Here is a 288358-nt window from a genome sequence, read left to right as displayed (position 1 = left end):
ATTTACTATAGCCAGATTGTGGAACCAGATGCCCTTCAGTTGATGAATGGATAAAGAAACTGTGGCATATATATACAATGGAATATTACTCCGCCATGAGGAATGACAAAATTATGGCATTCGCAGGCAAATGGATGAAATTGGAGGATATCATGCTAAGTGAGATAAGCCAATCTCAAAAAACTAAAGGACGAATGATCTCGCTGATAAGCGGATGAGGACATATTGGGGGGGGTAGGAGGGGTTAGGGTTAGGTTTAGGGTTAGGGATAAGGAGGGTGGTAAGAATGGAGGAAGAAAGGAATGTATAGAGGGAAAAGAGGGGTGGGAGGGGAGGGGGGAAGGGAAAAAAATAACAGAATGAATCAAACAACATTGCCCTATGTAAATTTATGATTTTTAATTAAAATTAAAACAACAAGAAAATAATCAAAATGATGAGATTAAAAATCATTCTCCATAATAACACTGAATATAAAGCCCTAAGCTCGTCAATAAAAAGACAGAGGCAGATTGGATTCATAAAACACAACCTGTATGCTTTCTCCAAGAGACTCACCTAATAGGCAAAGATATTCACAGACTGAAGGTGAAAGGATAGGAAAAAACATATTCACATAGATCCTATAAACAAGTAGGGGTTTCTGTCTTCATATCAGATAAAGTAGACTTCAAACCAAAGTTAATCAGGAGGAACAAAGAAGGCCATTTCATACTGCTGAAGGGAATTATACATCAATAAGACAAAACAATAAATATTTATGCCCCAAACAATGGAGCATCTATGTACATCAAACAAACCCTTTTCAATTTCAAGAATCACATAGACCATAACACAATACTGGGTGATTTCAAAACACCTGTCTCACCACTGGATAGATCATTCAAACAAAAACTAAATAAAGAAGCTACAGAATTTAAAAATACAGTTAGTAATTTAGACTTAACAGACATATAGAATATTTCATCCATCAATGACTGAATACACTTTCTTCTCAGGAGCACATGGATCCTTCTCTAAAATAGACCATATCTTAGGCCATGAAGCAAATCTTAGCAAATACAAAAATAAGAGATAATATTTTGCATTCTATCAGATCATAATGGAATGAAATTAGAAATCAATGATAAAATAAAAAATAGAAGCTACTCTAACACTTGGAAACTAAATAACATACTATTGAATGACCAATGGATAGCAGAAAAAATCAGGGCTGAAATAAAAAAATTACTCAGAGATAAATGAGAATAGTGATACAATAAATCAAAATCTCTGGGACTTCCAAGGGGCGGGCATGGGTAAGGGGAGTCGGGCACCTCATGAGAGAGGCCCCCCACCACAGGAGAGCCCAGGAGCCCAAGGTGGCCTGGTCTGTGTGGGCAGCAATGCTCTGCTGGAGCGGTGGCCTGCCCCGGATGTCTCAGGGCAGAGGCAGAGGAGCACTCCCGCCAGGGGTAAGGCAGTGGCAGGAGAATGAACTCTCCTCACCAGCGCCAGAGCCCAGGTTATCCTGAACACCAGATGTCTAACAATTTTCCTTACAACGTTAGCCATTGTTTTTCATTGTCTCTAAAAGATCAAAATTGCTCTGGATATTGAGAGACATTTAAATCAAATATGGACAATTTGTCAAATAATCAAATGGACAATTTGTCTATTATGAATACACCAACAATTAATAATGCCTGACTGAGCACTGTACATACTTAAGAACAGTTACAACTACACATGGAGCTCATTCTAGCAAATGTGTTACAATCCAGAGAACCCTAGATGGAAGACTTCAGGTGGTTAGTCAGAAAGGATCTGCCCGTCTGTGGAGGTGGCCTGATCTTTTCAGAAATGAATAAAAGCATGTTAAATATTGTCAGTATGCACTTTTGATTTAAAATGTGATAGCGTTTTTGTGAATCCATATAACTATGAACAAGTTGTACCACCTGAAATTGATCTCTCAGGACTAACACTACAGAGTAATGCTCCACCAAGAATGTTGGTGAAGGACGAATATGTTCATGACTTTGAGGGACAGCCATCATTATCCACAGAAGGATATTCAATTCAAACCATTCAGCATCTACCAAGTAATCATGCTTTGACAGACATACAGCACCCCAGCTCTCTTAGCCCAATCTGAGTCAAATGCTACCAGCACCACCAACTTTCCTAACATTCCTGTGGCTTCCACAAGTCAGCCTGCCAGTATTCTGGCAGGTAGTCTAGAGAAGGATTGTTGCTGATAGCTTCAGGGCCTCAGCAGGACAGTACTGCTACTGGTCAACCAGCTACTTACCATCATAATAGCACTACCACCTGGACTGGGAGTAAGACTGCTCCATACACACCTAATTTGCCTCACCACCAAAACGGCCATCTTCAGCACCACTCGCCTATACTGCCCCATCTCAATTCTCAGCCAAGTTCTTCTAGACCTTCAAAGAAGAACTAACACCAATCCTTCTCAAATTATTCCACGAAATAGAAAAGGAGGGAACCCTTCCAAACTCATTCTATGAGGCTAACAAGGAAGCCAGAATTAAAGATAGGCAGTTAGTATAGATGGGTGATAGGGTAGAATCGAGAAAATGGAGGCCAGTTTGGATCCAGGAAGTTGAAGACCACCCCTGGGAGATTGGAATGTCAATGTCTCCAGAGCCATTTGATCACCAGGATTACCCACCTATACTACCCCTCCCAAAAGGTTTGCAGACAGGGAGTTGCTAATTAATACCCTCCAGGGCTGTTACCTTTCTGGACCACTCCATTTGACCCTTCCCCTGCCCATCTGCTTCCACCTTTTGGCCATCCCACCAGCTTCTCCTGGGCCTAGTCACTAATGCAGGAAGGAGAGAGATAAGTCGGGGAGACACCAGGAGACCAAAGAAAGTAAAAGTCTATAAAAGGGGCAGGGTCCTCTCACCTCTTGGGATACCAGAATACCAGCCATGGCCCCCTTTTCCCTCCTAGGAGAAGTCTGTTACTACCTTTAGATAAAAACTACTTTGTATGCTTGCCTGGCACGCTTCTCTAATGTTCAAACTTCAACATTTGAGGAAGCGGAACTCGTCACCAATAGCCGTCAGTCTCAATATCACCCTGATACCAACACCAGACAAAGACACATCAAGGAAAGAAAACTTCAGTCCAATATCCCTGATGAATATAGATGTAAAAATTCTTAATAAACACTGGCAAATCATATATAATAACATATTTAAAAGATAGTGCACCATGATCAAGTGGGGTTCATTCCAGGAATGCAAGGTTGGATCAACACATGGAAATCAATAAATATAATTCATCACATCAAAATACATATAAGACGAGAATCAAATGATTATCTCAATAGATGCAGAAAAAGCATCTATTTGACAAAATACAGCATCCATTCATGTTCAAAACACTAGAAAAACTAGGAATAGTAGACACATATGTCAATATTGTAAAAGCTATATATGCTAAACATAGGCTAAGTGGAGAAAAAGAAAGCATTCCATCTAAAAACTGGAACAAGACAGGAATGACCTCTTTCCTTTTTTCTTTTTCTTTTTTTTTCCTTGTACTAGGGATTGAACTCAGGGGCACTTGACCATTGAGCAACATCCTGAGCCCTAGTTTATGTTTTATTTAGAGACAGGGTCTCACTGAGTTGCTTAGTGCCTTGCCATTGCTGAGGCTGGCTTTGAACTCATGATCCTCCTGTCTCAGTCTTCTAAGTTGCTGGGATTATAGGCGTGTGCCATCTTACCAGCAGGATGCCCTCTTTCACCACTTCAAATAAACATAGTCCTGGAAACTCTAGCCAGAGCAATTAGACCGAAGAAATTAATTAAAGGGATCCTAACAGGAATAAAAGAACTCAAACTATCCCTATTTGCTGGGGAGATGATTCCATTTTTACAATACCCAAGAAAACTCCACCAGAATACTTATAGAACTCATTAATCAATACAGCAAAGTGACAGGATATAAAATTAACATCCTTAAATCAATTGAACTCCTATATACCAATGATGAATCAACTGAAAGAGAAATTAGGAAAACTATCCCATTCACAAGAGTCTCAAATAATAAAATATTTGGGAATCAATCTAACAAAAGAGGTGCAATTGGCCATACTACCAAAAGGGCCATAAAATTTACTGAAATTTCATAAAAATTCCAATGATATCCTTCATATAAATAGAAAAAGCAGTCATGAAATTCATTTGGAAAAAAAAGAAGTCCAGAATAGCCAAAGCAATACTCAGCAAGAAAAGTAAAGCAGGAGGCATCACAATACGAGACCTTAAATTATACTACAGAGCAATAGTAACAAAAATGGCACAGTATTGGCACCAAAAGAGACATGAAGACCATTGGAACAGCATAGAAGACACACACACATAAGACACACCAACATAAACACAGTTATCTCATACTAGACAAAGGTACCATAAACATACATGGGAGAAAAGACAGCCTCTTCAACAAATGATGCTGGGAAAACTGGAAATCAATATGTTTGCAGAATGAAATTGAACTCCTATCTCTTACCTTGCACAAAACTCAACTCAAAGTGCATCAGGGACCTAGGGATTAGAGCAGAGATGCTGTTCCTACTAGAATTAAATGTAGGCTCAAATCTCCATCATGTCAGTTTAGGAACCGAATGCCTCAATAAGCTCCTAAAGCATAAGAAGTAAAATCAAGAATCAAAAAATGGTATGGTATCAAACTAAAAATTTCTTCCCAGGAAAGAAAACAATTAAGAACATAAACAGGGAGCCTAGAGAATGGGATAAAATCTTTGCCACCTGCACCTCAGATACAATATTCTCCAAAATATAGAAAGAACTCAAAACAAAAACAAAAACAAAAAAATTAATAACCCAATCAATAAATGGGCTAAGAACTGAACAGACACTTCACAGAAGAAATTTGGTCAGTCAAATATATGAAAAAAATGTTCAACATCTCTACCAATTAAAGAAATGCAAATTAAAACTACACTGAGATTTCACCTCACTCCAGTCTAAATGGCAATTAACAAAAATACAAGCAACAGTAAATGTTGGCAACAATGTGGGGAAAAAGGTACACTCATACTTTGCTGATGAAACTGCAAATTGGTGTAACCATTATGGAAAGTAGTGTGGAGAATCCTCAGAAAACGTGGAATTGAACCACCATTGGACCCAGTTATCCCACTCCTTGGTTTATACCCAAAGGACTTAAAATCAGCATACTATAGTCAAGCAGCCACATCAGTGTTTATAGCAGCTCAACTCACAATAGCTAAGCTATGAAACCAAACTGGGTGCCCTCCAACAGATAAATAGACAAAGAAAATGTACGTGTACTCAGTCATAAAAAAGAATGAAATTATGGCATTTGCCAGTAAATGAATGGAACTAGAGACTATCATGCTAAGTGAAATAAACCAATCCCCCAAAACCAAAAGCCAAATGTTCTCTCTGATATGTGGATACTGACTCACAACAAGTGAGGTTGGGGAGAGGAAGAATAGAAGTTCACTAGATTAGACAAAGGGGAATGAAAGGAAGTGAGGGGGAATGGGAATAGGAGAAACAGTAGTATGAGTCGAACATAACTTTCCTATGTTCGTTGGTTGATGAATACACAACAAATGTAACTGTACATCATATACAAGCACAAGAATGGGAGGTTATACTCCATGTATGTATGATAAGTCAAAATACATTCCACTGTCATATATGACCAAAAAGAACAAATAAAAAATTTAAAACATAAATAAATTAAATAAAACCTACAAAAAAATCTCCAGGTTAAATTTCATAGTGAATTCTCACAAACACAAAAGAAATTACATAAATTGTAAACATTTTCATTTAGGAAAAGGTAAAATACATATTGTTTTATTAAATATCCAGAATAGACATCATAACAAAAACAGAAAAGAGAGTAATAATATAGGCCAATATCCCTCATGAATATAGGCACAAAAATCCTCAACAAATCTTAGCAAATAAAATATAGCAATATGTATTTTTTAACCTACCATGAATGAGGGATTAAATCATAAACTGCTTGACTGATTCAATATTCTGAAATAAATCAGTGTCATTTACCATATCAAGAGTTGAAAGAAAACATATATGATATTATTTATCAATGCAAAAAAAATCATTTGACAAAATGTAACAACCTATCAATCATGACAAAATTTTCAGCAAACTAAACAGTAGGCAACATTGTTAACCTAATAAAAGGCATCAATAAAAATTCCACAATTAGCATTATTCTTAACAGTGTAAGACTGAAAGCTTTATCACTAAGATCAAGAACAAGACAAGGTTGTCCTTCATCACTGCCCCTATTCAACACTGTATAGAAGTGGTAGACAGTGACATAAGACAAGAAAAACAAATGAGTCATACTGATTGGAAAGAAAGACATAAAACTGTCAATATTTGCAAATGATTTAATTGTCTACATAAAATATTCCAATGAATCTACCAAAAAAATACTTTTGGAACAAATACATAAAAGTAGCAAGGACACAGAATACAAAGTCAACACAAAAATTCTATCATGTTTCTGTATATTATGAACAATTGAAATTTTTTAACTTAAAAATTACCATTCAGAATAGTTTTAAATATGAAATACTCAGCTATAGATCTTATGAAATACATACATGATTTTTCTGCTAAAACTATAAACCCAGGAACATGTTGCCTACTTCTAAAATATATCTTTTAAACTAAGCATGTTGCCTACTTCCAAAATACAACAGTAGGGTAGGCACAGGATAGACTTTTCAATTCCAAAAGGAAGAAATTGGTAGGAATAAAGGATTCGCATGTTCCACATGTTCACATGTTCAAACCCCAGCAGAAAAATTACAGTAGGCTTTAACTCCTGAGAATAATTTTCCAGTTTTTTAAATATTTTTTAGTTATCAATGGACTTTTATTTTTATTTATTTATATGTAGTGCTGAGATTTGAACCCAGTGCCTAAAACATGCAAGGCAAGTGCGCTACTACTGAGCTCCAGCTCTAGCCCAATCCTCTCTTTCTTAATGCTTCACCCTCAGAGTCTGCAGAAGTAAAACTCAAAACTTCAGTAAAAGCGTTTAGTGTAACCCAACATGCATTTCTGATCAAAATCTCTCTGTAAAAACAGAGGAGAAAGGAATTTTCTCATCCTGATAAATGTCACTTATAGAAAACCTACAACTAATATCATTTCTTTCTTTTTTGTTATTTGGGTTTTTTTTTTTTTGTTACTGGGGATTGAACTCAGGGGCACTTGACCACTGAGCCACGTCACCAGCCCTGTTTTGTATTTTATTTAGAGACACGGTCTCACTGAGTTGCTTAGTGCCTCGCTTTTGCTGAGGCTGGCTTTGAACTCATGATCCTCCTGCCTCAGCCTCCCAAGATGCTGGGATTACAGGTGTGCACTACCACTCCCAGCCTAATATAATTTCTGATAGTGAAAAACTGAATGTTTTCCCCATTATGATCAGAAATCAGGCAAGGAAGTCCTCTTTACCATTTCTATTAAATATAATACTACAAATTCTAGCTAGGGTGATAAGGCAAGAGAAATAAAGACATCCAGACTGGTGGAAAAAGTAAAACTATATTTACAGATAAATATGAGTATAATGCACATACATCTATTAGAAAAAACTAAGTGAGTTTTGCCTTGATACAAGATCAGTCTCCCACCATCAGCTCTGCTCTTATGTAGAAGCTATGCAAACGTGTAAAGTGAAACCTCCAAAAAAATACCATTTACAAAAGAACCAAAAATATCACATACTTAGGAATATTTATGGTAAAAGAAGACTTGAACACTGAAAACTACAAAATCTTGCTAAGAGAAGTTTTAAAAGGACTAAATGAATGGGTACACATGTCTTGCTTATGGATCCGAAGACTCAGTATTGTGAAGAGGTCAATTCTCTCAAAATTGATTTCTTGAGCTAGTGAAATACCAAACTAAACTCCAGGAGCATTTTTTGTAGAAATTAAAAAATTGGTTCTAAAGTTCATATGGAATTTAAAAGATCTTAAAGAGACAAAATAACTAAAGAGCAAATTTGGAAGAATAGCACTACCTGATTTTAAGATTTATAATCGAGCTATAATTGTGAAAACAGTATGATATTTCCATATAGATAAATATAGATGATATGATGATTAGACTACAGAGCTAATAAAAAAACACACAACATATATATAGAAACCTAGTTTTTAAAAATGGCACAAAGGCAAATCAGGGGGTGAAGATTGTCTTTTCAGTAAATGATGCAAGAAATAGGATATTATATTGTTTCACTTATAACTCACACCATACTTGAAAATTAAATCAAAATGAACACTGACAAAAATATAAAAACTAAAACTATAAATGTTTCAGAATAAATTAGATCCTTACTGAATCTCAATTAGGCAAAAATATTATATACAACTTCAAAAATATGATTCATAAAAGAAAAAAATGATAAATAGCACTTGGTAAAAGTTAAAATCTTCGGTCTTCAAAGGATTTAAAAAAATAAAAAGCTGAGAGAAAATATTTTCAAATTACGTATATAGTTAAAAAAAAAAAAAAAAGACTTGTCTCCAGAATATATAAAGAATTTCCAAAACTCAATAAGAACACAAATGGTCCTATTTCAAAGGTGGGAAAAAATGTTAACACGTACTCCACTAAAGAAGACATACAAAAAATTAGCTGCTCTACATCCCTTTTCATGAGGCAAATGCAAATTAAAACTAAGATGAGATACTTCTACTCACTTAATCAAATGGAAAATTTAATAATATATAAATGGAAAGAATGTGGAGAATCTGGAACTCTCATATACTGTCAGTAGGAATATAAAATGGTGTAAACACACTTTGATTATTCATTAAGACATCAAGTATGTATGCATACACATGTGCTTCACTTAATATATATAACTTATTTAATATGCTTTATGTCCATATATATTTACATAAAGCCTATGTACCTATGTGTATATATAATACATGTATATTATATAAATATATGAATATATAGATATATTTGATAGTTCAAACATTTCACCAATAGGACACCTGAAAACATATCCATGCAAAAACTTATACACAAATTCATAGTGGCTCTGTGTTTAATAGCAAAAATAAAATAAGAGGAAACGATCCAAAGGTCCATCAACAGAGGAATGGATAAACAAACCATGATATATTCACACAATAGAATTTAACTCAACAAAAAGGGGTGAACTATTTATATATGCCTCAACAGGGCATGAATCTCAAAGTAAAAGATAAATTTCTGAGTGAAAGAAGTCAGAAGAAAGATATCATATTATATGATCTCATTTAGATAAAATTCTAGGAAGCACAAATTAATCTAGAGTAACAGAAGAGAGATCTGCAATTGCCAGGGGAGAAGAATGGAGTGGAGGAGGCTCAAGATTATAAATGGTCAAGAAGTTGAGAGTGAAGGAAACTTTTATGACATGGTAATGATTTCCTGAGTGTATGCAGGAAAACCTAACAAACTGTACACTTTGAATCTATGTAGTTTATTGTATGTTAATTATTCTTCAGTAAAAAAGAAAAATCTACCTATCTACTAGTCGATAAAATGCAGGAGGTACCACAGAATCTGTGGGATGATGCTCTAGAAAACTCAATGAAGTATGAAAAGGGAAAACCTGCATTTCTAGTGAAAAAGATGAATAGCATCCCTGGACCCTTCTAGCATGGGAGAGCTATAGGAATCTCCTCCTTTCCATCTGGCCTTGCAAAACTGGACAAAGAGCTAGAAGTGGCAGGTAGCTGCCCTTGAGGGTAGGCACAGGATGGATATTAGTGCCAAGGGCAAACCAGCAGAATGAAAAATGCCCCCAGAATCTTCCTATGGTTTTGGTCAGGGAAAGGACCTACTATACACATGGTCCATCTGGTGACTCTATATCATGGCCAGAGGTAACATCAATTGTAAACACACTGACATTTGAACTAAGGAGATGAGGCATCTGGAAGGTTGGGCTGTATTGAAATCTGTTTGAGAATAAAACCCCTAGTTTAAGATTTCTTCAGGTAATTAAGTGAACACAGTAATAAACTTTGACTTCCCTACACCAGGCAACACTGTGTTTAAGAGTGGATTCTTCGTCCATGCTACAAGTCCTAGTTGGTGTCCCTAGTCAGTCCTAGAATTAAGGTGAGAACCTGTTTCATGTCAGAAAGAGGAGCAAGCAGGTGAGAATAAATTCAGTTCTACTGCAATCCAAGTTCCAGATCTTATTGTTCCTGAAGGTTGGACCTTGACAGACAGATGGATGTATGTTTTCATCTATTTTATTCTCAAAGGAATTTTTACTTTTACATCCTTGAACTTGAGATGGGAGTGATCTTGCCAGTTCTTGAGAAGCCCTCAAGCCATCTTTTCTATTGTCTCTGGGCAAAGAATTTAGCATTTCTTTAATGGCTATAATCTAACAATCATACCTTCTTTAGCCACAGCTTTTCTTGCCTTTTTCTGGCCAAATTGCAAGTTTTCAGATCTTTCTACTTTACTTTCTGCTCCTGATTATCATAGTAAACTTGGCTGTAAGCTGCCAGCAGTATGAGTGCCATCCCCTGAATGCTGGGCTGCCTTGAAATTTCCTTCACCAGATGAATTAGTCCATCACCTTTAAATTCAGATTCACAGAAAATCTCAGGACAAGGACAAAATGCAGACAACTTCTTTGTCAGAATGTAACATGAATGACCTGTAGTTCAATTTCCAAGAGTCCCCCTTCTCCTCTGAAACCTTCTAAGCCCAGTCTTCACTGACCACAGGACAATCAGCATTCTGGTGTAAACTCCCACCTCTTCCTACAAGGTTCTAAAGCTTTTTCAGCTTGCATCTCTAAATTTTCAAAATTTGTCCCCCACACAAACCAGCTCCAAAGACTTCTGAACCACATGGTCAGGTTAGTCACAGCAAGGACTCCACTTCTCAGCACCAATTTCTGTTCTAGAGAGCTTTTTCATCACTGTGACCAAAAGAACCTAATAAGAACAATAGGAAAAGTTTATTTGGCTCACAATTTCATAAGTCCCAGTTCACAGACAGCCAACTCCTTTGCTCTGGGCCCTAGATGAGGCCAAATATCAAGATGGAAGAGTGTGGAGGAGGAAAGCATCTCAGGATATGGCAATCAAGAAGGAGAGAGAGAGAGAGAGAGAGAGAGAGAGAGAGAGAGAGAGAGAGAGTACTTTGCTCTCCAGGGACAAATTACAAATCCCAAAGTCACACGCCCAGTGACCTACCTCCTCCAGCACATCATACATGCCCATAGTTACCACCAAGTTAATCTCTATTAATGAACCAATGGGTTATGACTCTCATAATCTAATGATTTCACCTCTGAACATTCTTGCACTGTCTCAAACATGAGCTTTTGGGGAACATCTCATATCTAAATCATAACAATGTGAGACAGAGATAAGAATCACCTCTGTTTGAATGACCAAAAGACAGAGAAATAGCTCTTGTCATGTAAATTACTGGCAATGTTAGCATAGCTATAGATGCACAGGTAGAAAGTTGCACTATTAGAGGGAAAAAAGGCCATAACAGGGCATGACTGTACTGAGAAACTCCCTTCCAAAGGGTGGGTCCCAGGGAGGCTTGTCTTCTGTTCAGAACATGCCTAAGCCTTTTCTCTGGAAGCCTGCTGTTCATCCCCAAATTGTTCACAAACCGAACAGCACTAACTCTGAGGAGTCCCAAGCTCTACACTTTGGTTTTCCAATGCCACAGGTGCTACCTTTCCCAGTCCACTTTCTCCAGTTACCTTCTCTTCACTTCCATACTTCAGTATTACATCTTCCCCAAAACACACATGCTGATTTCCACACTGTTCCTTCTGCGTCCTCCCCTTCATCCTTCCAGCACACAGAGCAATTTTCCTTGGATTCAAAAGCACACACTATTCCTTCTACCTGCCTCCCTCAGCTGTCCTCTCACACATCATTTAAGGCCCAACTCAAATGCCATCACCCCTTGGAAGTTTTTCCTGACCATTGGGCAGGTTTGCCATTCCTCTGCTGGGTTACAGATGTATTTGGAAACCTCCTCTGTTCTTCTCATGGTCACATTGCCCGCTGTGGTTTGGTCTCTGATGAGTCTCTCTGGACAGCCTATGAAGCCCTGTGACTGGAACATGAAAGTGTTCAATTACCATTTGTGGGTAACAGTCATTTGCAGTGTCAGCAGTAGTGATGTTGGCAGTTGATAGTCCCCAAAGCATCTCCAAGCCCAGAATATAGAACTCTGGAAGGCTTACCCAGCAGGTGCTCCAAGGGAGGGAACTTAGCCTTTCTTCACTCATACCTACCCTGGGGGAAATTCTCAAGCCTTAGGCTGTGACACAAGTCCTGAAAATTAGTTCATCAATGTCATTTGCCCCAAGGAGTTTGGAACTTTTTATTCTGAATCTAGTAATGGTCTATAAACCTGACAGCCACATCCCTGGAGACATGGGGAGATGGTACTTGCTGTGGGCAGTGCCTAAGAATTGAGTTCTAAAGGTTGCTTACACATCCAGACCCTGAGCAGAAGAGAAGAAAGGAGGCCAGAATTATCAGTGACAAGCTGCCATCAGCAGTAGAGAAGGCTAAAAAATAAATGAGGCATTTATGTCAGAACTATAAGATAAGCAGGGTGGCCTCAGGAATCACTAATTATAATTGGGTCAACTAGGTTGAATTAGTGCAAAGAAATATGTGCAGCCTTCTATTACTCTGATGGTTATATACTACTTCACAATTATTAACAATTGTATGCCAAGTTCCTTTAAGAGGAGGAAAAACATCTTTCCCACTAAATGCTCTAGATTAGGTTCAAAACCACAAACACCAAGTTAATTGAAAGTTTGACAAAATTAACTAGCATGTCACAAAATTGAGTTTTATCCCATCCAAATCCTTCCTGCAACAATTACATTCTGGGGTTTTTTTTCCCCCGGCAGTTTGTCAAATAAAAATGGCTAAATATTAAAACACAATTCTCCTCATGTCAATACCACGGATTTACTCTGCTGTGGCAAGATTTCATGATAAAGGTGATGACAGTCTATATAAAACATTGTTATAGGAATATATCCTTTGAAAGTTGAAATTTAAGTTTGCTTTGTCTCCTGTTAGTCCATAAGTTTGGTTGGACGCCTGGCGCTCTGGTGCCCCCTAGGAGCTTCTCTAGGAATAAGCACCCATTTCTCAAACTGCAATGCAATGGCAGGGCTCTCAACTAAAAATGAAGGAGAACCAAGAGCAAAGACTTATTTTTATCCTCTCTAAAAAGATATTCCTTCTAAGTGTTCCCTGCCCACTAGCCAGATGATAAATCTGGGCAAAAGTGCTACACTAACTAGTGATCAGAATGGCTTCAGAAGACAGGCTTGGGACTTCCAAGAATCGATTTTGATACAAAATCCAGCTCTATTTTCAAAGTCAAGGTCTCTGTGGTTATTTAAGGAACAAATGTAACTGAGGGATTTTTTTTTTTTTTTTTTTTTTGCTTCCTTTAATTTTCCAATGAAATCAGACCCTGTTCTTGGGTGTCAAAGCAGATACTCTGCAGCTACAAAGGGGTGATACAGGAGAAAGAAAACAGCAAGTGATAATTGTGGCACAGTTTATTGTAAACAGAGTCCAGCCACAGCATGAGTATGGTTGGAGAAGAGCTAATATGAAAATGAAGGCATTGTGTGTTGGCAGGGCTGCCATGGAGACCAGGGCCCTCCACACTTCTTGCCTTTGGTCTCTTCCTTTGTGAAGGTCCACTAATAGAATATTATTGATCTATTTGCCACAGAAAAAAAGGAACTAAATTGGTGTTCCTATTCTAAAAGGAGGCTATATATATTTATAAAATAAAAATGTGTGTGTGTGTGTGGAGAGAGAGAGAGAGAGAGAGAGAGAGAGAGAGAGAGATTGAATATGAATGCTAACTTCACCAAAAACTGCGAGCTGGAGTGGGCAGGAAAAGAGGTCCTGGTTTGCTATTTCTGCTCCAAACTGCACAGGTCCCCTCTAAAACTACTATCCACCTCCTGAAGTAAGAACACAATTTCAACAATGCTTAGGAATGTTCCCCGCGGTGGTCTCACTTGTTCCCACTGCTCATCCATAAACTGTGAAAGAGCCACGAAGTTTTCCAATCCAATCCTGGACAACTAGCGTCCTCTGTTGGTTGTCTAGAGAAGGAGAGCACAGACAACACTGGAGAGACCCGCGCAGTAGAGAAAGAATACACCAGTCACAAAGACCTCAAGGGCGCGTTGGTGCCACGAATGTAAACTCTATTGCAAAGTGTTCAGATCGCGCCGATTAGTGAGAATCCCTGTGCCCACTTGAACGTACCGGAAAGAATTTAGTACAGGGATACAAAGATGCCTTCCAAAAAATATGAGTGTTAAAATTACTAATTTTAAGGACTACTTGGTTATTAATTACGTTTCAGCGGTGACCACTATAGTGCCTTTAGTTCTTTTGTCGAGGATGTAAACTCTATTTGAAAACGTAATTAAACAAAATCTAAAACAAGAACAACTGTTGGGATGTAAAATCTTCGAATCCCTTGCCTTAAGAACAAATTCGCTGCCAGCCCACTCTGCTGAGGACTTGCAACAAGCAGTAAGTGTGAATCGTGTCCGCTTTGAGAGACAAGCCTGTAACCCGTTGAAGACCTCCTGAGCTACTGCAGAGCACGAATTTGTGGGTCCCTGCGGGATTCGAATGGCCCAGCGGGTGCAGATTAAACCCGGCAGCGTCTTGGCTCCCCGAGACCCCGATGTGAATCGGGTATTCTCATTCAGAAACGTTCCACAACATGCCCTACACACGGATTTAAATTTTCGAAAGCTTTGCAAAGTACACAAGAATGAAGAGTAACGCTTGCCAGTTTCCCCAACATCTGTTAGCCGCGGGGCAACCTCAGTACCGACGTGGAGGGGGGAAGGGCGGCGGCGGGGGGGCAGTCAGGGGCGCCGAGTTGGCTGGAAATGACTGAGGTGACCGGCGGCACTGCGGTAGCCTGAGGTGCCGAGGTGGCTGTGTAGCCAGGGGCACCGTGGTTCCCGCGAGTAACCGGATGGCTTTGGCGCCGGACGTGCGCGCGGGGAGCAGGTGCCGGTGCAAACCACACGATGCGCGCCCCCGCTCTTGGACCCCGCTGCACAGGGTGAGACGAGAGCCCCCGGAGTCGTGCTTGCGCCGGCCCGCCCCCCTCCGACTCCTGGGCGCGCCGTTCCGGGGCGTGTCCTCGGCCACCCCTTCTCCTATATAGCAGCTGGTGCGCCCAGGCTGCCCAGATGCGAGCGCTGCGGCTAGGTGCTGAGGACCTGCAGTTGCCTGCTCGAATCCCGCAGCCTCGCTCCACCTTCTGTCGCTCAATCCCGGTGTGTTCCGGCCTGCTGAGCAGCGGGCCCTCGCGGTGTGCGCCATGCATCGGGCGCGCCCCGCGCTCTGGGCCGCTGCGCTGGCCGCATTGACGCTTCTTCGCGGGCCGCCAGTGGCGCGGGCTGGCGCGGGCGCGGTGGGCGCGGGCCCCGTAGTGCGCTGCGAGCCATGCGACGCGCGTGCGCTGGCCCAGTGCGCGCCACCGCCCACAGCGCCCGCGTGCGCCGAGCTGGTGCGCGAGCCAGGCTGTGGCTGCTGCATGACGTGCGCGCTGCGCGAGGGCCAGCCGTGCGGCGTCTACACTGAGCGCTGTGGCGCCGGTCTCCGCTGCCAGCCGCCGCCCGGAGAGCCGCGCCCGCTGCAGGCGCTGCTGGACGGCCGCGGGTTCTGCGCTAATGCCAGCGCCGCTGGCCGTCTGCGCGCCTACCTGCTGCCGGCACCATCCTCTCCAGGTGAGCTGCCGGCGTCAGGCACATCGCGCGCAATAGCCGGGGACCCGGTACGAATGGCTGGGGGGAACGAGGTGTGCTGCTGTGAGACACTCAGCACTTCTCACCCATAAGGTCGTAGTGGGAAAATCGGCTCCTGGAAACTAAGACCCTCCGCAGCCAACTTTCTACTTGCTTCGTTCTCATAGTGCAGAGGTCTAGTAAATTGCAAAACTCTTTCAGTGAAATTGGCTAGGTTTCATTAGCGTGGAGAGCGGATACCGAGATTGGCCGTCTGCGGGAAGTACCTGGGGCTGGGAATGTGGCCCGGAGGTAGAGAGCTACGCCCAGCATGCGTGAGGCCCTGGGTTCGATTCCCCAGCACCTCAAAGAAAGAACGATCCTGAACACAGGAGATTCTCTTTTCCCAGTTCGGAGTCTCAGGTGTGGACTGTGCAGCCCAACTCTGGAACTTGGCTTCCATTCCCCACAAAGTAGAAAGGAGCCCGTCAATCCCGGAAAAGACGCCAAGGTAGAAACGCAGGGGCGGATTTGGACGCGAGGAGGTGGGCAGGCAAGAAGTAGGAAGATACTTGTCTAAAAATAGTAACATTTGCGTAGTCTTTGGCTTGGAAAGCAATGTCTTGTCTTCTTGTGTCCAGAAACAACTGAGGTGGGATTGCGGTTGGAAAACCTGACGTTGAAAAAGAAGTAACCTCTCAAGGTCACCCAGGGGAAACCATCCTATAAGTTTGAACCCTATTTGCCACTCTTAGTACCTTAGTACTGTGCACCCTGTCACACCCAGCACCTGTGAGGCGGTCGGACAAAAACTCAGGTGCTGTGTACTGCGGAGAGTACAGACTCAGTGGATTTCAGTGACAGAGGAGAGTTGAAATCAGAGGACTTTTTCCCTCCTTAATGCCAAGTGGAAGGAATGAGGTGCAATTGAAGGGAACTCCAAGGGAAGAAAAATGCAAATCTTTGGCAATTCCCCCTCCTGGATCTGCCACTATCTGGCAGACAGCAACTGTGTTTAAGAACATCACATTGTTCCCTTAAAGTTTAAATGGATTTGGCAGCTGTTCTAAATTTCAAGCATGCTTAGCCAGTCTCCCTTAGTTATGTGAGGAAAGTTCCTGCCCTGCACAGCTGAAGGCAGGAAGAATTCTTCTCACCCTAGTCCCCCTAGTCCCCATCTGTCATGCTGGACAGATGGTGCTGGGTAAACCCCCATCCAGCATTAGCAAAATGGACAGTCCCTTTATAATTTCTGTAGTTGTAGAGTTACACTCTTGGATGAAGCTATTCCCTTGCTGGGCAAGGCTGGCTTTATTCATCCCTAAGAAACCCGATTAGCAGAAAGACAAGATTCCAGTGGTCTCATGGCTCTAGCCAATTGTTAGTCTCTGAATGCTCTTCTCTCATAGCAAAAGCGTGTCATTTGATTGTGAAGCTTATATTGTTCTAGTGTATTTTGGAGTATTCAAAAAGTTACCTTAGAAGTACTTAAAATAATGTCCTTTTTAGTTAGGCTTTAATAATCATTATGATTATAATCATTATAACTCTATAGTATGTATGTTGGTTGATGTGTGGTTTTATAAAATTATTTTTTAAAAACTAAGTGACTTCTAAAATTAATTTGGGGAAAAAGTAAACTTATAGTCAAAAGTCAATTTTCTTGCTTAAGTAGAACCCTTATCTCTTCAGGCTCTAGTCTGCAATCTCAGCATTAAAAGAAACAAAGCAAGTTTAAGAAATTACTCAGGGTTCTTGGAAAAGAAATGCAAATATGTTTATTTACATATTCTTAGCATCTCCATTGTCCTAGTACTTTCGTGAAAAAGAAAAAAAAAAGAACTGAGATTAAAAGACATTAAAACTAAACTGATCAATTGTGAACCTTTTCTATCAAATACTGAGCTAGAACCTGGGAATTTTTACTCCCGAAGGCACAAAACACCTTGGGGACCTCAAGGAGCTTTTGGGTGGGTGAGGAAACTGAGTCCCAGGGAGAGGCTTTCCCAAAATCTCCCCATAAGCCTGCTGGTTGGAGAAGAGAGCAAAGTGTCCACAGCCCAATTATTTCATCAGTCTGGTAGTTTTCAGGGAACCAGGCATTAGCTCCTCTGGACAAAGAGCCACTTCCCTGTGGCCACAGCTGGTCATATCCCCTGGAGGCAAGAAACAGTTCTACAGTAATAGATTCCAAACCAGTTAGACAACTGACCAGCCCACTGATAAGGGGAAGCATTAAGGTTCTGATGGTGGAATAATGTCCTTTTTAGTTAGGCTTTAATAATCATTATGATTATAATCATTATAACTCTATAGTATGTATGACAATCACTTGTACCTGAAACTGAAACCCTCTGAGGGTCAGAGCTGTACACTGGCTCAGATGCACCCAGTTTGGAAGCATCTCAAGTCCTTTTCTATAAAGGGGATAGAGTGAGGATTATGGCTACCCATCCAGCACCCATTTAGTCATATACCTGAAGTATCAGTTAAACTATGAACATTTAGGCATCCTTGTCAATTATTGGGCTTTCTTCATTAGCATTTTTAATTATAAAAGGGGACTTCTCAAGAGGTGGCTTTCTCCTTCACATCCCCTAACCCCAAAGAATGAACACTCTTTTGGCACTTAGAGATCTACATTGTGGGTGGGGGGTTGGTGCCATCTGTGACTCAGGTGCTGCTGTGCTGACAGGCAGGGAGCATTCACCCAATAATGTGCCCCTGGAGAAGCACAGAGTGAGTGTAGACCTTGAGTCTTAGTGATGGGACAGATGGAAAACAAGCCCCCAACATGTCAGTGTGATGCTGGGTCCTGCAGCACGATCCTTCGTGAATAAAATTGTTTTCCCATCTGAACTGGACAAAAATTTCATAGCACTGGCAACGTAGAGGACAGGGCTGATCAAACTGGAGTGAATTTCAAAATTCCAGGAGGGCTTGTTCACACCCAGACTGCTGCCACCACTTTTCTGAGGTAGAGAATGTGTGTCTTCCCCCAGATCCCAGGAGTAGTCTCTCCTCCCAGGAGAGGGAAACCACTCTTGAAGCTGCCTAAGAGATTTCTGGTCAGCTCTGCAGCCACTTTTGTGGTGTACACTCGCCCCCTGCTGGACTGATAGAGCCCTACTGTCTTGGAGTCAACTGGGGGCACTTGATAAGCAGTTCCTACTTGGAGTTGCAGCTGCATAGAAAAAGCACATGGTCGGCTGACTTTTAAACAGATGGCCTCTTGAGGTAAAGCAACCACAATCCAGCAAGCAGTACTATAGAATAATATTTTATCAAGGTTTTTTTTATTTACTTGGAATGGTCGAATAACTTTGTCATTTAGATGTAATAGTAAGATTTTGAAAAGACCATTGTTCTATGTCAACAGTAATCACATCTTTGTCTCCCTTTTGCTTTTCCAGGAAATGCCAGTGAGTCTGAGGAGGACCGCAGCACTGGGAGTGTGGAGAGCCAGGCAGTCCCCGGCACACACAGGGTGACCGACTCCAAATTCCATCCCCTCCATACCAAAATGGATGTCATCAAGAAGGGGCATGCCAAAGATAGCCAGCGCTACAAAGTGGACTACGAATCACAAAGCACAGACACTCAGAATTTCTCCTCTGAGTCCAAGCGGGAGACAGAATATGTGAGAACCATTCCTCTTAAAGCAGGGAGAGGGGAGACCTACCAAGATCCATGAGGATTGTCTTCACATGACAAGTCCCAGTGGTCCTGGATGTGTGGGCAGCCTCACGTCCCTCCTAGCACTTATAAAGCACGTTTTGTGGGCTGGGGAGATAGCTCAGTTGGTAGAGTGCTTGCCTTGCAAGCACAAGGTCCTGGGTTCAATCCCCAGCACTACAAAAAAAAAAAAAAAAAAAAAAAAAAAAAAGCATGTAGTGTGCCCTCAAGGCCTCTGCACACAGAGAGGTTCTCATAAAGATGGTTTTATTTTATTCACTGGGCCCTGTTCTTGGACCCCTGCCAGATTCTATGTAATACTCTGGGAATTTAAAAAAAAAAAAAAAAAAAGGAGGGAGGAATAGCAGTGATTAGCATCTTCATGGGACTTTCTTGCTAACCTACACAAGAGGTACTGAAGGGACATACATTATAGGTCCTTCCTGGGATGATTGTGTGGGTATTACACATAATAGAATATTAAAGCAATAACCGTGTCCCTTTGTTTCTGGTGCTTCCTAATTCACAGGGTCCCTGCCGTAGAGAAATGGAGGACACACTGAATCACCTGAAGTTCCTCAATGTGCTCAGTCCCAGGGGTGTGCACATCCCAAACTGTGACAAGAAGGGATTTTATAAGAAAAAGCAGGTAAGGGCCTCCACATGTTTTCTTCCTCTTCCCCTCTCTATTGCTTCAGAGGAGAAATTGGCCTTGGGTCAACCCCCACATTCTTCTGGACATGGCTCCAACTCTGAGCCATGTGGCACTGGTACTGTGACTTGGGGTCAGTCTCAGGAGATGGGACTAAGGGCAACTTTGACCTGTTGATCTAAGTGAGGGTTGAGCCCAGATCCTCAACCCTACTGTCTTTCTACCATCTATTTTAACCACTCACCCAGAAGATACATGGAGGAGCCCTTTACAAACTGTAAAGGGACACATCCACACATTTGTTAATATTGTGTCATGGAGTGTGACATTCTGAATAACTACTGTGGTGAATTTCTAACTTTAGGACATAAGATCCCATAGTGATGCCTTCCTGGTGGTGATAAGCTATAGGGGATAAACAAAATTTAGATGTAGTTAAACCAAGTTAAGTGCGCCTCTCTAGCACACCACGGATTTTAGAAGACCTAAGCAAGCAGAAATGGCCATAGCCAGACCATGTTCCAGTGTTTGTCTTAGCAGCTGTGGTCAGAGAACTTGTCTTCTTCCATAGCTGTTGCTCTCAGGCCCTTAATCACATGGCCATTTTCTGCCAGTCCCCCATTTAGCAGATTCATACTGAGAAGGTGCCACATGTAAAGCTAGGCCTGAGCTCTGAGAGACAGTCTGGTATCCCCAAGGCAGAAGGAGCATACTCATCCCCCTGTTCTTATGGAGAGGTTATTCTGCACACCCATGCACATAGACACGCACACCGCCACCTACACATGATTTTTTGGGAGTCTTGGCCAAAATTTCTGTTTTGCTTTCTCAGCCCAGCAGAGCCATGCTGGGAAAGCCACCTCGTGCCCTTGTTACTGACTCACCCAGAGTGTTTGTGTCTGTTTTCTCTCCTTCCCATAGTGCCGCCCTTCCAAAGGCAGAAAGCGGGGCTTCTGCTGGTGCGTGGACAAGTATGGGCAGCCCCTCCCGGGCTACGACACCAAGGGGAAGGATGACGTGCATTGCCTCAGCATGCAGAGCCAGTAGACTCCACTACACCAGGTAAGCCCAGGGACTGGGTGGGACTGTGGGGGGCTCAATATCCCTGGCCCTGAGGGCTTCTCCTCCTGGGAGTGGTGAGGTAATGAGAGCTGGGCATAACCACTGGCCCCTACTCAGTCTCACTGACCCAGGAGCTGCAGCCAGGCCCAAAGAGAGAAAAGCAAGGGGACAGATAACTCAGGCAGGTACAAGGAGAGGGAGCTCCCCATCCAGCCAACCAGAACACAGCTAGAAAAGCCAGAACCAGTGTGGTTTCAGACACTGAGCTTCATTTTAAATAGTTTACAACATGTAATCTTCAACACATGTACAGCATGAAGGTTTTTCAAAGTGAAACTTTGTTCTGGGAAGTCTGATGGTTCTTTATCTTCACACCAGGGAAACTGTTTTCATCCAAAAGAACTTGTTAAAGACCCTTGTTTCTAAATTAAAGATGTGGCTAATTTTTTTTCCTATAAATATATTATGAATATGCTGAGTCTGCAGTTAATATAATTTTTAAGAAAATTTTTTTTATTAAAATTTTTTTAAATTTTTACAGACTGCATGTTGATTCATTGTACACAAATGGGGTACAACTTTTTATTTCTATGGTTGTATACAATGTAGATTCACACCATTCATGTAATCATACATATACATAGGGTAAAGATGTCTGAAAGAAAACTTGTTTAATATGAAATTGGAATTTTAAGCCATCATTTTGAAGAATGCTATTCAATATTCTTTTTTTCTTTTAATAAGTGAGGGAGTTGTTGGCAAACAAATAAGAAATAGATTCTTTCATCTCCACAAGACATTTAGTAAGCAGTAGAAGCGTTGTATTTAGTCAGGGTATTTTTTTCCCTTAGAAGTTAGAAAAATAATAGTTCTAATGTTAGGGTAACATTTTTCAACTATGAGCAACTTATAGTGTTCTTTGCTTTCTTAAATTGACCCCAGCCCACCGCCCACACCTCAACGTCATTTGCCTGGGGCCTATGTCTGCAAATCCCAGAACAAGATTTGTACCCTTTTGGTTTTTGGGGTGGTCGTACCAACATATTTCCTTTTCTTTTTGTTTCAGTTAATGTGGAGTTCAAATACGCCTTATTTTGCACAAAAGACTGCCAAGGACATGATCAGCAGCTGGCTACAACCTCCATTTATATTTCTTTTTTGGTGAACTGATTTAAAAAAAAAAAAACAACCAAAGTTTAGACAGATTTTGAAATGCCTATGGTTCCTTTAAATGGTAAACTTGAGCATCTTTCCACTTTCCAGTAGTCAGCGAAAAACAGTTTGAATTTCTCTGTTGCTGCCTATAAAAGTACTCACGCTCTCGTGCACAAGGCTGTGGATTTCTCCCCACCTGGACTTTTCACCGTGTGTTTGCCGAGGCGGCCGACCCTCCGACTTCAGGACTATGGCAGCTGTGTTGCTAATGTAGAGAACACACTTCCTCCCCACCCTCTGTGAAATGATCACAGGCCTTATCAAGAGTAGGAAAACCCCTAAACCCCAGTCACCTGGACATCCTGGCACACTATCCTAAGGCTCACAGCCCTTGGTGGCGCCATCTTTGAATCAAAGGTCTATTCCCTCCATCACGAAGATCATTGTTCACTCTGCCAGTGACCGTATCTGCTTGGAAACTATTGCAGAGTAGAAGGTGGAGTCTTAAAAAAAAAAAAAAAAAAAAAAAAAAATGACCAAGAATGTTCTAGGGAACTCTGGGAACCAATAAAGGCAAGTATTTCTAACCCTTCTTTGCCAGGCAGCTTCCTGAAGATGTGGCCCAGTGGAAGAACCAGGATGGCCTTGGCTGTGGCCCCCACAGGGCAGGAAGGGCAGGGGCAGTGAGCCTTAGCCTCTGTGTTCAACAGCATCACAAACATGGCAGGATTCTTTGGATGACTGCAGAAAATAGTGTTTTCTAGGTGAACTCCTCAAAACAAAGTTTATTTTTGAGGACAGTTTTATTTTTATCTTATCCTTCTTGGTACAATGTTAAACAAAATATTCTCTAAACGGGAAAGATGAATAGCTTGTTGGGGAGCCTATCAAGGACACTGGGAACACATAGAGAATCACCTGTGTTTGTTGAACTTGGAGTTCTCATGCTTTCTTTATAATTAACACATATATTCAAAGAAAATACGTTCTTAATAATTGTTAACATTGTATACAACATAGCCCAAATATAATAGGATCTATACTAGATAATCCTAGATAAAATGTTAGAGATAATAGATGATATAACCACGGCCATGACCGAGGAAAAGAGCTCGTGTCCAGAGGCTGGGCTGCTCTCCCCAAGGCCAAATCCATGGAGGTCTGGCAAAGAGGGGCACAAGGACACTTCTGCCCTACCTGTCACGGCCCTGGGGATGGATGCACACTGCACAGAGCTCTCCTTGAGAACACAAAGGGGTCTCGAGACATTCTGCCTACCTATTAGCTTTTCTTTATTTTTTTAATTAAGTTTTTGGGAAAAAAAAAAGTATTTTTGAAAAGTTTGTCTTGCAATGTATTTATAAATAGTAAATAAAGTTTTTACCATTAAAAAAAAAATACCTTCTTCCCCTTGTTATTGACTGCCTCCAGGTCTTATATCATGAAGGAAATAACTCTTGAGAGGGTAGATTATTCTGGACATAGTAACAGACTTCATAAACATGTTTCCCTGTCTCCATGGCTAACAAAAGAGCCCAGCAAGACAGCCCCAGTGGCCATCACTGACATCCATGCAACATTGTGCAACATCTGGAACAATATCCAGTTCTGGGAGGTTGTATTAGTGACTGTCACTATGTGGGCAGGTTGAACAGGTCAGTGGATGTGGTCTGTGAACTTCTGGTTTTAGGGTTGTGCCCTGTGTTGTCTTCAGAGCAGCCTCTCCAAGCCAGGTAGGACAATGAATGAGACAAGATCCTCCCCCAACCAGCCTCACATCCTTTCCCTTTGACTCTTTTGCCAATGTCTGCTTGGAGGTGGGGAAGTAGACATGGGCAGGAAGGACAGGAGGGCCCCGAGAGGTGCTAGGTGGGGTTCTGGGGGCTCAATCCCCTCTCTGCAGCCTTGGAACAATTGTCTCGTCACAGAGCACCTTGAAAAGTACTGAGCCCTCGCCTTCAGGGCATTGAAGGATAAACTGCATATCAAGGAATCTTGTTTAGAAGCCATGTCTGATCTGTTAATAAAATATCTACAACGGTTCCAAAGTCAGAGTTGTACACAGTGAACAAGAAGTTGGTTCTGGGGGTGTTCAGAGGTCTGAGGGTGTGGGATGTGGCCATGGAGTTGATCATGTAAGAAACCAGGGAAAATGAGGGTGCAGACACCCTGTGGTGCCAAACTTGCAAAGATGCAAAAATGGAGGGAGTCAGTAAACAGAGCAAGCTCACTGTGGGGTGGGAGAGACACAAACACCATGGAGTGTACCTTGGCAGCAGGCCGGGCATCTGGGGATCCAGGACAGGAGCTTGTCAGGCCCTTCAGTGATACTGCAGAGGTATGGTCCACACAATTATATCCCCTTGCCAAGTACTGAGTATTGAAATGCTCTAACATAGAAGTACATTCCCAGTTCTTTTTTTTTTTTTTTTTTTTTTTTGAGAACAGGGCCCTGCTAAGTTGCCCATGCTGGCATGAAACTCGTAGTCTATCTTCCTGCCTCAGTTTCCCAAGTTGCTGGGATTACCAGTGTGTACCACCCACCCAATGATGGTTCTTTGGAAATCCACTGGACTTGTCACCCTGAAAGCCACCAACTTATGTGCCTTTCTTTGTTCTCACTCCTTAATCTCTAGCCTCTGCTACTCTCTGTACTTGTGATGGTCAGTCTAGGCATCAGCTTGACTGGACTGTCCAGATGAAATGTAATTCCAGGGTATGTCTATGATTATCTCGAGATGAGAGGAGTATTTGAATCAGTGGGTTCAATAAGCAGATTATTCTCCCTTGTGTTTGGGCCTCGTCTAATCCTTTAAGGATCTGAATAGAGCAAAGGGCAGAGGAAGAAGGAATTTGCACCTTTTTTTCCTGCCTGCTTGGGCCATATCCTCTTTGGCCCTCAGACTGGGACTTATACCACCACAGTATCAATTCTTAGGTCTTTGGATTCAACACTGAATACCAACATTAGTTTTCCCAAGTCTGTAGCTTGCAGATGGCAGATGGTAGGACTCCTCAAAAGTTTGAGTATGTGAGCCAGTTCTTCATAATTTATACCTTTTTGATAGGTGGTTAGATAGATTGATGATAGATGGGAGATGACTGATGGATAGATGGATATAGATTGATGATTGATACAAAATCAATAGATGGTTGATGGATATAGATATAGATGATAGATGATGGATAGGTGGATATAGATGGATGGTTGACGGATGATAGATTGTTAGATGATAGACGATTGACAGATGATAGATTTATAAATAAATAGGCATTTGAAGAATAGATGGTTAATAAATGATAGATGACCAAAAAATGATTGATCAGTGATAAAGCTGGAATTGTAGCTCAGTGGTAGTGTTCTCATCTTCTAGCACTTGTGGGAAACCCTGCTTTCAGTACCCAGCACCAAAAAATATACAAATAGAAAAACAAATAGATGATAGGTAAATATAATAGATAATAGATACATAAGTAGGTACATACATACATATTTACATACATAACCTATTGGTTCTGTTTCTCTGGAGGACTTTAACTAATCCAACACCTTTGGTCACAACTTCCTTCTAAATATTCTCCTGCAACTTGCAGTAAAAATGGAGAAATTATGCCCACCTGGTTTTCCTTTTGCCCACTGCTCCTCTGCCTCCCCTTGCAGCCTCCCAGGAAGACCTGGGAGCCCCCTCGCCCCTCAGCTTCTCCACCAACTACCTTCTGCCCTCTCCGGCTTTAAGGTCATGTGCCATCCACCCTGCACACACAGAAAAGGAAAGCATTCTACTCTCTGAAGCCAAAATGACGCAGAGGCTGTTAACAGCTGCCTGAGATTCAGCCATCAAATTGACACAGCTTTTAATCTGACTGCAGAAATGAATCCTAAAGGCATCCTCAGAGGAGTGCACAGGAAAGAGCAAGACATTTTAAACCAAAGCATCCATACAAAGGAATATTTTGCCCTGACCGAAATGTTTTTGAAAAAAAGTTGATACCATGGAAGAATGTTTTGTGGCAGGCTAAGATAAAAGCAAAATGTTATTATATTGTGTAAACTAAAAGGAAATACACCAAAATGTTAACCCTGGCAATGTGAATAGAGAAAATGTTCTTATTTTATTTCTACTTAATTATAATCATAATTTCTATAATGAGTAAGTTTGCATTTTTTAATTCAGAAAAGCAAGCTGCATTTTTGATGCCCCTGTCTTTAGCTTGAATCTGAGCAAAGAGCTTTCATTTCCATCAGGCCCCTGGGCATCTTGTCCACAGAGAAGGGACACTTCAGCTACCCTCTCCTGCAGCCCTGTCCTCAGGATCTAGTCCATTTCCTGAACCTTAGAAATAAATGTGCCTTCCCACTTGTCCCATATCCACCAGTATTGTTTATCTCCTTTTTATGTTTTAGAACAGCACATAGCAATGAAGAAGACCCATAAAATCACTACCCTCGAATACAGAGGGTGTGAGACAGTGTTGAGCACTATGAGGAAAAACATAAAGGAAATAGAAAATATGAAAAAGTGTCGCAGCTGTTCCTCCCTCCTTCCTTCCTTCTTTTCTTCCTTCCTTCCTTTCTTTAATTTGGACAAGCTGGCCAAGGAAAGCTTCACTGTGAAGAGGTTTTTTACTGCCAAGGGTTTGTGGTAGTTAATCTGAATTGTCTACTTGATTGAATTCAGAGATGCCTAAGGTTAAAAGACTTCTGGGTGTGTCAGTGTGGGTGTTTCTAGGAATGACTGGCATATAGGACAGCAAACGGAGGAGGAGATCCACCAGAAGCATGGGCAGCACATTTTAATAGGTCTGTGGACTCATGGAACAAAAAGGTGGAAGAATGAGGAAGCCAAAGCTCCATTCTTCTTGAGAGTTCTTGAATTGCAGTTGCAATCGTTTGCCTGAGAACTTTCACTCTTTCCAAGTGGACTCTGACCAGTGACTCACCGGGAAATTTCCAGGTCTTCGGTTCCAGACTGGAGCTGCATCCTTGTGCATCATTGGTCTTGTTCTGAGGCTCCAACTTCTCAAACTGAGCAGCTACTGGTTCCTCCAGCTTTCCAGTGGACAGATGGCCATTGTGGGACTATCCAGCTTCTGGTGGTATAAGCCTATCTAATAAATCCCCTTTTTATAATCATACGTTAGGTTTCAAAAAAACTATGCATGTATAAAAAACATGTATGTATATTACTCTGTGTGTGTGTGTGTGTGTGTGTGTGTGTCACACAATATCCAGAGCCAGGAGCAGGTATAACTATCAGAGAGACCTGTGTGCGGAGCAGTTCTGGAGGGAGATGGGGCTGAGGCCAGATAGCAAGCTGTGACCTCTAGTGTTTGCTTCTTTGGAGGATTGAAGAGGTACCTTTAAATGGTGTTTTCACCAGCTGATTAGGGACTCCTTACCCACACTTATCTTAAGAGCATAACGGAAACACCTCATAACTCCTCACCTCCAGAGCTGGGTCTTTGAAAAATAAATCCTTCATTCCCTCACTTAAAATTGCTTCCTAGCATAACTTCTGCAGGGCAAACCCTAGTCACCTTCTGTCGGACTTGATCTGGCAGGGCCTTTCTGCCTTCCCAGGCCTATTTTTTCAGAACCAGGCTGGCGTGTGTGTGTGTGTGTGTGTGTGTGTGTTTGAGAGAGAGAGAGAGAGAGACAGACAGACAGACAGACAGACAGAGACAGAGAGAGAGAGAATCCTAATACGTCAATTTCGCTTGCATCTTTTGTCTTAGGATATGCTTTCTCAAGACCCAATCTAAGCCATAATATGTCCATTTGCAAGAATGTTTTAGTAGTACTGTTGACAATTTTTTAAACCTGAAAATAACCACCGGATTCACATTAGTGGGAGCCTAGATGAATGAACAATAGTATTGTGCAAGAGGGAGGGTTTTTGAAGCCTAAATGAATGAACAACATACAATGCAAGTCCTTAAGTATCACATTCTGCAAGATATACTTTATAAAATGTTTTAAAAAAATAACTTCTCATCTAAAATATAAATATACTTTATAAAATTGATAAAGATGTGATTATAATTAAGTGGGAGTGAAATAATAAGTGATTATTGCCAGAATGGTAGTTCTAAGGTCAAATGATGAGTCCATGGATCCTTAGTACATTATTAAAAATGGAACAAATAAATAAGAGTGTCAATGGTGGATCAATAAAGAGTGTAAATTCTAAACCAAGGATTATAAACCAGGTGTGGTGGTGCAGTGCTGTAATGCCAACAACTTGGGAGGCTGAGACAGGAGGACCACAAGTTCAAAGCCAGCCTTAGCAAATTAGCAAGGCCTTAAGCAACTTATTGAGACCCTGGATGGGGATGTGTTTCAGTGATAAAGCACCTCTGGTTTCAGTCCCTAGTACCCAAACAAAAACAATAACAAAAGCAAGGATTATGATGAATCATCACAATTGATGAAAGTGTGTTCAAAAGAGAATAGAAAGAAGGAGAGAAGTTGGAGTCAGCAACAACTTCCAGAAGTTAATTCTCTGTCACTTTGTAGGTTCCAATCTGCCTCTTTTGGCTCCTGACCCTCCTGCCACCAAAAGTTCCAACCAACTCCTGGCTGGCTTCCTGGCCTCCTTTATCTTTTTAAATCTATAATTACCGTTGCTTCCAGAATCTTCTTCCTAAAGTTTAACTCCAACAGTGTTACTCAGAGTGAAAAAATCTTTCCTTTTAGCAGTTAGAGGTGTAATTCAAATACCATAAAATCTACCCATTTAAACTGCACAATTCAAGGACTTTAGTATAGTTACAGATGTGTACCTATCACCAAGAGAATTTTAGAACATTTTCATCACTTCAGTAAGATAACCTGAAATGCAATAATTTAGCAATAATTCCTTATCTTCCCTCCCCAGTCTTAAGCAATCAAAAATCTACTTTCTGTTTCTAAGGATCTCTCTTTCCTGCAATTTTGTATGATTGTAATCATACAATGTGTGGTTGTGGTTGTATGTGACTGGCTCCTTGCACTTAACATCGTGGTTTCAAGGTCCATCCATAGTGATACCATTATTCAGTGCTCTATTTTTTTTTTGATGGCTGCATAGTATTTCACTGTCTAGAAACTTGGAACATTTCATTTATCCATTTGTCCGTTGATGAACATTATAAATATTTTTACCTTTTGGCTATTATAAATGTCTCAATGAACCTTTTGTACAAAGTTTTACATGCAGGTATATTTTCATGTATGTTGAGTATATAATTGGAAACAGTTTATACCTGGGAGCTCTCAGGTATCAGTGGGTTTTAGAATGGAACTTTGTAGAATTGCTAGGTCATATGATAGCTCTATGCTTAATTATTTGAGAAATTATGAGACCATTTTCCAGAGTGGTTGTACCATGTTGCAATCCCACCAGCACTGTATGAGGCTGCCAATTTCTTCACGTCCTTGCCAATACTTCTTGCTATCCAATTTTTCAATTTTCGTCAAGTGAATGGTATCTCATTGTAGTTTTAATTTGCATTTCCTTCATCAAGTGATCCAAACATCTTTTCATAGCCATTTATATATCATCTTTGGAGAAATATCTATTCAGATCCATTGTCTCTTTCTAATTGGGTTACTTGTCTTCATAGTATTGAGTTATGAGAGAGTTCCTTAGATGTTCTAAAAACCATTCTTTTTTTATTTTATTTGTTCTTCATATGTACATATATAAAATATACATGTGTGTATATATATAATATATATATAAATATATATATATATCTTTTTTTTCTTTTTTTTTCTTTTTTTTTATTGTAAACAAATGGGATACATGTTGTTTCTCTGTTTGTACATGGCGTAAAGGCATATCATTTGTGTAATCATAAATTTACATAGAGCAAGGTTGTTTGATTCATTCTGTTATTTTTTCCCTTCCCCCCACCCCCCCACCCCTCTTTACCCTCTATACAGTAGTTCCTTCCTCCATACTTGCCCCCCTCCCTAACCCTAACTCTAACCCTTCCCTCCCCCCCATTATGTGTCATCCTCCACTTATTAGCGATATCATTCGTCCTTTGGCTTTTTGAGATTGGCTTATCTCACTTAGCATGATATTCTCCAATTTCATCCATTTGCCTGCAAATGTCATAATTTTATCATTCTTTATGGCTGAGTAATATTCCATTGTATATATATATACCACAGTTTCTTTATCCACTCATCAATTGAAGGGCATCTAGGTTGGTTCCACAGTCTGGCTATTGTGAATTGAGCAGCTATGAACATTGATGTGGCTGTATTTCTGTAGTATGCAGATTTTAAGTCCTTTGGGTATAGGCCAAGGAGTGGGATAGCTGGGTCAAATGGTGGTTCCATTCCAAGTTTTCTAAGGAATCTCCACACTGCTTTCCATAGTGGCTGCACTAATTTGCAGCCCCACCAGCAATGTATGAGTGTACCTTTCTCCCCACATCCTCGCCAACACCTGTTGTTGCTCGTATTCTTGATAATCGCCATTCTAATTGGGGTGAGATGGAATCTTAGGGTGGTTTTGATTTGCATTTCTCTTATTACTAGAGATGTTGAACATTTTTCCATATGTTTGTTGATTGCCTGTAGATCTTCTTCTGTGAAGTGTCTATTCATTTCCTTAGCCCATTTGTTGACTGGACTATTTGAATTCTTGGAGTAGAGTTTTTTGAGTTCTTTATAGATTCTGGAGATTAGTGCTCTATCTGAAGTATGATTGGCAAAGATATTCTCCCACTCTGTAGGCGCTTTCTTCGCATTGCTGATAGTTTCCTTTGCTGAGAGAAAGCTTTTTAGTTTGAATCTATCCCAGTGGTTGATTCTAGCTTTTATTTCTTGTGCTATGGAAGTCCTGTTAAGGAAGTCTGGTCCTAGACCAACAAGGTGAAGATTTGGACCTACTTTTTCTTCTATAATCTGCAGGGTCTCTGGTCTGATTCCGAGGTACTTAATCCATTTTGAGTTTAGTTTCGTGCATGGTGAGAGATATGGGTTTAGTTTCATTCTGTTGCATATGGATTTCCAATTCTCCCAGCACCATTTGTTGAAGAGGCTATCTTTTCTCCATTGCATATTTTTGGCACCTTTGTCTAGTATGAGAAAATTGTATTTATTTGGGTTTGTGTCCGTATCCTCTATTCTGTACCATTGATCTACCTTTCTATTTTGGTACCAATACCATGCCGTTTTTGTTACTATTGCTTTGTAGTAGAGTTGAAGATCTGGTATTGCAATACCCCCTGTTTCACTCTTCCTGCTAAGGATTGCTTTAGCTATTCTGGGTTTCTTATTCTTCCAGATGAATTTCATAATTGCTTGCTCTATTTCTGTAAGGTACACAATTGGGATTTTAATTGGAATTGCATTGAATTTGTATAGCACTTTAGGTAGTATGGCCATTTTGACAATATTAATTCTTCCTATCCAAGAACATGGAAGATCTTTCCATCTTCTAAGGTGTTCTTTAATTTCTTTCTTTACTGTTGTATAGTTCTCATTGTAGAGGTCTTTCACCTCTTTTGTGAGATTGATTCCCAAGTATTTTATTTTTTTCGAGGTTATTGTGAATGGGGTAGTTTCCCTAATTTCTCTTTCTGAAGATTCATCACTTATGTATAAAAATGCATTGGATTTATGGGCATTGATCTTGTAACCTGCTACTTTACTGAAATCACTTATGAGTTCTAAGAGTTTTCTGGTGGAATTTCCAGGTTCCTCTAAATATATAATCATGTCATCAGCGAACAGGGATAGTTTGAGTTCTTCTTTTCCAATTCGTATCCCTTTAATTTCTTTGGTTTGTCTAATTGCTCTGGCCAGAGTCTCAAGAACGATGTTGAATAGAAATGGTGAAAGAGGGCATCCCTGCCTTGTTCCAGTTTTTAGGGGGAATGCTTTCAGTTTTTCAACATTTAGAATGATATTAGCCATGGGCTTAGCATAAATGGCCTTTACAATGTTAAGGAATGTTCCCACTCTCCCTATTTTTTCTAGTGTTTTGAGCATGAAGGGGTGCTGTATTTTATCAAATGCTTTTTCTGCATCTATTGAAATAATCATGTGATTCTTGACTTTAAGTCTATTAATATGGTGAATGACATTTATTGATTTCCTGATGTTGAACCAACCTTGCATCCCTGGGATGAAACCCACTTGATCATGGTGCACTATCTTTTTAATATGTTTTTGTATGCGATTTGCTAAAATTTTGTTGAGAATTTTTGCGTCGATGTTCATTAAGGATATTGGTCTGAAATTTTCTTTCCTTGTTGAGTCTCTGTCTGGTTTAGGTATCAGTGTGATATTGGCTTCATAGAATGAGTTTGGGAGGGTTCCCTCCTCTTCTATTTTATGGAATACTTTGAGAAGTATTGGAATGAGCTCTTCCTTAAAGGTTTTGTAGAACTCGGCTGAGAACCCATCTGGTCCCGGACTTTTCTTTGTTGGTAGGCTTTTGATGACTTCTTCTATTTCAGTACTTGAAATTGGTCTATTTAAATTGTTTATGTCCTCCTCATTCAGTTTAGGCAATTCATATGTCTCTAGAAACCTGTTGATGTCTTCGAAATTTTCTATTTTGTTGGAGTATAGATTTTCAAAATAGCTTCTAATTATGTTTTGTATTTCCATCCTGTCTGTTGTGATATTTCCTTGTTCATTCCGAATTTTAGTGATTTGGGTTTTCTCTCGTCTTCTCTTTGTTAGTGTGGCTAAAGGTTTATCAATTTTGTTTATTTTTTCGAAGAACCAACTATTTATTTTGTCAATTTTTTGTATTGTTTCTTTTGTTTCAATTTCATTGATTTCAGCTCTGAGTTTAACTATTTCCTGTCTTCTACTACTTTTGGTGCTGTTCTGTTCTTCTTTTTCTAAGGCTTTGAGCTGTAGTGTTAGGTTGTTTATTTGTTGAGTTTTACTTCTTTTATTAAATGCGCTCCATGAAATAAATTTCCCTCTAAGTACTGCTTTCATAGTATCCCAGAGATTTTGATATGATGTTTCTTTGTTCTCATTTACCTCTAAGAATTTTTTAATTTCCTTCGTAATATCTTCTGTTATCCATTCGTCATATAATAGCATATTATTTAATCTCCAGATGTTGGAATAGTTTCTGTGTTTTACTCTTTCATTTATTTCTAACTTCAATCCATTATGATCTGATAGAATACATGCTAGTGTCTCTATCTTCTTGTATTTGCTAACATTAGCTTTGTGGCATAATATATGGTCTATTTTAGAGAAGGATCCATGTGCTGCTGAGAAGAAAGTGTATTCACTCTTGGTTGGATGGAATATTCTATAAATGTCCGTTAAGTCTAAATTATTGATTGTGTTGTTGAGATCTATGGTTTCTTTGTTCAATTTTTGTCTGGAAGATCTGTCCAGTGGTGAGAGCGGCGTGTTAAAATCACCTAGTATTATTGTGTTGTGGTCTATTTGGTTTCTGAAATTGAGAAGGATTTGTTTGACATACATAGATGAGCCACTGTTTGGGGCATAGATGTTTATGATTGTTATATCTTGCTGATTTATGCTTCCCTTAAGCAGTATGAAATGACCTTCTTTATCCCTTCTGACTAACTTTGGCTTGAAGTCCACATTATCTGAAATGAGGATGGATACTCCAGCTTTTTTGCTGAGTCCATGTGCATGGTATGTTTTTCCCCATCCTTTCACCTTTAATCTATGGGTATCTTTTTCTATGAGGTGAGTCTCTTGCAGGCAACATATTGTTGGATCTTTCTTTTTAATCCAGTCTGCCAGTCTATGTCTTTTGATTGATGAATTCAGGCCATTAACATTCAGGGTTGTTATAGAGAAATGATTTGGTTTCCCGGTCATTTGGTTCATTTTTAAAATTTTGTTTATTTATTTGTTTGACACAACTTGTTTCCTCCTTTATTTGACAATTCCTTTAGGATAATTCCTCCCTTTGCTGATTTGCTTCTTTGTTTTTCATCTCTTCCTCATGGAATATTTTGTTGAGAATGTTCTGTAATGCTGGCTTTCTTTTTGTAAATTCTTTTAGCTTTTGTTTATCATGGAAGGATTTTATTTCATCGTCAAATTTGAAGGTAAGTTTTGCTGGGTATAAGATTCTTGGTTGGCATCCATTTTCTTTCAGGGCTTGAAAAATGTTGTTCCAGGACCTTCTAGCTTTTAGGGTCTGGATTGAAAAATCTGCTGATATGCGTATTGGTTTCCCCCTGAATGTAATTTGGTTCTTTTCTCTCACAGCCTTTAAAATTCTGTCTTTATTTTGTATGTTAGGTATTTTCATTATAATGTGCCTTGGTGTGGGTCTGTTGTAATTTTGTGTATTTGGAGTCCTGTAAGCCTCTTGAACTTGATTTTCCATTTCATTCTTCAGATTTGGGAAATTTTCTGATATTATTTCATTGAATAGGTTGTTCATTCCTTTGGCTTGTTTCTCTAGGCCTTCCTCAATCCCAATAATTCTTAAATTTGGCCTTTTCATGATATCCCATAGTTCTTGTAGATTCTGTTCATGATTTCTTACCATCTTCTCTGTTTGTTCAACTTTGTTTTCAAGGTTAAATATTTTGTCTTCAATGTCTGAGGTTCTGTCTTCCAGGTGTTCTATCCTATTGGATATGCTTTCTATGGAGTTCTTAATTTGGTTTATTGTTTCCTTCATGTCAAGGATTTCTGTTTGGTTTTTTTTCAATATCTCTAACTCTTTATTGAAATGATCTTTTGCTTCCTGTATTTGCTCTTTTAACTGTTGATTGGTGCGATCATTCAATGCTTGCATTTGCTCTTTCATCTCATCGTTTGCTTCTCTGATCATTTTAATTATGTACATTCTGAACTCCTTTTCTGTCATTTCTTCTGCCATGCTGTCATTGGGTTTTATTGATGTAACATCTAGATTTGTTTGCAGCATTTTCTTTCCTTGTTTTCTCATATTGTTCAGATATCAGTGGACCGCTGAGATATTGCAGATTTCCTCTGTTGATTTACAATGTCCCTGAAGATTTCTATATATATCCCCTCTTAGCCTTCAGTAGGCTGAAGTCTTGGAGGAAGTTGATAATGCGGTGCTCCACAAGGAAGCTGCCTCTCTAGGAGTGGTGGCCTTCAGGTGGGGTATATTCCCTGCTAGTGGGCAGAGGTGCCTCCACTTGTTGACCAATGGTCATCCAAAGGGGACCTAGGCTGTGGGCTGAGGCAAGGCCTGTTTGGGCCTGTGTCTCTGGTTTTACCGTCCTTGTGGGGAAACCTCACCAGGCAGGGAAGACTCACCCAGTGGGGAGGTCTCGCTGGTCAGTTTCCTCCTAGAGGTTCCCCTCAATTTACAGCTACTGCCTGGGCTGGGCTGCCTTCCTCTGCAAAGTTTCCAGGGGCCCGGCCCTACCTCCTGGGCCTGGGAGCCTCACCCTTCGCAGATGAATCTCCTTAGGCTGCCCCTCCTCAGAGAATTTGCCCATAGGCCTGGAACCTTCGCTCCGCCCTAAGCCTGTCTCTGTGCGGCTCTTCCACCCAGAAGCCTCCTAGATCCTGGGACCCTGTTCTGCACCTAATCGCCTGACTGCGTGGCCCCTCCTCTGAGCAGCCACCTGTGGCCCCGAACAATCGCTCTGAGTCCCAGAGACCCGCCACAGGCCTCTTCCTCCAGACAGCCGCCCAGTATTCTGGTGCGGTCACTAGGAGTCCAAGAAACTCACTTCGTGCCTCCTCCTCCCACCAACCACCCGTAGCCCGGGGCAATCAATCACTCCGAGTCGAAGTGACCCTCCCCGTTCCTCCTCCTTCTCCAGATAACCCCCCGGGTGTTCAGGAGCAGTCCCTCTGAGTGGCTCTGAATCCACGTGATCCGCTGCACGGGTCCTCTGGGCACCGCCCGGAGCTCTGGTGCGGCCACTCAAGACCAAGCGTCCCACCACGCTTCTCCTCCAGGCAGCCCCCCTGTGTTCAGGAGCTGTCACTTTAAGACCAAACAACTCACCACTCGCCTTCTCCTCTGAGCAGCCGCCTGGAGCGCTAATGCAGTCACTGCGAGTCCAAAGGACCCGCCGCGCTCCTTCTCCTCCTTCTCCTACTCCTCCGGGCAGGCCCCAGGGTTCAGAAGTGGTCAGAGTCCAAACAGCTCGCCACGCAGCCCCTTCTCTGGCAACCGCCTGTAGCTCCCGTGTAGTCACCCGAATCCAAGCGGCCGCTCCTCTTCCTCCTCGTCCTCAGGGCAGGCCCCGGTGTTCAGAAGCGTCGTTCTGATTCCAAACAGCTCGCCGCGCAGCTTCTCCTCTGGCAACCGCCTGCAGCTCTGGTGCAGTCTCTCCGAATCCAAGTGGCCACGCTCCTCTCCTCCTCCTCAGGGCAGGCCCCGGTGTCCTGAGTCCACACAGTTCTCCCCGCCACTCCTCCCCCGGGCAGCCGCCGGAGCCCCAGTGGCTGCTCCGAGTCCCAGCGCTGTGCCGAGCGGCCTCCTCTACGGCGCTCCCAGCTATCCGAGTTCACTGCTCCAGCGGGGGGAGGGGCATCTCGCCGGCAGTTCTACTTCACAAAGTTTCCTGCATTCCGGGACCCCCGTCCCATCCGGGATGCCCCCCCAGGGGGTGAGAGTCACCCGGCTACTTTGAGTTGGTCCCAAGCGTCCCAATATCTCCTCTCTTGAATCCTGAGTCCTGGAGCAACACGAAATGCAGCCACCCTCTAGGCCGCCATCTTGAAAAACCTATATATATATATCTTTTAAGAGACGGGGTCTTGCTGAGTTGCTTATGTTCTTGCTAACTTACTGAGGCTGGCTTTGAACTCATGATCCTCCTGTCTCAGTCTCCCAAGCTTCTGGGTTGAGTTAAATTTTGTACATGGCATGAGAAAGGAGCCCAACTTCAATCTTTTATCTGTGGACATCCAGCTGTCGCACCAGAGGTGTTAGCCCCATTGAAAAGTCTTGGCACCCTTATTGAACATGATTGACTATCACTATAGGGGGTTATTTATGGACTCTCAACTCTACTTCATTGATTATTCACCTATCTTTGTGTCTATACCACACTGTCTTGATTGCCATTGTTCTGTAGTAAGTTTTGAAATCAGGAAGTATGAGTCCTATTTTATTGTTCTTTCTCAGGATTGCTTTGGCAATGCTGGGTTCTTCAAAATTCCATATAAATTTTAAAATCAACTTGCCAAAAGTTTGTAGATCAGTTTGGAGTATATAGCCACCCTGACAACTCATGGATATGGGATGTTTTCCCACTTATTTAGATCTTTAATTTCTTTTCTTTTTTTTTTTTTTTTTTTTTTTTTTTTTTTTTTTTTTTTTTTTGCGGTGCTGGGGATTGAACCCAGAGCCTTGTGCTTGTGAGATGAGCACTCTAACGAGTAGAGCTTTCATTTCTATCAACAATGTTTTGGTGAATCATTTCTCTCTCACACTACAGCCAGGACAACTAACACTCTGGATTTGAACTCACCTATACCTTGTCCCAAAGGCCACCAACATTTGTCCCTCTTAGTTGCTGCCTTGCAAAATAACACTATACTTGAAATCTTTTTTGCACAAAAGAAAAGTTTTTCCAGAGACCTTAAGTATGGAAGATCAGGGAAGATGCTGGTCTCAAGATAAGGCAGTTCAGACTTGGCAAGATAGCTTCAGGAAAAGGGGAGACGACCAAATGAAATATCATGCAGGAAAAAAGAAATTCAAGTTCATGGAGCAGTAAGGCTAAGGACTGGGTGAAAGCTTGGAGAACCCAGAGAACTTCAGGGCAGGGAGAGGTTATTATGAATTACTGAGGGTCCAGATTTATTTACTCAGTTAGTTGTCTATTTGTTTATTTGTTTACTCATCTTTTTGTGTGCATGGTACTGGGGATTGAACCCAGGGGCACTCTACCACTGAACTACATCTCCCATTCTTTTTATTTTTCATGATGAGATAGGGTCTCAGTAAGTTGCTGAGGCTGACCTCAAACTTATGATCCTCCTGCCTCAGCCTCCCAAGTCATGGGGATTACAGGCACATACCACGGTGCCTGGCAACATGACCCACTGTGCAGGATAGCCCTGATTTCAAGGAGTCAACACGATTTTTCTTTAGTGTTTCAGTTTATCTATATCCTGAGCATTCTGATAGGACAACAGCATAATGACACTAATAAGACAAGATCTTTCAGACTAAATATCATCCTCTTTGAACTAATTTAGAGTGGAAGTGACTCACAGAAGTTTCCACATCTTCCAAGATGCCACAGGGGCAGTTTCCTGCATCTTCTGGAGCATCCTGCTCTGTCCTCTTGGCTTATATCTCTGTGGGCAGACCTTTGCTTTGACAGTACCTAGATGAAAGGGGACCAATCACTTTGTTCAGGAAAGTGGCTTTAGTGCCAAGTCACTGTTCTCACACCCCTCTGGATGAGAAAAACCACATGAAGATAATCTGCATCCCATGTGAATGCTCACTAAAGGTTGACCTCAGCAGAGGAAGATGTTAATAACCAAGTGGATAGGGTGACCCATTCTGTGAATAACTGTCAGCCTCTCTTTCTATCCTCCTCTGACCCTGCCCAGTGGCTCATGAACTTTGGCAGTGGTGGCAGAGATAGAGATTTGCAGGATCTCCGCAGCATGAACTTCTACTCACCAAGACTGACCTGGCTGTGGCCATTGTTGAGTGCCCAATCTGCCAGAAGCAGAAACTAAGACTGAGCCCCCTGCTCTGACCTTTCTCCTCAGGGTGATCACTCAGGGTGATTACACTGGGCTGATTCCATCATGGAAGCCAGGGCATTTTGTCATGACTAGAATAGATACTTATTCTGAATATGAATTTGCCCTCCCCTTGCACGTGCTCCCGCCAATTTTATTATTCATGGACTTACAGAATGTCCTACCCACCCACATACAATACCACACAGCATTGCTTTGGATCAAAGAACTCATTTCACAGCAAATGAAGTGCCACAGTGGGTCCGTGCTTGTAGAACTCACTGGTCTTACCATGTTCTCCATCATCCTGGAGCAGGTGTCTTGATGGAATGGTGGGATGGCCTTTTGAAGCCCAGTTACAGCCCCAGCTAGGTGGCAATACCTCGCAAGGCCTGGCAAGGTGCTCTAGGAGGCTGTTTATGCTCTGACTCTGTGCCCCATATGTGATGTTGTTTCCTCCATGGCCAGGATTCTCAGGTCTGCCAATCAAGGGGTGGAAATGATAGTAGCACCGTCCACTTTTACTCCTACTAACCCAGTAGCATGAGATTTGCTTTCTCTTCCCACAATTTTATGCTCTTCTGGCCGACGGGTCTTGATTCTGTTAGGAAACACAACTCTGATTCCACTGAACTGAAAGTTAAGGTTGCCATTGACGACTCTGAGGTCCTCATGTTTGAACCAACAGGTGAAGAAGGCAGCTACGGTGATGGCTGAGATGACCCACCCTGACGACCAGGGTGGCGACTGCAGTAAGGAAGAGCATTTCGGCAACAAGGCCATCCTTCAAGGGTCTCTTAATATTATCCTTCCTTGTGGATAAGTTCAATAGGAAACCACAACCTAATCCATATGGAATGGCCCAGACCCTTCAGGAAGGCAGGTTAGATCCTCCCACCAGGCAGGGACCCAGGACCCACTAAGGTGTTTGCTCAAGGCAAACAGAATAGGGAGTAGAAAGAGAGAGTTACAAATTCCAGATGCGATCACCTGACCAATTACATCATACCAGAGACATAACCAGCACTATAATTACCTGTAATTGCATGAGCATTTGTTTCTTATTTTTGTCTTGATAACATATACAGAGATATAGATGTGATATAATGACTTTATATAATGTTTAAGTATTTCTCATTTTACATCACAATATTTAAGTTATGGTTACCAAGGATAATAGTAAATATCACTCACAGACTTTGCCGCTCTTCAGGGAAAGGGGTTAGTGCATTTTTGGTTGTATAGTCAAATTCTGTTATGGAATTATGACCATGTTATTGTCTCTATTTGGAGATTAAGCATGGTGCAAGGAGATGTGTATGGTTGTCAAGTTGACAAGGGATGCACTTATGTCAACTGATCAGCTATGGGGTGCCCAGAGATTTGTTCAAACATCATTCTCTGTGTGGGTGGGTGGGTGTGTATGTGTGAGTGTATCTCACCTTTCCTGAGGCTCCCAGTTGAAGTCTGCTACAAGCTCTTTGATTTGCATCACAGAAGGCCCCCCCACCTGCGTGGAAAGGGTGGGGTCCAGACCCCTTGACTTTTCTCTAAATGAGTGAGAAAATGCACTGTCCCACATGGGGCAGGTTGCTGCACTGAAAATGAGTTTAAACACTGAGCTCACATATCAGTCCCAGGGGGCTCGGCAGAGGATGGCAGCCATGGAATGATAGGATTAGGGGGAGACCCAAGATGGGGAGCCAGAGCTTCTGGGGGCGGGTCAGAATGGCAGGGAGGCAACCATGTGTGGGGCATGTGAGGTAAGGGAAGTGGCCAGGCTTCCTGGAAGGTGACATGGGTGAGGAAGGCTGCAGCTTTCCCTTCAGCAAAGGGCATCCAAGGAGACAGGGCTGGAGGCAGCTAAGAGACCTGAATGGGATCATCTGGGATGGACAAGATATTGGGAAAGATGGGAAGTGAGAGGAAAGGAGCACTAACAGCGGAGGGGGATGGGCAGCATTAGGAGCAGCAGCATCGGGAAAACCAACGCGGTCACAGTTTTCAGGAATGAAACATCAGCGGGAGCAGAGTGAGAATGAATGCACTGGCTGACCAGCTGGATTGCCTGCAGCTGAGCAGGAGGAAAGGAGATGATCGAGCGAGCAAAACCAAAGTGTTCCTTCTTGCTTTTAAGATGGAAGAAACCCTGAGCCTATTTTTAAGTTGAAGGGAAGGGGAGAAGGAAGAGGAAGAAGCAAAGAGCCCTGGGGAGAAAGGGGACTGACTGAAAGGTAGGAGGGGACAACCATCCTGGCCCAGGCAGAGGAGGCCCTGACTATGCTAGGACATAGGAGGCCAGAGGCATGGGGCAGACAGGAAACACCATCTATGGCAAAAATATAAACCCTATGAGGCAGGTAAGGGTAAAAGAGGAAGGAATTTCAGAAACAAAAACGACGATGTATTTCAATTAATGGCCACAGAGATAGGAATATTTTCACATGGAATATTTATTCCAAATATGTTTCACTGTGAATTTAACAATATATCCAATGCACATTTTCACATGTAGCAGCATCACCATGTCTAGCTTTGATTACATACTCAACATTTTAACTTTTCAACTTTCCCCGAAAATTTACAGTCATGGATCTGTAGGATGTGCCAAATAAATCATTCTTAAATACAGGTTGACTGTCCTTTAAACCACTTGAAAAATCACTGCCTCCTATTTGCTTCTGCATCTTCTGGGTAGTAGCACTCCATGCTCTTTATAAACAGAAGCATGAGCTTTTGAAGAACTGAAATACCATATGTACACATGAGGTGATGAGAAGTGTTTTGTGATATATAAATTAATATAGCACAAGATACTGTGTAGAAAAAAATAAACTTACAGTGAATAAATATAAACCAGTTTTATATATCAAGGAATATGTGGAGTATAAAAAGGAGTTCCTATATATATATACATATACACATATATAAAAATGTGTGTGTGTTCTAGAGTATAAATATACTATATACTTAAATACTTCATGTGAAAGAACATATGCAGCATCTATTTTTAGTTTTTCACATTAAAATACTGGTGGCAGTTGGGGTCCCCTCTGATCTCCAGAGATCCCGGGATCCTCTTCCCACTCCAAGGGTAGACGCACCAGCACAGCCCTGCCTCTCCGTCCAGCGATGTCTCACACTGCAAAGACAGGACCAAGGTCAAGAGCAGCAGTCAAGGAGCTGACAGGGAAGGTGCAGCTCTGGCCAGCCCCCGAGTGCCGCCAGAACACTGCAGAGCCACCTGCCAGCCAAGACACCTGTCCAACACCCTCCTCATTCCCAACACAAATGGAGACGATGGTTGAGCAGCACATGTGATAAGAGCCTGGTAACTGTGTTAAAGACAGTGCTGTGATATCTGTTTGCTTCATGGGCCCAGTGCCAGAGGAGCCCAGTCCCAAGGCAACATCTCCCATGTTGGAACCACTGTTCCTTGTGGGTTATAAAGCAGTGCCTAGATTTCAGTTTTCCCCTCAAACACCCATGGAATGTGCACTTCTCTGAGTCCTAAAGCTTCCTCAAAATTAAGCCATGGTTTGTTTAATCACATTTATTATTGACAAGTCACAAATATGTTATTGTGTTTTATTTTAGAGTTTGTTTCTCCTTTTGGGAAAGTAACAGATGTCCAAAGAGATCATTGCTCTTCTAAACTGAGTCTGTTCCCTTCCTCTAGAGTTATAGGCCAGGATATCCCAAGTGTTAGGAAACCTGTGAATACCCTCTGTCCCTGTGGCTTGCTGAGTGATGGAGCAAGGGTCAATGCCAGGCTGCTGACCCAGTGGGGTTTCCTCCCACTGTCTCTGGAGTATTGAGCAGCTCATGAGGCTGTCTTGGAACTAGCTTTTCCTGATACCCACAGAGGTGGATCTTGCTTATGAAACCTGCTATGGTATATATGTAGGACTGGATATTCTTTACCATGGATATGGGGCAATGGCGGCTATCCCTATGAGAACACCCTGTAATAAAGCCACCTACCTGTTTGCTGTGATAAAATCCATTCTTGTTGCAGTTTGGCAGATAAAATTTGTAAATTTCTTCTCCTGCCTTCTGTTGTGCCTTAGCTAATCTCTCCAGCACTTTGTAGAGTTCTCGTTGGCAGGGCTGCTAAAAGAATAATTTGATATTAGGACAAATACAAGAGAAAGTGAATTATCATCTTAGATGATGACTAACTGGGGTTTCATATGGGCTGGAACAACCCCAACATCTAGCCATAAGGCCCCAGGACTCAGTGTCAAATCATCAGCCCTCTTTGAGACTTATTTTCCCACCTGTGTGCAAGGGGTTTGGTCTCTGACTTGAGTTGTTAGGATAAAGGATGGGAACATCACTCTCTCCCTCAATGAATGCTTTCTAACACCTACAAAGAGACATCCCCTGGCAAAAGCTTGGCCAATGCCACAAAGCCCTGTTGGTACCCACCATTTGGTAGAAATGAGAGTGGGAAAACAGATCTCTCTGAATGGAGAACTTGGCAGCAGAGACTTTTAGATTTTGAAAAACTGCAATCTACAAGGTTACTTCAAATAATACAAATCAAGTGAGGAGCCAGACATCCTAAGATAAGAATTAACTTTCCTCCATTTGTCATCATTTCCAGATGAAATTCTGAAGCATCCAAAAAAATATGCACGTTTGTGGAATGATTTTCTTTCTTTTTTTTTTTTTCCCTCAGCCACCTCCAGAATGAAATCACTCCAACTTTGGTTCTCTGTCGCCCTCAAGTGGTGGAATCAAAATGTGCTGGGAAGTGATTCATGGGTTCAGAGTTTCAGTTTGGAAGAATGAAAAGTTCTGGAGATGGATGGTGGTGATGGCTGCTCAATGTAGTTAATGACACAGAACCTTATACTTACAATGGCTAGAATGATAAACTTTATGTATATTTTACCATAATTTTTTTTAAGAGGGGGCAAAAAAAGATATGCTGGGAAGCGGGATAGTTGGACCCTTGTGCTTAGTTAGCTTCACTATACTATAACCCAATGCTCTTTAGTGATTTTCTGCTCTGACACCCTCATTTCAGGGATGAGCTCAGAGACATGAAGTAACCTGTCTAAAGGTACTCAGCAGCAAGTGCATCTAACCACAGGGCCTCACCTTCCATTTTTTTATGTCTGCCACCTCTCGGGCCCTCATGCTCTTGTAGGTATTAATGGCATTCCAAAGAATGGGCTGGTCCTCACTGGAGGAGGCCATCAGGTGGAAACTCTCCAGTAGCTGTTCCTCGGTCATCTCAGCACTCTCAGGGGGCACTCTCTCAGGGACCGTGGGGGCCTTCGCCTCTGAAAAAGAAATGCAGCAAACTCATGAGCACTCTGAAAGCACCCACCCTTGGCTCCCCGGAGTCACTTCCTTCCCTCAGAACCAGGCTGGGATGTAAATATGGTCAGGTTAACCCAGCATTTTGGAGATGGTGTCTGGGAAGAGATCATGGATGACCCAACAGCAATCCCAGTTCTATTCTAGAAGTAGTAAGTTCTGGAGTGTGTTGAGGGTGCCCTGTGATTTTAGTTCTAAAATGGCTGAGAAGGAGTAACGTGTATGTTTGCTGAGGCCAGGAATAACCCTGAAGAAGTCAAGAATTGGGGCTTAACTCCTGATCCCATTAGTGAGAAGTCTTAGAACCTCAGCTTTTCCATCCATAAAATGCCACATCCCATGAACAGGTGATAGAGTTCAATTAGAGGTGGGGGTCTAGAATGTAGATCCCCTGACCCAAACCAGTATCCTCTTCTCTTGGGGGGGGGGGGGGCTGTCTTCCCATATACCATGCGACCTCTCTGTAACAGACACCACCCTGACTCCCCTTCAAAGAAGGGGAGGTCATGAGATACTGCATGGAAAGAATCTGAGAGAACTAACTCTAAGGACCCCACCCGCCACCTAGGGGAAATCCATTTCCTTTGAGGAACGTTGAGATAGCTCCATTTCTTTTACTCTGAAGGGCAGAGCAAACTGTGTTCCCTACTTGGAAGGGTCTGGTGCTCCCATACAGATTCCTATCAAGTTATGGAACCTGGAGACTTCTCCAAGACCCACACAGGAAGTGCAACCAGCCCAGATGAGGAGATATGGGGCTGGAGTAGAGGAAGAGGCATTTCCTAAGCTTCCTACTACAAACAAATCACTGCTTAAATTCAGGAAGCAACGTGATTGTCAAGTTCTTAGAGGCAACATACACATCAAACACTGTTTTTCTATGGCAATGAATGGAAATGAAGTTTTTAGCTTAAATTTTCACATTATGTTCTGTAAACATCTGGGAAGCACATACTGTATCCACAGGACATATATTACAAAGGACATTCCGACCGCCTCCTGGAGGGGCCAGGAGGAGGGAGTCCCATCCTAAACCTTCCCGGATGAATACTCCAGTTACTGGCGCTGTCACAAGCAGGAGAGAGCAAAGCCCCTGCAGTCTCATGACCTCTACTATCTGGATCGCAAGAGATCAACGGGCCAGGGTGCCTCCTGTGAGCTCTCTCCGCTATGCTCCTCTAAGCTTGTGCCCTTGGGCCTCTCTCTTTTTCTCCAGGGACACCTCCCTACAGGACCCAACAATATTGGGCCTCCGCTAGGTGACCGAAGCTCCTTTCCCCACTTCAGGCTCCAGCTTCAAGCTCCCCCTGAGCCGTTTGTGTCCCACTCTGTGGGCTTTGGGCAAGTCCCTGTCGGGCTTCAGGCTTCTCAGATGTCCCAGGGCAGGGGCTATAGTACCTTCACCTTCTTCGGCGCTGGATAGTGCACTCGCGGCGGGAGTGGCAGGCTCAGGCACGCAGGCGCCCTGACCGCGGGTGAGAGCGTGCAGGGGCCGAGGCTCTCCCGGCAGAGCGCGGCAGCTGAGTCCCCTGGCGCAGCGCGCAGTGGCCACACCACAGGCAGCCCCTAGAGGCAGGGCGCACATAGGGCAACAGCCACAGCCGGCAGGCCTGGAGAGTTCCGGGCACGAGGAGGGCACTGGTAGACAGAGCGCGAGCTTCTCTGGGGAGCAGGGGGCACAGTGCCAGGGTTGGGTTGAGCTGGCAACTGCGCCGACCTGAAGCGCCAGCAGGAGCAGGAACGGCCAGGGACCGGCAGCTGGGACCTCAGGCATTGCAAAGTGAGGGTAGTAAGCAGCGAAAGATCCTCTCTGGGCAGGTGGCAGTGGCACGGTGGTCAATGCTCTCCGGGCAGGTGGCAGTGGCTTGGTTAGTGTCCGATTCTGGGTCGTAGTGGGCGGTGTACGATGCTCTCTGGGTGCAGCGGGCGCCTTATGAAGAGCGCGGTCCACTCCACTTGGACTAGGAAGTTAATGATTGCCAGCGCCGCGTGCTAGGAGCCCAGTTTTCAAAATAAGTTTGTTTTGCTCCTGCTTTCTGCGCAAACCGTGGGTGGAAGGAGGGTAAAGGGTTCCAGTTTCAGACAATGTTTGTCCTGTTGTTATGGGGTTCAGGCCTGGAGCTAAAGTCCATTTCTAACAACAAGCGTGCAATCAGGTGGGGGGTGGCACTTGTTTTTGTTTCAGAGCATAGACAGCCTAGCTGGTCAATGCTCTCCTACTGAACCCAGGGAAAGCCTGAGGATTCACATGGGGAAACCAAGGCCTAGGGTTTGGAAGGTTGAACAGGTTAAACGCAAGTTTCTGTAAGCTCTGGGGAACAAGGGTAAGGAGTGGATTCTCTGTGGCTAAGCCCAGAAGTGCTCCCTTGTTCTGCAGGAAGACTCCTCCCAGGAGTCAGGGAAACCCAGTTTACCCGGAGGTTTCTGCCAAAGGCATCAATCTCACTTCAGCCCCAAGAGAAAGACCTAGTTAACTTCACCTCCAAAAAAAGAGCAAGGCTCAAAGTGTTAAGGCACTGTCTGGACTCTGGCAGTGGAGCCAGGACCAAAAACTGTTTTTGACATTATGGCTTAAGCCAAATATTTATTAATACCAAATATGAAACCTTTTTTTTTTTTTAGGTGAAATTTCTATTTCTTGGTTATTCTCTTGGATCACAAAGGGGAAAATAAAAGGCAAATGCCTTTAAAGAAAATCAGAAATGAGTTCATCTCCAGGAGCTGCAGGCTTTCCTTGGCACCCTGTCCATGGCTTCCCAGGGGAAAACTATGAAAGTGTGGAACGCTGCCTCTGGGCCTCCTGGAGCGGCATTTCCTCCAGCCCCACATTTCCTCACCTGCCTGCCCCCATCTTTGCTGGTCTAGTCACAGGCCCAGAGCAGCCCCCAACCCTGGCTCTGACCCCTTGTTTGCCTTTCCCTTCAGGTTCTTTAGGAATGGTATTTCAGGCCTGGGGAGGCCCTGAGAGGGGTTGGGATAGAGATCACCTGTCCAGTCCCTTGCTTTACATAGGAGGACACTGAGGCCAGAGGATGAAGGACATGGCAGGTCAAAGTCACAAAGGCTATTGTGGCACATCTTGGACAGATTATACACTGTGGTGACTTTCTGCTCACTGTATCTGAGTCTTAAGACAAGGCCATTTTCTGTAACTTAGCTAAATAAGGAACTGACATTCTTACAGGGAATGTCAAGGAATGCCAAGGAAACCAGCACTGATGCCGTCTCCAGAGCAAGTGTAAGGGGAAGTGACAATAGTGACTAATGTACTTCCTATTTTGAGGTTCATAGAAAACCTAACAGATAAGGAATACTATACCAAGGACCAGGGAGACAGGCCAGCGGGGCACTGTAATAGCTCATAGTAGAACACCTGCTTGCAGAGAAGTCTCCTGAGTTGGAACAGGAATAAGGATGCTTTAGCAGGTGTGGGGCTGAGGGAAGATGTCCAAAGTGGTTGTGGAGGAGTTGGCAGCAGAGGAACATGGCCCAATCACACAGGAGCTTGCTACTCCTGCAGGAAGGCTAATCAGGGTGGTCCCTGCATCCAAGCCTGAGGGAAGGGCCTTCGGATTCACCAGAGAACGTTAGAGGTAGTTGCCTCTGCCCTTACTTCCTGGTGCTGCAGAGATGGACACAGCCCAAGGCCACCAATGAGCAGAGCCATTTGGGAAAGAGGAAAGGATTCTGAAAGAAGTCTTGCTGGCCCTAGACTAACTCCCACAGAGTTGGAGACAGATGTGAGATCATTCTGTGCTCTGGTAAAGATGCACCAGCCAATCAATCTCTACTCTGAAGCCATCCTGCATACAACCAAAGATAACTAAATTTGGGGGCATCCTTTCACTGGAAAATATGTGGTTATTATGAGAAAAAAAAAAGCAGCTCTATATTTTCTGATAGAGAAAAATCTTCAAGATATGTACTTTTTCGAATTAAATAAAATCTTCAAGCTCAGAATGAGAAGATGCAGACAATGCTGTTGTTGATTGTACAATAAAAGTAACTGTGATAGAATATTACTTAGCTTTAAAGAAATGAAATTAAGGCATTTGTTGGTAAATGGATGGAGTTGGAGAATATCATGCTAAGCAAAATGAGCCAAACCCAAAAACCAAAGGCTGAATGTTTTCTCTGTTATGTGGTTGCTAATTCACAAAAAGGACGGGAGTCACTAGGGAAGAATAGTTACTCCAGATTAGGAAGAGGGGAGTGAAGGAAGGAGAAGGGGTATTGGGGGTAGGAAGGATAGTAGAGTGAATCAGACATTATTACCTCATGTACATATGTGACTGCCTGACCAATGATCCCACAACATGTATAATTATAAATATGAGGAATTATACTCCATTTACGTATGATTTATCAAAATGCATAAATGCATTCTACTGTCATGTATAGCTAATTAGAATAAATGAAAAAGTAACTGTGACTAAATTTATGGAATGTCTTGAGAAGAATACATGAAAACAGATATAATGCCTACTTGGCAATAGAGTATAGTGTGTGAATTTAAGTGGCTAAAGGACAGTCTGGATTTTTCTGTATCCTTTCTGGATTTGTATTATATACTTAGTTTTTCTGTTATATTACCTACCTAAGAATAACTGAATTTAAATTAACTTATTTCTTCCTATCCTTGCCACTTTCCTGGTTCCCTGGACCTAAGAAAGTGCCTTGGTTTTGCCAAGTTCATTTTTGTTCTACCTGGAAAGTCTCAAAAGGCAACAGCTCCAGCATCTCTTCAGCAACAATGGAAATAAAATCCATCAAAATAATTGTACTTGGAAGTTCATGATCACGTTTGTCACTTTTTATTGAGATTTTAAATTTACTTTAACATTTTTTGCTTTAAAATTAGTATTTTAAATTTTAATTTTAATTGTTTTAAATTAATACTTTGGGTGTAGTTCCCTAAAATATTTTCATGTCTAGAAGAATTGGTGCTCTGGATTTTCTTTACTCTTTGGCTTCCTCAATTTGTGATCACCATCCACACTTGAAATGTTTTCTTAATGAAATACGTGAATGAGAAACTTTATTGGCAAATACTTGGGGTTCCCCTACTGTGTGCCTGTTAGTTTGCCTGGTCCTGGATAGTTCGCACTGTCATGCACTCTTACCTAGTGCCCAGCCTGCCCTCCCTCCCTGAGGTCACTGTCATCCTGCACGTAGTGAAGTTCCCCCTTCCCTGAAGATCAATTTCCCAAATGTTTCCATTGCTTGCCTCATAGCAACAAACCAACCAAACAGTCACTAAACCTAGGGACAGAGCTCCACTTTTACTCCCAGCCCTCTGTCAACACAAATGGAATCAGGCCCCTTCCTCCAGGCCCATGTGGACTCTCTGTTCATCCGCCAGTCCTGTGTGGGGTGAGTAGCCCTCGCCTGGCAGGTCAGAGTCACAATAGTGACTCAGCCACCTGTGACTTGCTCCTCTAACTCTAATCCTGGCCCCAAGGCTCCAAAACTCTGACTCATTTTCCAACTTCAATTAACCTCCTCACCATTCATTTAAAACAACACAACTTTCCTTCCACACCTCAAGACTCAGGTCTTGCTATCCTCAAGCTTGAATTCCCATTGCCCTATTGTCCTCATCTCTGAAGCCCATGAGTTCTTACATCCAACCCAGAAGTTTTCTTCCAAGACTCTGTCCTAATAACCCCCACCCTCCTGTGACCAAATACAGCAGAAGGCATCTCTCTTCCTTCCATTTTCTCCTTCATGCATTTTCTGAGCTTCTCTCTGCATTCTTTGCCCCAACCAATGGTGGCCAAGTGGTGTGGAGGGGAGCCCTTCTTTCAGTGGGACAGGTGTGGAGTTAGGTTTGTGGAGATGGGTAATGGGATGCCTCAAACTGAGTAGCAACCTGACATGTTCACAGTCATGGGGGGAGGGTGTCTCTCGAAGGTTATCCTGTGACAATTGTGGTGGCAAAGAAGAGCATCCAGCATGTTTGGGCACCTCTGGAAAAAGTGCCACCATGGCTGGTGAGCATTTTGACAGCTTCTGGAAGATGGCCACCACCTCCTACCCTGCTGAAAATTCTCTGCTATAGAGAAAAGAAAACCACTAGTCAGATCAGAAAAGGCAAGAAACACATGGTGGTGGCACTCCCACTGTGGACTCCAGGGGGCGCCATGTGAACAGACAGCACATAGCATCTTTGCCAATAATTAAATAGCACTTAACACCTCTGTCAATTCGTTGTAGGAACGCCAAGAATCAGTGTTGACTGTTGAATCAAAAGAACTCAACAGTGGGAGATTTATTAGAGCCTGAAGGGGAGGTTGCACCACACAACACAGCATTTTTTCACCTTGGATTTCTGCGTCCTTGTGTATCACAAAACCTCCTGGGTCTCAGCTTTCTCACCTATAAGACGGACATAATGGAGTTCCTGGCATAAGTAAGCACTGAATGAATGTGAGCCATTGTCATCCTGGACCTCTCAGTGGGCTCCTTCTGCCATGGGCAGAGGCTCTGAGCCTTTGGATGATGAAAAACACTCAAAGTCTTCCATCACCCACTCTTCCAAATTCTCCCTTTCAGGTAGTGTGCTGCTTACCCACTGGCAGCCAGCAAATTGGGCAATCTGTGCCCTGAAAAATAATAGAGTCAAGGGCAAAGTCAAACTTTCAAAGGGAAAAAACACTGCAATCCAGGGAAACCTCAGAAGGGAAGCTGTTTTTGACCTGGGAGAAAAGCACAAAAGATGTTCTGCTTATGTTATGATCAACACAGGGGATGATGTAAATCTATGCAAAGGCCTGGCCTACTGCCCTTATCTCCCAGGCAGATGAAGGTGCCGCTATGCAAACTGCAGGAAAGTTTGGGAAAAAATAGCTCACACCTACACTCCTCACTAACCAAGGTGGAAAATTCACCTCACTCTTGTCATGTCAACAAGCCCAGATTCTAAACAGGAGAGGAGTCAAATGAGTTCAGAGGTCCTTGTCAGAAGACAGGGGGTTCAGTCTCAGTGTTAGTGGTAAATCCAGGCCCCCAGATGCATGTGCATTCAGGGATTCATTGGGGATAAGTTAAAGACGGCAGGTACTGGGGCTGGGGTTGTGATTCAGTGGTAGAGCGCTTGCCTAGTATGTGGGAGGCACTGGTTTCGATCCTCAGGATCACATAAAAATAAATTAATTATTTAAATAAAGGTATTGTCCATCTAAAACTAAAAATTCAAAAAAAAAATTAAAAAGAGGGCAGATACTAAGTGCCCAGCATGGGGATGGTGCATTAAGAGTCACTCCCTTGTCCTTGCCCTGCAGTGAGGCTACGGGGGCTGGGGCCCTCCTCATCGCTCTGCTCTGTATGAAGTGTACAGATTTTGACCAGCATCAAACCACCTGGGAACTGGGTAGAAACGCTTATCTTCAGTCCCCACCCCTGGCCATGGAATCAGGGGTGCTTCCAGCCTCTGTTTTAAGGAGCCTCAAGAGGTTCTGATGTATCCTCCCTCTGGTCTCACACTTGCTCAGACCCCTCTGCAAGAGGAGTGGTGCCATGTTCTGGTTCAGGGGTAATGAGTGCATTTGATGGAAGAAATGCTTATGCAGCCTAATCCAGTTACAGCTGGGTGGTGGGAGGGGCCAAGGAAAATGTGGAGGAGCTATCAGGGGACCAAGCTCCCTGCTGCTCACCCTTAGTGGATTTCCAAATGGAGTCTTTGTTGCCCCTTATATAAACAGAGAAAGTTGATAGAAGAAGCTAACTTGGGACTCACATGGGCCTCTGGTAGCCATGACGCCCCTACTACACCTCTGGGCACCCTGTTGCTCCATCAAGCACAGCCATGGTGGAGAAGGCCATGGCTTTGGTGAGGTTAAGCCTATTGCACCAGCTGGCCCTGTGACCCTACACTGTGAACTCCCACCTCAGTCCTCTTATTGCTTGAATTTGGGGCTACTCTCAGTCAGAGACCTTAATGTACCTGTAAGACCATCAGTCCAATGCAAACACTGAGGCTGCCCTCACCCAGCCCACAACCAACTGCCCCAAGGACCAACAGGATTCCCCCTCCCCAGGATGGGGCTGTGGATTTCTTCTCCACAGTACTCCAGCTCCTTGCTGTAATCCCTGAACACACCGACTTTGAACAAAGGTCTTGAATTATAGCATGGTTAGAGGCACTAAGGACTGGTGACCTGGCTCTAGTTACTTAAGCAGACAGAATGACCCTGACTCCAAAAGGGTGGGATCCTAACCTCTGAGTCACAGTGTGCACATTACCCGGGGCACTATCACTTCCACAGGTGTGTGCATCATGTGGGATGCTGTCGCTCACATCATTGTGTGTGCATCAAGGGTCTGAATCATGGAAAATTATCTCTCTGACAGGTTTATGGGGGAATTCATCTCATGTTTTCTTTTCCTCTTCAGGTTGTAAGATGCTCTCCTTTCTTCCCCCTCACCTGTCACTGCCCTTCCTGGTGCACCATGCTCTCTGCCAACCACTGACTGTTCCCAGTGCACCGTAATGACTAATCGCCGTACCTGTTATTTCATTTCACACACATCACTGATACATTTTGCTAGTCAAACACAGGTTCAGAAGGATTATGCAATTTCCCTCAAATGACAAAGCCAATGTACCCTAGATCCAGAGCCCCGTTTCCTGTGGACATCTCTCAAGGCAGATCCAGGCCTGCCTTCACAGAGCTGTGGCTGCCTGGTGTCTGTGAGTAAAGAGGGTGGGTATCTACATCAGAGTAACTGAAGGAACATGCTTCTTGGTAAAGTTGCTTTTTGCAAACAGGCCAAGTACGAACATTAACTGAGCCAAAGAATCAAAAAGGGAACTCCAATTGTAATCCTAAAGCCCAGGAATGTCAAACACCTCTCTTCCCGTTTCCCTTTCTCTTGTGTTTATTGGTAGCCCAGTATGCTGCACTTGGATATTTGGGCAGTAGTTCATTTCCAACTTTTCTTCATGGCAAATAGTGTGGCAATTTAATTTTTTCTTTCTTTATTCCAGCTTAAAAAGTCTCATATTGGATTTTTAAGGGTCTAGATTCACAGGATAACTTGCTTTCTATACTCATTTACATTGCCAGTGACAATGCACCAGAATACAATTTCACCCCAACATCACTGATTTTGTATGTGGACACTTTCACCTTTGCACACTCAATAATTTTAAGACAATACTGCTTTACAATATTTTGCATTTATTTGATTATTGATAATTTACAGACCCCCCCCCCCACACACACACACCAAATGGTTCTTTACAAAGAGTGTTTCCCATTAGCTACTTGTTTATATCTTAGGGATTAAAGGCAGCCTGGAGCATATTAGAAACATGTAATTCCTTGTGGTGGACTTCAGAGAAACATGAGTGTTCAATGAAAATGGGAACCCGAAAGGAAATGCTGGTGTAGTACCGTAGTAAAAACAGTAACAATAGAAAATGTGTTACCAACAGAGTATCCCTTATTGAAATGCTTTGGACTAGAATTACTTCCAATTTTGTACTTTTTCCAGTTTGGGAATATTTGCATAAACATAATGAGATATTTTGGGAATGGGTGTTGGGGGCTGTGCCATGTGGGCTGCGCCAGGATGGCACCTGGCGGCCAGCCGGAGCTTGCTTTGATCACATCGGCAGTGAGGAGGTTAATTAACATAAGCACACTCAGGAGATTTCTCATTGGCCGTATTCAATTAAGTCCATGCACACAACGCGTGCACAGGTGTTCCCGAGTGCTCCTGCTAGTGCCTGCTCGCTTTAACCTTTGCCGTGATAGAGCAGCTGGCTCCTCGCCTGATCTCAACTAGCATGGCCCCACCCTCCACCTCCTGGAGGGGATATAAGCGGGCAGCAGGCAGAAGGCAAAGAGCAGAAGCTAGCAGAAAGAAGAAGCAGCAGTAAGCAGAAGCAGCAGTAAGAAGAAGCAGCTAGGAGAAGCAGAAAGAAGCAGAAGTGGTAAGCAGCAGCAACGGCAAGCAGTAGAAAGCGGCAGGCAGACAGAAGGCAGATCACAGAGCGGAGAACTGAGAACACACCTTTAGGTTGCAGATCACAGATCACAGTATGCAGGACGCATCACTAAATCACCTTAGGTAGACAGCACCTTTAGTTCACAGGATGCAGGACGCACCTTTTAGAAAGAAGCAGCAGAACTAAGAAGAAGTAGCATCTCTGAAAGTGTAGATTCTCTTTTGGGCAAAGCCTCTCTCTCTCTCCTCTCAAAGACTCTTTCTCTCTTATGCAAAGCCTTTATCTCTCCTCTCAAATCCTCTCTTCCTCTATAAACTAGGGAACAAACAAGCAAGAAAGCAGCCCACTAAGAGAAAGATAATAGCTCAGTTTCCAGTCCACCACTGATAAATACCCACGCAATTGTTGCTGCAGGCAGCAACAAATGGGACCCAAGTCTAAGCATGAAATTTATTCATGTTTCATATACACTTTATATGACCTGAAGATAATTTTGAATATTTTTAGTGGACCTGTATTTTGCATGTGACTTGTCACATGAGGCCAGGTATGGAATTGTTCACTGTGGCAAAGAAAAGAAAAACTAAAGCTGCTCAATTCACAATAAATAGCTAAGCTGTGAAATCAACCTAGGTGTCCTTTAACAGATGAATGGATAAAGAAAATGTGGTATATAATACACAGTGGAATAGTACTCAACCATAAAGAAGAATGAAATGATGGAATTTTCTGGTAAATGGATGGAACTGGAGAATATCATGCTAAGTGAAATAAGCCAGTCCCAAAAAAACCAAAGGCCAAATGTTCTCTCTGATACACAGAGGCTAACACACAATGGGAGGAGAGTGAAGAATAGAAGTTTTATTAGTTTAGACAAAGGGGAATGATGGGAAGGGAGTAGGGATAGGAATAGGAAAGATAGTAGAATGAATCAGACATAACTTTTCCTGTATTTCTAATATGAATTCACGACCAGTGTAACTCCACATCATGTACAACCACCAGAACAGGAAGTTATACTCCATGTATGTATGATATGTCAAAATATACTCTACTCTCATGAATATCTAAAAAGAAAAAAGATATAATTTACAAATAATTATATTTATTTTAAAAACAAAAAAACTAAGGATTTTGCAACATGAAAAATTCCAGATTTTTGAATTAGGGAAGCTCAACCTGTACAGGTGTTGAGTTTACCCCATGCAACTGCCTAAGGATTTCCTGCACATTAACAGAGACCTAGGGAGGAGCTCTCATCATCCAGGACCTCCACCATTTAAATGACAAGACAGGCACTGAGTCCAGTCCTGCTAAGGCCTGAAGCAGTATTTTAACCACATGTGTTTTCAATGTAGCCACCCATCAGGATGCATGCCAGCTACTTGGACTTGGATTAATTATGGATTATCTACAGTATGCATGTCCTACAGGTGAGTGATTTGGGATCCTGTGCTGTAGAGCATGTCTCTGATCCACCCCAGCAGCTCCCTACCCTCTCCAACTCCAACTTCTGCTCACTGACCTCTCCAGCCACCCCAGGTTCTGCTCTGCTCATATTTGCCAGCCTATTCCCCTATTTTGAAGACTAGATCCTTACTTCCATGCAAAAGTTCCTCCTCCCTGAGAAGATTCCCCTATTTTGAAGACTAGATCCTTACTTCCATGCAAAAGTTCCTCCTCCCTGAGAAGATTCCCAGGCTCAGGGACGAGGGCATATTCACCTCTGCAGGTCACTATTCTGGGACCATATGGTGCTTGTGACAAATACTTGTCATGTGTATCTGACTCATCCTGGTCTTGTACTGTGAAGGCCTGTGACGGACAGGGGCTGTGTCTGTAACTCATCTGCTGACAGAAACAATTCAGGAACTTGTCTAAGAACATATTGCTCTATTCTCAGTCATATCCGGTGGCACAGTGCATAGGGTAGAGCAGCCATGGCCCGACTTACTCAGGGATTTTGGACAAGCCCCTCCCCTCTGCTATCTTCAGTTTCCCCATCTAGAAAATAACTGAACTATACTAAGTGAGTTTTACTCTTTAAAGTTATTACATATTCATTACATCTTATTTTTAGGAATGTGTGAAGCAGAAATAAGTGATATTAAACCATTTTTTAAGATGGGTCTCATTATATTGCAATACTCCTGTGTCAGTCTCCCAAGTGGCTGAGATTATAGGTGTGCATCACACATCTGGCTAGTGAAGTTCAAATTTACCCATCATGCCTGGCATAGTGGTTCAGGTCTTTAAACTGCTACTGGGGAAACTGAGGCAGTATCAAAAACTCAAGGACAGCCTGCTCAACTTAGAACCTGTCTCAAAATAAAATTTTTAAAAGGTTTTGGGCATGGAACTCATTGGCAGAACACTTGCCTAGATTCACAAAGGCCTGGGTTCAATCCTTAGTACTGAAAAAAAATTTACCCATCATCCTGCCTTCTGGATGAGACTCATTTTACCTTTTTCATATATCTCTTTTGGATATATTTTGACTATACTGTACCTATTTTGCCCATATGTGCATTGTATGTGTACATGTATGCACCTGCACACGTGTTTAGACACACATACTGAAAAGTATTCCTTTCCTTAGATTTGCCCTAATTTATTCCATCATTGTTCCTTTCCTGGCTATGCATACTGAATGTATTTGGGCACTGAAAGACAATTCTCCATGGATATCGGTAGCAGAAGTAGGTAATGACTCCATCTGATTATCTCCTGACACATTCGTTCAAGGTCACGAACACTTTCATGCATACTATACATTAATTAATGCCAATTTGCACTACAGAAGGGCTGCTCCCCCAGGCTCACCAGCAGCATAGAAAGGTTCTCCTTTCTGGCCACCCTCAATGCCTTCACTGTAACCAGTCACCTAGCTGTGCTGTTCTGGGAAACCACTACAAGTCAGGTGGGTCCTGCATCCCCCTTCAGTGCTCTCTGAATCCTCAGGATTTAATTAACTTCTGTATTAAGGAATCTCAGCCTCTTTGCCACCTATTATGTCCTCAAAGAGCTTCGCTCTGCACCTGTCCACAGTCCTGGGCACCGAGCCCACGTGAGCTCTCTAAGTTGCCTGTTCCTGTGTGTGCTGATGTTTCAGAGCTGGGAAATCCCTCATACACCACCTCAGAAAGGAGAGAGCCCATCAAAATCATACTGCAACTTAGTGACCAAGTTCAGAAAATGATATTTTAAAAAAATAATAAAGAGTAGCAAGGGGTAAAGATCACTTTTGCTTTAAAACCAGATAAACCCAGGTTCTTTCTCTCTTTTTTTATTAAATTTGATACACTCCAAGGTTTTTGTCTTGATTCTGTTGAATACTACTAAGTGACCCCAAGCTATGTACCTCAATTTCTGGGATCCATCTTTCTTGTTTTAAAATGGGCATACTAACAACTTTATTCTCAGGGTTGATGGAAAGTTGAAATTATGTCTAAAGTCAAACTAACATAGGTAGTTTCTTCCAATTGTTACCAGATTTCTTTTAAGAAAAAGTCATATTTGGTTCTTAAGTAAATAATAAAGGTTTTTAAATTGCTTGAATATACCATATTGAGCTGTTTCATTTCATCAGGTGTTCCATAGCGCCTTGATTTCTCTGTTTTTAGTTTGGTTCCCCCCAGATGCTCAAGGCGTGTTAGGAAATGACTATTATTATTATTATTAGTGTAGGACTAGTATAGATTAGCATAACCCAAGTTACCATTACTCTGTGGTTTTATTGACACTCAATGCAAAGCTCCGAAGTGGACCTACACCAGTGCATCACCTGGCAGTTGTTAGAAAAGCTAATGGGAACAGCTCAATCAAGCACTTGGCTCATCCAGGTCTCTGAGAAACTTAAATTTGAGACTCACTGAAGACAAGGTAAGTCCTCAGCCACAGAATATACTCTGAAGTCCTCTCAGCTTGCATGAACATGGAAATGTCTTTGGTCTTGGTTTAATTGGCTGAGTCCAGTCCTTTTATGTTGTGATGGTGCAGGTAAAGAATTTGGCACACAGTGAGCACACCACCAAGGGCTTCTTATCAGGAGGACCCCTTCCCCCTTGACTTAAAGAACACCATTGGCACACATTCAGGTGTACTCAAGAGTAATCAACAAGCTGGGCTCTGTGGCGAACACCTGTAATCCCAGAGAGGCTGAGACAGGAAGATCTTGGGTTCAAAGCCAGTCTCAGCAAAAGTGAGGTGCTAAGCAACTCAGTGAGACCTGTCTCTAAATAAAATACCAAATAGGACTGGGGATGTGGCAGGGATGTTGCTCAGTGGTTAAGCTCCTCTAGATTTATCCCTGGTACCAAAAAAAGACAAGTTATCAAAGAGGAGAACTCGCCTGAACCTGCCCAGCGCTTCACGTGGTCATTAGGTAGATCCAGCACAGGTGGGCTTCTGCACGTGCCTGAGGTCTGAGTGGTGATTCATCACCAAAGGGCAGGTATTTCTAGACAGTGGGCCTCCCAGAACAGTGTTATGTGAGGAGGCGGATCCTGATGAGGAGAGAAGATGGAGCCCAGGATGCAGGTAGGTGGGGAGAGGTGCTCTAGGCTGTTTGGGCCCCAGGGAAGCTCCCAGTTGCCAGGAAATTGCAATACTGAGACTCCGGGCATTTATCCTTTCCCTCACCTAGCCCATCTGGCAAGAGCTCCTGGATCTGGGTGATAACAGCCTCCTTAGCTGGAGGTTGGGGGTGCTAATGAGAGGTCAGAAGTCCAAGAAGACCAGAAGCCCCAGTCCACCCTGTCAGACAGGGATTCAGGGCATCAGGGAAACCCCATGCGCTGTCTGTCTGTCTGCTCTAGATAAGCAATGAAATGCTGGCCTAGTATAGTCTCCGTGAAGTCAAAACCGAAAGGAAAGTGAACCACACCAGCAGCACAGAAACCAGGCAAAGAGATCCATAGTTAAGAAGCTTTATTTGTCAATCAGAGTCTGACAAAGGCCATTGCTCAGAAAAGGTGAGATAGGGCAGGGAAAAATCTCACTCTGGGGTATTTTATAGGGCTGGCTTGTACCGCTTGTGTAAGCTCGGATGGGCTATCTGTGTGAAGCCTTGAGGTGGGCTGTTCTTGTACGAGCTGCCTGTGTAAAGCCTTGCGGTGGGCTCTTAGGACAAACAGGGAGATATTTCAGTTATGTCGGTTAACACGTGGTGAGGGGGACCAGGAGCTATCTGCTAACTTTTGTTTCCTCTGAAAGCACCTACATAGGGCAGGAAAGTGAAATTTATTTCTAAGGCAGGAAACTGAAACTTATTTTATAAAATGGAGGTAAGGATTTAAAATGGTTGTACAGATGTTAAGCTTTGGACCTAATTAAAACCTATCAGTGTCTACCATGCCTTGCACAAGCCCGGGAGCACCTACTGGGTTAGGACCCTTAACTACTTCCCCCACCTTAGTGTCCATGTGCCTTGACTTTTTCAAAAAAATAAAAGAAAAGGAAAAATCACTTTTTCTTTTTTCCTTTTTCTTTTGTAAGTGGCAATACACTTCTACGGTTCCAAAAACTTTAAGACATAAAAAGATAAACAGTGACTCTTTCTATCCTCTACCCAACTCTTCCTCACCATAACTAAATGCTAATTTAGTCTAGTACTTAGACTTAGCCGCTTCTAGAACTTAGTCTTATTTTTCCTCAGTTCATCTAAGACTATTTAAAACATAGAAATCTTATCAGTGTATAAAGAGCATTTGCATACTTTTATAGATACACATTATTCCCTTAAGTGGTTAATAATTTAACAGATCCACCAGGATGAAGATTGGGGTTGTTTTCGATCTTCTATAAAATGGTGCCATCAACCACCTTGTACTATGGGATTTTGCACACCTATCTTTCTGTAGAATAAGTTTCTAGACATGTTGCTGGTCAAATAGAACATGTGGTTTGACTGCTACCAAATTACTTCCCATGGAGGATGCCACAATTTCCTCGCTGCCTTTTTTAAAGTTTTCATACTTCTGGATTTTTGTCAGACTCACAGATGGAAGCAAATGGTACATTGTTTTCATTTTAATCTGCATTTTTATTACTAAGAATGAGGTTGAGTATGTGTACGCCAGTATGTCCACTCGTCTGCTGGGTTTTTCCTAAATTATAGGCAGACTTGCCCTTTGTTTATCTTTTATAGGAATTGTGTTTGTCTTTTATCTTTTCAGTATTATATCATATTTTTGCAGAAGTTTTAAAAAATATGTAGTCCAATTTTTTTTTTTTAAATCTATGTTGTGACTCATAGAAAAGCCTTTCTTAGGACATGTTGACAGAATAATCCACCCTTTTCCTTCAATCCATCTATTTCAGATGCTTTAAAATGTTAGTTTTTTTTTTTGTTTGTTTGCATTAAATCCATTTGGAATTTATCTTGGTGAATGATGTGATATAAGAACCTGACTTTTTACATATTTTAAGGGGTTTTTGTTTTGTTTTCTCATAATTTGTGATTTTTAAGAGTATAATCTTCAATCCCTTATAATTTGTTTTCGTTCAAGGCATTTGTTTAGTTCAAGAGCTAGGGTCTTAACTTTATTACTGTTTTTTTCCCAAATGACCAGTCAGCCAGAACATGTGATAAAAGACAAAAACTCTCCTCCCTATTCATCTGAGATGCTTCTTTTTGCATATGCTGCCTTCATATGTGAGTTGGGAGCATCTGTTCTTTACATATGTTTACAAAACAATACTAAATTGTTTGTGTAAGCTTTCAACATATTGCAATATTAGAAAACATCAAATTATCAACACTTAGAGTTTTAGTTCATTGTTATAAATAGCTAGTTAATTGCACCTCCTGTTAGTAAGAAAATATACTATTATCTTGCAATTTCTTTTTTGATAAAAGCCCCAGTTCTTTCCCTTACCCCAATTTTTTACTCTAAGATCTTGTTCTCTGAAATGGTAGAATTTAAAGTCTTTTATAAGTGCTAATGATTTTACAGGTAAGAAGATAAACTTCAAAGGTATTGATCATTTCTTTTTCCTCTAATTTAATCATTTATTTTTCCTGCCTTGATCTAGCATGGGCTAAACAAATGAATTAACTTTAATTACTACTTCATTCCTGTTGTTCCTATTTTTCCTAGTATTTTGCTTTATGGATATTAATTTTTCTATTATCAGTTACAAAAATTTCACAACTATGCATTTTAGTTGTTTTTATTACATTGTGCTTTTGTTTTTGTTTTTTAATGGGTTTTGCCACAAATTCAATCTTTCCAATAAAAATATTTAAGTCTGCACTTTTTCATTTGTTCTTCCCCAATATTATTTTTTGCCCATTATAACACTCTTGGATAATCATATTTTAGGCAATTCATAGTTGGATTTTTCTTTCTAAACCAATCTGAGGGTCCTTCAATAGATGAGTTACTCCATTTGTCCTTATGGCCATAACAGATTTCTTTGGCCTTTAGTTTTTTACCAATCAAGACATAGACTGATAAGTACATGAAAAGATGTTCACGTTCTTATTCATTATAGAAATGCTTATTTGGACCACCATGCAAATGAGATTCTGCTCATGAAAATGAAATACACTACTCACCTATTATAAAATTAACTTTTTTTAAAAAAAATCATAACACATGCTGGTGAGATTGTGGAGCAGCAAGAACTCCATATGTTGCTGGTGGGGTTGAAGAATGGTACAAGCACATTGAAAATCAGTGTGGCAATTTCTATTATGGATTCATGCTTAGGCATAAATGCATCCTTCAGTTTGCTTGGAGTTAACATGAATCCAGTCCCAAGGTTTTGTTGAAAGCAAACAGTATACAAAACTTACCCCAAGACTGCACAACACAAGTTCTGTCCATGGTCTTCCAATGCATCCACATGGTATATGCTACCCATTCATTAGGGTCAACTTGTCCTCCTCAAGGGAGCCAGCATTCGTTTACCACCTTCTGGCTAAGCATCAGGGCACTTGGTGTGTAAAGCTGTGTCTCATGCTGTCCTGCCTAGTCATGAATCATCCCTTTGTCTAATGTATCCACATGGTGTGTGCTACCCATTTGTTAGTCACTTAGTAGCTATCTTGGGTATCAGATCAACTGTCATGATTTTGCAGTGGTTGTGTTCAAGTAACCCTTTTATTTTGTAATGGCCCCAATGTGTAAGAGCAGTGGTGCTAGCAATTTAAATATGCTAAAGAAAAGCCATGAAGTACTTCCTTTAAATGAAAAGGTTAAAGTTTAGTGTACAGTTGAAAGTTTAGTTATATACGTAGAGGAAAAAAGTAGTATTTGGGGGATCAGTTCTATCTGTGATTTCTGGTACCCACTAAGGTTCTTGAAATATATGCCCATGAATAAGGGAAGACTATATATTTAAGTCACTAAATTTAAATGCAATTTGTTATGCAGCAAATAATAAACTCATAAATATTCCCATTGCTTCAGACTAATATTCTTAATCAGTCTCATGTTTAAAGTTAATATATTCATCTATTTTTATTTTGTTCTAAGAGAATTTTAATTCCCTATTCAACATTGTTAACAAACCTTCCAGTTGTGCTTCCCCCAAAATTTGTCCACTCTGTGCACAAATATGGACAAGAACTCAGTAAAGTAGAAATGTTTTTACTTCTATAACAGTTATCAGTTCAAGCAGAAGATGGGCCTGAGCAGATGGATTGGAAATAGAGTTCTGAGACTTTGACCTTGACTGGAGAGGGCCTGTTTTCAGGGAAGTTCATGTGTGCTCTTGAGTTTCTCCTGTGTAAGTTCTGAGTTCTTATTGATTGCTGATTTCCAGGCCATGGAAATACAATGGCTAATCACACAGTATTGACAAGCATCAGGGAATGTCAAAATCACTCCAAAAAAAAATTTTATTCTCATATAGAAACTTTTCAGTTCCCCTTCCACCCTGTGCGACAATGGCTTCCTTAACAGTTTGCAGATGTCATAGCCTGCAGTGGACATTGTAACTGGAAACTGTCGCCCTCGTTAACTAAAAAATACATGCAGAAAATTGTTCCATCAGAGTGGGATAAAACAAAAATCAGAACTCTGGTATTACTTTGAAAGTTTCCTCAATGAGTAGTAAGTGTGGAAGATACCTTATGATGCTGTTAGCATGAGCAAATGTGTCTAAGACTCCTAAAAATGACAAGCACAATAGATGGCTTAGCTGCCTTCGACTCATTTAACATGAACAGTTTCCAAGGGGTACTGTGGAGACATGAACATGTTTTCTTTTGGCATCAGTTCCAGGACCCTAAAGATGCTCAAGTCACTTATATAAAATGGTGTAGTGTTCAAGAGGATCTACATAGGTTCCACACACACTTTAAATTATCTCTAGATTACTTATAATGCTGAACACAATGCAAAGGCTATGAAAGTTGTTATACTGCATAACATGGGGAATAATGACAAGAACATATTGTACATGTTCAATACAATTTTTTTTTCTGGAATATTTTCAACTCTGGCTGAATCTACTGGTGTGGAATCTGTTGGTATAAAGGCTAACTATAACTTGTTATCTGGCGGAAAAAAAAAAGTGTGAGAAGAGGAGCGTGAATGATCTAACGTAGACTTTATCTTGGAGGAAAACTTGACCAACTTAATAGCTGCAGTCAGTCATGGGCCTTGGGTTGGGATGTTAACGTGTGGTCCAACTACCACCAACCTCAAGCCACCAGTCAGACCCTCTTGCCCAACTCTCCTTACCTATTCATGCATGAAAAGCTGCAGTGTTCATGAACAATTTTGTCTTTCTACATTAGTTTACATGTTAAAATTATTTCATTGGCAATGTTTTACTCCCTCCCCCCCTCAGGGAGGGGGGTCACCCTAAACATCCTCTGTGTTCCTGTCCTACCCATTAAACACCTACCTCTGACCACTGCCACCATGTTGAAAGTAGTCAGTGAAAACCATGTGCAGAAGCATGTGTCCCATCTTGTGCCAGGTATCACCCCTCTGTGCTGCACACACTCCTCTGTGGAGTTAGGGTCTATCTCATAGGGTGGTCCTGCCCAGATGAGAATGTGCCTGGTGGGGTTTGGAGTCCATCTCGAGGCTTGCTGTGACTCTCTAGGATCTGGATCTCTGTTTTTACTTTATAGGTTCCTGTGTCGAGTTCCTCTGAGGACGAGAGCCCCTCTCTAGTGACAAAGAGGATGCCCTGGAAGAAGCCCACCAAGCATAGTACCCCTGAGGACACAGCCCTGGGCTGGAATCCGAGGCCCCCAAAAGGGACCTCCCAACTCCTAGGGTCCCCAGTGCCTGCTCGCTCCTCCAAGGACCTTATGTCCCACCTGACAGGGGTCAGCCCTATAGCCACCTTCAGAAAGAGGAAGCTTTCAACCATCCGGGCATCTGAGGGCACCAGCGGGCAATTAGGGTCCTATTTGGACTACTCAGCTCCTGGGAAGGACCCACCCGCGTCAGCCTCATTGGCCAAACAGCAGCAGAAAAAAGAGGCCAGGGGAGCAAAGAGCTGGCAAGGAAATTTCGGATTGCCTGGGATTCCAGACATAGCCAGGAAGAAAAGACAAGACCGGAAAGAGCAGGAGGCTGTGGTAGGCCTGGCCCTGTGCCTCTCATCCACCACCTGACATAGCTCCAAGTCCCTGTTGACAGTTAGGAGAGTGTGTGCTGCCAAGCTGTGGTGCACTGGCACACACCTTCCATGACTTCATGCCCTTTCAACCCCAGACATGGAGGGCCAACAACCCACTCTTCACAGGAGGTCACTGAGGTTGTCAGTCTTTCTAACATTTTGTGCTGCCCTGTGCTGAGGCGTCCCTCTGCTCAGAGGGGAGCCCGTGGCCCGTGTTGCCTAAAAGGCAATGGCTTACCAGCCATGGCTCTACCCTTCTAGCCCTTTCTGTGGCTGTGGCTGCTCCCTATCTTTGGTCTCTAAACCACAGGGGAATAAGGTACCAACTTTCTACAGTTCAGAGTACAAAAGAGGTTGGTGGCCAGAACAGTCCTATTGGGCACTGACATCTTCCAGTGAAAACTGCCACCCTGTGCTGAGTCTCTGCTCCTTTCTGCTCTTGGAGCTGTTCTTAGCAGGAAGCCGTCACCACTCCTGAGGCAGTCCTAGAGCTTGATTAAGGTAGTCCTGACTCCTTTCTTAGCACTGCCCTAGGACAGAGATGTCTCACCTTCACACTGCAAGGTCTAAGCTCCTATGGTAGGGCAGTGAACAGGGTATAAGCTGCGTAAGACCCACATTTCCCTTTGACATAGTTCTTTTTCTCTGCTGATCAATAAGACAGAGGGACAAACCCTCCCCACCACCTACTTGTCCCAACAGGGGCCAGGTTTCCCCTAAAGATGCATGGGGAACTGGCTCAATCTGGAGCACAGGAAGGGGGAACCGTGTAGAGCTGGCTGACTCAGGTGTCTGATCCGAGCAAATGCCTGTTCCAGGCCTGGTGGGTAGTTCTTTTCCTAAGTTCATTTTGCAATGTGCAAGCTTGTCCCTAGTAGAAACAACTATTCCTATGTAACAGCTGTCTTCTAAACAGATGCAGCGAGTGAGGCAATGGGAAATCCACCTACTTCAGGAAATTGAGGAGGCAGTCCACCATAAACTCTTCATCCAAGTTGAGTGAGCACTCAAGTGCTGGGCAGTAAAGGTAAGTGCTCAGGGACCTGCCTCCTTGGTCTGACATAGTCATCTACATGGAGTTGTCCTCTAGATGCTTTGGGTCCCCAAGTCCCCTTAAGGGGAGGTGGGAAAGATGTTACCCAGACTACAAAGGTAGGGTCAGAGAAGTTAATGGAGTGGGGCCAGGGGACTGAGTTGGCAGTTTAGAGGATGATGTTCTTTATGTTTTATAACTTAAAAAAAAAAAAAAAAAAAAAAAACAGCTGACCTGATTGAGCCCAGCGTCCTCCACTGCCTGGCTCTGACCACAGGGACATCCCTCTGCTTGTCTGACCCATGGTTTTCTTATCTGGAAAATAACGAAAACTCATCCCATGGCAATATGTGAGGGTGTCCACATGGTGCCACTCCCTTTACCCTTGGAAAGGGGTGGGTATCAGGATCCTCAGACTGTTCTGGGCTGATTCCTTCAGACCCTCAGAGATATGGACCAGAAGGGAGGTTGTTACAGTAAAAAAACCTCCCCAGGGCACTTGAGCAACCTAGAAGGGGAAAGACTGAGCTTGAGGGTTTGCACTTGAGGAAAATAAATGAGTTACATGAATTTTCTGGTGGTGCCTCATTGGGACTGCTCCCAAGTTGGCTTCTTCCAACCTTTCCCTGGGGTCGGGGGGATAAACTCTCTGGGGAATGGAATTATGAAATGCTAGGTAGTAGGCTGAGTGCAAATGCAAGTACAACTGATGTTACAACTTGATCTTTGGGCTCAGCCAGGTGCATGGCAGAGGGAACAGAAGATATGGAAGCTCCTTTTCTGGGTGGGATCAGCACAGGACCAGACATAGAAAGGGGATTCTAATGGGTTTTCCCAGGATAAAAGAAACTGAAAAGTAGGTAGAATCTAGGTTTTGACCTCAGTCCTCTCAGCAAAGGATTGAGCCAATTCCCAGTGCATCTTTAGGGACACCATTATTAGAGCTGGAAGCAGGTCCCCAAACATGTGGTCATAGTGCCCTCATCTGAGCACTATGTATTTTCCTTTCCTATCTGTGGAAGAAGGTGGAGGTTCTGACAGATAAGTGCCCATAGTCACTTCTTGGAGAGCACTTAACCTCCCTCCTCCACAGGCCCAGGTGTGGAAGTAGACCCTGGGATCTCATGATGATTCAGATAAAGACCTGGAAACTTGGGAGCTCAGGCCACCACCTGCTGCCAATGCTGCATAACTGACCAGGGCTGAGGCCCCAGACCTGATCCCCATCATGCCAGCCCACAGGTGGAGCTTGAACATGAGGAATCTGGTAGGAGCCAAGCAGTTTCTAGAGGAGAATGCCCTGAAACTGACTCTCATGGGGAGGTGGCATTCTGGAAATCTGCAGGGAGTGTTTGTATTGGTTTCCTGGGTGAGGCTAGGGGAATTTAACTTCTTACCAATGCCTGGATAGCTTCCTACCTTCATCTCGTGCTGTGCCCTCCAACTAGCATCCAAGCCTACAAGAGTATCACCCTAATACCATACAGGAAGGAAGAGGAGATGAAGCAGGCACCCAAGAACTTCAGTTTAACAGGAGACCAGCAACAAATTTCCAAGTACCTCTCAGGAGCACCTCTTCCTTTGAACATGTTATGGCCACTTAAATACAAAGCTAGATTTTATTCTTGTAAGTGCTTGCATCCCCCACTTCATCTAAAAATGTTTGATTTTTTTTTTTTTTTTTCCTGGCTAAAAACAAAAGCATGCTTACATTTTCAGCCCATCCATACTGCTTCCTGTTCACCCTCTTGGTGTGTTGGCAGGTGGGCTGGGGCTTCTCGGGCATGTGGATAAAATGTTGTTGCTATGGTGGAGTCAAAAAGGACAACCTCTAAATGAACCCTCAGATTAGATTTGAAAATGGGATGTAATACTTTCTAAGGGCATGTAAGTTCCAGTATGCTTGGTTTGAGAAACTGGTGAAAAGTTTCACTGTGCCATAGTGATTCCAGTCAAGAATTGGTTATCCGTGGAGGCACCCATATTTTCTTGAAGGATTCCAATAGAAAGGGGATGGTAAGATTACCCACAAGAGCCATTAGATGCAAACTAGCAGGTACAATTAGGATAGTAATTAAGAATTCCATCTGATATTTACAAAGACAAGAGGAAAATATTTACTGTGTTGTATATTTAAACATTGCAAGTTTTCTGAACTAGTTCCTCCTGAGCATGCTTACTGTTTACTGTTTTTTCTATTAGGCTATCCAATTATCAGGTTTATAAGCATGAGAAAACTATTAGGTTTTGAAGTATAAAGCAGAAAAACTGACTAGAAGTATATAGCATATGGATAAATCAGAGGAATTTCTTCCAATTATTTAAAATAAACTATGTTGGAACTATTCTCGAGTCTTTAATGCAAATTGATTCAAATATGTAGTCAAGCGAATTGTATTTCTCTTGATTTTTCAAAGGATGAAATTTGAACTTGCAATGAGTCCTGGGAGAAGGTCTGGGGGAAATGTATTCTTAAAAGATTTGGTGACAACCCATATTGGGTCCCCTCTTGCCCCTGAGAGAATATCGTTTTTATTCTTCACAGTTGAATAAGTCCTACTCCATTCACTCTTTGCGGGTGGGGACAAAAGATTTGAAATTGCAGGCACTCGGGAGAAAGGTTTATGTGACAGATGATTTCTTGGTAGTTTATATTCCATCTTCTAGGGATTATTATATATACTTGGCCAGCTGGAGTCTATGCATTTATACAGAGGCACGCTAGTTAAAAAGCAGTTCTCCAGGATATTTAACAAATAAGATAGTGTGTGCATCCCATTCATGGGCAGATGCCTGTGGGAAACTGGCTGAGGAAGGAACCAGTGCAGCCGCCCAAGTACCCAGACACCCAGATGGTCTGACATTTCTGTGTCCTTAGGAGAGGTGACTGAGAAACCGGAACGGGAGACGGGGAATTCCCAGACTGAGGCACATAGGAAATGAATGTCGCTGGCTCAGGTTACACAAACAACAAGAGCCCTAAATTAATGATCCAATGATAAGCTGATAAACAGTGGTTCTTGGACAACACCAACGATGCTCACTAACAGTTAAGCATGAATGTAACCTGGACTATTATTTGGTGTAAAAATGATTTCCTTAACTCTTGCAATATATGCAAAGCCATGCATTTTGCGGAAAATGCAAGTATCAAACGTACAAGGAAAGGAAATGCATTCTTTTTCCTAGCAGTTTCCCTTCAACCTGAAGTGTGCTTGAACTCTGAGAAGCAGCTCCCTCTAATCTTTATTAAAATCACACTTCTTTCCCCTAGATTGAGCACTGTATTTACACAAGGCCTGAGCACCCCATCCCCTTCTTCACATGTGGTTTAGAGAACTGATGGCTGGGCACTACCCACATTTCATCATACAACATGCCTATGTTGTATGTATAAATTGTCTCAGCGCTTAACATCAGTTTCTATTAGTATATTGGTCTCTATTGCATTTTAATTTTCTATGGTTTCATAACAAATGATCATAAACTTAGGGACTACCAACAACATTCCTTTATTATCTCACCGTTCTGGAAGCTCAACTGGGGCTCTGCCTGGGATCTCTTAAGGCGAGATCAAGGCAGCTTCTTACCTGGGCAAGAACCTACCTCCAACCTTATTCAGATTGGAAGAATCTGGTTCCTTGTGGTTGTAGGGCTGAGACTGCATTCCCTTGATGACTGTCAGTGGGATGCTGCTCTGCTTTGGGATCCTAAAGGACCCCCTCACATTCCTGGGGATCTGGCTGCCTCAGTCTTCACACAAGCAATGTCTGGTCAAAACCTTATCCTTTGAATCCCTCTGGTTTTTCCTTGTGTCACCAGTCAGAGAAAGTTCTCTGCTTTTAGGGGTCCTAAGAGGTCCATTGTGCCAGATAATATGACCCATACAATCAGGAGTGACATCTTATCACAGGATCTAATTAGGAGGCATGGAATCTTGGGTGAGGCATCTTCAGAACTCTGTTTACCATGGTCTGTTCCCGATTTCCCATTATAAATAACAGTGATGGTAACTTTGGTACCCAAAAAAAAAAAAAAAAAAAAAAAAAAAACCTATATTCATGTCTACTAATTTTGATAGAATTCTAGGGATTGTTTTACTATATTAAAGGATATTAACACTTTATGGTTCCTGTGGAATTCTGCTACACGAGGGACAATTCCTGTGAGTAAGTAGGATCTCACTGTAGCTTTGCTAATACTATAATCTCTTTTAACAAACCTGACTTTCGATAGTTGTTTTGGCATGTCCTTCATTAACAGTTATGTTGATGTCCATGTGTTTTCTGACTGTCACCAGCTGGGTGGGTGGTTGTACATTCCATCAGAAGAATCAGAGAAAGGTGCAACTGGGTCAGGAATGACGCTCTTTATTCTTAATGCTCAAGCACAAGGGAGACAGCATGTGGGGACAGAAATCTGAGGCTGACTCAAGCAGAGGATCAAAGTTGTACAGCTTTATGGCATCTACAGAGTAGGCAGGGACATGTTCTCTTGATGTCATCACACATAGGGGTGGGGTTTTAGTTCCTTATTATGCCTCTTCATGTGATTGTCTCATTACCACCTGAAGACTCCACCTCAGGGCATGTTTTACTCTGTGTGGAAAGGTAAATGCAGGTTATTTTACTAACTGTTCTACCCAAGCATTTGCCTCTCACCACCTGGAATCTGCCCTTCATCATCTGGGAGAGTCCCTAATGTTATTTTTAGAACAGGGCAGACTACTGTCCTGTCTCAGAGGGTTGGTATGAAGTGGCTCTGGCTTCTCTACTGACCACACAGTCTCAAAAGACTGCACTGACCTCTCAACCTCTCATCTTCTGTGTGTTATCTTAATTCTCTAACCTTAAATGCTGGTCTATGTTTTAGTTCTTAATTTTCTGGTATATCCATTAACTCCCTAAAACTCAGAGCCAACTTGGCTATCTTGGTTGTTCTTTCTCTGATTTTATTTTTTTCTTTTTTGAGACAGGGTCTTGCTAAGTTGTAAAGAGCCTTGCTAAGTTGCTGAGGCTGGCTTTGAACTCAAGATCCTCTTGCCTCAGCTTCCCAATCTGGTGGAATTATAGGCATGCACCACTGTGCCCAGCTTCTCTGATAATTCTTTATCTGCCCTTTGGGGTTTAAAAATCTGTTGGGATATTCTTTCCATATTATTTTCTAAATACTTTCACTAGGAATTTTTTTTTTAAGTGAAGAGGCAGTGTTTTTAATTAAAAGGGGAAAACAAAAACCTATGCTGTATACATGGATGGTTAATTTCATCTGTCATCTTGGCTGGGCATGGTTCCCAGTTATCTGGTCAAACCTCGGTGTGGATGTTGCTGTGAAAGTGGTTTTTTAGATGTGACTGACATTTGTAATCAGTAGACTTTGAGTAAAACAGATGCCCCTTCACAAAACAGGTGGTCCTCATCCACTCAGTTGAATGTCTTAGAAGACTGAAAACCTCTGAGGAAGAGGGAATTCTGCCTCCAACTGGTCTTGGCGTTCCAACTCCAGCTGCACCTTCAGCTCCTCCCTGGTCTCTGCTGTGGGGTACATTTTAAGAACAGACCGATCACCACTGAGAAGTCCAAATTTGAGAGTCTTTATTAGTCGGCCATCTGACTGTCTCACACAACACCCCAAAAATGACTATTGGGGGAACAGCCCTGACTATAGGGTTGTAGGGATTTTTATACCATAAGTCAATACACCAATCATAAGTGTTGCTATGATTCAAAACTACAAACTAACATCATGAGATCTAAAATTATTAGCAGAGGGAGAAGTGGATCAGAATGACCTTAGTTGGGTACAAATTAAAGAATGGTTACTAGCATCTAGACAATCACTGTGACATCACTGTTGATATGGTACATTGCTTAGGGAAAATAAGAATCAAAAAGAGAACAATTTTTCATTATATAAGAATTGTCATTTTGTGTTACCAAACATGGCATGCTAAGCAACTGATGATGGGTACAGAAGTGGGGTGTTCCCATGGGAGAAGCATTTCCTACATAACATGGAGTCTCAGGGTAAAATGCAGTCTGTTTAGTCATTGCCCATATAGCCTGGCCTATAACATTTCCATGGAGTCAAATATGTCAACCCATCACACTCTGCCCTGCAGAATTCAGATTTGACAGCCCTACAATGATGTGAAGCAGTTCCTTAAATTCTGTTTCAATGTCCCCTATCAACTCTCATACCCATGTCCTTCTTGTTCCCCTGGAGAACGTAAACACAAATTCAAGGAAAAAACTCCACAGATTTTTCCAGATCACAATGAAAGCAATTCTTCACCATTCCAGTCAAACTTGGAGGGGATCATATTTCCAAACTTTTGAAAGAAAATAACCTATCTACTGGTGTGTGTTCTGTGTTTATCTTTTAAGGGAGATGAAATACTCAACAGGTGGAAGTAAAGTGAATTTACATTGACTCCTGAGCTAAAAGAATGTCTGAAAAAGATAGAAGCAGTTGTATTATCCTAGATACTCTGAAATCCAAGAAAGTTTTGTAAAAAAGAAAATGGGAAGTCTATATTAAATTTGAGGTATTATCAGAATAAAATGAGCACATTAATTGTGAGATTAAAAAAAAAAAAAAACTCCAGATAAGAACAATGTGGAATTAAGAGTGGGCTGATAGGAAAAGTTAATGTTTTGTCTGAGTAGGGGGTTGTTATGGTTTGGATATGAGGTGTCCTTCCCAAAGCTCCTGTATTAATACAGGGAGTAAAACGATTATATTATGAGAACTATAAGCTAATCAGTAGATTAATCCTTTGATGGATTAATAATTTGAATGATTACCAGGTAACTGTAAGCAAGTGGAATGTGGTTGGAGGAAGTGCATCACTAGGAGCCTGGCTTGCAGATGATATATCTTGTTCCTGGCTCCTTGTACTCTCTTGCTTCCTGGCTTCATGAGCTGAGCAGCTTTCCTCTGCCATACCCTTCTGCCAGGATGCCTTGTCTCATCTTAGGCCCAGAGCAATGGCGTTCACCAACCATGGCCTGAGACCTTTGAAATTGTGAGCCTCAAATAAGCTTTTCCTCCTTCCTCCTCCACGTTGTCTTACCAGGTATTTTGGTCACAGTGTTGAAAAGCTGGTTAACACAGTGTCATGGAATGCTTAATATTTTGCACTCAAAATTTTCCCTTGAAAGTATGTAAAAGAGCCAGGAGTGTCTTAAAACATCCAAACAACCATTTATTTTTCAATTAAAATGATCACAGTTTAGTCAAGCAATTTTTCCTTTATTTTTGTTAAATAAGACTCCAGAAAGTATAGTGCAAACACTCAGTAGAAAAGTTGCAATTAAGAAATGTACATTCACATTTAACATTTCAGTCCATTCACTTTTTTTAAAATAAAAATAGGACAAATTATTCAATTACTTGTCTTAATTTAACAATCTTGAAAAAGACTGGAAGGTGCTCTACAGTGTTCAGTTGACATAAAAATAGACCCGTATTGATTATACAAATCTATCATGAGAAGTTACCCAGTGAGATTGAGTTATTGTGATTCTGAATATAATCATTGTGTTCTCATGTCTACAGAAGCATCCTCAGTGAGTTTACTGTGTGGGAGAAAAGGATCCCTTGCCAGTGTCACTCTTCATCTCACCAAGGGATGCAACCCTCTCTAGCCAAACGCAGGGCATAGGAGCTTACATGACTTTTCTCAGCAAGTAAGACAATCCAGAGGTGGGCTTTGGACTTACCTTAAATCAGAATGGAATTACTGCTGAGATGGACATAATAATGACATTTCCATTTGTGTAAGTTGGAGTGCAATCAATATAAATGAGAGGATAGTAGAAAGGGGAGTTCGGGCTAAAAGGAGACGGTGCATACTAAATGTTAGAGCTACTCTAAGCTCAGGTTCCACGGGACTCACCCTGGCTTACAGGGGTGCTCTGCACCTAGCAGGCAGATGACTCAGGGGCAAGCCTGAGCGCATGCTGCATGATTTCAAATTCAAACTAAGTCCCACACAATTAGGAATTTCACGGCATGCAATTCCAGAGTGCAAATGGCTTGCATATACGCAGTTTTAACAGGGATGAAGGCAACACAGAGGGCCCCTCCACACCGGGCATGTGTGCTCCTGGTGATCAGTTGGGTCCACAATCCCGGTGTATGCTAGAGGTGCCATGGGTGTCCTTGGGATCCCCACAATGTGGGAATGGTCCCCTGAGACTTGTGCTTCATGTGCCTGGGGCCCGGGGTTGAGTGGTGGTTGCTGGTGGGAGGCAAGAAACAAGTTCTGGCTGCTGTCGGGTCAACTTCTCACTGCACCTGCCGCAGAAGGTGAACACCCACAGGATGCTCTGAGCCAGCTGTTCCTGCACAGACATCCTGCACAAGTTTATTAAGTGAAAGATATTTCGTTTAGGCTCTGCAGTTGGTCTAGGATGTCATCTCTGTTTAAACATTAATTCTCAATTAATGGCTGAAAACAATTTTGGAAACCAACCCTCTCCGAATCTGTACTGGTTGGTACCAATAGGAACCAACACCCAGGAGATGGCCAGGGCCCCTGGCTTGAGTGGTTGCCAAACCTCTCACCATCTATTGTAATCTCTTCCTTGCCTTATGAATGCTCCTGGGGAAATCTATTCTTCATACATCCTCTAATCCCTGGGAAGGCACCTTGACCTCCTACACTGCACCAGTAGCATATAACAACACTGAATGGTTCCACAGCAGAGGAAGAGGAACAGAAATGGAAAGCAACCTAAGCCCTCTCAGTGCTCAAGAAACTCCTCACCAGCAACTGGAGGCTGGGTATAAGTGGAGAAATGGCGTGTAGTTTGGGGGTGCTTGGGGAAGAGGAGCTATAATGCCCTATTTGATGTCAGAGGGTCCTTCTAGAAAAACCAGCTGTCCTCCCTGTTTAAGGAGACTCTATCATTTTAGACACAATGATGGGTTGTGTTCCAAAAGAGTTTTAGAAGTTCAAGTACAATATGACCAAGTAGGAAGGGTTTTTGTTTGTTTTGCCCCAAAACCTAGCAATTTATTTCCTTCCTGGGGATCAGTAAGGTTAAAAAAGGAATGACTTAGCCAAGAGGAATTGCAGGCTCTAACAGCATCAAGAAGCCAAGGACAGTAGGGCCAATGTGACCTGGACACATGCTCCTAGGACAGGGGTCAGAGTAAGCCTTGCCCCTGGAAGAGCATCCTAAGTGGGTCCTCTCCACCATGCTGGGCATAATTGTGTTATAAGATAGTGGTCTCCATCAATTGCAGGTTTTAATGTTAGTAAATCCTAAATGTAACAGAAAGCACAAGGGCTTGAGATGGGGAACAGAACAGGAGTTGAAGCCTGGCCCTTCCTCTCAAGACTGTGTGGCAAGCTCAACTCTCTAATCTGCAGGCCTTGGATTCTCCATGGACAGCACGATTAATTATTCCATCTCCACAGACAGAAGGTTCACACTGACTGAAAAGTCAGATTTGGGAACTAGTAATGAACGTATTAATTTGTGGTCATAACAAAAGGCCCCCTGGAGACCTGTTTTAACTAAACAGGAGAGTAATGGTTGCCCTTCCCCTGTAGTTGAGTGCAGAACATAGTAAATCTAGTGACCTGTCACAAGAAACTCAGTAATTTCACGAAGAATAAATTCGATCTAAAATGACTAATGCCTGTCAAGATGGAAAACATGGGATCAGGCCAGATAGTGACCACTGTGGTTGGTTTTCTGATGTATGTTTGTCCAGCTAGCACTGAGCCACAATCCAAGAAGGTCACCTGTCTATTGCTGGAGAGATGAGTGCTGACATATCCTGATTGGAAAGCCTGGCTTCTAAGTCAGTTTGGGAGCTGGGGGCTGTTAGTGGTAATCAAGGTTCAGCCCCGACTTGGCTCCCCATTGGAAATTCCTGCTGTATATCCACCCTGAAGTCTCTCCACAGATCCATAGATTTCCATGTGTGAAAAAAAGAAAAAAGAAAAAAAAAAAAAAAAAAAAAAAAAAAAAAAAAAAAAAAACCAGAACCAAACAAAAATAATCAACCAAAAGAAGTAGGAGCAATTTAGTGCCTCAATGTATCTGGACCTTAGTGCTGATATTGGAGAGACTTTTTTTTTGAGATGGGGTCTTACTAGGTTGCCCAGGCTGGCCTTAAACTTGCAATTCTCCTGCCTGAAACTCCCAAGTAGCTGGGATTACAGGTCTGTGTCATCTCACAGAAGCTCAGGGACCACGTGGGTATCCCTGAGGGGCTGAGATGCCTCTGCCCTCTTCCCTCTGATGGGGAAATGAAGTGGGGACTCTTAGTGACAATTACCTGACTGTACTCCATTTTAATTTTGTTCTCTATATGAATCCTTCTTAATACCAAGAATGAATAATTTTTATTTTATTTATACTATATATCGTACATGCACACATGTGCACAGGGGCACATACTGACTAAGCATGGCCTCTAGTGGAATCATTATATCTTCTAAGATAGTGAACAGGTCCAATATGCAACAGAACAGATGCATTTTTTCAAGGAAATTTAAAAATACACGTATCTGAGTCATTATATGATGGGTATGTTGCTGAGAGACATCTAACCCCAGAATGTAGCATTTGAAACTGGATCTGTGGTGTTTATGGAACAGACCATGGAGGTGACATATCCCCTCCCATCCTTTTCCTAACCTTCAATGGCCTGTTACTGGCCTTCATGAAGGGTGTGAACACACAGGAGGACAAGGTAGGAAATTCCCAGATACATTCCAAAGTCCCTCTGGGTTCCTTGAGGGGGCAGCCCCTGCAGGGCTCTAACATCCTGCCTGCCCCTGTGCAGGGTTGTGCTCACAGAATACCTGACCTTGTGTGAGGGAACAGCTGCAGGGTCAAGGGGCTCCCTTCCACACACCTCCGCCTCACTGTCAGTCTGTCCAGCATCACTGAGCCTATGGCTTCCAGGTAGGGTCCCCACACAGCTCTCATCTGCCAGTAGCCCAATCACACAAGTCCACATATGAAAAATCACAACTTGGAGATCATTCCTTCTGCTGAGTCCCACACACTAACCTTCCATAATCATCTCAGTTCTATTTCCACTTTCCCTCCAGGACAGGGAATAGGTGCTCAAGCCTCTGATAATCCTGCTGCCACCCAGGAAATGTTGTGGTTTCGACTTATCAGCTTCTGGCTCAGTCAGCGGTAAATGGACTCTGGCTGACTTAATGGGCACAGTGAGGGACTGAGACAGCACAAGACTGAAGCAATCACGTGGCTCAGGCCTTCACATCAAACTTGGGGGAGGGAGGGAGAAATCTCACTCAAGGTGAGACCAACTCATATACCCAAACAACTTCTGGCACAGGAATCATTCTGTGCTCTTTGGATTAACCTTTCCACACTTAGGTAAGGGGGAACAACTCCCCAGTCCTGCCTGCTGAGCTCTGGGCCCCACCACATCCCCTAATAGGCCCATGAATCTACCTTAAGTCAATCCTGGGCAGCTCCTCCAACCCCCAGCTAAAGAGCCATGAATGCAAACACAAACCTCAAGATATCATATAAAGAAATAATCCCACTTCCATCATCCATTCCATTCTCTAACATTGATTTCTAACTAAAAACAAGGAACTACTGATTCAATTGAACTTTCAGAGCATACCGTAGCCAGGGAGGCAGGATGTCCCAGGACCCAGAGAAAAAGTTATGCCAGGCAACATCCAGGCTGCCAGAGCATGGCTCAGTCAGTTTGCTCTTTATTTTACTGAACCAAATATTCTAAAATTCAATTACTTCTAAGAAGGTTTTTTATTTTGTGTGTGTGTGTGTGTGTGTGTGTGTGTGTGTGTGCATGCGCGCATATACTTAAAAACTGAAGTCATTTCAAAACCATGTTTCTGGGGGATTACTTTACATAGTCATCAAATCTGCAGGTTTTCAGAACTTAAAGTATTAATAGCACTTCTGGGACCTTCTCTTGTACTGTAAAAGGTACAATATATGTAAGCATGCTCTTTCTCTTCCTATAACTGTAACATGCACAGTTACAGGTGCATACTTGCTTTATAAACCATGCATGCCTGTTGGACACAGGCCCTGCATGGGTTGTGAACAAAATGCCTGGGACTTAGGGAGTTTCAGAAACCACCCTGCTGGAGAAGGGTCAGGTGCACGTGCCCAAGTGAAGCCCTCCACACACCTTGATTTCATCAATCCAAACTACTTCCTTCTAAAGCGGCCCATTTAAGTGAGTAGTCTACATAATCTTTCCAGGTTGCTATAAGAATTATGACACAAGCCTTTCTGTGAGATACAGATAAAATGCAGAGTCACTGAAGGTTGGCTGCATCCTGCCAAGCCTGGGGCCTGAATCCTCCATATCAATCAATCAAGGCTCCTCAGCCTTTCCTGCCACACACTTGGGTTCACCCAGGCATCCTGCCCTGAGGATTCTTCTCTCACCAGTAGGCCATGGTGCAAAGTGAGGAGGACACCCTTCCACACACCAACATTTTTTAAAAACAGTGTACCATAGGTAAGCCTTGAAATGTTATGCTTCAATGCTCTGCTATGACAAACCATGCAGTTTACCACCCTAGGTCACATGAGACCAGCAGTGACATTCAAGAATCAGAATGGAATTTGGATGAGGGCAGGTGCCCTCAACTCCTCCTTCCTCTTCTGACCAAAAGTGTGGGGCCTTAGGTCAGATGCTGGCTTGATCTTCTCAATTGCCTGGGCCACTGAGCTCAATCCTAGGAATTGAGATGCCAGAGCTGGGTCCTCAGAGGGGTGGGAGCTTTGGGAGTGGCAGTCCCCCACAGCAAACTTGTTTGCATGGCTTATCTGAATTATCAATCTGCTCAGGTCAGTCTCGTCTCTACAGTATAGAGTTACGATTATTGCTTCTATGACAGAAGGGGTCAGGAAGCCCTGGAGGCTTAGAGTCTGAGAAACACGGGCTGGCAACTGGGTTGCTGGGTGTAAGGAGTGGACCTGCCTGGGTTGGCAGAGCCCGTGGAAGCATTTGGAAGCATTCTGGGGCTGTGTTCTACTCTACAGTGTCAGGCACGGGAGGCATGCTAGGGTCCAGAAGGGAACACGCAGGGTCATTTCCCAAGGGCCACGGCATCACCGTGCAGGGGTTGATGTGGGTGCCGGGCTTTTCCTCATTTTTGGTACAAGTGAACAGGCAGCACCTGTAATTGGTGCACTATTTACAGAGCATCTTAAAATAAATAATTTAGAGAAGAATCCTACCCGAATGGCTCTAACATTTGTACATGAATATTGTACAAGATTAAAAATAAATAAGGCAATATAATACAGTTTTATCACAAATAAAAAGGAAGTTGATTTTTACCAAACCCCAAGGAACATTATGGCTAAATGTGTTCCTGACCTCACAGGAAGTAGACAGGGTTTGGAATTGCTGATGATGGAGGAGATGTCTGCCCCTGAAGTAGAGACTTCGCCAAGGCTGCCACGTGGTCCACTTCAGAACAGTCCTGTGCCCACAAAAGGTAGCATTGTCCCCTGCAGTGGCTTCCTCTTACCCCAACCATACCTCGAGGGCTCTGTGCACACATTCGTAACCATGAAGCACTATGGAGCTCAGTTAGGACAAGGTGTGGTTGGTTGACTCCACTCAGAGTCACACAGATGAAGTCCAGGTGTCCCCAGGCTGGGATCCTGATGATGGTTCAGGGTGAATCTGTCTCTTGCTCATTCAGACTGTTGCCAAGTTCATCTCCTGTAGTTGTGGGAGCAACATGCCTGCCTCTTTGCTGGCTGGGGTTGTCCTCATGTTCATTCACCAGTGTTGTCTTGTGGTACCTCATGTTTAAACCATCTATGAGCGCTCAGTCATAGTCACACCCTGGTCCTCCTGCCCCTTCATCCATGTCTGCAGGGCCCTGTGCTGCAGCCAGCCCACCCAGAAGTCTAGGGCCCTTTCCAATTCTCAGGCTCCTAACCTTAATTCCATCTGCAAAGTCCCTGTGGCAATGTAACAGAACACACCCTTAAGGCCCAGCCCCAGTCAGGGTGTGGGCATCTTTGAAAGCCACTCCTCTGTTCCTGACCTAGGTGGCCCAGTGGTCAGTAGCAATGGAGGACCAGAGACATGTGGGGGACACAGGAACCAAGACCAAGCTATGTGGTGGGCCTGTGGGTCTGGAGACAGCACCACAGCCATAATGGGAGGAGGGGAAGAAGCCCCACAGCCTGCAGAGCCCAGGGCCAGCCTTGCTATTGCCCAGCAATGTATTCACTCGCTTTGTGTGCTCCTGTCTGAACTGACTGCCTCAAATCTGATTAGCAGAGATGAAAAAATCCTAGTGGAAAAGGAGATGATAAAAATGACCCTTTCGGCCCAAAGACAGGAAAGCATGGGAGCAGACGTGAGATGGGCTGATGAGGAGTGGTGGCAGGGCACCCACAGGTTCCTAGCCCTGCGGCTGGCTCAGGTGGATGCTGCCTGTTCTGAGGAGCCGCCGAAGCACCCCTCAAAGCATATTCCTATACACATGATCTCTGATGACAAGGAGAGGCCCCCCGAGAGTAACTCCTCCTGCCCTTTCCTCACAGGAGCAGCCTCCATCTGAATATAGTGACACCAAAACACTAGGCCCACACAAATCAGAAATGACCACATAAGGACAAATTGCATATTCTCCACCCCCAACGTCTGTGGTGGGGCCCTGGGGACCAGCATGGCCCTAGCCTGTGAGTTTCTCACCGCCCCCCACCACTGCCCCAGGGGAAGATGCCAGGAAGATAGCAATGCAGGGCAGGCGTGGTCACAGTCCCCCCACAGGAGAAACTAGAGGCCACCTGCCTGCCCCCTGCACCATCACAGAGTCATGAATGGACAATCCTCACAGCTCCAACTGGTCACCCATAGTCCAGGGCCCCAGGTACACAGGAACCCTGCGTGCAGGCCCACCTCCCCCTGTCCCCTGCCTAAAGCTATCCACTCTGCCCACCTCTGTCCCAAGTCCTGCCTCAGCTGAGTCCTGTTGGGATTGGTAGTCAGCTTGCCCAAAGCATCATCACACCAGCTGGTCCACAAAGCTCCAGCTATGGCCAAAGCCCCTGCTGTCCCTGCACAACCACACAACCAAACCAGGACTGAGCTAAAGGACGCCATCCTCCCATCCTGACAAAGTTCCATACAAAGCCAGCCATACACAGGCCTGCACCTCAGGGAACGAAATTTGGGCTCTTCTCATATTCTGCAAAGTTGAGATCCCCAGGAAGTGGGGAGAGTCCTTAGGGAGTAGTGCAGAGAAGGATCTCCACAGTCATGAGCAGGATAGGATTCAGCTACCTGTTCCACATAAACTTTTCTGCCATCTTTTGAAGCTACAGGTCTCTGGACATTCACCAACCAAGGTACTGGCCTAGAGCCTCTCCCCTTTCCCACCAGCCTATTTCAAGCTACCTCCTTCCCTGTGACAAGGTCAGAGGTCTGCAGGAGCCAGCTTTTCCAGTTATTTCTAGCCAGCCCATTCCTACCTATCTAATGGCTCTCCTAGACCCCTTCATCTTCATATCCATCACAACCATTAAGCAGAGGTGGGAGGTCCCAGATGTCAACAGGACTACCTTCAGCTGCTCTCCTTGCACACTGAAACAGGGGCACCTGGACTCAGAACCACAAACTCTGCTAACCCTACCACCACCTGCCAGCTCCAGGAGGGCTGATTCTGTCAGAGAAACTGTCTCCCATCAAGGAAACTGGCTTGTGGTATGATGGTCACTCGTTTTCAACACAAACGGAGACTTGATTTTTGTAATGTACAGTATCCAAGACACCAGGGGAACAGGTTAGACGTAACGCTCACCCCTCTTCTCCTTTGAATACCTAGCAATGGTGCAGTAAAAGGAACACCCAGCTGTCACAGGAGCCACAGCTGGCAGGTGGGGCAGGGGGAGAATGCACAGGGGAACAAACAGCTGGTGCTGGCCAATAATGGAGTGTGGCTAGGGCCCCCTGATGGTTCCAGGAGGCCTGCCTCTGGCATCTGGCAAAATTCTGCTCATGAGAAAAGCCAGCAGCCTCCACTCTCCATGCAGTGAGAGGCAGCTTCTTGACTCTTCCCAGACTGTCCTGTTCCAAGACCTGACCAGCTCTGTGCTGTGGCCACAGTATGAAGAGCTCAGCCCTCATGGCCCTGCCCCATGGGGCTGACTTCCCAGTACAGTTCTTGGAGCTGCTGCCTAGGACTGAGGCTGTCCACATGCCAGGACCCATCACAGCCAGGTTGCCATGGTGCCAACTCAGGGCTCACTGGTGATGGATTCCTCTGACTCTGACAGCCAGACCTCCATGATTCTTGTTGTGTTCCTTGCAGATATTCTGAAGGTTCCAACATCCATAGTGACACTGGCCAGACCTGGGTAGCTCCACTGGGAAGAGGTACGGCTCCCTATGCCCCAAAGTGGGTGGCTTAGGCACATCTCCTATCGACTCTCAGGTCACACCTGGAAAATGCTCTTTCTCCATCTCGGCCACTGTCTTCCTGTTCTGCTCATCTGGATGGTCCTGACTGGAGCCACAGTGGCCTGTGTCACCCTGGAGCATTCTTGCCCTGCATGCACCTCCAGAGGCCAACATGAGCTCTGCTAAGCTTCCTTCCCCGCTGCTGCAGGTGGCAGGTACTGGCCTGTGGGAACTGGGGGCAGCCCAGCCCTGACTGGTGGGACTGCTGCAGGGCACAGTGGGGGCCGCCTGGCCTGGCCTCCAGCTCTCCCATAAGAACACATCTTGCGCTCCAAGTGAAGAGACCTGGTGTGGGAGCCATTTCCATCAGTCCTGCCTTCTAGGAAGTATGTCAGCATCTCTCCCTTGCCTTTGACACTGACTTTGCCTCGGCACACGAAGTGGTAGGCACACCTCCTCAGCAGACGGTGCACCTCCTCAGTCACCTGTCATGGGGAAAAGTCAGGTTACTGTCAGTCATAAGCAATGAGGTGGGGTCCTCTGGGGAATGGGATTCCCACAAGGACCATTTCACCCTATATCTCTTACTGCCCACCCTGAATGCCTGAACCTGGTAGAAGCCTGGGGACAAGACTTCCCCAGCTTGCCTGGGAGCAGGAGTCCCTACTCCTTTGCAGCCTCCTGGTCAACCCTCATTAAGGATGACATGACCCTGCAGACTGCCCAGGGCCTATGGAGAGACCTAAGGAGTAGCTCAGGGAATCCTACTTCCCGTTCCCCAGACAAGTGGGAGAAGCAACATTCACCAAGTGGGGTCACTGGGGTAGGGAGAGTAGTCTGGGGTACATACACAGGCAGAGAACCCAGCACCAGTGCCCAGGGGAGCCAGTGGGACTGCCTGGCTACATGGGACTCAGTTTCAGTATCAGGAATGGAGAACAGGCTGGCTGGCTCCTTGGGCCCAGGGCTCCCAGCACCTCAGCAGAGTGCAGTCTGCAGCTTCCAACCCTGCCTCTGGGAGTGGTGCCTTTGTTGGAGTGTAAGTGCCTCCAGAGTTCCTGGGATGGGGGTCACCAGCATATAGAGGGCAATGGCAAATTGCTAGGAGAAAGCAGGGTCATCCCTTAACTCCCCTTTTTCTCAGGTCTCTAATCAGTATTCTAGCCCCATGAATTCATGCTACACAAAGTCAAAAAGAAAATAAAAGATGAGAAGTACTTTCTCCTCAATATAGTCCTGTGACCAGAATAGGACAGGATCTCTACTTTGTCTTGGAGTCACCTCTCTCTCTCCGTGGCTCCACCATCTTTTTAGTTAAAACAATGAAATCTGTCACAAGCCACCTTCTCATGTCCTGCCAGAGCTAGGGAGGGGCCTCTGGCATTAGGTACTAGGATGTCTGGGCAGGAAAGGGAGGATAGAGGCCCTTATTAAGTTGCAGGAGAGGGAGGACAGAGGCCCTCATTAAGTTGCCTCAAACTTGTGATCCTCCTGCTTCAGCCTCCCAAGTCACTGGGGTTATAGACATGAGCCACTGTGCCTGGCTGGCCTATTTTTTAAACTGTTGAATCCAAAGACCAAGCAAAGCACCTGACCTTGAGATGGTGCCCAATAAATGCTCAACAGAGGGCCATCTGAGCCCTGCCTGCTGGCCTCCTCAGCTGAATGAGGCTGTGCTGGTTGCTGCCTTGGATGCTGAAATTTGGTGTCTTATGTGTAGAGTCATCTGCAGGATGACCCAATGAGGCTTTGTGGTAAGTTGAAGGACCAACACCCAGCTGTCACTGAATTGAGTCAGACAGCCCTCCCCATGGCCCACTGCCCATGGCCATGGTCCAGTCACAGCAGGAGGGAACCAGCTGTAACTGTGAAGTGCTCTCTGTTCACTGCCCCATTCTCAGTGAACAGAACAATCATGTACCAGGTGGATGGAGGCCTTAAGCTCTGCAGTTCCCAGGTGGGGCGGCAGGAGAGCTGACCCACAGGGTCTTATCCAAGTAGGCATCAAGGCCAGGTTTCATATTAACCTAAGGGAAATAATCCTAAAGGTGGGACCACCCCCCACACTGAGAAACACCAGAGGCTGTTGCCTTTTAATCCTTTCATTTGTCTTTTCAGGTGTTACAACTCCTTCTGAGTGGTCCAGAAGTTCCTCAGATACAGTGGCATGCACCCTAACCTTCAAACACAGGGAAAACCCCCTCCCTTCCACGGCAGCCAGGCAGGGCCCTGGTTCTGGGACAAGAGAGGGAATTGAGCAGTTACGCTGTCAGGATTAGTGCATGGCCCTGACCTTGTGAGGCACTGTGATCCCCAACTCTGCACCTGCTCATTCAAAAGCCACCCTCAAGGCAGCATGAACAAATCAAACACCAAAATCAACTGCCAGGCTAAGCTGTGCCCTCCAGACACTGAGCTATGCAGTACCACTTATTAGCCACAGACCCCAATTCACCCTCAGCCCCCTATGCCTCAATTTGGGCACTGCATCTTAGGGATCTGTGGGTGAACTTACCTGGATCCTGCCTTGGACTCCGGTGCTGTCCATCCGACTGGCCACATTGACTGTGTTTCCCCAGATGTCATACTGGGGCCTGCGAGCACCAATCACTCCAGCTACCACGGGGCCAACATTGATACCTAGAAAACAGCCAAAGATATGGCGTGTGGTCAGCAGGAAAATCAGGACTCACCTGCTAGGGCCACCCAGTGTGCTTGATTATGTCCTTGGTGAAGAAAAGGCTGCTCCCTTCTAGGTCTTGCTGTGTCCTAAAGCAGAATTCCCCCAGACTCAGAAAGGGGCAGCAGCAAGTACTTTCTGCCCAGAGCTCCCAGGTGGCCAATGAGCAGTCCCCCTCATGATACTCTCCACTGCTATTTTCAATAGCACTGACCGTCAGAAGCAATTCCTAATCCCAAGGAAAAGCTCAGGTCCTGCAATACTGGCCCTTGTGTGGAGTCCCACGCCAGAGCTACCAAGAAGTCTGACTACACAGTTTCTATGACCACAGTGTGCCCTCAAGTAATCCTCTTCCAAACAATAAAAAATAAAAAGTAGCTCCTGAGCTTTTCTCAGGATGCAATGCAACTATTTCAGGGCATGGGTCACAGAACTGAGTGTGATAATGTGGATGTTCTGAGGGGAGGATATGGAGGCTACTCTCTTTCTACAGCGTGGGGTCTACTTGGCCTCTGAGCACCTCCACTCCTGGATAGCATCACAAGGCCTCGATGCACCTGAGTCTGAATCACCCTTGTGAGACCTCTGGCAAAGTGCTTACCTTCTCTGGGCCTGGGTTTCCTTCCCTGCAAATGGGGCACAAAACTTCTTGTGCCACCCTAGCCTAGCCTGAGGCAGGACATACAGGGGACTCATCAGAGCCCATTGGCACTGCCCCCTGAGACCAAGTCTATGTGATATGAACAGATGCCACATCCTATCTTCTCTTTCTGTGCTTGTGAACTGATTTTTCTAAGCTTGGCCTAGTAACTTTCTCTGAAATCCTGGTCGTGGGGGCTGGCCTGGGAGGAGCATGGGAAATCCAGACAGGAACTCCTAAAGGGTCACTTAAATGGCTGGTGGAACTCAGCCCCCTCTGTCAACCCTGGATGCCTCATCCCAGGTGGAGGAGATTGGGTCAGGGCCAGTCTGCTAGGCAGTAGGGCTGCAAGAGCTGCTGACCACTGTGTGTCTTCCTTTGTGGGGGATGGAGGAACAGAATCTCTCCAACCCACCACCAAATCTGTTTTTGGTTATACCAGTACATCTACTGATCGCAGACCCCAATTCACCCTCAGCCCCCTATGCCTCAATTTGGGCACTGCATCTTAGGGATCTGTGGGTGATCCCTAAGATCCCTTCTGAGCTCAAGGCTCAGAAGGAGGCCTAGATGCTGGGGATAAGGCCTGGTGATTCACCCTTCCCCTCCCCTTAGGATGGACAGCATGCTAAAACAGAAATTGGCTTCTAAGGATGTCAGCACTCCATGACTATGAAGTACATTACCTCCTGCCTCCCTTATACTCAAACACAACCCAAGTTTGCTTCAAGAGCCACTAGATATTTGAATTGTAAGACAACCATAAACCTCTAGTTTAACTGCATCTCTGTATCTTCTAGAAGGAAGGAAGGAAGGAAAATAAGAAGGAAGGAAGGAAGGAAGGAAGGTGGGCATCTGGAAGAGAAAGGAAATAGCCATAAATATCTGGTTTTATTGGATTCTGAACTAGCAGGAAGTTTTCTGATAAACTACATGTCAGAAAAACGTGAATTTGGAATTAACATACCCACACATATCAAAACCATAGCTTTGTAAAAGTTAGAAAGGAACTTGGACATCTAGCTTTCTTTTTTCACTCCATAGGCCTGGGAAGGAGCTGCCTGGGTCCCACAACTGGGCTCTAGCCAAGATCTTTTTGTAAGAGGACCCCAGCCTCAGTCCCTGTTGCTAGTGCTAGTGAGCTGAAAGGAGACCTTTCCCCCATCTGTGTACACAGAGGTACCTCTGAACAACTCTGCAACAACTTAGATTTATAGCATGTCTCATGAGCTGGACACAAAATCCTTTGTCCTAAGTCCCTTTCTGAAACATCTACACTTCCACAAGCTGCTTTCAGAGGCATGGCTGTTCCCACGTCCCCCAAATGTTCCTAGGAGCCACCCTCCCTTCTACATGACCTCCTGCAGCCCTCTCCCATGCAGGGTTAGGAAAGTGTTCTACACTAGAGATGGGATAGGTCTACAGCCACCTACCAACTCGGAGGACGAAGTCATTGTACGACTGGTAGTTGATTTCATCCAAGACGTCAAACATCTCAATAGCAAAGTCAGCCAGTGTGCTGAGATGGGAGGAGATGGATTTCTTAGCCTAGGCATGAACAGATGGTAGCATTATGTTTGGAAGATGCCAGGGCAGGACATGGACCAGTTGCACCAGTCCTGGATCTGGAATTTGATTCCTACATTAAAACACAGCAGCCGTGGAAACTGTAGCTGCTCCTAGTATCTGGCTGGGGGCATGTTTATCAGTCTTTCTTATGAGTTAGAGAGTGAGGCAGGGTACTATCCACACTGGTTCCCAAGGGACAGAGACAGGTGTCTCTCCAAAGTCACACAAACCTGCTCATGCCCTTCTGCTGGTTGGTAACCCCTGGGATTGGGAGACCTCCTGCTCAAATTCCTGTTCAGATAACTCTGTCACCACCCATTGCAAATGAGCAAAACAAGGACCGAGGACCTATGCCAGTGAGCAGCACCAACTTCCTTCCTGTTGGGACTCTGTGTGTGTGTGTGTGTGTGTGTGTGTGTGTGTGTGTGTGTGTGTGTGTGAGACAGAGAAAGAGGGAGAGAGAGAGAGAGAGAGAGAGAGAGAGAGAAATTCTTTTCATGAAAGAGAGTGTCAGTTGTAAGGTTTCTAATTTTTATTTTTTAAAGAAAATTTTATTAGCCCTCAACATCAGGGAACTAATGCTTTGAAAAATAATTAGCAGACTATTTTTCAGGACAGTTTTAGGATTATAAATAAACAGAGTAGATTATATAGAGTTCTCATGTTCCCACCCTCTTCCACATAGATTTTCTACTATTGCTACAATCATGCATTCCTCTGTACACTTGCTACAACTAAAGAACCAATACTGACATATAATCATCACCCAAAGGTCACAGTTACCGTTAGGGCTTACTCACAGCCTTGCGTATTCTATGGGTTTTGACAAATGCATAATGTATAGTGACATGCGTCTACCACCAGAGTGTCACACAGAATAGTTTCACTGCCCTAAAAATATTCTGTGCCTACTCATTTCTCCTTTTCCAGAACTTCATGTGGTTGGAATCATACAGTAGGCAGTCTTTTCAGACTGGCTTCCTTTATGTAGTAATTCGTATTTAAGGTTTCCCCATGTCTCTTTGTGACTTCAGTGCTCATTTCTTTTTATCACTTGATAATATTCAAATTTTTTAATATATCAGTATTTGTTCACCTATTCACTAACTGAAGGACTCCCAGGTTTCAGTGATAATAAAGCTGCAGTCAATGCCCAAGCACACATTTCTATTTCTGCGTGGACAGTTTGCATCTCATTTTGGTAAATATCAATGACTGCAATTGTTTGGACGGCATGGATAACACTACATTCAGCTTTGTAGTAAGATCCTATCAAACTGTCTTCACCATGGCTGTACCATTCTATATTACCACCAATAATGAATAATGAGTTCCTGTTGCTCCACATCCTCACCAGCATTTGGTCCTGCCAATGCTATGGATTTCAACTATTTGAATAGGCATGTGGTGCCATTTCACTGCTGTTTCAGTTTGCAACTTCCTAATGCTACATGGTGCTGAGCATCTCTTCATATCTACAGTGGATCTTCTTTGGTAAAGTGCCTGTTCAGATGTTTGCTCACTTTTTAACTAGGTTGTTTTCCTCCTACTGTTGGATTTTAAGAGGTCTTTGTATATTTTAGACATAAGCCCTTTATCAGACAGTTTGTAAAGATTTTCTCTTAGCCTGTGGCTTGACTTTTTATTTTCTTAATATCTTCATGGAGTAAGAGTTTTTGATTTTAATAAGCCCCAACTTACACAATTTTTTTTTCTTTCCCAGATCATGCTTTTGGTGTTGTCTCTAAAAAGTCATTACCAAACCAGAAATCATTTTATAGTTTTGTATTTTATATGTAGGTTTATTATCTATTTTGAGTTAATATCTGTGAAGGGTACAAGGTCTGCATTTAGATTCTTTTTGCCTTTTATGGATATACAGTTGTTCTTGCATCATTTGTTGAAGGACTATGATTTCTCTATTGTATTTGCCCTTCATTTCTCACAGATCATCTGATGATATTTGTGCGGGTCTATTTCTGGGCTCTTTACTCTATCCTATTTATCAATGTCTGCTCTTTCCCCAACATCATACTGTAGCTTTATACTGAGTCTTGAAGCTAGACCTTGCTAGTCCTGAGCTTTGTTCTTTCTCTTTAATACTGTTGTCTGTACAGGACTATTTGGCTTTAATTATACACTTGGGATTGGTTTATGGATATCATAAAAAATACTGGTGGGAATTTGATTAGGATTGTATAAAATCTATCAATCAACTCAGAAAGAACTGACATCTTGATAATATTAATTCTTCCTATGCAGAAACATGGAATATCTTCCCATTTATTTAGAACTTTCTTGAATTCTTTCATCAGAGATTTGTAGCTTTCTTCATATCTATCTTGTATATATCTTGTTAGATTTATACCTAGCATTTTTTGGTACTAATGTAAATGGTATCATGCTTGTAATTTCTAATTTCAATCATTCACCACTGATATACGGGAAAGTTATTCAATTTTATATATTAAACATATATTCTGCAACCTTGCTACAGTCTCTTACTAGTTTCAGAATTTTCTTATTGTGATTCTTTCAGATTTACTACATCAATCATTCTATCTATGAACAAAGACAATTTGTTTTCTTCCCAATCTGTATGCATTTCATTTTCTTTTTCTTATTATTCCTCAGCTATGAATTCCAGGAGTAGGGAGAGAGGAAATTCTTACCATGTTCCTGATCTTAGGGGGAAATTTCTAATTTGGTGTTAAGCTGTAGGCCTTTTTCTTTTCTTTTTTTTAAAGATGTTTCTTTCTATTCCTAGTTTACCTAGTTTTTATTGAGAATGATCATTGGACAAAGTGAAATGATTCTTCTGCCTAGATTAATATGATCAAATCATTTTTCTTCTTTATTCCATTGATATACTGAAGCTCATGAAGTCACTTCGTAATGCTGAATCTGCCTTGTATATCTGGAATGAATCTAACTTGGTCTTAGTTTATAATTCTTTTTATTCATTATTGAATTCAATTTTTTAATGTATATTGAAGACTTATGCACACTCATGACAAATACTAGCATATAGCTTTCCTTTCTTGAGTATTTTTTTTGTCTGTTTTTCTGATTAGGGTGATGGTCTCATAGAATAAGTTAAGAAACATCTGTTTCTGTCTTCTGAAAGAGATTGGAGATCATTTTTTCTTTGGATGTTTGGTAGAATTTGCCAATTAATGCATCTAGGGGCTGGGAGTGTAGCTCATCAGTAGAGAACTTACCTAGCATGTACTTAGCCCTGGGTTCAATCCCCAGCACCTAAGATTCTTCGTGGAAAAAAAATGAATGTTACAATAAATGCAACTGGGCCTGTTGCTTTCTATTTTGGAAGTTATTAATTACTGAATCAATTTCTTCAATAGCTATAGATCTATTCATAATATTTATTTTTATATTCACAGTTCTGCTGTGAGGAAGGAGAATACTCAGTGGTGCAGTGCTAGAAGGGAGGAAAGAAGAGCAACTGGGGATAAGGGGATGGGTCAAGGATAGAGGAAGCCCTTCTGATCAGCTTTCTGTGTTGATTTTTCCTAAAAGATTATGTCTGGTGTGAGCTAGCTAGTGTGAGATAGGTTGGGATCCTTTCCTAATGCAATGAAGGGGAAAACCAACCCCAGTGTGGGGAACTGCCCAGGATCCCAGAGTCCTCTGGAGCAGGGCTGGACCCAGGCCCAGGCATAACAGGTAGCCCTGAACAGTACTTACCCTGGTTCCTGCTGTGGGCGCCAGCCCCACTGCAGCCATGTAGGTGCTCCCAATGGTCTTGATCTTCTCTAGATCCTTGTAAAAGTCTTTGTCCATGAGCTTTGTCAAAAACGAAACAGTTGAACATTACACATTTGAGAGACATCACTGCTGTCATCAGCCATTGGGAGCAACTCTGGAGCTGACCAACATATTCTGCAGAGCAATCCAACCTCTTTCTTTTGGGTGCCAGATAGGTTCCGGGACTGCCTTTGAGAAAGGCAGCAAGGAGGAACGGTCAAGACACGTCCCTGCCCCTGAAGCTGAGTTCACAGTCACCGAAGAGAATGGTGAGATGGGCAGCAGGCAGACACAGTATCTGACTGGAGAAGGACCTGCAGGTACCCCACTGCCTGCCCTTCTGCAGAGGAAGCTGAACAGCCCCAGTCACTGTAGATGCCAAGCCCTTGACAACTCAGTGGCTCTTGTCTCCCATCTTAGGTAAGCACCTCCTTTCTTACTTGTCACAGCTGACCTGGACCCTAAAGGAGACATGTGTGCTTACTCCCTACACATCCAGAGAGCATGACATAGTGAACTTGTGCCCAATCTGATTAGGTGGAGGGACGATCAATCAGCAGGATGTAAGAGACAGTGCAGCATGACCTCACCTCATCAAAGTCAGCTATAATCTCGTTGAGGAGTCGCAGGCACTCCACCCCCATGTTGTTGCCATCCAGCTCGATGTAGAAGTCATTGAAGTTGGGAATGGAGGCAAACATGACGCCCACCTGCGAGTAGGACTGGTAGTAGAGGTCCTGCAAGAGCAGAGGGGTCAACCTGTCAGGCAGGGGGAGACAGAGCAGCACTTGGGCTGGGATAATCCAGGCTGCATGGACCCAGCCTATTTGACAGACAAGTCTCTGGTGGGTTCTAGAGGTTTCAGGTCATGTGACTCATACCTGAGGAAAGACCCCTATGTGCCACTTTCTCCTGAAGGCCAGGAAGGTGAGAAGGCCATTGTAAGGAGCAAAGTTAAATGTGTGACATTCTGTGTGCTGTGTAACTTGCAAAGAAACAACTTGTTTACTCTGTGCTGTGTAACTTGCAAAAAGTTAACTTGAGTGCTCTGTGCTGTAATGAGGTAATGATGTGGTGTTGCCCCAAGATAAGACTGACATTGCCCCAAGTTGGAGACACGTGCAACTGACCCTGAGTAAGATAACTAACTTCCCTTGGACCAAGACCGGTTGGCAGGGTCTGATAAAAAGGATTTAAAAGGACTCATGATGAGCCTAGCTCCAGTCCCCATTTTACACCAATGACGCCAGTGTTGCACCAAGCCTGAAAGGGACTCACTGACTTGCTTGTTGCTTGATGGACCATCCATCATCCTGACCATGACCGAGACATTCCTGTGGAAGTGACAGCAGAGCTGCCCGTGTGCATCCTGCCTGAGACGTCTCAGCCCCGCCTGCCTGCCATGACCTCGCCGCCCTCCTTCGCCTCCCAACGGTCCTCGCCAATCAGGACTCTGGCCGGAGGGATTTCACCAGCAAGATCTCCTGAGCTGTCTTCCTGACTGACCTCTGGGAGTCGCTGCCCTTAGACTCAAGACACGTCACACAGGAGTGGACCTTAGGAACGGGTCTCAGTAAGGAGTGAGTTTTGTTTATTTGGGGCTTATAATAATTTAGTGATTAAGTTATGTGTGATATTGGTGTGACTACAGATTAGAATAACTATAAATAATTGTGTGATCAGCACCAAATAAAAGCCAATTGATTTGGGACCAAATTTACTCTCATTGACTTCTCCTTGCCACTCGTGATAGCCATAGGAAAAGAAAGAATTTTAGGAAAGCTTTGCACCACATGACTGTGAAACCCAGCCAGATGAATGATTACTACCTGGAGCTACTTCAGGCCAAAGCAGATAGAAGCTGAACCTTGGGGTTTCGTTTCTGCCTTTAGGACCTTAGAAGACCAATCAACATTTTTTTTGTTTTGTTTTTTAATTTGGTCTTTTAAAGCACCTGCTACTATATTAATGTTCCAACTCATTGCTACAGCAGTTATGGCTATTAGAAGTTCTGAACAACCCCAATACACCAAGCAAAGGGAAGGGAAAAGGAATCTCCAGATGTTTCAAGCATATGTAACAAAGCAAATCACTCCATAGCCAGGCATGCTCTATTTTTTAAGGTATATATTGGCTAAAATCTAGTTATAAGAGAAACCTCAGTTGAAATTTTCAGGTCTTGAAAAACCACATCTATGATTTCCTGAAGCCCATTTTCCTTTCCTTGGGTATAATAAATACTGCATTCTTTTCCATGATCAAAGGGGAGAAGAAAACTGAATCAAACACACTTGTCAACTGGGGGCCCAGGAGCTTCCTGTCAGCCCAGCACCATCTCTGCCCTCAGGTACAGGCAAGGTGGCCTAGTAAGGAGCTGAGCCTGCTAAATCATTGTGCCCTGCAGCCAGGGAGGCTTCCAGTTAAAACAGAGAAGAATAAACACAGGGTGGGTCCAAATCAGATTTCCACCTGCACACCAGGATCCCCTGCCACCCCAAAGATCCCAGCAGACTTCAGCAGGAGTCACTGACCAGGAGGTGGTACCCATGTACCAAGGTGCTCACCATATTCCGGGGATTGGACATGAGGAAGTGCTGTGCAACGTGGGCTGGCAGGAGGTTAAAGAGGATCCTCTTGTTGTCCAGCTTTACCCTCTCCATATCATCTCGCTCCTCTTCTGCCTGAAGGAGATGAGGATCGAGTATCAGTCATTCACCTGCCCTAACCTACTGATTGCAGTTTCTCTCTGATCATCCACACTGGACTCTGTGTGAATGGATGGTTCACATTAGGGCTTTTCCTTCCCTCCCACCAGACATGGGGACCAGAGGCAGATTATAGAACTGGGGGATTCACAGATGTATGCATAAATCACTTCCCCTATCACTGTAACTTTCGAAGGACAGACAATAGCTCCCCTCACTTTCGGCCCTATCACCAGCCAATTCCTGGGAACCAGATACTTCGCACCAACCCCAGGCATCCACCCAGGTCAGCTTTGCCCAGTATCAGACAGTAGACACGTCCCTAGGTCACCCAAATTCCCCTGACAAATTTCTAGACATATATGACTTGCCTAAATCAGATCAGGAAGATACAGAAAACCTAAATAAATCAATATCAAGTAATAAAATTGAAAAACAGCAATTGAAAGTCTTCCAAAAAAGAAAAACCCAAGACCAGATGGATCCTTAGCTGCATTATATCAGATCTTTACAGAAGAACTAACACCAGTCCTTCTCAAATTTTTCCATGAAATTGAAATGGAGGGAACACTCCCAAATACATTCTATGAAGTCAATATAACCCAATACCAAAACCAAACAAAGACGCATCAAGGAAAAATAAATAAATTAAAAAACTACATGCCAATATCCCTGAAGAACATAGATGCAAAAATCCTTAATAACATTTTAGCAAACCACATTCAAAAGCACATCCAAAAGAGATAATACACCATTGCCAGGCATGGTGGCACACACATGGTGCACGGTGGTGCACAGGGTGGCAGCTTGGGAGGCTGAGGTAGGAGGAACATGAGTTCAAAGCCAGCTTCAGGGTTGACAAGGCACTAAGCAACTTCCTGAGATCCTGCCTCTAAATAAAACACAAAACAGGGCTGGAGATCTGGCTCAGTGGTCGAATACCCCTGAGTTCAATCCCTGGTTACCAAAAAAAAAAAAAAAAAAAAAAGGATAAATGGGTTTTATTACAGGGATGCAAGGTTGGTTAAACATAAATGAATCCATAAATGTAATTCACCATATAAACAGGATTAAGGACAAGAATTACATGATCAGAAAAGGCCTCTCTGATAAAATGCAGCACCCATTCATGTTAAAAATGCTGTAGAAGCTAGGGATCAAAGGAATTTACCTCAACATCATGAAGGCCATTTATGACAAGCCCAAACTCAGCATCATACCAGATGGAAAAAAACTAAAAGCATTTCCTCTAAAATCAGGAACAAGACACTCTTACCACTTCTATTCAATATAGTCCTCAAAACATCAGCCAAAGTGATCAGGAAAGAAAAGGAAGTCAAGGGATACAAACAGGAAAAGAAGAAGTTAAATTTTATTTGTTTGCTGATGACATGATCCTATATCTAGAAGAATCAAATAACTCCACCTTATTTAGGGATGATAAAGGAATTCAGCAAAGCAGCAAAAATACAAGATCATCATTCAGAAATCAAACAGCTTTCCCTTATTACAACCGTGATTCTGCTGAGAAAAAAAAGGAAACCACCTTATTTATAATATCCTGGAAAAACTGAAATACTTGGAAATTAATTTAACCAAGGAAGTGAAAGATCTCTACAATGAAAATTATACAACACTTAAGAAATTGAAGTTCTTAGAAGATGGAAAGATTCCCCCCATCTTCTTGGATAAGTCAAATTAATACTGTGAAAAATGGTTATACTATTAAAATCAATATACAGATTCAATGCAATCCCCACCAAAATACCAATGACATTCTTCATAGTTCTGGAAAAAACAGCTTTTACATTCATTTGGAAGAACAAGAGACCCAGAATAGCCAAAGCAATTCTGAGCAAAAAGAGTGATGCAGGAGACATCACCGTACTATATCTTGAATTATACTATAGAGCTATAGTAACAAAAACAGTATGGTATTGGCATCAAAATAGACATAAAAACCAATAGCCTAGAAGACACAGAAATAAACCCGCATATTTACAATTATCTGATACTTGACAAAGTTGCCAAAAATATATGTTGGAGAAAAGACAATCTTTTAAATAAATGGTGCTCAGAAAACTGGATATCCACATGTAGAACCATGAAGTTAGAGATCCCTATCCCCTGCCCTGCACAAAAGTCAAATCAAAGTGGATCAAAGACATAGGAATTAGACCAGAAACTTTTCAACTGCTAGAAGAAAACATGAGGTCCATATTCCATCATATAAGTGCAGGTACCAATTTTCTTAGAAAGACCCCTAAAGCTCAAGAAATAAAGACAAGACTCAATAAGTGGGATGCCATCAAAAAAAGAATGTGAAAGGAAAGCCTACAGAAATAGCAGAAAATGATTTCAGCACTGATTTTAATTGTTTCCTGTGTTCTACTACTTTTGGTGTTGATCTGTTCTTTTTCTAGGGCTTCGAGATGTAATGTAAGGTCATTTAGTTGTTGACTTTTTATTTTTTTAATGTATGAGCTCAATGCAATGAACTTTCCTCTTAGTACTGCTTTCAGTGTGTCCCAGAAATTTTGATATGTTGTGTTGTTGTTCTTGTTTACCTCTAAGAATTTTTTTTTATTTCCTCCTTGATGTCTTCTGTTATCATTGCATTATTCAATAGCATATTATTTAGTCTCCAGGTATAGGAGTAGTTTTTGTTTTTTTTATTTTATCATTGATTTCTAATTGCATTCCATTATTGTCTGATAGAATACAAGTAGTATCTCTATTTTTTGTGTGTTCACTAAAGGCTTCTTTGTGGCATAGGCATATGGTCTATTTTGGAGAAGGATCCATGAACTGCTGAGAAGAAAGTATATTCACTCAATGATGGATGAAATACTCTATACATGTCCAGTTAAGTCTACATCATTGATTGTATTATTTAATTCTACAGTTTCTTTGTTCAGTTTTTGTTTGGAGGATTGCCATGCTGGGAAGGACCTCACCTTGGGTGTTTTCTGAGGAAAAACAGTCAGTGAACCAGCAGGACCTATGAAGACAGCACCATTGATGTGTTTATCCTGCTTGTCAGCAAGGGCAGAATGCAGTGGGCAGAGACAAAAGAGGTAACCCTGGGCTGTAACCTTCAGGTCAGACCAGAATTGTGTACTGGTTGCCCAGACAGCCTGGAGCCTGATCTGTAAATAGTAGGAAGTGGCCATGGGCAATTCTGAAAGGGTCTCAGGGTTCATGGACTATGTTGGAAAGAAAGGTAACAGAAGGCAACATGGGCATGTGCCTGCAACAAGCCTTCACTGTTCAGGTGAAGCACAGGTAGTGAGCCTAACATGAAATCCATGTCTTGCTCTCGGTCTCACTCAAAGGTCAGTGGCCTTTGCTTTCCAGCCTCTGATTGTCTTTTCATCTCACAGTCCTGTCAATATAACATTTCAAATGTGCTTCTCTCCATGAGGCACCTTTTTATGTGTTAGCATGTTACCCTCTAAGACATACAAAAGAAAGGTTCTTACAGGGCCAAGATAAAGAGGAAGGAGTTTTGTGTTGCCCACCGGTAATCCAAATGGCTTGGGAGGCTGAGGCAGGAGGATCCCAAATTCAAAACCAGCCTCAGCAACTTAGACCCTGCCTCAAAATAAAAAAATAAATAAAATGATCTGGGGATGTGGCTCAGTGGGTAAGCTCCCCTAGGTTCAATCCCTGGGAAGGAAGGGAGGAAGGGAGGAAGGGAGGAAGGGAGGAAGGAAGGAAGATAGGAAGGAAGGAAGGAAGGAAGGAAGGAAGGAAGGAAGGAAGGAAGGAAGGAAGGAAGGAAGGAAAGAAGGAAGGAAGGAAGGAAGGAAGGAAGGAAGGAAGGAAGGAAGGAAGGAAGGAAGGAGGGAAGGAGGGAGGGAGGGAGGGAGGGAGGGAGGGAAGGAAGGAAGGAAGGAAGGAGGGAAGTTGGTTTTGTTGTATTTATTAGTGGCACAAAAATGTTTAACCTCTTTCCAAAATCCTGTTGTTAGTGTTAATATTTTAGTGATAACAATGCAATTGAATGTTTGATTAAAAACAAAATTTTGGCTTACTACATTGTGATTAAACAATCTGCTTCTGAGTTTTGCTATGTCAACATCTGGATTTATGAGCTAAGTAGCTGTCCCTCCTAACTCATCATATAGATTTTAGTCCACACAAAGATGCAAAGATTTTTGTTGAATCTTGACTGAAAAATCTGTCTTCCCCATGCCAGTTGTTTGTATGAACTAAACAAAAGTTAACTGTTATGTTTTTAACAAAACCAAATTCCACTGGAATTCTCTAGAAGACTTTCCAACCTGCCAGGAAACTAGTATAATAAAGACTTGTGAGTGACATGCAACAGATTCGCATAACAGATGCAAACAACTTCTCAAAGGTTCTCTATATAATAGTTTCTTTCAAAAGGCATATCCCTTCTCACTTGTGCTTACATTTTAAAATTTCTTCATGAGGACATCTATTGACTAGGATGTAACATTTCAGAGATCCCCACCTGAGGCACTGTCATTTTAGAAAAATAACCCAAGCTAAACAACAGACAGCCTAACTTGTCCACTCCCTGGGACATTGATGGGTGCTGTAAATGACTCAGTTTGCTGGTGGACTGAGACAAAGAGTTCTTAGTTCAACAAACAAGACCAGCAACCTCCAGTCCAGCACCTGGAATCAACAATCTGTTCCCTAGGAGGGAACAGCCCTGCATGGTGGCCCCATTCTCCCTCTGTGCCCTCCTGCAAGGGGCACATGACATTTGCTGAGAGAGATCAACACAATTTGTTCTTCAATACTAGGACAGTACATTTCTTAATGTTCAGATACAGTCACTATAAATGAACTTTCTGATGTCCTCTCCCACTGAAACCATCTAGTGTCTTTCTAGTGGATACCCCCAGCTCTGAGAACTACCTCTTTGGGGTAAGAGTATAGAGAGGGAAAAAAACTTGCCCAAGTGCAGGGAGCAGCTAAGATCAAGCATCGTCAGTCCCCAACATAGTTACTAACTTTGGGGCTGAGTTGTTTCATGTTACCTTTGATAATTGATTTTCCACACACAGCCCACAACATGTGAATTAGAGAGGCACACATCTCTGCATGGTGTCATTGCCCCTCAGATGGATTGAGTCTGAAGATCAGAGTGGCCCAGACCAGGCAGGCTAGATGGGGTGCACGTGCCCAGACCATCACCCACCCCTGAAGTCAGGAAGGCTAAAACTTGAGGAGTCCACCTTGAACAGATGCTGGTGGCTTTCCTTCTTCCCTGAAGGCTCTGGAGTAGACCTTCCTAACGTTCCCCCACTGACTTCCAGGAATGACAGAGTCACATAAGCACACCCCCTGAAGATGAGGGAGACTGGGACCACGCTCTGCTTCTGGGCTAGAGTCCTCAGCAGTGGCCCTGGACTCTACCCCCTCTTTTCTGTGCTGAAAAGAGCTAAGGAAGCTCCACTGTCTGCCAGCATGGCCCCTGGAGAACTATGGTTTTGATGAGGTCCCCTTGATGACCTGTAAACCTTGCTCATTTATCCTCCTGACATCCTGGAGGTCTCACTGCAGCACGAACCAGTCTGACCCTCAGAATACTGGGTTCCAAGAGCAGCTCTAAAAAGGGCCACACTTTGGGAACCTCCCTCCTTTTCCCTGGTCTCCCTCCATACAGTTAAGTCCCTAACAGGCTTCTACTCCACCAGTCTCCCACTCTCCACGTCCCCTGCAAGCGTGATCATACATTCTCTACCTCTGTCAGACTCATTCCAGGTCTGATCTGAAGGGGTTTTCCCTCAAATAATAGCATTTCAAGAGGTATTATTATTTATTTTTATTATAATTATTTCACCATATTAACTGTACAGATTAATGTGTTTCATTGTGACATTTCCACACATATGGTACATATGGCACTTTGTTCATATCAACTATCCCTTTTGTCATTTCTGGCACTCTTCCTTCCCTCTCTCTCCATTGGCTCCCTTAACCCTTCCCTAGTCTTCTACTTTCAGGTCATCTTTTTTATTTTTTTATCTAACACATATGAGAAAATACATGCAATACTTATCTTTTTGTGTCTGGCAATTATGCTTAACATGTAACCTCCAGTTGCATTGATTTTCCTGCAAATGACACAATTTCATTCTTATATCTGAATAAAACTTCACTGTGTATGTATACCACATTTTTTTCTTTTTAGCCATTCATCTGTTTACAGGCAACTAGACTGATACCATATCATGGCTATTGTGAATTGTGCTTCTATAAACATGAGTGCACAGGTGTCTCTGTGGTATGCTGACTTCATTTCCTTCAGGTAAATACCCAGGAGTGATAGAGCTGGATCATGTGGTAGTTCTACTTTTAGTTTTTTGAGAAACCTCCATACTGATTTCCATAGTGGCTGTTCTAATTTACATTCCCATGATCAGTGTACAGAGTTCATCTTCTTCCACATCCTTGCCAGTGTTTGTTATTTTTTTTTGTTTGGTTGGTTTTTTTTGTTTTGTTTTGTTTTGTTTTGGTAATAGCTATTCTGTCTGGGGTGAGATAGAATCTCAATAAATTTTTTATTTTCATTTCCCTGATGGCTAAAAATGTTGGGCATTTTTTCATACATACATATATGGTATATGATTTTACTGTGATTTTAAGTTCAATTTACAAGTGTTATTTCTAGCTTTTCACACATGTATTCATCAAGGATATTGGTCTAGAGTTTTTTTCATTTGCTTTCCTTATTTATTTTCTACTGGGGATTAAACCCAGGCATGCTTTACCACAGAGCTGTATCCCCATCTCCTTTTTCTTTAATTTTTTAAATTTCAATACAGAATCCCATATACATACATATACACATATATGTATATATATGTATAGAGATCTGTACTTATTTTGAGAAGTGTCTAGCTCACTTGTCCACTTATTGATTAGATCACTTTTTGCTAACTCTTTTGAGTTATTTGTATATTCTAAATATTAATCCTGTCCTATGAATAGCTGGCAAAAATTTCTCCCATTCTTTAGATGGTCTTTTCACTGTTAATTGTTTTTCATGTGCATATTTTTAATTGATGTAATCCCCATTTGTCAGTTCTTATTTTTTTATTATTATTATTATTTTTATTGTAAACAAATGGGATACATGTTGCTTCTGTTTGTACATGGCGTAAAGGCATACCATTTGTGTAATCATAAATTTACATAGGGTAATGTTATTTGATTCATTCTGTTATTTTTTCCCTTCCCCCCTCCCCTCCCACCCCTCTTTTCCCTCTATACAGTACTTCCTTCCTCCATACTTGCCCCCCTCCCTAACCCTAACTCTAACCCTAACACTAACCCTTCCCTCCCCCCATTATGTGTCATCATCCACTTATTAGCGATATCATTCGTCCTTTGGCTTTTTGAGATTGGCTTATCTCACTTAGCATGATATTCTCCAATTTTATCCATTTGCCTGCAAATGCCATAATTTTATCATTCTTTATGGCTGAGTAATATTCCATTGTATATATATACCACAGTTTCTTTATCCATTCATCAATTGAAGGGCATCTAGGTTGGTTCCACAATCTGGCTATTGTGAATTGAGCAGCTATGAACATTGATGTGGCTGTATCTCGGTAGTATGCTGATTTTAAGTCCTTTGGGTATAGGCCAAGGAGTGGGATAGCTGGGTCAAATGGAGGGTCCATTCCAAGTTTTCTAAGGAATCTCCACACTGCTTTCCAGAGCGGCTGCACTAATTTGCAGCCCCACCAGCAATGTATGAGTGTACCTTTCTCCCCACATCCTCGCCAACACCTGTTGTTGCTCGTATTCTTGATAATCGCCATTCTAATTGGGGTGAGATGGAATCTTAGGGTGGTTTTGATTTGCATTTCTCTTATTACTAAAGATGTTGAGCATTTTTCCATATGTTTGTTGATTGCTTATAGATCTTCTTCTGTGAAGTGTCTATTCATTTCCTTGGCCCATTTGTCAACTGGAATTATTTGAATTCTTGGAGTAGAGTTTTTTGAGTTCTTTATAGATTCTGGAGATTAGTGCTCTATCTGAAGTATGATTGGCAAAGATATTCTCCCACTCTGTAGGCTCTTTCTTCGCATTGCTGATAGTTTCCTTTGCTGAGAGAAAGCTTTTTAGTTTGAATCTATCCCAGTGGTTGATTCTAGCTTTTATTTCTTGTGCTATGGGAGTCCTGTTAAGGAAGTCTGATCCTAGACCAACAAGGTGAGAACTATACAACACTAAAGAAAGAAATTAAAGAACACCTTAGAAGATGGAAAGATCTTCCATGTTCTTGGATAGGAAGAATTAATATTGTCAAAATGGCCATACTACCTAAAGTGCTATACAAATTCAATGCAATTCCAATTAAAATCCCAATGACATACCTTACAGAAATAGAGCAAGCAATTATGAAATTCATTTGGAAGAATAAGAAACCCAGAATAGCTAAAGCAATCCTTAGCAGGAAGAGTGAAACAGGGGGTATTGCAATACCAGATCTTCAACTCTACTACAAAGCAATAGTAACAAAAACGGCATGGTATTGGTACCAAAAAAGAAAGGTAGATCAATGGTACAGAATAGAGGACACGGACACAAACCCAAATAAATACAATTTTCTCATACTAGACAAAGGGGCCAAAAATATGCAATGGAGAAAAGATAGCCTCTTCAACAAATGGTGCTGGGAGAATTGGAAATCCATATGCAACAGAATGAAACTAAACCCATATCTCTCACCATGCACGAAACTAAACTCAAAATGGATTAAGGACCTCGGAATCAGACCAGAGACCCTGCAGATTATAGAAGAAAAAGTAGGTCCAAATCTTCACCTTGTTGGTCTAGGATCAGTTCTTATTTTAATTTCCTGAGTTACTGGAGGCCTATTTAGGACTTTGTGGTTTGTGCCAATATCCTGAAGTGTTTCCCCTATGTTTTCCTCTAGTAGTTTCAAAGTTTCAGATCTTATATTAAAGTCTTATTTCATTTTGAGTTGATTTTTGTTCACCATGATAGATATTAATTAAGTCTCAAGCTTCTACATGTGATATGCAGTTTCCCCAGCACAGCACAATTTGTAGAGCCTCTCTTGTCTCCAGTATATATTTTGGGCACCTTTGTTGAAAATCAGATGGTTCTAGATATATGGGTTTAATTCTGGATCCTCTAATCTGTTCCATCGGTCTACATGTCTTTTTTTTTTTTTTTTTTTTTTTTTGGCAATATCATGCTGATTTTATAACTATGGCTCTGTATATATTGTGAAATCAGGTATTGATTGCTCTTTGCTCAGGATTGCTTTTGTCTTGTGCTTCTATATGAATTTTACGATTCTTTCCCCTAGTTCTGTGATGAAAGTCTTTGGTATTTTCATGGGCTTTGCATTAAATCTGTTATATTGCTTTTGATGATATGGCCATTTTAACAATATTAATTCTCCCAATTCATGAACATGGGGAGTCTTTCCACCTAGTGTCTTCTTCAATTTCTTTCTTCGGTGTTTTATAATTTTCATCAGAGATCTTTCACCTCTTTGGTTAGATTTATCTGGTAAATTTTATTTTTTGAGGCTATTTTGAATTTATTTATCAATTCTAAGAGTCTTTTGGTGGAGTGTTTAACATCTTCTAAGTTAGAATCATAACATTTGCAAACAGGGATAATTTGACTCCCTCCTTTCCTATTTGTATCACTTTTGTTTCTTTCTCTTGCCTGAATTCTCTGAATAAAATTTCAACTACTACACTGAATAAAATAGTGAGAGTAGACAACCTTGTCTCATTTGTAATTTTAAAGGAAATGATTCCATTTTTTCCACATTCAGGATGATTTGGGCTATGGGGCTTTGTTGCACACAGCTTTTATTGTGTTAAGATATGATCTTTGTTTGTAGTTTCTTCAGGTGTTTGTTTTTTAATCAAAAAGTGTTGTTGAATTTTGTCAAAGACGTTTTACGCATCTACTAAGATTATCATGTGATTTTTGTCCTTGATTCTATTTTACATTCTATTACATTAATGGATTTGAATATGTTGAACCATTCTTGCACCCCTGGAATGAAAGCAAGTTGATCATGGTAAGTACTATATCTAGGTTTTTACATGTGTATTTGTCAAGGATATTGGTCTAAAGTTGTTTTTTTTCTTTTCTTTCCTTATTTTTTCTACTGGAGATTGAACCCAGGAGTTTTTTTTTTTTTTTTTTATTTTGATACAGAATTCCACAAAATTATTCAGGGTCTCACTAACTTGCTGAGGCTGGCCTTGAATTTGGAATCCTCTTGCTTCAGCCTCCTGACTCACTGGAATTACAGGTATGTGTTAACTGGCTTACAATTGTTTTTTTTCTGTTTTTGCTTTTATTTTTTTCATTTTGTTCTTATTTGGTTTTAGCAGCAGGGTAATACTGGCTTTGTTAGGAAGAGTCTAGAAGGATTTCTTCCCTTTCTATTTAATAGAGCAATTTAAGGAGCACCAGTTTACTTCTTTAAAAGTCTAGCAAAATTCAGCCGTGGATCAACTGGGTTTTTGTTTGTTGGAAGACTTTTTTTTTACTTCAATCTCCCTGCATGTTATTTTTCTTTTTACATTTTCTATATCATTTTGGTTCAATGTTGGAAGATCAGACATGTTCAGAAATTTGTCCCTATTTTCCATTTTATTGAAATATAGTTTTTAAAAAATAGTCCCTACTGAACATCTGTGTTTCAGAGTTATTGGTTTTAATATCTTCATTTTCATAGCTAATTTTATGTAGGTCTTCTTTCTTTTGGTTAGTTTGGCTAAGGATTTGTTGATCTGTTAACCAACTCTGTTTCACTGATTCTTTGTATTGTTCTTTTAGTCTAATTTCCTTTAATTCAACTTTGTCTTTATTATTTCTTTCCTTCTACTGATTTTAGGTCTGCTTTATTCTTGTTTTTCTAAGACCTTGAGATACACCATCAGCTTATTTATTTAAGTTCTGTAAGTTTTTTAAAGTTGTCATTCATGGCTACAAACGTCCCTCTTAGTATTGCTTTCTCTGTGTTTCACAGACTCTGCTATATTGTGTTTTCATTTTCATTTGATTCTAGGAATTTTTAAATTCTCTCCCCTGATTTCTTCGAAGACTCACCCTTTGTTCAAAAATGTGTTGTTCAGTCTTCATGTGTTTATATAGTTTCTCTTGCCATTGATTTCTAGTTTCATTATTGTCTCTGATCAGATGTAAGAATTTCATTTACTTTGGATTTATTAAGATTTGCTGTAGGCCTAAAATATAATCTGTTTTAGAAAAAGTTCCATAAGCTGATAAAAAAAAAATATGTCTTCTGCAGCTGCTGGACAGAATATTCTGACAATGTCCGTTAAGTCTATTTTATCCATAGCATAGTTTAACTCCAATGTTTCTTTGTTGATTTTACTTTTTGACCTTGATGGTCTATTGGTGAGAACAGTGCATTGAAGTCACCCACTATAATTGTATTTCTCTCTTTTATGCCTAGTAGTGTGTTTTATAAAATTAGATCCTCCAACATTCAGCACATACATATTTACAATTATTATAATTTCTTGATGGATCACTCCCTTTGTCAATATGTAGTAACCTTCTTTGTCTTTTCTGACTGATTTTGGCTTGAAGTCTGTTTTGTCAGATATAAGTATGACTACTACTGCTTACTTTCAGATTCCATTTGCTTGTAATATCTTTTTCAATTTTTCCACTTTCAGGCTGTGTGTGTCTTTGCAAGGGAGGGGAGTTTCAGGCAACAGATCATTGGGTCTTATTTTTCAAACCAATCATCCAATCTACATCTTTATTTGGAGAATTAAGACCATTTATATTCAGGGTTATTACTGAACAATATGTATCAATTCCTATCAATTTTTTTCATTTTTATTTTGGTTGTTTCAACTGATCTATCATTTCTTTCTCTCTTATTCATCTTAGAAATGTTATGGTTTACTGAATAATGTTTTATTCTTTCTAGTTCTTGTTTACTATTCTAGTGAGATTTATTCTTTCCTGTGTCCTCATGATAGTATTTATCTTGCTTCTTTTCTGTGGACAGGATTCCTTTATGTGTTTTCTGTAATACTGGATAAGTGGTTATGAATTCCTTTAGTTAATAATTATCTTGGAAAGTCCTTATTTATTCTTGAATCGTGAAGGATAACTTTGCTGGATCTAGTGATCTAGGTTGGCTATTATTTTCTTTCAGGACTCAAAACATATTCCATGCCCTCTTGACCTTTAGAGTTTCTGCTCAGAAATCTGTTATTCTGATGGATTTGCCTTTATAAATGCCTTCATGCTTCTCTCTTGAAGCATTCGATATTCTTTCTTTTTTCTGTACTTTTAGCAGTTTAGTTACAATATTATGTGGATAAGTTCTTTACTGGTCTTCTCTATGTGGAGTCCTAAATACCTTCCATGCCCTGATGTCTACCTTTCCCATGATTTATAAAATTTTCTGTTTTTATTTCAATTAACAGCCTTTTATGGCTTTAGCCTGCATCTCTGCTCCTTAGTCTACATTTATGATTCACACATTTGGTCTTTTATGCTTTATTCAGTTTTGTTTTTGTTTTTGTTTTTTTTTTTTTTTGGTTACTGTCTGAATGTGATAATTCATCAACCTTATCTTCAAGTCTTGATTTAGTCTACTGGTGAGGCTTTTCACTGAGTTTTTAATTTGTCTTACTGAGCTTTTCATTTTCCAGATTTATTTGGTTCTTTTCAGAATCTCTATTAAATTGCTCTTCCATATCCTTCATTTTCCTTCTTAATTCATTCAGTCGTTTATTTGTCCTTTGGATTTGCTGAAGATTTTTAGTAGCATCATTCCTTTGAATTATTTGACATCTTATCCACTTCAATATCTTTGAAATTACTTACTGGAGACTTATGAAATTTTGGAGAAGTGATTTGCCTTCTTTTATTATGTTCTCATAGTTTCATGTTGAAATTTGTTCATCTGTTGGGATATCTCTTCCACTTTTATGTGAGGGTCTTCTTTGGAAATAGCCTTCTCATAACAATGTGCCTTGGGCTATCAGTTTGTGGTATAGTGTGGAATTTAATTCCAAATAGACTTATTTCTTATTATGGCTTCTCTGTGATTAGTGGGCTTTCACACATATGTACTGTGTCACATTCTTAGGGTCCTGCTTCCTCAGTAGGTCTTATAACAGTGGGGTGGCACACATCTGTGATCCCAACAACTTAGGAGGCTGAGGCAAGATTGGAAGATCAAGACTGGCCTCAGCAATTTAGCAAGATCCAGTCTTAAAATAAAAAAAGAAAAAGGGTTAGGGATATAGCTTAGTGGTAGAACACCCCTGGGTTTAATTTCCAGTACAAAAAATCATAACTATGTGGGTAAGTTAAAAACTTATTAAATATCTCTAAAATATAATTGCTCATCAAAGAGAGTCCCATATACTTCTTCTCCAGTTTCTGCTTTTAATATTGATTTTATTTATTTTTATTTATTTATTTTTTGTACTAAGTTGTTGGGATCACAGATGTGTGCCACCATGCCCGGTTTTAATATTAACATCTTCTGTTAGTGTGGTACATTTGTTACAACTGATAAGTCAATATTGGTATATTATTAACTAAGTCTTATTTTTTTTCAATACTGAGGATTGGACCCAAGGGTGCTCTACCATTGAGCTATATCCACAGTCCTTTTTATTTTTTATTTTGACAGAGGGTCTCATTAAGTTGCTGAGGTTGGCCAGGTACAGTGGTGCACACCTGCAATCCCAGCAATTGGGGGAAGGCAAAGGCAAGAGGAATACAAGTTTGAGGTCAGCCTAAGCAACTGAGTGAGAGGCTATCTAAAAATACAAAAGACTAAGCGTATAGCTCAGTAATGGAGCACCTCTGGGTTCAACCCCCAGTACCAAAAATAAAGTTGCTGAGGCCAATCTTGAATTTGCAATCCTTCTGCCTCAACCTTCCAATACCTGGCATTATGGGTATATGCCACTATGCCTATGATGCTTCATGCAGAATAGTTTCACTGCCCTAATAAGCTCTCATGCTCCACCTATTTCTCCCTCTCCCCATCCCATCCTCTGTAAGTCAGATCTTCTTACTGTCCTCATAAGCTTTACCTTTTCTAGAATGCCAAATATTTGGAAGCATATCACATGCAGCTTTTCAGATTGTCTGAAATACTTATTTAAGGTCTCCCCATATCTTCATGGATTCATTTCTTTTTAGTTCTGAGTAATATTTCATTTTCAAGATGTACCTGAGTTTATGCATTCATTCAGCTACTAAAGGACACCTCGGTAACTTTCAGGTTTTGGCAATTATAAATAAAGCTGCTATAAACAAAATAAGAATAATAAAATATGATTGCTCATGATTTCCTATCAATAACTATGTATTTGGGGGGTTTATAATATATGTACAAATAAAATAAATCTATAATGAAAATTGCAAAAACTTAAGATGGAAGAAATGGACATTGTTTCAACCAGTTCAGGAAGCTATAACTTATAAATTATCTTAGACAGGATTGCTTAAAGAACAAACATTTCTCCCAGCTCTGGAGGCTATGAAGTCTCAGGGCACCAGAATGGCTGGGTTTTAACAAGAACCTGCTTCCTGGTTGCAGATGGTCAACTTCTTTTTGTTCTCTTCATATGGCAGAAAGAGGATAAGAGAGTTCTTTTGCAAAGGCAGTTATGACATTCAGGAGGGCTCCGCCCTCATGAGTTAGTATCGCGCCTTCTAATGCCATCAAATTAGGGGTTAGAATTTCGACATGGACTTTATGGGGGAACACAAACAATCTAATGTAGACACATTTTAAGGATCTTACATGATGTGTGAGATAGTATATCATTTGAAGGTAGACTGTGGTAAGTCCCCAATAAAACAATGCAATAAAAAGGTATAGCTAATAAGAAAAAATAAAGATTAAATGGATAATGAGCATAATTAACCCAAAACAGGCAGAAAAAGAGGAACAAGGAAAGAAAGAACAGGAAAAAAAATAAGAGATGGCAAGATGGTAGGCTAAAATCCAACAATGTCAAAAATCACACTGTAAATGGCCTTAACAATTAAAAGGTAGAGATTTATCAATTGGATAAAAACAAGACTCAATCATAAATTACTTAGAAGGAATGTACTTTAAAATTAAAAGATAGTTTAAAAGTAAAATGCTGGAAAAAAGAATATGAAAATGGGATCACTTACATTAAGAACAAAGTAGACTATAGAGCCAAAAAAATTACCTGGGGGAAAAAAGTTGTTGCTTTTTTCCCCTATGATGCTTAAGGGTGATAAAAGGACAAAAATTTAAGTAGCTAATAACAGATCATCAAAACATATGAAGCAAAAGCTGAGAGAACTGTTAAGATGTTCTACCCATAAGTACAGTTGGAGATTCCAAGAACCTTCTAAAATAAACTGATAAAATAACTAAAAAGAAAATCAGTAAGGACATTATCAACCAGGTCAACTTAATTGAAGCTTATAAAATACAGCATCCAATAGTGATCAAATACACATTCTCTTCAAGAGCTCATGGAATATGGTTTATGTAGCAAGTCTCAAGAAATTTAAAATAATTCAAATCATACAAAGTGTATTCTTTGACCATAGTATAACAAAATTTGAAGTCAACAACTGCAAGATCTCTGGGAAATCCTCACCTAAAGAAAACACTTCGTAATTTTTGGTTTAAAGAAGTAATCAGGAAGACTGGGCTAAGAACATGGGTCCCTTGTCTTCCTGGTATAGCCAGCTACACGGATTAAAGTTCCTTTCACGATTTTCACCATTACCGTTTCTGTTTGTTTGGTGTTCGGGACGAGTACCGGATTTGATTTATTGGATGCCCAGAGTCAGGCCCCTGGCTGAGGACTTTGGTAATAGCTTTGACGTGCCTTGCCAGGAGAAAGCATGCTGTTCGGGCATTAGCCAGTTGCAGTTTGCTTACCCAGAACGAAGAGGGCAGACAAAGAAGGACCCGTGTACCTGCCCAAATTATGTTTACTGGTGTGGGCAGGGGGTTCTCTCCTTTCCTTTCCACTTCAGGATGCCATCAGCTCCTTTTTTTACCATCATTTGGTGAAACAGAAAAATGAACTTTTTGGACTCTATGGGCTCCAAAGTCTAACCCCTGGTAAGTTCTGCCCAGCAATGCAAATTTGGCCTTGCCCTTCCTTGTTCTTGTGTTTGGGGGTCTTTTGAGCAATTTGGGTTCTTTTGAACCATTATGGGATTCTGATGTTTGTCTGACAGAGAAGTCTAGATTCTTTAAGTCTGTGGTGCCAATTAACAGGGAAGGAGGCACACAAAGAAGTCAGGTTGGTTTGGGGAGATCTCTTTTGTAATTTGCATAAGAATGGAATGCACTAATTCTGTTCCCCTGCCTCCTAAGAAGAATTTTGTCTGTTTAATCTATGGTAGTACAGCATGGCCTATGTACCTGAAGATGAACTCTGGTTTAATGTAATTATTTCATGTGTTCTTCTGTCAGTTAGTCTGTGTTCATAATGACTGACTTGATAAAGGGAATTTTAAAAAAATGTGATGGTTGGCAGTCATAGTCCCTACTGGAAATTTACTCTTTGGTTGACAGTTGTTGATTCTGAGTTGACTAATTTGGATATCCTTTGTTTCAGAACCTTCGTCTGTTAGCATTTGGTCTTTGTATTCTTCCACTACATTGTATAGATTTATCTTTTAGCTTTTTTGTCTCTTTCTCCTAATCTTTGCAACCTTGCACCTTTTAGTCCAAAATCCAAGTTCACCAGTTAGATCAGAAGGTTAACAATTTGGGGAGAAGGGGCACCTCCACTAAAACAGGAAAGAAATCCAAGGGAATATAGTGTTTGGAGGAAAATCCCATTTGGTACCCCAACTGGTTTTATGTTTGATGGTTACAGTGCCTCAACTTGCAAGTACTTAAGAAATGTAGAACATTTACTATTCCCATTTGTGTGTGTGTGTGTGTGTGGGGGGGGGTGCTGGGGATTGAACCCAGGACCTCAAGCATGTCAGGCCAGCTGGTTACCACTAAGCTACATCCTCAGTCCCTTAAATTGGTTTTCCTGTGTACTATCATCCTTGTGCAATAAAACAAAAAAGTAAAATACATACAAATTCTGATATAATGGGAAATGTTTTAAAATTTAAAGCAAATTCTTTCTAAGTTGGCTGAAACCTGTGATAAAACAGGAAGAAAGTTTCAGGAAGCTCAAAGGAGGTTTTGCCAGGTTAGGTGAATATAGAAAGTTCCCTTTACCCTGCATCTGACTAGAAAACAAGTTGACTTATCAGCTAGATAGCTCTCCAAAATAGGATTTTTCTAACCCTTTAAAAAAAAAATTTCCCCATGTAAGGGTTCCTCCCTCTATTAATTAGTTCTTAAAATAGGTAAAGATTAGCATAAGCCTGCATGACAGGTCTCACTCTTAAACACTCTGCTTTCACTAGGCCTTTGCCTTTGTCTTTTCAATAATGTTTGGACTAAGATTTATGTCTCTGAGACATAGATTTTCTGCTTTGTTTCAACTAAATTATATCTTTGTAAGTTCAGATGTGAGATCAAGGATGTTTTAGGATTACATCAACAGATCAGTTAAAAAAACAAATGACAAATGATGACTCTAAATGAAAGCTATGAAATCTTTGTTTTCTGTAATTTTTTTTTCCTTGGGGTACTGGGGATTGAACTCAGGGGCACTCAACCACTGAGCCACAACCTCAGCCCTATTTTGTATTTTATTTAGAGACAGGGTCTCAATGAGTTGCTTAGCACCTCACCTTTGCTAAGGCTGGCTTTGAACTCACAATCCTCCTGCCTCAGCCTCCCGAGCAACTGGGATTACAGGCGTGCTCTGTTTTCTGTAATTTTTATGCATGTTTGTATTATGTGTTGTGTCTCCTTAGTACCAAACTGGCTAATAAATAAATGAACTCTCATACATTTTTAAAGGATATGAATCAAAATGCTTTAGTTCATGTGACTTAAATAAATCTTTGATAAATTTGTTGGTTAGACAGAAGTAAAGATATCTTTAAAATGATGAATACACCTTTTTTCTTTTTTTTTGCCTACGTTACTAGACATTTGCAATTCTATTCTTCTCTGCTAAGATGTTTAAAGTGCAATGTCAACTGCTTTTATTTTGGGGGGACAGGAAAAATGCCTAAATGTTAACTACATTTGTCTAATATTTTGGTTTTTATGGATAATGAGAAAAAAGGTTGTTTTAAAAAATGGGTAAATTTGCTGGGTATGGTGGTTCAGACCTGTAATCCAGGTGAGACAGAGGCAAAGGACAAGTAGATAGTAAATGCAGGGGGTCAGAAAGATGAGGAAAGGAAATGGATTGCTAACACCTCCAGGGAATCTTTCCAGGATAAGGAGTTGCTAATGATTACCACCTGGGTTGCTCTGAAGGGAGAGGAAATCTGGAATCTATAAAAGGGCACCACACAACCCCTCTCAGCGGCACACAACCCCTTTCAGGGGCACCCAACTCTGGGCCCCAACTTCTCTCCTCTCTCTCTTTTTCTCCACTCTCTGTTCTGTCTCTTTCGTAAATAAAACTTGCTTTCTACATTTGTTTCAGGGTTTCTCTGGTGTTCAATCTTCAATACCTAGGGAATGAGGACCGGATCCTTATTTCCAAGACCAGTATTACCTACCAGCATCTTGAAAGGCTAAGGCAGGAGAATCAAAAGCTCAAAGCCAGTCTCAGCAATGTAGCATGGTTCTGGGCAACTTAGTGAGTCACTGTCTTAAAAAGAACTGGGGATGTAGCTCAGTGATAAAGCTCCCCTGGGTTCAATAACCAGTTCAAAAAAAAAAAAAAAAAAAAAAAAAGGCAGCCAGGGGGTGTAAATTAGGTTTGATATAGAAGGGTTAAGCATTTATAAATGTTTGTAAAAGAAACCACCTGAGTCACTTACAAGTTAAAATATTGAACAATACAATCAATTGCTAAATATAAATATAAGTACTCTTGTCCTCTTAAATTCTTTAAGAAAAAGTATATATTTGAGTCTACATAAAGTGTTTTTATAAATTGTTGGTATATGAAACAACAGTTCAAGATTGCTTTGTTTCTGGGTCTTCACTAATGTTATAAAGAATTAAAATTCTAATTAACACAGATGTAATTCTATATGCAAAAATACAAATAATTTCAGTTGCGTTTTGATTAAAATACTATAGAAAGCATAAAGTATTTCATCACATTGAGGGAAAAAGGAGAAATCTAAGTTTAAAAATTTTTATAAGGATTGTTCTAGAATGTAAACTTAAGGCAAAAAAAAGACCAAGCAAGTAGAAGAGATCAAGAAGTAATAGGTATGGGGACTTATTTTAGAAAAATTAAAAGTGAAAGGAAGTGTTTCTGGATGAGAAAGTATTTTGTATGGTTAAATAATATTTCTGTCCTAAATTTAAAGATGGGAAAAAGCAAGACAGGACAAAACTAAGGATATAAACAAGTTGTTTAGAGTCTGAGTAAGTTGTATAAGGTTTGTGGAAAATAAATCTTAGGAAAATTTTATGTTTGGTTTAGTTGTCTATCATTAAACCAATTCATTAAAATCATTTATGGGTTTATCTAGAGTCAAAATCTTATGTACTGATATGAAAACAGAATCTAATTCTTTTATGTTTAAAACAATGTGAGTTTGTTAAAACATTGATCTGCTTTTATTTATCAAGATAATTTCTTGCATCTATTAGGTTATTACTACTTAGGGAAACTAAGTTGTAGAAGAATTAGGGTTCTTTTAAGTACCTGTTTAAAGTCTTTTAAATGATTGCCTTATAACTCTGGTTCAATAAACAACTGCTATTTTAGGTTATAACAGTATATTTGATACCCTAAATATATGCAGCTGGAGATATGTATACATCTGAGGGCTAAATACATTTGTCAGAGCTTTGCCTAAATATTATGTAAAAGTTTGTAGAATTAAAGCTATGTAAGCTTAATAATACAGGCAAATTAATAAGTGCTTGATTCAATACAATATACATTGTATCTGTACTTGAAACATATAAAACAGTCAATGAAACTTTTGGCATGGTCTCCAAACTAAAATCTGTTAGTAGGATAGCCTTTTTTTTTTTTTTTTTTTTTTTATATAAAAAGAGAAAATTTAGATGGAGATTTATTCATGTCATTTAATGTGTTTTAACTGGGTAAAAATGTAATAAATAAGTGATATATGGGGAATTATATTACCCTGGGATGGGAATTTAAATGTATTTAAATGTATTTTTTAATCATAATTATGAGGGCCTGATTTGTTTAAAGAGTAGCAAAATGTGGAATATGGAAATGCTTTGCTGCCTTTTTCCCCAAAGGAAGGAAATTAAAGAGTTCTCTTAACCTTTCTGTTTGATGTTTCAGATGTAATATTATTATGTTAACTCATATTCAAATAGAACAATATAGGAGAACTACTTTTCTTCTATACCTAAATATAATATTTAGAAAGGGGCAAAGATTAGACTCAAATGTAAAACACTAAGATTTGTCAAAAGGCCACCCGCGCCAGAGATAAGGTTCTGCCTCTTGCCCTATTCCACTTTAGGATGGCCCCAAAGTAGGCTAAAATTAAACTCATTTAAAGTCCTGTCCAAAAGGATAAATTTGTGTTGTAAAGATTACTGTCATCCCAAAATAGAAAGAAATACATTGCGAAACTACATAAGGGTTTGGTAAACTACATAAAGGTTTTGGGTAAAAGGTATTTAAACACTGTAACAGGGTTTTAAAGAAGAAATAGAATTTGTAAAAGATTTTATATGTGATTGAGCTGACTATGAATTCTTTACAGAAGCTAAACAGATATCAAAGCTACTCTAGTGTTAGTAAAAATGTTTCTTGATTCAGAGCTCTTATACAAACTATGTTTTTGCTTGTTTTGTATTTTCCTTGTAAAACTTTGTCTGCTGGTGTTTCACAGAAGTACAATTTCTAACAGAATAAGCTGACTTAATTTGAGATAAGAAGTCATCACATACAAAGCAGACAAGATATGATGCTGATTCTAGTACTAATACCTCAATTAAATGGAAGGTATAATTGTAAAAATTAAAACTCCTTACTCCCTCTTCAAGACTGGTGGAAATGGGTTTCTGTGTGTTCAAAACCCAAGACATGTCTGGGTAACCAAAGAAATAAAAGACCTAAGGAATAAAAACAGCAATATTTTGACTCTTACCCTCCTAAGTCACCCTTTAAGGACCTGGTATCTCAGGTAAGTCACCCTGATTGGGGACAGACATAGGTGAGTGGTGGAAACATAAAGTTAAGGGGACAATTCCAGAAACTGGGCCCACTTTGAAGACCCCCACATTCTTTCTTTTCTCAGAAGCAATTTACCTGCAACCCTGCCTAGCTTATGAGGACAGGCTATGTTACATTCCTCATAAACTACCTGCTACGTGCAGGAGAAAGGCATGTCTGAAATAACGTCAATAAGAAGAACACTAGTTACCCTAAAGTGTGTTGGGGGGACTTTTGTGACCCTCACACAGACCAGACCACAGAACTCAGGGCAATAAGGATAATTCCCCCTAACTATAACATCTGAAAGGTTTCAATTAGAACTGGTCAGCCTGGACCATAGTGACCTAGTGTCATGATCATTCATGACAGCTGGAACTTGAAAGTCTGATGTCATTCTGCTGTCAGTCAAAAGTCAAGAGGTAGACCTGGGCAGGACTCTCTGGAAACACCCCTGGGATTCCAGTAAAATGGAGTGCAGGAAAAGGTACATGTTCCCACTCCTCTCTGAGAGGATACACTCTCTCCCTTGAGAGTGTCCCCCTTTCTCTTTTCTATACATTCTAATAAACTTATGCCTGTTGCTCTGAGTGACATGTCTGAAATCTTTCTGACTTGATGACTAGAGTCAGGATTTTAATGAGGAGTCTTCATGCTGCCTTAGTTACATGGAAGGCCCAGCTCTATAACAACTTAACCTCCTGATCAGGGGGAATGCAAGGACCTTGGAGAACAGGAAGCCAGTCAGCATACATTCTGCAAAGTGGAGGGTCACTGGAGAGGGGAATGTCTCCAAATGCTTCCAAAGGAAGTCACATGCAGTCAGCAAGACTCTAACCCAATCTGGCAGATGGTACAACTGGTAGAGGAAAAGATTAAAGGAATCAAGGGGCTCCTCAAAAGTGCCTAAAACCCCTGGGGTAACCCCTGAGGAAGTAACCCCAACTAAACAATAGGAAGGAAAGAGGTCAACACAGGAGTCCATAATTAGGTAATTGGTATTGAACACCCAAAAGGAAAGTAAAATCAGAGACAAAGGTACTAATATGGGGTGGAAGAAAAGTCAAAGAACAGTAATGCATGAATAATTAAAAGGGAGAAACAGTGGCCCTTTTAAATGTGACTTAGGATGTACACTTATGTCAGCCCTACCAAAAGTTAGTAAGGCCAAGAAGTTATGGAGAAGTTATGCATGATTGCCTGACACGAAAGCCCTTCTACCAGGAACCTCCATATCAGAGGTGGAACTCATAGCTTAGGCAAGGGCTCTCTATTTAGACAAAATCAAGAAAATAACTATTCTTTTCTGAATAAATGTGTGTGTGTGTGTGTGTGTGTGTGTGTATTTAGTATTCCGTACAAAACTATGAAAAAGGAAAGTCCTCCTACATGATCTATTTAACTGTATATCTTCATACTTGGACTCTTACATTCTGCTTTACAGCTTGTAATGGCAAGCTACTTTCAGGCTTAGGCATCTAACCCTTTTTTGCTTCAACCATAATTCAAAGACTAATTATCACTGGGCCAGGAAACCTAGAAAGTCAGACTGGCTGACACCCTAGTTCCCTCAAGATTAAGGAATGGTCAAAAGACAGAGTTGTAACAAAGATGTGACTCTTTACTTCTGCCTTCAAATGTCCAATGGGTGACTAAAATCAGGATTAGAGCATTGGCACCTCTGCCTCCATTTTGCATCAGTCCCCTTCACTACAAGTCATCTTGGATTCCTGGAACAAAGCCTGATCCAATGAATGCTGTGTGATAAATGGACGCTACCACTAGCAACTGCAACTTTCCTATCAGGGACAAGGTCACACCTGGTTAACCTTAGATAATGATGGATAGATTGCACCTGAACAAGATCACCTGCTTTGACAGTAATCACTCTGGCTATGCAGACCCTCTCCCCACCTTTGACACACACCATTGCCCTCATTTCCCTCTCTATAAAACCTCTAAGTCTATTAGCCATTCAAAGACAGGGCTATGGACATGGGTCCGCCTTCTCTTCCTGGCTACACTGATTAAAGTGAGGAAGAGATGGAGGGGAATCAAAAGGATAATTAGAAAGTACTGTGAACCAAATGAAAATGAACCTACATATAACAACATTAATGGAATTCAGCTAAAGCAGTATTTAGAGGCAAACTTGTAACAGAGAGCACCTATATTACACAGGAAGAAAAGCCTCTGTCAAATTACCTTAAAACCCCAAAATAATAGTAAATTAAACTGAAAATAATCATAAGAAATTAAATAATATAGATCAGGTTCTATAAATATTAAAGAGATAATAAGGGAATATTATAACCAATTTTATGTCAAAAAAATCAATAAATTTCAGGGAAAAATACAAATTCCAAAGTTACTTCAAAAAGACATGGAAAGCCTAAATAGCCATATATCCTAAGAGAAACTGAATTTTATTATAAAATTTCCTCAACACACAAACAAAACCAAAAGCACAACCAGATCCAGAGGAAGGTAGACCAGGTCCTAACATTTAAGGAGGAAATAAGACCTCTTCTACACAAACTCTGAGGAAAAACTAACAAGATGGAATGCTTCTCCACTCATCCTATGAAGACAGTATCACTCTCACACCAACAGCAGATAAAGACATTGCTATAGTTTAGATGTGGCTTGCCTCCAAGGGTTCACATGTTGGCGTTTGGACCTGGTGTAGTGATGTTGGGAGGTGGGGGGCCTGTAAGAGGCAGGACCTAGTGGAAAGTGATTCAGAATCATCTGTCTTTACTGAAAGCTGTTTGTGAGGATGTGCTCACCCATAGCCCAGAGATAAAATCTGTGGCAAGTAACAGAACAAAATAACAATCAACACACTGAAGCATTTCCGAGTCTGAGAAAGGTGACCCTGACTTTGGTGACATAAACTCCCTGTTACTGTCACACAGTGTTACTGTCACATGTGCAGAAATGTATGTTCAAGAACATAAGGTTCTGAAATCAGGAGGAGAATGGCATCTCTAACTTGGTTCTGTGGTTGAGAATTCCAGGTCTGTACTGTGACCACACTATAGGCAAACTTTTCTCAAAGTTAGTAATGGCTACTGCAGGATGTTAATTATCATTGGATTAAGCATTTATTGGTAGACAAATAATTGCATTTTCATGGTGATTATCTACTGAGATCAAAGAAAATAACAACCTTGGAACAAAAGCATCTCAATAGTTGAAGTTGAAGAGGTCGAAAATGTCATCACAATGGTAAAGCCCATTTATTTATGCAGGTTTGTACAACCAATCTGGTCTCTGTAAATAATTAACCCACCTGGTCTTTGGTCTGAAAATTGTGCAACAGTTTGAGGAACTCTGATGTCTGTACAACCTGCTTAAATGTCCAGAGGGCAAACAGATAAAGTATAGAAAGTTCTGTATTTTTCTGGGATTACGGGAAAGCAAAGTATCATTTCTTGTTACATATCTATTGAAAAAATGTGTCAGTGTGTCCCATTTAGCAATCTTTCCCTCATGACACACATTCATGAGGGCCACAGACTCACCCAGAATGCATTTGTGCCCTGAAGTTGGTAGGGGCTGTGGTCAGATGGAGAATCACATGGCAGGCTCAAATACTGTATTTAATAACATTTAAATATTATATTTAATTAAAAATATCATATTTAATCATCAATATTTTTAATAATCAAAGCCGAGAAAAGGCCATGCCAACCCAGACGAGAAAAACATGACTCCCCCAGGGAGCATCCCCAGATGAAAGTCACAGCCATGGCCTCAATTCTACTTACTTCGAGTATGGCACCAATCAATTGGGCACCATAGTAACCAATCTTACAAACCCTTCATCTTGGTGTCCCAGCTGTCCCAGTCTTTAAGGATCATGCTAAATTCATTCGTCTCCAGCAGCTCTGGATAGGTATCTGATGTTTGGTCCCAACTCTGAGGTGGGGCCCCCTCAGTCCTGGCTGCAGAGGGGAGGCCCCAGGCTGAGTACATTTCCACTTGGCCTCAGACACTGCTCATATGGAAAGACCTTAAACCAGAGAGGCCAGCTGATGGCCAGGTTGATGGGTGTTAGGGGCCAGTCTGCTGGATTATGCTGGACAGCTGGCAGAGCAGAACAAATATCAGCAGCAAAACTCATCAAAAAGAGACTCCTCCTATCACCTGGCAGGCTCTGGCAAACTGCAGCTGGTCTCATTTCCAAGAACTGGTATGTGCCAGCACCTGCAACCATTCCTCACCACTAGGAGGTCAACCAGGAGACTACCAACCAATAGGTCCCCTGAGTCCTGCTTCCAGTTGGACTGGGACAATGGAGAGCAACAGCAGGTGCAGGTCACTCAACAAGAATCATGACCTACAGCCAAGGGACACAATCACCTGCAGTGACCACGTCAGGAGGGATCCAGCATGCCTTCCTCCCTCACTTTAGGCTGAGGGCAGTGTGCCTAGAAGGTAATTTCAGTTATTCTTGGGAGCCCAGATTGGGTTCTCACCCCCATTTTATGGCTGGAAAGAAGCAAGTATGGTCGATTACTGGCTCTAAGTGACATTGCCAGAATGTGGGACAGGGACTATCTAATGCCAGGTCCAGCCTTTGTTACCCCTCTTGCTGCTGACCAGAGTCTTCATCCCTCCACTGCAGATGTTGAAGAGCTGGTCCCTCTGCCAGAAGACACCTGGGCACACTCAGCACTCCCACATCCACAGTGAGCCCTCTGGTTCAGCCACTCAGGGCTGAAAGACCCTGGCATTCCCTTCTATGGACCCTGCTTTTCCATGTGTAATCCCACCTCTTGGGTAATGCTACTCTAAGGTCTATTGAAATCATATAACTCCAATAGCCAAGAGCTATTCTTGATCTGTCAGAATAAGACTACCTCTTGCTAAAGCTAAGATTCATCAGCCTTCATTCCCCATTTTCACGTGAAGAAAATCAGGAGGAGCAATTTGCCTAGAGCAAGACAGTCTGTAGATGGAATATGAGCCTGGGTAATCTAATTCTGACTATTCAAATGCCTCATATCCCAGAGGCCTAGGAAGAACAGAGCAGATGGGAGCCCAGAGACAGAGAGAGATGCATTCACATTAGCACCAGGTGTAGCCTTGGCCCAGTCATGAACACAGGTAAGCCCTTCTGTCTCTGAACTTAGCTATTCAGCATGGGCTCAGGTAAAGATCTGGCACTTGGCATCTGTCTCACATCTGAAGAGATTTCAAGAAACTGTGACTCCCACTTAGTACCCAGAAAGTCAAGGTCCAAAGCCAGCTCACATCACTTCTTCTAGGAGTCTCTCCACAAGTGGTCCTCACGCCTCTCGTATCAGAATTTCCCAGGGTACTTGTCAAAAATATAGAAAAATATAGATTCCCAGTCCCCACCCACAGAGCAACTCAATCTGGAGTGGATGGACTGAGATTCAGGGTTTCCTTATTTCCCCATGACTCTGATGGGACATGAGACCATCATCCAGACCCCACAGAGGCCAAGTCCCCTCTGATCATCACTGCCACACACCATCTAGTATGGGGAGCTCACTGCCTCACAAAACAGCGGTTCTGACATTATTTTCTAGAACACTCTTCCTACAGACTTCTATGTGGTCATTCCACAGGAATTGTCCCTAATTCTCAAGCCCCTGGTACAGGTCTCCTCCACCTCTCATCAGAACGTGGTACTTCTGAGCAGGGACCTCTGCAGGTCACACAGTTATTGAATGTGTCAGTCAGATGCTCCAACTGCTGAAGGATCCCCATCCCACACCCCAAGGAAGGAGAGAGGGCTTATCTTGCCTGTGCTGCCCAGAGGTAGTCCAGCCGCAGCCTCACATCCACCTGCCTGGCATGCAGGGCCAGCGTGCATGAGAACAGCAGGATGGCCACGATCGGCTCGTAGCTGCGCCCAGAGACACCACCGCTCCTGGGGGAAGGAGAGGAAGAAACCCCAGTCAATGTAGAGTTTCCAGGCAACACGTGGTCAGCAAACCCTGGAGCAGGGCAGAGAGTGGTCCTCAGGTGGTGATGCCCACAAACAGTTCACTGGGGCTGACCCAGGTCAAGACCTCCTTCTTAACAGGAAGTCTGATGCCTTTCTAGAACCTGGGCTGAAGAGGAGAAATGGAAAATCCATGGAACTAAATATTTTGCATAGAATTAGTCCTCATTAATTTGCTAATCAGAACATGCTATACCTAGCTGTATAGATTTCACTAACAGAACCCCACCTGGGTCTTTTCCTTGGGGCAACCACACTCACTCGGCCTTGGTGTATCCGCTGAGTTCCAGAACGAGGATGTAGGATGTGGTGAGCCCAGACAGCAGGATCATCTTTGGCAAGGAGGACACCCGCAGGAATATGGCTAGCGGGAGGGTACCCACCAGGCAGCAGAGCAGGGCGTGATGTGCAGACTCGCAGGGCAGAGCAGGCAGCACAGTGCGCCGGCCCCCAGCCGCAAGGACCACCAGGGAGCTGTTGGACTGGGAGCTCCAGGCCCAGGGTAGGCAGCCCACCTGGGAAGTAAGGGACACAGGGACTTAGGAAAGGCCAGGAGGCAGCCAGCCATCCCTCAGGACATTCAGGTGTCCCAATCTCATGGTTTCCCCTGCCTTCTACTATAACCATCCCCCCTTGTCACCAGCCAGGTCTCAACTATCCTGCTGCCCACAGCCTGCAAAGGCTGCAGGCTGTGGAGAAGGCAAAGAATTAAGTAGGATCAGGAGGCACCATCCCTCCCTACACCCCAAGCCTGGCAGCTCTATCCTGTGACTCCTGCCTCAGTTCCCTCTTGTTACTACTATCCTGGCTTCATCTTGTTAGTCCTGCCCCAGTTCGTTTCTTCTGCCCCATCCATCGTTACTCCTGCCCTGCTCCCTCCGGTTACTCTTGCCCCAGTGTTTTCCAGAAGTTATAGATGGATGCTTACCACACATCCTTGGGCTACAGAATAGATTAAGACCACTATGAATATGCACAAGACGGTACGAATCTGAATCGTCAGGCATCCTGGAAAACACTGAACGAGAAAACATAATTTTAAAAATATCATCTGATTAAGAAGTAGATTCACGTGCATAGTAAATAATCCACATAAGACCAAATGTGAAGAATGGTCTGCATGTTCCTAGACCCTCATGTGTTCCTCTCACACACAGATTTCTTGGCTCTTTTCAAACATTTATTTCCCAAGTGAAGAACTCAGGTTTTTTTTTTTTTTTTTTAAACCTTTAATTCTTTAAATTAAAAAGAGTAATATTACCTTCCCTCTGCCAGGCAATGTGACTTTGATTGGCACTCAAATTAAGTAGCATAATTGACATTTTCATTACATGCATTCTTCCATATTAGGAATGTTAAGAATTTCCACACATTTGTCTTCTTTTATGTCCTCTAGGTAAGTTTATCACATTCTTTGTACAGGTTTTATATAATTCTTAAAACTTACTAGAACCTTTATTTTAAATCTATTCACTTTAAATACAGTTTGAAATATTCAATAAATGCTTTCAAGTATAAAAGTAAAATGTTCTTTTTACACTCACATTCCAGAAAATAAAAAATACAGACTAAAATAAATACCCATAGCATCTTATGAAAAGCAACAACAACTAGCTCCAACAGTGGGCTCCTGGCAGGACATCCTTGGAAGTCTACAAGTTATTCCTGCAATCTTTGGGACTATTATTTTCCCACTGGACAGCTAAGGAAAAACTGGCGCAAACACCTGTAAGCCCAGGATCATGAATTCTGGAGATGAGGAGAGAATAGTTTCTGAAAGCATATGGCTGGCAAGATATGGATTCAGGCCCCAGTTCTTGGTTCCTAAGTCCCAATGCTGTTACATTTCACCTAAACACTCATTTCGATTGATCTCAGAAAGAAGAGATGCTGTGAAGTTTGAGCACTTGGGCTATTCCTCATTTCATTTTCAATCTGACCTTAGCACTTTAGCAAGACAAAGGACCCTGATCCCCAGCATGGCCCTCTTTTAGCTGCTTCCCTACCTCTGGCCATGGCAGAACTCCACATGGTTGGGAACATGGCCAGGGCCACTGCAATCCCCAACTTCCAGACTAGGAACCACACCCAGTCCCTGGAACAGGATTTTGGAACAAGGCTGCAGTGCTCTGCAGATAACAACTCTCCTTTTGAGAACAGTTCTTGGCCCATAACTGGGACTTAATAGAAATGGAACATCTGACTATGGGCCACCACGTTACCATGGGATCTGAATTGCCCATCATGAGCTGAGTGTTATCTGACCCACCAAGTCACAAAGTTGGGCATGTACAGCAGCATTCCATCACCAAATGGAAGCAATATTTACATGATTGGGCCTGATCAGGCCCTGAAGGCACTAGCAAGCTAGGCAAAGAATTGGTTCAAATGCTGAAGATCTCTCCTCCTGCTGCAGTGCCTCCTCTCTCCTAGCCTGCACCTGTGGCCCCATGGGGAGTTCCCTATAATTAGTTGACAGAAACAGCAAAGATTCAGGCCTGATTTACAGATGGTTCTGCATGATATGCAGGCACCACCTGAAAGTGGACAGCTACAATCCTCTCAGGATATCACTGAAAGCAATGATGAAGGGAAATCCTCCCACTGAGCAGAACTCAGGGCAGTACACCTAGGTCAGATATGCAATTATATACCGATTCATAGACTGTGATCAATACTGTGGCTGGATAAACAGGGACTTGGAAGGAATGGGATTGAATGCTAATGAGAAGGAAATATGGGACAGAGGTATACGAATTGACATCTCTTAGTGTGCAAGAGACACGAAGATATTTGTATCCTATGTGAATTCTCACCGAAAGGTGACTCCAGGGGGATTTTAATAATCATGGGGACTGAATGACCTATTTTATGGATACCAGTCAACCTCATTTCCCAGTGTTATGGTTTAGACATGTATCCCCCAAAAGCTCTTGTGTGAAATAATGCAAGGATGTTTAGAATAGAAATGCTTAGATTACAAGAGCTATGACCTAATCAGTGAACTAATACACCAATACAGATTAACTGGGTGATAACTATAAGCAGGAAGGCTATGGCTGGAGGAAGTAAGTCACTGGGGGCATGACTTTGGGGCTTATATTTTATACCAGGCCAGCAGTGTGCTCTCTCTCTCTGCATACTGCTATCATGAACTGAGCAGCCAGCTCTTCTCAGCCATGCCTTTCTGCAATTATGTTCTGCCTTGCCTCAGGCCCAAAGCTACAAAACCATGGACTGAACCGCTGAAACCATGATCCAAAGTAAACTTCTTCCTCTAAGTCATTCTTGTCAGATATTTTGGTCTCAGAAACACAAAAGCTAAGCATTAACAGTAATTGTACTAAGAAGTGGGGTCACTGTTGTGACTAACCTTATCATGTGGTTCAGAAGCTTTTGGTGTTATTTGAAGTTTGTGGAAGGAATTCTGAAGAGTTTAGAGATAATAAGCTAGAAAAGCTTTAGAATGTTGTAAGTAGAGCTTAATGAATGATTCTGGTAGAAGCTCAAAAGACCAGAATACTGATAGGACTGTGGACAGTAGAGACTGGGCTTATGAGGTTTCAGAGTAGGAGGACACTACTGGAAACTGGACCAGAAACCATTCATGTTACATTCTGGCAAAGAAGTTGTTTACATTTTGCTTATGTCCTGAGATTTTCTGTGAGGCTAAACTTAAAGGTGATGTACTAATTAATCTGGTGGAGGAAATTGCAAGGCAGCATAAGACTCGGGTGGCACAGATATTGCAGGCAGTTTTTAGTCAAGCTTACTCTGATATTTAGGAGCAGAAAGCAGAGCAGAAAGATTTTAAAAACTTGTAGTATGGCCAGAAAATGTAAGTAAAACTGTAGTTAATGAAGTTGTGGTTAGAGATTACAGCCACTAAAGAAATGCTAAATACTTTACCCAGAGACAACAGAAAAGATGACTTGAGGACATTTTAGGAACTGGCAAGACCATGCCCATCTCAGTTGCACAGGTAGAAAATTAAAAATTCTTTGGAAAAAAATGGGGCACCCTGCTTGTACGGGGGCATCTAGGTAGTTGTTTCACCATGCTCAGCTGCTCAGACATTTAGGGGCTGCTGCAGCTGTGGGTCCAGGAAGTCTGGCTACTGCTCAAGATGGTGGCCGATCTTAACATAATCCATGTGGTGTTGGTTCTGCAGAAATTCAGGATACTGGAGTTAAGAGGTCATGGAGGCTTCCACCAAGATTTCAAAAGAAGATAGGAGAGGCCAGGCAAAATGTAGTAGGTTCCAAATCCCCGTAGACATCCCCTGGGAGGGTAATGTGTGAAGATGTAGAAGGAAGTTTAAGCTGCAGTAGAAGCCCCCAGATTAAGAGTTGTCAGTAAGGTGGAACTTCTGCCAAAGAAAGTTCCAGGAACAAGCTAACAGAGAGGTTATGTGGGCTACAACCATCAAGGACATAGGGGTAGAGCTATACAAACCTTTTAGAAAGAACATCACAATGCCATGCACCCCAGATGCTGAACATGGAGCTATAGAACTCATTTGCTCAGCTGGATTCCAGTCTTGCTTTGATTCTATCCCTTCTTCCTATGTCTCTATTTATCCCTTTTGAAATGGAAATGTTTACTATGTGCCATTGCATATGGATATATGTAACCTGCTTTTGATGTTTACAGGGCCTCATAGCTAAGAATTTGCCTTGAATCTTGGATGATAATTTGAACTTGGACTTTTGGGTAATACTGGAACTGTTAAGACTATGGGAACTCTTGTAAATTGGCTAATTATATTTTGCATTGTGAGATGGGCATGAGTGTTGGGGGACCAGGGGCAGAATGTTATGATTTAGATATAAGGTAACCACCAAGAACTCATATATGAAACAATGCAGGAATGTTCAAGGGTTATATTATGAGAGCTGCAGTCTAATCAGTGAATTTATCCATTTAATTAATTTAAAAGGACAACTATACAGGATGGTAAGTATAGATAGGTCAGGTGTAGTTGGAGGAAGTAGGTTACTGGGGGAAAGCCTGTGGGGTTTATATTTTGTCCGTGGCAAGTGGAGCTCACTCTCTGTCTGCATCCTGGCTGTCATGAACCAAGAAGCTCTCCTCCACCATGCCTTTCTGCAGTGATGCTCTGTGTCACCTTGGGCCAGAGCTATGAAGTCTGCTGACCATGGACTGAACCAAAATAAACTTCCTCCTCTAAGTTGTTCTTGTTGGGTCTTTTGGTCATAGTGATGAAAAACTGACTAAAATAGCATATCAAACAGTCAGTGCTTCATTGCAAGCTAGTGCAAGGCCATGAAAATGACCATGCAAGCAGAAACCATATAAAGCAACTTTAGTAATCAAAGGGAAAAAGTATGATTCCCCACAACCCTTTAAAAATTTGCCAAAAATATCGAAAGTTCTGGGTTATAAATATATGGAGAAATTTCTTAAATTAATAAAATGAATTTTATTTAGTATACTTAGGATTGGCATAGTTCTAAAAAGTCCCCAAGGTTTCTCACCCTAAATCCTGGGTCAGAGACTATGATGAATGAGAATGTCTATGATCATGTGACATTCATGGCATAAGGGACTCTGAAGCTGTAATTAAGTTTAATAATCGGCTAATTCTTCATCACTCAGACAAGAGTACTTGATGCACCTAATCTAATCACAGGAGGCCTTTCGTTGCTGTGCAGAATCCTTTTAGCTTGATGCAATTCCATTTGTCTGTTTTTCCTTTTGTTTTATGTGCTTTTAAAGCTCAGTGCAAAAAAAAAAAAAAAAAGCATTGTCCAAATGAACGGACATAGAGGAGCTTTTCCTCTATGACAAATAATAAAGTGAAGAAATAACCCTGGATTGGGAGATAATATCTGCAAAGAATACATCTGATAATGGAATATTATCCAAAATATATAAGAACTCAGACAACTCAATAGCAAAAAACAAATAACCCAATTTAAAAATGGGCAAAGGACCTTAATATACATTTTCTCAAATGAAGACAGACAAAGGTTTGACAGATAAATGAAAAATGCTCAACATCACTAATCATCAGAGAAATGCAAATTTAAACCACAATGAGATATCACCTCTTTCCAATTAGAATGGTTATTATTAAGATTAAAAGACAAAAGGTTACAAGTGTTGGCAAAGGTGTGGAAAAAAGGAAATCCTTGTACAATGTTGGTGGAAATGTCAATTAGTACAGCCATCATGGAAAACAGTATGGAGGTTCCTCAAAAAATTTAAAATAGAACTACCATATACTCCAGCAACTCCACTACAGGGTAGAGAGCCAAAAGAAATGAAATCAGCATGACAGATAGCTATACTCCCATGTTCACTACAGCACTATTCACAAGAGCCAAGATATGGAATCAATCTAGTCCATCCAAGGATGAATGGATAACAAAAATATGGTGTACATACACAATGGAGTACTATTTAGCCTTATAAATGAAGCAAATCCTACTATTTGCCCCAACATGGATGAACCCAGAGGACAAAATGCTAAGTGAAACATCGCCAGGTGCAGAAGCAACAACACTGCATGATCTCACATATATGTGGACTCTAAAAGTCATCCTGGCTCACTCCCTCAGTTAGGAAACTGTAATAGCTGGCCCTGGAGTACTTCAGATCCTCCCATCTGATCCTCGATATTTGTTCCTATGGATGTGTTTTATCATTTAAATAGAAGTTAAAATATCTCTCCAGGAAATGAATAATGATGATGACAAGGACCAATGCAAAGGGTGAAGGTCCCATGGACAGGTGGCTTTGAATACCGTCAACATCAGGGGAGAGAACATGTCTATGTGTTCACATCACAAATGTCTCAAGAACATGTTCTGGGAACGAGACCTAACCCCACCTAAGTGGCTGGCACCACCCAGTCATGCCTCCCCCTCGGTCAAGCTGACTTTCTCCTGGATGGACTTGAGGCTGTGTGCCAACCTCCCCCATGCCTCCATCCTGTCATCTGTCCATCCCCACAGTGTATTTTGCATAGGCATCTGCCATGGCCCCAGTCAGGTTAATCCCCCACAAAGGATGCTCTCAGCCCTGCGCAGAGCTTGGTGAACACAGTCAGTATATGCTGCTGGTTCGGTCAAGCCCTGACCCGGTATATACTTGCTGTAAGCTTGGCCCTGCCTCCTGTCTGAGCTGAGACCAGACTCTGCTTTCTGCACATCAGTGCACATGCCACTGACAACAGCTCCTAGGAAGGTCAGGTCCTGCAGCTTTGTGAGTCTGGTGCTTCACACACACGCACAGGAAAACACTCCATGCCCATGGGGAGGGGAGAGGAGGGGAGTGCCCTTTAGAAAAAAGGGAGCTATCAGAGCCTGGTCAGAGTCCACCAAGAGAACAAAACATCTCAGTAAGAAGCATCACATGGGATGACGCAGACTAGTTTATTTTTAATGTTATCACCCTGAAATTACTCTGACCAAAGTTCCCAGTCGTAGGGCAGCTGCCTTATCGACCAAGAGGATCAATTCCAGCCACAGTCACAGCCCAATCTCACTGAAAACCAGGCGGTGTTTAGGTTTGAATATTATTTTTATGGACAGGAAACCAGGTACAGATTTTGCTTCTAAGTCACTTGAGCAAGTCGCTTAGCTGCCCAAACCCCATGTCCCTAATCAGCAGAAAGAGGTTAAAGTGTCTCACTCCCACATGGGAGGCTCAAGTGAGTGGTGTGAATCTGCTCAGGAGAATCCATATTCCCCAAGTGAGATGCCAGGTGGGCTTGTGGGGCTGGTGCATTCCTCAGCTATGCTTGGTGGCTGTTGTTCTTTCCCCAGCAGTATTCGTTCTATGTTTTCTGCATATGTTAGGCTATTTGCACACCATGAGGTGGGCATGTCAGTTCCCACCACTGTGAACAAAGTGACAGGCTTTGAAATTAACATCCATCATGCTTTTGCTTAAAATTATATGACAAAAGCAATCTTATCCAAAGGGGGAAATTTCAAACCAAATGTCACTCAACCTATAAAAATCAAAGAGCTGCAAATGCAGTTTTAATAAATAGTATCATCTGATTTAGAAAAAAATCAGGATGGTACCTACCTATGAATAATGACAAAGCTAAATGAATAAAACTAGACTTAATCTTTTCAGAAGTCGCTAGATTCAACAACAATGCAAAAATAACACTGGGCCTACCAGGGGGAGAAGTAAAGGTATTCTGGGGGAAATGGGGAATTTGGGAATGAAGACTAAGGATGTGATGAAGGAATGCAGGACCAGGAGGAACAAAAGCATCCTCTCTGATGAGCAGCAGAAAGAACAAGGCTATGGAACTCAGGCCTCAGCACCCAAAGTTCAAGAGCTGAGAAGATGAGTGTGGGGACCCAGACAGCAGATGCCCCACCTGGAAAATGCTCTCCCAGGGCAGAGGTATGAAAAGCCACACAACCACCCCTCCCTCCTTCCCTAAGCTCTCCATCTGGGACAGCAGGATCAATATTTTGTGTTCATTTACTTCACTGCCATCCGTCACCCACCCACTATGCCCAGAAGGTAGCTTCCACACAGCACATGGTGCCTGATGCAAGACTGGACTTAGTGAACATCCAGCACAAGGGCAGATATTTCCATCTGCCATGGAGGGCAAGGGACAGGACTGCCTCCAACATCCCACCTGTCCTGCCCAGAGGTGGGATGGACAGGGAAAAGACACACACCACACACGTACCTGGACCCGGGTGATGTGCAGGTAGAGGACACAGGCCACCAGGAAGCAGATACAGAACACCAGCAGGAGCAGGACGGCCACACTCCTGGAGATAGAGGACATGAAGGTCACTGCTGGGCAGGGGCTGGGTGATGTGGCCAAGAGATACCTGTAAATCAGTTCTCCCTATGCTCCCTCTAATTCTCCTGAGCTCTCAGGACGAAGCAGTGTCATATACTGGGCCGCCTGCCCTTGGGTCCCCGGGGATTTGCCATATCTGTTGTCTTCCAGAGGAGGCATTTGGAGTTCCCAAGTTAAGGGGTCTTTTCTGAGCTAGGATGAGGGACAGATATCTTTCTGGAAGCCCTTTACTCCTGACAGAATCATAGGAGCTGCCCAGACGGTCAAATGAGCTGCCCTTCTGTGGGGCTTCATCTGGGAAGGAAGTTTCTAGAAAAAGCTAGATTCCCAAACAGGGACCTCAGGTGGATCACTGTGTTCAGGGTCTGTATGCATCCCACAGATGTGGCCCCCTGTCCTCCTCAGGTGTGAGGACAGTCTGTGTGTTCTCTGGAAACTCAAAGGAGATGTTATTCCCCCTCGATAGGTTTTATGAAGAAACAGTTATGTCTGGAAGAAAAGTAACAAGCAGAGACTTTTGGGGTGTCTTCCTCAACCAAAAACACCTGCCAAACTCACACCCACTCATAGGGTGATTACTATATTTTTCTTCCTTTTCAGAATCCTCTTTTTCTCATTTTAATGTTTCTGAAAATGACATGGACCTAAAAACCAGTGAGGCCATTCAGTATATTCAGTTTCCCCTTTGACAACAGTTATCAGGGCAATGGCACATGCCACAAAGGACGGAGAAACTGAAAATACATGGTGTCTTAGAATTCATTCAGTCAATTCAAAATTAAAAATCAACAGTGACCAGTACCAAGCTGGATGCCATCAAAGTTTGCTATACTACTGACTTGAGTAACTGGTGGTGGCCAATGTCTTCCCCAAATGCTGGGCATGATGGGAGAGTAACTGGGAGGTGAATCCCGAATATAAGAGAAGAGCACAAAGCTACCAACCTTAGGGACCTTAAATTCCACTTATTTATTTATTTTCCTACTAGGGACTGAACCCAGGGGCAGCTAACCACTGAGCCACGTCCAGAGCCCTTTTATGTTTTATTTTGAGACAAGGTCTTGCTAAGCTGCTCAGGGCCTCACTAAGTTCCTGAGGTTGGATTTGAATCTGTGATCCTCCTGCCTCAGCTTCCTGAGCTGTTGGGATTGCAAGTGTGAGCCACCATGTCTAGCCAGTGACTTTGACTTCTTGACCACCTTCCCACATCACTGATCAGAACAGGACAACACTTACTGTGGGATCATAAGAAGGTAGACAAGGCCAAATAAGGCAGCCAGGATGAGGGCAAGGACGACAGCGCTGGTGAAATACTCGTCCTGAAGCTGGTGGTACTACAAAGAGGGGAGGGAGAGAGATGGATCAACCCCTGGGGCTGCGAGCTTCTGGGCCCTAGATGGTGCCTTGACCCACCACATCAAGGAAGATTAAAACCAGAGTTACTTACCTTTTGTTCCCGTTCAACATGTTTGTACTTCAAGGTAAAGAAGTTCAGATCCGCCATCTCCAGCTCCGTCTGACGGGCTTCCAGGAGGCGGCTGATGTACCTATTGACACGCGTGCCTGGTGTGGTGTAGACCACATTTGTAGAGAAAGACGAGCGGTTTCTCAGTTTTTCTGATGCTGTTCTCAACGCCCTCCGCTGCAGCCATCGTGGAAATAAGGAAACATCATCAAATTTTCCACTTTTTGAAGAAAAGGGATCATACTCACCCTCTAGCCTGCACCTATCCACTGCAGCGTGAACTCCATTTGAGGATCTGAGATGCAAACACAGGTCTGTCCCCGCTGACCTGAGATGGCAGGGGAGGCCTCTCAGTGTTGGGGTTCCCATATCTGTGCTGGGGGTTACAGGGCAGCTGTCCACAGCAACTGCAGTGAGGGTTGTGGGACTCAATACGTGTGCAGTGGTGGAACAGTATCCAGGGAAGAGCAGACACCTGCACATATAACCCAAAAGACAAGACCTTACAGGTCTCTCACTGCAGCCAGGGCTGATGGGAATGGAGCATGAATCCTTCTACACAGCTCCTATATGTCCCAGAAGGGGTACAAGAATGCACTCATTTGCTAAAAAGAAAAATGGAATCTAATTTGAAACCACCTACTGCGATCTCATTATTGGACTTCACAAGCAGGGCCTCTGGTGATTAACACATTTTACGAGAAAACAAAAATATTAAAAAGATGCTGTGCATGCAGTTTCAGAAAAGAAGGAATAAACACATCACTCCATTCTATTCTAACCAAATGGTCAAAATGCCAACAATACATATAGACACAAGACTCAACAGTAGAAAGAAAAAAATGGGTGCTTTAGGAACTTTGAGATTCAAAGAAAAAATGTATGGCAGAGTGGGAGGTCCCCCTGGGGTTTCTTTTTGTCTTATTTATCTCAGATCAGAAACTGAAGAAGCCAATAGCCTGAAAATGCCATTGTGTACAGATAAAATTAGTGGAAGCATCAAAAGCCTGCTCTTTCTGGCCAAAGGACCAAGAAGGGGAAACCTAGAAAAAGAGAAAACTTAGACAACAACCACCCTACTCTTTCCCAAGACCACTGAAAAATCTATTTCCTACCCCCATTCATCCAGCAAAGGCCACACTGGAGTCTTGAATTCCACTCTCAGGGCTGTGAGGACGTGTAGCTGCACCCCAGCTAAGACAATGCCAAAGAAAGTCAAACAGAGCCAAGGTGCTCATATCCAGGAAATGGCAATGAACCCTGTACTTATGCTACTACTGGCCTCAAGGAGAATCAGCTTCCATATCTGCCTAATAGTAATGTCATGGAAGATGAGTGGCAACCGGGACTTCCATGTTCACCTGGCAGTAACAAGAGAGCACCCCTAACCGCACCTCGTAAGATCACAGAAACACTGGAGAGTCAGCCACACCATACATATGAACAGTCAAAGGGCCATACCTCTAAGTGTATCACCTTAATACATACACGAAAGTATTTCCTAAATCCAGCAACCACTTCTCATTAAAAAATGCAAATACTAATGCTGTGAGCTACTTCCCTGAAATAATTAGGCATATTCTACTACACCTAGTGCAAAATGTCATCATTAAAGGCAAAATCCTATTTGTTTTAACTACTAAAGTCAGAATAAAAAAGAATGCCCACCTTTATTAAGGTCACTTAATAATGGAAAGAAGATGAAGCACAATTCTCATAATTTGTAATGGGTATTACTGTAGATTGAGAAAATCCAAGAGAATTAAGAAGTTACTGTGTGCAGACCAAACAAGCTAAAATTTTATGTTCACTATATTAGATAGATATAGTAGACATTATTCTTATAAAAATAATCCCTAGCATATTTAAACATAAAGCCCAGGAGATAGGGCAGGCAAAAGGCTAAGTGGATTAGAAATAGAAGAAAAGGCATGGCAGGGAGCACACTGGTGATATTTTAAACTGTGCTAAGGGCAGAGCTGAGGGGGTTGGGAAAACCAGAGCTCATACATATCATGGGTGGGGTTAGCAGGGCAGACACTTGGAGACCACAATTTGGCAATAGCTCTCCAAAATTAAAATAGACACTCCATTAACCCAGCAATTTCACCATAAAGCAATACCTCAGGCTATCCTTGTACTCTTGCTAAGATGTTTTTTTTTAAAAGGATGTTCCCAGAACCTGGGGACATGATAAAATGAAGTCCCCATCTACCAACAAGATGGGTGAAGTCAGGTCTGCACCCGTCCAGTGGTTTCCAGATGTGGAAACCATTCTGCCACAGAAAGGACTTGGATTTGTGTGTATCTCCAAGATGCCTACAGTCCAGCATGAGAGAAAAGACTGTGTGTAGCTATAGTAATCTCAGTTCCTACTTGCATTTACTTCCTGGTGCATACACACACTGATTTTTAGAAAGAAAGACAAAATGGTAAACAGTTTGAAAGATTTAATTTTTGTATCATGTACAGACACTGCTTTTATTTTTATTTATTTATTTAGGTAATAGGGATTGAACCCAGGAATACTTTACCACTGAGCTGCATCCCCAGTCCATTTTATTTTTATTTTGAGACACAGTCTCATGAAGTTGCCCAGGCTGGCCTTGAACTTGTGATCCTCCTTTCTCAGCCTCCCAAATCACTGCGATTACAAGATGCACCACCATGCCCAGTATATTTTTTGTAGTAGTTGTTGTTACTGTTTAATCAAAAAACTTAGATATTGAAGTATAACAAGAAAGATAAAAATAATGCTAAAAGATAGAGAAGCGGGAGAAGGCAGACAAAAGGAGGTTCCCAGATGTACGAATACCAGAATCAAGAAGAGTCCCTAGACTGTCTCTGGCTAGCATTAGCCTGTCCCCAACCTGATGGGTTCAATTGGTGACAGGCGTCACAAACCCTAATGAGTGACACACCCATGCAAGCAGACCTTGACTCATAGGACTCATTTTACAGAATGATCCAAGAACAAAATTTCAGGAACAAAAATGCTGTGCATGACGTGCTTCACTTAAGAGAAAAAAAAAAAAAAATACCCTAAATATCAGTGGAGGTTGATTAAGTAAATAGTCTCTCTAGATATCTATGCAATGGTTGAAAATCAAATTTTTGAGGGGTATTTGACAATATAAGAAAATCTTTTCTTATTTTTATTTTTTATTTGTTCTAATTAGTTATGCATGACAGTAGAATGCATTTTGACATCTCATACATAAATGGAGTATAACTTCTCATTCTGTGTACATGATGTAGAATCACCCAGCCATGTAATCATATATCCTTATGATATACTGGCCAGTGAAGAAGAAACAAGCAACCAAACTGTTTGTATGTTACCCAATTAAGTTTTATTAAAAATTTTATAAACACACACACTTAGGAAACAGGAAGGAACAAAATGTTAATGATAGGTCTTACTTTTGTGGGAGTTGGTAGGATTATAGATAAATGTTTTTCATTTTCTTCTTCATGCATTTTTGCATTTCTTCATATTTTTTACAATAAGTACTTTTATAATCATAGAGAATATTCAGAGAACAAAAAGAAGATGTATATGCGCTGTGAGTTACAGTTTACTGTAGGAGCTTATCCCTGCGGTATGACAATAATAGCTGTTTGAGCAAGACCTAAAGCCACAGGCAAAGCCACTGTGGGTGCAGGTAGAAGACCAAACCCCCAGGAGGAAGTCTAGGGTACCCAGTGTGGGGTGGCCCAAACCTACCAGAGGTAGAATATGTGGGAACTAACAAAGATTCAGATCCAGAATCTTCCTCTGGGTCTCTCTGTGCACTTCCTTATAAAATCCAGTTTCCTCAAAGAAACATGCTTAGTTTAGCAAAATCCTGCCTCAATATATGATCACCATCCATAAATAGTCGGTCCCTCAACCTTCACTATGCCCCAGGTACTATGTGATCACCCTGGCTTATCATCATCAGGAATCCTATAGGTTGGTTTAGCCAGAATCCCCCAATCCCTGATGCTTCCTCTTGGTAATTTTCTATCCATTGACTCCACCCTATAACTTAGCTACAGATTCCCACTTTCCCTGATGTATCTGAAGTTCACCCCAATCTCTCCCCCCAACTTTGGGACCCCACTTTCTTGGTCCTACTGCAAAGATCCTGAACACCCCAATCCCTGACCCTGAACTGAGTCTTTGTGCAATGTTGCCACCTATTGGTCAATCCCTGCTGTTCTGGCTCCTGCTCCCCTAAATGAGCAGCACCTGAAAACACTGGACCCCCACAGACAGAACAGTCCATGCTCAAGTGCTCAAGTACACTTGTAAGTCACTCCACAAAACTGGACACACTGATCATAAAAGACATGCCAAGATCCCAAAGTATAAAGCACACGCTCACCCCACCACAACCCCAGTTCCTAGGTGGCTCCATCTTACACTGAGGCTGCCAGGTGTGCATGTCTGGAGGAGCAGGGGAACAGAGAAAAGGAAGAGGTGAGATGGATGAGTGAAGATAAGCCTGGAATGCCACGGAGAGGGAAAGAGCTGCAAGCAGAGTTAGTCTGCACAGTGTCCACCTGTCACTCAAGCAAACTTGTCACATGCTCAGGATCTGGCCCTCCCTGGAGCCACCACAGACATCCCTGTAGAGACCCCATGCCACTGACCATCATCACTCTTTGATGACACTCTCTGCCCCCATTTGGGACTTGTTTTCACTAATCATAGGTAGCAGCAAGGAGCCTAGTCTGGGAACAGATGGTGATGAGGATATTGGAAAAGCAAAGCTTTTTCCATGGAAGTTGGGGTGACTCTTGGTCTCTGTCCCTAGGGAGGACTGGGTACTAGGGGAAGAGAGTTGCCCTGGCCACAGAGAATATCCATGGGGCAAAGAGGCCAGAATCAGGCACCCTGGAGGGCAAGGGGTCAGAGTTTAGAGGTAGAGAACAAGAAGACAGTGTTTTGGCAGCATTTGGCAGTACTGACAGGGCTGCTGACCAAGGCATGATGCCAGGGGAGGATCATCTACAGGCAGAGAACTCATGTGCAGATGGGGAGTTGTGAAGCAACATGACAGGCAGTTGGACAGAAGGATGAGACAAAAGAGGGAGGCACTGGGTACAAGGTAATGGTAGGTGGGGCCAAGCCTCAAGGCCCAGAGGCTTAGCAAGATGTCCCCAGGGGTCATCCAAAGTGAAAAGGGCCAGCATCAACATGCAGGACACTTGAGGGTCAGGGCTGGAGGGCCCAGTAAGGACAGGACCTGACCATGACAAGCACAGATAAAGTCCCAGAGTTCAAAGAAGGTGGTATGGCACCATGATGAGAAGGGGACACAATCTGAGAGGGTTTGAGCCTCCCAGGGGAGTATGGAAGCCAGATGTAGAAGCTTGTGTATCCAGGCACCAGGCAGACAGCAGCAGGTGAGGTCTGTCAGAGCTCACAGGTGAGGTCTGACGCTCTATGCCATCCATCTAGAGGACTGAGGGGATAGAGGGACCAAAGATGAAATGGGGACAACACTCAGTGCACCCAGAGGAGGCAGGAAGGTGAAAAGCAAGGGGTCCAAGTCTTTGGTCAGGGAGGTGAGAGGTGTATGCACATAGAAGCTTGTCAAGACATGCTGCCTAGACCAGGGTGAGACTGCAGGAAGCAGGATGGTGGCAGGAGAGGGCTGGAATCACCAACAAGCCACTGAAGTGGGGCTGCAAATGGCTCAGTAGGGACCGGGGAGCCAAGGTTTGTCTCCTTCCAAACCTACAGAGCCACTGAGGGGCTGCTGCGGGAATTGTCTAAAATCTAAGTAGAGACACTGCTTTCTCCCACCCCTGGAGAAAGGGCAGTTCCGTCACTGTCTTGGTTTGTCCAATAGAGCTTTAATATTTGAATCACTGAGCAGCGTGCTCTACCTGGAAACATGTCTGAATTCTAGAGTCCTATTAAACCTGAGTTTCCTCAGTGATCCAATAAGAATGACTTTTCCACCCCTCACCACAACTGCTCCAAGAGTGTCCTGGGCAGACAGAAGCCCTGCTTGCAGACTTTCCTTATTGCTTTAGGTTCCATAATACCTCTGCATCCTCCAGTCTTTTTTAATTTTGATTTTTTTTTTTATTCATCCTGGATTCTTTTGGATTAAAATTTATTTTTCAAAATATTGCATGAAAATATTATTTATCTGGATGACTGAGTTTTGGGTACCTGCTTAAACTGTGCATCTGGCTTGCCCCACCTTTGTTCTAGCCCTGGTGGAGAGATATGTGGGGACCCCAAGCACTAGGGGAGAAAGGTAGAGATTAAATCTGAAAACATGGCAAACAAGAGGGTTTAAGATTCTCTGGTTACAAATTCTAAATAAAATTCAATGCACAACCAAACTAGCAAGAAAGGAAATTATCAGAGGTCAGAAATGTTCAGGTAACTGGGAGTCTAGACAGGGTAAGAATGTCAAAGCCACTGTCAGCCCTGAGGGCAGCGGCGCTGTCAAACTCAGTATATCTGAAGTGCTGCATATTTCATGTGGCACTCGCAGAAACCAGCCCAAAAAACTAAGGCCTGAAAGTGGTGGGAATTCCAGGCTCAAGAGGCTCCACCCTCAGCAGACAATGACTGGAAAAGCTCCTTGCATGGGAGATGAGGAGACTTATCTGTCTTGGATCCCACTCTGAATGGAGCAGAAACTTAGAAACATGTGCCTACTGGCCTGATTAGGGCCAAAATCCCTATTACCTTGGACATCTGAAAACTAGAAGTTAACCATTTAGTTTAAAACAGTCCCTAGCTGCCTGAGAGGCATAAAGACCAATATTCTTTGATGGGATACACCATGAATTCTTACAGAATTCTCAGATAAAGTTCTAGCAAAATTGAGCTCACACACACAAATTGTGATAATGAACCATGAGCCTGAGGCAGCAGAATCTTGCTTCTTCCTGAGAAGACTCTAAATTATAGCAAGAGGTTTCTTTAAAAGGCATAAAACCCGTAAAGGCAGGAAAGAAATGAAGGTGGAAAAAGTAGCAACAGAAGTTTAGAAAACAGGCATCAGGAACTGAGGAGACAGACCTTGGAGGGCTGGACCCCAGCTGACAGTGGAGGAACCAGGCCAGCTCAGGTTTAAGCATTGATGGTCTTAACTAATGTGGTCAAATGCCATCCATGAGGTGGTGTCAATGGTCCCAGGTTTACCCCACAGTCTTGGGACATGAACCCATCAACCCCCCAAAGTACCAGTGAGATCTTTCCTTGTGGGGAAATCAGGGTTTCCAGCTCAGAGTTACTGATGCAAGACCACCTGGTTGAAGTGAAGCCTGAGACCCCAGGCCTTTCAGCAGAAAATTCAAGAATCCCAGGTGACCCTGACCCATTCAAGAAGAGAGACAGAAAATCCTGGTACCCACAAGAAAGTTCAAAGAGGAGAACCTTTCTCCCGGATCTGCATTCCCAATCAGCTCTGTAATTCCCAATTTTAATCAACAAGAGTAAGGGCTTCGGACATCTATAGGAGATAGGATTATAAAGGAAGATGAACAGAGTGGGGAAAGGTGCTCAGAGGAAACAGAGATGTTTCTGGGACAAGAAAATCTTTTTTAAAAAAAATCTCAGTGAGACAAAAGGGGGAAAGATACATCCCTGACAGGGAAATAGGCTTTCATGAAAAGAACTATTCAGAACAAAATAGAGATCATGGAGGGTTTTTGTTTGTTTGTTTGTTTTGTTTTTTTTAATGTGGTTGAAGAAATGAAAAACTCAAAAGAATTGTTGAGTTGGGTAAGGTGGCACATGCTTGTAATACCAGCGACTTGGGAGGCTAAGGCAGGAGGATCGCTAGTTCACAGCCACCTCAGCAACTTAGAGAGGTCCTAAACAAGTTAGCAAGGCCCTAAGCAACTTAGCAAGACCCTATCTCAAAATAAAAAATAAAAAGGGATGGGGATGTGATTCCATGGTTAAGCACCCCTGGGTCAAATCCCTGGTACAAAAAAAAAAAAAAAAGAAAAAAGAAAAAAAAAAAGTGACAAATGATAAAGTTGAAGAAATTTTCTAATAAGTAGAGAGAGACAGAGAAGGAGAATCAGACCAGTTCAGGAGATTCAATTCAATGCCCAAATAATAAAAGTTTTAGGAAAAATGAGGGAAAAGCAATCATCAACAAAATAATCCCAGAACACTTCCAGAGGTGGATCCTCTGGGTCCATGCAGTATCCATTCCAAAGCATTAAAAAAAAAAAAAAAAAAACCCTAGATTAAGGCATATTTAGGGCAAGTTCAGAACACCAGGTACAAGGAACAGGTTCCATAAGCTTCCTGAGAGCAATAATACTCAGAAGGGTCACATCAAAGGGTTGGGAAATAGGATAACTCTGAGCTTCTCAGCAGCAACCCCAGAAGCCAGAACATAGTGAAACAAACTGTCAGAGGAAGGAAGATCACGGTGAACTGTCATGGACCAAATGTTTGAATACCTCCAAATCCACTTCTTGTAATTCTAACCCCCAACATGATGATAGTAGAAGGTGAGGACTTAGAGGTGATTAGGTTTAGATGAGATCCTGAAGGGATTAGCATCCTTAAAGAGACACCAGAGCTCCTTCTCTCTGCCATGTGAGGACACAGAAGGAGGCACCTGCAAAGCCAAGGAGAGATGACTAGAAGAGACCAGCCCTGCCAACACCTTGATCTTGAATTTCTAGCCTCCAGCACTGTGAGAGAAAAAATATCTATGGCTTAAGGCTCCTAAAAGGCTGTGGCATTCTGCTGTGGATCCTGAGCAGACTAACACATCAACCTAGTAACTGAGGCCCTATTACACCAACAGGCTGCAAAGCTCTACATGTGAGGGGCTAGAAAGATCCCTTTATGCATGCAAAGTACCCCAACGTTACCTCCTGTCCCTTCCATGGTCAGTTGCTGGAGTTCATGATCCATCAAAAGGAAGAACTGAACCAAGGGAGAGAGGAGCTCATGTGATATGAGAGATACAAGGTCAACCACAGGAGAAAGACAGCGCCAAAGAAGCCCCTTAGGGTGGTAGGGGCCAGCCTCAGGGGATAGTCAGATCAAGGCTAAAATGGCTAGGACATAAGGACAGGACTATCCTGAGCTTAGACAGTGAGCGGGGGAATGTTAGCTTGAACTTGGATAAATACAGATTATTAAGGTGTGAAAAAGTGCAAGGCAATACAGAAATCTGTACAGGAAATAAAACTTGGCTTAGCTCTCAGCAGCATTCACAAGATCATAAACATGTACTAGAGTTTGGATCTTTAATGTCTCTAGAAAAGTTCATGTGTTAGGCAATGTTCAGAAATGTACAGAGATAAGTGATTAGATTATGAGAGCTGTAACCTTGTGAGTGGATTAATTTATGTGATAGATTGATAATATGAAAGGACTACTAGATGGAAACTGTAGGCAGGTGGGACATGGCTGAAGGAAGTAGGTCACTGGGGGCATGACCTTGGGAATTCTATCTGTCCGTGGCCCCTTCCTCTCTCTCTCTTCTTGGCTGCCATGAGCTGAGCAGCTTTCCTCCACTATGTCCTTCCAACATGATATTCTGTCTTATCCAAAGCCCAGAGCAATAGAGCCCACCAACCATGGACTGAACCTCTGAAACTATGAAACTAAAATAAACTCTTCCTCCTCTAGGTTGTTCTTATCAGTTGTTTTAGACACGGAAATGAAAAGCTGACTAAACAATGTGTAAATAGTGATGTTGGACCTAACCAAGCTGCACAAGTACTATATTGCAGAGGAGAGGTGAGGAGAAGATGGGATGGAGACTCAGTTCCCATTGGCTCCTGCCAGCAGTGCCCCTGGTAACTCCTACCTTGTCATCGTCTTCACAGGTCATGACATTGGAGAAGGGGATCTCAGCCTTGAACATCTTTCGGCAGTGCATGAGCTGTACCAGCAGGTAGCAGACAGTCTTAAACTTCATCCTCTTGGCCGGCTTTATATCTGAGAGAATCAGGCCTGGAAATATCTGTTCAAACACAATGAACAGAGGGAAATGCTATCAATGAGATACATGTTGTTTCTTGGATTAAAAACATGACCCTGGTGGTGACAGGGACCCCAGGGCACAGGGAACCATTTGCTCAATGCTCACTGGGTGCCAAGCATTGAACACAATAATGAACAAACCCTAGCCAGGTTTCAGAACATCCAATTCTCTCTCTCTCACACACACACACACACACACACACACACACACACACACACACACAGGCCTCTTAAACTAAAATGAGGCATCAAATTGTGGGCAAAGTGGAGGAAAGGTTTGGGACCAGGGTCAGAGAAACATCACTTAGGCTTGGAGCAAATGTCACTTTATGGCTTCTGTTATCCCATTCAGGTCCCAGTACGTACTACTCTACAGATGAGGAAAGACACCATGAGCCAGGGAGGCTAGGTAGTAGGGTCAGCATCTGCTGGGCTGAGGGCCTTGCATCCTCACTGCCTTTGTGTCCAGGGCTCTGATCTGCACAATATCACCTGCTCACCCCTCAGGCCTCTTCAAGACCAAGTGAGAGGATAGGAAAGTGGGAACCTAAGAAAGCCTCCTGTGTTGCCGGCTTCACATCATCCTAAAGTGAGCCCAAAGCTCTCCCCGCATAGCAACTCTGACTCCATCTCCTCTCCAGGATCCAGGTGCTCCTGACTGGTGCTCAGCCACCCTGCCCACTTCTTACCTCCACCTCCACTGGCCCTACAGATAGGAAAGGAAACTCTCAATTTCAAAACAATAGAACGCCCGCCTGCTTTTTACACCCGTTCTCTTCTCTTCTCGCCAAAGTTCTATCAACAGGGGCTGTACACTGTCCTGACCTGATGAACCCCACTACCTTCAAACCACAGTACTCAATGCTGTGTCAACATGACCCAGCCTGGGGGTGGCATCCTTGTGGGGCAGTGCCCCCCTTCTCAGGACCTCTGAGTCCCCTGACTCCAACCTGCTTGAACTTCCTGGGCTTTCTAAAACTTCTAGCCCCTTCACATTCCCTCATTCTTGGTTGACCTACGGTGGCAGGTCAACAATCTCCCTCTGATGATCCCCAACTTACAATGCCTACTTTCCCTGAGGGTGACCCCTGCTACATTCCCTGTAGGGCCCCTTGCAGCCCAAGTTCCCCCTCAGAACTCCTCCCCCAAACTCAGCCCCTTTAGGAGGGACCTGGTCCTTCCCAGTTTGTCCTGCCCAATGAACCCCATGTCACTTCCTGGCTGCTGCCCAGTCACCCATGGCCCCTAAGTCAGATGGAGATGCTGTCCCCCAAACCTTTTCTCCTCTACTACCCTCCATGGCTGGGTTCTCTTGGGTTGACCATTGCATCTCCAGAGCCCAGGAAGAACAACAGCCCAGGGAGTCTGAGCTTCCAGCCCAGGGAGTCTGGAAACTCTTTCTCATGCCCCACCCACTCTATCCTAACAAAGTGGTGGTCCCTAAGAATTCAACACTCCTGCATCAAGTTGAAACACACAAGGGAGTCCCAAAGCAACAGGTGCTTAGAAGACAAAGAAAAGGAGGCTCTATCTTTAATAGGTTATTTAAAAGACATTTTTACTGGTAGCCACAGCTGGGTTGGGGAACTCTGGGTAAGTAAGTTAGAAAGGGGCTTAGCTCTCTTGGCATACCCTTGACCTTTCTGTTTCAGATCTCAGTCCTGATACTCACTGGAATGAGACTGTGATCCCAGTTACTGCCAGGTGTATTCCAGTCTGAGGAAGGCCCAGACCTGTCCAGTCTACCTCCTCCAGAACCTTAGGTGGGTGATGGCCAAAGCCAAAGAAAGCCACCCAGGACGTCTGGTCCAGGGCAGGTCAGCTTCTAAAGAGCCCTTTGCATAGCTTCTCACTGGTGTTCACAAAGAAGAGTCGTCCCCAGAGAGGCCCAACCATGCAACCTGTGTGGACACTAGATTCCCTGGAATGGTGGTTGTTATGCTTTGGATTTTGAATGCCCCCCGCCCAAAGCTCATGTGTTGAAATCATGATCTGATCCCCAATGCAATAAAATTCAGAGGTGGGGCTTTTAGGCAATGGTTGGATCCTCAGTTGTAACCTCATCAGTGGATTAATCCGCTTGATGAATTAATTTGAATGGCCTGGCGTGGTGGCACACACCTACCTGTAAATGGGAGGCTGAGGCAGAAGGACGTTGAGTTCAAAGGCAGCCTCAACAACTTAGCAAAGCACTAATCAACTCAGTGAGACCCTGTCTCTAAATTATCCCCAGTTGCAAAATAATAATAATAATAATAATATTTTGAATGGACGCCTGGGCACTACTATCAGCAGGTAGGTGTGGCTAGAGGAGGTAGTCCACTAGGAGCCTAACCCTGGGGACTATATCTAATCCCTGATTCTTTCTCTCTCTGTCTCTCTTTGCTTCCTAGATGCCATATTGAACAGCTTTCTCCTCCACACCCTTCTGCCAAGATATTTCCACAATGGACTAGCTGATCTTGGGCTGAAACCTCTGAAACCATTAGCCAAAATAAATTTTTCTTTCCATATGTTGTTCTTGTCAGCTATTCTGATTACAGGGATGAAAAGGTGACAAACACAGTGGTGATAAGGGTGATATTCAGTAGAGAACATGGGCAGTAAGGTCATGATTTTATTTTTTAGTCACACCACAAATTGTTTCTTTAAAACACACACATACACACAGACATAGCCCTACTCCCTCACCCAAGCCTGTACCTACACCTGAACCCTGGAAGGTCTGTCACCCTCAATCATGACCAGATCACTTTTCCCTGGATGGGGTGATCACAAGTTGTATGATCAAAGTTCCCTGTGTATGCAGCACCACTCAGATCACAGAGATCCCCCACTGACCCCTTGCAGGGGTCTCTCACTCACTTTGTGCAGACAGTAAAGGTCCAGAGTGGGGAGGGGGGACCCACTCCTGAGATAACCCCAGATGTCCCAGATGTCCGACTACGGATTCCCATCCCTTCTGCTCTCTGACTTGCTCCCACCAACAAAAGGCAAAGCCCTGGACCCAATGTTAGTAGGGGCACCCCTCTCTCTCTCAGCAAGTCTATAGCCAGAGAAACCATCATGGAAGGAGGAGCGCAGGACAAGTGTGTCTCTAAAGCTCTGTCCAGGCCAGGTCATTTAAGGATCAAAAGCAAGGTGGGGTGCAGTTTCCAGGTACCCACCTTTCTCCGATGGGATGGCACAATAAAGAAGGTCTCGATGTTATGAGTTTTCAGAAAGCTGTTCCTCTCATGTCCATGGCCCGGTTCTACCTCATAGTCCCCATTCAAGCACGCAAGGGTTGTCTTTGTGATATGAACCTTCCTATGAGAAAAGGATACATGTGCATGGAGTTGTGAGCCTTGCTGCTCAGTGTCCCAGAGAGCCCTCACGTGGGCCCATGGCTCAGGCTTCCTGGCCTGGAGCAAGCTCCCCAAGGAGCATTCATGCTCCCTGTGCATGTTCTACACAGGTAACCTAGGAAGAAAGGAGAAGGAGGCAAGCAAAGCAGGAGGGGTCATGCCCAGGAGGAGAAAGCAGGGACAGAGGAGGAAGATGAAGGGTCAGAGGGAGAAGGGAAGAACCACAGAAGAGAGAAAAATGTCAGAAGGCTACAACCAGGAATAGAGAAGAGGAAATGTGGGGTGAGTGGGGGAAAGAGAAGAAAAGAGGAGAAATAGGAGCCACCTCCCAAACTGTTAGGGTGACTTCTGGCCAGTCACACAGGTCAGAGCTGGCCAGCCTGGCCCCACACAACGTGAGTGGACAGAATGTCAGGACATGCTGTGGTGCATGGGACCCATGGCCTTCACACTGCCCCACATGTCTTCAGGCGAAGGCAGATGAATCCCTCAAAGGGAGCATCATCTCTGCAGAAGATGCAAACATGACAGGCAGACAAAACACTGGCAGCCTCCTCTCCTCCAACTAGTGCTCAGGGAACAAAAAGCAAACTCCCTGACCAACTCCACTCTTCACCATGCAATCTTCTGACTTCCTTGCAGAGGAAAGTCTTGATTTCAAGATTGAACTCTCTGGCTGGCTAAGGATGAAATCAGGGAGGCCCCACGAAAGTGGGGGCCAGGCTGAGGGTGGAGGTTCCAAATTTTCCAGGACTCTGAGAGGGGAGGACAGGGCCTGGGTGGTCAGCAGTGGCCTTTTCTGGCAGTGGCTGCTTTATGAGCTTCAGAGGATGGAATGGGCAGGAGAGGAAAGGATAGGGAGGAAACTGCCAGTCACTGGTGGGTATCTGAGGTTACGCACTTTCCATGCACATGTTTTCAGAAAATAAAACCAAACAGAGCAAAACAAAGAAGCAATAATAAGCTATAAGAACACCACTTGCATCAGGCAAAAAAGTCTCCATGCACATCTAGTCTTCCGATCTAATACCAGCTTTCTGAAGATGTGTACTGGGCCTCAGCTCAACCCAGGGAGAGCAGAAGTGAGCTCAGTAGGAGCCCCCACCACAGGATGCAGTAGCAGTTGTGGCCAGGACAGGTCGAGCTCCTCTGAGTTCCTGATGCTAAGGATCAAATTAGAACCCACACAGATCCCTTCAGGAACAAGGCCCAGAGAGAGGACTCACGTGAGACCACATGGTCACTGTGGGGCCACCCCTTACCGAGTCCCCAACTTACCCAGGCAGGCCAGCAGCCTCCATGACGTTGGCCAGGGTCACATCATTGGACCACACGTCATACTGCCACTTGCGCAGGCCCAGAACACCACAGAGGACCCTGCCGGTGTGTAGCCCCACACGCATGTTCAGGTCCACCTCAGTGGCCTCAGCCACAGACCTGTAACAAAGCATAGAACATGGGGCTGAGACCACCCGATACCTGCCTCAATGAACCACCACAGTCTGCACTGTGAAGCTATGAGCAATGGGGAAACTAGACTTCAATGCTGCTACACCATCTGGGAAGGGTCAGGATGGAACAGGTGTATGGAGGTCTCCTGGCCTGGTCAGTGGATAGCAGCACTTCTCTGCCTTGTCTGTGAGCCCTGGGTAGGCAGACAAGGCCATCGCAGTCAGCTTACGTGTTCACACCAGCTCAGGAGGTTCCCTCCATGGCCTCCTCCTACCCCTTCCCATCTAGGAACATCCCCAGAAAGAAATGAGCCTAGGACCTCAAATCCCACACAAGTCTTGTCACAAAGGGAAGGGGACTTGGGGAGATAAATGAAGACAGAGCAGGTGCTAAGGGTATTGAGGATCTGGGGAACGTCAGGTCAGCCTGGCCAACTTTGCACATACTACTGCCTATCCCTGAGTCTCAGAGCTGCACAGAAGTCCAGCTCTGGCTACATTGGTTCTGACAACGTCCAAAATCATTTAAACTCACCCAGTTACCCCAGTACACGGGGGAACAGTCATCCTGCTAATTCATTCTATTCCACTGAGTGAAAATATCAAAAAAAAAAAAAGTCTTCAGGAATTATAGCCCACTCCTTGCCACTCTCAGTGAGGCAGCCCGCATTCTGCCCTCGACCCTGGTCCATGCTCTGCTCTGCAGTCCCACTCCAGAGGCCTCTGTATCAATGATGACATGGAAAGCACAGGTTCACCCCACACCACCTGAGATGTGTCTGGTTCACCTTCACTCTAACTTCCCTTATTTCCATGCCTTCTGAAGCCCCCACCATTGCTGAGGGAGCAACTGCCCAGCATGTCTCCACAGCCTCCTGACCTCCACTCAACCGTGCTGGGCTCATCTTACAAACAGGAGCAGCTCTGCCATCATCATGTATTCACCTGCACAAGAGCTTGTGCTCCACAACCACAGCACACAGAGGACCCAACAGCCACTCCAAGAGAGCAGTCTGCCAGCCTCCACACTGGAGGGTCCCCGAAGTCCCAGTGCAAGTTCAGCTTCAGTAGCCTCAGAAGTGTTCATTCCACAGATTTACAGAGAAGTTATTTGAAAGTTAGACTATTAAAACTTCTTTAATACCTGTTCGACTTTATATTTTGAATGTAATTTTTTTTAAACTTCTTTCAGTTGTTTGCCAGTCTCCAATAAGAGACACTGAAACAAGATCCTGAAGTTAAAACATTTCAAAATCCGTGACAGGAAATGCCTGTGGGAAAATGTAGATGCCAAAACCTGCCAATGGTGTTTCAGAGCACTTTGAACGTTTATACTTATGTAGTCATGAAAGGGCAGATGATGTGGAGACTGCTGGGACTCACATCCACCCCTGTCCCCAGACCTCTTCAAGAACCACCAACCAGGTCCATGCAGCCTCACACATCTGCCACCTGCACCTTCTGTCAATACTTTCTGTCGTTAGCAGGTTCTGCCTCCAATATCTCCATGCTGACACCATCTGGTCTTCAGGAAACTGGACAGCTGCTTCTAAAGAAATAACACCTCCAGAGCTGTTCTCACTGCCACTCCTCTTGGCCCTATTCTTCCTGGAACATCTTGGCTGGATTTGGCTATTTATCCAATAGAACTTCTCATATCATTTCCAAGGAACCAGAATTTCCCTGGGCCTTTTGACTTTATTTGTCCAATTTTTCTTTCTTATTCATGTGCGTGGGTTCACTTATTTATCTCAAGTATTTTCTATGCCAGGAAAAAGTCAGACTCCTGCTCAGTCTGCAGCCCTGACCTGAGCTCTCAAGAGCTTGATTCCAACAGGGAAGAAACAAGGAAGCAGTCCACCCCAAGACACAGCAGACCCCGTTAGAACCTTGGCATAAATAAATCCTGGCATAGAGGAAATGTAATCATGATTATACTGAAGCTTGCAAATGAAGGAGCAGATGAGGGTACTTCTGTTCATTTGTTCAACAAACATCTATTGACTGCCTCCCTTCAGCCATTATTCAAAGCACTGTGGCTACAGCTGGGCACACAATGAAAAAAAATAAAAAGGAGGCAATGGACACTATAGAGGCCAATTTACTATCATCTAGAAGGAAGTTTCCCAGAATGGAGGAAGAATGGAGCAAATGGTATCAAGTCCCATGTGTTCAAAAAAAATGGCCTCAACTCGGGCTCCTCACTTCTACTCCTGGGCCTGAGCTTTTCCATCTGTAAAAATGCAAGTTCTCAACCTGGAATGTACAGGTTCAGAATCTCCAGATCCCATAATGTTTTGATGAAAATCCTATGCAAATAAAGACATGAGTGCAGCTAACCAAAACTAGAATCCAGTAACAACATGAAGTAATCCCTAAAGTTACTCTGATGAGAAACTGAGAAATGCTCCCTGGCTCACACACACAAACCAGTTTGTTAAAAAGGAAGGGCCTGGGGCTGGGGAGATAGCTCAGTTGGTGGAGTGCTCACCTCGCAAGCACAAGGCCCTGGTTCAATCCCCAGCACCACAAAAAAAAAAAAAAAAAAAAAAAAAAAAAAGGGCCTGTAGGAGAGAGCCCAGGTGTCTGGAAACAAGGCCATAGGCGCCCCTTCTACCAGGACCTCAGGGCTCCAGCATGGAGGCCATCAGGATCTGCTGGAACTGTGTAACTCTGTGCATGAGGACAGCAGGTACAAGTTGTCCTCATTAGTACAGAAAAAACGAAAAACATATAAACCATGAGCAAGGCCTTTTCTGGATTAAGTCTATTTAACAAAATGGCACTTAGCATACTTTGGGATTGTATGGAAGAATAATGAGGTTCCTATTTCCCTATTGCCTGTGCCAGCAGAAACTTCCCCCAGAGATGAATAGACATGTCCCCATTTCTACAGGTATACAGGACCATGTGCTCCGGAGGGAATTCCAAAGAAGAGGGACTCCCTCTCCACTGGGCCAGCTCCCTTTGTCTGGCAGGTGATAAACCAATTCCTGCAGGAACTATTCAGAATCCATAAGTGTGCAATTCAAGTAAGAAAATATTAAGGAAAGGAAGGGAAGCACCACTTTAAGGTCAAAGCCCTCTGAGAGAGACAGGATGAGCTCCCGTGCACAGTGGGCCTGGGAGGCCCACCCAGATGGGAAGAGTTAGAGGATGCCCAGGAATTCAGTCAAGGTTACCAACCACAGAGGCACAAGGTGCAACCTCAGCCACCTCCTGGTCAGACCAGGTCAGCTGGAGTGCCCAGCTAACTACCTGTATCAGCATGGCTGGAGCAGGGTTTCGTAAATATTTACCAAATGAATAGGCTGACCTCTGTCTCCTTATAGCTTCCACCTATAGCTTCCTCATTTTATCCTAAAGAGATCTCACAAAACAAGATCCAGTATGATATATGACATATATATAATATATGATGTGATATAATGCAATATACAACATAAGACATGCTTGTAGCCATGCTTGTGGCTCACAGAAAACTCAGCGCCACAGCCCTGTGTTGTATTTAACCACACTTCTAGATCCTCCTTGACATGCAGCCCCTGTTAATCACTTAAAGCTGAAAGTAGCAGCACAGGGTGGATTTACACCTGTGCCAACTTAACGGATCAAGAGCCACCAGCTTTCACCAATCACTTCTTAACCTAAACCTCTCTTCCTTCCCCGTGCCTAGAGATGAAAGGAGCTTAAAGCCTGCACTAAGATGATTTTCCAGGATGCTAGTCCACCATCAGTTTTCCTGCTTTATCAAATAAATCTTTTTCTTTGCCCCAAAAACTTGTCCTCCATTCATTGGGCCCTTTTTTTGAGCAGTGAGTAAAACAAACTTGGGCTTATAACAATATGATGGCATTCTATGTTATATGATGTGATATATAATAGTATAATATGATATATATGATATATGTGATATGCAGTGTGATACGATGTGATACATGGCATGATACAATATGATATGTGATACGTACAGTAGATGGCATATGATGTGGTATGTATGATGTGGTAAAATACAGTTCATGATATGTGATGTTGTTATGGTTTCGATTAGGAGGTATCCCCCAAAGCTCATATGTGAAAATATGCAAGGAACTTTAGAGGTGAAATGATCAGGTTATGAGAGCCTTAACCTAATAAGTGTATCAGTGTGTTAACTCACTTGAATGGATTACTGGGGTAGGAACTGTAGGCAGGTAGTGTTGGGCTGGAGGAGGTGGGGTGTGCCTTTGGGGTATATATTTTGTCCTTGGTGAAAGGATAAGTCTCTCTTTGCTTCATGGTGTACTGTGCTGAGCTGCTTTCCTCTGCCACACCTTTCTACCATGGTGTTCTGCCTCACCTTAGTCCCAAAGCAATGGAAGCAGCCATCTGTGGACTGAGACCTCTGAAACCATAATTACCAAAATAAACTTTTCTTTCTCTAAAATTGTTGTCAGGTTTTTTGATCACAGTGGTGAAAAAGCTCACTAAAACCAATATGATGTATGATATATTAGATGATATATGATGTGTTTTATGTGATGTGATGTAATATGGCACATATGATACAAGATGTAACATATAACATAGATGATGTGTTGTGACAACAACATGATGTATGAAATGATGTGACAGGACACAGGTGACGTACAGCAAGTAACAAGATATATGTGCTATCACATGTGATATATGATATGCAATGTGATGAGCTGTGACATGCGCCTCATGGCTTGACATCCAGTGATGTCTCAGAAGACAGTCACTGCCTTCTGAGTCTCCTCCAAGTCAGGAGTCCTTCCTTCCTCTTCCTCTCTGCCTCCTCCCTTCCTTTCTTCCCCACTTTCAGCCTAGCATTTCTTGCAGCTGCCTGCTATTTTCCAAAGTAGTGGTTCTTGCATTTGGCTGTATATTGCAGTCAGCTGGAAGCTTTTCCATCTCAGCCCTGAACTTGGCCCAGACCAGCTCCCTTGGACTCTTGACATGGGTAAGCCACACTGGAGAACCACTCCTTAGAGGGTCCAGATCTTGCTTACTGTGCCTGGTACTCAGCATGCCCATGGTGCTAGCTCCTTCTTCATGCTTCCTCTAGGTGCAATCTGCAAGGGTACCACTGGGGTAACCCATAGCACAGTGAGGCCCCACAGGGTCTCAGGTGTCACTCAATGTCCGTAGCCTTAACTGTGGGAGCACACGGTGTGATGTGTGTGCATTCTTTCACCCAGCGGCTAGCCTACTTCATCACATTTTCCCCACATGATTCTTGTGATAGTACCTTCTGCTCCAAGCATGAAACTTCACACCAATCCCTGTTTACTCATCTTGTTGGAACAGACCCACTTCTCCATGCTTTAAGATGTCTGAATCAGGATCTACCCTCCATCCATCAGGCCATCTCCACACCTTACCTTGTCAAGAGCCTCTATGTCTCCACTCCTGTCCCTCATAAGGACAAGGAGACAAATCTGACCAAGGAAGAGCAGGCCAGTCCTCACAGGTACTATCCCTCCTCAAGGACTAACCTTACCAGACTCCAGCCCACTCTCCACACGGAGCACTGAGGCAGTCACCTGCTGGAATTAAAACCAGCACACAATGAAGGCTGTCTTTGGCCACCCTTTCTGAATGGCTTATCCAGTCTAATTATAAAGGGGATTTCTTTTCATATGTCTCAGATATACCTGACAATACACAGGATCCTCTGAACAAAGAAATGCATCACAGCAAAATGCAGGAGGGGGTTACTGAAGCCCCACTTCTCAGTTCAGGAGAGAACTCCTGGACCCAGCACCCTCCCACTGCTGCATCAGCCTCTGCAGCCCTGGACAGACCCTTGGGGCAGCATGGCACTCACGTGATGGTGTCAATCATGTCAAGCCCCATCTCCACGCAGCAGTGGGCATGGTCAGTCTTGGGCTGGGTAAGGCCTGACACACAGTAGTAGCAGTCCCCAAGGATCTTGATGCGACGACAGTGGTTCTCCTTCAGAGAAAGCAAAGCACATAGTCAGTGATAGAACTGGGAAATTCAGCCTTTCTCATCACCTTTAGATGCTATTGACCACCAAGCATGTGGACTACTTACCAATGTGGTCACCACGCTGGCCAGAACCAAGCTCATGATGATGTTCCCTTTTCTGCCCCTGATACCCTTACCCGGAGCCTCTTTCCACTTGGGGAATTCATCCCTCCCACCTCCACTTGGTAAGCAAATCCTCTTAGGTCCAGATGTAAGGTCACCTCTATGGAGAGACTACCACAACACATAATTGGCACAGCGCCCCCCGGTCCATCAACACAGAGGGTCACGGATAGCCCTTCTGGAAGATACAAGGTCCCCCAGGAAGGACAGGGTTGCAGGTGTTCCTGCAACTCTCAATATCCCCACCCTAGAGCACACTTCTAGAAGGCCCTTGCTATCACTAAATATCCATTCCCTCAATTATACTAAGAAGAAGAAAACAGGCTCAGTATCCTTTATCTGAAGTGCTTGGGACCAAAAGTGTTTCACATTTTGGATTTTTCAGATTTTGGAATACTTGCAAAGACTTTAAAACTGGTTGAGCATCATTAATCTGAAAACTTGAAACCCAAAATGCTTCCCAAAAGTTTTTTAGTGTGACATAATGCTCAAAGTTTCAGCTTTTGGAGTATTTCAGATTTTGGATCTCAGATTATAGGTGCTTAACATGAAACTGAACCTCTGTGGCAAATCTGCTTCAACCCATAGTATTTTCACACTGCTCCCTTGACCAATAATGCAAAGGGTCATGGGCAGACCTTCTGGCACATACAAGATCTCGTAGGAAGGACAGGTGAGTTACAATGAAGATCAAGAGAGTCAGTCAAGCACTATACCTAACCAGTGTGACTCCATAGGTGTCAGTTGAGACTCTCATCATGACTCTTGTTCTTATTTTAAGCATTAAACAGCAGTTCTTAAACATCTTCATTTCAGGATCCCTTTACATCTTGAAGTAACTGAAGCGTCCACAAAAAAATTTGGGGGTGGGTTATAACTGTTGACATTTATCAATTAGAACCCACCATTGACACATTTTTAAAACACATATGGATGCATTTAAAGGCAATAGTTAACCCATTTGCATGTTAACATAAATAAAATTTTATGAAAAACTATAACATTTCCCCACACAAAATACAATGAGTGAGAAGTCTGGCTTAGCTGTCCACTTCTGCATGTCTCTGATGCCCATTTTCAGAGCAGACAGCTGGACACATCTGCATCCAACCCTTCATGCTGTGCTGATGCCATGGATGTTCATCAAGGAAATGAACCCACACAGGGACACTGGTGGGCAAGAAAGGACCTTCCAGATCCTGAGATGGTCTCATAGAGCCACAGAGCTCCTCAGACCTAACTTTGAGAACATATTCACAGTTTATATCTAATTTTACTCTTTGGTTTCTTATTAATGAGCTGTCTCCTGTAGGTTTTCACAAATGCTGTGAATTAACAAATGCCCAGGCTGAGCAGGGGGTCAGCATTGCAGCTGGGTGGTGAAGGGAGTGCACCCCTAGACCTGTCCATGGTCAGATATTCCCAGAGATTGTTAAACAGTTGCCCTCACTGCTGTCCTGAGGCGTCCCAGGCTTGGTGCTGCAGAGACCTTGAGAAATGGCTCCAGCCCCCAGTGAGCATCTGAGAAGCGGGTGCCACCAGCTGTGCAGATGGCTCCATGCCCACTCCTTCCACACAACAGTATCACAGAAAAGGAACATCGCTGCGGGGCTGGCAGAGGTATAATCTTTGATTACAATCCCTACAGGAGTCATACGCAGAAGGAGATGAAAACAGTCCCCTGTGATGAAAGACAAAGGCACGCACAGTAATGTGAAGTGTGACCATTACTGCACATCACAGCTGAGGTGCACATGGGGAGAATCTATCTCTGAACAGGGACTGAGGGCAAAGCCATTTAATATTGAATATCCATGTGCACACATCCACACATTAAGGGCTTAAGACCGATGAGGGTCAGGTCTATTCTGGAGAAATTGTCCAGAATGACTGTCTTAGAATAGCAATCCCCACCTGGAACCTGGGCAACATGCACAACACGTGGGTGCATGATCCTAGCCTTTAGATTTTAGAATATTCTCTGTAAATATGGAAAGCCACTGCTGGGAGTCACTACAGGAAGCACAGAGAGGAACATTTATGATACTCATATGATTCTGTGTCCCACCAAGAAGAGAGAAGAAGAGGAGGAGGGTGGAAGGGGCCCTAAGATGTATGCAGCCCCAAGGGACCAAAGTTGTCCCTCCTTCCCAGGCATGGAAAAGACAGGTCTGAGAGAGAATGTAGGCAGGACGATCTCACACTTTGCTTCCCATGTGTGGCCTTAAGACCTACGGCCTGCTTACAAAGTCTGGACCAGCAATGACCCTGCCTGAGTGGGCAGTCACAGGGAAGGATCTGAGACAGCAAGGTCACACACGTAGCTGTATATTCTGACTCGTCCAGCCCAGAAGGTCACAGAGCACTGAAAGGGCTGGGGTCCATAAGAGGGCTTTAATCCCATGAAGAAATGATTGAGTTAAAAACCACCATCTTGCAGGTTCAGGAGGAAGCAAAGTCAGTAGGCAGGATAATTGCTACTGATTCTAGAGCCCTATGATGTCTGAGCCCTGCTACAGCCAGCCCTAAAACAGTGGAGTGGTCAACAGTAGAGTTGGCCAGAGGACAACATGAGGACTCCACACTACACCCCGACTGAGTGAGGTAAGTCCCAGGACCTGGGCTCCCCTGGTGAAGGAGGAGGCATATGCATTAATCCAGTTTTTGCCCTGAAGTGACTGCATTCAAAACCCAAGCTGACCAAGTCCTATGAACTTTGTACAATTGAGTGTTTGACTGTCAGTGGAAAAACAGAAGAACAGGAAATGTTAGAAAACTGTATTTCTATGTTGCGGCATGTGACAACTATACATGTATAGCAACTGTGTACATTTAACCTTCTAGACCCACAGGATTAAAAAGAAATGCACTGAAATACACTCAGTGGCAATCACCAGAAGTTAAGAAGAATCGTTGTTTCAACTGCAGCTGAACTCATTTTCCCACAAGTGCTTTTACTCAACCCCATGATGAGCCACTCACTACACTAAAGCATGGAATACATAAGAGTGAATGAAAAGAGAGAAGGTCTTTGTCTTCGTGGAGCTTTCCACTACAAGGACTGGGACATACAGGGCAGAAAAGTTGAAACCCAAGAATTCTGCAGACATCTGTCCATCAATAGGTACCAGGCAAGCACAGTCCCAGCAAGGTTTCCCTGGGCTCAGAAAGGACCAAAAGGAGTTAGCCTGCCCTGTCATCAGGAAGACTCTCCAAATAAAATTAAATTAAAAACAGTGATGCCTAAAAATCCAAACCAAAATGAAATAAACCTGTTACTATAACAGGGACTTAAGAGGCTGATTTTGCTAAAAGAACTGACTCTTCACTTGGTCCTCAGATGGGTAACTAAAAGCAGGAAAAAAGCTTGTCATCTCTGCCTTCATTGTGTATCTGTCTCCTTTGTACTTTAAACGTTGTGTCAGATTTCTGCTTAACTTTGCACGTAGACATGTTAATCATTTAAGGAGTGTCTGTCTAAAAACTGGTAATACAAGGTTGATTAGCCCTAAATTTACCTAACCTCTCTCATCCCCCTTCAAGGTTGAAGCACCAAGATAAGAGTAACTAAGATATTTTTGAGACTTGCAGGGACATCATAATCAACAAATTGTCAACTGACAGCTTTTATAACATCCTGTTCCAGACCCCTGGGAGATTCCTAAAGGTCTCTGGTTATTTCCCCAAAACTTGCAGGCATGTCACCCCTTGATGGGTCTGCCCCCCTACAGGAGCAATCATCCCATAATGGGAACCAAGAATGCCCCCTAAGCAGGCGCCATCATCTCATGATGAAAACCAGACAGTCCTCTCAAGCAAATAACCACTTCTCCAGGACCACAAGAACCAGAATTGAGATCAGCATCCACCACACCAGTTTGACCAAGATGGTTTAACTTTATATACTTCTTGTGCCCTGCTTTTGATCCTCCCCTATTTATTTAAACCTAAAGTTCATGGAAGCACCCCAAAGACAAGGCTGAGGATGCTGGCCCCCCTTGTCTTCCCAAGTGCACCTACACTCAAAAAATTTCTTTCCTACATCACCATTACTGTTTTCACTGGATGTATGGGGCAAATGGCTGAACCTGGTTTGCTGGGACTCCTTGAAATCAGTCCCCACCTCTGGCCTAGGATTCTGGCAACATTACCACGCTGGCAGCATGACCACACACAAAATTATTCTAAGGGATGCAAAAACATATTATGCTGTATATCTGGTGGATATAACCACCAAGAAATGTTAAAATGCACCCACTAGGCTTTTTCTTGATTATAATAATATTGGCAGTTATTTTGAACCTACTATATATGGAAAGATAAAACAAATCATATTATTATCTTCATTCATTTTGTGTTGTTATTACAGAATGCTTGGGCATAGGTATTTTTAAAAGAACAGAGATTTTTATTATTTCTTACAGTTCCGGAATCTGGGAAGTCCAAGGATGAGGGGCCCACATTTGGCAAAGACCTTTGTGCTCCCCTGGTGGAAGCCCCCCAGGCAGTGCATGAGAAGCCAAGTTGGGACTGAACTTACTTTCTTTTAATATTTTTTTTAAGTTGTCAATAGACCTTTATTTTATTCCTATGTGGTGCTGAGGATCCAACCCCATGCTTCACACCTGCTAGGCAAGTGCTCTTCCACTAAGCCACATCCCCAGCCCTGAACTTACTTTTGTAACAACCCACTCTCAGGATACTAGCCCATGCCCTACAAAAATGACATTAATCCATTCATAAGGGCAGAGCCCTCATGGCCTAACCTCTTACTAGGTCCCATCTCTAAGTACTATTGAATTAGAAATTAAGTTTCCAATATAAGAACTTTGGGATACATATTAGAACCATAGCACTATCGTTAGGATTTTCAAGCATCAAGAAAAAAATATAAATACAAAAATCAAAGAGTGGAGTTCCATGAATTGGAAATATAGAAATCAAAGGAGTGGAGTTAAGGGAATTGGAAATATTAATATAAATTCAAATTTATTTTTCTTTTCTTAAAAAAAATATATATAACTATGTCTATCACTGGAAAAGTCCCAGGACCAATGACAACCCAGATTCTAGGATTGAAACCCCAATTCCCACTGAAGGAAACTAGGGCTTCTGGCATAATGCCAAGGGTATGTCTGCAGCAGGAACTCCTCACTGTCCCTAAAGATAATGCTCAGAGGTAAATCACCATGTCAAAAGTAAATAGAATCAGAAAAATGAGACATTATACTCCATTTATATATGCTCTATCAAAATGTATAAATACATTCTACTATCATGTACAATAAATGAGAACAAATTTTTAAAAAATTTTTAAAAACCATACTTGGAGGAATTCAAAACAACAACAAAAGAAAAGAGTTAGCATCAAGGGGAAATAAAAGTAAATACAGTTATTTTACATGAGATCTTGTAGAGTTACATACATGCACAGAAATGCCTAATGTCCCCAAACTAGCAAGCAGCTGTGTATCTGTTGGAATCTCTCCATTATGTGGACGATATTTTTAAAGGATCTTTCTACTTTGCATGAAAAAAATAGATTATTTCTTTGTCAAATATAGTTGTCTTAAAATATTAATAAGAGAGAAAATATATGATGGACATTACAAAAAGTTTTGCAATTTCAAGTTACAGTTGATTGTGAAATAATAGTTTCATACTGAATAAAAGATTTGTTTTTAAGAAAATAAATAAAATAATTTACTGTCTAAAACAAACAAACAAAGGAAATTGAAGTCAGCTGAGCCAGGCCCCCACTTGCCAACACGGGAAATTAGAACCCCAAAAGTAAAAAAGATGACAATGGATCAGAACATCAGATTTTTCAAAATCCACAAGTTCATAAAGAGGTTCTGATTCACTGTTTTAAAAACTTGATGGATCAATTTAAAAAATGAAGCGTTTACTATTTTTGAGAATAATCAAAGAGCTGATGAGCAAACATTCTTTTTTTAAACAAAAATTATGAGTTAACAAACGCAGAAGTGATGCAATTAAAAAGCACACTCAAATGAAGTATGAAATCCTGGCAATGCTTACAAGGCAGCTGCTGTAAGAACACTGGGTGCAAAGTGGATGGAGCCAGGTGAGGGGTGAATCTCACTGGCCAAGTCTGAATCCACCAACCTCAACCTCCAGGAAGAGAAAAGCTCTGGCGCCCCCTGCTGGGGAGAAGCAATGGAAGGCTCATAGCCACACAAGAATGGGTGCAGACCCAAGAACCTACTTGGTCAAGTCTCTGGTATGTACCAGTTTTAATTCAAAGGAGATGATAAGGGGCTATGGGACTTAACATAAAACCACAGAGGATGAGGAACCAAAAAGGGAGGGAAACTGTTGAAGAATGAAAAAGGAATAGCAAAACAAAACAAACACAACACACTGACCTATTCACCAAGTGCAACAGGTTGTATTAATCATGTGAGGCCACATCAAAATACACTTCTAAGGCATATTTTGAGATGGCTTTTCAGAGGAACTGAGGACACAGGACAGCTTTGAAAAGCTGTCTTTCTGTGGGAGGACATATTTTGTCTGCAGCACAAGTAAACAGCAGATGTAAAGAGGCCTTCTCTGAAGCCCCCATCTGCCTAGGAAGGCATCTTCACAGGAAGAAGAGTTTGGAGGTCTCACACCTGGCAGGGACAGTAGGACATCACATGAAGTCCTCTGCTGACTGCTACCTGGAGACTCTGCCTAATGAGACCTCCTTCCTTCAGGGCATTTTTCTCCCCTGACCCTTCCATAATCTCCCAAAGCCTCAAGCCCCTATTTGTTTTCTGTATCTTAAAATAATGAACTTTAACTCTGGGTCCTGTTCTTTGAGTCTTGTACTTGGTGTGTGGCCTTCATGTTTCTGCATGTTAATATATTCGTACGCTTTTCTTCCTGTTAAGTCTGTCCCATATCAATTTATTTCATGGACTAAAATCATTAAAACTTCAGAGAGAAAAAAGAAAAATCATTTTTCTATTTTCTGTATTTTCAGAAGCTCTGACAGCTCGGAGGTTTGCAGACTGAGAGAGTGGCCTCCCAAGGTTAGCTAATCCCTAGAGTCAGCAAACAGCTCTGTAGAACTCTCCTTTCACATGCAAACTAACCAAGCCCTCATCCACAGACCCAACGCCCTTTTATCTAACCTAACTTTCACACATCAAGTCACACTCCCAAAGGGCCTCAGGGCCAAGTACCAGACAATTAGAGACCATACCTATAGCCAAGGTCATTATTCAAACTAGCTTGCCTCACCCCTTCATTCCCTAGAGAACAAAATAAATGCTCAGAGGTTTGCTGCCCCTTGTTTCTGCCCCTGCTGGTTGCTGTGGTTCTTCCCAGCTGGCCTGGCTTGGCAAAGAATGCCTCTCTTATTCTGCTATGAGTGATAAACTTCCTTCAAAGGTATTGTTCTCTCTGTGTCCTCACTCGATCACTCTATCAGTTAACATCCCACAGGGCAATCAAGATATGTGTCCATCTTGTTTGTATCCTGAAGGAACAAAGCAGCCACATGAAAAGGGGTAAACTAAGCCCAGACTGGAGATGAAAATAGTGGTGGTGTTGGTTGAAATGTTCTCAGATAGTAGAGCTATGTGCTGAAGGACTTGTACATGATGTGAGATAATATCTAGCATTTAGGAGGAGACAGGATAAAGACCAAACAAGACTGACCATAATTAATAACTGCTGAAGTTACATTATAAAATGGCAGCCTCATGTCAATATTTATAGCAGCTCAATTCACAATACCTAGATTGTGGAACCAACCTAGATGCCCTTCAATAGGTCAATGGAAAAAGAAACTGTGGTATATATAAACAATGGAATATTATTCAGTCATAAAGAAGAATAAAATTATGGCATTTGCAGGTTAATGGATGGAGTTGGAAAATATCATGGTACATGAAATAGGACAATCCCAAAAAACCAAAGGCTGAATGTTTCCTCTGATAGCGGATGATAAAACATAATGGGGTAGGGGGCTGGTAAGAGAAGAATGGAGGAACTTTGGATTGTGTAGAGGGAAATGAGGGGGGTGGGGAAAGGAAAGAGTGGAATGAGACAGACATCATTACCCCATGTACATGTATAATCACACAAATGGTATGAATCTACATGGCGTACAACCATATAAATGATAAGTTGTACCCTATTTGTGTACAATGAATCAAAATACAGTCTGTAAAAATAAAAATAAATAGAATTTTAAAAAAATACAATGGCAGGCTCTTAAAGGGAGAGTTGGTGCCTCACTTGTTCATGCTACATCCCTGTCTTCTAGAAAAATGCACAGGCCACAGGGGGGCTCAGTAGTTGTTTTTGTTTGTTTGTTTTTGTTTTCTTTCAGTACTAGGGATGGAACCCAGGGGTGCTCTATCACTAAGCTACTTCCTGAACCCTTTTTAAATTTCACTTTGAGACAAGGTCTCATGAAGTTGCCCAGAATGCCCTTGAACTTGTGATCCTCCTGCCTGGGCTTCCTGAGTAGCTGGGATTACACAAGTGCATCACCACACCTGGCTCTCAGTACCTGTTTTCTGAATGAACACACCCAACTGTGAACATCTGTCTCCCCTGCAGGTGGACTGAGGGGTGAATGCATCTCCTGCTGTGCCCGGCAGGATCTCCCTAGCTAATTGATCTGCTTCTCACTCAAGCCTTGTAAGGGGACAAATAGATGAGGGTGATGAGAACACAAGGTTAAGGGAATAATTCTATAAAATGAGCCCACTGCACTGACTCCCCACATGCTTTCTGTGCCCAAAAGCAATCTGCCTGCAGTCCCACCTGGCCTAAGGGGACAGGAAATGTCACATTCTTCAACAAACTGAGGCAGGAGGCAGAAGGCCTGGCAGTCAGTGTAGACAATGAGAGGAAGATGGCTGGTTATCACTGGGTTGCTAACAGCTAACCTCCAGAATCACACGTACCAGCTCAGTGGGTTGGTAACACCTCCAGGACTGTGCTTCCCAACACAAGCCATTACCTGTGCTCCTGCCTCTTCCTGCCCTTAGGTAAGTGCACAGAGAAGAAACAGAAGGTGGGGGGTTCTGGGGTCTACAAAACACACCCACTTCACAGGCACCCAGCTCCGGGCCCCCTTCTTTCTTGGAGAAGTCTGCTACCTCTGTCCCTCCCTTTAAAAAAAAAAAAAAAAAAAACCTTGCTTTCTACACTTACCTCAGGTTTGTCAGATGTGTTTAATCTTCAGCACCTGGGGAATAAGGACCTGTTCCTGATCTCCAAAACCAGGTATCAGTCTCATCTCTCCCATTTTCTGATCAGATTCTGCATTCAAATCACAATTCAGCCATGTTCTTCTTTATGTCCACTCAATTTATATAACACTGTCCCCCATGAAAGGCACCATTTTCTCCCTTATTCCACTGTCTCTACTGGAAGACCAACTCTCCGGGAAATGCACCATGTTCCCACTCTGGACAGCACTCGTGATGTTTTATTTCTATTCCGATCATAATGTGTCAAGCATTTTATTCAGCAAATTCCTGGTTTTATACAAAACTCAGAGTGCCCCGCACTGAGATGTCTGTAAAGACCAAGACTGCATCGCTCAGCATGCTCTGTGCTCAACGTGCATGACACACAAACTTGCTCCAAGAACACCATCAACAGTGAGTACAACGAATCAACAAATCCACTTCAGGGTTCTAAGTCGGCCAGGTGTTCAGTGGCTCACAGAACTAGGGTGTTAGAGCAGGAGGGGATGTGGAGACCCTTCTAGTATTCTCCTCACATTTGCAGGCACAGAAAGTGAGGCAAGAGAAGTAATGATGATGAGGCTGGGTACTTAGGGCTGCCCCGTGGCCTTTAAATTGAAGCCAGTGAAAGGTTCAATGAGGGCAAAGACCAGGAGGGCACTAGAAGAATGGATGTGAACACACTTCCCTATGGACCTGGAGCCTACAGGGACAGCTCTGGCTCCCAGTCCAGCTTGCATGAGTTCCTTTTGGAAATATCCAAAGGAAACACGAAATAAATGCAAAACAATAACCTCACTACACAGGCCATCAAAGTGTCATCTTTCAGCAATTAAAGATTGAACAAAATGGCCAGATTGTATCATAAAGCCATGTGTGTCTGTCTTGTCATCTGTGGTCAGGAAGCCCAATGTCATTTTAGCCTGCAGAAGAATTCCTCAACTCAGCATGATTGCCCTATTTTCTCTTAAAGCAAATTATATGAATGCTAATGGTCCTAACTTAAATACTCATTATTTTTGTTCAAGTAATCCTCTGTGATAGTTCCTTGTGGATCAGAAAGTCTCCTGGTATATCTGTGTTTGGGGACAGCATTGACTTCAAGAGGTTATCAGCAGACCCTGAACATCCCTCACTATTACTCACACCTAGGGGTGACCTCAAAGCCAATCCAGGGAAAGGAAATACTTCATGGAATTGTGCGACCTTGCTATCCTTCCCAACGAACCCTTGCTTGAATTCTGTATCAATCAGGGCACCCAGCTATATCATCTCAAGTCTGAGTCCATCCACTGACCTGTACTAGGCAACCATCACACAGGAGCTGAGAACTTACAATATGCTCTTGTTAATGGGGGCAGGGGAGACTCCAGGAAGGGTTCTGGTAGTTATGATCAAAACTAAGGAGCTCTGCTCTCATCCACATGAGACCTGGGATCAGGAGGAGCCCCAGGTTGCCTAGCTGATAAAAAAAAAAAGCCATATTGAAATCGGTTTCTCTCTACAGATGGCAGAGTGTGAATCACCACACTGTCCCTTCACCTTCTGGAAGCAGCTGAAGGGACTACGTCCCTAGTCCAACCAGTTCATGTTCCTATTAGGAAAACTGACATTCAGAGATGGGACCCTGTCCCTCCACAGGTGGAGGTGAAAGAAGGAAGAATGTCGTGGTTCAGATGAGGGACCCCCCCAAATGCTCCTGTGTGAGACAATGAAGGAAAACTAAGTAGAACAAATAAAATCAAATAAATTTAAAAAGAAAGTTCTAAAGGTGAAATGATCAGGTTATAAAAATCTTAATCAGTGGATTAATCCATTTAAATGTATTAACTGTGTGGTAACTGTAGGCAGGTGGGGTATGACTGGAGGAGGCAGGTCACCGTGGGTACGCCTTTGGAGATTACATCATGTCCCTGATGAGAAAAGCACTCTCTCTGCTTCCTATTGCCATATTCTGAGCTGCTTTTCTTTTCCACACCCTTCTGCTCATCTAGGACCCAGAGCAATAGACTGGCCATCTATGGACTGAGACCTCTGAAATCATAAGCGTCAAACAAACTTTTCTTCCTCCAAAACCGTTCTTGTCAGGTTTTCTCATCACACCAGCAAAAAATCTGACTAAAACAGAAGGACAGGTGTTTCTCCATCATTTCACAGGGGTGTGGACAGTTTTGCAAATATACATGCATATAAGAACCAATGCAAATCTTACAAGAATCCAATAAATGGGGGAAAGGTCAAAAATATTGTTCACATCTGTGACCATCAACCATGGCTAAGGAGGTAAATAAACCATCAGCTACTATTAAGACTAAGGCAAATATGCACTGTGTTTACTTAACTTCCTGCAGGTACCTCTGTAAAGAAAAGGTGTTTGGACTACAGCTGTGTGTGATTTTCCAAGCCGGCACTTCACAGGGGCCACCCTGAGTCTCAATGCCAGGTACTGCAACCCAGAATGAGCACAGCTATGAGGAAGTACATAAGGTCCTCTAAAAAGTACTCATGCAGATTAGAGCAAAACACACTTAAAAATACACAACACCATCAGGGCACAAAGGGAAAAAGAGATAACTGATACAGAAAAAGATGACATGAAAGGGGTCATTCCAATTTTGAAATTCCTAGCAGTTACCTCAACAAGGAGAAAAGGTGATCCAAGTTAAACTTCTAAAGATAAAAACCGTAGTGTCTGAGTGGGAAATGACAGTGACTAGGAGTGACAGGTTATTCACTGCAGAAGAAAATAGACACAGCTCAAAATGAAAAAGAAAAGGAATCCAAAATTCTTTTTTAAAAGATCATGAATGAGCTATAGGACAGTCTCAAGAGAACCTAGCACAGGTGGCACTGGTGCCCCTGAAGGAAGAGGGAGGGAAAATAAAAAGTGTTTGAAAGGGATGATTTATTTTTTTGTCTTTTCCAAATCTGATATCATTTTAAACCTACAGATGCAAGAAGTTCAATGTACTGCAAGCACAGGTAACATGAGAAAAACTACCCCAAGGCACATCAAAATCAAATTTATTAGAACCAGTGATGAAGATGAACTATTAAAAGAAGACAGAGAAAAGGGACCAATTTCATACAAAGGAACCAAGAACTGACTGCAGATGGTTCACGAGAAAAGCATATAAGGGAAGACAACAGAACGACATCCTCAGAGTGCTACAGAAAGCAACACAAAACTAAACCACAGACCTAGAGGATGATACCAGTAGATATAAACTCCAAAAACTGAAGGCCAAATAAAGAGCTTTCCTGAAGTACAAAAACTGGAAGAATTCATCCCCAGCAGACTGCCACTACAAAACAGGTTAAAGGAAATATCCTAGGCAGAAAAAATACAACACAGAGATATACTGACCACATGAATGAATAGCCAGGGAAATGGAAACTACAGGAATAGATAAGACTTCTTATCATTTAAATCTCTTCCACAAAGAACTATGTAAATAGAAATATTAACAAAGTAACACAAAAAACATAATTCACAAAAAGGTGAATGGCAACAATTTCATGAAGGACAAGAGGACAGAAACAGAAGTATCCTTTTTCTCATAAGGTAAATAAGCTTGAACAGTAAATAGAAACTGCATGATGGTGGAAAGTTATTAAGTTGAAATATTTACTATAAAACCCTACAGCAATGCTGAAAATAATGAAAACACTTTCTACTAATAAGCCGACAAAGGTAAGACAGAACCATAAAACATTCAATAATTATCTACAAAAGGGCAATAAAAGTCAAAAAAAAAAATGGAAATAAAGAACAGATGGGACAAATCAAAAGTAAATAGCAAGGTGACAGCTTTTGACCTAATGCATCAATAATGCAGAGTCTAAATGCCCAATTAAAGGAAGAAATTGTCATATCAGATAAAAAATAAAAGCAAAATCCAACTAGAAACAAACTTCAGATAAAAAGATACAGAAAGATTAAAAAACAGACTTTCTGACAATAATCAAAAGAAAGTTGGAATGGCTATATTTATATCAGGCCAAGTAAAGATTACCACCAGAATGAAGAGGATCATTTCTTAATACGTCAACTTAGCCAAGTACACCTATGAACCCAGCTAAATGGGAGCCTGAGGCAGAAGGATAACAAGTTCAAAGCCAGTCTGGGGAACTTAGTGAGAGACAGACTCAAAATTAAAAATAGAGAAGACTGGTACAGCATCCCTAGATTCAGTCCCCAGTAACACACACGCACACACACACACGCGCGCGCACGCGCAAGTGAATACATCAAGAGGAAATGACAATCCTGTTATTAAATAAAGAATCCAATAACAAAGCTTAAGAATATATGAAGCAACAGAAAACAGAACCAAAAGGAAGAACATACAATTATGTTGAAGATTTTGACACATCTCTCACAATAATTGAGAGAACAAGTAGCCAGGATATCAGTACTGCTATTTATAGAATACATTATTAATAAAAGAATTCTGCAAATGCAGAGTACACATTATTTTCAAGTGTACATGGGTCATTTATCAAGGAAACCATATCCTTGGCCATAAATTTAAGAGAATTCAAATCATAAAAAATATATATTCTCTAACCATAATAGAATCAAAGTAGAAGTCAAAAGCAGAAAGATCTTCAAAAATCCCTACATCATACCTCTAAATAACCCATGGGTCTAAAAAGAAAAAAAAAAAAAAATCAAGAGAGAAATTAAAAAGCATTTGAACTCAATAAAAACAAAGCAGAAATTTTGGTGCTATTATGTAGCATTTCAGGGGAAGTTTATAGCACTGAAAACATATTAAAAGAAAAAACTTCAAATTAATGATCATTTCCATCTTAATGAAACTACAAAAAAGTTAAAAGCAAATTAAACTCAAAATAAGAAGAAACACACTAATAAATAGCTGAAATGAAATTGTTGGAACAATGAATAGATCAATGAAAACAAAAGCATTTTTTAAGAAAATCAACAAATTTGATAAACCTCTAGACAAAATGACCAGAAGATACAAATTATCTAAATCAGGAATAAAAGCAGTGACATCCTCCAAAGTCTACAGATGTGGAAGAGTAACAAGGAAATATGATGAACAATTTCATTCCAATGATTTTTTTTTAATTTGTCCTAATTAGTTACACATGACAGTAGAATGTATTTTGATATATTACACATAAATGGAATATAACTTCTGACTCTTCTGGTCATTCCAATGATTTTAACAACTTAGAGTAGGTAGACAAACTCCTTCATAGAAAAGTAAACAAACAAAAACCACTACTAAATCTTTCAAGAAAAAGAAAAAAAAAAAAAATGGGTTAAAAAAAAAAAAAAAATGGGTAAGAAATTGAATTTGTAGGTAAAAACTTTTCCCCAAAGAAAATACAGGCCCAGATGGGTTACTGGTAAATCTACTGAATATTTTCCCAGAAAACTGAACAAGAAGAAACACACCCAAAAGCCATCTCTGAGATCACTGATACTATGTAAAGACAAAATAAGAAAAGCTACAGACTAATATCCTCAAGTAACATAAATGGAAAAAGTTCTAAACAAAATTCTAACAAATCAAAGCCAAATATGGTTTATCCCAGGAATGCAAGAATGTTTTGTCACTTACCATCGATCCATGTAATTTATGCCATTAGCATACTAAAAATGGGAAGTCATATGACCATTCCTATAAACACAAAAGAAAAAAACTGACAAAAATCCAACATCCATTTCTGGTAAAAAGCTCTCAGTAGACTAGGAATAAAAGGAAACTTGTTCAACTTGATAAAAAGCATCCACAAAACCCCCACAGCTAGCATCATACTTAATTATGAAAGACACAGTGCTTTTCTCCTAGAATAGAGAACAAGACAAGAATTTCTGCTCCTGCCACTTACACCAGAGGTGCTAGCCAGTGAAATAAGATAAGAAAATGCAAATAAAAGGCAACCAGATGATGAACAAAGAAGAAAAACTGTCTTCATTTGCAAAATGAAGTTTTAATAAAGTTTAATGAGTTTAATAGAACAATAAATCAATAAAAACACAATTTTTTTAAGTTATGGTTTGGATATGAGGCATCCCCCAAAAGCTCCTATGTTAATGTAGAAAGGTTCAGAGGAGAAATGATTGGATTGTGAGAGTTATAACATTATCAGGTCATCCTGGTTTGAATGTAATTGGTGGTAACTGGGGGCAGATGGGACATGACGGGAGAAGGTGGGTCACTGGAGATGTGCCCTGGAAAGGTTCATCTGCCCTGTGACCCCTGACCCCTCTCTTTGGTTCTACATGACACAAGCAACACTCCTCCACCATGTTCTTCTGCCATGGTGTTCTACCTCACCTTGCGCTCAGAGCAATGGAATTGGTTGACTACGGACTAAGCCTCTGAATATGTGTGCCAAAATAAACTGCTCCTCATCTAAGTTGATTTTGTCAGGTATTTTGGTCAGTGACACAAAACTAATACTATTCTGATAACAGAAAATTAGAAATTAAAAGTTAAAGATCAAAAGCATTTAAATAATAGCAAAAAGTAGGAACTATTTAGAGATAAATTTGATAAAATATATGAAACACCTGTACACTGAAAACTATACATTTCTTAAAGAAATTAAATAAGATCTAAAAAATGGAGAGATATACTATGTTCATGAATCACAAGCTTTTGTATTTATGGAATTCCAGGTCTCCCTGGATTCATAATGTAGATGCAACACAATCCCAAACAAAATTTTGTCAGACTCTGTTTTAGAAACTAACACGTCCATTCTAAAATTCATAGAAAAAAAGAAATGAACCTAAAATAGCCAAAAATCACTTTGAAAAAGAACAACAAACTTGGAGGATTCACAAGACCTGTCTTGAGATTTGTTGTAAAGCTATAGGACCAAAGTGTGTAGCTTTGGTGTCAAAATTGACACAAAGATCAATAGAAAAGAAAATCCAAAAATAGGTCCACCTATATATAAACAAAAGTGTTTATTCTAAAGTTCTAGAAATACAATTTAGCGCAGAAATAATAGTCTTTTCAGCAAATGTTGCTGAAACAATTAGATATCCACATGCAAAAAACAAAATTAAAAAACTTTAATCCATACCTCATGTTATACATGAAAATTCACTCAAAATGTATTATAAACCTAAATGTAAAACCTAAAATGATAAAACTTCCAAAAGAAAACATGGGAGAAAATTTTTATGACCTTGATTAGGCAAAAAAATTTTCTTATATTTATTTAACAACCCTACTATGAGGAGGGACACAGGCTGGGTTTAGATAGTTGGCAAATGAAACGAATGATTGCAATCATTTGCATATCTTTGCCATGTGCATTTTTCTAAAAACAGTATATATTTGTAAAGCTGTGGAAAATTCACACACAAAAAAATTTATGAGTACTATGTCATGTTTTCATTTCATTGACCATGAATCTAAGTACTGTATCTAATGCTTGGACTTTTTGTTAATGATGTTTATTCTCAAGTTTGGGTGCAGATCTCATAAGATGGAGAACACTGAATTAATGTATTCCATTTATTGGTAATACAGTGTGTGCGCTATGAAGCAAGTGTATAAGAAATACATGTCTTCCTCTGCTGGAGTATGAAGTTGATCAATAAAGTCTGCATCCTGCTTGGAAATGCACATCCTGGTGAACAGCAGAATTTCTCCCACATAGCACAGTGTGTGAAAATTTGCAAAGTAAAAACAGAATATGATTTAATTACAAAGGTAGTAAGAACAAAAGTCATTTGACAATTCTCTAAAAGAGACCCGGATGACAAACGGGCATTTCTAACAGCAATGTTATCTGGTTATGAATTAAGAACTTAATGGGACTAAAGGAAAATGAGCTTTATGTTAGAAGATGCTGATTTTTTTCACACTGAGTTTTCAAATACCTAAGCAGTTTTAATGTCACTGACCCTCTGATCACAGTTCTTCTGGTAACGAAAGTAACTGTGGTTCATTGAAGGTTAACTCTGTCCTAAGCACTATGCTAGGTGTTTCATGCTGTTCTTTTGCTTTCCACTATTTGACTTCTCATTACATTAACACCTTGAAATAGTCATAGCTAGTTCCTTTTTTTCAATGGAAAGACTAAAAGTGAGTCACTGGTAGGCTGAAAAATGGTCTCCCAAAAGATATCCATGATCAAATCCCTGGAATCTGTGAATGTTACTTTATATAACAAATAAGAAAAGGAATCTCTGCATATATGATTAAATTAAGGATCCTGAAATGGGAAGACCATCCTGGATCATGCAGATGGGCCCTGGGTACAATGACACGTAGTCTGATAAGAGGAAGGCAGGAGGAAACCTATTGCAAAGAAAAAGCAACAGAGAGAAGAAAAAAAGAAGGGAAGAGGAAGAGAAGGAGGAAGAGAAGCAGGGGAGAAGCAGCAATGTGAAGACAAAGGAGACTGGAGAGATATGGCACAAGCCAAGGAACTGCAGAAGCCAAGAGAAGATATAAGCAGTAAGGGACAGAGTCTCTGTTGGTGGGGAGGATGACACTGCCAACATCCTTTTTATGTATTTATATATTTATTGGTACTAGAGATTGAATCTAGGGACGCTCTATCATTGAGCTACATCTCCAGAATCCTCCCCCTCTTTTTTACTTCAAGATAAGGTATCACTAAGTTGCTGGCCTTGAACTTGCCATCCTCCTGTTTCAGCCTCCCAAGTTACTGGGATTACAGGTGTGCACCACCATGTGCGACATCTATCGACATCTTGATCTGAGGCAAGCAGTACTGATTGCAGACCTCCCAAACTGAGAAAACAAATTTCTGTTGTTTCAAGCCACCAAGTTGGGTGGTAATCTGCCACAGTGGCTTTGAGAAAAAAACACACAGTAATAGCACTTTGGGCAAAGATTTTTCAGACACAATACAGAAATGACCCAGCCCCTCCCATTGGCAGTACAAGATCAGATCAGGAGAGAAAAGAAGAAGAAGAAAAAAAAAAGCAAATAAAAGTAAAGAAAGCCCTGGCAGGGCTAAGTGGAACACTCCATCTAGAAGATTCCATAAGGATGAAGCTATAGCCACCCCTTAGCATCTGGACAAAATGTGCTCTTTGACTAAAAGACAGGAGCTAGAGCTCCACCCCGGGCAATAAGGCACACACTGGGCATATCTCACCACACCTCCTTCATGGCAGCCAGAAATCCTATGCAACAGATAGAAAGGAAGAGCTCTGGGACTTGCCCAGAAAGATGGGGAAGCTTGTGGGAAGATAGATACAGCCACAGTTGGGAACGAGGCCAGTAGATAGTCAGACAGAGCTATAGACAGGCAGCCCCCAAGCCAGGCAAAAACATCGTTTCAGCCACAAAGTGTCCTTTCCAGATGGAGAGCCATCATTTTCCTTTCCCCCTCAGGAAGGAGGACACAGCCTTTCCCAAATAGGGTTCCACAGCACCCTGTCCCAGCATACCAATGAGTACCTTAGGAGAAAGGGCTCATCTAACCAGTCCATTAGGAATGTAGACAACAACTTTAGGATTGGACCTCAGGACCTTTGCTCTCCACAGGAACCCCCAAAAGATTGCAGGGTCCAAAGTTCCCAGGGCCACTCCCTCCCACCCCTCTTAAGCTCTCTCCCTATCCCAGATGTCTACAGCACATGCCCAGGTTTACTCCCACACACACAGTCAGACCCCAAAACTGAATCATCCAGGTATAGCAAGTTCAGCAGCCTCAGTCCCATGTGACTATCACCTCGCCACGCCCTGCCCACTGGGGCTCTTCACCCAGCCTATACCATGCTCAGAGGTTCTCAACTCTGCTGCCACTCTGCCAGCCCCAGCTAGGCCCTTTCCTGGCGGTTCCATTGGGTAAACAGCACCTCTTTCTCCCAATTGAGAAAGGTACTGATTTTCCCTGGAGTTGACTGCTCTCTCCCAATCCACTGACCTCAGCGCCCCCTCCCCCACATGGAAGGAGGCTGATCAAAAGAGAATGGGAATTTGGCTCCATCCCATGAGCTCCTCCTGCTCCTCAAAGGACAGGGATGGTGAGGGTCTGGGGTCCAAGGAAGCCCAGATGGCTAGTGCCCCAGCAAGTCTCACACCTGGGCATCCCACCACTGCCCTCTGCTTCCTTTGTCCCATTGAGAGAGGAGCCTTCCTTGGCTGTGGTCAGTCTTCCTGCAGAAGCAGGCCAGGTCTGCATAGGCTAGGAATCAGTATCAGGGAGGATTTGCCAGATGAAAGAGCTAGAAGAGGATTTCCACTACAGAGTAACAGGGCGCATTCTTAGCCCTGATCTGATTACTGCTGTGAGCAGTGCAATTTATCCCAAACATTCCCCTGGGCAGTAGAGAAAAATGAAGGGCATCCCACTCAGCAAATGTGCCCTCCTGAGGGCTGGGATGGTCTGTCAGTTTCTGCAGCTTGGACTCCAGCCCCACATACTCTCTCTCTGCTCTAAAAACCAACATGTTCCAGGGTGAGGGGAAGACTCTGGTAGCCCCTCAGAGCCTGCTGGTCAATGTGGCTGAGTACCACAAATGCAAAGGGCTCCTGAGTCCACCAACTAGACTCCCACAGGGGGCTGTGGTGGCCCAGGGAATTACTGGCACACATGGAAGCTCCGTGGGTTTACTGTTCTCAGCATCCAAGCACAGCATTTCAAGCCGAAGCTGTTAGCAGGGCCTTAGCTGTGCCTTCAGCAGGACTTGGTGCCAGTTATGACCTGTTCCACTCCAGCATGCAGCCTATTGAGGGCAAAGGTGGCTGCTGCCCAAACCCAGCATGTCCATTGGCAGACTCAGCCCCAGAAGAATGGCAAGCCTAACGTCAACAGAGACACAGCCATGAACAAGGGGTTGTGGCCACTGGTTCTGTTGCCAGTGGGAATGGCAAAAAGCAGCCCTGTGCCTGGGTATGGCCTGCAGGACACAGTCTCTTTCTGGAAGACCCATTTGGAAGGTACACTGGCAGAGTTTGTGCCATGTGCACTTATCTGGCACATGCAGGTCCAAGGAGAGGAATCAATGAACAGTGAGGCTCAAAACACAATGATTTACCACCTTGTTGGTGATGAATGACTTGGCACTCAGTCCAGTTCACATTCTAGGTACAGGGAATCACCAAGCACAGAAGCCATTCTGATTTAACCTGAACAAAGGAAAACGCTGAGCTTACCGTGGCTAACTCATCGAACTTGCCAAAGAGTTCATTGAGCAGTTTCACCAGCTCCTGGGCCGTGCACTGGGATGCCAAGCCTGTGAAGCCCACAATGTCGGCAAACAGGATGCTGCAAGAGAAAGGGGTGCCAGGGCCACCTTCTCTCAGTCACTTGGAAAATAATGACTTTCAAAGTTGAATAGACATTTCCACCCACAAACCACTTTAGAATAAATCACCTCATTTACTCCTCCATGCAAGCTGGAAATAAAGGTCTCCCTGTTCCCATTTTCGAGGCAAGAAGACTGAGGCTCAGAGCAGCTGCAGGACTTTCCTCTTGGTCCCAGAGGGAGTTTAGCTGCTGGGTCATTCAGAGCTTGCCAAGCCCCCATGCCAACCTCTCCCACTACACACTGTCCATTAGACCTGCCCCCTTTCAGGGAAGCCATGTGACTAGGTGGTGGCTAGAAGCACTGAACTAAGGTAGTGAGCTTTTAAGAAATGTGTGGGCCCCTCCACACCACAACCTTTTTTTCCCCTTCCGCTATGAGCTGGACACATGTGACTGAGGCCCTGGGTCAGGTGTTAGAGCCTCACAATCAAAGGGGACAGATCACTAAATTATTCTACAGAGATGCCACACCCTTATGTGAAATTCTCCACATAATGTCTTATTTATTACAGAACCCGAGTCAGCCTCAAGAACTCAGTGTCCACCCACAGGGCAGAACTATTTCCCTACAGTTGGTAGGAAAGACTAACCCATTAGGTCCCAAGTCGTCAATTCTGCAAACACAATAAATATTCAAAAATTATTTCAAAGTTACTACAAGTAGTATGTTTGTTGCTCAACTTAAGTTTTTATATGTGTTCCACATCTGGGATGATGGGACAAAAATGGGTTAAAAAGATGTTTTCTAGGATTTCCTTCCTTTCTTCCTTCTTTCATTTATTGATTGATTGACTGGTCTCACTGGCTTACCCAGGATGGCCTTTAAACTCCTGAAACTTCCACCTCAGCCTTCCAAATTTCTGGGGTTATAGGCATGTGCCACCATACCCAGGTATTTTCTTATAAAATTAAAACATGCTCTCTGCAGAGTATTTGAGAAATGAAGAAAAAAATGTTTGTCTTGGAAACATTACATTTTAAGATATGTCTAAAAACATGGCTGCAACCACTATTCAATGTATAAATTGTTCTTGGTTTTCTCTAACTTTTGGACTTCCTGAACCTATACCACTCCCTCCCAGCATCCCTCTATGGAAGCCATAAATGTCAAGTAAAAGAAAACAAGCATTTTTGTGGACAACAGAGAGTATCACCAAAGAGGAACCAGCCCAGCTAAACTGGATGTGATGATGCACACCTGTAATCCCAGCTACTCCGGAGGCTGAAGCAGGATCATAAGTGCAAGCCAACCTGGGCATTTTTGGGACGGGGGGCAGTATCAGGGATTGAACTCAGGGACACTCAACCACAGAGCCACATCCCAGTCCTACTTTGTATTTTATTTAGAGATAGGGTCTCACTGAGTTGCTTAGTGCCTCGCTTTTGCTGAGGATAGCTTTAAACTCAAGATCCTCCTGCCTCAGCCTCCTGAGCCACTGGGATTACAGGCATGTGCTACTGCATCCAGCTAAGACCCTGTGTCTCAAAATTTAAAAAAAAATAAAAAGGGCTGGGGGTATAGCTCAGTGATAGAGCATTTGCCTAGCACGTTCAAGGCCCTGGGGTCAACCTCCAGCACTGCAAATAATAATAATAATCATCATCATCAGAAGAAGAAGAAAAGAAGGAAAGCAAAGAAGGGGCTCACAGCTCTACTCTAGAAGGACTGTCCAGCTCTACCAGCTAACAGCAAGGGGCCCCAGGCAACTTATGCAAACTTTCATCATGTCCATCCTTTCATCTGTAAAATGGGAGTAAAATAAGAGGCCACCTTACATCTAGTAATAGCTCCATCACTGTTTACAATCATTTATAATGATTTTTAAGTATCATCATTCATTCATTCATTCACTTGCTCATTTGACAAGTATGTATTGTGGGCCAGATGTACTGACAATGTTTTAGATGCTTGGAACTTGGTAGTAAACAAAAGATTCAAACAAACATAACTGTCCTTGGAAGAATTCCCTTCCACTGAAGGAGGGGACATATAAAGTATGCCAAAGGTGGCCAGTTTAACTATAGTGAAAACTGAAGCTGGGGAGACAGGCATGGAGTTGTGAGTATTGTTACCTAGGGTGGGTCAGGTGAGTTTTGGGGGTGGGAGGAGGGTGATGCATAGACAATGAGTAGGCAGGATTCCAGGTGGAGAGAAGAGCAGATACTGCTCCTGTGAGTTTTGCTGGAACTTTTCATTTCAGTTTCTCACTGTCATCCCACTGCCTTCTAGCCTCCCTGGTTTCTGATGAGAACTCAGCAATTAATCTTACTTATAAGTGAACTGTCATTTCTCTTGTGCTGCTTTAAAGATTGTCTCTGCATCTTTAGTTTATTTCCATTTGATCATAATGTGTCTTGCTGGGGATCTCCTTGAGTTCATTCACCTTGAGTGCACTGAGCTTCTTGTGTGTGTTAATGTTTTCCAAAAAAATTGGGGACATTTTTGGCCATTATTTCTTCAAACATTCTTCCTGCCCTTTTGTCTTTTTTCCTTTTCTCTGGGGCTTACTATGCATGTGTTAATATGCCTGAGGGTGTCTCACAGTTCTGAGTTTCTCTTCATATTCTTAATCCCTTTTTCATTGTTCTTCTGATTGGAAAATCTCAAAGGACTTATCTTCAAGTTCACTGATTCTTTTTCTGCCTGCTCAAGACTGATTATGGAGACCCTTTAGTGAATTTTTCATATCAGTTACTATATTTTTCAATTTTGGAAATTCTATTTCATTTTTTAACTAAAACACTATTGGCATTCCTTATTTAGTGCAAAATCATTCTTAGTGTTTCCTTTAGTTGTATAGATACAGTTTTGTTCCTTGAATATATTTAAAACAACTGAGCTAAAATTTTTGTCTAAGAGGCCCAATGTCTAGGCTTCCTCAAGGATGGTTTCCATTAATTGCTCTTTCCATCCTATGTGTGACCATATATACATTTATTTCATATACAATATATTTCTATTATGAACTGAATAATACAATGTGGCAACTCTGGAAATAACATTTGCTCACCCCAACTCCCACCTCAGGGATTGTAGTTATTGCTATTTGGTTTGACATTATTTAGTGATTCTTGTGAACTAATTCTACATACACTTGGTCTTCTGAAATTCCCAGAGGTATTCAAAGCATCCTGTGTACATCTCCTTCCCCATATTATCTTTTAACTTTTTTTGGGTGGGGGTTACCTTATTGTTTGCCTAAGGCAGTTATGATGTTAAACAATTGCCACTGGTTGTTTTCATCAAAGGTGCTGAGCAAAGGCAGTCCACACTGGGCTTTGCATCGGGTACAATAGAGATGGTTCATGAGTGGGATTTCCCAGGGAAGTTCACACAAATAATGACAATTCTCTGAGAATCAGGCTTGGAAAGAGCACCAACTCCATTCAGATCCCCTTCAGTGGCTTTAAGAGTGTTAGTTTTCACTGTGATTGCAATTGTTGGTTTTCAATGCTATTGTGGAGCTGAGAAGACAGAAAGATGGAATAGGGCAAGTTAAAAAGCCAAACAGCTCACTGTTTTTGAAATTTAGTTATTTCTCTTAAATACTCCTCATAGATTGTTGCAAGATTTGGGCTAATTTCTAGAGTTCTTACAACACCTTCCAGCATTGTTGGTGCATTCTCAGAGAATTGCAAGATGTACACCAGCCCTGATGACATCAGTCCATGTGAACTGTATGTGGCACACTGAGTTTGGGCATCGATCCTGGAGTAATTCAGAATCACTGGAAGATTCTATTGAGAATGGGAAAAGAGCAGCAAGATATTCATATCTGGGACACCAAAAGACATCTGTGATAGTTTTCAGAAGGTTGTCAAAGGGGTTTGGGTGGAGCTGGCACCTCAACAATAAGGAGGCTCAGCTTGCTTGCTCAGGTCTTTGAACCTGTCTCATTCCACCAACTGCTGGGGTACTAAGGAGCCAACTAAGGGATGCAGATGGATAATTTTCAGTATAGAAGAAAAATGGTGGTCCCCTGCATCTCCACTTTTTATCCCTGTCCCCAGGTAAGAAACCAGCTGAGGAAAAGGCACTTAGGTGTCCAGACACTGTGTCCAACTCCAGCTGCATTCCCCAGAAGAACCTTGCTTTAAAAAAAAAAAAAAAAAAAAATTCTATTCTGCTAAGAATCAAACATGAAATCAAGTCTCTTAATTTTTTAAAAATTATAATATATTATTATTAGTTATCAGTTCAATATTGTATAGCAGACATCTAGGACTTATTAATCTAATTTTACTGAAATTTTATGGCCTTTGACTTATAACTCAGCAGTTTCCCTTCCCCAACTCCCTAGAAAACATTATACCACTGTGATTCTATGCATTTGACTGCTTTAAATACCTCATACAAATAGAATCATGCATTATTTATCTTTTGGTGACTGGCTTATTTCAGTCAGCATAATGTCCTCAACTTTTATTTATGTTGTTATGTAATGCAGAATTTCCTTCTATTTTTTGAAGGAATAGTATTCCATTTTATGTACATACCACATTTTCTTTCTTAACAGCTTCACTGAAATATCATTATATAAATATTGTGTGTGTATGGTGTACAACTTGATGTTTTGGGGGGATTTTTTCTGGGAGGGTACCAGGGACTGAACTCAGGGGCACTTGACCACCAAGCCACATCCCCAGCTCTATTTTGTATCTTATTTAGAGACAGAGTCTCAATGAATTGCTTAGCACCTCTCTTTTGCTGAGACTTGCTTTGAACTCTCAATCCTCCTGCCTCAGGCTCCTGAGATGCTGGGATTACAGGTGTGTGCTACCATGCCTGGTCAACTTTATGTTTTAATATACATGTATATTGTGAAATGAGTACCATAATCAAGCTAATTAACATAGCCATCACCTCTACATAGTTACCATCCTCTGTGTGTATGTGTGTACATTTGTTAACAAGATTGAACTTAGATCTATCCTCTTAGCAAATTTCAAGAATATGTTAGTGTTAACTCTCACCATTCTGTTGCACATTAGATCTACAGAACATATTCAGCCTATGTAGCTAAAACTTTGTACTCTTTCATCAACTTCCCTCCATTTTCCTCTCTCCCCAGCTCCTGGCAACCACCACCCCTTCTATGCTTCTATGAGTTTCACCATTTTAGTTGCACATGTAAACAAAACCATGAAGGTTTTTCTGAGTCTTATTTAGCTTACTTCAGTGTCCTCCAGCTCCATCTGTATTGGCATAAATGGCAAGATCTCCTTTTTAAGGTTGAATAGTATTCTGTGTGTATATGCATCTATACATATATACACATACATATACATACCATATTTTCTTTATTCATTCATATTTTGAGAGCACTTAGGTTGCTTCCATATCTTGCTCAGGGTAAACAATGCAATAAAGACGGGAGCATAGATATCTATTCGATATACTGATTTCATATCCTTTGGATATACACTCAGTGGTGGGGGATCAAGGGGTAGTTCTATTTGTAATATTTGAGGCATTTCCACACTGATGTCCATAACAGTGATACTAACTTACATTCCCAAGAACATTGTACAAGTTTCCTCTTATCAATAACCTCACCAACATTTATCTGTTGTCTTTGAAAATAGTCATTCTAACAGGTATGATTTCTCACTGTGGTTTTAATTTACATTACTCTAATGATTAGTAATGTTGAGAATTTTTTTCATACACCTGTTGGCTATGTGAAATTCTGCATTTGAGAAAAGTATTTATTTAAGTCCTTTGACCATTTTTAAATCAGTATGAATGGAAAGACTGAGTGGTAACTATGGGCAGGTAGGGCAGGGCTGGAGGAGGTAGGTCACTGGAGGTATGCCCTGAAAAGGTTGTTCTTCCCTGTAGTCCCTTCTCACCTTCCCTTCTCTGCTTCCTGACCCTACCATGAGCTCAGCAGCTTTACTTCACTTGGCCATTCCACCATGATTTACTGCCTCACCTTGGGCCCAAAGCAATGGAGTCAGCTATCTGTGGTCTCAGACTTCTGGCACCAAATAAACTTTTCTTCCTCTAAGCTGTTCTTGTCAGGTATTTCAGTCACAGCAATAAAAAGTTGTCTAAAACATTAGACTTATTTGTGGTTATTGTTGTTTGATTTTTGTTTATTTGCTTGTTTGTTTGCCCATTCATCTGCTATATGTCTTTAATGAAACTGATTGGTAAAGGTAAATGTACATACAAGCACAAAATCTGTATTACTACAATTGGGTAATAGGAATTCCTACTGTGTTGCTATTTAGCATTCTTGCATTTCTGTTTAAGAACTCCATTTAGCACCAGCCTGTGGTGCTTGACATAAGATAGTTTTTCTCATTCTTCTGTGTCTTCAGGAGTCAATGACACCCAAAACCAAAAAGAGCCAACTTACCAAAAGCTGAAAAGGAAAGTGCTTTGGGGTCCACCTAATACCATCTCATACCTGAGTAGCATTTACGCAAAGTGCCAATCCCAAACAGGTGACCTCCGCTAGTCTAAGTGTGCTACAATTCAGCAAAGTGTTTTTGAAAGGAATGTACAATGCAGTAAGATAAATACTTTTAAGAGAATGTTAAAAACAGACAAACTTCAGGGTCTGCAGCAAGTCGATTCACCTGAGGGCTCAGTTTCTTCACCTGCAAAATGGGAATGACAGTCCCTACCTTCAAGAACTGTCAGGAGACAGAAAGAGTAAGAGAGAGGAGTAAGCCCTCCCCGGACCCAGGCGGCAACTAAAATAATACTCAGCTATAATTCAGACCAGGGCAAATCCCCAGCCCAAAACGTCACTGCTCAGACCCAATTTTAGGGACAGAGTTCTAACTTATAGTCAACACAAGAAGTTCAAGGGTAATGAAGTAAGAAATGGGAGAGAACTATCGCATCATCTAAGAAGCCACAGTCCAGGGACCAGACTCCCTGCAGGACAGTTGCCTACCTGGGCTTCCTGACCACACCTTCCCACTCCTCCCCTAACTTCTATGATTTTCCCACCTCCTTCCCTACCCCACCTCTCCCTACCTCCACCATCTCCTCCCTACTTCCCTCATCTCCTCTCCTCATCCGCCATTCCCTCCCCTCTTTCCTCACCCCTGCCCTTCTCCCTCATCACCTCTACACCACAGACCCACGTCCTACCTCTGGGTCAGGTCAGGGCCAGCCCTACCTCACATTGTCATGCCTCTGGATGTAAATCTTGTGGAAAATCCTCTCAGGGGGCTTCAAGAAGTCCTCCTTCATCTCCATGGCGACATTTCGGGGAAGGAGGCTCATAAGCAGTCGCTCCTACACAGAAAAGAAGGTTCACATTAGACAGCAGGGGACTCTCAGTTCTTCCTCAGACCTTCCTTGAGCACTTGCCCTGATAAGGGTGGGGTGAGGAGCTGCCCATCTCCTCAGGCATAGCCTACAAGCATCCAGGCCTGCAGACACTGCCCAGCCCCAGAGCCTCAGTGGGTCCCACACCAGAACAAGCAAGTAACTGGCTCCAGGAATACTGGCTGAGCATGGACCTGCCCTCCTGAACACACAGCCTCGCCTGCAGCCCCTGCACACTGCTCCTTAGGTCAAGAAACTGAGTCTTGGCCTGCTGGGCATTCCAAGCTTCAGTGTGCAGGGGGGTCACAGCTGCAAAAAGACCACCATCTCTGACCTGGGCTCCCACCAGGACCCTCTTTCCAACCCCCACTGCACCAACTCAGTCCAGAAAGAGTCCTTCAGAATGGTTTTCACAGGTCACTCTCTTCATAAGACAAAGACCAGACTCCTTGTTCTTACACAGAAACAACGCCTTGGGGATAAGGTGGGATTTTCTCCTGGTCTTTGCCTTACCTCTCCCTGATCTGTGGAGGTCAAGCACTTAATTATACAGAATTGTGGATTTTATTGTGGCATATTCAAACCACATACATAAAAACATTATTTGGTCAATTTCATGCTTCAATACCTCCTCCCCTCTCCCTCATCTCCTGATCCACTTCTTCTACCCTAATGGTCTCCTCTCTGCTTTCATAACATCCCTTTTCTTCCTGATTTTTCCTCTAGTTTCCACATATGAGAGAAAACGTGATACTCTTCTCTGAGTGTGGTTTATTTCACTCAAAATTATGATCTCCAGTTCCTCCATTTTCCTCCAGATGACATAATTTCATTCTTCTTTATGGCTGAATAAAACTCCACTGTGTATACATACCACATTTTCATTATCCATTCATCTGTTGAGGGACACCTAGGCTAAGTCCTTAAGTTGGCTACTGTGCTGCAATAAACATGGGTATGCGTGTGTCTCTGAAGTATGCTGACTTTAATTCTTTTGGATAGAGCAAGTAGTATATGGTTTCAATTTTAGCTTTTTGAGGAACCTCCATACTGATTTTCCAATGACTATGCTAATTTACATTCGTACCACCTCCACCCCCATATCCTCACAAGCATTTATTGTTAATTGTATTCTTGGTGACTGTCACTCTGACTGGAGTGAAATTGAATCTCAGTTTTAATTTGCATTTCCCTAATTGCTGAAGATACTGAACATATTTTTCATAAAATTGTTGGCCATTTGTACTGCTTCTTTTGAGATGCGCCTGTTCAGTTCATTTGTCCGATTATTGATTGAATTATTTGACTTTTTAATATTGAGTTTTTTAGTTTTTAATATATTCCAGTTACTAATCCTTTTTGGGAGAGTAGCTGACAAAGATTTCCTCACATTCTATAGGTTGCCTATTCACTCTGTTGTTTTCTTGTGGTGCAGAAGCTTTTTTTTATTTATATTAGTTGCAGATGGACATGATACCTTTATTTTGTTTATTTTGTTTAATGTGGTACTGGGAATCGAACCCAGTGCCTCCCATATGCTAGGCAAGCACTCTACCACTGAACCACAACCTGAGCCCAAGCTTTTTAATTTGATGCCATCTCATTTATTGATTTCTTCTCTTATTTCCTGAGCTATAGGATTCCTGTATAGTAAGTCTTTGCCTGCACCTGGATGTAGAAGTGTTTCCTCTATTTTTCCTTCTAATTCTTGCAAAGTTTCTGATCTTATTCCTAGGTCTTTGATCCATTTTGAGTTGACTTTTGTACAGGGTGAGAGAGGACTCTATTTTCATTCTTCTGAATATGGATGGCCATTTTCCCAGCACTACTTGTTAAAGAGGCTGCCTTTTCTCTAACATATGTTTATCAGACAATGTTTTCCATGTGGGTTTGTCTGTGTCTTCAATTCTCCTCCATTGGTCTACTTGTCTGCTTTTATGCAAGTACCATGATGTTTTTATTACTATGGCTCTGCAGTATAATCTGAAGACCAGGTGGAGACATTGTGATGTCTCCAGTATTGTTCTTTTCACTCAGGACTGCTTTGGCTATTCGGGGTCTTTTGTTCTTTCATATGAATTTTAGAATTATTTTTTTCTAGTAAGGAGAATAATATAATTGGCACTTTGATAGAAATTGTACTGAATCTGTAGATTACTTTTGGTAACATGGTCCATTTTAACAGTATTAGTTCTGCCTGTCCAAGAACATGGAAGGTCTTTCCATCTTCTTAAGTCTTCAATTTCTTTATCCCTCTGGATTTCAGTGGTTTCTGTTATAATAGTTTCTTTTTTGTCTCTAATTTTATTCATTTTGGTCTTTTCCTTCTTTTGCTTTGTTTGGCTAAGGGTTTATCAATCTTGTTTATGTTCCCCAAAAAGCAGTGTGGGGGAGGGACAGAAGAAGAAAAAAACAGCTAAAGATGGACAAATAGTAGAGTATAGAAATGAGAAAAAAGAAAAAAGAATAAATACAAGTAGCAAATTTTTTTAAGTATAAATTTTATATAAACGTGCAATCACAATAATGAGGGGAATCAAAACTAACTACAACAATAACCATACAACTCAAATCAAAACTACAATTTTCCTCTTGCCTGGATATGTAAGACAGAGAGTCTTTCTTTGAGGACTTCTGGATTAAGAATCTGTGAGGTACTGAAGATGTGGCAATTGTTCAAGCTACAGAAGCATGACTTCTAAAGTTTCTGGGTATGGAGGAGGTGATTGAATCCACAGGCTCAGTGGTAGGAAGAGGCATGGCACTTTTATTTCTTCCCACTTCTAGGACTGTATGCTGGTCACCTTAATAGCTCTGCTTCAGGCCCAGATGCTGGAGATACCTCTAGAAGCACAAACAAGATGGTCCTGGGGTCTGTACTGCCCAGAGGCCAAACCCGCCATGCAGATGCAGACACTGCATGTTTATGGGGAAAGTCCACACCTAGTGCTTCTAACAGTTCTCACCCCACCCTTCAGTTCCACCAAGGAAGCCCTGGGTGGTCAGTACACCCAGTCACAGCTCTGGTCCTGTAGCAGCTCTGCTCCAGCACAGATTCCTCTCCCACTTGGTGGACAGTGGCTCTCAGCAGCCATCGCTCCCACTTGATTGCTTTATCTAATTCAAAATCATTCTCTGGAGCCAAAATTGCTACAATTTCCAGGACTCAGTTTAACTTTCCTGGCACTGCCAGCTAAGGCATGACCTTCACAAAATGGCTTCCTGCCACAGTATTCTACTTAAAAACCGAGAACAGCAGAACACTTCTTACGCCAGCCTGATGCGCAGCTTCTGTGTCAGCTAAGTTCAGTCCAATATTCTCTTCTACTACTGTTTTCAAAGCAGTCTTATCGTTTTGCTTCTTTTTTTCCCCTCCTTTCTGTGGTTTCCCTCCCTCCTCCCCATCTAGGCAGCACATGTGCACGCTCGGAACTGATTCTCTCTCACTGTCTGTCCCAGTAACTAGACTTTCTGAGTCTCTCCAAGTCTGTCAGTTTATGACTGATCCTTAGTGTGTTCTCTCAGATACCCACACTGCTGTGTGGACATTCTCTAGATGTCCTGATTTCAAACTGCAGAGAAGTTGGAAAGCGCAGCTTAGATCCCCTCTGTCATCTTGATCCCCAAAGCTGGGATTTTCCAAGGACAGCTATGCCACCCTGAGGAGGGCCATTCCCAGGGCCTCAGTTTTCCCATCCGGAATAGTGTGGGCAGGACTTCGACTCTCACCAGGAACATGGACCCTTTCTCCTGACCTTAGCCCCCACTAGCCCCTGACCTACAGGACACAGCCCTGTGTCTGAGAAACATCATGCTGAATCTGTGGTGTGAAGGCCTCCATTTTTCCTCAGGCCCACCCATGTCCCCTCTCATGCTACACTGGAGAGGACATTTAAAGGATGGAGTTTAAATCCCACACAGACTCCGGTGAAACATCCCACTGACAAGGGAGGGCACTGGACTGGTATGGGAGAGAAACTCGATCCCTGCTTCATCTCTCTGCAGGCTCCTTCCTAGGCTCCTGGCCTGTGACTCAGGTGGACCAGCACCTGGCCCACCCTCCCTCTAGGGAGCCTCAGAAGCAGCCAACTGAGTTCCATTCCCTCCTTGCTTGTCTCCCAGTCTGGTACAGGCTGCAGGAGCTACCCTCGGGGCTCCTGAACCACAACCCACTCTTCCGTGTGGAAGCCCACATCCTGACTGGGAGCAGCTGCCATCCCAATGACTTTTCCAGGAGCACAGGTACCCATACCTTTGTGCCCAGGCTCCATCAGGATGGCAACCAGGAAAAGCAGGTGCACAGACTCCAAAAGCCCCGTGGATCCTGGGGAGTCACTATGAGGCCTCACCCGTCTGCTCCACACCACAGATGGCACAGCGTGTGCATAGTCATCCCATGATGGAAAACATGCTGGACACACCAGAGAAGCCTCCAGGTGAGTTTATTCCATATAAACTTCGGAGGAAGAAGCCCAGTCTAGCCCTCTCACAGGCTGATTAGGGCTGAATTTGTGTGTCCAAGCAAGGCCTGCCTGGATCTTGCCTTAGAACCTGTGCTGAAGACCCGCTACTGTGTCCCAGAAAACTCCTGTGGAATGCATCCTCATACTCCAGAAGGGACCCTGCAGGAGGATGAACCATTCATGACCACTCTCCACATCAGGTCACAAGAGGAGAAGACACTGCAGTGTCTCAGCCACCCTGCTTTAGGACAGTCTCAGGAAAGCTTGTTTGCACAGGGAGTGGAAGCATGTCTAGTGCTAAGGGTGTTGGGCCTCTTCCTTGATAGGGGACTCAGGACACAGTCCAAAACGTGGCCCTCAAAAGAGACAACTGCAGGCAACCAGCCATATGGAGCTGGAAGGAACCCAGGTGGTGCTCACTCAGGCCATGTGCTGATGGACCAGGATCAGTGTTAGTCACAGACCCGAGGCTCAACAGCATCAGGCAGGCAGGAAAGCAGAAGCTGCTGCACAAACTTGGAAGGCTGTGCAGGAAGGTCCTGAGGAAGCACAGTGCATGCTCAGTGCTCTCCCCAGTGGCCCCAGAGTCACGGAGAGAATCAACAGCTCCTCAAGCCAACAAGCCACGTGCAGGCTTGGGAGGCAGCACCTGGACAGCCCTGGGCAAGGCCTGAGAGACTCACATCAGGGTTCCAGGAGGCCTGCCCCCAAATCCTGGCTCAATGGCTTTGGGGCAGTTAGTGAAGCTGTCCCAGCATCATCATGCCTGACAGGTGAGGATGATATCTGAGAGCAAAGAGGGCTCACAGGTCGGGCCTCAGCCTCACACAGCCACAGCAGTCACTGCAGAGCCATTGCTCCCACCAGCACCCCATCCCATCACTCCAGCACTCAGCTCACTGCATCTCACGTCCGTCTCCCACCTGCAACTACAGAGTGGGAAAATACCCCAAAGTCAGACAAACAAGTAAAACACTGTCCTTCACCCAGATCCCATCGCAGGCCCCCTTTTACAGTCAATGTCCTCAAAACACCCTCCCTATACACCTGCAGGAAGGCCTTAGGGGCTCTTGGTCTTACCATCATCTCACTGCCCTGCACAGTTTGGAATTGAGACAGAACAACAGTGAACCACAGGCCACAGGACTGGATCAGTCAGACAGGAGGACTTAAAGGACACAGAAGGAGACCAACCTCCATGGAAAGGGGGCATCTAGGCCACAGGTGCTCATCTCAGAGGGAAGGAAAGAAGGGCCCAGAGCAGCTCCTGCACACAGCCCCTGGCACAGCGCACTGGAGTCCTTCACATGGAAGGCTGGACTGGGACACAGGGCGTTGGGAGAAGTGGCTGTGGCAGACACTGGCCATCAGCTCACTGTCTCAGGACCCTGCTCCACTACTGGTACCACAGTGAAGTCCTCGTCTGCACCAGGGTTCTTAGCTACCTAGCAAAAGGATCACGTTTCCTGCCTCCCATGCAACTAGATATGGCCAAGGAGACAAAGGACCCCCACCACGTGGGAGTGTTGTGGTTTGGATCTTGAATATTCCCCAAAGGCCCATGCAGTAAAGGCTCGGTCTTGGTGGGTACGGTTGGGAGGTGATGGAACCTTTGAGAGATGAGGCCTTTGAGAGGTCCCTGGGTCACTGGCAGTGTACCCTTGAAGGGAACAGTAAGGCCCTGTCCCTTCCTCTTCCTCTCTTTGCTTCCTGGCAATGAGGTGACCGGTTTTGCTCTGCCACATGCTCCCAGCAAGATGGGTGGACTCACCAAAGTGACAGAGTCAACTGATCTTGAACTGGAACCTCCAAGACTGTGGGCCAAAATAAACCCATTCTAAGTTATCTCAGGTTACTTCATTATAATGATGGAAAGTTTGAGACCAGGGCAAAGGACGGGTAGCTGATTATCAAAGAAAAGGAAATGGGCAGAGAGCACTTCCCTATCACCTGGTTGCTAATAGCCTCCAGTGAGGGGAAGGATTACACTTGCCAACATAAGCAATCACCCCCTGGAAGGCTCTCTTCTTGCCTTTTGGTCACATCAGCATGAGAAGAAAGGAAACCTGAAATCCATAAAAGGGACAAGACACCCCTTCTCCCTTAGGTACCAGCTCTTTGGAGAAGTCTCCCCACCCCCTCTGTTCTATCCCTTAAATAAAACTTGTTTTCTTGCCTCAGCATTTCTCTGATGTTTAATCTTCAACACTGGGGGAATGAGGACCCAATTCTGATTCAAGACTGCTTTCAAGTTGACTAACACAAGACGCCTCCAGAATAGTCCTTAAAGTTATCTCCTCCATTTTCTCCCATGCATTCCTGGGGAGGAAATCATAATGGCTGGATTTCTACCTACAACCTTGAGTCATGAGGATGAAGACCACACACTAAGTACACAGGACATGAACTAAACAGAAAGACTTGCTGAGAATTTCATGAATGAGATCTGGCACAATACCAGAGGGTGCCTACCTGGAATGTGTGTATAAAAACAGAGTTACTTCACTTGTGTAAGTTACTGGCATGTGAAGTTTCTAATGGTAGAATGTACTTCCAACCAAGAACTCCCTCCATTAGATTAGCAAAAGCACCTAAAGCCAATACCTTTTAATAACCAAAACGAAAGTACATAACCTTTGGGAGCAAAGCAACCATCTGATAAGGTCATGCGCTCATTCCTGATTGAAAAGAAAACACCTAAGACAAAGCAACTCATACACATGAAAAAAGTAATGCCTGCAATCAGTTTCCAATCTCAAGCCTAATCCCAAAGCTCCAAACACAATAAACATTAACATCAGGAATACAAGATGATACTGATAAATTCTAAACATCAAAACAAGATGCAAAGTCAGAAATCAGAGGGACAAAACTTCATACAAAGTATTACAGTGTCTGCGAAGGCTATATTAAAACCTTAATACATTTATCACAACTATCAAAATGTGACTTAGAATAAATGTATTATTAATAAAATTTTGGTATTTAAATGACAACTCTTTTCTAGGAAAACAGAGAAGTATTTCTCCCTATTCTTCCCATTGAGGACCACTAAAAGTTCTAGAAGTTCCACATCAAACATCACAAGACTTAAAGATGGAGGGAAGAACCTAGATGTCCTTCAATTGATGAATGGATAAAGAAACTGTGGTATATATATACAATGGAATATTACTCAGCCATAAAGAATGATAAAATTATGGCATTTGCAGGCAAATGGATGAAATTGGAGAATATCATGCTAAGTGAGATAAGCCAATCTCAAAAAACCAAAGGTCGAATGATATCGCTAATAAGTGGATGAGGACACATAATGGGAGGAGGGAGGGGTTAGTGTTAGGGTTAGAGTTAGGGTTAGGGAGGGGAGCAAGAATGGAGGAAATAAGGACTGTATAGAGGGAAAAGAGGGGTGGGAGGGGTGATGGGAAGGGAAAAAATAACAGAATGAATCAAACATTACCCTATGTAAATTTATGATTACACAAATGGTATGCCTTTACACCATGTACAAACAGAGAAACAACATGTATCCCATTTGTTTACAATAAAAAAAAAAAAAAAGATGAAGGGAAGAAGGCAGGAAACCAGGACCAAGAAACAATGTGGGAGTTACTTGGACCTTCAGCTTGCCTCATGTATCCCAGACCCAGTGTTCGTGAAGCAGGCAACTCAGAAACACCAGTGGGCACAAATGCAAAGAAGGCCCAACAAAAGATGCTCTCTCCAGTCCAAGCACCAAGACAGAGTAGCCCCAGAGGAAGAAATTTTAGACAGGAAGTGAGACCTTTTGACACCCAGTGGTGCTGGAGAAGGCCACAGAGGGAGCCAGGCCTGTCATTTCCACTTGGGGTAACAAATGCCCCTCCCCACTCTGTGGGTTCAGTGGGGACCACAGGGCTCTCCTGCTCCTCCTACCAGCCCAGTGCTATTAGTGGGCCCCATAGGGACAGATATGCACACTTTTCCCAGCAGTAAGGAGAAGCCTTCCTCTCATAAGGGTCATGGAGTCTGAGTGTGGAACCTGGACTTCAACCCCAATCTGGCATAAAGAGACTGTATCTCCCCTTCCCCTGATAGAGTGATGTCACAGAAAACTAATCCAAACACAAGGTCCAAGTAAGATTTAGAGCCTCATACAATGTACCCCAAATGTCTATCATTCATCAGACCAATAACTAGAACAAGCTCAATGAATGAAGACAACCAACCTCAAGATGTCAGAGATGCAAGAATAACTAACGAAGACCCTAAAGCAATCATCAGAAAAATGACTCAATGAAGAACTAAAACACCCTTTGAAAATGAATATCAATTATAAGAACCTTGACAAGGTATTAGTAATTCACACAAAAAAGAATTATATACCCTGACCAAAATGGGTTTAATTTAAGGATGTCATATGTTATGGTTTGGATGTGAGGTGGTGACCCTCCAAAAAGTTCCTGTGTTAATGCAGGAATGTTCAAAGGTAAAGTGGTTGACTTCTGAGAGCTGGAACCTATTCAGTCCATCCTAGTTTGAATGAACTAACTCGGTGTTAGGCAGGGAGGACATGGCTGGAGGAGGTGTGTCACTGGGGTCATGTCCTAGAAGGGTGCATCTTCCCTGTGGCCCCTTTCCCTTCCTTCTCTCTCTCTCTGCTTCCTGATCCCACCACGAAGCAACTTTCCCCTAACTGGGCCCTTCTGCCATGATGTGCTTGCCTTATGTTGGCCCGCAATGAACTGAGACCTCTAAAACCATGAGTCCCAAATAAATTTTCCCTCCTCTAAGTTGTTCTTGTCAGGGATTTTGGTCAGAGCAATGCAAAAGTTGACAAAAACACAATACTAGTTTGAAATATCAGTGCTATATACCACACCAACAGAAAAAAGAGTAAAAAAACACATAGCAATTAATACTGAAAAAGAATGTAACAAAATACAACATTTATTTGTGATGAATTTTCAGGGAAATAGGAATAGTGAACTTCCTCATCTTGGTAAGTAACATCCCCCTAATGCTAACATTCAGTGCTTTTACCTGGAACAAGGCAATATCATCCTTCATCACTCATATTCAACATCACACTGGAAGATTTAGCCAGTGCAATAAGGTAAGAAAAAGGATTTAGACTGGGAAGGAAGAAACAAAAATTATATGATGACTACATAGGAAAAAAAAGACTGCTACAAAGACAAAACAATACTTAAAACATGCAGAGAACAAATAATTGAGTTCAAAAGGTCACAGGATACAAGATCAACACACAAAAGCCACTTGCATTTCTCTATACTAGCAATGAACACACAGACATTGATACTAAAAATACTATGCCATTTATAACTGCTCAAAAATGAAATACATAGGTGTAACTCAAAAAATGCATAGAATTTATATGCTGAAAATTATAAAACTGATTAAAGAGATCAGAAATGATTTAAATAAGTGGAGAAACATACTATATTCATACTGTATTCATGGAAGACAACAGAGTAAAGATGTAAATTTTCTCCAAATTGATATACAGGTTTAATACAAATCCCATCAAAATCCCACAAATGACTTTGGTGCACATGGGAAAGATTATTCTAAAATTTCTATGGAAAAAGGAATAATAAACAACAAAATTTTGAAAAAGAATGAGGGGGCTGGGGTTGTAGCTCAGTGGTAGAGTGCTTGCCTACCACAAGTGAGGCACTGGGTTCTATCCTCAGCACCATAATTGTATATAATAAGATCGCGATGATTTAATACATTAAATAATATTAATGGAAGGTTAAAATTACTTCCTCCTTTGAATTAGTTTTGAACCTTTGTCAAAAATTATGCAAATTTGTGTGGGTTCCTTTCTTGATTCTAAATTCTGTTCCACTGTCCATTTTGCTTTCTTTCTACCAGTACCACATAGTCTTAATTATTGTTTCTTTATAACAAGTCTGAAATTTAATATACTGATTCCTCTCACCTCACTATTCCTTTTTAAAAAGTATTTTTAGTTGTAAATGGACACAACACCTTTATTTTATTTAATTTTAAGTAGTGCTTTTTTTATTTTTTTTAAATTATAGAACATTAGGATCCATTTTGACATAATTATAAAAGCCTTGAATATGATTTGCTCTAATTCAGTCCCTAGTACTTCCTCCTTCCCTCTCTCCTCCTTTCCCCTATTCCCTTCCTTCTACTCTACTGCTCCTTCTCCTATTTTGTTGTGTTTTTTTTTTTTTTTTTAAATAGTTTCTGTGGATATATATACTGGTGAGATTTAGTGTGATACATTCATATGTAGGAAAGTTAGGTCGGAGTCATTCTACCATTCTTCCCTTATCCCATCCCTCCCTCCTCCTCAATCCCCTTAGTCTACTCCGTATCTCTTTCTTCAATTTTGATGAAATTCTCCTCCATTTATTTCCTTTCTCTCTCTCCCCCTCTCCTTCTCTCTCTTCCCCTCTCTCTCCTTATTTTGGACTAGCTTCTGCATATCAAGAGAAAACATTAAACATTTGACTCCTTGAGTTTGGCTTATTTCACTTAGCATGATTGTCTCCAGTTCCATCCATTTACCTGCAAATGCCATAATTTCATTCTTTATAGCTGAACAATACTCCATTGGGTACATATGCCACATTTTATTTATCCATTCATCTGCTGAGGGGCACCTAAGTTGGTTCCATAGCTTGGCTATTGTGAATTGTGCTGCTATTAACATTGTTGTGGCTGTAGAGAATGATGATTTTAGATATTCTGGATATATGCCAAGGAGTGGGATAGCTGAGTTATATGGTGGTTCCATTATATATGGTGGCAGTACCATGCCATTTTTGTTACTATAGCTGTGTATATATATAATCTACCAGGGATTGAACCCAGGAGCACTTAACCACTGAGCCACATCCCCAGACCTTTTTGTACTTTATTTAGAGACATCCTCCTGTTTCAGTCTCCTGAGCTGCTGAAATTACAGGTGTGTACCATCACTCCCATGTAGGAAGTCATCCTTATCTAGCAGAATCAGATAAGGATGCGCCTCATGACACAGAGGCCTGACTTCTGGGAACTGGCAGGCATGGAGGTCTGTCCCAGATTGCCGGAAGGTATGCGGCACTGTGGGAGTGGTTCCCTGTCTGGTTCTAACATAGTTTCCTGAGCAAACTGGCTCCCCTAACTCCACCCCATCCTGTTATTACAGAAGAAGCCCCTCCCATTCCCAGCCCCTTTACCTGTGTGACTATAAATAAAAGAGAGTTGGGCTACTCCATGTTGTTAGAGGCCAGATGGGGTATGGCCCCATCTCGTCCACGTCCTCTCATTTAAAAAGAGTACTGGCTCTTGTGTGTTTATTGATTATATAAGTTTATGGGTAATTGAATGATTGATAGCCAGCATCGTCCTCTGGCATTTATCCCTTTTCTCATCCATGGGGGACACGGCAGAAACCCCCACATTCCCAGCTCTGTAGTATACTCTGAGGTCCAGTATTGTGATGCCTCCAGCATCACTCTTTTTGCTCAAGATTGCTTTGGCTTCTGGGTCTCTTATTTTTCCAAATGAATTTTAGAACTGCTTTTTCTAGATCTGTGAGGAATGTCATTGTATTCTGATGGGTATTGTATTGAGTCTGTATGATGCTTTTGGTAGTATGGCCATTTTGGTAATGTTAATTCTGCTTATCTAAGAACATGAGAGGTCTTTCCATCTTCTAGTGTCTTCTTCAATTTCTTTCTTCAGTGTATAGTTTTCACTGTAGAGGTCCTTCCCCTCCTTCATTAGATTAATTCCCAAGTTTTTTTTTTTTAGGTTATTGTAAATGGGATAGTTTTTTCTAATTTATCTTTCAGCATATTCATTATTGGAGTTTAGGAAAGTGATTGATTTACATGTGTTGATCTTCTATCCTGCTACTTTATTAAATTTGTTTATCAGCTCTAGAAATCTTCAGGTGGAGATTTTTTGGGGTCTTCTAAATATAGGATCACATTGTCAGTAAACAGATACATGAAGCTCTTCTTTTCTATTTGTATCCCTTTAATTCTCTTTTCTGATTGCTCTGGCTAGAGTTTCAAAGACTATTTTGAATAGATGTGGTGAGAGTAGACATCCTTGTCAAGTTCCCATTTTTAAACAAAATGCTTTCAGTCTTTCTCCATTCAGTATAATATTGGCCTTGGGTTTGTCATATGTAGCATTTATAATGTTGACGTAAGTTCCTTCTATCTCTAGTTTCTCTAGTGTTTTAAACATGATAAACATGAATGGGGCTGGACTTTGTCAAATGCTTTTCCAGCATCTATGAAGATAATCATGTGATTCCTATCCTTAACTCTATTTATGTGGTGAAATACTTTTATTGTTGAATCATCCTTGCATGAAACCCACTTGATCAAGGTACACTATCTTTTTAATGTGTTCTTCTATATGATTTGCCAATGTTCCATTAAGAATGTTTGCATCTATGTTCATCAAGGATATCAGCCCCAAGTTTTCTTTCCTTGATGTGTCTTTGTCTGGGTATCAAAGTGATACTGGCATCATAGAATAAATGTGGCAGTGTTCTCTCCTTTTCATGGAATAATCTGAGCAGTATTGGTATTAGTTGTTGTTTAAAGGTCTGGTAGAACTCATATGAGAATTCATCCTGTCCTCGGATATTTTTTGTTGTTGTTGTTGGAAGGCTTTTAATAACTGTTTCAATTTCATTGCTTGATATTAATCTGTTTAAGTTTTCTCCATCCTCATAGTTCAATTTGAGTAGGTCCTGTATCTCTAGGAATCTGTCAATATCTTCAAGATTTTCTAGTTTGTTGAAGTATAAATTTTCAAAATAGTTTCTGATGATCCTCTGGATTTCAGTAGTGTCTGGGGTGATATTTCCTTTTTCATCTCTAATTTTATTAATTTGAGTTTTCTCTTTCTTTTGGTTAGTTTGGCTAAGGATTTACCAATACTATTTAGCTTTTAAAACAACAAATCTTTGTTTCATTGATCCTTTGGAATTATTTTTATTCTCAATTCAATTGATTTTAATTATTTCCTATCTTCTACTGATTATTATATAATTCTATATAATAATATTCATTGCTTAATATATGTTAAATAAGATTAATGTGTAAGGTTAAAATTAAGATGAATATATATTAAATAAATTTAACACCTAGGATTAAGATTATTGTATAATAATCCAATATAAAAATAATTCTATAAATACTGAAACTTGTTTTGATCTTTCAATTGAACTTTATATGTCAACTGTCAACAAAGATATTTTAATAACAAAGCAGTCAATTACCTGAACTGCAAAACAATAAAAAATAAAATTAAAAATGAAATGTAAATAACAACTGCAGTGGTTTGAAAAGAGTGCTGAGAACGGGTCAGCCTGTTTAGAAATCGATCCTATATTACTTTCTCTTAATACATTTCCTTACACACTGGGAATTCAAAATTGTTCCATTTACCTTGTTAGAATAACAAATTGAATGTGTGCTTTAAATAGCTGTGTGTTATTTTTGGAATTCTGATTTAGTAGTGGCATCTGAGGAACAGCCAGGTCCTTGGAGGAACCTGTCTCCACACTTAGGAAGGGAAAGCTGAGCGTAGGACTCCCTTGTTCAGTGGACTGTGGGGGTGGCAGAGGAGGAAGCCCCAGGACCTGCTGAAGGCAACTGTCAGATACTTCTCACCACTGTACTCTCCAGCTGAGACAGGCACAGATCCCAAGGCCAAACCCCCAGGCTGGGGCTGTGAATACACCTGAGGACCCAGGTGGCCTTGGTGGAACTGTCCTTTTAGCCTGCATCACTAACATCTCCACAGTGAAGGAAGGCAGAGCTCATGCCTAGGGACCTGGTTATTCTTTCCCAAAATTAACACGTGAACTCCCCCAGTCCGTTGCCTGAATGGCACCCGTGGGCTCCCACCTCCCTGCCTCTACCTGGCAAACTCTTACACATCCTTTAAACCTCTGATCATACTCCTCCACACAGCACACCCCCACAGGGGGCGTATGCTGCCAGCATCTGTGCCAGGTGCTTGCTATGGAAGTCTGTGTATCAGCACCTGGGACCCTCTTTGGACACCCCCTTCTGGGTTTCAGTCATAGAGCTGTGGTTTCAGTGAGTCCGGGGTAGGGTCTGATCTTCTGCATTTCTCACCAGTGCCTGTGGTAGCTGAGGACCACATCAGGGTGACACTGCCCAGCTGATTCCCCACAGGTAGGGCACATCTTCCCAGGTAACTCAGAACACTCAGTCAGGGGCTTGTGGGAGGTGACGCTGGAGGCTAAGATCCAAATGCAGAGGGAAAATGGAAATGAAAGTGCCTGGAGGAGGCAGGGGAATTGGCTCTCCACCACAGGAGTGGCAGCACAGCTGGGTCCATCTGCATCTCCCCTACCCTCACACACCAGACCCTCAGCCTTCTGTCCAGCCAGACTGCCAAAAGTTTGCTGAGCCAACTCCCTGGAGGCTGTCATACTGACCACCTGCACTGCCCAAGACCCACCTGTACCCCACCACAGACTTGTACCTGGGGATTGACTTTTCTCCTTGGCCCAGTCAGAGCCTCCTTGATTCTTAGAACTGGTCATTTCCAGAAGCTTCTCCATGGCTGGAGGAACCAGCTAGGTAATCCTCTCTCTGCCCCAGGTCTGGCAAGCAACCTCAGCCACTGTCCTCTACCTATCCTGCTGACTGAGGCCAGCCACTTCTCTTCTCACAACAGTTCTAAGCTAGACATGCCCAAAGGGCAAGGTCTGTTACCCACTGTCCTCACTCCATCCCTCACCCCTTACCCAGGCTCACTTCCAAGGTTACCAACCATGGCTGTGTGAGATCTGAAGAGGGAGAGGCCCAGGAGAGCTGGGCCAAGGAGACCAGAGGATGAATCCTCCCCAGATCACATCTGTTCATGGCCCACCTATGTTCATGACTCCACCTCTACCAATCACTGTGCCAGGTAAGAAAATCAACACCAAGAGAAACCAAAAAGAGCTTGGAAACACCAAGAATAATCCTTTTTAAAGTTCTTGGAGTGCTGAGAAAGGACATCTCCCTCAGTGGGGACAGCAGGACTAAGTGGGGCGCAGGGTGCCCTGGGCTGAGAGGAGGAAATGCTGCACTCCTGCCCACAACCATCCTGAGGAAGGGGCAAATCTGTACTCAGGCCTGGTGGGTCCCGGGCCCTGGGATGGCCAATGAGCTGTCACCATTCATCTGAAGCAAGCAGAGAGCCTGCTCAGGTTCCTCCTCCTCCTGCTGCCACCATGCAGCACATCCCAGGTCAGAGCAGGAGGGATGGGGAAGAATCAACAGAAAGGGGCTAGTCTTCAGCCAAAGCTGTTCTCCAACAGCTGCACAGGAGCCAAGACTTGCTCCTTCTCTTTGTGTCTGGCCATCTAGGGACAAGAACAGGTACTCTGCACTCCACCCATACCCAGGGCTCAGAGCCAGCAGCTCCTCATTCTTGGATCGTGTACTTAACTTTTACATGACATAAGAGTATCATGTGGCTTAGTGCATATTGTGGATGGAATTTCTCCCTCCCTCAAATTTATAGGTTGAATTCCAACCCCCATATTTGGAGACAGGGCCTTTAAGAAAGTAATTAAGTTAAAATGAGGTCACTGGAGTGGGCCTTAATCCAGTCTGACTGGTGAAGAGATTTGGACACAGATCCCCAGTATGTGCACAAAGGGAAGACAAGAAGGTGGCTATTTGCAGGCCAAGGAGAGAGACCCGAGTCCTGTAGCTCAAAGAACCCTTCTTCCCCAGCCACACCATGGCTCTGTTAGGCTAGAGGCTCCTATGTCTTGGCTCTGACACCAAGAGACCTGTCCAAGGGACAGCACATTGGCCACCACCTCCAACTGCCACATAGGCTTCAGACAAATGAGAACAGAAAAGGTGGATGGCTGGGGTCCCCACAAACCTCCTTGCCTAGAAACCAAGGCTTCTGGTCTCTTCCTGACAATGTAGAGCCCCCCCACAGAAGGACAAGGAAGTGACACTGGGTCCCCGTGGCTTCTGCAGGACCGCTTCTAAAGCACGAGTGGCAGAAACAATGTGGCAAGACTGATCACAGAGCAGCAAGGGGTCACTGGAAGGCTGTGGAGTCTGAAGACCGCTGGACAGTCCTGCTGCAAGACTTAGTGCTCAGTGTGTAGACAACATGCTGCATCCTGGCTGCAGGAGGGTGTCCCAGCACACCCCTGCTGACTACCTCAGGTAGGAAGAATGCTGGGCAGGGACTGCTCAAAAGAGTGGTGATGGAGGTGGTCACCTCCCCATTCAGGAAACTGACCAGGAATCAGGAGATCTAAGACCAACCCAAGTCAATAGTTTTCTGGGGCCACTGGGAACTCAGTTCCACTTGCACAGTGTTCTGGCTACTGTGGGACTAACTACACAAGAGAGTCAGGTCATTGCCCCAACCAAGTGGCACACCTGCCCCTCTCTCCTAGAGCCCAATGCATTAGCAACACCAATAGGGGACAAGCAGCCCAGGGACTCCCTTCCAGTCCACTCAGGCACAAAGCCTGCGAGGGGCCACTAATGAAAACTGGGCAGGTAAACAGGCTTGTTTCATCTGAGCTTCCTGTTAGATCTGAGTCCCCCAGCTCAAGCAAAGTCCCACTGAGCTCAGACAATCAGTTTCCAATCCTGCACATGATCCAGTTGGAATAATATCTTCCTCAAAGTTGTATAAAACTCATCTGCAGGCCAAGCGTGGTAGTGTACAATTATAATCCCAGCAGCTTGGGAGACTGAGGCAGGAGAATCTTGAGTTCGAAGTGAGCCTCAGCAATTTAGTGAGGCCCTAAGCAACTTAGCAAGACCCTGTTAAAATAAACATTAAAAATGGGGGTGGGGTTGGGATTGCGGATATGGCTCAGTGGTTAAGCATTCCTGGATTTGATCCCTGATAGAAGAGAGAGAGAGACAGCTCATTTGCAAACCCTTCAGGGCCTGCTGTCTACATTTTGGTAAGCCTATAAAAGGACTGAGTCAGTATTTTTGATGGTTCTAAGATTTTCCAGGCTTTCTTTTTCTTTTCAGATCATGTTTGGCAACTGACACGTTTCTGGGAATTTGTCCATTCTGTCTAAGTTTTCAAATATGCAGGCAAAAGGTTATTCTTAGCATCTCCCTATTATCTATTTTGGGTCACTGCTTTGTCTGCAGCCAGCCCCTTCTCGTCCCTCATACCATTCATGTGTGCCAGCTCTCTTTCTTCTTGATCGGTGTCTCTCAGGTTTTTCTCTTTCTAAGAATCCACTTCTGACATTTCTGTTCGGAAACAGCAAGAGCCCTGCTAGAATCTTCACACCCCTCTGGAACATTTAACTCAGTTTTCTGTAAACTATACCTGAATGAGCCTCTGTGTGCTGAGGAGGACCAGACACAAAGGGAGATGCAGGGGTGGGCCTGGGTTCTGCCCCACCTCCACTTTGTTATTTGCTCATTATCTTTCCCAAAGTGTTTAAAAATCTGGGCTTAGATTAATAAAACCAAAAAAACTCCTTACACTCTGAACAATGAGGCAGAGGCCTGGCCATTTAACAGATGCCTCTTAATTTTAAAGAGATTCAACCACTTGGGACAAGAACATTTTTGCACTGTACTTTCTATTCCACCCAGGCCCCATAGGTAAGGATACCCCTTTATTCTGTTCCTTTATTTTGTTGGGAGGAGGGGACATTTTAGCATATCCAAATCCCTCCCAAAGGAATCAGCCTCAGCCCTGCTAATAATTCAGGTAACTTTTCTCAGGAGTAAAGAACTTTCTAGAAGCACAATAAGTGGTACAATGTAACAGAAGAGCCCCTGCCCCACCCTCCCTCCCATCTCTTCCTGTGCTATGGGCTGCTTCAAAAAGTCCAGTTAAGGTGGGAAGAGCAACTCCAACGTTCCTCCAACACAAGCGTGCAAACCTGAGTTCTCTGAGGAAGCCATCTTTATGTTAAAGACCCTGTGGAATATTTGATCCTGACTGAGCAGAGCATGGTGACTGTGAAGAGATGGATTGTTACAGGTTGAGAACCAAAATTATCTTGGGCTATCTTAGGGCCTTTAGAAAGAGTCATTTACTTGTAACCTTTGTACATGGCTTAACCTCCAAATGACAATTAGATAAATCTCTTGAAATATATATCACTAGGCTTAGCAGCCCTCCAGCATCCCCAACCCCAAATCTAAGAATGCTATAACATCTGAAACCTATGGAAGAAATTCCCCCCTTTGCTGAAGCCCACCTACCTACTGCCCCCACCAAAAGATTTATGGAATGTAATTTATTCATGGCCTTCTTTGATCATAAAAGTTCCACAAAACCTCTTTCATTAGAGAACACATCATTCAGGGTAACTCAAATGTGTCTTTCTGGACCAGGATCACTCACATTTGCCTCTGAATAGACTATTTTCTCATTGTCTTTAAAGCGGTGTTGTTATTTTATGTTGACGAATGTTGGTGGAGGGCTCACGGCCTGAAATGACATAAGAATTTGGGCCTAAACACCTCAGCAGATGAAGGGCTGGACCCCAACACAGCCTGGCTGAAGGCAAGGCAGCCACACGGCTGTCAGCATAAACAATGGAGGGCAAAGGTTCCTGATGGTTGTATCAAACATGCCTCTCTTCATGGCAATGCTGAAAAAATGAGCAAAAAGTATAGCACCAGACGCAGTCCTGGCTGGTAATTTCCAACATGTCAGCATCACCCCGGGCTCTTGGAGGTTCTCACCAAGGCCTAAGGTGCAGCAAGCAACAACAATTCCAGCATGGGGTCAAGGGATCCAATCTGTAAACAGAGTGAAGAAGGGCTGAGGCCTTGTGACCTCCATTTGCAGTTCTTACCAGCAGCACTGGGCCAGGCCACTGCTGTCTCAGTGGTTCTCATCTGTTCTATCAAATCCCTGGGACAGGACAAGGGAGTTTTAATGCGGGAGTTTGCATCTCAGAACAACCGCCCCTTGCTCTCCCCCTGGCAGGCACAGGTGGTTAGTGCTGGCTGCAGAAGCACAGCCAGGCTGAGGCACATCCCTGGGAGGAGTGCTCTTCTTCTATTTGATGAAGGGTCTCAGGTCTAATTCCTAGACCCTTGATTCATTTTGAGTTGAGTTTTGTACCGGGTGAGAGATAGGGGTTTAATTTCATTTTACTGCATATGGATTTCCAGTTTTGCCAGCACCATTTGTTGAAGAGGCTATCTTATCTCCATTGTAAATTTTTGGCACCTTTGTCTAGTATGAGATAACTGTATTTATGTGGGTTTGTCTCCGTGTCTTCTATCCTATACCATTGGTCTACCTGTCTATTTCGGTGTCAATACCATGCCATTTTTGTTACTATTGCTCTATAGTAGAGTTTAAGGTCTAGTATTGTGATACCTCCTGCATCACTCTTCCTGCTCAGAATTGCTTTGGCTATTCTGAGTCTTTTGTTCTTCCAGATGAATTTCATGATTGCTTTCTCTATTTCTATGAGAAATGTCATTGGGATTTTAATTGGAATTACGTTAAACCTGTATAGCACCTTTGGAAGTATGGCCATTTTGACAATATTAATACTGCCTAACCAAGAACACGGGAGATCTTTCCATCTTCTAAGGTCTTCTTCAATGTCTTTCTTTAATGTTCTGTACTTTTCATTGTAGAGGTCTTTCACCTCTTTGGTTAGAGGAGTGCTCTTCTTTGTGAACTGAGCACAGCCCTTTTTCTGCCAGGCACCCTGAGCTACACACTTATCCCCAGGGAAGGGAGAAAAGAAGCCCCCAAGTTCCCCCAGTGCAGTTGCTCCCCTGCCTTCAGGTTCTCATAGGTGCACTGACTCCCAACATGTCCAGATGCCTCTGTCCCACTAGTGTCAGGCAGGGGTCCTTTTATAGGGCCTAGCAGCCATACAGCCACTGAGAGAAAAGTCATCCCACAGAAGAGACACTCGGGACCAGACCTACTTCCTGATCCACCTTTAGGGCTACCTTGCTCCAGATGAGGCCACCAAAGGCCCCAAAAGCACCACACACAGAGCACCCAGCTGGGCTCTCTGCCCATGCTGCTTCCCTGAGTCTCAACCTACTCAGGCCTCACCTTCTCGTCCCTCTGAACTCTGTCCTACATCTCACCTCCTGCACAGACACAGACCCCTCCCAGGACTGGGATCCATTGCCTAGATCTTCCAGGACCCAAGTGCAATCCCAGATGCCCTCCCAGAAGCAGGGTGAGTTCCACTTTGAGGCAACAGAGAAAACCATGAAGGAAACTATAAACACCAAGGACTGAATTTCCATACAAAGAAAAGCCAAAATGGATTGGGGAAGCACAGGGCTGTGGACAGAGCGTCACCTCTCTGTTATAGGAAGAGCTGTGTACCCAGCTCCTATGAGAGTCAAGTGCACAATTCACAGAGAAATAAGACCATGAGCAGGAGGTGGCAAGGATGGCACCAGTAATGAGAGGGACAGGATGAGCAGGAGGGGCCACAGTCCAACACAGAGAGAGACAGAGACAAACAGACACAGAGAGCAGGATAGGGAGATGAGACGGGAGATACACAGAGAAACAGAGATGGAGACAGGGAGAGACTGAGAGAGAAGGATATGAAGAAACAGAGAGAGAAATACAGGGATATGCAGGGGCAGAGACAGGGAGAGAGAGACAGAGACAAAGAGAAGGAAATGGAGAGGCAGAGATAGGGAGAGAGATAGAGACAAAAAGAAGAAAGATTCAGAGAGAGGGGTATGAAGAAAGAGAGAGAAAGAGAAACAGGGAAATGCAGGAGCAGAGATGGAGAGACAGAGACAAAGATGCAAAGAAACAGAGACAGGGAGACAGAAACAGAGAGAGAGAGAGAGAGAGAGAGAAAGGGAAGGAGAGAGAAAGACAGAAAGAGAGAGAGAATGGGAGGCAGGAAAGGGGGTGGGAAAGACAATCAGACTCCACACCGAACACTGCTGGCTGCTCACCAGAACCCAACCCTCCCTGGGCCTGGGCCTGTCTTTCCCACCCTCAGGCTGGTAAGGGCATGATATCTGCATTTTTAACAGGCTCCCTCAGGCTGCTGATGGCATGGCCCACACAGAGAACTAGCCTTTCAGGGAGGACAGTGTAATCAGATACTACTTCTTAAAGATATAAAGGAGTAACGCTCAGGAACTTGGGAGAGCAGCAGGTCATAATCACTCACCTAACGATGTAACTGAAAGAATATTTCAAATCTAGATGAATACAGATGTGCAAGAAGAAAAACGTTTTGAAAGCATGGCATCTAAATATCGGAAGCTCAGAACACTAGAGCATATGCACTAAGGCGAAGAAGAAACTTGATTCAAATCACATTTATAATGCAAGTGGGTACACCTATGCAAACTGTGAGGTCATGTAGAAAATAAAATTCCATATGCCAAGATGACAATACGTGAGAAAAGAATACACATAAAGACAAAACGTTGAAAAGAAGGGCATTCAGCTGGATTAATGGGACTGGGTGACATTTACCATTTTGAAATTTCCTGCCTGAGTCTAGTCTTCCTCATCTGTAGAGCTAAGAAATAAACCCTTGCTCCCAGGACTGCTAGAAAACGAAGTAAAGCTACACCTTCAAGCAGCAATGGCTAGAGGAGTTTATTGCAGCACTATTCACAATAGCTAAGATATGGAATCAGCCTAGGTGCCCACCCACAGATGAATGAATAAAGAAAATGTGGACAATGGAGTACTACTGAGCTATAAAGAAGAATGAAATGCTGTCATTTGCAGCAAAATGGATGGACATTGAGTGAAAAGATGCAGCTGTTTTTGAAAGACAACTGCAGGATGATCTCTCTCATATGTGGAAGCTAAAAAAGTCAGCCTGAACATAGCAGAGTAATTACCAGAGGCAGGGAGGATGGACAGAGATTGGGCAATGGGTACTGAAACAAAGTTAGATAGAAGGGGTAGGTTCTGGTGTACCACAGCACAGTGGAGTGATTACATTTCACAACTTGTTATACATTTTACAAAGACCTAGTAGAGAGTAACTCAAAGGCTCCCAACATAAAGAAGTGACAAGAAGGAGAAATGCTAACTATCCTGATGGAATCGGCGCTGCTGCATGCACATGTTGAAATGTCACACTGAACTCCATTGATAAGTATATTCGATTAAGATGTTAATCAAAAAATTAATTTAAAAATAAATAAATAAAAACAAAATGATTTAAAGGGGTACGAGAAGATTTTTTTAAATAAAAAAAAAGAACACACTGGGAGGCAAGCAAAAGTCAGAAAGAAATGAAAATTGACAAAAGAGAGGAAGTAGGAAAGGAAGGTATTGAAAAGGAGATGGCAGGGGATCAGAGAAAAAGAAAAGGATGGTTCAGAAATACACGCAAGGATGACCCACAAAAGAGCCTGCTTTCTCCAGCACTGCAGAGGATATCATTTAAGGGAAAAACAGGGTTTCTAAGGATTCACTTCTGGAATCTCACAGAGGAACTAAAAACAGGGTCAAGCATTTCTTAGAAAGTACCAAGAAGATATTGCTACCAGTGTGATGAACTCTGGCCAAATGCTCAGGACACAGTCTCAGAAGATGCACAATTTACACACATATGCACACACATATAGTATATAACACACACACATATATGTACACAGATCCCACATACCCATAGAGAGATACATGTACTCGTACACATGCAGCCGCATAGACATACAGACATGCATAGATATGCACATGACATATGAACACACACAGTCAGATTGACATATGTGTGCATATGTGTACAAAGGAAAATGTGCACATATCCATACATGCATATCCACAAGGATGCACGCACACATATACACACTGGTCCATGCACATGTCCAAACACACAATCTAAATGTACATGTGATCTATTCCTCAATTATATTCAACTTTTACCAGAAATAGTAGGCTTCATTACAAGGCATATATATGAAAAAAATGATTGTGCATGTATTTAAATTTACAGTAAGTATAATAATATTTACAACAAAAGTAGAATATAGTTGAGAACTAGATACTGTCTTCTCCCGCTGCCTTGACAACCACACAATTGAGACATTAGCACTGGTATGCAGAGGGTCTGTGAGCCCCCAGCTGGGAGAAATCTGGATCCTCCCAGTGCAGAAGCCATAATGCTCCAGACCTCACCCTGAATCACTTGGGTCACATTTACCTGGTCCACCTTGTGGGCAGAGCCCCATGCAAAAATACACAGTGCTGAACAACAGGGGGTGAGTGGGACTGAAGTGCAGCTTCCCTAAGCCTGTTTAATCTTGAGAACAGAGTGACAGTCATGCTGCCTCAGCAGGCCATAGTAAGGAGTCCCAAGGAAGGTGCTCAGGTCATACTAGGGAGCCTACCACTGTGACCACCAAGACTCCTGTATAGCTCCCAAGTATCCCCAGGAAAGGCAGCATGCCCAGGAATCAGCCAAGGCCAGAGTTGGTACATGCCTCAGCTCCTTGCCAAGGGGGTCCCTCAGGCCAGCAGCTCAGGACCAGCTGCACATTCACATTCACTTGCGTGTGACCAGGACCAGGTTCATCCTCCCAAGGCCAGGTGAACCGTTCCCAGCTGCATCAGGGAGATAATGCACCCAAATGCCACCCCCAATCACTATCCCATGGCTCCCAAGCAACTCGGCCCCTGTAGGAGCAGCAGGTTCAGGCTGCCCATCCATTAGATTCCTATAAAATATGGAGGGTGTCTCCTCCACAGCCCCACATGCCACACTTAACAATAAGAATTGTAGCCCCTGTCATCAAGAGGTAAACTGAGGCCGAGGGAGAAAAAAAGGTGGAGAGCTCCCTCCCCTCCATAACCACAGCTGCTTCCTGTTGGCTGACTGACCCAGGTTCCTGAAGCCCACACAGCCTGGCAGGACAGGGACAGGGACAGGCCAAAGGGTAGGTCCACCCTGCTCCCACTGACCTGTTTCTCGTTTTCATCCTCCAGCCGCAGCCGATCCTCAATGCAGCTCCGGGCCTGCAGAAAGGCCTTCCTCTGAGAGCGCTCAGTCAGGATCCGCACGAAGACGCCATACATGTTCACACCCACGAAGAGCAGGGCATTGGCGCCAAGCTGCAGGAAAAGCATAGATGCAGCATGTAGAAGCCATCCTTGGAGCATGCAGAGACTCCCTAACACCCCACATCCAGCCCCGTAACCACCACAGCCATCAGGGACCTCTGCAGTGCTGCCCACACATACCAGGAAGTAGGCTATGAGCTGATCAGGGGCAGGAAGTACACACTTTGTCCATCCAGGCTGATGGCACAGGCCAAAGCATGTCACAGAATTCAGTGGTATCCAAGTCTAACATTATGGGCTGAATTTTGCCCTGCCAAAATTCCTATGTTGAAGCCTTAGCCCATAGAATCTCAGAATGTGACAGTATTTGGAGCTGGGGTCTTTAAAGAGGTAACCAAGGTAAGATGAGGTCATTAGGGTGGGTCCTGATCTGATCTGACTAGTGAACTTATAAAGAGATTAAGACAAAGACACAGAGAAGGCCTCAGAGAGAAGATGCCATTTTACATACCAAGGGGAGAGGTCTCAGAAGCAGCCAACCCTGCCCACACATGGATCTTCTACTTCCAGCCTCCAGGACCGTAAGAAAGTAAATTTCTGTTATTTAAGACCTCACTCTGTGTCACTGTTATGACAGCCCCAGAAAAGTAATATACCTAGAAAATATGAATGTGAAGAGTGACTGTTCACAAAGACTGCAAGGAATGCTCCAGAAGGATTCAGGGAAAGCAAGTTGACAAAAATAAAACCCAGAATGTTGACTTGGCCATGAGGTAAATACCAACACAAGATAAGGAAACTGCATCCTAAGGTCTATCTCCTGTTCTCCCAGATCTTAAAGGCCCCGCTGAGGAGAATCCTGCAGAGGCCCAGCTCCAAGGCCTGCAATGATAGACAGTCCAAAAGGGATGCCCTGTGCTTTGGTTAAAAAAAGGACCCCAAGAATGCAGCTTGTATGATTTTCTGGCCCTGATTCAGCTCTAGTTGAGATCTTACAGGACTAAGAATGGAATTTCACAGGAACTGGCAATGCCAAAGAGGACTTCCCTGCCCGATCACACCCCCAGGCATGGTGGACTCAGGACTAGGCTCAGAACCCACACTACAGCCTTGATGGCTGCCCCAGCAGGATGCCTCATGTGGTCTGTCCCGAGTCTTGCACTCCATAGAGGCACCTCTCAAATGATACATAGGATGGTAGCCCTACCCACTGGCAGGGGATGCCCACCCTCTACCTAATATAGTTTATAAGCACTGTGTGAAACAAGGGTCTATCACCTGGCTGCAAAAGTGGACAATTTCTATGTCTGATTAAACCTGGCATTTCTACCTCCGCCCCAGGGAGTAGAAATCACAGTTTCCAAATGTCACTGCTTCTTACAGATTAGCCACAAAAACCCTGAGACACGACTGTGTGCCACACACTATTAAACAGAGAACAAATTTAACACAAACATAGTGGCACGTGGGGCAGGTGTCCACCAAGATAACTCTCAAGAGAAACAGGGAAGTTGCCCTGATTGGGTAGGAAGAACTATAGGGAAGGAGAACTGCAGGCGATTGACAGGATGCTGGGCCAGGGAGCAGGTGGGACAGCTGAGACAGGGTCAGGTCCACAGAAAGAAGACAGATTTAGGATATGGGCACCTTTGAACTTGAGGTGTATGAGATAACCTCTATTAAAGCAAATTAAAATGGGGACCAGGCCTAAAGACACCCTGAGCCAACAAAGACAGTCAGACCTCATAAGTGACCTTACCCTTGGCTTGATTTGCAAACACAGGCAAACCTTACCTTGAGCTGTTTCATGTGAACACCTATACTAAAAGAAAATAGAACATATGCTCAACCAACAGAAGTAGTCAATAAACAGCTTTGAGGAGCTTTCCAATGGTATAGATCAAATAAGCAACAGTATAACTGCCACAAGAATATTCCTTTATTTTGCTTCTTCAATCACCCTTAAATTCAATGCTTTGTTATCAGAACATTAACCCTCTACTGAGCTAGTATGCACGAGGACCTGAGTTTGGCCCCCAACACCAAAAAGAAAAAAAAAAATATTAAACCTCTTTCGGTTCAGTGTTTTCCAATTCATGACTTGCACCTGATGCAACTCTTTAAATTTTTATTGTGCTTCAATTTACTCTTTTACTCCTCAAATGATGTGCCCAAAGGCTGGAAATACAATCCTCTGGTCAACAGTCACATGCACTCTAGAAACACATTAGGGCATTCTCAAAGAGGTGACCAGAAGAGAGGACAAGAAATAAGAATCCACAGGCCCCACAGAATGGCCATCCTCTACAAGAACCTCGCCCTGCCACCCAAGAGCTGGTCCTTGCACAGCACAACCCTCCAGGGAAGTGAGGCATGTGCCCACTTCACGTGGGGCTAACATTCAACACCATACAATGCAGAGTTAGTTGGTTGTTCTTCCTGGATGTCAACACCCTGATCACAGCCTCCTCCAGCAGGACAGTAGGCAGGTGGTATTCGAGAGAGGGTCAAAGAGGGTGGAAAGACATCTGCTATGGTTTGGGTCTAAAATGACTCCCAAAGGCCATGTGTTAAAGACGTGGTTGCCAGCCTGTGGCACTATTGGGAGGTGGTGGAAACTTTGGGAAGTGGGGTCTGGTTGGAGGAGGTGTTCTTTGAAGGGTATACCTTGTGCCCCAGCCCCTTTCTGACAGTTTCAGCCTCCTCACTCCAGTCTGGGTTTCCTGGCTGCCGTTAGATGAGCAGCTTTATTTCACTACACCCTACCACCATGATGTTCTGCCTCACCATAGGCCCAGAAACAATGGAGCCAAGTGACCATAGACTGAAACCTTTGAAACCATGAGCCAAAATTAATCTTTCCTCCTCTAGGTTGATTTTCTCAGATATTTTATCAGAATGATCAAAAGTTGCCTAATGCAACACCCTATGATATGGTTCCTCCCAGGTCCCTGAACGTCATCATGGTGACACTGAAATCTCCATTATGACTCTGACAGTACAAAGTGACCCTGAACATCTCACCATGACCTGAACATCTGTGACCCTGAACATTCCCATGTGACCTTGAAAATTAACCTGTGACCCCAAGCAGTGCTCTGACCAGAACATCTCCATGCAATCTTGAACATTTCACTGTAATCTGAACATCACACTGTGATCCTGAATATCTCAATGTGACCTGAAAATTTTTCTATAACTCTGACATCTCCATGCCACCATGAACATCTGTGACCTTGAACATCTCCATATGTCACTATCACTTGGCATCTGCCTGTGACCCTGAACATCTTCATGTGACCTGAACATCTCATTGTGACTTGAACATATCCAATCAACCTTGAAAATGTCTCTGTAACCCTAACATCCCACTGTGACCCTGACATGCCATTGTGACCTGAACGTATCCACGCAACTCCCAACTTCTGTCTCACTGCAACCTAAATATTAGCCACTTCTCTTTTCTTTCCATACTTTTTATTGAGTTTCATCACAGAGTGGATGAGATTTAGACCCAACTTTTTCCATGAACATGACAGAGAGCATCTTAGAATGTGTTAGGTGCTCTGAATTGTTAACAAACACAAGATACTGCTGCATATGGATGTTTTCTTTCACATAGCCATGATCTTCCAGTCACATTCCTGGTGGTTTCCACTATTTGTCCCTGTCCTAATAAAACCCTCAGAGGTAAAGTTCTGACCAGCATTTCTGATTACACACTTAGCACTCCTACAGATGGCTCCATGGCAGTCTGCTCTCCTGGTGCAAGAACACACTTTGCTAATCCTTCCAGCCTTGTGTGCTGCCCCCAATAGCCCTGGAGTTGGAACATTGGGTGGACAGTACTTCAGGGATGCTGCAGACCCCAAAGCAAATTGGGATGGACATCAAGGGCACTAGGCAGATGACCAAGAGTACCCCAGAGGGCCATGGCCTCACCCTCCCCTTGCCCCGAACAGAAGACAACAGCAGTGGCTGAAGATGGAGAGGCCAGGGCAGGTGGAGCCTGAGAGGCAGCAGCATTTCTCAGTACAATGCAGCAAACTGTTGAAACAGATGGACACTGAAGGGAGAACTGGCCAGTCGCCGGACACCATGGAGGTCTGGAAAGGGCCAAAGCCAGAGAAAGGAGCCAAGCTATCAGGTGAGCTGATAAGGCCAGCAGAAGGGCCTGCACAAAGGCATACCACCCACATTCTAACGAAAGTGAAAGGCAGGCAGACCCCAGCCCTTAATGAAAACTATAATTAAGAACAAAACCTCCCTTTTGAAATTTGTCAATATCTAAGCTTCCTTTTTCCCATGGTTTCCTCCTAGAACACAATGGGCTCAGGTTACAGTACAGGAAAATGGAGTCAGGCGCATGAATAACAGCTGGCACATTTGTGTATTGGGATGACTGACCAATTGTTTCAGACCACCCCCAGGCTCCCAGGTGGACCCAAAGGAAAAGACCCACCAGTTGCTAGACTGGAGCGAAAGGAAGACTGGCTCCCACCCTGCTAACTGGTCGCTGCTGGAGCAGTGGACCCAATTCTGGCCTTCCTCAAAGGCAATCCGGTCCAGGTGGTATGCATGCCACCTCTGTACTCAGAGGCCCTATGGCAGCCCAGAGCAGAGAGGACCCAAGCTGCTGGTCTCAGTGTGGACACCCTCTCTACCATCCCAGCCTTCTCCTTCCAATGGAGCCCTGTTCCTTCTTCAGCTATAATTTTCTCCTTATCATTTCTTAGGTTCTGATCCCCCGTCTAACCATCACACTCATGTTCCACCCCATAATAAAACATCTGCCCAGTGTGCTCAGGAAGCTCTGTGTGAACCACCAAGGAGTAAGCTGATGTCACAGACCTTCCTGATGAGCTCCACCCAGACAGATGCAAGCTCAGTGTGTAGCACAGAAAAGTCACTCTGCTGCGAGTCTATGAGGATGGGGGAAGCACTGGGAACTGCTCCCCATCCTCCCTTACATCCCCCACCCCACTCTGTCCCACTGATCACTGATCCCTTTCTGCAGACAGACACACTGAGTGCAGGAGAGAAGACAGGTCTCCCTGGCACTGAGATGCCTGTGTGCTCCTCTGCAGTGGCCCCAGGACCCACCCAAACAATGCCCCAGAGAGGGAGCAGACCCAACACCTGGAGCAGAGCTCCCACCTCACAGAGGCCAGTGAGAGTTTAAGAATGCTACATTTGGTCATCTTCCCAACAGGATGCAAGGCTGGCTGGCATCACAATAGGGTGAACCAGCCCATGCAGAGATGAGCACAGAAGCCTCAAGGGACCTGCCTAGCAGGCAGAGTCTGGGGAAGAAGGGATTCTCAAAGAACCAGCTTAGTGAGGTTTCACAAGTTATGTTCCAGGAGAGAGGCCCATGAGTAGCAGGGCCTTTCTATGCACTTGAGCACCAAGCTCAAAACATCACCAGAGCCAGCTCCTCACTGTGGGAGGGTATTGCAGGCTGGTGAGGGAGGAAGCTAGAGTCGTCTATGAGGTAGCAAGTTAGAGTCTGAGACATCAGGATGAATTTATATTCAATTTAATTTAGACACGGATGGGCACAAACACAAATATTTGCAAAAGTATGCATGGGTGTGAATTTTCTAGCTCTGTCTGCTGACAGAAGCAAAGATGCCCCAGGAGCAATGAGGACACCCAGGGCCCACATCATGGTCTAACACAAATCTCCAAGAGAAGAAAGAAGTGTCCCTTTCTTGGGCTGAGGCAGAGAACATATGACAGGCACCTGGAGCATCATGCAGTGCCACAAAGTAAGGCAAGGGCTTTTAAAAAGTCACACACGTACAATGATGGGGTGTGTTAGAGGACACAGGAGCCAGATGGAAGAGCTTTGTGTAGCCAGATCTGGAACAATCTGAGCAACAAAATGAAGAGGCTTTAGATTACAACCCAAAGTAAAAAATAAACATCCACAAGTCCACACTGATAGAAATCAACCGCTGAATAAAACGTGAACAAAGGATTAGAGACAAACAGGCAAACCCTGGGTGTATTCCAAGTCATCCACAAGGACTCCGTCCTCCAGGAGGTAAACTCCCCACTCCCTAAGTGTGGGTTGGGCACACTGCTTCCTCTCAAAGAGCAAGATGTAGAAAAGTAAGATAAAAAAGAAACACATCAGGGTGAAGCCTGGCAGCAATCTTAGCAGCTCCATGGTGACAAGTCACATTGACAGATGTGGAAGTGTGATGAGGGCACTCCCTTCCCAGGGCTTCCTGCAGAAAACCTAGTGCTCCAGAACAGCCATGAGATGACAAACCATCAGACATGAATAGCCACTGGATGGAGACCCCTCAGAGTCACTGCACTAGCACCTGGGGCCGCCCTGACCCTGATCTCCCTAAGATGTTCCACAATCCCTGAGGCAATGGCCTGTCCCAACCTGACATCATCATCTCACACTCCCTGGTACCTACCCCTCCTACCCTGTGCCACATTCAGTTCAGTAGCAAGTGCCACTGCCCAGTCCAGAACCTGTGAGTCCCCTGACCTCCCTCTCTATCTCCTCACTTTCACCAATTCCTGCCTGAGGGCCCCAGGCCACCCACTTCTCTCCACCCACCACTTGCCAGCACGACTCACACTGGGATGCAACTGGAGTCTCCCTGACAGCAGACTCTCCTGTCATCCTAGCAGATCCCCCTGCTCATACCTCTGGACAGAGTCCTACATTCCTAGCATGCTGGAGGCTGTCAAGAACTCAGCTCACCCCATTCCTGCCCACCATGCATCCTGGCCCATGGGTGGGGCATGCTCCACACACGTATTCATGCTTGTGCACATGCATGAGTACGTGCCCCACTATACATATGCCACCATGCATTCAGCACATGGTTCTAGGAAGATCACATTCACCTCTCCCCTTTCGGCAGCCTGTCTGCAGGTTTCCCTCCTTCACTTAGCGATCTCCTGATCCCTGGATTGGGCTGGGTAGTCCTTTCTCATCTTGTAGCATCCCCAATTAACATTACCCTACTCAATATGCAAATCTCACCATTGAACCTGCTCCAGTTTCAACCCACAGCTGCCTGGGCTACCCCCACTTTGGACACAGAGCTTGGGCAGCATTTGTACCACTGGTGGGAATGAAGAAACCAATGTGGGCTGACCCTGATCAGCCTCTGCCAGAAGGGCACACGCAGACAGGACACAAAGCCTGTCCAGGAAGCTTTCTCACATTAGCACACAGCACTTTGGCCACCTCCAGAGAAGAGTCTGATCCTGCACACTGCTCTCCACACCACAGTGGACACAGTCACATAACAAATACACTGACCACCATGGGCTTTGCACAGACTCCTGGGTGTCTGATCGGTGGGGTCAGCCCCTCACCTCATCCACAGGCCTTCAGTCCTGCCTGTGGGTGTCCATCAATGGCTGTGTGGTAAATGTACTGTCATTTTCTTTGAACACTGGCTGCTTTTGCAACATTGTGCACAAGTGTGTTTTTAAATTAACCTAATTGCTTGCTAGCTGTCTGTTTTTGAATTAATAAGTGTTTTAGAATTAGCATCATTTGAGAGAGGACTGGCAGAATGTTGATCATTGCTGGAGCTGGTGAAGGGTACTCAAGGAATCACTGTACCCATCTCTCTACTTTGGGGTATGTTTAAATTTCCCATAATAAAAATAAAATAAAAACAAGTTTAATAACAAAAAGAAAGAAAGAAAGAATCTGAGGATTCTCCAGACCTCCTGTTTCTGACTTGTGAAGAAATGGATCTCACAGACCTGGGGAAGCAGGCCCTGGGTGTCTTGGGTAACCCCTGGCCCCTCAATGCCAAGGGGACCCCAAGTGTTAGGGCCTCATGCAAGAGTTGCACTTGCCATCTATTCCCTCACAGCGCCACTCTCTCCTCCCACATCAGACACACCCAGATCGTTATCCTGAGGAGGGGGAGAGGAAAAGGTGTACGTGTGTGTAGTGGCTGACACTTGGACACCTCAGGAAATTTAGGAACAAAGGGCAGGGACTCAGAAGACAGGTTTAAGGCCTGAGGCAGCGAGCATACCAGGACAGTTCCTACCAGAGACAAGCAGTTCCCCCCACAGCTCAACGCACACCCTCCCAGAGGACCATCTGAGCCTCACAGAGACGGTGACTCTGGCTCAAGCTCACCTACCAAGACCTCTGACAGTCCCACTTCAGGCCTGCCCCACCCCCATCCATGGCATCTGTGATGTCTCCATGCCCCAACCCCTTCAGACTACTGGACATATTGCTGACCTCTGAACAAACTATACCCAAGATATGCCTGCTCCATAGGGTCCCACCAAGGAAGCCAGCACCCAGCTCATGATCAGTGCTAGGGAAACATTTGTGATGTCCAAGTGTAGATTTAAAAAAAAAAAAATTAAACATCAAAGATACTTTGAAACCTTTAGGCTAAACCAACGATTCCTAAAATGTGATCATTCAGTTCATCGTTCACACAGCAGGGTACACAGAATTGGAGAAAATAGCTGTCATGGAAAACAAGTTGAAGGAGCCAGTTTTTCAGATCCTTCACTTTGATTTAGAAGGGCAACAAGTTTTCTTAACAGGAGGTTATTTCTCTTTTAGGTGGATGCACTCAAAGGCACCAAGAGAAACATACTAACCATTTCCAAGAATGGCATTACCAGATAGAAAAATGAGAGATTACACTCCATTTATGTATGATCTATCAAAATGTATAAATGCATTCTACTATCATGTACAGCTAATTAGAACAAATAAAATAAAAAATTAAAAATAAAAAAAAAAGAATGGCATAACCAGGCTGGTTCCAGCACAGGTTCCCCAAACTGGCAGGTACACAGTGTACATCTACAGTGACCACTCAAAATGCTCACTGCTGCAGCTCCCCCTAAGGAGCAGGATGTTCTGGAGTGGGCTACCCCCACTCTCAATGCACACCAGCAACTGCTCAGAGTCTCAAACTTTCCACCACCCTCCCAAGAAGACTCACTCAGATGTACATTTGCTACAATAACACCATGTCCAAGAGTTGGATGCTAGAGTTGAGAAAACCCACAGCTACCCCACAGACTGAGAAGGAGCCCTCCTGATAGTACAGGCAGGCAGACTGATAGGTGTCCCACAGTGATGTTTCTCTTAGAAAGGCTGGATGCCAAACACAGGCTAAGAGCACTAGACCCAGCTAGGGACATACTGGTACATTGGGGCAGGGAGGCACCTTCCAAAGAAAGGAGCATTATATAGATTTACCAAGACAGTTCAAGGCCTGCTGCCAGGGAAGAACAGAGTCAAGCAGGCCATCGAGACTGGTAGACAGAGCTAGCCTGAGGACCACAGCCAGGACAGACAGCAAAAAGTAGCCAGACATTCTAACCCAGCAGGGTGCTGGCATGACCTGGTCATTCTCCTTGTCCCAGGTGTACATCCCCCATCTCCATCCTTTGCCATGTGGTGCCTTGAGCCTCACAGACCACTGGGCAAGTAACAAAATCCCATCTATCAGAAACATCAGTGCTCCCAGAGACAAAGCAGCAGGTATGCACCAGACACAGCATTTGACATGATATCAATCAAATGAACCATGTTGCTAAGAAAAGGGCACTCAGGTGACCAGGCACCAGGGAGTTGGGCCAGCCAAGCACCATGCATGTGCATGAGCACTAAGCCACTTCTGAAGGCAAGAGAATCTACTTGGAGAAGGGAACAGTGTACTCTTGAGAAAAGGGTTGGTCTGTATTTTAGAGTGAAAACAAAAAGTTGTGTTCAGATTCAAAATGTGCTACCAGGGTAGAATTTCTCCTCTACAGGGCTCAGAGATTGGGATACGATTCCTGGTACATCAAGGGACCCTATAATACCACAGGTGGCTTCCTATCCACCTGCCCCTGGGATCCTCTGAATATTACCAACTGTTTTGCACACATGTGCACACACAATTATGTATGCATAGATGCATGCACAAAAAACGCATACAAACGTGAGCACATGGGCATGGTTATGAAGAGACACACAAGAACATGCATCCCTGTGCACTGCACTATGTGAATAAGCAGGCACACGAATGAGCACACATGCACACACACATGCGCATGCACACATAGAGCACCACCCCAAGCACTGCATTGGGCTCTGCACAATCCTGGAAATCAAGTAGCACAACTGTCCTCAACTCTGAACTTTCTTCTCAGCTCCGATGAAAGGCGGAGCAAATACCCAGCTGGAGATCAAAGCAGGCCCTACTTCCCTCCAACCCAGGGAGAAGATCATCAGGTTCTGTGCTGCCTTCAGGGCAAAGCCAGAACTTGGCCCCTGGGGTGGCCCCCCTTCTCTTTCTGAGGCTTGTGAGTCTGCACAGCACATGGGAAGGACAAGGTGGGGTCCTTTAAGATAAGAACACATAGGCTGCTGATGCCCGACTGAGAAGAAGGTACAGGGAGTTACAGAGGACAGAGGAAGAAGCCTCAGGAGGGAGGAGGACAGGAGAAACAAAGGGGCCTCACACAACTGACGGGACTACTGTGGCAGATGGGCTGGGGGAGACAGAGGAGGCAGGCCCACCTTGGTCTGGGTTAAGTAGCAGTAGGTCCCACTCCCTTCCCCGCACAGGGTTCTGGGGTCCTACCCCTCATTACTGTCTCCCATGGCCCTCAAATTCCACCTGGACACACCCAATCTCCTTGATCCAGGCAAGGCCTAAGCTTGTTCTCCTCATTCTATAGACCCTAGGGTTGCCCAAGGTCATGGAACTAGAGGTGAAGGAGGTGGACCTCAGCTGGGTTCTCAGCCCAGGCACCCCTGAGACTAGAGGCATACACCACCATTGTGGGAGTTGCATCTCCCCAAAAAACAGGTGCATAGTAGCCAGGTGTGGTGATGCATGCCTATAATCCCAGATACTTGGGAGGCTAAGGCAGGAGGATCCCAAATTCTAGCCAACCTGGGCAACTTAACAAGACCCTATCTCAAAATAAAAAGGGCTGGGGATGTGCCTCAGTGGCAGAGCACCTGCCTTAGATGCATGAGGCCCTGGGTTCAAGCCAGAGTAAAACACAAATAAAGGGGGACATACTAACAAAAGTGTGGTGTATGAAAAGGAATGAGTGTAAGTGTGCAGGTGGGTATGTTTGTGTGGATGTATATGTGCAAGTGTGGTTAGTTTATGAGTATGCTTATGTGTACCTGAGTGTTGTGAGATCGTAAGTGCATGAGCGTGCACGTATTTATTGATGTGTGTGAAATTGAGTGTAAACACACACAGGTGTGTGTGGGTGTGTGCATCAAGTATTATGAGTGTGAACATGCATTGATTTGTCTGTGATTATGGATTTGTGGGTGCATGTGTGAGCATGTGTAAGTGTGAGACTGGGTTTGAGTGTGCATGTGTGGGAGTTTGTGTGGATGTATGCTAGTGGGGATGTAAAAGTGTAAAGTGTGTGAGTGTGCCTATGTGTGAGTGTATATGCACATGTGTGAGTGTTTAAGTGTAAGAATGTGACATGTGTGTAGAAGTGTCTGTGTGAGAATGTGTATGGTAGTGTGTGTGGGTGGACATGTGTGCATGTGTGTGGAAGCATGAAGAGAAGAGAGGCAGACATGACTCACATTCTCGGCGGAGGCAAAGCAGCATCCTGCAGAGCAGAACACTCTGCCCCTTGCCTCATTCAGTCCCTGGGATAAAGAGGAGTCTGTGGCTGTAGGAGCAGGGTCTCCACTGAGGAGGGCCACACTGTTCTTCCTGTCCCCACTGGGGCCCTGCCACTGCAGCCTCCCATGCTACCTGGCTGGCTGGAAAAGGGCCAGTCTGGCAGAATGAGCACACACAGGCTCCAGCCACAGGGATACCACCTCCATCAGAGCCATAGAGTCCCTCTAACTGAGCTACCCTGCTCCTGCTGTTACAGTTGATAGAGCAGGCAGAGAGCAGAGGACTGCCACCTGCATTCATGGGGTCTCTCCTAGCATGTGATCTAGACCAGCTTCACTCTGACTCTGACAGTTCAGGTTCACTAAATCAGAGATAAACTAGCAGGTCACCAGCTAGGAACAGCTACTGGGAGTAAAGAGGCTGCTCCCATGCCACTGAGCCCCGATGGCACGGGCAAGAGGGGGAATGCCTGCCAGACAATCCACGTACGGTATCTGGAAGATGCATCTGTCCTACAGAACTACAGAGTGAACAACTGCTCCCATTGACAGTGGAGGAAACAAGCATGGGGGTCATCCTGTGCCCCAGGTCACACAGCTATGCCAGCACACCTGAGGTGCTGGGAGATCCACCCATTCACAAGCCCACCTGGTCTGTCAGCATCTGAACCACCCCACTTCACCCCTGCAGGAGCCTATCAAGACCTCTAGCCCTCAGAGAAGGGAAAGGGACAGCGTCCAAAACCATGGTGAGCCCCCCAAAAGGGCATGCTGACAGCTCTGTTGGCAGGCAGGGATGGGGTCATGCAGACATCTGTGATAACTGTGGTTTCTGTTATTCTGCCTATGGTTAAGAACTCAGCACAAACTGAAATATATTCCCTTTATACTGAAATGTAACCATATTGACACATATCGTGTACAAGGCCATAGACCTCTGGTACTTCAAAAATAAAAAAATAATAGCAGTAATCCTGACTCACAGTGGAAAAAAAGCAAGCATTTGGGGGAGGTGCAGAGCAAGGTAGCATAGGGAGGAGACTCAGAGTTGGAAGAGGCGGGGTCTGCCTTCTCTGCTCCAGGCACAGGAGTGGGCAGGGCAGAAGAGGGACCACAGGGGGTGGGGGCCTTAAGCCAGTGAGCCTGGTCCAGGCCACCCTTCTCCCAAGATTCCCTTTGTCCTTCACAAGTACTCCAGGACAAGGACCTTTTCTAATGCACTCCTGCTTTTATTTCCCCACCAACTCCTCTCCCTCCCTTGGTAACCCTGAACATGTCAACATCAGAGAACAACTCACCTCCTCCCTCTGAGGCTCTATTAGGACTTATAGTAACAGGTATCATCACCATGCCCAGCCCCTTCCCCCTTCCTCCCCACCCACAATGTCCCACAGCTCACAGGGTGCTGCATTCACCCCCAACCGATTCCCATGCTCTCCAGCTCACCCTGGATGGCTTCTTCCCATGAATGCTTTTAAACCAGATGCTATCAATTCCAACAGTAGGCCAATTTAAAAAAAATATATATATATATATATAAAATATTATATATATATATATAAAATATATATTTGTTTATGTACAATGAGTGGCCTGAAAGCAAGAGATTGGAAGAGAGAAGAACTCAGGGCACAGTTATGGGCACTTCCTCTCTGGGTGGGAATAAGGCCATTTCCCCTAAAGACCTCCGTGCTCTACAGGACCTCAGTATCAAGCACCCCCTCTGTGGGAGGAGTTAGTACTAGCTACATGTGTACCTGGATTCGAGTTCTCTCCACCTCCCGGTGTCCTGAGTCTGGCCTGGGTTCTATGGAAGAGGAACCAGATGCCCCAAAGTATAGGGGCCACATCCCCAGAGCACAGTGTACCAGAAGTGGCACAGGAATGCTGCAAGGAGGTCCAAGAGCCTCTTTGCAGACAGGCACTGACTGAAAAGAGACTTGTTCCACTGCACAGTCCAGGGACTTGAATGAACCCAGGTCCTTGTGTAAAGTGCAGGCTTTTTCAAGGCCTCTTCAGGGCTATCCTTGACAAGAAGGCACTTGGGTCTGAGATCTGAGGGATCTCTGCTAAGGGTATTAACCTGACTCTGGAGACAGCTAGTTCCTAATGCTTTCATGGGGCTCAGCAACAACCTTCTGTGCACGCAGCAGGGACAACACCCCTCCATGATTCCCTTGCTCATTCAGTCCATCTTTCAGTCTCTTTGGGCATCCACCCTTTGCCTGCCTCCCTAGAGTTCAGAGTTGAGGAGGCAGCACCATCAGCAGGTGAGTGCACTGAAGGATGACAGGCCTGATGGGAGGCAGCAGTAAGGCAGAGAGGAGGAGCAGAAACACCATTGCTCCCTATTATGCGTGCCACCTTCCTCCTTCATCTCAAGCACCAAGTTGCAGAGTTCATTAAGGACAGACTTGGCAGGCTCCTGGAATTTTGAAGAAAACAAAATTCCTGAAGGATCATCTAGCCCCCTCCTCACTACAGGTTGCTGTGCATTGATCTCCACCTATTTGTCAATATCACTAACCTGTAGTGTGGCACAGGAATACAATAACCTGTGGTGTGGCACAGGAACATTCTTGAGGCCAAAGTGATTTAGAAGTGTCAGAAGATTTCCAATATGTGCTTTTCCACTATGGATTTTTCCCCTTGACTACACTGCACTGCAGAGGGACTTCTATCCCTTTATATAGGTGGGGAAACTGAGATTTGGTGAGGGAAGGGTTTACATTGCCCAGGGAGCTAGTAGCAGGTGTCTGCTCCCTCAGAATCCTTGCTTCCAGAATAGGCTTTCTTCCACCCTCCCCCCAGAGTAACAGGGGCTCCTCTTGTACCAGGAGGAGGGGCAAAGGCACTATTGCAGACTTCCTTTCTCTTTTATAACCTTTTCTCTGAAAGGAATGCCTAGAAGCTGCATGGGAAAGTTATTTTAAAAGAAAACAATTACACAGCCTTTTATGAGCACCTGTTGACTCCCAAATGTGCACAGGGGAAGCACAGCCTGATGAGATCCCTGGCCCCCTCCCCACTCCCTAGCTGCCCAGGCATCTGACCTCCCTCCTGCTTAAAATGGGGAGGTTATCTTGTGGATACAATATGGCTTTGAGGACCAGCATGAGGCTAAACACAGAAGAGCAGAGACGTGGGAGGGCCCCCTCAGAAGGTCACACACGGCTCAGGCACTGCCCAGAGGAGGCGGTAGAGGGGCATGCTGGAGAACCCTGCCCCCACACACAGTCCTATGGTTTTGTTCCTCTCTTTTCTGCCTTTCTCCTCCCCTCTTCTATAGCACTGGCCTCACCCCTACTTCTCCTCCTCTCCTCCTCCCACTCCCGACCCCCTCTTTGCCAGTTCTGCTCCACACATTCTTCCTTCTTCCTTCCTGTGCTCTCTGCCATGGGTTTGAGCACATGCCGTCTCTCTCTAGCCTTAAATTGCAAGCCAGTGATGTGCCCGCCCTGTGCCTAGTTGTGCATCTCATGACCCCTCTGCCCAAGTGTTGCCCCTGGTATCACGGACTTGGGTAAGGTGTTGGATGTTGGTCCCCAGGTCTTCTAGTTCCTTGGGGGTTGGTCCTGTTGGTCCCCCAAGCAAAACTGTCTAAACACTATCTCACACACCTACCCCCAGGACCACGTTATTCTTGCCCAATTTAGAATCTCCTTCTGTCAAGCTTCCCCCTTTGGCCCTTGTCTGTCTGCCTCTCTCTCTCTCTCTCTCTCTCTCTCTCTCTCTCTCTCTCTCTCTCTTTCCCACACACACCACTTCTTTCCTCAGAGGGGATCTCCAACCCCATCTGGTTCACACCACCCTCCTGTTAAACTGCAGTCAGAGAAAAAACAAAACCATCCCTCTGCACTGAGGACACCAGGGAAGGCTCCCAAAGTCCCTGGGAGCAAAGTCGCCTGGTCCATCTCCCATCAGGGTGGGGTGGCCTGATAGGAACAGACGACTCTAGAGTTCAAAGGAGCCCTCAGGAGTCAGACGTCCTGCGTCCTTGCCCTTGCAACCACCTCTCCCGCCAAGCTGGGAAGACAGTGACAAAGTTCCAGCGCTGCGGAGCTAGGGTCAGGGCGATCGCCAAGTGGGGCGGGAAGAACTGGAGGTGTGTGACCTTCGCAAATCCTGCTCCTTCTGGACCAAGGCGGGTCCACACTGGACCGCAAAGTCCTCCCCCCTACTCTTTCTCCCCTGGGTCCTCAGGGCTGAGAGGTGAGCCCCAAACATGCGCCAGGTAAGCGAGGGAGGAGCCCGGGGCTGCACTCCAGAGGAAGAATCCGGCTTGGGGCCCGCGCCCCTTCCCATTTTCACCCCTCTGTAGGGATGAGTATAGTGAAAGAGTACTGGATCCTGCTCTTGCCCCCTTCTGGACGCTCACCAGCCGCCTGACCTTGGCCAATCCTCCCCCTCTCCACGCCTGTCTCGAGTCTCCACATCGCACGCCCAGAGGTGCTTTGTGAACGGTGTACTGGAGGAAAAAGCCCAGGTCGAGGGTGCCAACAAGCTGCATCCTCAGCTTGTTGAGTGACCTTGAACAACCACCCCCCATTTAGCACCTCAGTTTCCCCACCCGCTGGGTAGGAAAAAGCGCGCCCAACTCTGGGCACTCCCAGTCCCGCCAAGCAGGTGTGTCTCAGACCAAATGGAAGGGGGAGGGGGGGCGCGTGGCAGCACTTACCGTCCTCCAGAGACGCGGGCGCTTGGCTGGGACCAAGGTGGCTGTGACCAGTAAGTGCGAGGCGGCCACCACAAGCCCAAAGCCGATGGCCAGCAGGCTGCGCACGGGCAGCAAGGCATAGGAAACGAAGGTGACCAAAAGAAGCTGCCAAACCCCCTGTTCGGCTGCGGCCGACCCCGCAGCCGCCCCGGCAGAGCCCCTGGCGGGGCCGCCCAGTGCAAAGGGGCAGCACAGCAGCGCGAAGGTGAGACTGAAGAGCAGCGCCAGCTGACCGACCTGCTGCAGCTGAGGCACCTGCAGGGACCGGACATTGGTGACCACAAGCAGCGCCAAAAAGAGGACGCAGTGCACCGGGTGCGACCCCTTGGCCAGGCCGGGCGCGGGCCCCGGCGCGCCTAGCAACTCGGCCAGTGCCAGCGCTCCCGCCAGTAGGCTGAGCACAGCCAGAGCCTTCAGCGTGGCTGCCTGCTCCAGCCGCAGAGTGTAGCCGCGGAACAGCGCCTCCAGCTCGGGGCACGCGAACTCCTCGCCGCACGCCCGGAACCCGCGCCGGCCGCCCGGCCCGGCCGCCCGCTCGGCGCCCCCGGGCTCGCCCGCGCCGCCTCCGCCGCCGCCTTGGCCGCGCGGCGCCCCCGCCATCTCAGCGCCATGCAGCGGCAGCGGCTACGGGCGCGCCCCTCGCCGGCCCGGGGCGCCGGGGCGCGGGCGGCGGCGCCGGGGCGGGCGGGCGGCGGGCGGCTAGGCGCCGGGGCGCGGGGCGGGCGGAGTTGGGGCGCCGGCTGCCCAGCGCGCGCGCCCCGAGCGCGTCCCCTCCCGCCCGCCGCGCCTGCGCACTGGCGCCCGCCCGCGCCCCGGCCGCGGTCCTCCGCGGCGACCGCGCTGCGACAGGCGAGCCCGGGGAGCCGCGGTCCTGGATGCGCACGGCCCAAGTCCCAACTCCGCGTCCCGCGTCCCCGCCCGCCAAAGGGGCCGCGTGACCTTGGGTACCTCCCTTGTCCCTCTGAGCCTCGGTTTCCCCACCCGAGCGCAGTAGAACCCACCCCCTGGGAGTCTTTTGGGACGCTAAAACCGCTGAAATTCCTCGTGGACGGAGTGGTAGTCCCAAATGTGTTCCCCCTCCCCAAATAAAACCAGGTCGCTCGAAAGGAGCCGATGCTTGACTGTAGACCCAGAGTCAGGGCCCCGGGAACCAAGAAGCGACTCCCGAGGACCCTGCCCCCGCCCCTCAGAGTGGGGAGGAGAGTGGCAGTGGCCTATGGCATTTGAACCCAGGCCCCTCAGCACAGACTTGGAGCCCTTTTTATGGAGGGTCCTTCCAGGGCTCCTGTGTGGGTGCAGGAGCTGACTGGAACTGTGGTTGAGGAGGTGCGGGGAGGGGCTGGATGAAGTTCCAGAGGCAGAGCCCCTGAGGTTCAGTCTGAGGGGTCACTCCTGTTGCTGAACTAAGCCAGAATAGGGTCCTAGCACTGCTGTTTCCAGGGAACGAACACGATGTGAGGTGTAGGTGCAGGGATTAGAGATGAGAGATGAGACAGAGATGCTGTTTGCCCTAAAGAAACGGTGAATGTCCAAGTGATGAAGAGGTATTTTCCATCTTCAGGGGGCAAATGGTAGGGACAATCCTGCTAGCGTGTGGGGGTTACATTTATTGTAGGTAGAGAACTTTGTGCTGGTGCTTCAGGCGTGGTATCTTATTTGTTGCTCAGGTAGGAGCCCTGAGGTAGCTACTTCTGTTCCCCTTTAGCGAAAATCCCGGGTAGTTGCCCCTTCTGTGATCATGGGGATAAACCAAGAACTAGGGGTCGGGTGAAATACTGTTGACCAGAGGCTAGCACCATACAGAAACTCTGATTTAGCTGATTCTGTCCAGGCATTGGTTTATCTTAGAAGCCCCCAGGAATTCTAATAGCTTGAAAGCGACATTCTGTTATATGGGCCCAACAGATGAAAACTGGTGGTGTTTCCTTTTTCTTTGGCACTAATGTTAGGCTGAGCTCCATGAATTGCCGTATTTTTGTAAAAGGGTTAAAGTGGTCACCTATCAACTTTATTTTCACCTGCTTCAACCAGAGTTGAGGATAATGATGCTTCATGGTCTTTGCCTAAAGTAGGAGCTTGTTCCCAACCCATCTACCCAATAGCTCATCCCTAAGGCCCTCAGGAAACACTTGGTGACCAACTGGTTCTGCTTCCTGGAATGACCTCTCCAGAAGGTGGCCTTTCTCTGGGAAGCCTTCCTGGTCCTGAGAAGGACCCACAGTCCCTAACCTTCCAGGAAGTTTCACAACTACCACTCTGTAGCCTCATTTTGTGGTCAGTTGTCCTTCTCCCCTCTTTGGGGTAGAGCCTGTGGAGGGTAGCAGCTGACACTGGGGAAATGACCTGGCCCAATGCCTATTTGTCCTTACTTGACAAAGCACCACTTTCATCACCTGGTCTCCATTTGTCCCCAAATAGCAAAGTTTGCAAAATTGTTCATTTATCAAAGTGTATATTCTCTTATTAAATGGTATATTTTTATATTTTAATGATTTTATAAAAGCAAAGTTAATGTCCAAAGATGATCAAATGACATGAAAATGAGAGAAGTGTGATAAAGTTATCTGGGTACAAAATTCACAAATCAACAGCACACTCTTGCACCTTTTAGCTCTCACCTCTTCCCTTATTCAAAAAGTTTATTTGGTAAACAGAAAAAAAAAAAAAGTTTCTTTGGTAGGGTTGGCATCAACTGCCATCCAGAGAGCTCGAAAAGATTTATATTCAAGTTTGAGTGAAAAAAAAAGGTTGTTCATGGGTACAACACCCTTTTCTCACTGCCACACATGCCAGTCCTAATAAAGTATCCAGGGCTACCTGGTGCTGAGATGTTTCTCCATCATTCTCATGACTGTTGTAACATTGACCCTCAGTGGTGTCTTGGAAAGAAGCTTTTATCACTCTCATTTTGTTGACAAAGAATTGGAGACATAGAGATGTTTGGGAGATGACCTCAAGTCACACCAGGGACATGCCAGAGTTTGGTAAAAGAATGGAACTCCTCACTCCAACCCCTGTTGTTAAAATCCCAGGAGGGACAGGAACTCACAGTTGCTTTTGTTGATGTGGACTTGTATGCTGATGTGTTAATACTCTCTCCCTGTTTACCAGGTTGGAAGGTGAAAACCTTCAAATGAACACTTTGCAACCAGAGACGACAGGAAAGTTAATGTGCAGTACGGTGAAATATTACACCCTGTACTCTTGGTGGGTGTAATAGGTCAAATTGCATTTCTTCCAAAATTCATACGATGAAGTTAACCTCCAGCACCTCAGAATGTGGCCTTATCTGAAAATAGGGTCACTGCAGATATAATTAGTTAAGAAGAGGCTGTGCTGGATTGCAGGAGGGCCCCCTTCAATATGATTGATGTCCTTATAAAAAGGGGAAATCTGGACACTGACTGCCTCCAGGACTGTGAGGCAGCTCTGTGAGTGAAGCTGCCCAGTCTGTGGTGCTTTGTTAAGGGAGGCTGACTAATAAATACACTCGCATGTGGTCTGTCCTGGATAGTGTTCCTTGCTGCAGTGAGTACGTATTGAACAATAGCCAAGGGGATTTGAGAATCATGGTGAGAAATTCTGTTCTTCTGGGGAGCACCTGCCGCCCTCATCAGAAGCCAGCACCGTCAGCCACTTGGTGTGCACATGTCTGCACAGGCCAGCATCTGTTACCTCTGCGTCACCACAGCATACACTTTCCTCCCAATAAAAACAAACACGCGGGACAATTTGGGCACCCTTGTTCACATGCAGGAGACTGGGCAAAGGTCTTGTCTTGAGAAAGCTGCTGCCCCCTTCGAGGTCTTTTTGAACAGTAATGCCATGGGGCATCCCTTTGCTTTCCACCATTTACTGATCTCTCCTGTCTTTGTATTGGAACCTCACCACAGCAGAGGGCCCTGGCCTTTGGAGAAACTAAATGAATTGCAGCATCATGGGGGTGGTGCTGAGTGGGTTCATCCTGGAGCCTCAGCCCATCTGACCCAGGTTCAGTTCATAGTCTCCACAAGACAGTCATGTGGTATCATGGCTAAGAGTGGGGACCCTTGAGTCACATTGCTGGGCTAGCATCTTGGTGCTACCCCTCCCAGCTGTGTGACTTTAAGCAACATACTCAGCCTCTCTGTGCTTTGACTTCTTCACTATGGATTGGGGATTTAGTACCTATCTCCCTAGGTGTCATGGTCCACATGCACAAGCCTGCACTTGGTACATGTAGAATAAAGACAGTTTTCCCTGTAACAATTAGTGTTTCTTATACATATAAATGGGTGAGGGTCATTCAGATTCTTACAGCAAAATGTGTCATTTTAGCATCTGGATAGTGACCAGAATAGCTGGGGAAGTCAACTTACCCACATTCTATTGGCAGAGAGCTCACTAAGTTTTACTGACTTGGTCAGAGATTTGGCTCCTGGAGGAGTGGGTACAACTCCACTAACATTTTACATTTAGGGACAAAAATTCATATTTAGGGACAAAATTTCCCATGTGAAGCTGCTAGGAGAGATCAGCCTCTACTATTGACTTTGAGCCTCTTGTGGAAATGAGCTTGGTCAGGAAAATTGTTGATTCTGTGCCTATAGGCTACTCAGTGAAGTTAGTTTTGTTCAAGTAATTTCTAGGTAATCAAATGATCCCCACTAAAGTCTGAGAATGGTGAAACATTCCAAGCTGATTGACAGCTGCTGGGGCTCAGCCCAGAGCAAGTTGGGTCTGGCTATGGTTTGAATTTAGGTCCCCACCAAAACTCATGCTGGGCCTTAATTCCCCAGTGCAGCTGCATTCAGTAGTGGGCCTAGTGTGAGGAGTCAGGGTCATGGAGGTGGAACCTCATGAATGGATTAACACTGTCTTACAGGACCAGGTTAGCTAGCATGGGAGTTTGATTCCCTCTCCTCTTCTCCATGTGCTTGCTCACCCTTCCAGTTTCTACTGTGCACAGATCAGCAAGAGACTTTCACCAGAAACTGAGCAGATTCTGGTGCTGTGCTCTTCAACTTCCGGCTTCTAGAACTATGAACAAAACAAACATCTTCTCTTTATAAGTTACCCATTCTCAAGTATTCTGTTATAGCAACAGGAAATGGACTAAGACCCTCAAATGTTGCCCTTTTCTCATTTCTCCCCTTTATAAAGATGGCTTTCAAATACCAACTTCATCTGACATGTGACACAAGGGTGTGTCCCAGCCCTTCTTGGGGTATTTCCTCACGTAGTTTTTTGCTTGAAGCATGTAGAACACAGGAAAGTTGTTCTTAGTTACTCAAGGCCAGCAATCAGAACCCATCATGAGCATCTGTTTGGGATTCCTTCTGTCAAAAAATGATAGGAAAACTATACACACTACATTAATCCAAAACGATGAGGTGGCATCTCTGTGACTTAAGGTCAGAGGATGGCCACAGCTGCATCTGTCCTACAACCCCAGAGCCTGGAGGAACCGTGGGATGGGGGCTCCCACTGCCACCTGCTCATGTGACTCCGTGGGAGGTGCTGATTGTCCCTTTGCTCCTCTCTGGAACCAAGGCAGCACCCAGACAGACAGAACCCAGGAGAAGAGGTCCTGGTGCTAAAGGCAGGAGCTGCAGCTGCAGGAAGGAGATGCACGACAATCTACAGACAGCCAGGGAGCACACAGGATACAGGATCTGGGCTCACTGATTCGGCCACTTCAAGCAGCACTAGTCTAGTGATGTTTCTTGTGGCACAAGAAGAAGATGGAGCAAAAGGTGGTGATGGAGCCTTCTGAGGCAGCCCTGCCATTGGCCTCTGCATGACTGAGGGCAACACTTGTGGGTCTTGGGAGACTCCACTTCCTCAACACTATGCCAAGGTCCCAGGCCAACCTAAGGAATGCTAGGCATCAGATAAACATCCACTTGTATGTCCCAGTTTTCAAGGAAAACTGGCAGTTGAGCATTTGGACAGAGGTCTGTGTATCATCCATGGCTCTTAAGACTTGGTAATGAACTGGGCATAGTGGCACACACCTGTAACCCCAGCTATTCAGGAGGCTAAGGCAGGAGATTGCAAGTTCAAGGTCAGCCTGGACAATTTAGTGAAATACCCTCTCAAAAAATAAAAAATGACTGAGGCTGTAGCTCCGTGGTAGAGCACCCCGGGTTCAATTCCTAATGCCACAATAAAAAAAATTAAAAAAAAAAAAAAAAAAAAAAAAAGGATTTGGCATTGGTCAGAGCTCATAGAGCCCTGCCCTATCAGGATTCCTGGCTGAGTGAAAAAGGCAGGTGCTAACCCAGTAATCCTATATGTGTGCTCTAAGAAAAGCCCCTGTGAAATGGGGAGGACTCGTGCAACCTCAGTGTCCTCTTGCTCCTGGTCCTCTCTCCCCCTGAGTTACCCTCCCTCATTCCTGTGTCCCCCCAGGTAACACAGAGCAAAATTTCACAGCAAAGTTCATAAGAGATCTGGGGATGGAGAGAGAGCACAGCACTGGGGTGAGATTTTAAAACTGAACATAAGACATGGATGCTGAAGAAGGCAAGTACATGCCATCTCAAAATATGCTGAACTGGTGTATTGATTATTTCAAGCTGAAATCCCTGGAGAAACTCTAAGTTCAGAAAAGGCCATTTGGCCTGTCTTCCCCTACAAGCAGCAAGCCTTGAAGAGTCTACTGGGAGGGGTGTTCTCTACACACAAAGACCAGAAAATAACCTTTATCACCAGAGACTGGTAACTGGGCTGCAATGAATCTGAATATATAAACTCTGAAAGGACCCTTATCTTCCACAAGCTTGCACATGCCCCCCATAGACCTTAATATCATCCCTAGAATTTACTACCCTGATCCAGAGAACCATCTGTCCTGCTATTCCTTCACAAATCTAGCATTCTTTGTCTAAAAAGTATAAAAGCTTCATGCTTTGGTCATTTTTTTTTTTTTTTTTTTTTTTTTTTTTTGGACTTCACTCTTTTGTAAAGATCCCCATGTGTCTGTAAATTTAATAAAACTTTCATGCTTTTCTCTGGTTCATCAGCTCTTGTATTAATTGTCTTCCTAGATCCAAAGAGCCCACATAGGAACTAAGGGGGGTAGAGGAGAATCTCTTCCTCCCTTACAACAAGCCAAGCTGTCACTAGCCAGAACTCCTTTGGCCCCAGGATAACACCTTCCTGAGGTCCCCCAACCCCCTCTGAGACCCTTCCTCTCTTCCCTTTCCCTTTACAGACTAAATGATGTCCCAGCTTCTTGGGTGTCCATTAAAAACTTTATCATCCCTACACTCTCTGCTTGGAAAGACCTGCGGCCTGCCTGCCTCATCCTGTCCAAGCTCTAGGATGGAGATAACGGGTCCTTCCAGCTCACTCACATGTACTCAGGTTTCCCTAAGGAAGAGTCATCTTCCTAGATGTACAATCACACACCCCAAAGTAGCCCCAAACAAGTATATCCTGCTTCTGTTATTTTAATCACAATTATTTATATTAAATTCAAAAGAAATTATACTCACTGAGGTTTATTGAAGAGCCCCAAATCTCCACTTCTTTTCTGAAAGAAAGGCGAGTTCCTGTCTGTTGGTGGACATGGCATGTGACCCATGTTCTGTTCTTGCTAAGCCCTCTGGGGCTCTGTGAGATCACCCTCATGGGGGCTTCACGGGCTCCTGATGCTCAAGGCCTGTCCTCATCTACGCTTGCAGCTTTCCACCAGGAATTGCAACCCCAGTGTGATTTCCTTGGCAGGAAATCCCAAATTATCATCTTGATCATCCCAAATTATTTTGGGGATGACTGCAAACTTCATAAAAGATGCCTAGTCTTTTCCCTCTGCTGTTTTCAGAGGACAGTGATGCTGGAAAGTGCCAGGGACTACAGTATTGGGACAGGAGAAGTGACCATCTCTAGGTTGCTTCCTTGAGGACTGTGGCTCAAGAGCATTTATACAATAAGCTTAAACTCTCCTCCTTCTTTCCTGCTCCTCCTGGTGGGTTCAAACCCTGTCCACACAGTTATCTCAGGAAGGACACTGCATGGTAATATTTGGAGTCTGATGGGTAGGGTCAATGTATGTCAAAGTTCTCTAGAGAAGCAGAACCAATAGGGTGTATGTGTGCATGTGCACATGTGATGCACATGTATGTGCGTGGATGTGTTTATGTATATCCACATACATATGCAATATGAGAAAAGAGACAATTCAATTATGAAGGCTGGCATGTCCCAAATCTTCAGAATGGGTGGAAAGGTTGGAGTTCCAGGGAAAAGCCCATGTTCCAGTTCACTCCAATGTGATGATCTTCTGGAGAATTCCTCATTACTTGGGGGAGGCCAATCTTTTTTGTTCTGTTGGGCCCTCGACTGATTGGATGAGGCCCACCTACACTATAGAGAAAAATTAGCTTCACTCAGAGTCCAGCAATTTAAATGTAATCTCATCCAAAATCACCTTCACAGACACATCCAGAATAACATTTCATTAGCTATCGGGGCACGCCACAGAAAAAATGACATAAAATTAACCATGACAGGGAGTTGGGCCAAAATCCCCAGAAAGGAAAAGGTATAACGAGTTTATTTGCCTGCATCAATGGCAGGTCACATGGTCTGCCAATGGGCAAACTTTGAAATTAGAAATGTCCTTCCTAATTCAGGACGTGAGGCTTGTAAAGTGAATGTGAAACAAGGCTGGGCATACTTCTTTGGTGAAGGAGGACAAGAACCTTCCAGAACTGTCTCACTGTGGATTTTGTTGAGAGGTTAAAACTTCGGGGAAAAAACTGGAGGCCGCAGGAAAGAAACCTCAGGATAGGCAGTCTGCATCCCTTTTGCCAACACTCTTGATTTGAAGGATATGGGGCTAGGGCTTGCTGGTCTTGGGCCCATTGTGACCACTGAGCACGTGGACTGCAGACACATATACCTCACACCAACCTAACTCAGCCTCTCCCTGGCAGCATCTTCCTTTCCCCACCCCGACCCCAAATGAAGTGAGATGTGTGCATTTCAAGCAAGGTCAGGGGTCAAGATCTCCCCAGACAAACCCCTAGGTTGCCCTATTGAGAGGGTCCATTTACTCCTCTAGAATTCTGGAGACACCAAGGCAAAGAAGCCCCACCTGCCCCAGGTGCACACAGTCCAGTGCGGGGAGGCCGGAGGACAGGAAGCCCCTGCCACAATAGGGGCCAACTTACCTCCCCAAATAGCTCCTCCCACCAGGAGGCGTCCAGGAAGGCTGTGGGCAGGAGGAGGCACCTGGAGCATCCAGAGGATCAGTAAGGTCCCCTGGCTGAATGAGGACACCGGAAAGGGATTCTCTAAATCCCACCCCACCCCCCATGGTTTTCAGGGTCAGCATAAGCCCTTGCCTTCCTCCCTCTCCCCCAGGTGGCTCGTCCACAACAGGGACAAAAGGCAGCGGGAAGTAGAGCTCAGGTGCTTCCCAAAGCCGCTGCCAGGACTCGATTATTTATAGTGACACTGGGGACCTAAGCTGACGAGCGTTAAATGGATTTGTGTAAACCATCCTGGGGCTGCAGATGGGGAGGAGGCCGGAGGGCTGGGCGGGCAGGCGCACCCTGAAACGTATTGGGAAAATATTTAAAATCAGGTCTGGCTGGGGAGAGCGGAGCGTGGCGGAAAGTCGGCGCTGACAGCTGCGTCTGAAAGGCCGGAGGAGCTTCAGCCTGAGGATTTGCACTAAAAATAGCATCGCTGGCTTGTGGGTAGAGAATTTGACCCAATTAGAGATTACCAGTTTCAGGAATTACTGGAAAAGAAATCTCATTAAATAGGTTAAATATAGGAGCCAGAGGCTTAAAAGGCCATTTGGGATTAAAAGGAAAACCAAAACTCCAGAAGGATTTTAAAATAAATTTTGCATCTCCTTTTAAGGGCAGGGGTCTCCTGCTGTATACATGCAGGATGCGCACTTACGCTCACGGAGCCCAGCATTTTACAGAAAGGGCCAGAGGCTCCTGCAGAGCACCCCTATGACCCTGGACCTGTGCCCAGTGTGGTCTCTGGTGGCCGCTGTTGGGGTTTGAGCTAAATAGTGCTTTTCGTGCTCAAGAGCTGGGAATGGGGCGGTGGCTCTGATCATACTTCTCTCACACACACACACACACACACACACACGTGACAGTGCTCATGTCAGCACACAGTGAATACAAACCAGACTCCACCCAGCCCATTCTGGATTCTCTGTATCTCTGCACACCCCTTATCCCAGCCAGGAACCCAGCCGCACACTCCACACCTCCCTCTTCTCCCCACGTCCAATCTGTCACCGAGTCCTATGGATTCCATCCCCAAAATAGTTCCCTCCTCTGCATCTCTGCTCCAAGCCCATCACTGCCACTTGCCACCAGGTCTTCACAGATTCCTTCGCTCTCTGCTTCCAGCTACCCCACCACCACCGCCACTCACCTCTGCTCAGTCTCCTACACATCTTTCCTGAAATGTCTTATCAGTTTCTTGCTCTTAAAAAAAAAAAAAAAAAAAAAATCATGTTTTCCTAGTATCTCAAAGAATCCCCTTTACAGCACTGGAGGCCTGAGAAAAACCCTAAAAAAAGAAATGCTGTGTTAGAATGCATCCAAGAGATGCTGCAAGCAGGAATGTGCTTAGCTTCATTTAAGGCAGCATTTCCAATTTGTCTGACCAAAGAACACCGAATGGCATCCTAAGGATAGGGTTGAACAGCCAGCATACCAGCCCTAGGGCTCTCAAACCTGTGATTTCCCTCCCCCAAGCACACATTTGTGCAATCACCTGCAACCCTGACTTGTCCCTTGCATTCTACAACTGCACCTTGCCACCCCACTATAAGACTGGGCCCTCATCCAATCTCTTTTTCTCCTTTCAGAGAATTTAGGAAAAAAACAACTGTCTTCCTCTCACACTCAACACTGAACACTTTTGGTCACCAAAATACATGAAATACATGGATTTTCCTCTATCAATTTTTGGGGGGTACCAGGGACTGAATCCAGGGGTGCTTAACAACTGAATCACATCCCCAGCCCTTTATATATATATATATATATATATATATATATATATATATATATATTTTTTTTTTTTTTTTTTTTTTTTTTTTTTTTTTTTTTTACTTTGAGACAGGGTCTTACTAAATTGCTAAGTTTGGCTTTGAACTTGCAATCTTCCTGCCTTAGCCTCCTGAGCTGCTGGGATTAAAGGTGTACACCATCACACCTGGCTTCTTTTATTAATTCTGATATCATCTGGGTGCCCCACAATTCCACTTAGTTCTGACACTATCCACCTGGAGATAGTGTCAGACCCCACAGATTAAGGGTTCTGTCCCACAGGCTGCCTCCACTTCAGATGCCAGTCATCAGGTAGGAGTCTCCTGGCCACTCACAACTTCTGTCTCACTTGACTGCAAATCAAAATTTCTCACAACCTTTTTCTCAGTTTCCGTAGTTTGCTAGAGCTACTCAGGAAACCCAGGAAAATAGCTTCCTTACTCAGTTTCCAGTTTATTACAAAGGACATATCAAAGAATACATTGAACAGGCAGATGAAGAGATACCTAGTGTGGGTCTGGAAGAGTCCCAAGCACAGGTGCTTCTGACCCTATAAAGTTTTGGGATGCACTATTCTCCCAGCACATGAATGTGCTCTTGGTCACCAATTCATAAGCCCTCTGAGCTCCATCCTTTTGAGTTTTTACTGAAGATTTCTCTTCAGTAATCCACCATTGTTGATGAACTCAGCTGTTATTCCTTCATCCTCCCAGAGTTAAGGATGGGACTGAAAGTTCCCACTGTATTATCTCATGGTTGGTTCCCTGGCAACCACCCACCATCATGAGACAGCCCAGGAGCCCCAGCCATAGTCATCTCATCAGCATTTGAACATACAACTCTTCAGAGACTCCAGGGGTCTTAGGAACATGCCAGGAAATGTGGGCAGAGAGCAGGTTCACATTTCTTCTTACTTCACTCAGTTTACCCATTCATTGGCTAGAAACCTCTTAGGACATCTGGAAGAACTGGAAACCCAGAATGCAGAGTTGGTTCATGCAAGTTTTTGCCTAAGGCCCCAATTTTATTTTCTAGATACCAAAGGAGTGACCCAACCAAAGGGAAAGATGCACCTCTATGTCTACAGCATTTCATGCCAGCTCTGTCCACTGGGCAGGAACAGTCCCCACTAGTGTCCTCATGCACAACATCGCAGAGGAGAATCTCTCTCAGTTTGCACTTCAGATCTCCACCATGGGTCTCTCTGAACCTGCCCTGGTCATGTGCCTGAGACAAGGACTGTGCCAGGGTGTTCTGACCAGCCAGAAGGAGCCTGGGGGCAGTACTGACCTTGGGGGCATGGATTATGTGGAAACACAGAAAGGCAGTTCTATGGGAACACATTGGGTAAGATCCGGACACTGGTTGAAAAAAACATTGTCACTATGTCCACTTTGTGGTCAACTCAACTGCCTCTTCATTGAAGGACAATCTCTCACTGTCCAGACCCCCGTTTTACTCTCCAAGGTCTTTGTAGTTAGTTGAATGAGGTTTCCCCCCAAAATTCATGTCCACCCAAAACCTCAGAATGTGACCTTATTAGGAAATAAAGTCTTTGCAGATGCAATTAGTTAAGGATCTTGAGATGCCATCATCCTGGATTTAGGGTAGACACAGGGAAGATAGCCATGTGAGGACAGAGGCAGCTCTTGGAGCAACACTGACAGAAGCCAAAGAATGTCAAGGATTGCAGGCAAATACCTGGAGTGGTGAGGGGTCCTTCTGTCTTTCCTTAGTTCTCTTTCAGGTAGGTCTAAGAACCAAATTAACACAAGAATGATTAACAGGAAAAAAACATGCAAGTTTTATTAATTTTACTTGTACATGGGGATCTCTGCAAGTGTGAGGTCCAAAGGTATGGTCAAAGCAAGATGCTTTTATAGTTTTAGACAAAGAATGACAAATTTGTGAAGGAATGACAGAACAAATGAATCTCTAGACCAGAGCTATAAATTCTAGGGTGTGACTAAGAGATACATAGTGAGATGAAGCTGCTCTAAAGACTGTTCATTCAAGTTCATTGTAGTCTCAGTTTCCAGCATCTGGTAATAAAGGCTATTTTCTTACCTCGAAGCAGGGAGAATAGCCCTTCCAAAAGAATCTTTAAGGCTTACACAAGTGGGGAAAGCCAGGCCACATGGCCCCATCTGAGCTCCCCAGGCAATTACAGCTTAAGATAATCAATATACTAATTTGCCATAGTTTGAGATGGCACGTTCTTAACTCCATCACTTTATGACCTAGTAGCGAATTTGTGTAAATGTTACATATGTGCCTAGAAAACGTTTGTTCTCTAATTGTGGACAACATAACTCTACATACATAACAAAGAAAATGAGTTTATAGCCAGGTGCAGTGGCATGTGACTGCAATGTCAGCTACTCTGGAAGATGAGGCAGGAGCATCACAAGACCAAAACCATCACGGGCAACATAGTGAGATCTCCATCTCAAAAAAAAAAAAAAAAAAAAAAAAAAAGTTTATCTCCTTGATGTTTGTTAATGTTTTGTCAGCTTGATCTATTAAAAATTGAAAGAACCATATCTGATGGTGTTTGTTATTTCTTCCTGTAGTTCTACCCGTTCTTAATCTATATTTCCTTGGAGTCCACTTCTTGCTTGCAAGTTTAGAATTACATCTTGCCAAGGAATTGAAACTCTGGTCTCTATGATATAACTTTCTCTATGCCAAAAACACCTTTAGAATGGTAGTTTTGTCTTGTCTGATATTGCACCACCAGTCAGCATTAGCCTTGCTGGACTGATTCTGGGCAGGCTATTTCTGTGTATCACTACCAGTTATAACTCTTATGAATAAAATATTTCAAACTTTTTGTTTGCAGACCCAGCCATTGTCTTTACACATCCTAAACTTCAGAGCAACTTGCTGGGTTCATTTAATTTTCTCCTGCAGTAGTTCCTTAGACACTTCATTATTGTAGCTATTTTGGTGCTGTAGTTTCTCTTGGTCTTTGCTTTTCTGGCAATGTCTTCATTTTGTCCTCTTTGGTAAGTTCATTCTTCAAATGGCACAATTCCAAGCTGGTAGTTGCTCATTTCTCAGGCCTTTAAAATAATAATCCACGTGTGTTTCCTTCCCTTTGTTGCTGTCTTAAGTCTGTGCTCAGCGCACCCTGTTTCACAGCGGGTGAAGGTCTCTTCCTTCTTCCAGTTGCTCTATCTTCTTTGTACCAGAGCCTCTGCATTTGCTCACTTTGGTCACTACACTTTAGTTCATTTCAAATGCTATTTGTCACTTGTTTATGCTCCGCCTCTGATCGTGACAACGTCTGGAGACCTCGAGGATCTAAATCTGGTGACTGTCACTTGCAGTCATTTGTTTCTTTATGTCATTGATGATCTCTGAGTATGAACTCAGATTTGGTTTATATTAACTGGAGGAGAACTGGAGGCCTAACTTTAGGTGTTTTCCCACAGAGAACTTATGCTTCTGCTAATAGCCATGTATACTTCTGATCTTATTTCCTGACGTTTCTTCCCTCCCTATTCCCTTTCTTAACTTTTGATATGAAGACTTTCAACCATACAAAAGGGTGGAAAGAGAGTTTTCTTTGAACTAATTGAAGGAAAACTATAGAGGCTGTAAAACGTCATTTCTAAATACTTCAGCATTTGCTTCCTAAGAATAAAGACACAAGATCACTATCAGAATGTCATTCACTCTTAGGAAAACCCAGTAGACTAGCCACCAAGGCATTTTTCATGTCCTCTGAGGCCCAGACCATATTCACATTTTTCCCACTGTTCCCTAAAGTTTCTTTCTTTGGTTTGTTTTTCCAAACTAGGATCCAATCAAGGGGCATGTATTACAACTGGTCAGTATGTTTCTTTTATTCTACCTTTTTAAATACAAAATGAAAGTTTCTTTCTTGCACACATAATCACTCAAGGGGTAGCAAGTGTCTCAGGACCAACTCTCCCACCCACACTGAGTGGCTTCCATCTCTGGGCAGCAGCTCCATGTTGTTCCTTCTCATCATCAGGGCAGAAAACGGCCCTCCCCCTGTCCCCCTACTCCTCCCCCTCAGTGAGAAGACCCTCTACTCTCCCCCTCCCACTCAGTGGGACAGACCCTCCTTCTTTGGTGCAGGAGGCAGCTCAGCCACCTGGCTCTCTCCACCACAGCAGTCTCAGTACCTCCTCAAAGGTTGAGCAATCACTCCATTTTTAGAGTCACTGTAATGTACAAAGCTGCTCCCCCTGACCTTTCCAGTGCAGCCATTTTCCCCGCCTCCCAACCACTTGTCAGTCTGTGAACATCCTAGCTAGCTATTGGTTCATCAGTCAGCTTGCAAGTATCCTTCTCTGATATTGGTCCCCTGTTAGCCCAGTGGAATTCAATTGCTTTACTGGAGCTACCCCGCCATCTTTCCTCATCTTTCTCTCCTACTCACTTTCTCTATCCTCCTAGCTTTTACACTTTCTTGCGCTTGCCCTTTCTCTTTCTCTCATTTTCTCTCTTACCCTGCAGGGAGACACTCTGTTTGCTTAATAAACTCCCTTATGTGATTTCCTGTGCCTGGTGTGGTTTTCGTGGGATCCCTTACAGTCACCTCCTCTTTATAGGAGATTGGAGTCACTAAGAAGAGATCTCACCTAGACAGGTAGAATAGAAATAAGGCAGGTGCAGATAACAAATCCCAGGAGTGTGTCCAGACAATGAGTTCTGCAGATTTGTGCAAAGTGAATCCCCCACTCACACACTTACCACCATCACCACCAGTAACTTTCCAAATTTCAGGTGTGACACCCTGAAGCACCCCCAATGCCTGCAAGCATTGCAGAGCACAGGTATAGGGCCTGGGGTGGGGCATTTCAGGGGGTGGGGCCTTAAAAGGTCAGATTCAACTGAGCTACTCTCCCAGGTGTGCAGGGCACCTCCTTGGAGTTTTCATCCTCTCTTAAATGATGACTTCAGTAGCATTTTAACAGTTTTTCCCTGTGAATAGTAATTAACAAGCGATAACTGAACAGTTACTCCCTGTCTCTATGAAACACCAGGACAGAAGCTAGCAGAGAAGGAGTTTGTTGGGAGAAGAAAGGTCTTGCCTAAAGTATTACAGTTCTCCCTTCTTAAGACAAAATCCTGGCTAAGTAAATTGGTCATGGAGCAGACTCTACCAGGGCAGGAGTGGAGAGCCCTGGTTTATCATCATGCCTGTCCAGGCCCTGAAGAGGTGACTCCCAATTGATTAATACCTGCACCTCCCTCCAGCAGATTAAGGGCTGGGGCTTAGAAATTGTGAACTGAATAAATGTAGAACCTTTTTTTTTTTCAATGTTTACATTTTGTCCTGTCCAGCAAAAGAAATAACATTATAATATTAATATACATGTGCTTTATGCTTTTCCATTGTCAAAGTCTTTCCCTTGTATATTCTTGTTTACTTATTGGTACACACAGCAACCTGTCCTGTAGTAGATTTCAAACCTTATCACAGTAAGTTGATTTTCTGATTATAACAAATTATTGGTAAAAATTTTGTAAGCCACAGAAACACACATAGAAGAGGAAAACACCTGTATTCTTACCAAAGACACTTTAGATGACATTATTGTGGTTGCTTGAAAATCAACTATGATCCTCCTGCCTCAGCCTCCTGAGTTGCTGGGATTAACACTGCACCACCACGCCAGGCCCTCAGTCATGTATTTTAATCGAACCAGTATTCATCGAGTACCTGCTTGCTGTGGGATGAGACCTGGGGACAGAGAACTGGGACATAAAATCAAATGAGAGGTGGCCTGTGTGCTCCAGGTCCACAAGGAGGGAAGCTGAGGTACCTGAATCTTATAAGACTTCAGTAGTTTCCTAGGGCTGCCATACCGATATTGACAAAAGCTGGGTGGACATTTTACAACAGAAATTTTCTCTCTCATAGTCTGGAGGCCTGAAGTTCAAAATCAAGGTGTCCACAGAGTCAGGATCTCTCTGAAACCTACAGAAGAGGACTGTAGATCCTGACTCCTTTCAGTTTGGGGTACAAGGAGGTAAGGATGTGCCATCTCAAAGTACGCCAAGAGGGAGTAGAGATTATTTCAGGCTGAAATAACCTGAGGAATTCTATCTTCAGAAAGGGTCATTTGGCCCGGCTTTGCCCATGATCAGCAAAGACATCTTCCCCCCGTACCAGGGCAAGAAAATATGCTTCATCACCAGAAACTGGAAATTGGGACTGTAATGGACCTGACTGGATAAACTCTGTGGAGCAACCCTTGTCTTTCACTATCTCCACACCTCCTCGTACTTCTCTTAATGACATCTCTAGAATCTACTACTCTAGTCCAGAGATCCATTTATTCTGTCATTCCTTCACACATTTATTGTTCTTTGTCTCAGTAGTGTCAAAGCAGCATGCTTTGGTCATTTGGGTGGCTGGTCTTCACTCTTTGAAAGATTTGCATTTATTTGTACAATTAATAAAACACTTATTTTTGTCTCTTGTTGATCGCATTATATTAATTGGGTTCCTATAATCCAGTTCAAGAGCATCCATAAGAACTAAGTGGAGAAGTAAAGAGAGGTTTCAAGATGGCTGCCTAGAGGGTGGCTGCATTTCATGTTGCTCCAGGACTCAGGATTCAAAAGAGGAGATATTGAGAGACTTGGGACCAACTCAAAGCAGCCGGGTGACTCTCTCCCGTTGGGGAGGCGTCCCGGATGGGACGGTAGTCCCGGAACGCAGGGAACTTTGTGAAGTAGAGCTGCCGGTGAGATGCCCCTCCCCCTGCAGGAGCAGTGAACTCGGACAACTGGGAGCGTCGTAGAGGACGCCGCTCAGCACAGCGCTGGGACTCGGAGCAACCACTGGGGCTCCGGCGGCTGCCCAGAAGAGGAGCAGCGAGGAGAGCTGTGTGGACTCAGAACACCGGGGCCTGCCCTGAGGAGGAGGAGGAGGAGGAGCGCGGCCGCTTGGATTCAGAGTGACTATACCAGAGCTACAGGCAGTTGCCAGAGGAGGGGCGAGCTGTTTGGACTCAGAGCGACCACTTCTGAACACCGGGGCCTGCCCTGAGGAGTAGGAGGAGGAGGAGGAGGAGCGCGGCGGGTCGTTTGGACTTGCAGTGACTGCATTAGCGCTCCAGGCGGCTGCTCAGAGGAGAAGGCGAGTGGTGAGTTATTTGGACTTAAAGCGACCGCTCCTGAACACAGGGGGGCTGCCTGGAGAAGAAGTGCAGTGGGTCGCTTGGTCTTGAGTGGCCGCACCAGAGCTCCGGGCGGTTGCCCAGAGGACCTGTGCTGTGGGTCACGTGGATTCAGAGCCACTCAGAGTGACCGCTCCTGAACACCCGGGGGGTTACCTGGAGGAGGAGGAGGAACAGGAAGGGTCATTTTGACTCGGAGTGATTGACTGCCCCAGGCTACGGGTGGTTGGTGGGAGGAGGAGGCACGCAGTGAGTTGCTTGGACTCCTAGTGACCGCACCAGAATACTGGGCGGCTGTCTGGAGGAAGAGGCGTGTGGCGGGTCTCTGGGACTCAGAGCGATTGTACGGGGCCCCAGGTGACTGCTCAGAGGAGGGGCCGCATAGCCAGGCGATTAGGTGCAGAGCAGGGTCCCAGGATCTAGGAGGCTTCTTGGTGGAAGAGCCCCACAGAGACACGCTTAGGGGCACAGCAAAGGTTCCAGGACTGTGGGCAGATTCTCTGAGGAGGGGCAACCTAAGGAGATTCATCTGCGAAGGGTGAGGTTCCCAGGCCCAGGAGGTAGGGCCGGGCCCCTGGGAACTTTGCAGAGGAAGGCAGCCCAGCCCAGGCAGTAGTTGTAGATTGAGGGGAACCTCTAGGAGGGAATTGACCAGTGAGACCTCCCCACCGGGTGAACCTTCCCTGCCGGGTGAGGTTTCCCCACAAGGACGGTAAAACCAGAGACACAGGCCCAAACAGGCCTTGCCTCAGCCCGCAGCCTAGTTCCCCTTTGGATGGCCATTGGTCAACAAGTGGAGGCACCTCTGCCCACTAGCAGGGATTATACCCCACCTGAAGGCCACCACTCCTAGAGAGGCAGCTTCCTTGTGGAGCACCGCATTATCAACTTCCTCCAAGACTTCAGCCTACTGAAGGCTAAGAGGGGATATATATAGAAATCTTCAGGGACATTGTAAGTCAATAGAAGAAATCTGCAATATCTCAGCGGTCCACTGATACCTGAACAATATGAGAAAACAAGGAAAGAAAATGCCACAAACAAATCTAGAGGTTACATCAATAAAACCCAATGACAGCATGGCAGAAGAAATGACAGAAAAGGAGTTCAGAGTGTACATAATTAAAATGATCAGGGAAGCAAATGATGAGATGAAAGAGCAAATGCAGGCATTGAATGATCGCACCAATCGACAGTTAAAAGAGCAAATACAGGAAGCAAAAGATCATTTCAATAAAGAGTTAGAGATATTGAAAAAAAAACCAAACAGAAATCCTTGACATAAAGGAAAAAATAAACCAAATTAAGAACTCCATAGAAAGCATATCCAGTAGGATAGAACACCTGGAAGACAGAACCTCAGACATTGAAGACAAAATATTTAACCTTGAAAACAAAGTTGAACAAACAGAGAAGATGGTAATAAATCATGAACAGAATCTACAAGAACAATGGGATATCATGAAAAGGCCAAATTTAAGAATTTTTGGGATTGAGGAAGGCTTAGAGAAACAAACCAAAGGAATGAACAATCTATTCAATGAAATAATATCAGAAAATTTCCCAAATCTGAAGAATGAAATGGAAAATCAAGTTCAAGAGGCTTATAGGACTCCAAATACACAAAATTACAACAGACCCACACCAAGGCACATTATAATGAAAATACCTAACATACAAAATAAAGACAGAATTTTAAAGGCTGTGAGAGAAAAGAACCAAATTACATTCAGGGGGAAACCAATACGGATATTAGCAGATTTTTCAATCCAGACCCTAAAAGCTAGAAGGGCCTGGAACAACATTTTTCAAGCCCTGAAAGAAAATGGACGTCAACCAAGAATCTTATACCCAGCAAAACTTATCTTCAAATTGGACGATGGAATAAAATCCTTCCATGATAAACAAAAGCTAAAATAATTTACTAAAAGAAAGCCAGCATTACAGAACATTCTCAGCAAAATATTCCATGAGGAAGAGATGAAAAACAAAGAAGCAAATCAGCAAAGGGAGGAATTATCCTAAAGGAATTGTCAAATAAAGGAGGAAACAAGTTGAGTCAAACAAATAAATAAATAAAATTTTAAAAATGAACCAAATGACCGGGAAACCAAATCGTATCTCAATAATAACCCTGAATGTTAATGGCCTGAATTCATCAATCAAAAGACATAGACTGACCGATTGGATTAAAAAGAAAGATCCAACAATATGTTGCCTACAAGAGACTCACCTCATAGAAAAAGATACCCATAGACTAAAGGTGAAAGGATGGGGAAAAACATACCATGCACATGGACTCAGCAAAAAAGCTGGAGTATCCATCCTCATTTCAGATAATGTGGACTTCAAGCCAAAGTTAGTCAGAAGGGATAAAGAAGGTCATTTCATACTGCTTAAGGGAAGCATAAATCAGCAAGATATAACAATCATAAACATCTATGCAGCAAACAGTGGCTCATGCATGTATGTCAAACAAATCCTTCTCAATTTCAGAAACCAAATAAACCATAACACAATAATACTAGGTGATTTTAACACACCTCTCTCACCACTGGACAAATCTTCCAGACAAAAATTGAACAAAGAAACCATAGATCTCAATAACACAATCAATAATTTAGACTTAACGGACATTTATAGAATATACCATCCAACCAAGAGTGAATACACTTTCTTCTCAGCAGCACATGGATCCTTCTCTAAAATAGACCATATATTATGCCACAAAGCTAATGTTAGCAAATACAAGAAGATAGAGACACTAGCATGTATTCTATCAGATCATAATGGATTGAAGTTAGAAATAAATGAAAGAGTAAAACACAGAAACTATTCCAACATCTGGAGATTAAACAATATGCTATTATATGATGAATGGATAACAGAAGATATTAGGAAGGAAATTAAAAAATTCTTAGAGGTAAATGAGAACAAAGAAACATCATATCAAAATCTCTGGGACACTATGAAAGCAGTACTTAGAGGGAAATTTATTTCATGGAGCCCATTTAATAAAAGAAGTAAAACTCAACAAATAAACGGCCTAACACTACAGCTCAAAGCCCTAGAAAAAGAAGAACAGACCAGCACCAAAAGTAGTAGAAGACAGGAAATAGTTAAACTCAGAGCTGAAATCAATGAAATTGAAACAAAAGAAACAATACAAAAAATTGACAAAATAAATAGTTGGTTCTTCGAAAAAGTAAACAAAATTGATAAACCTTTAGCCACACTAACAAAGAGAAGATGAGAGAAAACCCAAATCACTAAAATTCAGAATGAACAAGGAAATATCACAACAGACAGGATTGAAATACAAAACATAATTAGAAGCTATTTTGAAAATCTATACTCCAACAAAATAGAAAATTTCGAAGACATCAACAGGTTTCTAGAGACATATGAATTGCCTAAACTGAACGAGGAGGACATACACAATTTAAATAGACCAATTTCAAGTACTGAAATAGAAGAAGTCATCAAAAGCCTACCAACAAAGAAAAGTCCGGGACCAGATGGGTTCTCAGCCGTGTTCTACAAAACCTTTAAAGAAGAGCTCATTCCAATACTTCTCAAAGTATTCCATAAAATAGAAGAGGAGGGAACCCTCCCAAACTCATTCTATGAAGCCAATATCACACTGATACCTAAACCAGACAGAGACTCATCTAGGAAAGAAAATTTCAGACCAATATCCTTAATGAACATCAATGCAAAGATTCTCAACAAAATTTTAGCAAATCGCATACAAAAACATGTTAAAAAGATAGTGCACCATGATCAAGTGGGTTTCATCCCAGGGATGCAAGGTTGGTTCAACATCAGGAAATCAATAAATGTCATTCACCATATCAATAGACTTAAAGTCAAGAATCACATGATTATTTCAATAGATGCAGAAAAAGCATTTGATAAAATACAGCATCCCTTCATGCTCAAAACACTAGAAAAAATAGGGATAGTGGGAACATTCCTTAACATTGTAAAGGCCATTTATGCTAAGCCCATGGCTAATATCATTCTAAATGGTGAAAAACTGAAAGCATTCCCCCTAAAAACTGGAACAAGGCAGGGATGCCCTCTTTCACCACTTCTATTCAACATCGTTCTTGAGACTCTAGCCAGAGCAATTAGACAAACCAAAGAAATTAAAGGGATACGAATTGGAAAAGAAGAACTCAAACTATCCCTGTTCGCTGATGACATGATTATATATTTAGAGGAACCTGGAAATTCCACCAGAAAACTCTTAGAACTCATAAATGAATTCAGTAAAGCAGCAGGTTACAAGATCAATGCTCATAAATCCAATGCATTTTTATACATAAGTGATGAATCTTCAGAAAGAGAAATTAGGAAAACTACCCCATTCACAATAGCCTCGAAAAAAATACAATACTTGGGAATCAATCTCACAAAAGAGGTGAAAGACCTCTACAATTAGAACTATACAACACTAAAGAAAGAAATTAAAGAACACCTTAGATGATGGAAAGATCTTCCATGTTCTTGGATAGGAAGAATTAATATTGTCAAAATGGCCATACTACCTAAAGTGCTATACAAATTCAATGCAATTCCAATTAAAATCCCAATGACGTACCTTACAGAAATAGAGCAAGCAATTATGAAATTCATCTGGAAGAATAAGAAACCCAGAATAGCTAAAGCAATCCTTAGCAGGAAGAGTGTAACAGGGGGTATCGCAATACCAGATCTTCAACTCTACTACTAAGCAATAGTAACAAAAACGGCATGGTATTGGTACCAAAATAGAAAGGTAGATCAATGGTACAGAATAGAGGACACGGACACAAACCCAAATAAATACAATTTTCTCATACTAGACAAAGGTGCCAAAAATATGCAATGGAGAAAAGATAGCCTCTTCAACAAATGGTGCTGGGAGAATTGGAAATCCATATGCAACAGAATGAAACTAAACCCATATCTCTCACCATGCACGAAGCTAAACTCAAAATGGATTAAGGACCTCGGAATCAGACCAGAGACCCTGCAGATTATAGAAGAAAAAGTAGGTCCAGATCTTCAACATGTCGGCTTAGGACCAGACTTCCTTAACAGGTATCCCATAGCACAAGAAATAAAAGCAAGAATCAATAACTGGGATAGATTCAAACTAAAAAGCTTTCTCTCAGCAAAGGAAACTATCAGCAATGCGAAGAAAGAGCCTACAGAGTGGGAGAATATCTTTGCCAATCATACTTCAGATAGAGCACTAATCTCCAGAATCTATAAAGAACTCAAAAAACTCTACTCCAAGAATTCAAATAATCCAGTCGACAAATGGGCTAAGGAAATGAATAGACACTTCACAGAAGAAGATCTACAAGCAATCAACAAACATATGGAAAAATGTTCAACATCTCTAGTAATAAGAGAAATGCAAATCAAAACCACCCTAAGATTCCATCTCACCCCAATTAGAATGGCGATTATCAAGAATACGAGCAACAACAGGTGTTGGCGAGGATGTGGGGAGAAAGGTACACTCATACACTGCTGGTGGGGCTGCAAATTAGTGCAGCCATTGTGGAAAGCAGTGTGGAGATTCCTTAGAAAACTTGGAATGGACCCTCCATTTGACCCAGCTATCCCACTCCTTGGCCTATACCCAAAGGACTTAAAATCAGCAAACTACAGAGATACAGCCACATCAATGTTCATAGCTGCTCAATTCACAATAGCCAGACTGTGGAACCAACCTAGATGCCCTTCAATTGATGAGTGGATAAAGAAACTGTGGTATATATATACAATGGAATATTACTCAGCCATAAAGAATGATAAAATTATGGCATTTGCAGGCAAATGGATGAAATTGGAGACTATCATGCTAAGTGAGATAAGCCAATCTCAAAAAGCCAAAGGACGAATGATATCGCTAATAAGTGGATGATGACACATAATGGGGGGAGGGAAGGGTTAGTGTTAGGGTTAGAGTTAGGGTTAGGGAGGGGGGCAAGTATGGAGGAAGGAAGTACTGTATAGAGGGTAAAGAGGGGTGGGAGGGGTGGGGGGAAGGGAAAAAATAACAGAATGAATCAAACAACATTGCTCTATGTAAATTTATGATTACACAAATGGTTTGCCTTTACGCCATGTACAAACAGAGAAACAACATGTATCCCATTTGTTTGCAATAAAAAAAACTGGAGTGCAGAAGAGGCACCCTCTCTGAGAGGACCCACTTTTTCCCTTGACAGTGTCCCCTTTCCCTTTTCCTATTCCTCCAATAAACTCATTCCTGTTACTCTAAGCAACATGCCTGAAATCTTTCTAACTTGATCGCAAAAACCTGGGTTTAAAGTCGGGGAGGCAGTCTTCCTGCCGCTCAGTTTCCCAGAAGTCTCCAGTCCTATAACATGTGGACTAAGATCTCTGAAACTGTGAGCCCCAAAGTAAATTTTTCCTCCTCTAAAATTGTTCTTGTCAGGTCTTTTGGTCACAGCAGCAAAAAAACTGACTAAAACAAGAACAAGCATTTTAAGGAAGAAAAAACATAATTGGCAAATAAGCACACGTGGAAAGACATTTGATCTTGTTAGTAATTATGTTAACGGAAATCACAATGAAAATCATTCTAATTTCCCTAGATTGGCAAATGCGTATGCATTGATGCAGAGCCAAAGAGTAGAAAAAGGGAGGTAAATTAATCCAATTTGGGGAAAACAATTTGATATATCTTGTAAATGTCAATATTTGCATACCCCGCCACCCAGAGCTGATACCCCTCACTTTTAAAAGTCTAGATAAGATCTTACCCGTGTATACCAAAAGACAACACTTCCAATCACAGGAAAAGAAAGAAAAAAAAAGCATTCATGGTATATTGACACAATTCAATTATGAAGCATTGAAAATAAATGCATCATGGTGACATGCAATAATATGCATGACTCAGAGAAACGATGGCACTTTTCACAAAACCTGAAAGTAAGAGCATTGAAACTGTATGTCGCTTAGGGATGCATGCATTTTTAAAGAAATCCTCTTTTTCTATGAGATCAGGAGCCTAATAAACTCACAATTCAGTTGTTCTGTGTCCTCTGGTTTAGAAATAGGATGCTGGATTAGGGAAATACAATAGCATTGGGAATGATTCTGTTCTTGAGTTGGGGCATCGATTCAGGACATTTTTTAGTTTTAATGGTTTTATGGTTATGCTTGCTTTGTATCAGTCCACTGTTATGTAATTTGAAACATTAACAAATGGAGCTGCAGTGTGCTTCCTTGACAGAAATCGTTTCACAAATAGGGTGAGCCCGGAGTACTCTTACTGGGACATGCTGGGAATGAAAGGGGAAGCAGAGCAGGATGTGGGTCTGTCACACACAAGGCTTCCCAGGCTCCCCAGTGACTCTGAGGACCCTCCAGGGAGTCTGGGCTGGGCCACCAATCAGTCCAGGCCTTACATCAGGTGACTATAACACACTACCTGGGGAATGGACATGATGGTCTCCAGTGTCTGACTCCACGATTCTGTGGTGCTCTGATTCAAAACTGAGGCATATCTAGCTTCTTAGAGAACTGACAGGTTGGCATTACCCTGTTTTTACAAACAAAACAAAAAAACATGAGTGGCAGAGAGATTGAAGCTCTCACAGATCACACCTGCTCAGAGTTACCTTACAAATTTTTTTATCTGAAGGTCACAAGAGAGAGCTTAAACTGTGTGTGTGTGTGTGTGTGTGTGTGTGTGTGCGCGCGTGTGTGTGTATTATATGTACGCATGCATGTGTATATGTATTAAGTGTATGACATATGTTTATGTATGTATTATGTGTGTGCACATATTATGTGTTATGTATGTATTGTGTGTTAAGTGTGCATGTTTGTTATGTATTATGTGTATGTATGCATGGACACATTTAAGTATGCATGCGTGTGTGCACATAATGCTTGTAGGTATGTATGTATGTTTGCGTGTATTATGTATATGTGGCTATGTGTGTGTTGTGGATATGTATGTTTTTTCTGTTTTTTTTTAACTTGTCACTAAATTTCATTTTTTATGTTTTTTTTTATTGTAAACAAATGGGATACATGTTGCTTCTCTGTACATGGCGTAAAGGCATACCATTTGTGTAATCATAAATTTACATAGGGTAATGTTGTTTGATTCATTCTGTTATTTTTTCCCTTCCCCCCACCCCTCCCACCCCTCCATATGCTTCCTTCCTCCATACTTGCCCCCCTCCCTAACCCTAACTCTAACCCTAACACTAACCCTTCCCTCACCCCATTATGTGTCATCATCCACTTATTAGTGATATCATTCTTCCTTTGGCTTTTTGAGATTGGCTTATCTCACTTAGCATGATAGTCTCCAATTTCATCCATTTGCCTGCAAATGCCATAATTTTATCATTCTTTATGGCTGAGTAATATTCCATTGTATATATATACCACAGCTTCTTTATCCACTCATCAATTGAAGGGCATCTAGGTTGGTTCCACAGTCTGGTTATTGTGAATTGAGCAGCTATGAACATTGATGTGGCTGTATCTCTGTAGTATGCAGATTTTAAGTCCTTTGGGTATAGGCCAAGGAGTGGGATAGCTGGGTCAAATGGAGGGTCCATTCCAAATTTTCTAAGGAATCTCCACACTGCTTTCCAGAGTGGCTGCACTAATTTGCAGTCCCACCAGCAATGTATGAGTGTACCTTTCTCCCCACATCCTCGCCAACACCTGTTGTTGCTCGTATTCTTGATAATCGCCATTCTAATTGGGGTGAGATGGAATCTTAGGGTGGTTTTGATTTGCATTTCTCTTATTACTAGAGATGTTGAACATTTTTCCATATGTTTGTTGATTGATTGTTTTTTCTGAATTACATAATTGAGAATATTACCCGAATGCTTTGCCTTATGTAAATGAGTCACTCTTAAACTTGAGCCTGCATGAGCATCACCTGAAGAATTGGCCAAAACTTGGATTTCCACCCCCTCCCTAACCTCCAGAGCTTCTGTTTTAGTTGGGTGGGGTCAGAAAATGTTCATTTTTAACAGTTTTCAGGCACTGTTACTGCTGGCCTGATACCCACGTTAAGCATACCTGCTGTGCTTGTCAGGAGGGGCTACAAATAAACACTTCCTTTTCTCCCTAAAGGACTTGTATCTTACCTGTTTAAAAGATAAGGGGACTGAAGGGCTGAGGGTGTGACTTAGTATTAGAGTGCTTCCTGGTATGCAAAAGGCCCTGGGGTACAATACCCAGTACTACAAAAATGAAAAAGAGGGACTGGGTATGGGGTATACCCACAATAAGGCATTTACCTATCATGAGCAAGGCCCTGTGTTTGATCCCCAGAATGGTGGCTTGTGGGGCAGGGAATAAGGGGATTGAAAAGTTGGGGAAAGAATATTTTCTCTGATAAGTGGATGATGATATATAACAGGGGGTGGATAAGAGAAGAATGGAGGAAGGATGGATTGTGTAAAGGGAGATGATGGGGGGAGGGGACAGGGAAGGAAAGAGTGGACTGAGACAGACGTCATTACCCATGTACATGTATGATTACATGAATGGTGTCAATCTACATCATGTACGACCACAGAAATGAAAAGCCATACCCCATTTGTGTACAATGAATCAAAATGCAATCTGTAAAAATTTTTAAAAATTAAAAAAGAAAAGTTGGGGAAATATTTTCAAATCATTAAAATTTGCATTTCTTACTATCTGAAGAGGAAAAGAAACTAATAATTCTATTTGACAGACATGGTCTGTTCTCTATTTAACTACATAATACAGAAACAATGCTCTCTTTCAATAACATTTCCAGGCGGTCTATTGTGATCTCTCCTTTGGAGCAGGTAAACTGGGATTTGGCCAAGAGGGTTTTACCATTCTCACCCCATTCCTGCACAACCACCAAAAGTCAGCTCAGAAATCATGTCACTAAAGTGATTCACTTGATCTTAGCCAAAAGGCCATGAAGCAATCTAAATTGATTCAAAATCTGGAGTGAGGATTTTCCTGTTTACCTGTTATAGTTTGGATATGAGGTGTCCCACCAAGCTCCTGTGTTAATGCAGGAATATTCAGAGGTAAAATAGTTAGACTGTGATAGTTGTAACCTAACCAGTCCATCCTAAGTTTTAGGACTGGGGAGTCACTATATACAGGTGGGTCATGGCTAGAGGAGGTGGGTCACCAGGGTGTGTCCTGGAAGGGTGTATTTTGCCTGTCTGAGCCCCATACACCCTGACCCTGCCACGAACTGAGCAGCTTTCTTCCAGTGGGCCCTTCTACCATGATGTTATGCCTCACCTTGGACTCACAGCAATGGAATTGGCCTCTATGGACTGAGACCTCTGAATCTGTGACCCCCCAAATAAACTTTTTCTTCTCTAAGTTATTGTTGTCAGGTCTTTGGGTCCCAGAAGTGCAAAGCTGGCTAAAACATTACTTAAATGCCCACATAACCTTAAGAACCATGTTGATGGCTTAGCTGCATTCTACTTTAAAGAGTTATGGGATGAGAATGGTTTCCGTGGGAGAAGTGCTGGTTCCCCCACAGTTTCTAGCTCAGACATTTATAGAGATTAAAATATAAAACTTTTGATGCCTCAAGAATCTTAAACTTATTAATAACCCTGACAGGCTCTTGCAAATTAAGGTTAAACCAAAAAAGCAAAAGTCATTCGCATATCAGAGAAAACAATTGGCCTTTGGTTTTGGGGGTTTGGCTTATTTCGCTTAGCATGATATTCTTCAGCTCCATTCATTTACCTGCAAATGCCATCATTTCATTCTTCTTTATGACTGAGTAATATTCCACTGTTTATATATACCACATTTTCTTTATCCATTCATCCGTTGAAGGGCATCTAGGTTGGTTCCATAGTTTACCTATTGTGAATTGAGTTGCCATAAACATTGATGTGGCTGCATCACTGGAGTAGGCTGATTTTAAGTCCTCTTATAAACTGAGGAGTGGGATAGCTGGTTCAAATGGCAGTTCCATTCCAAGCTTTCTGAGGAATCTCCATACTGCTTTCCATAATGGTTGCACCAATTTGCATTCCCACCAGCAAAGTATGAATGTACCTTTTCTCCCACGTCCTCACCAACATTAATTGTTGCATGTATTCTTGATCATTGCCATTCTGAATGGAGTGAGATAAAATTTCAGAGTAGTTTTGATTTGCATGTCTCTAATTGCTAGATATGTTGAACATTTCTTCATACATTTGTTGATTGATTATATATCTTCTTATAAATGCATTCTACTGTCATGTATGGAAAATTAGAACAAATTTTAAAGATTAATAAAAAAGTCAACGTTGTACATTTGTCAGGATTCTAAGACACTCAAAAAATCCAGTGTACAGTGGATACAGTTTCCTTATGTGGGGTCACGTTTACAACATGAGTATCAATAGTAGCTGCAGGGGTTAAAGCCCATTTGCACCATGCCCTGCTGTATATGTTGTATATCTCTCAGCTCATGCAGACTAGTGGAGAAGTCACCAAACTGCAGGTGACTTGCCAAGGTCCCCAGCAGTAATCCAGGTCCCCTGTCCCCTTGATGCTCCTACACAGGCCTCTTCCTAATTGGGGTAACTGTAAAGAAGAAAGAAAAGTGGAGAATGGCTGTTATTGCTGGGAATGTGAAAGGCCACAACGTTTTTCTGCTGTGTCCATGCCTTGACTCTGAGAGAACCTTTCTTGAGGCAGATCCCAGAGTCAGGAAAGGATGTCTCAGCCCCTACACCCAACAACCAGGGATCCTTCACACGGAAAAGCACTGTGCAGGTGGCTACCTGCCCTGAGAGACGCCAGTAAGACACCTCAGAATGGAGTAAATTTTGCTTCTCTTTGGGAGTCTCTAAGTTGAGGCTCAGAGAAACAGACATGGTCAAGCCCATACAGGCAGAGACCCACTGATCCCCCCATAGTCTGACCTACATAAGTATCACTACATGTTACCCACAGTGTGGGTACACACACACACACACACACACACACCTGCTATGTACACACAGGCATGCACACTCATGTGCACAAGCATACAAGCAAGCACACACACATGCACTCACACATGCAGGAATATACACATGCACATGCACACATGGTCCCAGTCACCATAAGAAGGAGGATTCTTATGACTTCCTGGTGGGTCTTTTAAACTCAGCCCAACACCTTCCAATTCCCATCCCACTGCATCCTGCAAACCCTCCAGGTCTCACATCTTTGCTACAATATTTACTGTTTCTGTATTTTCCTGCTCCTGGCTGGTATGAGGGTTGTTCCTGGGTTTTCTGAGTCAGAGCCTCTTGTTCCTGGCACCCTTCCAGGCTCTCCTGCACCCTGCAGGGAACATGTAAGGGCTGCTTCTCCATGAAGTAGTATACTATCCATCTCTGTATGACCCTTGCCAGAGCGGTTATCCAGGACTTCACCTTCCTGGAGCCAGGTCTGTCCTACATCTGAGTCTTCCTCCAGGATCCTGGCTACTAGCCCTGGCTTCAGCTCAGGATGCTTCTGGATGACCAGATTTAGGCGGAGGCTACTGATAAGAATCCTAGTCTCTAAGCAGGAATGGAGGAGGGGATTCTAGGTGCTTCCTGAAATGGAAGCAGTAAGAGTTTGGGACCCTGGTTGAACCTGTTTTCCTAGTGATTTTCCACCTGACCTTCAGCAAGTTCCACCATGAGAGTCTGGCCTCAGTTTTACCACCTGTAAATGGAGTGTTGATACACTATTATAGGAATGAAAAGAACCCCCTAAGTGCTGACCGGCACGTATGTAGCCACCAGACCTAGCAATACAAGTCCCTTCCCACTCACCAAAGCACCAGCTCCCAGGACATTCTCTAAGGGCTTCATTAGACATGATTTAAAAGAATCTTTATGATTCTAAAATAGAAACTTAGTATGGAGAACTAAGCCAGGCACGGTGACACATGCCTGTAATCCCCGCTACTTGGAAGACTGAAGCAGGAGGATCACCAGTTCAAGGCCAATCTCAGCAACTTAGCCAGCCTCTGCCTCAAAATAAAGAACAAACAAATAGAAAGGGCTGGGGATGTAGTGCCTCTGTATAGTGCTCCCAGGTTCAATCCCCAGTACATATAAATTGTACTGAAATTCATTTTGTTAAATTTATTTCAGCAAAATAAATAAATAAAAATAAAAAATAAAAGTCTGGAGACTATAATCACTAATATAATATAAGACTATAATCACTAATATATTTTAATATAAACTCATTTGCTAGCAAGGCAGACATTTCTTCATCTATTTCTTACCCTTTAACTTTTTTTTTTTTTTTTATGTGAGGCTGTTCACTGTTCATGTCCTTTGCTGATGCATCTGTGGGTGTTTTAAAAACTAATTTCAACAGATCTTTACATATTTTTAGGATACTAACTTTTTGTTTATTGTAGTGTTGCAAATAATTTTCTGATTTGTTATTTACTTGTTCAATTTTACTTAGTCTTTGCCTTTTTAAAAGATATAGATCACGTATTATGAAATTCACCATTTTAAAGTGCACAATTCAGTAGTTTTTAGTTCATTCAAAAGGTTGTAAAATCACCACTAATTCCATAATATTTTCATCACCCCCCAAAAGAAACCCTGTACTCTTTGCAGTCATTCTCCATTCTCTCTAACCCAAGTACCTGAAAACCATTAATAGCCTTCTGCCTATGGATTTGCCTATTCTAGATAAATTTCTTATATATTGAATCATATACTATTTGACCCAATGGGCCTGGTTTCTTTCATTTAGCCTAAGGTTTTTAAAGTTCATCTGAATCACAGTATGTATCACTTCATTTACTTTTATGCCAGAATAATATTCTATTATTTGAATATAGCACATTTTATTTATCCATCTGCTTTTTGGCAATTGTGAATGATGATGCTATGAACATTTGTATGCAATTTTCTGTGTGAACTTTTTTCAACTCTCCTGGGCAATATACCTAGGAGTGAAACTGCTGGGTTCACTAATAATGCTATGTTTGACATTTTCAGAAACTGCTGAGTGATTTTGAATGTAGAGTTAGCATTTCACCCTTTCACCAGAAATGAATGGAAGCCATTCATATACATTTCTTGGGCAATTTTTTAAAAATCTCTTTTAGTTAGGCTATTTGGTTTTGTTTTGTTTTTTTAACTGGTGAGAGGTAAAAGCTCTTTGTATGTTCTGAATACTAGACACTCATCAGATGTATTATTAGCAAACGATTTCTCCCATTGTGCAGGTTTTTTTTCTTTCTTAATAATGTATTTTGATACACAAAAGTTTTTAATTTTAATGTGAAATTATCTATATTTTCCTTCGTTTGCATGTACTTTAGGTGTCACATATTTTTAAAAAACTGTCAATTCAAGGTCACAAGATTTACACCTGTTTTCTTCTAAAAGTTTTACAGTTTTAACTGTAATATTTGGAGTTAATCTTAAATCCACTTGGAGTTAATTTTTGTTCTTGTAATTCATTCTTTCAAATGTGGCAATCCAATTATTCCAGCACCATTTGTTGAAAGGACTATTCATTCCCCCATTGGATTGTCTTGACACCCTATTAATCGGTTGGTCTATTTCTGGACTCTCAATTCTATAGCATTGATCAATCTTTATGCCAGTTCCATGCTATTCTATCATAGGTTTGTGGTAACTTTTTGAAATCTGAAAATGTATGTCTTCCAACTTTGTTCTTCTTTTTCAAGATCATTTGGGGCCATTTTTGAGCCCTTGCATTTCTATATGAAATTTCAGGTAAGTGTGTCAATGTCTTCATTAGAATACTGCTAAGAATTATATAAAATCTGTAGATAGCTTGGAGAGTATTATCATCTTAAAAAATTATGTCTTCTAATCCATGAATATCCATGAACATGGGATATCTTTTTGTTTATCTAAACTGATTTTTTGGGGGGAGGGTAATACCTGTAATTGAACTCAGGGATGTTCTACCTTTGAGCTATATCTGACCAACACTTCTTATTTTTTATTTTGAGACGGGGTCTTGATAAGTTGTTCAAAATGATCTTGATGCCTCCCTGGTACAGTGTTGAATAAAAGTGGCAAGAGCAAATACAGCCTTGTTTTACTCAGTTTTCAATTTTATACATGATGCCAGCTGTGAGTTAATCATAGTTGCCCTTTATTGTATTGAGAAAATTTTCTTCTATCTCTCGTTTGTTAAGTGTTTTTATCATGAAAGAGTATTGGATGTGCTCAAAGGCTTTTTTTCTGATCTATGAGATGGTTGTTTTTCTTCCTTCTTCTATTTATATTGTGTATTCTATTGGTTTTCATATATTGAACCATCCATGCATTCCTTGATCATGATGTATAATCCTTTTCATATGCTATTGAGTTCAGTTTGCTGGTATTTTGTTGAAAATTTTGCATCTTATTCATAAGAAATATTGGTATCTAGTTTTTATTTCTTTGTCTGATTCTAGAATCAGGGTAATACTGGTTGCATAGAAAAGCTTGGAAATTATTCCCTCTTCTTTTAATTTTGGAAGAGTTTTTGACCGAAGAATGTTAATTTTTCTTTAAACATTCAATAGGATTTACCAGTGAAGCCATCTGGCCCAGGTTTTTCTTTATTGGAAGAATTTTTTTAATTACTAATTCAATTATTTTATTTGTTATGGATTTATTTAGATTTGCCTTTTCTTCTTGACTCCATTTTGTATGTTTCTTAATTTTTTCCATTTCATTTAGTTTACCTCAGGTATTGGTCATAGTATTCCCCTATAATCCTTTTTGTTTCTGTACAGTTGGTAGGTAGTAATGTTCCCTCTTTGATTCTTTTTTTTTAACCTATCTTTTAATTTTTTAAGACTGCATTTTGATTCATTGTACACAAATGTGGCACATCATTTCATTTCTATGGTTGTACACAATGTCGATTCATACCATTTGTGTAATCATACATGTACATAGGGTAATGATGTCTCATTCCACCATTTTTAATACCCCCCTCCCACTCATTTCCTTCTACATAATCTGAAGTTCCCCCATTCTTCTCTCCCTCCCCCCCATTATATATCATTCTCCATTTATCAGGGAAAACATTCAGCCTTTGGTTTTTTGGGATTGGCTTATCTCACTTAGCATGACATTCTCCAATTCTATCCATTTATTTGCAAATGCCATAATATTATTTTTCTTTATGGCCAAATAATATGCCATTGTGTATATATATACCACAGGTTCTTTATCCATTCATCTGTTGAAGGGCATCAAGGTTGGTCCCACAATCTAGCTATTGTGAACTGAGCTGCTATAAACATTGATGTGGCTGTATTATTGTAGTATGCTGATTTTAAGTCCTTTGTGTATAAACCGAGGAATGGGATAACTGGGTCAAAAGGTGGGTCCATTCCAAGTTTTCTGAGGATCCTCCACACTGCTTTCCAGAATGGCTGTACCAATTTATAACTCCACCAGCAATGTAAAAGTGTGCCTTTTCCCCCACATCCACGCCAACATCTATTATTGTTTGTGTTCTTGATAATAGCCATTCTAATTGAAGTAAGATGAAATCTTAGAGTTGTTTTAGTTTGCATTTCTCTAATACTAGAGATGTTGAACACTTTTTCATATATTTATTAATTGCTTGTGTGTCCTCTTCAGTAAAGTGTCTGTCCAGTTCCTTGGCCCATTTATTGATTGGGTTCTTTGTATTTTTGGTGTAAAGTTTTGTAAGTTCTTTATAAATTTTGGAGATAAGTGCTCTATCTGAAATGCATGTGGAAAAGATTTTCTCCCACTCTCTCTTCACATTCTTGATTGTATCCTTTGCTGAGAAAAAGCTTTTTAGTTTAAGTCCATCCCATTTATTGATTCTTGCTTTGATTTCTTGTGCTTTGGGAGTCTTGTTGAGCAAGTGTGATCCTAAGCCAACATGATGAAGATTCAGGCCTGCTTTGTCTTCTATTAGGTGCAGGGTCTCTGGTCTAATTCCTATGTCCTTAATCCATTTTGAGTTGAGTTTTGTGCAGGGTGAGAGATAGAGGTTTAATTTCATTTTATACTGCATATGGATTTCCAGTTTTCCCAGCACCATTTGTTGAAGAGGCTATCTTTTCTCCATTGTATGTTTTTGGCTCCTTTGTCTAGTATGAAGTGACTGTATTTATGTGGTTTTGTCTCTGTGTCTTCTATTCTGTACCATTGGCCTGCCTATCTATTTTGGTGCCAATACCATACCGTTTTTGATACCATTGCTCTGTAGTATAGTTTAATGTCTGGTATTGTGATGCCTCCTGTTTCACTTTTTCTACTCAGTATTGTTTTGGCTATTCGGGGTCTCTTGTTCTTCCAGATGAAGTTCAAGATTGCTTTCTCTATTTCTGTGAGGAATGTCATTGGGATTTTAATTGGAATTGCATTGAATCTGTATAGCGCCTTTGGTAGAATGGCCATTTGACAATGTTAATTCTGCCTATCCAAGAACATGGGAGATCTTTCCATCTTTGAAGGTTTTCTTCAATTTCTTTCTTTAATGTTCTGTAGTTTTCATTGTAGAGGTCTTTCACTTCTTTTGTTAGATTAATTCCCAAGTATTTTTTTTTTTTGAGGCTATTGTGAATGGAGTGGTTTACCTAATTTCTCTTTCAGAGGATTCATCTCTTATGAATAGAAATGCATTCGATTTACACATATTGATTTTATATCCTGTTACTTTGCTGAATTCATTTATTAGTTCTAGAAGTTTTCTAGTGGAGTTTTTTGGATCTTCTAAATATAGAATCACATCATCAGAAAATAGTGACAACTTTAGTTCTTCTTTTCCTATTTGTATCCCTTTAATTTCCTTGGTCTGTGTAATTGCTCTGGCAAGTGTTTCAAAGACAATGATAAATAGAAGTGGTGAAAGAGGTCATCCCTGTCTTGTTCCAGTTTTTAGAGGGAATGCTTTCAATTTTTCTCCATTAAGAATGATGTTGGCCGTGGGTTTAGCATAAATAGCCTTTACAATGTTGAGGTATGTTCCTACTATTCCTATTTTTTCTGGTGTTTTAAGCACACAGGGGTGCTGTATTTTATCAAACGCTTTCTCAGCATCTATTGAAATAATCATGTGATTCTTAACTTTAAGCCTATTGATGTGATGAATTACATGTATTGATTTCTGGATGTTGAACCAACCTTGCATCCCTGGGATAAACCTCACTTGATCATGGTGCACTATCTTTTGAATATATTTTTGTACGCAATTTGCCAGTATTTTGTTAAGGATTTTTGCATCTATGTTCATCAGGGATATTGGTCTAAAGTTTTCTTTCCTTGATGTGTCTTTGTCTGGTTTTGGTATCAGAGAGATACTACCTCATAGAATGAATTTGGAAGGGTTCCCTCCTTTTCTATTTCCTGGAATACTTTGAGGAGTATTGATAACACTTCTTCTTTAAAGGTCTTGTAGAATTTGGCTGAGAATCCATCTGGTCCTGGGCTTTTCTTGGTTGGTAGGCTTTGGATGGCTTCTTCTATTTCAGTGCTTAAAATTGATCTGTTTAGATTGTATAGATTCAGTTTGGGAGGATCATATGTCTCTAAAAATTTCTCAATGTCTTTGATATTTTCTATTTTGTTGGAGTATAGATTTTCAAAGTAGCTTCTAATTATGTTATTTATTTCAATGGTGTTTGTTGTGATCTTTCTTTTTTCATCATGAATTCTAGCAATTTGAGTTTTCTCGCTCCTTCTCTTTGTTAGTGTGTCTAGGGGGTCATCAATTTTGTTTACTTTTTCAAAGAACCAACTTTTTGTTTTGTTAATTTTTTAATTATTTCTCTTGTTTCAATTTCATTGATTTCAGCTCTGATTTTAATTATTTCCTATCTTCCACTATTTTTGGTGTTGATCTGTTCTTCTTTTTCTAGGGCATTGAGATGTAATGCTAGGTCATTTAGTTGTTGACTTTTTATTTTTTTAATGTATGAGCTCAATGCAATGAACTTTCCTCTTAGTACTGCTTTCATAGTGTCCCAGAAATTCTGATATGTTGTGTTATTGTTCTCATTTACCTCTAAGAATTTTTTTATTTATTCCCTGATGTCTTCTGTTATCATTGCATCATTCAATAGCATATTATTTAGTCTCCAGGTGTACAATTAGTTTTTGTTTGTTATTTTATTGTTCATTTCTAATTGCATTTCATTATGGTCTGATAGGATACAGGGTAGGCATTTGCAGGCAAATGGATGAAATTGGATCTCTATTTTTTGTATTTACTAATGGATTCTTTGTGGCATAGCCTATGGTCTATTTTGGAGAAGGATTCATGAGCTGCTGAGAAGAAAATATATTCGCTCGATGATGGATGAAATACTCTGTAAATATCCATTAAGTCTATATCATTGATTGTATTATTTAGTTCTATAGTTTCTTTGTTCAGTTTTTGTTTGGAGGATCTATCCAGTGGTGAGAGTGGTGTGTTAAAGTCCCCCACTATTAATGTGTTTTGGTCTATTTGATTCTTAAAATTGAGAAGGGTTTGTTTGATATACATAGATGCTCTATTGTTTGTGGCATAAGTATTTAAAATTGTTATATCTTGCTGTTTTATGCTTCCTTTAAGCAGTATGAAATGTCCTTTTTTATCCCTTCTGACTAAATTTATCTGATATGAGAATGGAGACCCCTGCTTTTTTACTGGTTCCATGTGCATGGTATGTTTTTCCCCATCCTTTCACCTTTAGTCTGTGGATGTCTTTTTCTATGAGATGAGTCTCTTGAAGGCAGCATATTGTTGGGTCCTTCTTTTTAATCCAATCTGCCTGTCTATGTCTTTTGATTATTGAGTTTAAGCCATTGACATTCAGGGTTATTATTGTGATGTGATTTGTATTCCTGGTCATTTTAGCGTATTTTTGGTTTTTAACTTGACTTGGTTTCTCCTTCAATTAACTTTGCCTTTAGGGTAGTTCTTCCCTTTGCTGACTTGTAATGTTGCTTTTCACTTCCTCCTCATGAAATATTTTGCTAAGAATGTTCTGTAGGGCAGGCTTTCTATTTGTAAATTCTTTTAATTTTGTTTATCATGGAAAGACTTTATTTCATCATCAAATCTGAAGGTTAGTTTTGCTGGGTATAGGATTCTTGGCTGGCATCCATGTTCTTTCAGAGCTTTAAATATACCATTCCAGGCCCTTCTTGCTTTTAGAGCCTGGGCTGAGAAATCTGCTGATATCCATATTTGGTTTCCCCATATATGTAATCTGATGCTTTTCTCTCGTAGCCTTTAAAATCCTATCTTTATTTCATATGGGAGGTATTTTTATTATAATGTGTGTTGGTGTGGATCTCTTGTAATTTTGTGCATCTCGTGTTCTATAAACCTCTTGTATTTGATTTTCCATTTTATTTTTCAGGTTTGGGAAATTTTCTGATATATACTGAACAAGTTGTTCATGCCTTTGGTTTGTATCTCTGTGCCTTCCTCAATCCCAATAATTCTTAAATTTGGTCTTTTCGTAATATCCCATAATTCTTGGAGATTCCATTCATGACTTCTTAACATCTTCTCAGTTTGTACAACTTTATTTTCAAGATTAAATATTTTGTCTTCATTGTCTGAGATTCTGTCTTCCATGAGATCGATTCTGTTGTTGATGCTTTCTATTGAGTTTTTAATTTGGTTTATCATTTCTTTCATTTCAAGTATTTCTGTTTGTTTGTCTTCAGAATCTCTATCTCTTTATTGAAGTGTTCTTTTGCTCCCTGCATTTTAACTGCTTACTGGAATGGTCATGCATTGCCTGCATTTTTTCTCTTATCTCATCTTTTGCTTCACAAATCATTTTAAGTATGCAGATTCTAAACTCTTTTTCTGTCATTTCTACTGCCATGCTGTCATTGGATTCTATCATAATAGCATCTTGGTTTGTTAGGGACACTTTCTTCCCCTGTTTTTTCATATTGTTTCTATATATTCCCCTCTAGCAGTGAAGATCAGAGATACTGAAGTTCCCCACTTGCAGGTTTATTATGACCCTGTGGTTTTCCATTACCTCTCCTTTGAAAGGGAGATCAATACCAGTAGCACCCAATACAGAGAAAATACAACCCTGAACCAGACAGCCCCTATAAAGACTTTAACATTATTGTAATGAACAGGATCAGTTAGATTACCATTTACAGTATTTCTAGTTGTGAACAAGAGGATGGGAAAGGGTGTAGGATGTACGTGAGTAAATAGAGGTACCTGTCAAAGAGCCTCCAGTCTCCTGTAGGTGTCTCAGGAAGGGAACTTCCCTACCACTGATGATGGCCACACCCTCAGGAATAATTCAAAATGTCTGCACCAGCCTCCAAAGAAGCAGGGTAGCCCCAGCAAGGGTGTGATGAGTCAGCACAGAGGCAGGTGCAGTGTTCCTCAGCAGTAGGGGGGCAGGTGGGCAGGCTCAGCTACCGGACTCTATTTTTGGTGTGGGGGTGGGGAGGCGGGCTCAGCACTGGCATCCCACTCTTTTATTCTTGACTTCCACATATTGGGTCTTCTTTTTCTTAGTCTAGTTCAAGGCTTGTTGGTTTTGTTGATATTTTTAAAAGACAAAGTTTGGTTTTAGTCAGTCCCTCTATGTTTTTCTCCTCTCCATTTATTTTCATTTTAATCTTTATTACTTCCTTTCTTCTTCTTGCTTTGGGTTTAGTTTGTTCTTCTTTTCTGATTTCTTAAGGTGGAAGTTTAGAATGATAGCTAATGTTTAGAGTCAAGTTCACAAGGCCACAGTTCTGATAGTTGACCAAATATTACTGGATGTGTTTTTTGTGAAGACATTTCAGGTGAAATTAATGTTCAAATCTACAAATTTTGAGAAAAGCACTTTACTTTCCGTAACATAGGTGGGCTCGATCTAACCAGTGAAGGTCCTTTGAGGAGCTGATCTACACCAAGAAGGAAGAATTCTTCCTCCAGACCACCTTTGGACTTGAGTTTCAAGATTAATTCTTCTTGGATCTCCAACCTGCTGTTCTACCTTACATGTTTGAACTTGTCAGGCCCCACAATTATGTGACCAATTCCTTAAACATACACACATATCTTATTGGTTCTCTTTCTTTGGATAACATTTTGTTCATCAGCTTTTCCTCACTGTGACTAATACCTGAGAAAATCAACTTAAAGGAGGAAAGATTTATTGTAGTTCATGGTTTCAGAGGCTTCAGGTCATGGTAGCTTGGCTCCATTGTTTCTGGGCCTATCAAGATGAGGCAGAACATCATGGCAGGGAGGGGGTGGATGGTGTAGCAAAGCTGCTAACCTCATAGCATCCAGGAAACAGAGAAAGATGACAAGAAATACCCCCAGTGACTTACTTCCTCCAAATAGGCCCCACCTCCTCCAGTTTCCACCCCTTTCCTATAATGTCATCAACTATGAACTGATCAATAGACTAATCCTCTGAGGAAGTCAAGGCCCTTATGATCTAGTCACTTCCCAAGTGTTCCACCTCAGACCATTGCTGCAATGGGGACCAAGCCTTCAACACATGGGACCTTGGAGGACATTCCAGATCCAAACCCTAACTAACCCTGACTGATACAATCGGGTTATTGGTTTGAAATCTTTCTTCTCTACTTTAAGGTGGGTGTTTATAGGTACAAATTTCCCTCTAAGCTCTGTTTTCACCTCATCTTGTGTTTTGAGATGTTGGGAGTATTTTTTTGTTTGTTTGTTTGTTTGTTTTTTCCCATTCATCTCAATGCACTTTCTAATTCTGTTGTGACTTTTTTCTTTCATTCATTGTTTATCTAGAAGATTTTTTTTTTAATTTACACACATTCATGAATTTCCCAAATTTCTTTCTCTGATGAATTTCTAATTTCATTTTTTTGTGGTCAGAGAACACACCTTGATTTCAATCTCTTAACATTTCTTGAGAATTATTTCATGGCCTTGTATATGACTTATCCTGGAAAACATTTTGTATGCATTTGAAAACAGTATGCATCTTGTGCTTGAGGGCAAAATGTTTGTCCTTACTTTTTAAGTAAACAAATATGTACCTTCCTTCCTGTTGTATTTTATCCTTTTTTATAATTAGAAATCTTTATCTATACTAAGATTATTTTAATATTTACCTCTATCTATTTCAGCTTTTAAGATGACTGATTTGAAATACAGGCATATTTCCAAAGAACCCACAAATACCTTCCCCCAAAAAAGGTTCACTTCAAATACCCACCAAACTCAAGTCAAGATCTGGAAAGGAAGGAGCTAACGTGGTGGTGTTATGGTTTGGATGTGAGGTGCCCCCCAAAAGTTCACGTGTAAGACAATGCAGGAAGTTTCAGTGGAGAAATGATTGGGTTGTTAGAGTCTTTAACCCAATCAGTGAATTAATCCCTCATGGGATTAATTGAAGTGGTAGGGTGTGGCTGGAGGAGATTGAAATTGGGGCATGACTTTGGGATATATATTTTGTATCTGGAGAGTGGAGACTCTGCTTCCTGATGATGCGAGCTGCTTCCCTCTGCCATGATTTTCTGCCTCACCTGGAGCCCAAAGGAATGGAGCCAGCCTTCTATGGACTAAGACCTCTGAAACTATAAGCCCTCAAACAAAACTTTCCTCCTCTATAATTGTGCTGGTCAGATCATTTAGTCACAGCAGTAAAAAAACTGACCAAAACAGATGGTTTCCTGATGGTTCAGCCAGATCTCTGGATGTGTTATTAGTTCTCTCCTTTAAGAGGTTGGTATTATGCTGGGACAGCAATTTCAGAAGCTTCTCGACAGTCGTTATTAGAAGGTGGGATGTAGTTTATGCCTGAATTTGCAGGGGTGCCATAACAAAATCCAAGACTCAGACTGGCTTAAACACCAGGAATTTATCATCCCACTGTCCTGGAGAATGGACATCTGAGGTCAAGGTGCCAGCTCTTCTGAGGTGTATCTGCTCCAGGCATCTTTCCAGTTTCTTGTGGTTTGCGCACTCAGGGCCCCTGATGTCAACCTTCTCACTGGGTGTATCTATGTCTAAATTTCCCTTTTTAACATGGACACCATCGTATTGAATTAGAGACCCATCCTAATTAAGAATAACTACATAAGTGTAACTTAACTAATTATATCTGCAATAACCCTACTACCAAATAAGGTCATATTATAAGGTATTGGGAAATAGAACTTAAACATGTGAATTTAAGGGAGAACACAATTCAGCCTACAGCAGTTTAAACACAGTCAGTCATACAGATCTTAAGGACATGAATTAATTTTTACTTATATGTAAACCCACAAAACCACCACTCAGATCAAGCCAGTGAACATTCCCAGCACCCAGCTGGCTCCCTCACACCCCTCCAGTTAATTCTTTCCCCAAAGAAACCGCTATTTTGAGAGACTTATTTTAAAGCCAAGGATCTATTTTTATTTTCCAATATCTGTTTGAAACTGCCTGAGTTTGAGAGCGGTCTGCTCTCCTCGTGGTCTGTTCTGTTCTAAGCACAAGATCCATTCCCAAGTCCACCTGTTTTGTGTGTAGAGGCAGAGGAGACCTCCATACACTGCTGCAAGTCAGAGGTGATCCTGCCTGGGTCACTGTGGCACTGAGGCAGGTTCAATGACCAGTCTTCATCTGGTATATGTCTGGGATCATTGAAAAGCCAAATTGACTTACATAAGGTCCCAGAGTAAATGCTTCCTATTACAGTACCCTCTATCTATCCCCCACACACCCCAGAGCAGCTCATACTACAAAACATCAGCACAGATGCCTGCCCTGTGCCCTTACCAGTCATGCCACCTTGGTGGACACTTCAGTGAATGGATAACGTGGCCATTCCAAGAACAAGAGAGCATGACTCCCATTCGTCTTGCAGGACTCACACACTGGCCTTGTACCATGATTTTTACTGCATTTGTTGTTTCCAATCTGCTCATTCATACATGTTTTATACAGCTTCATAGCTGGTTAGGAAAAATGTAAAATAAAATCCAACAACTGTGATGACAATTTACTCTGCTTTGCTCCGTGCCGAAACGTCTAAAGACCCTCATCTGGTCATCTAAAACAGCCTGTTCAATATTGAAATCTCCGTTTCTTCTTAAAATCATACCACTTTGGTCTTAGTTTAGTAAATTACTTCTCCACCTATGCAATCACCAAGAAAATATCCTGGGACTTATCTAATTGCTTTGCATTTTCTAAATCCAATCAGATGCCTAACTAGATAACCCTATGTAGGGACCTCTTGGGTCTCTTGATCCCTGCTTCCAAGTCTCTTCCAGGAAGGTACCTCTCCCTGCCTGTGGTCTGTCCTCTCTAACATGCTTGCCCCACAATCATCAACTTAAATATTCAAAATGCAAATATGGTGTGTCACTCTTGTGCTTAACACTGTCCAGTGTCTCCCTACAGCCTGTGGCAGCAGATCACATAGTGATCTCACGCGCTGGGTTTTACCCACCTTTTCAGTATGACCCCCTGCTGCCGTTCCCCAACTCCACCTGAGACAATCTCAGCTCACATGTACCTTGAAAAGTGCTTCCTGGATGATGCTTCTGTGAAGACACATAGCTCTGTTCCCAGAGAAAAATGAAATAAAAGTCATGAGAATTAGAAAGGAAAGAAAGAAAATTGTTTCTTACTTGCAGGTGACATGATTCTCTACCTAGAAAATCACAATTATTTCTTAAAAAACTAGAAGTCAAGTACAAAATCAATTATATTCTCTGTACTAACAATGAACACATGGAAACAGAAATTGAAAATGCAATGCTGATTATAATTGCTTAAAAATGAAATACTTATATATAAATATAATGAAACGTATACAAAATTTGTATGTTGAAAACTACAAAATTCTGATGAAAGGAGACCTAAATGAATGGAGAGGCAAAGTGTTTTGTATTGGAAAACTTACTATAGTAAAGATATTGCTCCTCCTCTAATTGATAAGAGTTTAATATAATTCTTTAAAAATCCTAGCAAGACTATTTGTAGATGCAGGCAAGATGGGAAGGCCAAGGAACCAAAAGAGACAAAACATGTTTGATAAGAATAAAATGTGAGGAGTTACTCTTCCTGAATGACTTAGACTTATATAGCTACAGAAATGAAGATGTTGTTGGTATTCACAAAAAGATAGACACATAGATCAAGGAACAGAATAGAGAGCCCAGAAATAGAACTACTCAAGCACAGCCAACCAATGTTTGAGAAAGATGTCAAAGCAATTCATTGGAGGAGGGATAGAACTATCAACAAATGCTGCCAGAGTAATTGTACACCCACGGGTAAAAAAATAATAATAATAAACCTTGACCTAAATCTCACATCCTATGCCTTGTAATTAATTCAATATAGACCACAGACTCAAAGTATAAAACTATTTTGGGTTGAGTTGTAGCCCAGTATAGAGTGCTTGCTTAGCATGTATGCGGCACTTGTTTCAATCCCCAGCACTGCAAAATATATAAGTAAACAAATAAAAACCTTAGCTCTGCAAAAGATGCTGTCCAGTGGATTAAAAGACAAACTACAAACCAGGAAAGAAACCTTTGCAACCACATATCTGACAAAGACTAGTCTCTAGATTATGTAAAGAACTATTATGTCAAAACTCAACATAGAAAATGATCAAAAGATGAAGATAGAATCATGGAAGAGGATATTCAAAGGGTAAATCAGCACAAAAATAGATCTTCAATATCTTCAGCCACTAGTGAAATTGTAAATCAAGAACACAAGGATGTGTCACTTCCCACCTATCTAATGAATGGCTAAAAGAGTGATGATATCAAACACTGGTGAGAATGTAGACAAACTGGACCTCTCTTGTTACTGATGGGAATATAAAATGATTCAGCCATTTTGAAAAACAGTCTGGTAGTTTCTTTGAACACTAAACATATACTTTCAATACAACCTAACAATTATACTCTTAGGCATTTATCACAGAGAAATGAAAACTTAAGTCCACCCAAAAATTAGTTCAAGATATCGGCTTCATTTGTAATATTCCCAAAGCAGAAACAACCAAAATGTCCTTCAACAGGTGAACTGTGACATGAACTGCAGTTCATCCGGCCTTTGGAATATTACTAAGTAGTAAAAGGGAATGGAACACTGATACATGACAGATGGGCAAGATCTCAGGTGCAAGGTGCTGAGTGGGAAAAAAGCAACCAAAGGTTACATTCTGCATTATGCCATTTCTATAATATATAAGTAGAGTATATAAAATATACATAAACACACTCACATAATTCTTGTAGAGATGGGAAACCACTCAGTGGTTACCAAATGTTAAGGAAAGTAGTGAAGAGAAGGTGAGTGTATCTAAAGAGGGAAGGTGTTGTCATAATTGAACATTTCTACAATTTGGTTTTAGTGATGTTTGCATGAATCTGCGTTTGTGATAAAATGACACAGAACTATATACACACTCATTTTGCCAAAGTCAATCACCTGGTTTTGATAATGATCTATAGGCAGGTAGGAAGTAAGCAGGGACAACAACAGGAGGATTCAGGAGACCTATCTGCACTACTTTTGCAATTTCTTGTCCATCTACAATGATTTCATGTTGTTAAAAAGTCAACACAGCACACCATCAAAAACAAGATCAAGGTACTGGCACCTGTAATACATGGATGAAGATTATATTGAGGGGCTGGGGCTGTAGCTCAATAGGAGAGTACTTGCCTAGCGTGTGTGAGGCTTTGAGTCTGATCCTTAGCACTGCATAAAAATAAACATATAAAATAAAGGCATTCTGTCCATCTACAACTACAAAAATAAATAAATAAAAAGATTACATTGAGCAAAAGAAGACAGGCACAGAGAGCACTTGCTGTATGCTTCCATTCTGAAAATTTCAAGAACAATCACAACTAATTGAGGGTTGTATAGAGCATGCCAGTTACCTTGGTTTTAAGAGATGAAACAAGAAGAAATATGGATGAGATAAAAAGAATCAGGAAATCTGTATGCTTAAGAAAAGTGTGTGTGTTTATTACATCAGAAAGAAAACCTTCTTATTTTGTGAATTTCTAAACTTTTAGGGTTAGACCATCCCTGAGGGGATCCACCTGGATTCAATTCTCCATTTTTGATTGCCCTCCTACCCAGACCCTGGGCAAGAAATAAGAACAACTTTCTTCTCTATTCCCTCCTAGAATGTCTCCTTGCTACTATAACCTGTTCCCATGCTAACCACTTTTGTTGCTATTTTTAACTCAGAAGTTTTGTCACATTTCTGTAGAGCAGTAGGTCTCAAATATGGTCCTGAGACAAGCAGCATCAACAACTTGTTACAAATGCAAATTCCAGGACTGTGCCCAAGACCTACTAAAACAGAAAGTCTGAAGGGACCCAAGCAATCAGAGCTTTAACAAGGCTTCCAGATTGTTCTTTGGCACACTGAAAGTTCTGATGGCTTTAAATCACCGTTACAGTGCTCCAGGAAGCTGACTCTGACACAGGTCAGCAACAACGGGGTACAGAGCAACCTGAGAGTTAGGGATCTCCCAGCCTCAGGATTCCATTTTTAACTATCTGCCTGAACTTCTGCAGGAATGGATAAGCAATTCAGCAATTCAGCTGCTTTGGTTTGTTGGGGCACCTGTTGGATCTGAACATGAGTAGTCCTTGTTATTCTCTTACATGCTTCAATTAAATGACTTTACCTTCCCCTATCTATTTTCCTGAAGGTTGTTTGGAAGAACCCGCACACCTTGCTCTGATACAGCCCAAGTCTTTATTTCACCACCTCATGGTGAGGCTGATTGCTGCTCATGCCATCATAGATGGACCACAGTTCTCCCCACTCCTCCTAAGGTCTGTGTCTATAAACCTCTCCCCATTGCTGGAAAAAAAAAAAAAAGAATTTTTTTTAGTTTTTTAGCTTTAGTTAAGAATTTCTTTGAAAGTTCTAGAACCCAACTTGAAAAAACCTTAGGAGAAATTATTATAGTAAGTGGGGTTTCTCAAAGAACTTGGGGGAAAAGACTCAGCCATGTCCTAGGAATGGATGGTAACAGGCAAGAAAGAGAAGCCAGAACCCAGGAGCGTCCATCCCTTCTCCATCTCTCAGCTCTCCTCTTTGCACACGTGTTTGACTCTTTTCTCTACAATATTTTTCTCTGCTTCTCAGAGCCAGTGGACGGTTGAAAAAAAATCTCAGCCCTGAGTTTACTTTCCGCTTTTGCAAGATTACTGCCTAGTTGCCATTGACCTCTGTCTGCTTTCTCTATGCCCAGCAGGAAAAAAAAAAAATCAGAGTGTACTTTTGGACAGGTGACCTCCTCATTGTCCAACCAATTGTGACTGTGATTTGGGTCAAGAAGAAAATCACTGGGAGGGAAGTGATCTCTGAGGGTGACAAGGCAATTCTTAGAGGAGAGGGTTGGGGCAGACAACACAATCTTTGCTGTGATATCCTGTAAGGATGTGTGCAAATGGGTCTTGAAAATGTTATGGCTCTCAAGCAATGTTTCATCCTCATTAGAAATGATAGAATCAATTTTCTTCACTGAATCTCTGTGATGCCTAATTTATTTTGAAAGGAAAAAGAAAATTATTTAATTTTCAGGGGTTTCAGTGTGAAGGGTAAATTAAATAATGACATAGAGCACGTCATTTGTAGTCATTCTTTTTCCTTCACCCACTCCCAGAAACCACTTTTCTTTTCCAGTCATTAGACATCATTTCAAACTATTTTTAAAAGAAAATGCTGCTTTAACAACTACAAATGGTTTATATGGTTGCTCTCAACCTTTTAAAAGATGTTATATTTTGCAAAACCTAAATCGCATCAGACACAGAATCTCTGGAATCTGAGCCGGCAGCCTCCTCCAATTAAACCTCCTTCAAGCATCTGCTGCAATATTTTGCCAATAAGCCATTCCAATCCAAATATAGTTCTGATTCTCACAGCACTTTCTGTAGCAATTAAGTGTGTATTTTTTAACATCTCCATGTTGCATTTGGCATCCACTTTCCGCTGGCCTCCGTTCTATGGCCACCTGCAGTCTAATTCTGGCCTCCCCTGCACTCTGCATGCTCCAACACAGTTGCCCGCTCGCCCTCGCCTTGCTTTTGCAAATCTACAGCAAAGAAAGGAAATCAGTGACTTCGTGTTCTTTGCCACCTGGGAGATGAAGCAATCTGCCCTCCATGCCCACTCTAGGTGGTGAGGGGGAAGTCTCTGCTTCTTACTTAGACCTCACTGCTTGCCTCCCTCCAAATATTCACCTGCCAACTCCAAAGTTCCACCTGTAAAAAGACAACCAGCTGCAGGGGCTATTCAGAGTCCTACAAACATCTCCTTGGTTTGTCCTCACCAAGTTCTGGGGAGTTGCTATTACTACCAGGCTCTGGTGCTAGTTGTCAGTCCCTAAACCAACCTCTACCACGGAGACCTGCATAAGCGAAGCTTGTCAGGGTGATCAGCTGGGGAGGAGGAAGCAAACCAGGAAGGGAGCCAGGGAGAAGTGCAGCCTCCCAGGGCAATGCCCCTGCAAAGCAAAGATCAATGGTAGCATCCTACAAAAACTCACATACCCCGTGGAGGTGTTTCATTTGGGGTGAGAGGCAGGTCTTCACAGTCCCACATGGTCCACCTTGGCATGCAGCACAGAGCATGGACACTGCCATCGACAAGAGATGGGTGGAAGGGTGAGGGTCTGAGCTCCTGTGGTGGGTTGGTGGAAAAGTTGAGTTGACCTCACAGATTCTACCACCACACCTGTTGTGTCTCTACCCCTGATACCTACCTGTCCCCTGCATTCCTTCCCTTCGCCTCCCTTTCTCCCTCCCCTGTCATAAATCCTGGACAAATCATCCTAGGCCATGCTTCCCAGCTGGCTCTGCCACCTGCTGCCTTATCCCTTTACTCCACTGTCATAGCCCAACTTTAACCCTCTCCAACTTTCGTCTAGACAAAGCAAGTCTTCCCCTGACCCCTTCCAATTGACCACTCTACTAGGAATCTCTTTTCTGCCTCCCAGCTGCTCTCTACCAGGCATGGTGAGCTACAGCTCCAACCTGGGGCTAGATTTCTTCTCAGAAAAGCCTACTGCCTAGACCTATGTGCAAACCCCATCCCCATCAGCTGTATGGTCCTGGGCACTCCAGCTTCATCCTGCACTCATGCCTTCCTGACTTCTAAGTGCTGGCCTTGGGATTATTCACTGTTTCCAGACACCTACCACTCCACTGCCCATCAGGCCTCTGCCCACCAGGAGGGCCTACTATCCACCCCTCTAGAATGCTGCTTGGAGGCTACAAAATGCGCATTGCAAAACCAGCAGAAACTGGAAGAGGCAGGGAGAATCCTTCCCTATTTTCTCTGGAGGGTCTGAGGCCCTGCCTATAGCTTGATCTTAGATGTTGGCCTCCAGATCTGTGAGAGGATAAAACTATTGTTTTTGGTCACCTAAATTTCATGGCAACGCTAGTAAATACATCTGCATATCAAGGACTGCCATAAAACCACGGTCTCATGTCCATATTGCATGACCATTGACTCAGAATCTGTTGGTGTCAAAAACACAATACAGCCCCAATCCTGCATTCCTTATGCACCTTTATTCTGGGCCTGCACTTCACTGTGCCCCATCCCCAAATTTTTATGTTAAAGCTCCAACCCTCAATGTGATGGTATTTGGAGATAGGGTCTTTGGAAGGTAATTAGGGTAAAATGAGGATGGGATCCCACAGTGGGATTAGTGCCCTTATAAGGAAAGGAAGACAAATAGAGTCCCCTCTGTCTCTTTCCACTATGTGAGGACTCCCCAAAGAGTCAGTTGTCTGCAAACCAGGAAGAAAGCCCTCACCAGGAACAAAATTTGTAAAACCTTGATTCCAGAGCTAGGAGAAACAAATGTCTGTTGTGAAAGTCACCCAGTCTGTGGAGTTTTGTTTTGACAGCGTTAGCTGACTAATTCCCTCTGCAACCACTCTGGAAGTTTCCAACTACATGGCTTCCCAGCAGGAAGCACCTGCTACAGTGGCTCCTCCTTCAGCTGCCACACAAGGCAGCTGGTCAACACATCAGGCTGGTCAACCTGATGCATTCTGCAGTGGGCGCTCCCATATCCATCTTTGCCCTTGCATTGCAGATAACAGTGTGGTGAGGGAGATGAAGTTGGTTATGCTTGGGATGGGGCAGGAGCTCATACCAACTGTTCGTCTTTTCTTTGTACCATGTATTTAAGTTCCTAAAATTTTTCTTCTATTGTATAGATTATTTTTTAAACATGTTTGATTTTATCCACTCTGAAGAGTTAACAGAAAAAAAGGTGGAGAAGATGGCTAATATTACCTTTTGAAGCACTAAGAATATATAGATAGTGTTGATGAAACTATAATAATATTTATGAATGAGCTTTTCATTCATTTTCTGGTCAGACTTTTATATAAGTTGTGCTTTTGGTTTTGAAATTTCCCTAAAGGAAAATGTACATTTTTTTTTAAAGATGGTTCTCTATGTCCTCATAGCAACAATGGACTTTTACCAAGTTTAATTACAAAGTTTATCATAACGATTTTTTAAAAATCTTTTCTGCAAATATAACCAGCTATCTTCTGTTCCCATTCATATCCCATTTCCCTTTTTCTCTTCCTTCTCCAAGACAAAAAAATCACTATCTCTTTTAAGGAGGAAGAATATTACAGTTGTGCTTCATTTAACTGTATTCCATTTAAAATAAATAATACATAAGTCAAATTGGATAACTTTTTAATTTTTAAAATTTTTTCTTGAACTCAGGATAGAATAAAGACATCACTTAGCATAATGAAGAAGAATCCATTTCAATGATTATCTAACATTTCACTTTATGGTGATACATTGGAGGTATTCCTATTAAAATCTGAGATCAGATAAAAACACTTGCCATTCTTAATAAATTTGGGATTCTTTCTGAGTATTCTAATCAAAGTAATAAAAAGAGGAAAAATAAAGTACCAACATTGTAAAGGAGAAGTTCAAATTTTTGCAAATGGTATAAATGTTAACTAAAAATTCTGGCGTTTGAGGTTTTTGCTTATCATTTTCTAGTTTCCTAGAAAGATTAGATATTAATTTGAGACCTCTCTCCTTTTTTAATGTAAGCTTTAATGGAATAAATTTCCCTCCAAGAACTAGTTTATCTGCATCTTATAAATTTTGATATATTTTCATATTTGTTCAGTATAAAATACTTTCCCATTTTCCTCAAGACTCTCCCTTTGATTCATGGATGATTTATAAGTGTGTTGTTTAATTTCCTAGTATTTCGAGACAGTCTTCTTTCCATTTTTAATTTCTGCTTTAATTTCATTTTATACAGAAAGCAGTCATTGCATGGTTTCAATTCTCTTAAATGTGTTAAGGTTTAATTTTGACCCAGGACACGGTCTTTTGGAGTGAATATTTAATGTTCACTGAAAAAAATCGTGCATTCTTGTTTTGTGATGGAGTGCTTCATATGTCAATTAGATGTGGTTGGTTGGTTGTGTAGTTCAAGTCTTCTATATTCTTGTTGATTTTCTCTCTGTTTTATGAGTTACTGAGAGAAGAATGTTGAAACCTCCATATATAACTGTGGAGTTATTGATTTCTCATTTTTGCTTCATATTTTTTCATTTCTATAATTTTAAGTGCATACCTGTTTAGGATTATTATACTTTGTTGAAAAATTGACCCTTTTATTATTATGTAATACTATGCTTTACTCCTAGGATTATTCTTTGCTATGAAGTCTCTTTTGCCTGATAATAATATAGCCACTTTCTTTCCTAATCAGTTTTCATACTATATCATTTTCCAGCATTCCACTTTTAATCTACTATACCATTGTATTTGATGTAAGTTTCTTCCAAATAACAAAGTTGAATTGCTTTTTTAATCCATCAGTTCTCTATCATTTAATTGGTATGTTTGACTACTTATATTTTATCTAATTGTTATTGGGTTTAGGTTTTAAGTCTACCATTTTATTCATTCTGTCTCCCCTTTCCTCCTTTTGTGTATTATTTGAACATTTTTAGCAATCCATTTTAATGTGTCCACTGTGGTTTTGCTCATATCCTTTAACATGTTTTTGTAGTATGTTACAATATGAAACATAACTTATCCCAGTCAACTTACAATCCATAGTTTACTGCGTCAAGTGGAAGATAGAATCTTTATCAATGTAGAAACCCCTTTATCTTTCCCTCGATGTGGTGGTTCTAGAAATTTTGTTGACATATGTTGACAACTCTACTGAGCAGTGTTATTAATTTTGCTTTCAATTATCAACACATTTTAATGAACTTGGGAGAAGAACAAGCTCTTATATTTATCCACATATTGACCATTCTTGTTGCTCTTCCTTTATTTCTGAAGCTCCATTCCCTCTGGTAACTTTTCCTTTCCATCTAAATGACTTTCTTTAGTGATTCTATTAGAACAGATCTGCTTACATTCAATTTTCTTAGTTTTCCTTCATCTAAGAATATCTATATTTAATCCTCATTTCTGAGGGCTATTTTCTCTCTGGGTATAAAATTATGGATTGTTGGATATATTTCTTTAAAAACTGTTTTCCCTTTCTTTCTGATGAGATTCCACAACCATTTGAGCCGTTTTTCCCCGTATGTACTTCATCATTTTTCAACAGTGCTTTCAAGATTTTTTCTTTGACTTTAACATCTTTATGATATATCTGTTGAGCTTCTGTGGTTTTGCCCTGCTTACAGCTTACTGAACTTAAGTCTATAGATTCAGGTCTTCTGCCAAATTTGGTATGTCTTTCATCATTCTATCTTCAAATATATTTTCTGTACAATCCTCTTTTATCTCCGCTTTTGGGAACCTTAAGATAAAAATGCAAGACCTTTTAGCATTGTCCCACAGGTCACTGAGGTTCTAGTACTCCCTTCTTTATCAGTCTTTTTTCTTGTAATATTAGATACTGACTCCCCTCTCCTTTCCTTTCTGCTGCCTATGGTACTTTTTTTTTTTTTTTTTAACTTTGACCATTGAGTATTTTTAGGTTTACAATTCCCATTCAGTTCTCCTTTGTATATTCTATAACTCTTCCAAGAGTTTCTTTTTTGCATTTGTTTCAATATTGTCTGCTGTTACTTCTTGCAGCATTTTTATAACAATTTTAAAGTCTTTTTTTTTCTGATAATGTCATCATTTCTGTCATTGCCATATCAGTTTCTGTTGATTATCTTTTCCTACACAAGTTAATGTTTTTCCAGTTCTTTGTGTGCAAAATAATTTTAGATTGTATCCTGAATATGTGGTTCAGACTACAAGTTCCAACATGCCTTCTGTGGTTTCATTGACACTTTCTCAATCTACTTTCTTAATCTCTGCAGTGCTGTTGAGATTTGCCTTACCTGTAGGCCCCCCACTGGCCAGGGTAGGTTCTGGGTGGTGTTTGATTCCATAGTTCAGATCTCAAAATCTTCAGTATGTTGTTTAGAGTCAGGTTCACATAGGCACTGCATGGGCATAAACCCAGGATTTCACAAAGTTCATAAACAATTTTATGGATCCTCCTTTTTTATTTATTTTTTAATATTTAGTTTTACTTTTTGGTACCAGAGATTTAACCCAGGTGCACTTAACCACTGAGCCACATCCCCAACTCTTTTGAGACATGGTCTTTCTAAGTTGCTTATGGCTTCACTAAGTTGCTGAGGTTGGCTTTGAACTGGTGATCCTCCTGCCTCAGCCTCCCAAGTTACTGGGATTACAGGTGTGCACCACCACACCAGGGCTCAATCCCTCCCTTTTTAATAATTTCCCTGGCAATTTCAAATTCCCTGGTGATCCCACTGTGGAGTGTGGTGCTTTAGTTCTTTCACTCTCTCAAGCATCTCTGTTGACAGCACCTGCATCCTGGGACAATGGATGGGAGGACAAAGAGATAAAAGAGACAACAGACATTTGCCCCACCCTCTTGGGACACCTGCTTCTCTGGTTTTGGAGGGAGGTTCCCTTCTCCAGAGTTTTAAGTATCTGGGGACCCTTTCTGCTGCTGTCTTTCCTAGGCTTCTGCCATTGTGGGATTGCCTAGGAACTGGAGCCCCAGAGGATAGAGAAAACAAAAGGGGAATAGGAAAGATTTCAGCCACTCTTTCTGTGTGGTAGTTCCTTTTTCCTACTCTTCAGCCAGAGCTGGAGATTTCTCCTAAAGCTCCCTGCCCATGTTAGTGCCACCTCTCAACTGTGACTGGGGAAACCAAGGATGAAAGGATAACGAGCCTACCACAGGCTCCCTGACACTTCATAGTCCCCTCTACTTCCCAACCTATCTTCCTTATTGACATTTCAGGGTTCATGTGTCACTGTTCCATATGCTCTGTCCAGGATTCCCAGTTGTAGCTGATGGGAGAGACAACCAGAGTGTGCTTCCTCTATCCTTCCCAGAACTGCCACTCCACCCATGTTTTGCTTTCTCTTTACATTTGAACCTTTATCATTATGACATTTGTGTTGATGTTGTGAGTTAAACATGAATCCCAGCTTTATAAGATAACCAGCCAGGTGTCCCAGCACCACTGACTGCACAGCCCATCTTTTCCTACATGCCGTTCTTGGGATTTATTTCATGTGTACATTTAATGAATGTTCAAAGAAAATTGCAATGAGTTTTGTTTCTTTTTCTTTTTTTGAGTTGTAACTAGCTCATTGGAAAATTTATTTGTAAAAATAAAAATTGAGTTGATCAAAGAAATGTATATTTATTTACTTTTATTTTTAATTTTTTTAACTTATATATAGTCATTCATTGTGTACATTTAAGGGGTACAGTGTGGTATTTCAATATATATATAAAATGTGTAATGATCAGATAGGCTAATTTGCACATCTATCAAAGATACTGATCTTTGACATATCAAAGATATTTTTCAGAAAGGGGAGTAAGTGGCATGTCAGATGGACTTTATTTCATGTTATATAAAGATTCAATTATTGACTCATTAAGTAGGAAAGGGAGTACATGACTAAGGTGGGCAGGGATGGTGACTCTGGTATGATCTTATTTATATGTTCGCAAGGAAGTTCTAAAAATAACAAAAGTGACATAAGAAGCCAAACATACTGATGGTCACTCAGCTACAAAGTATAGTGATGTGGATACACATGATTAATAAACTGACATACATAGCGTCTGTCTAGGAAAGAAAGCAATCAGGGCTAGGCAGGTACTGCTGAAGATTGTACCTCCCAGATTGCTCTCTGTTAAAGCCACAGATGTGTCCTCCAAACACAAAGTCTCTGCCCAACATCGAAGGTAAATAGGCATGTCCTCACTAACAAGAGGAGAGTCAAAACAAAACTGATGATCAGTGCAGGAAACTGGTTTCCTCAGTTCCAGCATCAGAAGGGGTGGGATAGGCTACTTGAGTAACATAGGAAATTTCAGTACTGAACATTCAGAAGTCAAATAATCACTAATCAAAAATAAAAATATAAAAACCTCATTAGCATCAGTTTTTTTTAATGATAACTCCTTTTAGATTTGACTCTAGTGAAAATTACTGTAAGAACCTGCTGACTATATTCCAGAGTTTTAATCACATTGAAATGTAATCTCATATTCTTCTTCAGGGATTATGAAAAGAGAGGAAGAAGTCATAGAACAAAGAAAACTTTAAACATTAAGTTGTGAATGAATCATTTTGTGTTTATGGAATTCAAAGGTGGTTTGTTGGAAGAAAGACTGACTTAAAAATTAAAAGTAAACATAGTATAGAATCTTAAAAACACTTGGGAATAAGAAAAGTAAGTTAAAAACATATAGCACTATATTATATGCTCAACATTATGTTATCTCGAAAAGAGCCAACATAAATCACATCTCTAAGTCCACGTAGAGCAAAGGGAGAAGGATGTAAACATCAAACCGTAGGCTCTCAGACACAGATGGCCATCACTCACGCAGGACCAGCTCAGTAGCCTGCCAACTGGATGGTCACCAAGCAGCTGAAATTCCTGTCCCGGGAGCACACCATCTTACCAAGGAGCAATTTCACTGTGGCGCAGCTCTGTGCATGAGAAAGCATTCCTACAGTTTTGCCAAAATCTGCTTTCCTGTGGGTCTGTCCTCGTGGTCCTCATTTCATCCCCTGGGAGCAACTAGAACATTCTGTTCCCAGTCTGTCTGCAGGCAGTCTGATGGCTGAGGATATTCTCTCTGGAGTGGTGCTCCTGGTGCTTGGGACCTGTCCTCGCAGGGCAGTTATATCACACGTGCAGGTCATGTCACACTGGAGGAGGACCCACACCATCAACAGCAGGATGGTGAAAAAATATCATGTGTAGTGAGAGCAAACCCTGTTGGGTACAGGAACATGCGTCATATGTTTAGGCCACAGAACATTTTATCAGAGTGATCATCTTTTCGGGCTGCTACAACACACCTGCACTCCTGGGGTTTCAACCAAAAGAACGAATCTTCTCCCAGTCCTGGGAACTGGAAGCCCCAGATCAGGGTGTCAGCAGGGTTAGTTTCTCTCTCCTTGGCTTGGCTTAGTTTCTTTTCAGTGTGTCCTTGCATGGCCACCCCTCTGTGTGTCTGTGTCCTAATCTCCTCTTCTTATAAGGATGTTGGTTATATGGGATTAGGGCCTACCCCTGTGACCTCACCTTAACTTTATCATCTCTTTAAAGACCCTTTCTCTGAGTATGGTTACGTTCTGAGGTCCTGGGGTTGAGCATATGGATTTTAGGGGATGAAGCTCAGCCTATAACAATGAGGTAGGACTTCTGTGACCTTCATTTTTTGTGTGCAGAGTGCAGTGGTGAGTCATGTCTCAGTTTCCTAGAGAATTTTCTTCTATGAAGGCAATTTAAATTTTCACAAGCTATTTCATACAGTGTTAAACCAGCGACCCACTCAAACTTCTTTGTATGAATTGACACTAATCCACACTTCATAACTCTCAAATGGGGACAACTGACTTTGTTTTCAAAGCCTCATATAGGAAGGAAGGAAGGAAAGGAGGGAAAAAAAGAAAATAATGGAAAGAAAGAAATTAGTGTTATGATTTGGATGTGAGGTATCCTGCAAAAGCTCACATGTAAGACAATGCAAGAAAGTTCAGAGGAGAAATGATTGGGTTTTTAGAGTCTTAACCCAATCAGTGATTTAATCCCCTGATAGGGATTAACTGAGTGGTAACTGAAGTGGTGGGGTGTGGCTGGAGGAGGTGGGAATTGGGGCATGACTATGGGGTACATATTCTGTATCTTGAGAGCGGGGACTCTCTGGCTTTCTGATTGTGATGTAAGCTGCTTTCCTCTGCCACATTCTTCCACCATGATTTTCTGCCTCACCTCAAAACTGAGGAATTGAGCTGGCCTTCTGTGAACTAAGACTGCAGAAATCCTGAGTCCTTAAATAAACCTTTCTTCCTCTACAGTTGTTCTGGTTGGGTCCTTTAGTCACAGCAGTGAAAAAGCTGACTAAAACAACTAATGTATTTGATTTCTTTATACCACAACTCTTTCTCAGGCTATGATAAAATAATGAAGGATATCTGGTCTTTGTCCCTCATGTCTGGCACAAAGCTTTATGAACCCTAGAATTTCCTAATGACAGGAGTGTTTTATCTTGGTTGTGCTGGTGAGGTGACTCCTGATAGCTTCAGGATGGGGCAGGTGGCTAGAAAGACCAATCCCACAATTAGGTTGAAACTTTCACCTCAGACGCCCATCTAGGGAGGGGAAGGGCTAGAAACTGAGTTTAAGCACCTAGGTAGCAATTTAATCACTCATGTCCTATAATGAAATCTAAAACCAAAACAAAACAAAAAAACCTGAACACCAGACTCAGGAGCTTCCTGGCTGGTGAACACATAGGTGAGAGCAGTGTACCCCAATTCCTTAAGGTCCTGTGCTCAGGACCTCCTGGACCTGACCCTACACCTGTTCATCTGTCTGTTTTTCCTTATCCTTCATAACAAAATTATCATCATAAATATAGCTGAGTCTTGTGTTCTTTGAGGGCTGTTTTGAAAATTAGTGAACACGAGCAGAGTGTGGGAACCCTTGAATCTGCAGTTGTGTGGGCAGACGTAGGGACCTCCCTTGTGGCTGATGTCTGAGGCAGGGGAACTCTTATTGGAGATCTTGCCTTTTAACCTGTGCGGTCTGCTCTCCCTTCAGGGGGTTGGTGTCCAATTTGAATTGGATTGTAGGACACCCAGCTGGGGCTGGAGAATCAGTGTTGGAATACACAAGCATCATCTGCTTTTGAGCAAAAAGGCACAGCAGTTGCTCAGGGGAGACTATGTCTGTCTAACAGCAGGCAAAGAGCTGAATGGATGGCAGTTAAAGTGGTAAAAGCAGATATTATTCAGGAACCATTACAATCAGGGGAAAGTTACCTTAGTGTAGAGCTCAGCTCACTTCTGAACACAGAAAGGACAAGGAGGGATTTTCAGCCAAAGAACAGATTGGGAGTGAGGGAGACCAGTAGATGGAAGATGACTCAGAGTCGACATCAGGGTGGGGGGATTCTGGTTAAATTGCCCTAACAGGATTCTCACTGGAGCCAGGCCATAGTGATTAGACATCATGTGGGGGACGAGGAACCTAACCAGATGTTGACCCTGGGAGGATTCTCTCTAAACTGTCTTTGTCAGATTTTTGCTAAGTCTTAAGAAGAGGACATAAGACAAACTACAGCGTGTCGGTCTATCAATGGCTATCACTCAACAGTCCACATATTTGTAAAAACATGTAAAATATGTCGGTTGGTGTGAGCAAGGTTTTCTTGAGGCCCCTCCAGAGCTAAGCCCCTATAAGAAGGTTTATTTAAAAGAAGCACAGGATGGGACTGGAGAGGCCAGTGGATGATGGCCTTGCAGGCAAGGTACCTGCTTTTCCCAGGCTGGAACATGCACAGTCAGAAGTGGTGGTGGGAGATAAAGGGTTATTCCCCCAATAACAGAGGTTGGTTGCAGGGATTAGCATAAACACTCCCAAGTGCATCTTGATTAGATGAGTCCCCAGCTGGCTTTACCACAGCCATGCACCTTAGGAAACAAAACATTCACTAAAAATAGTTCTCTCCTAGGACTTGAGAGGCATAGAGTTTTTGGAGACAGGTTTTCTGGGAATTCAATAAAATCACTGTTAGGCTCAACCCAATATGATGAACATTCATCAGGTCTTTCCTGGGAGTGGGCACACATGAGGCCCTGGGAGGGTGAGGACTAGTGCAATTCCATTGGAAAATAGACACCTCCCTTCAAGAAAGTCTCAGTTTATTGGGGGAAGGGGAGCAGGTTTCCAGCCTTTTCCTGTCCAGGAGAGTGGCTGGAGTTGTGAATGTTACTCCCTGAAACCCCTCTGTCATTTGGATAAACCCACTCATCCTCAAAGGAGTCAAAGGAGAAATGGCTAAGCACAGACTTCACCCACTGGAGGTACCAGAGCCATGGGTAGCAGGTTGTTTCTCCTCCTCACCTTCCATGGAAAGCACTGCCACACCTCCTTTGCAGGTGTTTGACATGAACAAATGCTTCTGGATAAACCCATCATAAGGTTAAAACATTGTAAATGGAAAATGCATCTATTACACTTAACCTAACGAGCATCACAGCTCAGCCACAAAAGACACTGTAGAGTATCTATACTTTCCCCTTGTGATTATGTGACTGGCTGGGAACAGCAGTGGCAGACACCCCCCAGCATGGTGACAGAGGATCTGACCGCCTATAGCAGCCTAGGAAAAGATCCAAATTCAAAATTTGAAATATAGTTCCTACAGAATGAGTATTGCATCTCCACCATCATAAAGTGGGAGATTTTTAAGTCAAACAATCATGAGTCAGAGATGAATTATATATTTTTTCCACTTCACTTAAACAGAATAGCAACTTGTTCCAGTTTCTGTAGAAAGACAACTGGGTAGCTTTGCTTTTATGTAGACTAGCCAGCAGCCATGGCAGCCAGTACTGAAAGGAGTAAAATTCTAACATTACCACTGAGAACTATTCCATGACCCTGGACATGTTCCACAGCACAAGGCATCCTCATGCTCTGCTCTGATGCCATGATCTCTGCTGGCAGGTGCTCCCGCCTCACTCCACACCTTCACCTGTTTGATTTTCTACAGGCTGTCCCTGTCTGCTCTTCTCCCTTGGCATCCCTCACACTTTGCCTGCACCCCTCATCCTGGTGTTCTCTCACCTGGGTAGTCATGATGGTGGTCCTGTGCTCTCACATTCTCAGCAATGATGCCAGGGGTTGATGGTACCTGCAGATGGGCCAAGTGCCCCAGGAAATCTTAGGTTCCAACTGCGTTGAGGCAGGCTTCTCCAAGTGGGTCTAGAGCCTGCATTCCCCAAACAACACAGCTGAAGCTGCCCCCACTTGGCCCTGACACCACCACAGCCAATTCATTCTCCATTGGAGAAGCTGCCTGAAAGTGGGAAGGGGTCTGTGTTGCTCAGCACTAGAAGCACAGCTGACCCTCCCACTTGTGGAGTGAATAGGACAGTATTTGTTGAAATTGAGCCCGTTCCCCTAACCAGTCATAATAGGATGTGGGGAATTTTCCCATCAAGGCTCTACCATGAGGATTAATCAGCCATCCATCCTCAACCCTGGCATGAGTGTTTTGGGTCCTGGAGCAGCATCTTACTTCTCCAGCCCTTCCTACACTGGGTCACCTACAGACTGAGAGGTTGTACTAACATAGCTGCTCCCTTGGACATCCCAGCATCTTTGCCATGTTTCTTAACCTCACTAGTTTCACTTCCTCACTTACAAAAGGCAGGTGTTAGACAGATAGTTCCCCAAGACCCTCTGGGCTCCGACAGCCTGCAATGATAAGAATAGCAAGTCCCTACTTCCTTCTACTGGGATGAGTAGTTGCATCTTAGCAGGAGCGAATCCAGGCTCTAAGGCCAAGGCCAACATCCCAAGACTGTTGCTTTCTCTGTTAGAGGAGGGCTGCAGATAAACATCTCAAGGGCTCCCTCCTTTAAAGTTCTCTCTGGTCTCCCTGCGGGGAGCAGTCCCAGGAACTGGAACTGCGCACATTTGTGCTGTGCCCATAGTTCTCTGTCCTGGTCACACTGACCAGGTTGCCTTTCTGACTTCCCTCAAGGGGACATCAGAGCAGGTGTTCAGGGAGAGTGTCTAGATCTGGTGTGAAGTCAAAACTGTAGCTGGAATTTCAAGAACAAAGTCCATCCTGTTGCAATACCCTCTAAAGACTTTTTTAAGGCAATATTTTAGAATTGTGACTTTCTTATGAAAACTCAGATTCTGGTGGCTCCTGAAAAAGTCTGATGGCAAAGAAGTGCATTGTCGTCATGATACTCACCTGCTGGACACAGTGATTACCTGGCCAGTTCCTCTCAATATGATCAAAACTGCACCCCACCCCCAGGAATTACTTAGATGACTTCTGAGGCTTGTGTATATATTTTCCAAAGTTGTCATTAGGATGAAACATATTTAATGTAATGGTATATGAGCTTAAATAGTCCATTAAGCATTTAGGCCTCAGGTGAGAGGCCTCCTGGCTGCTCCCTTGTCCTGGACTGCAGCAGCTGGGTGGGCCTTCTATTGCCAGTGCATATTCGCTCTTGATCCCAGACCCCACTGATGGGTCAGAATCACGAGGTGGCCGTGAGCTTGGACCAGATGCCAACATTTCAGGAGATTCATCCCTAGGAATTTGCTGAAATGTGATCTGTACCAGCAAATGCCACGTCACTACATGTCCACATGGAGTTGGGATGGGGACCATAACCATGTGTTCCATTCATTCAAATATCCCTTCTTTCCTTTCCTCCACCCACAGATAAGCACTGTCTTCACAGTGCTCAGTTTCTTAGAGAAGAAGTAAGTTGATACTTGCTCCAGAGTAGGAGGTACAGCTGCTGCTCCTGGAGGGGTAATCGGCTATGCGAGAACTGGCAGCGATAGGAAATGCACACTTCTCTCCTTTCTCTCTCTCTCTCTCTCTCTCTCTCTCTCTCTCTCTCTCTCTCTCTCTCTCTCTCTCTTTCTCTCTCTCTTACCCCCCTTCTTTCCTTCTTCCTTTCCTCTGTTTCCTTCTTTTTTTTCTGTTTTTCAAATGTACTTCTTTCACTATATACCTATTAGAATGGTCAAAGTCTTAGAACATTGACAACACAAAATGCTAGTGAGGAAGTGGAGCAACAGGAACTCTTATTCATGGCTAGTGGGAATGCAAAGTGGTATAGCCACTTTGTAAGAAGGACTGTCAGTCTCTTAACAAAATTAGACATACTTCTACCATATAATCCAGAAATCTCACTCCTGAGCATTTAACCAAAGGAGTCAAAAACATTTCTACTCAAAAAATTGCACATGGATATTTATAGCAAGCCATATTTATAATTGCCAAACTTGGAAGCAACCAAGATACCCTTCAGTAGGTGAATGAATAAACAAGCCATGGTATATCCAGTCAGTGAAAAGAACTAAAAAGAAAAAAAATGAGTTATCAAGACATCAAAACACACGGAGGAGACTTAAATTCACATTACTAGTGAAAGAAGCCAATATGGAAAGGGTACCTACAATATGATTCTGGAAAAGGCAGAAATATGGAGACAGCAGAAAGATCAGGGGTTAGGGGAGGGAAGAATGAAAAGGCAAAATAGGATTTTTAGGGCAGTGAAAATATTCAGTATGGTACTGCAATGATGGATAGATGTGATTCTACATTTATTAAAACCTACAGAATGTACAACACCAAGAGTGAACAGTAATATAAACTGTGGACTCTGAGTGGTAATGATGTGTCAATCAGTTGTCTCATTATTATGATTTAGATATGAGGTACCCCCAAAAAACTTATGTGTGATACAATGCAAGAATATTCAGAGGTGAGATGATTAGATTATGAGAGCTGTAAGTGAATCAGCGAATTAATTCACTGATATGGATTAACTGGGTGGTAGCTGTTGGCAAGTAGGTTGTAGCTGAAGGAACTAGGTCATTAGGAGCATGACTTTGGGGGTTATATTTTGTCCCCAGTGAATGTAGTTCTCTTTCTACTTTCTGATTGCCATGTCCTGAACTGCTTTCCTCCACCACACCTTCTGCCATAATGTTCTGCCTCACCTCAGACTCAGAGTTTTGGAGTTTGACAACCATGGACGGAACCTCTGAAACCATGAGACAAAATAAACTTTTCCTCCTCTAAGTTGATGCTGTCAGGTATTTTGGTTATGGTGACAAAAAACTAACTTAAATGGAAATTGGTATTATAAGTCATGTCGTTCATGACTAACCTGACAATGTGGTTCACAAGTTTGTTGCTGGTTTGTGGAAGGAATTTTGAAAAGTTTAGAGATGCAAGCTGGAAAAGCTTTAATGTTGCAAGCAACACAATTTGTGATTCTGATGGAAGTTCAAAAGACCAAATGTGGAAAGAACTGCAGACAGTAAAGACTGTGCTCTGTTTTAGAGGAGAAGAAAATTGGACTAGAGGTCACTCATGTTATGTTCTGGCAAAGAATGTCCACAGTTCTACAGTTTGCTGTTGTCCTGAGACTTCCTATGAGATTGAATTTAAAGGTGATGGACTAATTATTCTGGAGGAGGAAATTTTAATGTACTACATACTCAGGGTGTGGCACAGATATTGTGGAGAGCTTTTGTCCAAGTTTACTGTGACAACTTGCAGCTTGGCCAGGAAAGTATGAGTAAAACTGAGGCTAAGGAAGTTGTGGTTGTTAAAGTGTTATAGCCACTAAAGGAAGGATAATAGAGTGAAACAGACATTATTATCTCATGACTGATGTGATCCTACAACATGTATAATCAGAAAAATGAGAAATTATACTCCATCTTGTTTGATTTATCAAAATGCATAATGCATTCTACTGTCATGTATAACTAATCAGAACAAATTTTAAAAATTAAAAAAAAAAAAAAGAAATGCTAAGTACTTTAGCCAGAAACCACAGGAAAAATAGCTTCAGGGCATCTCAAGAACTGAGATGGGTCTCAGGCTCAAGGACATAAAAGTAAAACTTCCTTCAAGAAGAGACCAGTGGGGCACCCTACTTGCACAGGTGTCCTAAGAAGTTGTTTCACTGTGCTCAGCCACCCAGACACTCCGAAACTGCTTCAGTCATGGTCCCAGGAGTCTTGGCTACTGCTCAGTATGGTAGCAGACCTTGGCATCAACCACAAGGTGCTGGTTCTGCAGGAAGACAGGATGCTAGAGTTATAGGGTCATGGAAGCTTCCACCAAGATTTCAAAGGAAGGCCTAGGAAGCCAGGCAAAGTGTGGCAGGGTTGGAATTCCTGAAGCCAGCCCCTAAGGGGGCATTGTGTGAAGATCTGAAAAGGAAGCCAAAGCTGCTATGGAGACCCTCAAGATTAAGAGATGCCGGTAACTTGGAACATCTGCCAACAAAAGTTGAAGAGACAAGCCAAGAGAGGTCATGGGGATTCAATCAGCAAGTCCATAGAGTTAGAGCTACACAAGCCCTTTGTAGAGAATATCATGATGTCATATGCCCCAGATGCTGGACTTAGAGCTAGAGAACTTGTTTGCCCAGCTGGGATCCTGTTTTGATCCCATCCCTTCCTTTTATGCCCCTATTTCTCCCTTTTGGAATGTAAATGTTTACAGTGCCATTATACACTGGATATATATAACTTCCTTTTGATCCTTACAGGAAAAAACATCCAAGGGTTTGCCTTGAGTTTCAGATTACATTTTGGACTTGGACTTTTGGGCAATTCTGGAACTGTTAAGACTATGAGGACTCTTCGAAATGAACTAAATATATTTTACATTGTGAAATGGGCATGAGTATTTGCGGACCAGGGAGGATGGAATGCTATGGTTTAGATATAAGTTATAACCCAAAAGCTCATGTGTGACAAAATGCAAAAATGGTTTAAGAGATGAAATGATTAGATCATGAGAGTTGCAACCTAATCAGTGGTTTAATTCACTTGTATGGATTAACAGTGGTAACTCTAGACAGGTAGATTGTGACTGAAGGAAGTAGGTCACTGGGGGCATGTCTTTGGGGGTTAAATTTTGTACCCGATGAGTAGAGTTCACTTTCTACTTCCTGGTTACCATGCACTGTTCTGTTTTCCTCCACCACACCCTTCCACCACACCCTTCCACCACACCCTTCCACCACACCCTTCCACCACGATGTTCTGCTTCATCTCAGAACCAGAGCTATGGAGTCAGCCAGCCATGGACTGAACCTCTGAAACCATGAACTAAAACAAAATTTTCCACTTCTAAGTTGTTCCTGTCAGGCCTTTTGTTTACAGTTATGAGAAAGATGACCAAAACACTCACTAATTGTAATAAATATATCTGGTGAGGGATATTAATAGTAGGGCAGGCAGTGCATTTGTGGGGGAAGTGAGTATAAAGGAAAACTGCCTTTTCTTCTCAATTCTACTGTTAATCTAAAACTGCTCTAAAAATAAATCTTTTAAAAATTAGGGAGTGGGCTTAACACTTGCTTAAAACTTCATACAACTTAAAATAAATCCACAAGGTCGCTATGGTATAATCCTGTAAGAATTCTTCTAAGGAGATAAGATCGCATAAATGAAATCTGGAGATTTAAAAGAATGAATATCTGACCATTAGTTTAGCCCATAGGCAATATTTTTTAAAAACACAGAAAATTTAAAAAAAAAAAAAAAAACTTCTTTAAGATTGAGAATGTGTATTTGCCACTAAAAGAACTAGAGAAAGACAAGGGAGAACGCTAATGAAGACAATGAGGAATATAACCACAGTCACAGTCACAGCAGAGATATGGAAACATACACATGGGTCAGACTTTTTCCAGGCCAACCTCCAATCTCTGGCTTTCCACTTGTTTTGGGGATTTGGCTCCTGAGGAGTAAATCAAGTTCCCTCTTCCTAGAGTGCATAGAAGTCCACTCATGTGAGTGTCCAGAGCTTAATTCCTGGAAAGATGAGGATGGGCAGCCACTCACTCACTGAAGGGGTCAGGTTGGGGGCAGCAGGAACAGGGCTTCTTCTGGGAGCAGGGGTTTCATATCCTTTGTAAATCTGAGGACAAGCAGAGAGACCTCGGCCTCTCAGCTCTTCCCTGAACACAGGAAGAGGGGCTGGATGGTGCCTGGTGAGGCACAAAGAAAAATAAGCCACAGATGTGCTGATCCAGGGAGTTTCAAAAACTGCAGAAATCGACAGATTTCAGCACTCTGACCCAAGCCAAGTCAGCTCCTGTGAACTGCAGCATATTCTGGCAAATCACTCACTAATCAGAAGACAGACTGTGTCATCCTACCCTGTCATAGGTGGGTGCTCTGGAAAATCACCTGTCACAGATGTGCGTGGTTGTTAGGGGTGGGGATGGAGCCCTGGAACAAGAAATATAGCCTTAAACAAGGAAGGGAAATAGGACAGGAAGTTGCTAGACAGGAAGTCGCTAGACAGAAAGGAACCCAGGCAGGAACAAGAACTGGACAGGAAGGAGCTAGAAAGGAAAAGTCTAGACAAGAAGGAGGCTAGATGGGAAGGGAACTAGAAAGAAAGGGGCTTGACCAGGAAGGACAACTGGACAGGAAGGAGTTGGACAGGAAGGGGGGAAGGAGTTGGACAAGAAGGGGGTTGGGCAGAAGCAGGGTAGACAGGAAGGGAGTGCACCAGGATGGATAGGAAGGGCAAGGACATGAAAGGGAATGGACAGGAAGAAAACTGGGCAGGAAGGGGTTAGACAGGAAGGGGGTGGGGCAGGAGCAGGGGACAGGAAGGAAACTGTACAGAAAGGGGCTGGACAAAGGAATGTGCATCCTCAGAGCTGGCATCTGTATTACTGGAGCAGCACCTGGCAACAGTAGACAGAAAGACACTGTAGCCTTCAGGCTTGGCCTATTGCTTGTGCAGGAACAATGCTCCTCTCAGTCTGTGATTTACCTCACTTAGTCTTCCTGGCTCCACCTCAGGGAGACTGGACATTTGGTCTTCCTCAAACTGCCAGTCCATGTGGAAGGAAGGAGAGGACTTAGAATCAGAGCCAGACCCACCATGATGGCCAAGACCTAACCATATGGTCCCACCATGACCTGTACCCACCCCAGCCCTTCCTCCCTGGGCAGTCCGCCCCTCACTTCTCCAGTTATGGAAATGTCTTCCTGGTTATCTCAGAATGTTGTGTCTGTTCAGCTTTTTATTTTTTTGTTTTCATTCCTTTCACTCTCTTCCTCATCTGGTTTTGTACTTTTGACATTGTCTTCACTATCTCAAAAAACTTCCCAGACTTCATTTGCATATCGCTGTTTCTCTTCTCCATAGCTTGGTGTCTGCATGTCACTCCATCGATGGGCTTTTAGTGCTGCTATTTATTATTCATTTCCTTGTAACCCTGCTTTTACCCTTTGTCCTGATTGTCATCTCAAG

General features: G+C 42.9%; 4 protein-coding genes, 1 long non-coding RNA gene and 1 pseudogene across 8 annotated transcripts; 4 read left to right on the top strand and 2 right to left on the bottom strand.

Annotated features, from left to right (window-relative positions):
- Positions 1–1294: 1294 nt before the first annotated feature.
- Positions 1295–2449, top strand: LOC306667668 (mothers against decapentaplegic homolog 4-like; annotated as a pseudogene). The gene is made up of 2 exons: positions 1295–1454; positions 1717–2449. The product of its transcript is annotated as a mothers against decapentaplegic homolog 4-like (transcript).
- A 12889-nt stretch (positions 2450–15338) lies between these two features.
- IGFBP3 (insulin like growth factor binding protein 3) lies at positions 15339–22507 on the top strand. The gene is made up of 5 exons (XM_079150791.1): positions 15339–15882; positions 19293–19519; positions 20084–20203; positions 21128–21268; positions 22335–22507. Exons 1-4 carry the CDS (start codon positions 15474–15476, stop codon positions 21251–21253), a joined length of 882 nt encoding a protein of 293 aa, XP_079006917.1. The 5' UTR covers positions 15339–15473; the 3' UTR covers positions 21254–21268; positions 22335–22507.
- Positions 22508–41521: 19014 nt separating this feature from the next.
- IGFBP1 (insulin like growth factor binding protein 1) lies at positions 41522–46339 on the bottom strand. Of its 3 annotated transcripts, none has more exons than XM_079152382.1 (4): positions 45822–46339; positions 44196–44380; positions 43071–43199; positions 41522–42228 (listed from the first exon to the last, which is right to left on the bottom strand). In XM_079152382.1, exons 1-4 carry the CDS (start codon positions 46189–46191, stop codon positions 42097–42099), a joined length of 816 nt encoding a protein of 271 aa, XP_079008508.1. In that variant the 5' UTR covers positions 46192–46339; the 3' UTR covers positions 41522–42096. The 3 variants fall into 3 exon arrangements, with proteins under 3 accessions (XP_079008508.1, XP_079008506.1, XP_079008507.1); XM_079152380.1 differs by having other exon boundaries at positions 45816–46338; XM_079152381.1 differs by having other exon boundaries at positions 43071–43196; positions 45816–46338.
- Positions 46340–64519: 18180 nt separating this feature from the next.
- Positions 64520–64957, top strand: CCDC201 (coiled-coil domain containing 201; the record flags this gene model as incomplete). The annotated part of the gene is made up of 1 exon (XM_079150397.1): positions 64520–64957. One exon carries the CDS (start codon positions 64520–64522, stop codon positions 64955–64957), a length of 438 nt encoding a protein of 145 aa, XP_079006523.1.
- Positions 64958–73228: 8271 nt separating this feature from the next.
- ADCY1 (adenylate cyclase 1) lies at positions 73229–221499 on the bottom strand. Its single transcript, XM_079149904.1, has 20 exons — positions 220769–221499; positions 204366–204515; positions 179834–179952; positions 172541–172652; positions 151901–152028; positions 145898–146056; positions 144440–144581; positions 141097–141252; positions 131276–131470; positions 131065–131162; positions 129709–129793; positions 121948–122037; positions 121281–121534; positions 120818–120944; positions 93630–93746; positions 91656–91802; positions 91006–91104; positions 87165–87279; positions 84927–85051; positions 73229–82896 (listed from the first exon to the last, which is right to left on the bottom strand). The coding sequence occupies exons 1-20, from the start codon at positions 221405–221407 to the stop codon at positions 82594–82596; spliced, it is 3360 nt and encodes a 1119-aa protein (XP_079006030.1). The 5' UTR covers positions 221408–221499; the 3' UTR covers positions 73229–82593.
- On the top strand, positions 108834–114866 carry LOC306667379. Its single transcript, XR_013765515.1, has 2 exons — positions 108834–109896; positions 114714–114866. It is a non-coding gene; the product is annotated as an uncharacterized lncRNA (long non-coding RNA).
- Positions 221500–288358: the final 66859 nt, after the last annotated feature.

The sequence above is a fragment of the Sciurus vulgaris genome (genome assembly GCF_902686455.1).
Source record: "Sciurus vulgaris genome assembly, chromosome: 8".
NCBI lineage: Eukaryota > Metazoa > Chordata > Mammalia > Rodentia > Sciuridae > Sciurus > Sciurus vulgaris.
This window is presented reverse-complemented; position numbering and strand designations above follow the sequence as displayed.

Bases quoted from the DNA above. Each gene is read 5' to 3' on its own strand.
- IGFBP3 (XM_079150791.1), top strand. From the start codon at position 15,474: ATGCATCGGGCGCGCCCCGCGCTCTGGGCCGCTGCGCTGGCCGCATTG. The intron at 15,883-19,292 runs GTGAGCTGCCGG...TTGCTTTTCCAG, and splicing joins GCCGGCACCATCCTCTCCAG to GAAATGCCAGTGAGTCTGAG. The intron at 20,204-21,127 runs GTAAGGGCCTCC...TCCTTCCCATAG, and splicing joins GATTTTATAAGAAAAAGCAG to TGCCGCCCTTCCAAAGGCAG.
- IGFBP1 (XM_079152380.1), bottom strand. From the start codon at position 46,191: ATGCCTGAGGTCCCAGCTGCCGGTCCCTGGCCGTTCCTGCTCCTGCTG. The intron at 44,381-45,815 runs GTACTATAGCCC...TTTCTTTTTCAG, and splicing joins CAGCGCCGAAGAAGGTGAAG to AGGCGAAGGCCCCCACGGTC. The intron at 42,229-43,070 runs GTAGGTGGCTTT...CTGTCTTTGCAG, and splicing joins GATTTTATCACAGCAAACAG to TGTGAGACATCGCTGGACGG.
- ADCY1 (XM_079149904.1), bottom strand. From the start codon at position 221,407: ATGGCGGGGGCGCCGCGCGGCCAAGGCGGCGGCGGAGGCGGCGCGGGC. The intron at 131,163-131,275 runs GTAAGTAACTCT...CCCTCTTTGTAG, and splicing joins ATGTTGAACGGGAACAAAAG to TACCACCAGCTTCAGGACGA. The intron at 121,535-121,947 runs GTAAGCATCCAT...CTTACTTCCCAG, and splicing joins CTGTAGCCCAAGGATGTGTG to GTGGGCTGCCTACCCTGGGC.